This window comes from Mytilus californianus, unplaced genomic scaffold (genome assembly GCF_021869535.1).
Source record: "Mytilus californianus isolate M0D057914Y unplaced genomic scaffold, xbMytCali1.0.p SCAF_7, whole genome shotgun sequence".
NCBI lineage: Eukaryota > Metazoa > Mollusca > Bivalvia > Mytilida > Mytilidae > Mytilus > Mytilus californianus.
The window spans coordinates 72,798,485-73,086,842 of NW_026262723.1; the positions used below are offsets into that span (position 1 = coordinate 72,798,485).

The following is a 288,358-nucleotide window of genomic DNA, read 5'->3' on the forward strand; positions in this document are numbered from 1 at the left end:
ATCTATTCAATATTTTTGTGGGCATTAGATATGATATTGCAAATCGATAACACGGATCGTGGTTCGGAACACAAAAATATACAAAGCGAATTTTATGCTACTAAGTGCAACATAACACTTAAAAGTATCTCAATGCATTATATCATTTGATTTGATTTGAATGAAATTTTTACTTTGGTTTTGAAAGAAAAATTAAATATCTGACAATAAAAATTTCAATTTCGTTTTCTAAAATATCACATTCCAAAACACGAGGAATTCCACTATTTCGAAGTTGGAAATTTTGGACAGAACTGACGACAGTATCAGTTTTGTAAAATGAGGACTAATGGGAGATAAAGATAGGTCCATACATTTACTAGATATGATCCATTTGATTATTATTTTAAGTATGTTGCAACCCTAAAGTTGCTGACAACCTATATAGCTATCTCTTCTGGCGCGTTATTTTCGGTTTCAGAGAACTTGGAGAAAAACAAACATTTCTTCCCTCACCGACTTAGAAAAGTAATTCCAAAACAAACATTTTTTGTTTGAAGTTAGAATTGATAAAAAAGCGGCTGTTCATTCATTTTGATTTGATTTATCAGACAGTAAAGCAAAGTGTTGATCCATTCATACATTTATTTACTTCCTGTCAGAACTCGTGCCAATTTATTTTCATGTCACAATTCATCATTTTTTTCAAAGGAAAACAACCCCTTGGGTAGGACAAATTGTAAACATGTCTTTATAAATGTTCTGTTTAAAAGGGAAGATTTGTTTAAGGACCAACATGAATTTTCAAAAGTAGAATAAAGTATAGGTCACCAAGCCACAGATTGTACAAAATTGTTTTTCATATTCTTCTTGTGCTTTATAGCAGTAAAAGCCTGTCAGGTTGAAAATGGGACAAGTTGGCTGGAAGACAACACAGACTGACTAACAAGTCAACTCGAACAGTCTATAATGTCATCACAGCCAGAGTATTAAATGAAAGTTTGGAATATTAAAATTTTTATAAATGATTCATTAAAAGTCATATATCATGAATTGTCTCTAAAGACTGACCTGTCACCATAGACAGGCCAAGTTGTCTTTTGTAGACACTTATTTAATTATTTATATACTCAAAACTTTTCTAAATACTTTGTCTTAATTTGGCAGTGTAGATGGTCCAAGTTGTATTCATAGACGGTCTGAGTTGTCTATTTTGTAGACTGTTCAAGTTGTCTTTCTCCCGTCAGTATATCTATATGTAAACAAAAAGGTTCTGTTTTAAAATCAGACTAAAGATCCTTCATTTTAATGAATACCCATTGGTTTTCTTATGAACATGTACATAACGATTAAAACCATAGGCATGTACACATACATACATGTAACACCATTGATCATCCCATCTTTAATCATACACACATCTGCATTGATCTGGTCTTACACTTATTACATTACATAGATATTACAGATAAGCATCTTTACAGTTTACACAGCATCTTTTCAATGTACTAATTCTAATTATAAGGATAGATAACTCTTTAAAAAGTAGAAACTTATACTAACAATATCACAAGTTATCTAAACATTGATCCTGTTATGTTATTATATATATCAGCAAGTTAAAAGAGCTCATGTTCTATGTTGTGATTATTCTCAAGAAGAGTATAAACTAATCCTCCATTCAGGTTGCACATTTTAGTTGTCAATTCTTGTAATGCTGGCTATGTCAATAAGTTCTTTTAAATTAAAAAGCAAAAAAGTTACAAAATATAGAATTTATGCATGATTGAAATTATATCAGATTTGTAGCATGTTACAAGTATGTTCAAGATAGGTTTCCAGTGCAGAGAGAAGATACATTCTTTATGACCTGTTTATTACATTAGTATGAATAATAAAAGGGAATCGAGTATTTGGATCACAATAAAACCATAAAAGACATCCAGAGGCCAATAATATGTACATGCAGCCAAATGTTTATTTACAAATAAACTGAAACATACCTTTCAAATATATGGTGTATGTATATATATATATATAATGTTATATTCATGATAATCATGATATTTATTTTTTCTGATTTTCAGACCTTTAAAGGGCAATGGAAACTTCATGGTCTAATGGTGTTTATGCTGGAGATGTTCCAACAGATTTCGATGAGGTCCGGAAAAGAGAGGACAGACGAGAAAGGATAAGCCAGTACTGGGATTTATTAGTGTAAGTAATGAAATATAATTTGTGAAAAAATGAGTATGTGTAAGCTGGTGGACATCAATATATGAATATAAATACTAATATAAATTTTCTGGTTGTCAAGAAGTTCATTAACAGTGCTTGCTAGTCCCCTACCGACGAAGTCGAAGGGGATTTTAGGTTTGCACTGCGTCCATCTGTCTGTCCAACTGTCAGTCCGGCAAATCAGTTTCCCACACTTTTTTTCTTCGTGCTTGAAGATATTGATTTGAAATTTGATATATACATTTATCATGACAAGTTACAGATCAAGTTTAAATTATGTTCCGGTCTGATGACTTTGTGCAGAGTTATGGTCCTTGGACTTAGAAAATTCACTCAAATAATCAGTTTTCCACACTTTTTTTCGTCATGCTTGAAGATTGGTATATAGTTTTATCATGACAAGTTACAGATCAAGTTCGAATTTTGTTCCAGTCTGATGATTTTGTGCAGAGTTATGGTCCTTGGACTTAAAAAATTCACTCAAATAAACAGTTTTCCACACTTTTTTTCGTCATGCTTGAAGATATTGACGATATTTGTTATATAGTTTACACCATGCAAAGTTATAGATCAAGTTAGCATTTTGTTCCAGTACAATGAATTCTTAACTGTTAGGGGGCTATGTATTGCCATGCAATACTCTAAGAATGCTTTTTTTTTATGTACCGTTGATACTCAAGTATAAGTCGATCCGACTATAAGTCGGTTGCCCTTTTCGGCTTCAAAATCTAAGGATTCAGTCTTGACCCTCGTATAAGTCGGAAAAAATTTTGGCATTTTGTTCTGCAGCTGACAATAACTGACCGCCGGTAAAATCAATGCAAAATCCAGGAATTATATTCATTTTCTGCATGAATGTTTGTTAGGTTTGAATTTAATTGATGTTCATCGTGATAATTTATGTTGCTGTTAATAATAAAGATGTATTCATTTTATGTTTTGTTCACTGTTTGATTAGCCATGTGTTGTTTACGTAATGCATCAGTGATTTTGTAGAGTATGACTAACAACCTATTGTTAGAGAAAAGCGAACATAAACCAATGTGAACCTGAAAAATTAAAAGTCAAACAACACTTGCTGAAAATGTTTTTCACAGCATGCATAACTCAGTATTAAATGAGCATGCACACTTCATAATTCTTATTGTATTGTGATGATTAAAGGATTAAAGAAATTAAGTGAATCCAATCAATTTATTAAAATAACTCCAACTCTTTAGTGTCACCTGTTTACCTATCACTGATATTATTCACACCTTTAGTGAATACAACTCTTTGTCTCTTAATTAAGGGTTATCAATTGATTATATTGGCTTGTCAATCAATTCTGTAATTATACGCCCGTTTGCAGGACGTATTATGGTATACCCTATGTCCGTCCGTCCGCCGTCAACATGTCGGACATTAATTCAAAAACGCTTTAACCAATATGTATGAAACTTTGTTGAATTGTTTATATCTATTGACGTGAGCTCCTTTTCGTTTTTTATAAATTTCAGATTTACCGATTCTAAGTTTTGGGGTTTTATTCATTAGAAAGGGGGGATTTTCCAGTTTTCAGACAATAATTCCAAAACAATTTCACCAATTTGCATGAAACTTTTGTTTTTTGTTAATTTCGGATTTACTGTTTCCGAGTTTTTGGGTTTTTATTCTTTAAAAAAGGGGGGATTTTCGAGTTTTTCGGACAATAACAAAAAAACAATTTCACCAATTTGCAAGAAACTTTGGTGAATTGTTTATTTCTATGGACATGAGCTCCCTTTCGATTTTTATAAATTTTAGACAATATGTTTCCGATTTATGGGGTTTTATTTATTACAAAAAGGGAGATTTTCCAGTTTTCAGACAATAACTCAAAAATGCTTTTAGCATTTTTTATGAAACTTTGGTAAATTGTTTATATCTATTTTTGTAAGCTCCCTTTTGATTTTTATAAATTTTCGATTTTACGTATCCTAGTTATAAGATTTTATTTGTTTATAGTCTGACAACAGATTTACTAAGTATTGCGCAACAGCACAGTGTATTGCACAACAGCAAGACATCTTTGATTGAATATAAATTCAATTCATATAACCAATTTCAAGTTCTTTGACTACATTTATTCAGAAACCTATAATATGTCAAATATTAAATTACAATCCAAATTCAGACCTGTATCAAGCTTGAATATTGTGTCCATTTTTGCCCAAACTGTTCAGGGTTGGACCTCTGCAGGCGTATCCAGCTGCGCTCAGCGAAGCAGTTTATTTTTGTTTACCTGAGACATTTTAATGAAGAATGTTTCGATCTTGGGAATGAATCTTAAAATTATTTTTGATTATTATAATTGTTGATAAGTATTGTATTGATATCATGATATAACAATAATGACACTATAACTCAGTTGAATACATCCTTTTACATATTTGGTACATTGTTATCTCCTTTTTATTTTTGGTTCTTGGCTCTTCTTTCGGGTTTATACACAAACCATGTGACCATGAAAAATCAATACACAAAACGGAAACAGTGGGAAATTCAACATGAATTGGCAGTATATGTTTAGAAGAGGATAAATAAAACACAAAGACAGTATTGTAGTCATTTATTATTAACAAAAACTTTATTTAGAGAGTTTTAAAGTAGGTTTAGCTACAACCAACATAGTTTTCCTCAGGAAATTCACATCTGTATGATCTGACCACATTTCTCGGGCTTGGATTTTTCCTCTCGTCACTGGATCTCGCTTATCAGTCGGTACCCCTCTCTGGAATCTGAATTTTACTCCCAAACTTCCGACTTATACTCGAGTTCCTACGGTAATCAACCATTTCCTTAATATTTTGTAACACCTTTTGGCTTTTAAATAATACTATTGATATAATTATAGGGAAATCAAAGAAAATTCAAGAAAATTTGATGTCATAATTGAACTTCAACCTATTAAATGAGATCAAGGGAACCACACATTGATTATAGAAATATAATCATTCTTTCAGGAAAATTATAACTGGCTAAGAATTGGCAGTTGAGTAGCAGTTTCACAGATAAACATTTTATCAAAACTATAAAATTGAGAATGGAAACGAGGAATGTGTCAAAGAGACTAACAACCCAACCAAAGAGCAGAAAACAGCCCAAGTCCAGCAATGGGTATTCAACACACTTGAAAATCCCGCACCCGTAGGCGGCTTCAGCTGGCCCCTAAACAATAATGTATACTATTTCAGTGAAAATGGACGTCACACTAAACTACGAAACATATAAATGAGCAAAAATTTAAAAAAAACATACAAGACTAACAAAGGCCATAGGTTGCTGACTTGGGACAGGTGCTAAAATGCTGCGGGGTTAAACTTGTTTTGTGAGATCTTATCTTAAGTATTATTAAAAAAATGCATTATATGTTTTCAACTCAATGTACATGTACACTACAAAAATGTACACATCATTTTAGAAGTTACCTTGTTTGCTGTAATAAAAGTTATGTTTTAAAAGGCCACATTTAATTATGTGTTTCAGGGTGGACCAAGAACCAAGAGTTACTAAGGTAAGTCAATGAGATAATGCAAAATCTAGAACATGTTATTTTTCAGTATATGTGATGTAAATAGGCAATATAATGAATAGGATTTAAGTGAGAAAGCGGTTCACAACATTTTTCTGTGATTTATTTTTTTTTGTTTTTTTGGGGGGAGGGGGTGTAGACCTTAGAGGTTTTGGGGAATTTTTTTTATAGTATCATCATGGCATAGGAGATAACTAAAGTTTCAAACATATGAAATATACATGTATGTGTTTTTATTATAAGAGAATCCCTTTTATTGCAGAAAGTAAAATGTATATGTCAAATTTTTTATTCTGTAAGAAAAAGTTTTATTCTGTAGTTTATTGTCATATAAAGTGATATCACTCAGCCAGGTCTGATTGTCGCCATATAATAAAAAGAATAAATAGTTACTGGTGAAAGTAAATCCAGAAAAGCTCTTCAGAATCACCAATCACCAAGTGTTATTTTCATTTTCTAGCACTGATGCAATACCACTGCTGGTGGACTGTTAGTCCCTGAGGGTATCTTTTGCTCAGTAGTCATGCTTCTGTACTAACATGATTAATAACATTTTTATGCCCCACCTACGATAGTAGAGGGGCATTATGTTTTTTGGTCTGTGCGTCTACACTACAAGGATTTCTGAAATTTGGTTTCAGGGTTTATATAAGTCAGCTATTTTGTGTGATGCATTTTCAGATTCATCACTCAACAACTTACTGTTTACTGTCAAGTATTTGGGCGGGGGTATCATCAGTGAGCAGTAGCTCACAGTTTCACTTGTTTAACAAGATGCGAAATCATTATTATAAATATCTTGTCTGTGAGTGTTAGAAGAAATACATGTTGATGGAAGGAAGTCAAATTTTGCCAATGTTTATTATCCAAAATAATAGTTATACATGCATGTATTATGTTTACAGGGAACATTACTCCATTTAATGCAAGATCTAAAAGATGAAGGAAACATACTGTTTAAAGAAGGCCACTTTGATATTGCCTGGATGCACTATAGAAATGCATTGTTTATAGCTCGTATACTTAGCACCAGATTTTACCATGAAGTTGACAAGGAATTTTTATCTACTCTTTTCTCTAATAGAGCCTTCTGCTGTCTTAAAAAGGTTTGTAGAATTGTAATGTAATATTAAGAGGAAAGTCTCTAGTAATATTCAGTAGTATTGTGTTGCATCTTACCTGAAAAATAGTTTTAAAAATGTAAAAATGTTTGTCAGATAATAATACTAGTATTGGTAGAGTAAAAGAAATGAATTTCCCAAATATTGTGAATAATATAAATGCCACATAGCAGCTTAGTGAAATTATTTCTGATTTTCACTTTTAATTCATGTTCACTATTGATTGATTTTTACATTTACTTCTGTTAAAACTATATGTAACCTGTAAAAGCACTACCATTAAAACTCTTTGAATGTCTGATTTTTTTTAAGATGTAAGTATTTCAACTACAGAAGAAATTAAGATATCTTAACTTTGAATCATGTGTGTTAAAATCCTGAAAATTTCTTTCTATTGTTATAGGATATGTACCAAGAAGCTATACAGGATTGTGAATCAGCTATTCGTATAAACGAAAACAACATTAAAGCATACTATAGACAAGTTTTAGGATTAAAGGCACAGAAAAGACATGCAGAAGCTCTTAAAGTAGCTGAGATGGGTTATCTTAAACAACCTAGTGTAAGTCACAAACCATTCTGGTCTGAAGTTTGAGTTATCATGGCTTTGATCCTGTGTTGGGTTTAAATATAACCAGTGCCAAAATATTCTTCAGAAGTTTTGATGAACAGTTGGCTGCGATCGATGATGAATAAAATCGGGGGACAGGAAGAATGTTTTTATAGTCTATTTCATATATATGGAAAAGATTTTCAGTGATTTCAAGAGTATTTTATATAGGCAGAGATTTCCAAAGAATCTTGTTTGAATCATTTGTGCATACAGGTCTGGGAATGGCATTTTTTTCTATAGGAAGGTTTACCAATTATGATATTTATTGATTTCTTCTACATTTTGTTTAAGTCAGTTATATATATCTCCCATTTCATAAATGATTGTCTTATGTATGTCTGGTACAATGTAAGCTAGGTAGACACGCACTGAATAAAACTATTCGATACTCGTAAATTATAGAAATGATAAAATTTGGGAAAAGAGATCAAATTTCAAACATTTATTGTTATGTATCTGCTACACAGGTATTCAAAGAAACAGTTGAAGAGTTGAGAGAAATTGTTGAACAGCATGCAAAAACATATAAAACACAAGTTTCCATCGAAAAGAGTTCTACTGTTACAGAGAAAGACGAACCTGATCCTGAATGGTTGAAGGGAACCAATGTAAAGGTCGGAAAGGTTTGTAAATCAAGAATTTATCCTTGCATGTTTTTACAGATGTTTTCTTCTGTAAATTGAAATAACATAAGTTTCATTTATGACCTTGACAATTCCTTTCAAATAGATTGTGTATTATTCATCAAATGTGTGGACAAAAAAAAAGATAGATTGATTTGCAATTATTTTTTTGAAATACAAATCATTTGGAAATAAATATTGAACAGTGTGATTAATATATTACAAACAATAAGTGTTTCAAAATATATCACAAGAATTTGAGATGTACCTTCTTTAAGAAGAACATTCAGATATAGGTCTTGTGGGGCAACCTTTTTTTACACATAGCCTAGAAGAAAAGCAAAGGGTAACAAAATATTTAGCAAGTAGTTGAATACATAAAAAAACATTTTTGATTACAATGAATTAAAAGTGGTATGCTTGTGCAGTTGTAAAGATGTACAATTATCTACTCACTGGAATGAATCTGGTCTTGTTAAATATTTCATTAAAACTCGCCTAAATTAAGCTCTTTATATTGATTAATTGTTGGTTGCTTAACATCAAAGCTCTTTAGAAATAGAAGGAAATATAACAGGAATACTACATAAAAGTCAACAAACACAATGAACTGAAAATACATCTTAAATTGTGACAGTTTTCATATAAATTGAAACAATTTTCAAACATAGTATATAGTGACATTATTATAAAACCTAAATATATACCAATATAGATCAGATTTAGATCAACTAATTTTGATGTCTGCTGTCAGTGTTACTTGCATAATTTTTCCTTCAAGAAGATATTCTAAATTGTTCTGTATGAAAGGAGACTCATAACTCATATCGTTATCCTAAATATGTCTGTTTTACAGATATATTACATAACAAATATGAACAACACCTTCAGTAATCATACTTATTTCATTTTCTTTTAACAGAAAGAAGTATCAAAGATTAAAACAAATAAACAAGAGAAAGGTAAGAGGACAGATTACTGAAATAATGGTGAATCAAGTTCTAAACTGATACATTACTTAAAATATGGTGAATCAAGTACTAAACTGATACATTACTTAAAAAAATGGTGAATCAAGTACTTAACTGATACATTACTTAAAAAAGGGTGAATCAAGTACTTAACTGATACATTACTTAAAAAATGGTGAATCAAGTACTAAACTGATACATTACTTAAAAAATGGTGAATCAAATACTGAACTGATACATTACTTAAAAAATGGTGAATCAAGTACTAAACTGATACATTACTTAAGAAATGGTGAATCAAGTACTAAACTGATACATTACTTAAAAAATGGGGAATCAAGTTCTAAACTGATACATTACTTAAAAAATGGCGAATCAAGTACTAAACTAATACATTACTTAAATATAAGATATAATGAAAATGGTTTCAAATGATATTTGTGTCTTTGTAATTTCTATATGAAACTGATAATTACGTTGTTTCTCCTGAAAAAAAAATGAATTTAATGGAGGTTGAGATTGGTTTTGGTGATTATACAGAAGTTATTACCCTTCTTTCTTTAACAATGTCACTGATAAATGTAAGAAAATCCTAGTATCTGTCATTTTGACAGCTTTCTGCTTCCTATTTGTCTAACTGCATTCATGAGGCCTCTGGGTTTTTCTTCTTTGTAAAATTGACAAGACTAAGCACTTCAACAAAATAATTTGAAATTTGAATGCAATATTGTTGATAATTTGAAATGATGTAAAAATGATATGGACTTATTGCGAACCCAATGATACTTTTCCACAGATTCACCTGCAAGTTACCTGTCCATTTTAACTTTTGTAAGTTCTTTTGTCCCATCTAATAAATACAATAGCTATTGTTCTCTGTGTATATTTGATGGGACCTTTAAATTTCTTCGAAGATAAATCTATCACTCACTGATTAATTTACCTGAACAAAAAATTGAACTGTCAAAAATGAAAATACATGTACACATACTAAATAAGGACTAAAAAAAACTGCATGTGGTGTTGTATTTATTCAATATCAATAATTCATTTTTAATAGTTTCAATATAAACACTGATTCAAAAATTAAAAGTTGATTTCTGAACAAATTTTTTATATTTTCCCTATTAAAATTTGCTTTTTTTTATGTGTTTGACAAATAAAAACTTGAAAATTATTGTGTTTAAATTAAGGTCTTGATAAATGTATTCTATAACTGAACAACAACAAAAACATGCAAATTCATTGGAACAATACTAAAAATTTTATCAGAAATAAACTTTTTATAATTAAATCAGTGTTTATATTGAACAGATTGAAAATATATTATTGATATTGATTAAATACAATATTGCATGCAGTTTATGCGAGTTTATACAACTATTTCCCCCAAAAAAGAAGATAATTTTTGGTCAGGTAAATTAATCAATGAGTGATAGATTTCTCTTAGAAGAAATTTAAAGGTCCCAGTGAAAAAACTACACAGAGAACAATAGCTATTGTATTTATTCAATACGACAAGAGTATAGACAAAAGTTTAAATACCCTGGTCAAGAGCAGACAACTCTGTGGAAGACTTTCATTTGGTTCGCAATAAAACTTTCCTAGATGCATTAGTTTGTCTGTATTCATAGTAGATTTTGTGGTGTAAACACCGTCATATTTTTCAATTCCTTTTGATGAACCTTAAATATGGCTGTTTTTACACCACAAAATTTGCTTTAAGTTCAGACAAACTGATGCATCTGGCATGTCTGGGAAAGTTTTAAGGCATAGCAGTATGATTTCCAATTAGACAACTCTCATGCCATTTTCCAGGTGTACAGGTTTATCTGTACTCAGAGTAAATACGGCCATATTAGCCAAAAGGTTATGATGAACATTAGACCTAGACATATAAAAGTACCATGGAGTATTTCTGTCATTAAAAAATCATCAATAGCAACATACTTTAGTTTTTTAACTAAATTTTGATTTAAGTTTAATTTTATTGCGAACCCAATGATATTTTTCCACAGATTCACCTGCAAGTTACCTGTCCATTTTAACTTTTGTAAGTTCTTTTGTCCCATCTAATAAATACAATAGCTATTGTTCTTTGTGTAGTTTATTTGATGGGACCTTTAAATTTCTTCCAAGATAAATCTATCACTCACTGATTAATTTACCTGAACAAAAAATTGAACTGTCAAAAATGAAAATACATGTACACATACTAAATAAGGACTAAAAAAAACTGCATGTGCTGTTGTATTTATTCAATATCAATAATTCATTTTTAATAGTTTCAATATAAACACTGATTCAAAAATTAAAAGTTAATTTCTGAACAAATTTTTTATATTTTCCCTATTAAAATTTGCTTTTTTTTATGTGTTTGACAAATAAAAACTTGAAAATTATTGTGTTTAAATTAAGGTCTTGATAAATGTATTCTATAACTGAACAACAACAAAAACATGCAAATTCATTGGAACAATACTAAAAATTTTATCAGAAATAAACTTTTTATAATTAAATCAGTGTTTATATTGAACAGATTGAAAATATATTATTGATATTGATTAAATACAATATTGCATGCAGTTTATGCGAGTTTATACAACTATTTCCCCCAAAAAAGAAGATAATTTTTGGTCAGGTAAATTAATCAATGAGTGATAGATTTCTCCTAGAAGAAATTTAAAGGTCCCAGTGAAAAAACTACACAGAGAACAATAGCTATTGTATTTATTCAATACGACAAGAGTATAGACAAAAGTTTAAATACCCTGGTCAAGAGCAGACAACTCTGTGGAAGACTTTCATTTGGTTCGCAATAAAACTTTCCTAGATGCATCAGTTTGTCTGTACTCATAGTAGATTTTGTGGTGTAAACACCGTCATATTTTTCAATTCCTTTTGATGAACCTTAAATATGGCTGTTTTTACACCACAAAATTTGCTTTAAGTTCAGACAAACTGATGCATCTGGCATGTCTGGGAAAGTTTTAAGGCATAGCAGTATGATTTCCAATTAGACAACTCTCATGCCATTTTCCAGGTGTACAGGTTTATCTGTACTCAGAGTAATAAGGCCATATTAGCCAAAAGGTTATGATGAACATTAGACCTAGACATATAAAAGTACCATGGAGTATTTCTGTCATTAAAAAATCATCAATAGCAACATACTTTAGTTTTTTAACTAAATTTTGATTTAAGTTTAATTTTATTGCGAACCCAATGATATTTTTCCACAGATTCACCTGCAAGTTACCTGTCCATTTTAACTTTTGTAAGTTCTTTTGTCCCATCTAATAAATACAATAGCTATTGTTCTTTGTGTAGTTTATTTGATGGGACCTTTAAATTTCTTCCAAGAGAAATCTATCACTCACTGATTAATTTACCTGAACAAAAAATGGAACTGTCAATAATGAAAATACACATGTACAAATACTAAATAAGGACTCAAAAAACTGCATGTGGTGTTGTATTTATTCAATATCAATAATTCATATGTAATAATTCCAATATAAACACTGATTCAAAAATTAAAAGTTGATTTCTGAACAAATTTTTTTATATTTTCCCTATTAAAATTTGCTTTTTTTTGTGTGTTTGACAAATAAAAACTTGAAAATTATTGTGTTTAAATTAAGGTCTTGATACATGTATTCTATAACTTAACAACAACAAAAACATGCAAATTCATTGGAACAATACTAAAAATTTGGTCAGAAATAACTTTTTTATAATTAAATCAGTGTTTATATTGAACAGATTGAAAATATATTATTGATATTGATTAAATACAATATTGCAAGCATTTTATGCGAGTTTATACAACTATTTCCCCCAAAAAAGAAGATAATTTTTTGGTAAGGTAAATTAATCAATTAGTGATAGATTTCTCCTAGAAGAAATTTAAAGGTCCCAGTGAAAAAACTACACAGAGAACAATAGCTGTTGTATTTATTCAATAGGACAAGAGAATAGACAAAAGTTAAAATACCCTGGTCAAGAGCAGACGACTCTGTGGAAGACTTTCATTTGGTTCGCAATAAACTGTAGGAAATAAAAAAAATGCTTTTCCTATCATCTTGTTGCTGTTGAGAAGAAGATATTTAAACTATCTTTTCTGTACACTATACTTGTGTCTAGAAAGTCAGGCCATGTTAAGGGTTGTAAATGGGCCCATTTTTCCATGAACAAAATTAAATGATTGATGGTCCTACATGTTTATTGCAGTAAACAATAATCTGAATGCAACTCCAGCCAGAAATGTGTTGACTCCAATATCTATGAATGGAGGGACATCAACAGAATCTGATAGTGAATACAGTGATGATAGACTCAGTGAAGATGAAACTTTTGCTAGTACATTCATTAATGTTAAAAATCCTAAAATACCACTGACAAAGAAAAATTCTGCAGCTACTTCGAGGTTTGATGTTCAAAAGGTATTTTTACGATTTGATATACTGTTGATTCATTATTCGTAGGATACAAATTTTTGTGGATTACGTGGGTATAGTTAAACCACAAGTTTGATTGTCGAACGAAATACCAATCTACTATAGGTAAATACTGTCTTCAACTTTTGGCAAAACCAAGAAATCAATTTTGCATGAAATTCCAATTTTTCCTCAATCCACGAAAATTGGTATCCACAAAAATAAATGAATCCACAGTACTTTAAAAATTTGGATAGATAGGACAATGAATTACTTCATCCTGCAATCCACCATTTTACTTTACAAATACAGTTGTACAGATAAATTGACAAAGGTTGTATAGTAAACATATAGTGTATCCTGTCACTGTTGCAAGAGAGTGGCTACAGTTCACTTTGTGGTCTTCATCACAGTTCATGTTTAAGCCTTGTATATTTCCTAAAAAAACCAAATTCAATGATTGGAAGTAAAAAACTGTAGATTTTAGTGTAAATGTTAAATTGCAGAATAAAAACAATATTTGTACATTGAAGGAAAGTATAGAATTTATTTTTACAAGCTTTAGAAACTGGAGAAAAATCTTCTAGAATATATTTTTAGCCTTTTCTTAATAATATTGTTTATTGTGGATTCATTTATTTTTGTGGGTACCAGTTTTCATGAATTGAAGAAGAATCATTTTCATGAATGATTGTTTTTGCAAAAGGATACAAGAGTGTAGAAAAATTGTAAATCGTTGAACATTTAAAGTTGTGGTTCCCCTCTACCCACGAAATCTACGAAAATTGGTATCCAACTAATAATAATGAATGGATAGTATATAATTTACTTCAGCTTGTTATTCAGTAGTATATTTATGTTGAAAGAATATGTAGACATGTAGGAAAAAAATGTTAAGCATTTCAGTAAAAAGCAAGTGTAAAAATATTTGTTTTTCCCGTTTGAAGTCTTACTAAAAAGTATATCATTGTCATATGAAACCATTTGTATCAGTGTTCTCCCCAGGCCGATATGACGCTGCGGTGCCGCAGCGCCTTCATAATATTTTTGTAGATCCCGCAGCGTCTTAATTGGCCGCTGTCCTTTAATACTTGATCCCGCAGCATGTTAATTTTCACATTTTCATTATAAATGTTGGTTAAAATTGTCAAGTTACTGATCACCGCTGATGGGTCGGTCAGTGTTACGCAATAACTGATAATTAGTTTTACCTTAGCCACGCTTATCTCAGCCTTATCGGACTATGTTATCGGTAAAAGCGTAAATGATCATCAAGAAGATAGATATTTTTTGAAGAAAATTAAAAAATTTTAAAACTTCAGTGCAGCAATTGAAGAAATAGATCGCAAATACATTGTATTTACGCATTGTATGGTGATCACTTGACCATTTATATAACGAATTTTTTCATTGGTCGAGAAGAAGAATCTATTTAAACACGACCAATGAACGTGTTGAATACACATGATAAATTTGAATACACATTGCTAAAGATATTTATGATGAAAACTATGAATGAAAGTATTAGTAGTTGAAAAAATTCAAATAAAGTTTGATTAAAGATAACGAGGAGTTATTTACTTTAATAGAAAGTGAAAAAATGTTGCTTGCAAGGTAAATTCGTCTGAAACTGTCATATTTTTAGAAATAAAATGATCATTGAACATCGATCGTGAATCCGTGAGTCGGGAAATATGTGACAATCAACACGGGTACAGAATCGCCGCAGCTTCTGTATAATGTCACTGGTAAATAATTTCAATGGTTTTAACTTTAACGAATTTGTAAAGTTTCGTTTATATCTATCTGCCAAAGATAGGATTAAACAACAATACGCACGGAAGCGTAATGTGAAACTACTGAAACTGGTCAGCTGTTCATTTATAAAAAAAATTTGTTTTAAAAAGTTGTATACCAAATATCTTAACCATATTCGATTTTATTAATTCTGAATGAACATGTTCTCTGCAAATAACGAAGGGGTGAATTATAAGCAAAAGGTAGATGATGGAAGTAGAAGTTTTTTTCAGACCAATGACTTCTAATGAAAAGGGGAATACACCTCCGTCTACACTATCAGTATAAGCAGATTTCATTACTTCTCCTAATCCCAACCAAGCTCAAGTTTTAGCAATTGATAAAAGCAAGCACCATGTTTCTGGTTTCAATGACAAGTGGCTGACTGAGTTTTCATGGCTTAGAAATGTTAAAGGGGGTATAAGCAAAAGTTATTGTGAGTGGGGGTTTAATTTTTAACCCTAAAGAGGATAAAGACAAAGTTGAGGAACAGACTGTCCAACAAAATAACACTATCTTGAAACAATATCCCTAGAAGGAGCAGAGAGTAGAGATGAATATTTATATTTTGACTTCTTTAATTGACTGAATATAAATAACTTTTGTGTTTAAAATCATTATAATTCATATTGCATGTCATGATTTATGACTTATTGCTTCAGATCACAAACGTTCACTCTAAAAAAAGAGTTACGTGCCCTTGAATTTTGCGCCTTAAAAAAGTCCTGGGGAGAACACTGTGTATGGAATGTTCACAATAAAACAAAACCTAGATCGACATAATAAGAAAACAAATACAAAATTAAAAAAAAAATATTTTGCATCTGTAATGTAGACATTCTTGTGAAATTCCATGTGATCGAATTACAAGGGGTATTACATAGTTCGTGTGTGCAGACAGAGAAGTGTAATGCATAGACATATATATGTAAAATTCTTTGAGAGAGACATTTACAGATGGTATTTATATATAGATAGTTAGTTGATACAGATAGTGGTGTGAGATATTGTGAAGAATTTAATGAGTTAGTTGATACAGATAGTGGTGTGAGATATTGTGAAGAATTTAATGAGTTTGTTGATACAGATAGTGGTGTGAGATATTGTGAAGAATTTAATGAGTTTGTTGATACAGATAGTGGTGTGAGATATTGTGAAGAATTTAATGAGTTAGTTGATACAGATAGTGGTGTGAGATATTGTGAAGAATTTAATGAGTTTGTTGATACAGATAGTGATGTGAGATATTGTGAAGAATTTAATGAGTTAGTTGATACAGATAGTGGTGTGAGATATTGTGAAGAATTTAATGAGTTTGTTGAAACAGATAGTGGTGTGAGATATTGTGAAGAATTTAATGAGTTAGTTGATACAGATAGTGGTGTGAGATATTGTGAAGAATTTAATGAGTTTGTTGATACAGATAGTGATGTGAGATATTGTGAAGAATTTAATGAGTTAGTTGATACAGATAGTGGTGTGAGATATTGTGAAGAATTTAATGAGTTTGTTGATACAGATAGTGATGTGAGATATTGTGAAGAATTTAATGAGTTTGTTGATACAGATAGTGATGTGAGATATTGTGAAGAATTTAATGAGTTAGTTGATACAGATAGTGGTGTGAGATATTGTGAAGAATTAAATGAGTTTGTTGATACAGATAGTGGTGTGAGATATTGTGAAGAATTTAATGAATTAGGTAGTACATACTCTTATGGTTTATTTGTACTGTTTTTCTCTTAAATGAAATTATTGATATTTCTTTTTCTTTTTAAGCAAAAGTAATCATCTATCAGTGGTGATTTTAGCTGTATTTTCAACCTTAAATTCATCAAAAACCTTTCTTTTTATTTTTAGCCTAAGCAATCTTCTGTCAGTGGTTTGGACAGTTTCTCTCCACCAGGTTTGTGCTTAACAATAAAATTTCAATGCATCTTGAAGTATAGTACCTCAGTACTCTTGGATGAAAATAAATGCATCTTTTTTGTTAGTGATAAGCAAAGTTTCCAAAAGACAAAATCCTTATTTGTAAAAGTATATGAGTAGCTATATAACCTTACATTCCTATATGAAAAAAATAAAAGAAGAGAGTTTTTTATACGACCGCAAAAAATTTTTTGTGGTCGTATATTGGTATGACGTCATCGTCGTCGTCCGAAGACACATTGGTTTTCGCACTCTAACTTTAGTTTAAGTGAATTGATCTCTATGAAATTTTACCACAAGGTTCAATACTACAAAAGGAAGGTTGGGATTGATTTTGGGGGTTATGGTACCAACAGTAAAGGAAAAAGGGGCCAAAAATAAGCATTTTTGTAACTTCCAGACATAACTTGTGTGTTAGTGAATGGATCTCTCTGACATGGTACCACAAGGTTCCATATCACAAAAGGAATGCTGGGATTGATTTTGGGGTAATTGCCTCAAAATTTTAGGAATTAGGGGCCAAAAAAGGGGCCAAAAACAAGCATTTTTCTAGTTTCATGACAATAACTTGTGTGTAAGTGTATGGATCTTTCTGAAATTGTACTACAAGGTTCCATATCACAAAGGGAAAGCTGGAATTGAGTTTGGGGGTAATTGCCGAAACGTTTAGGAATTGGGGGCCAAAAAGGGGCCAAAAATAAGCATTTTTCTAGTTTCCAGACAATTACTTGTGTTCAAGTGTATGGATCTCTCTGAAATTGTACTGCAAGGTACCATACCACAAAGGGAAGGCTGGGATTGATGATGGGGGTAATTGCCTCAATATTTTAGGAATTTGGGGCCAAAAAAGGGCCAAAAAACACATTTTCTAGTTTCCAGACAATAACTTGTGTGTAAGTGTATGGATCTCTCTGAAATTGTACTGCAAGGTACCATACCACAAAGGGAAGGCTGGGATTGAGTTTGGGTGTGATGAATCATAAGAGGGTTCAAAAAATTTGGGGAGGGGGGGATTTTTTTTTTTTCCTTTTTTTTTTTTTTTCCTTTATTTTCTTTTAAAATTTTCCATTTTAAGTTGGTTATTTCTGATTTTTATTTAAAAGCAAATAATAATGATATGGTAGGAGATACACACCAAACAGGATGTGTAAATTATTATATAATAAGTATTGTGCAATAGCAAGAAATTTTCAATTGCACAGTATTGCACAATAGCAAGTAATCTTCAATTGCACAGTATTGCGCAATAGCAAGAAATCTTCAATTGCACAGTATTGCGCAATAGCAAGAAATATCCAATAGCACAATATTGCGCAATAGCAAGAAATTGTCAATTGTACAGTATTGCGCAATAGCAAGAAATATTTAATTGTACAGTATTGTGCAAATGAAGATACTTCGTATAAATTGCTTATTTCTTGACCAATTTCAATGGGGTTTTATTCTTGAATTCTTGGGGTTCTTTAATATGCTGAATCTAACCGTGTATTTAGTTTTTGGATTTTGGGCCCCGTTTTTAAATTGGTCCACATTGAGGTCCAAAGGGTCCAAAATTAAACTTTGTTTGATTTCATCAAAAATTGAATTATTGGGGTTCTTTGATATGCCGAATCTAACCGTGTATTTAGATTCTTAATTTTTGGTTCCGTTTTCAAATAAGTCTACATTAAGGTCCAAAGGGTCCAAAATTAAACTTAGTTTGATTTTAACAAAAATTGAATTCGTAGGGTTCTTTGATATACTGAATCTAAACATGTATTTTGATTTTTGATTATGGGCCCAGTTTTCAAGTTGGTCCAAATTGGGGTCCAAAATTAAACTTTGTTTGATTTCAACAAAAATTGAATATATGGGGTTCTTTGATATGCTGAATCTAACCATGTATTTAGATTTTTGATTTTTGGGCCCCGTTATTAACTTTGTCCACATTGAGGTCGAAAGGGTCCAAAATTAAACTTTGTTTGATTTCATCAAAAATTGAATTCTTGGGATTCTTTGATATGCTGAATCTAACCATGTATTTAGATTTTGGATATTGGACCATAATAGGTGAATGTCCAATTTAAAATTTTTAAGTTCTTAGACCACATTCATTCTGTATCAGAAACCTATGCTGTGTCAAATATTTAATCTCAATCCAAATGCAAAGCTGTATCAAGTTTGAATGTTGTGTCCATACTTGCCCCAACTGTTCAGGGTTCGACCTCTGCGGTCGTATCAAGCTGCGCCCTGCGGAGCATTTTATTTTAATATTTCATGAGAATAAATTTTAAAAGTTGTATAAAAACCAATTGATTGATACGAACATCATATACAGTAACCATACCTAAAGGGAAATTGTTCACTGTCAGCAAATTTGTTACAATGAACACTTCCATGGAGAGGTGGAAGGGCCTTTTATCAGGAATTCAGGATTGAGTTGTTTAATTCTGGTGAATTCGGGAATAGCCAGTTAAATTGTTGGGAATTAAGGATTTAATTATATTGTGATGTGGGAAGAGACACAACTATTTTCACAGGAATTCGAAATTTAGCATTTATTTTCACAGGAGTTCCGAATGAGACCCCCTCCTGCCCCCCTTGCAAGTACCAATTTCTTGTTAAAAAAAGTAAAATTATGGCAGAGGTTACTAACTTGTGAAACTTGTGTCTCATCCATTTCTCTTTAGGAATGATGAAATATGTTTTTAACTAATAAATTTTTATTATATCTTTAGTACATTAAAAAACAGTAGCATTACCCTTGGAAACTGTCTGCTCTGTGCTTTTTTCATCACTGCATTTATTTTATTTTGTAGGGATAAGTTCAGGTCCTTCACGAAATTTGTACTGATTACATATTGACTTTATACAAAAAAAGTTATATTCAGAGTAAAATTTGATTCTGATAAATCAATTTTATTTTATTTTCGCTGAAACTACAAGGTCAAATATAAATAAATTTGAAATGAAGATTTATATATTTTTCACTGGACATCCTTATTTTCTGGTGATTGATTTGTATTATCAGTGGTGCTAAGGGTTAAATGAAACTTATTGGAAACAACTATCTCATCTTCTGATAGAAACAAGGTTTCCAATCAAATCTAAAACAAAAATATAGCACCGATTTTCTAGCTCTTTTTAGATTCACATTTTGTAAACAAAATTTTCTGACTGTATGTATATCGCTTTTGTCAAATATTTATGAGAATGTACTTAATGAAGGGAGTATAATTATTTTCAGGGAAAAGTCCGTCAACATCAGGTGCTTCAAAAGCAACACAGCAGCAGTCAGAAATGCAGAAGTCTGCTGCTAGAACCTTAGAGAAGAAAGCTGAGAAAACAGTAACATTAACTCTGGATGATATCACAGATGTTAAATTTCCTTTACCATTGTATGACTTTAAACTAGTATGCCAGATATGTTTTAAAAAGACGGGAGATGGTATTCAGGGTACTCGTTACGTAGAAACACAGCATACATGTACACATGACATACTTGTTGTTAAACTAAGACAAAAAAATTCAGTAAACTGGTTAAAAGTACGACCTAGGATAGAGCCTAAGTTTCAACAGTATGGTGGATACAAGTTATGTACACACTTTCAAGGAGGGAGGCCATGTAAAGTTAAAGAAGAACTCTGCACCTTTGCACATAACAAAGCTGAAATGGAGTTATGGACCTTAGATAAGCAAGGAGATTTACAAATTACAGAATATATCAACAAATTAAAATCAATGGGAATCAGTGAGTTCAAAATTGATCGGTATTACTATGTACTATACATGTATTTCATATTATATGTGCTATGTGTCTGCCACAAAAGAGAAATGATTGGTTAAAGATTATATATGACTCCAAGTCAACTGAATAATGAAAATGATATTATATATTTTTTTTAAATCGGATATATTTAAAAAAAAATATTACTTATGAAAATTGTATGTAACAGGAAAGAGCTATAAGAAAAAAAAAGATATTATTATACAAGTCAATTCCACATCAAGTTTCTGAAGTCTGCTCTAAAATTATCAAGTTTCTGACGTCTGCTCTAAAATTATCAAGTTTCTGACGTCTGCTCTAAAATTATCAAGTTTCTGACGTCCGCTCTAAAATTATTAAGTTTCTGAAGTCCGCTATAAAATTATCAAGTTTCTGAAGTCTGCTCTAAAGTTATCAAGCTTCTGAAGTCTGCTTTAAAATTATCAAGAGTCTGAAGTCCGCTCTAAAATTATCAAGTTTCTGATGTCTGCCCTAAAATTATCAAGTTTCTGAAGTCCGCTCTAAAATTTTCAAGTTTCTGAAGTCCGCTCTAAAATAATCAAGTAATACACAAGATAGATAAAATACCAACATTAATATCTACTCTAGATTTTATCTAAATTTGAAGTCTATGTAAGCCATAAAAGTTTTGATGGAATCATTTTGCTGAGAGAATGTTCATACAACATCATATTGTTTCTGTGATATTAATGTGCCAAAGTCATCCACATTTCACATATTTCCAATGTATATTAAGAATTATTCATAAGATATATGATATCATATAGGATATTTAGAACAGTTAATTTCAACTCAACCAAACTTCCAATATTTCAGTGTCTAGTGATCAGATGAATTCCATAGAAAACAAACTAAAGCAGCTTCAGAAACAGGAGATACCTGGTATGAGTTATAAAAACAAGAAACCAGTAGAAATAAAACAGACTGTTCCTGATACTCCACCTGTTGTACAAAAGGAGCAAGTAAAGGAGACCAGCAGATCTAGAACAGAAACACCACCAGAACTTGTTAGGGCACCAAGGTTTGAGACAAAGGAAACAACTAGACATCAACCTGTCAGTGAAACACCACCACCTCAGCCACTACTGCAGAGAAGGCCACCTTTGTTACAGAATCCACCAAGACCACCCATGTCTACTAACCAACAGTCGGCCATGTATACTGGTCAGCCATTACTGTCGGGACCTATCATCAACACAACAGGGCCACCTTCTATGTACCACCCTATGCCAAACTTGTCACAACCTCCACCACCATTGATGCAACCGATGATGCCCCTATCACACCCGTCAAGATATGCATTCCCACCACCTCCTCTTAACAGACCTCCTATGTTCAATGGTATGTCTAAAATTTTAAAAAAGAATCTTTTTCTTTTATATTATATTAAATTTCTTTTTTTTTTTCTCTTAAATTTAAAACATATACATGAAATTTCAGCATTTGATGAAATCCCAAAATTAAGTAATATTTAGTAACTGCATTAGGTTTGCCCGAAGTATCTGAAATAAAGAGAGGTCACTTTTGACCATTTTTGGTATTTCTAACTTTATCATCTATCCATATCCAAGTTTTCTGTTCAGTTATTATTACTTTGAATTTAATATAGTATCGAGTGATATTGATACAAACAAAAATATTATCTGCGTCCGATAGAAATCGACATTATGCAGATGAATATCGATACATCTGTTATCTTATTTCGGGATGAATAAAAAATCTCTATGCAAAATCTGTAACTGTTCGAAAATTGAGGTATAAGAACCCTACAAAACAGACTGAAATTCATCTTTCATTTCGTATTTGAATGTTCCAAATTCTATCAAAAGTCTTATACATGTACATGTATGTGCACTTGCATGAAGTCGATTTCCATCCAACGCAGCTTATATTATACAGTACTTGAAAATATACAATTACTATATGGTAGATAATCATCACAACTCTTTGCTGAGATTATTTTTGGATTGGCGTTTTCTTATTGTCCAGTGGCAAATATCACATGCATATTCTAGACAAGAACAAATTGAATATTAATCTAATAGGAAGGTTCTACAAAGTTAATATTCCAGACTATTATTAATGAAGGACAGGAAATGTGTACTAGTACTAAAGATATAAGGTGTGTCCAATAAGGTTTCAAATTTTACCTTGCAAATGGGTTTTAAAGATAACGATGAACCAAATGTAATGTACAAAAACCAGTTTAGTAAATTTGAATGATTTACAGCTAATCTAGTCAATGAAAATTCATTAATTATTAGCTCTGTATTTATCTTTCTCGATAACATTAAGCTACAAACTTATTGGCTCTCTTATCCAGAGAGTGCCAATCCAACTCCTGGATTTATGACATGATTTATTGTATAAAGTGTTCAGGCCCTTGTGAGTGGGAGAGTCCATCATGGGGAGGGACTTAATTAATCAGGTTACTCTTTCAGTAGGTGTCTAAGAAAGGTGAATTTGATGTCATTGTATACTTTACATACAAGCGATCTTAAATTTGTAGCTATTGAACACATTACAGTTGAAATAATATAGCATGCAAGTCAAGAGTTTAAATTCCTTGCTTGCAAACTTTGTTTGGTTGTCTAATCAGACATTGTAATTAAGATTGACACCTAAATTCAATGGGTAGGCGGAGTAACAGTCTGTTTACTATATCTCACTATACAAATCATTGGCCTACTCATTTAATTTAGGTATCAATCTTAATTACAATGTCTGAGCAAATAACCAAACAAAGTTTGCAAGCAAGGCATTTAAATTCTTGATTTGCATGCTTTATTATTTCAACTGTAAATAGAAACTTAATCATTTTTTTTCTCTTAGTGATTGATTTTATGGTGTAATATGAGAGTATTATGTGCCATTTATCTTTCAGGTCTTCCAAGACAGCAACATGCACCACCTGTAAGAATGCCAACACCTAATATAAAATCTGAGGCACCAAAATTAGATTATAATCCTGTCATAATTAAACAAGCAGATGAAACCAAGCCATCTAAAATTATTTTTCCATACAAGGATACACATGAATTCAGACTTTTGTGTAAAAACTGTTGTGTGCCTGGAGAATTTGGACAGGTATTTTTGCACGACGTCACACATAAGTGTGAGGAAGATATATTTGTTGTCAGAGCCAGGAATTCACACATCTATTTACATGTACGTGAAAGAAAGAATCATCGAGATTTTCTTGGAAGATATAAGTTATGTAATAGTTATGTATACAGAAATCCATCTTACTGCTTATATGGTCCAGAAGTATGTAGCTTTGCCCACTCTGAAATTGAACAAAATTTGTGGACAATGGAAAAAGATGAACAGTTCAGTATCACAGAATTTATACTTCAAAATCGAAGTCAGAGATATACCATGATGGACATTCTCAGGAAACACGATGGAAATTTCAGTTTCATTTGCCGTGCTTGCTTCAACCATGTTCCTATGTTGATCAGTTTTATGTCTGAGTCTAACAATACTGTTTGTAGTGTAGAACTACATCCATGGCTAACATCTAAAATTTTGGCTCACTTTGGTATTGACGGAGCCATAACTATGATAAACAGCAGGGGATTTCTTCATAAAACAGCTTTCTTCAAATTATGTAAATGGTTGAAATTTTGTAGAAATAGTAGAACTGGGGATTGTAGATTTGCACACAGTTTTGTAGAAAGAGATATTTGGATGTTAGAGAGAGATTCTGGATTATCACAGGAAGAAATTGTCAATGAGGTCAATAAAGTCTTATCGGGGCAAGAACAGCAGCAACAGAATAGGACACAACCTGTTTCAGTAGTTCCATCTACACCAACATTGGCATCCACGTTAAAGTCAACAGCTAATCAGCCAATACAGGTAAAAGAGCAGAAAAGGTCGGAGATGGAATTTGACGAGGAGTCCTGCCCATGGGTTATTTTGCAAATCTGCTCAACATGCTGGAAGAAAGGGCAGAAAAGTATTCAGGATGGTGATAAAGATCGTTGTGCTAAGGGACATTCTAATTGGTCGGCCAACAAAATGGTATTATTGGCTACCACAAATAAAGAAATAAGACCATTACCTAAGAAAATCCCTGCAGGATTCCGTTTCTTGTTATGTAAAGGTGTTAAAGAAAGAAATAAATGTGCATATAATGGAGCTGGACATTGTACATTTGCTCACAGTGAGGAAGAACTTAAAATCTGGCAGTGGATGTGTGCCCATGATGGTAAATATTTGACCTTGATGAGAGTTCAGAGATGCTTTAATAGTGATATATACAATCACTCCCCTTACAAAGCCTCAAAATGAAACAGGATAAATATGCTTGACAAACTTACATTCATTATAGAAATAAGGAAATGTGGTATGATAGCTAAATGCAAATTACGGCCTTCAACAATGAGGAAAACCAATACTGTATAGTGGAGAAAAACACACAAGCCAAATTGTCGATAGTTTGAAATTTTCAACACTTATTGTACAAGGAAAAAATTTGTCAAAGTTTTCTTGGCTTCTATCAAAGCAATGATTTAATATTTGGTCTGCAGTTTGATAATGTTGAGTTGTAGCAAGTAAGCAATTTTTACATCTGCCTTGTAGCCACTTCCTGTTTGCAGATACTAGTAGTTACAAAAAATACTGTTTATTGACCTGAGCTGCAAAATAAATTATATATCAAATAATCTTTTTTTTAGCTAAGACTCCAGATGATTTATTTGAGTTAAGTAGAGAGGCCCAGGAGAAGAGAGCATCAGCAGAGAAGAATAGAATTGCCAGCGGTGAATCTGTAGTTAATGTACAACAGAATAAAGTTGTTTTACCAACACATATTAAAGCTAGTACACATTACTGTCCATACTGTGGTGTACAGTGTAACAGTCAGAAACAATGGGATGAACACTGTGCCTCTGACAAACATAACTTTAATGTTAACTCCGATAAGGAGCACCAGTGGAATTACAGACAACCTCCATGGGGACTTGCTGCTATTAATTATACACTATGTCCACAGTAAGTCTCTTTGAATATGCAGTAATAAAAATATATAAAGTACAAACTGTCTTTTTAGAAATTAAATGTGTATTTTTTTTTATGGTTTACTGGGGATTCATATATTATATGTGGAATACCAATTTGGGTGGGTATAGGGAAAACACGAATTTAATTGTTCAACGAATTTCAAATTTTCTATTGGGTTGTATGCAGACTTTGGAAAAACAACAAAATTAAATTTCCATGAGATTTCCTCAATCCACAAAAGTTGGTACCCACAGAAATAAATGAATCCATAGTATTTATCTTCTATTATTTTTTTTTTATATTTTATGCATGTAGCCCCTATTAGGAAAAGTTAAAAGTATTTTGCGGCTACAGATTAATTGATTTATACTAGAATTTTTAGGATAGACATTATAAATTTTCTCTCAGAATTAAAATTGTTTTATAACTTAGGGTCTTGAAAAATTATTGTTTTTAATTACAAAAATATCAATTCTTTTCAGACATAATAATGGCAACAAATGTCAATACTCTAATGTACCTGACATGTATAACTTGTGTCAGTCGGCACATAGCCAGGAGGAACTAGATGAGTGGAGGGAACGGTATGAATGGAGACAAATGAAGCGTGACATGGCCAGACAGGAACAGGTGTTCTCCTTTATGGATCAGCTGGTAGAACAGTATGAAAGTGAAGATTCCAGTGTTAAAGTAGTGAGTATGGTTAATTGACCACAAGCCAGAATTCTTGCTTTATTGGTAGCAAATGTGAATTCTAAGAGAGAAAAATACACCAAAATGGTTTGTTTTCTGCAACAGGAAGCAAAAAAAAACCAATATACCAATGCACCTTTAAATTCAACATTTGCATTATACCGTCAAAATTAAATTCAGATGAAACATCTCTGAGTGAACAGTTTAACTGCATTTTTGGAATTAAAATTAAATTGCTGCAGATAAAATAGATTTAGTCTACATTTGTTAAGTGGAAATGCAATTTTAAACACCCTTTTTGTTGTGTATGTACTTCAAGTGCACTTTCAATTGCCTGAGCCAGTCTTTTTGAAATCTGAGAGAAATTATATATTAATAAGCACAGATGTGAAAACTTGGGAAACAGTATTTTTCAAATTGTATTTTGAAAACTCACAAAAATATAAATGCAATGTTTTTAAAGTTTTTAAGATTAATGGTGTTTTTTTTTATAGGGAATCTTACTTCATTTCATATATAAAAAAGAGACAACGTTACATTAGAACACCAATGTTCAAAGCTCATTAAACCATTTTTGATATACAAATCACAATAAAAAAACTAATATGATATATATAATTATTATACCCCCGCTTTAAAAAAGTGGGGATATACTGTTTTACCTCTGTCTGTCCATCTGTCAGTCTGTCCTTCCGTCTCATGAATATTTTTCGTCGCATCTTTCTCAGGAACTACAATACAAGGATTTCTGAAATTTGGTTTCAGGGTTTATATAAGTCAGCTCTACCGTGTGATGCGTTTTCAGATTCATCACTCAACCACTTCCTGTTTACCGAACACTTGTATCATTTTACACATGATAGCCAAGTTGAAAATTTTCGTCGCATCTTTCTCAGGAACTACAATACACAGATTTCTGAAATTTGGTTTCAGGGTTCATATAAGTCAGCTATACCGTGTGATGCGTTTTCAGATTCATCACTCAACAACTTCCTGTTTACCGAAATATTTTTGGGGGGGGGGGGGGGGGGATGGTATCATCAGTGAGCAGTAGCTTGCAGTTTCACTTGTTGATACTATTTTTTACACAACTGCTGTTTGCACCATGTCCTGAGAAACACTGCTTTCACACATATGCATATACTAGTTTCCAATAGAATAGAATTAGAACAATTTTTTCTTTATACTACTTTACAGATAACAGAGATCCTATCAGGAATTAATGTCACTTGTGCAGAAAGTTTAAGTATATATGAAGAAGAAAAGAATGCTAATTTTACTTGGACCTTTATTGTAAAATCTAGGGTAAGTAATGGGCAAAAGATTGGCTGGCTTTTTGGTTTATATGTAAAAAGATTACTGTCTTTAAGCCTTTACTTGTTTTATAGATTTCTATTCTTTTGAAAACCAACATGTTGGAATATTCAAACTTTGTTTTTTTTTAGTAATTCAATCCTCATTTAAATTGAAAAGCTTTGTTAAACATAATATAGATGAATATTTACCTAAAAGAAATATATAATCAGCAATTGATTTATTGTCACAATAAAAGTTTGAAGGGATGTATCTTCACATGCATAGCTCTGATGCACCGTCATGGGATTTGGCTATATTTTTGGTCCTTTTTGTCTCGACTATGACGAAAGTAGCAGTATGTGAGACATAGGTATTACTATCCAGCGGCGGCGTAAACTATTTATACAAAGCTTTATATTTCAGAAAGTAGAAGACCTGGATGATTCATACCTTGTATGCAGATACCTTATGTTACAAAGTTTCCTTCTGTCATATGCCCATAGTCCTTGACCTCATTTTCATGGTTCAACGACTGCTTGAAAAAAAATTACAGTTTTTTTGTCATGTGAATTTCTCACTTATTTTGAGTAATAGGATAACTATATTTGGTATATGGGTTCCTTGCAATGTCTACATGTCCATCAGACAAGAGTTAACCTGACCTCAACCTCAATTCATGGATCAGTGATCAAGGTTAAAGTTACGTGATTAGGTCCATTTCTCAGATACTACAAGCAGCAGGTCAACTATATGTGGTGTATGGAATGATTGTAAGGGTACATGTCAGACTGGCAGGTTTCATCTGACCTTGACCTCATTTTAATGGTTCATTGTTAATTTTTTGAGTTTTGGTCTGTTTTTCTAGTACTGTAAGCAATAGGTAAACTATATTTGGTGTATGGAATGATTGTAAGGTGTACATGTCTGTCTAGCTGGTGTCATCTAAACTTGACCTCATTTTCATGGTTCATTGGGTAATGTTAAGTTCCTTTGTTTTAGTCTGTTTTTAAAGTATTATAAGCAATAGGTCAACTACATTTGGTTGATGGAATGATTGTAAGGTGTACATGTCTGTCTAGCTGGTGTCATCTGACCTTGACCTCATTTTCATTGTTTATTGGTCAATGTTAAGTTTTTGTGCATTAGTCTGTTTTTCAAATACTAATAGCAATAGGTCAACTATAATTGGTTTATGGAACGATTGTAATTTGTACATGTCTGTCTAGCCAGTATCATCTGACCTTGACCTCATATTCATGGTTCATTGGTTTTAACATTAAGTTTTTTTGTTTTTGTTTGTTTTTCGATGACCATAAGCAATGGGTCAACTAAACTATAATTGGTGTATGGAATGATTGTGAGGTGTACATGTCTGTCTAGCCAGTATCATCTGACCTTGACCTCATTGTCATGGTTCATTGGTTAACATTAAGTTTTTCTGTTTTGGTCTGTTTTTCAATTACCATAAGCAATATGTCAACTGTATTTGGTGTATGGAATAATTGTAAGGTGTACATGTCTGTGTGACAGTTTTTTATCTGACCTTGACCTCATTGTCATGGATCTTTAAAAATGTTAAGTTTATGTGATACTTGTAATAAAACCTTTATCTTTAAGACTTTCAACATAAAATCAATGGTCAGTAAAACAGGCGAGACATTTCAGCGTGTGCACTCTTGTTTGGTCTTAACAGCTCTAGACATTTTGAAATTGTAAAGAATATTTACACTCACTTAAAGACCAAATTCTTTTTTCTCTCCCTTCGTGTAAATTAAAGAAAAATTTTGAGATTTTTCTTTTTTTTCTTAAAAAGTTCTTTAAGCTCTTTTAACTCATACACCTTAAATTTTAGGTGCCTTCTAGCATGCCTATATTGATCAGCTAGTTTGGTTTCGATGATTCCTTTAACTGTTAATTTTATGAAAAATTGTTTATGCTAAAATTTTTATTACACATTCCTTAATATCTACTTTGTGATGTTAGTTGATACTACCATGTCTATCATTTTTATCCTGCAGTATATTTGTTTTATTTGTAGATGCCATTAGAAAGAGTAGCACTATTATATAACAGAGACCGTCTCCATTTCAACATACAGGGAAGTAATCTAGATCGAGGTTGTCAGATTGCACCAGGAACCATGTTTGAAGATGTGGACAATTCTGGTAACCCGTGTTTTATTGTGACAGTTAACTTTAATGGAACTATGTTTGGATCATTCAGCCAATGGGTTGTTTTTGATTTTGGCACCCAGCCAGTTCTAGTGCGTAAATTAGCTGTAGAGGTAGGAGCTAAGTCCATACATGAGAAAGTTAAATCGTTGCGCCAGAAACTTCAATTTGATAGATGGACAAGTGAAAACAGAGAAATTGTGAGATTTGAAACTAAGTTTGTAGATGAACTTGGAGAGAAGTTAAAACGTCAATATAAAGCTCCATTATCATCGGAGAATGTTATCACACAGCACACCGTGGCTACAGAACTAAATCGTAATAATTATCACCATAAGATGCATAAACTTTTAGAGTTAGAAGAAATTACCAGGCATCAAATTATTTCTAGGTATGCAATAAGTTATATGGATTCTTATTTTGTTGTTAGTTTGATAATTAAGTTTCTCAAATTGTTTGTAACAGACTTGCTTTTGTTGTTGCTCTTATATGTGCCAGTTTGAGAGTTTTTTTTCAATTTCTGTTATGTTTATGCATTGTTACACTGTTACACCACTTTCTTAGTTTAAGGTAGAGTTGAGTGCTTACCGACATGTAGGTATAGGTGAATCATGAATTAATGAGTTAAAATAATACCAACTATCTATAGCCTTGTACGTAGAATCTGTTAAAACTATCAAATCAAATTTCCCTCACTCTGAAAATTGAATTGGTACCCATACTAAAATAATAATTTCCTTATATGATAAATTAGAATATTAGAATGGAAGGGTATCAGATTTGTATCTTTATATGTGTTAAAAATATTGGCTCCTTTATAAAACAGTCATTAGAACTGAGGGCAGAAGTCTTATAATTTTTTTCCAAACTAATATAATCATGTTTATATGACAATAAAGATATTATTATAAATTAGAATCCAAAGAGTTCCCCGTGAAAAGTCAATTAAAAGATACACTTACAAATATATATATCGTTTACTGTGGATTCATTATTATTCATGGGATACCAATTTTGATCGATTCAGTGGTTGAAGGTAAATCACATATTCAAATGTTCATCAAACTTCACATTTTCTATATTCTTGTATGCAGACATTGGCAAAACCATGAAATCAAATATCCACAAAAAATACAAATTTTCCAGAGTCCACGAAAATGAATGAATCCACAGTATTTTTTATGATGATGAGGTCTAAAACAACTTGTTAACCATTCATACCACATTATTAGTCATAAGAAGTTCTCAAGCAAACTAATTTAGAAAATGTTTATTTCAGTTATAACCTCTGCACTATGATAGAATTACAGAATGCTATACAAGGAACAACTTATCTTTATGCTCAAAGTGGTGAACTGTTTGCTAAGGTTCCATTGATAGACTATCTAACAGAGGACACGGATGCTGGTAAATTGATTCTGACAAGCGTAAGAACTGTACTCTTAGCTCCTATTGATCAGCATGATAATATTGTGTACGAAGCTGTTCTCATCGGGAAAGAGAATTATGATTTAGATGGTCGTGGAAAGGAACATATTTATATTGCTTTATCACCTCAATGTGTAATGGCTATGAATCGATTAGGATATAAGAATGGATCGGAGGTTGAAGTAGAAATCCAGTTCCAGATGGATCGAGGATTGTTCTGTATGATGCATCATGCTATTGACTGTCTTAATTCTTCCGACATAGTATTTCCAGATATCTCTAGAATTAATCCACAGTGGAATGAAAAACAGGTCATCAAAGTTAGGTAATTGACTTTTTGATCTATTTTATGATTAAACCATTATCATGATTAATTATCTTTTATACACTTTGAAATAATTATTGATGTTCTTTAATTTGAAATTAATTAAACTTGACTTAAAAAAATAATATTGGCATTTTCTAGCAGTGAAACTAATATGATATTGTATAAAATAAAACTAAAAATATGCTTCCTGTTGCTGTGGACATGTCTTTTTAATTGCACATGTTACAAGCTAATAATATTAAACTGTCTTTATCATATTTATGCATAATGGTTGCTACTCCAATTTTTTTTTCTTCAATATTTAATATTTAATTTGTTTCTACTTTAGTTCTAATATTCTGAATGGAGACCAGATACAAGCTGTACAACATATTGTGGCAGAGAGAACGGGCTATACTCCACCATTTGTTATCTATGGTGCCTTTGGTACTGGTAAAACTGAAACTATTGGCCAGGCAGCAATGGTCCTGCTGAAAGAAAGACCTACTTCTAAAATCCTGATATGTGCCCAATCTAATAGGTGGGTAAAAAGCTTGGTGAATACATATTTCTGGTTAGACTTGAAAATTAGAGATATATAACATGATGTGAATAGTAACACATCCAACAAAAAATTCTGTGTTAACTGTTTTAAGAACCTGTATTATTTCATTGTATCTCTGAGGTACTACTTGGGGAAAGGGTAATAAAGGTGAGGGGTTATGAGCACGGACAAACGGGGAATAAAAAAACATTAAACACATGACAAACAAAACAAACATGTTGCATAAAAATAAACCTTGACCACCACCATCTAAATTTATTTGTATTATACAGACATGTGTCAGAAATCAATTATGCATAGAAATTGAAAATATCTGCTACTGATATATCTTTTTTTTCAGTGCTGCAGACTTGTACATCACTAAACATTTGGACCCATATTTACAGAAAACTAAACAGACACAAGTTTTACGTCGTGTATACTTCACTGAGCGACGAGTTAACACTGTAACACCTACTGTTCAGAAATATTGCCTCATTTCTAAGGATAAAACAATGTTTGTTATTCCATCAAAAGAAGATATCCAAAAGCGTAGAATAGTAATCGTAACCTTGTCAACATCCTTAGCATTGACCAATCTTGGAATTAAAGATTATTTTACACATATATTTGTTGATGAAGCAGCGCAGGCATTAGAGGCAGAGACAGTCATGCCATTAACACTTGCATCTGAAACAACATGTATTATATTAGCTGGAGATCACCAACAGATAAGCCCAAAGGTCTACAGTCCAGAAGCTATGCAACAGAAATTTAATATGTCCCTGTTAGAACGACTTCATCTGTACTATGACTCTTACTCAAATAGAATGGACAAATCAAATTCTTTAAACCTTTTGCTAAGTATAAACTATCGTACAAAAATGGAAATTCTACGTTTCATATCGTCTGTATTCTATGGAGGACCAGATCGGCTAATATCACAGGCTAACCTTCCATCTGTGTTAGAGATTACACCATTGATGTTTTACGGGGTACAGGGTGTAGAAATACAGGACATGGACAGTGTTTCATTCTATAACACATCTGAAGTACAAGAAGTTGTAGAGCGGGTGAAGGAATTGTATGATACATGGCCATCACAGTGGGGACCAAGACAAGCCAAGAAAATAGGAGTTGTTACACCTTATTATGATCAGGTAAATCATTTTTTTTTTTTGGTTAAGAGATGACAGCATGCATTTATGTTTAATAATGTATGTACATGTATGTTTGTGACAGTGACATATTTATATTGATGCAAAAAGAACCCATATTCTTGCTTTATGTTAAGTTTTCAAATTCAATATTTTATTGTTAGTGCCTTGGCGTAACAATCAAAAAGCAGGTATAATAGATATAATGTTTCAAAGGGTTATAGCCCTTCATTGAATGCTTGTTTGCCTCTGCCCAGTCATGCATTTGTGCATGTGATGCTATTTAAACCTGTCTCGTACAGTGTTTTAAAGTACATTTTTTTTTCTAGAAATAAAAGCAATGTTATTGAAAATTGTTTCAACATGTCAATGTGTTGTCAGTGATTAATACAGATTATTTTTGTGCATTGTTTGAATTTTGAGATATTTTACTATCATTAAGTTGTGCATGCGACTTCTCAAATAGTAACTTTAAACACCAAACACGGGAGTTACTCTTTCTACTCTTTAAACTTTTTTAACCTTTCCTTCAAAAATTTAATTAAATATATTTATATTTCAGGTTCAATTGATACGTAAATCATTGAGGAAAAGGCATCCTGACCTAGGGACAGTCACTGTAGAAAGAGTTAATAATGTTCAAGGTATGAACTTTAAAACTTGACCCAAGAAAGAGTTAAGAAATGGACCTTAAACTTGATCCAAGAAAAAGTTTTGTAAGGTATGATCTTCAAACTTGACATAATAAGAAAGTTTGTAAGGTATAATCTTCAAACTTGACCCAAGAAAAAGTTTTGTAAAGTGTTAACTTCAAACTTGACCAATGAAAAAGTTTTGTTAGTTATGAACTTCAAACTTGACCAAAGAAAAAGTTGAGGTATGAATTAAAGTTTAACTGAAGTGTAACTTCATCTTTCTCAATTGCAAATTTACGGTCAGGAGTTTAATTTATCATGTTTAATGTTCTGATAGAGCTTTTGAAAATTCTACAAAAATCAGTTAAACAATTTCACAAAAACTTTTCACTACCACATTATTTGTTGTAACCTTTAACTTAATCAAAATATACAACATTATCGATAACCACATGAATCATTATAATTTTTTTCATGGACAATTGCAAATGGCAAACTTCTTGTAAAGCAAAGGTGTGATACCAAAACTAGGCTAGCTAAAACATATTTCCTTGATTGTGACTAAAGAAAAAAAATTATTCTGACCTTTTGACCATATTGTTTTTAGAAAGGAAACATATACACATATAATTTTTTTTAAATATTCATATTTATATGGTGGTTATTTTCACTAAATAAAAATTAAATCATACATACATGTATTGGAACTAGGGTCAAAGTAATTTAACCCAGACATATTTGCACAGTGGACACTTGTCACCAAACATGAAACTGATATTAGTCATATTATACACAGTAACAAGTATTACAGACTTAATAATACTCACTGTCAATGTAGTTTTAATTAGCTCATAGATATACTTAGTTAAACAAATAATATAAAAATTGAATTAAAAAATTCTGTTGTTTTTTGTCACCCAAGTTAATTTTGATTGATTGATTGTTGGTTGTTTAACATCCAGTTCAAATGTGCAAATATTTCTTGCATGTTCAGGATGAAAGGCAATTTTGAAACTGCTTACCTAAACATAAAAAGAAAAAAATCATGTATACAAACAAAAAGTGTTTTGTAAAGAAGCGTAGTCTGTGAATAACAAATGAAAATTAATTTCATTTATTAATATTTATTTTTTACAGGTAAAGAATTTCGTGCCTTATTTATATCCACAGTAAGAACACGAAGTTTGATTGACACTGTGCAGACTAATGGATCAGAGGTAGATATTGGTGATTTCGGCTTTTTGTCTGATCCAAAATTGTTAAACACAGCTTTAACTCGAGCTCAGTCCTTTGTAGCTGTTGTGGGAGATCCTGTTGCTTTGTGTGCCATCGGTGAATGCACTAATGTATGGAGAACTTACCTACAACACTGTAAAAACATGAAAAGTATTCGACCTTCATCTGTGACCTTAGAATCTATTAAACAGCAGGTCTCTAATATGATGAATTCAGCTTCTGCTAAAGATAAAATGACAAAGATAACAGAAAGTCGTAAACCAGTTAACCAGCCACAACCACCTCCATTGTCAAGGCCAGAAAAACTTCCACCATGGAAAAAGGCTGCCGGGGTGTCTAATGGTATGAATGGTGATATGAATCACACTTCTTCAAACACAGATAATAATGTCTATAATTATAGTATATCACCAGAGGGAGCTCTCAAGCAGTTAGCTGGAATGGATACCTCTTTAATTGGAAATGACATCATAATTCAGTTGATTGACAATTTAGCTGTTATTTGTAATGGAAAAAAACAACCTAATAATACTGGTATTCCATCTGCTGAATATCTTAATTCATTGGTTGCATCAAATCCATTTAAGTATAGACCGTGTGTGTTGAAATGTTTAGAGAATGAACTTTATGGACAAACTATAGACGTAAAATTACCAAACGTTAATCTGATCACCCAGAAAAAATGTCATGGTGCATTACCTGGTGATACTGTTGTCATGGAGATGTCAGATGATGGAGAACATGGATCAGTTGTGGGTGTACTTCAAGAAGGATTGGATTGGTCAGAAAAGGCTTTTGTCTGTCGAGTAGACCCAGAGAATACTGGTTTATTAATTCCTGTAGACCATGGTATCTGTAAGATGTATAATGTTATAACATTGCCTCACTTAAACCGAGTTAATAAAGGCCATGTTTGTGTATATTCTCTAAGTAAGAATGGAAAAATCAATTTTAATAATTACGAGAAAGTATCTATCCTTGACCCTGGAGAGAAATTATTTATCGTTAAATTTCTTAAGTGGGATATTGATTTGGACGTCGCCTTAGGTATCGTAGTAGGTGTGTGTCCAATCAACTCCGTGAATTCTGTGTTAGAAGTATTGAACATTGATTATAACATTCCATCATCCATAGAAAATAGTGATATCGATCAACTCTATCCTACAGATTACACTCTGCCGTCAGATGTTTCCTCTACTCATACAGATATGAGAGAAAAGTGGACTTTCTCAATATCCTCACCAACAGAGGCTATCGTCAATGCCTTTAATATTGAAGAAACTGGTGATGGACATTATGTCATTGGAATTCACACATCTGATGTTTCAAATTATATCACTAAGGACAGTCCCATAGATTTAGTTGCTAAGCAGCATAAGGTATCGCACCTAGAACCTGGTAAATCTTCAGTACCTATTATACCATCTAAATTATTGGAAAATGTGTGCAGCTTTAGGACAGGAGTTGATTGTCTGGCACTTTCTATCTTCTTAACAGTGAAGAAAACTGGTGACATTATTGCAGTAGATACAAAAACATCAATTGTTAATTCAAAACAGAGCTTCAGTTATCAAGAAGTAGAAGAAATTTTAAGTGAATCAGCCTCATCTAATGATTATCTGCAGAGTTGCGTTCTGGTACTCTATTACATATGTGGTATGTGGCGTCAGAAAAGGCTTGGTAATGCTGGATTATATTTCAACTTAGACATTCAGGAAAAGACAACTCCAGAAGCTTGTGTACTGGTACAAGAATTATTAATAACAGTGAACTATCATGTTGCTCAGTACCTTCTAAATAAGCTACCAGATGTAATTCCCCTCATTTGTCAGCCCCCTCCTAGAGAATCCATATTACAACTTTGGAAGAAGCAGTATGCAGCCGATGCCTTAAATAGTATAGCATTAACACAACCCTTTTTGGAAATCGGTAATGTTTGCAAATGTAAAGTAGCGTGTACATGCATTGTCAGTTTCCTGAGACAAAATAACATTAGAATTAATGACTCTTTCAACATGTACAAGGATTTATTTGGGGCTATATGTGAGGCTGCAGAAATGAATGCCATCCACACAATCCAAAAAATAGTTGTATCGGCTGAGTCTCATCCCCAGCTTGCTGTTGCCTTCAAGAAACTGAAAGGGTTACTTGATTCTTTTAATTATCAGTGTTCTGGTACTGTCAGTCCATCAGATCGTTGTAACTATACTTTAAACTTGGTAAATTTCGTTCACATGACAAGTCCTGCTGATAATTACATGGATATTGTAGTACATCGTATTATAAAGTCTCTTATAAATCAACAGTCAATGCCGTACAGAGTGGATGAAATACGTGTTCTCTGTGATGTTGTGAATAGTTCCTTGATTAATAACAGGATGTATGAACAATCTGTCATTGAAGTGCATCTATGTACAGCACTCCATTATCGTCCCCTTGCCTTGTACCCAGTAATAGAATCGGTTAACGAAGCAGAAATAAAGTTATGCTTTCCATTAGTAAGTGGTATGTCTGAGAGCTGTCATAAATTATCTTTAGAGATTCTAAAAGCAGAAAATATTTTAACAGAAAAACAAGACGTTCTAAACATCACACTGCATGGTCGTGTTTATGACAGCACCAGTAAAATAGCCACCATGGGTGACAGTTCTGTAATAACTCTGAATCCAGAACAGTTTGTTTGTAAAATGCCATCTTTTCATTGGCAGAAGCTAATCATAGCTGTGAGAGAAGAAAATGCTGAGAAGCTTCAAACAGCTGCTGCTTCTTTAAAATCTTCTGCCATTAATAACAGTAAAAGTGTTTATGCTACTGAAGTGTCATCAGAACATCTTGTAGCAGATAATAAAGCAAGACAGGCTGTGTCCTTTGAGAGGAAATTTGCCGTTGGTAACGTTCTCCAAGTACAGATTACTAGTAATAAATCATTGGGTATTCCTGCTCCTATAATTCAACTTGTGAACTTAACGCCATTATTGGATATATGCCTAGAACATCGATCTGATCCAGTATCATGCTTCTCTGTATCAAAAGATATCGAACCTATTTCTAAATATAGTGATGAAGAAAGTTATAAGAAAGCATGGCTATCTGTTCTCAATTTAGAAGCTTCAGAAAGAGCTGTAACAGCAGGAGAATCTGTGATTATTCATAACATTATGATGACCTGGCAGGAGAATGCTGATTATTTCGTGGCCTCGTTCTCACTTCCATTGGAATTTTGCAGGCAAAGACAGTTAAGTTTTAGTTGCCATGGTTACTTTTGTGTTAGATATAAGGGATTAGATATACCTTTGGATCCAACTGTAAACGAGAGAACAGCTTTGCTTCTGAATAATGGAGTACCTGTAACATGGGTTGGACATTGTGTATTATTAAGAGTAGACCAGCAATTAGACACAATAAGAGTGCAGATGCAGTTAACACAAAATTCTGTCAAATTCCCAATACAGTTGATGACACAAGCAGCTAAGACATTACCCTGTACAGTAGAATGGATACCTAAATGTAACCCCGATATGTAAGTATATTACCTTGTACAGTAGAATGGATACCTAAATGTTTATATTACCCTGTACAGTAGAATAGATACCTAAATGTAACCCTGATATGTAAGTATATTACCCTGTACAGTAGAATAGATACCTAAATGTAACCCTGATATGTAAGTATATTACCCTGTACAGTAGAATAGATACCTAAATGTAACCCTGATATGTAAGTATGTTACCCTGTACAGTAGAATGGATACCTAAATGTAACCCTGATATGTAAGTATATTACCCTGTACAGTAGAATGGATACCTAAATGTAACCCGGATATGTAAGTATATGTTAATTAGCGTTACAGATAGTCATCTCGATTATAAAGGCAGTATGAGGTACAAAAACTATTAGTCATTAATTTAACATTTAACTATCATAATTCATACATGAAATTATCAAATTGAAATTACTGCTGTTAAAGTTAATACTCCATACACAGTAAGAAAAACAAAATTCCGTATTGTATCACTATTGAAAAAAAGATGCTTGCTATTACAGACTAGCTCATTTGTGACAACAAAAAACAGAAAATCTGCAAGCTCCACATGATAAGATTACTGAAAGTCAAATATATAATGCATGGATGATGAATGGTTTCTTATACAGCCAAATAAATTGAAGGATGAAAACAATGCATTATAATAAATAGAATTGAAAATTTACTATCTACATGATCTAGATACAGTTAGTCATTGTTTGAAATATTTTTTTTGCTAAGCATGACAATCTTCTTAATTACAGGTATATCGAAGAAGCTCTTCTACTGTTAACAGAAAGTTCACAATTAGCACGAGACATAGCTAAGCATAGAAATCCAGTTCCCCTAGGTAAGATTTTTATACGCCCGTTTACGGGTTGTATTATGGTATACCATTGTCCGTCTGTCCGTTCGTAGTCAACATGTCAGACAATAACTCAAAAACGCTTTAACCAATTTTCATGAAGTTCAGGGTTCGACCTCTGCGGTCGTATCAAGTTTCGCCCTGCGGAGCATTTTATTTAAATTTTTCCATACATTGGAACTTAGTCATTTTTCAGCAAAAGTTTACAAAAGATAGTACCAATTTTGTGTTATCAACTCCTACAATTTCCACCACCCAGATCCTTGGAACTACAAAGACAGATTGCACCAATATTGAATATATGCATCTCCCATTATGGAATTGTTTAAAGATGTTTTCCTATTTTTGACATATTCAGTTTTCTGCAATAAGGCTGAATTTGTGTCCTTCCAACTGATCTAGTTTATTGTTAAAAAATTGTTCATGAATTGAAATCTAAAATTCTTTTATTTTCAGATGGCAGTAAGATTCCAGTAGTCAACACAAATATATCAAATTTACCAAAATTAGATCTTTGTCAAGATGAAGCGTTCAATATGGCTATTACTAAACCATTTACAGTCATTGGTGGTCCTGCTGGGACAGGAAAGTCTATGCTTGCAGCTCGCCTTGTTCTAACTTTTGTAGAGAAAAATAGAAGGACCCCAAGAACAGATATAAAACCACAAGTTTTAGTTTGTGGACCTAATGAAGAGTCTTTGGATTCGGTTGCTAGTAAGTAATGGAAATGTAAAATGTAAAATATTGATCCTTGGCAAATGTTTCATAACTAAATCATTTTGATGTTTAAACATTTGGATCAAATGGCAGAGAATATAGTTAAAGGAAATATTAATTAAAGTTATAATACAAATGGGATAAAACTGGAATATTATAATTTTATTATATTTGACCCATGGCTCCCGAAATGGTCAAAGTTACCAGTCATCACCTGCAAATTTGATTTTTGTCACCTGATGTTTGGCTGAAATGACACAAAGAGTTGGTTTGCCACTTTCATGATTTTCATATTTAAATATTGAAAAAAAATTGTGGTTATTTTTTTTTACTTGTTTTTTAAGTGAAAAATTTATTCATATAGCTATCAATTAACGATCATTATGAATTTATCTGACCTCTCTGCCCTTTATCTGTGTGTTCTTTAAAAATGAAACTTTCTATTTTAGATTATTTGCTTATGCATGGATCAACATGTCCTAAAATTGTAAGAGTTTACTGTGAAGATGTTGAACAAAAAGATTTCCCAACAACCTACAGTAGTCATGTGACAGGAAATAAAGTGTTGTCTGTTGTTATGGAAGGTATTGCCCTGCATCATAAGATCCGTTGCTCATCCAGTCAGTTTTCTGAAAGTATACAGGAACAAGATATGCTCCTACAGTTATATCCTGATGATATCGGCCAGGATCAGATCGATGAATATATAGCTACCATAATGAAAGCTGAGGTAGCAGAACTAAGAGAGGCTGATATAATAATGTGCTCCTGTGTAACTAGTGCGAGAGCTAAACTTCGTCAAAACACTAACATCTTTCAGGTAATTTGTATAATAGTTGATGCTTTGTTAAAGCTCTTACCATCTCTACGTTTTACCTTACCCGACCCAAATATCCAGTGTTACCTATTGGGATCTATTAGCCTCTGTGATGTATTAACTGTTAAGTTTTCATATTACTTCCAGCTTCTCAAAAAAGACCAGGCCTACTTGAACCAAACATATTTTATGTATATAAGGCTCTTTATAAATATCCTTCATATTTTCTTATAGATGAAAACTAAGGCTCTTTGACTTCTCTTCTTCTGAAACTACACGGCCAGATCTTTTCAAACTTTATAGGATGATGTTTGGGAGATCCTAAACAAAAAGCACTCATTTCATGCTAACTGTGTGACAAACATTGTTGCAGTGATACCACATGGGTTCCCATTGAACCTAACACCATTTTATCTCTTTAATTGTTCTAAAACTAGATAATCTAAACCAAACTTGATATAATATAAGTTTTTTCTATAAAAAATATTTCATTTCATAAATTTGTCAGTCTGTTGTCTTTGTGCCTATTCCTAAAACTTAAAATTTACAATCCATAATTTACATTTGTATTTTAAGCAAATCTAAGTTGAATCCTCTCTTGTTTTAGGCTATAAAGATCAAACTCCTGTTTATACTTTTTACATTAGTTCTAAAGGGGACTTAAATGCATTTGAGGTTTTTGAATTTATAATATTTTTTTTTTAAGTAAACATTTTGTTCAAAATGTTCTGGTTGTATGTTTCCCAAAGCACCTCTGATGCATCTTAAAAATTGAAAATTGAATTATGAAGTTTTTGGTTTATGTTACGGTGATAATTATAATTTATGTGTATCTGAGATAATAATACATGATTTACATTTAGGTAATAATTGATGATTGTGGAATGTGTACAGAGCCAGAGAGTATGACACCAATAATATTGAACAGAAATATACAGCAGGTTACATTACTGGGTGATAGTCAGGGTCTGAAACCTACAGTCCACAATAAAGCAGCTAGACTTCTTGGACTACAGAAATCTCTTATGGAACCCTATGTTGATAAAACTATAGATTTAAAAGCTCAGTATAGAATGGTGAGTTATTTTTTATGCCACCCCTGCTGCAGTCATTGGTATGTCCCAAAATAAGTTTCCGTTTTCTAACTTAAGTTTCCCTCAACCAAATGTTATGAAACTTATACACAATGCTTATTACCACTAAACAGATCAAGTTTGAATTTGGGTGGCATCACTTTCAGCGTTCTCAAGTTATGTCCCTTTAAGAATGGAAAAATTGGAAAATTTGCCGTTTCCACAATCTAACTTTTGTTTGTCTCTACCAAATGTTATGAAACCTATACACAATGCTTATTACCACCAGACACAGATCAAGTTCGAAATTTTGGTGGCGTTACTTTTACCGTTCTCAAGTTATAGACCTTTGTAAATTGAAAAATTGCTGAATTTGCTGTATATTTACAAGTGGGGGCATCTGTGTCTTATGGACACATTCTTCATTTACTGATTAATGATCCTGAAGGCAAGATACAGGTATAACTTTTCAGTGGTGACATTAACAGGTTGTAAAATAAAAACTATTTATTTCAAAATATAGATTGATTGTTGGTTTCTTAATGTTCAGTGACCAAAAGATAGATGACCTAGATCTCCAATTCTTTGTCCGAAGATGTGTCCAGCGATGAAGTTTTAATTTATCTCTTATATATTGATTGAATTCTCATGTGTGAACACTTTTGGAGTTTGTCAGTCACCTTGTTTTCAGACACTTTTGGAATTACAGGTGGGAGTATGCTTAGCATCACAACAAAGTTAAGATCTTGTTTAGGGCAGTTATTCCGAGTAAGAGTAGACATAAGAGTTCAATAACATATACTATTTTGGATATTTGTGCACTAGGTGATTTGTTAATAATTAGAAATATAGCACTTTTAAAAAATAAACTCTATATGTAGACCTTTTGCCCCCATATGATATATTTTAATGGAAGTTTATCAAAGCTTATGCATGCAAATTCAACTTTTATGATTATTTTAAGTAATTGCTGAACTCTAGTTACTAGTAATATTTACTAATTTACATCATTTACAGCATGATGGTATTGCTGAACTTTCTTCTGAGATATTTTATAACAACCAAATACAGAGTGGTACAGCTCAACAGAAGGGTAATCCATCCTTGTCTTTGTGGCCTAATAAACCAGTAATATTCTGTCAGGTCATAGGTCAGGAGGAATGTATCAAAGATTCTGATTCTATGTACAAAAGCTTGTGTAACAGAAATGATGCTAACTGTACGGTAAGTTATGTTCGAGGTCAAGAAATTATGTTATAAAAGAGCTGGTTCTGTTTTTAGATTTTTATGTACTAGTTGTGAAATCAATGATGAGATTAATTTAGGTTTAGTTTTAGCATAGTGAAATAATTTTGATTTGTACTATTTATATCAATAGGTACTTGATTTGCTACTTAAATTGATTATTGAGTTACATATAAAGAAGTGAACTTTTGATTTGCTAAAATATTTGTGATCTGTTTGCTGTTTTAAAAGTATATAAAATAAATTGAAAATATTGATATGTTTGTTGTACAAGACTGAATTGAAAGAAGAAAAAAACTTGTAAAAAAAATTTCAATCACTGAAATTGTAAAAAATAACTTGCAAGATATGAAATAAATTGCCTGCATTGCTTGAATACTTTTTAACTGGATTGTAGGTAAATGCTGTAGTAAGTTTGATTAGACAGCATAAAGTACAAGAATCTAATGTTGTAGTCCTGTCACCCTATCAAGCTCAATGTCAACTCATTACTAAAGGTCTTCTACAGCAAGGATTATCTGGTATAGAGGTCACCACTGTATTGCAAGCTCAAGGTAAGGAAAGATAAGTCATGTCAAAGATCGTAAAAATTATAAGCATACCTCTGTTGGAGAATAAAACTCCTTTAAAGAGAATAATATTTAGGGTTACCATGAGGTCAAAACTGCTTAACAATGTCATAGTAAGGCTAAGGTAAAATTTGATTACAAGTTCAAGGTTCTTATGACAAAATATTTTATACAGGATTCCTTTAATTATATGTAGTACATGTCATTATATTTTTTTAAACAGGTTTTGAAAAGAATAATCAAGTTATTTGAAAAATATAAACCGAGGATTGAAAGGGGTTGATAATGTTAACGAAATGTAGACATTTTTGTGTGCATTTATTGATGCGAATGTTGTTCAAAAGACAAAAGTGCAAGATTAATTACTACGATTTCAGGAAATGCTGCAAGAATGATGCTGCCAATTTTAAAATTCATGTTTTTATTTTTGTGAAATCTCTCCCCTGGCAATTTTCACATTGATAAAACATCGCAAAAATTTACATTAGATAGTTCAATGAATCATACTTTGTAATGTGTGTTTAAATGCTTATTATGTGCCTTCTACCATAAAGGAAAAAAAATTTCCTGGAAGTTCACAAATTTTGAGAAACATTTTTTCATGCTGTTTTCAACATAAATTGATATAAAAATGTATAAGTAAAATTATTTATTCCAAATTTGATTCCTGGTGTAAAATTTGGGGTAAAAAATGTTTATTTATAGTTATATCTTTTTGTGTTTATAGTATTTCAATGAAAATTGATATACATGTATAGGTATAATGTGTTAAACGACAACAAATTTTTTATTTTTTTTTTTTTTTGGTAATATTTCAGGACGACAATGGGATTATGTAATGATTTCATTGGTTAGATCATTGCCCAATGATAAGATAGAGAAGAATCCAGACCCAGACTGGATACAGCGATTTATTGGTGATCTATCTGATAGTAATCAAATTAATATAATGTTAACTAGATCAAGATGTGGACTCATTATGATAGGTATGTAACAACTATATATAGTGAGGTTAAAAACTTATAAATTGCCAGATTAGCTTTAAATGTATGAATGCCAAAATATTGAGGTCATGTATAGAATTCGTGTATTATTGTCCTCTTCATTGTCTTCAATCTATACACAACGGATTTTGTCCTAGTCAACCATCCTGAAATTTTAACAAAGATTCTTGCTTCAAGAGAAAGTAGGAATTCTAAATGAAGATTTTTGTCAAAATCAAATGAAAAATAAGACCAGAAGGGATCAATCTTATAAATATTTGCAGATGATTTTGCTTACCAATAGACATGAGTGTTATTATTGATATAAAAAAATGGATTAAACATCACAATGCTCTTTGTCTTAGCAAATCCAGAGCCTTTTGACCAAATTTAACTTAATTAGTTTTATGTCGGTTCACCTCTTTGTCTTAGCAAATCCAGAGCCTTTTGACCAAATTTAACTTAATTAGTTTTATGTCGGTTCACCTCTTTGTCTTAGCAAATCCAGAGCCTTTTGACCAAATTTAACTTAATTAGTTATATGTCGGTTCACTTTTGGAATATCTTTTACCAAAAAAAAATGATAATCATTGCAACAACAAAAAAGTTAAGACATTTTAGTTTGGATTGGTTACTACATGTATATTTTAAACCTCTTTTTCCATTATAACTTACATGTATGTAATTTTTGACAGGTAATACAGAACTATTATGCGTTAGTTCTCTGTGGAAGGTAATCATTAACAGATTACAGAATCAAGGACAGGTTATGGAAGCTGTTGATTTCCAACGGTTAATGTAAACAGATGACGACATTTGCAAGTTAATAAAGTGTATCAATAACCTTAAATGAGGAAATAATGGACCAATAGAATGTGTTGTTCGTGAATAAGTTTATTTTACTTCATTTGATTACATATATATCTTGTACATTTTGTGTTGCTTTGATATTTTGCTTAAAGATTACATATTGTTTAACTCGACTCTTAATTTTGATACATTGTTGGTTACTTCACATACCAATCAATAAGATGGTTTTTTTTTCTTATAGAAATTTGTTTTCCCTATTATGTAGCTTTAGAATATTAACGAAATTTATTAACTTTGTTTATCTTGCCATGTAAATAATTTAGTTTTTGTTTTAGATATGTATTATATTATATTGCTTGCAGTGTATTATTGTTTTTATTTGCCTTTCTTGATGACGAAATAGTATACTTGTTGCGTTTTATGTAATTGGAATAAGATATGAATTGATATCAACCAAAATTAACTTGATCAGTCTATCTTTGTTTGCAAAGGCTTACAGTCTTTATATAGTTAATTCTAATAAGTATATTCATGTCTTTTGATTTATGTATATATATGTATATTAAGTTTATTATATAATGATACTTTTGTTATAGTTATATATGTTCTGGACAAAATTACTGATTAGGACAATATGCAGCTTCCTTTCATGGATACAGGCTAGCTGAACTGACTAATAATTTATATTTATATCATGCATAATTTTTTTTATTTTACCCATGATGAAAATGACTAGTTTATGCTTCCTTATGTAAAAAACGTGCTTGGTTTTTAAATTAATATGTTGTTTGATTGCTTTATTGTTTTTGATTATTATATTTGATTTTGATTTCTTTTGATATCGGCCTTTTGTATATAATGACTTTCACTCTTGCATTGATTTGTTGTATCCAAGTGTCAGTGATTCAGTACATCATTTTGAAAAATCTGCAATTTTAAACACTTAGCTTTGTTTCTTCTGATTTTAACAAGGAGCTTCAAAAATATGGCAACCGCGTGCCACCATAATAGATAAAATTATATGACCGTTAAATAACATCACATTACCGTTAGATAACATCACATGACCTAATGATCAGCGACAGACCATTATGTCATTATAAATTTGCCTGTTTCTAGTTCAGTTCTTAAATTGAAATGAATTCCTGCGATCAAAGCAACAATACCCTATATGATGTATACATTTATCATATATTAAGTGTATTAAAATCATAACTTAATATCTAGATGAATATTACATTGTGTCTTGCTTTGGTTTTAATATGTGTTTATATATTCAGAATAGGAATAGATTTATTGTTACACTTTTCATTTTATGATGAGATAAAGGTCTAATTTCACATTTTTGTCTTATTAAGTACATATAATTACTCATGCTATACATTCTGTTTGCACTTGATGAAATATGAGAATCATGATTAAATTACTGTTGAATTTTTAACGAATTCTGAATTCAGAGATACATACAATGATTAATTGTCAGTGTCACTTCTATGATTATATATACACTTACTTTATTAAATCATATATCTGCTTTTAAATGTTATTAGTTGTTTTTAAGCCTACATTATGATAAGTTGAAAGAATGAAGTACCAAAAGGCCAAGAGAACTTTTATAGATCATTGATATTTAATATAAAGTTGCATTACTATCTGTACATATCAATTTGACTATTTAGACTTATTTTGAGTCCCTGCTCCTAGGTCATGGTCAAGTGACTTTGAATTAGTTAGCAATTTTCAATGTTAAGTTTTCTGCTTAAGTTAGTTTGATGGGATCTTCTTGTGATAGATCAATGTATTTTATATGCAGTCACATTACTATCTGTACATATCAGTTTGAATACTATTTTGAGACACTGTCCCGAAGGACATGGTCCAGTGACTTTAAATTAATTAGCAAATTTCAATGTAAAGTTTTCTGCTTAAGTCCGTTTGAAAGAACTACTTGTGATAGATCAATGATATTTTGTGTAAAGTTGCAATACTATCAGTACAGATCTGTTTGACGATTATTTTCAGGCCCTGCCCACTAGATAATGGCCAGCGACTGAATTAATAAACCCTGTTGCTGTCCATCAGATTGTCTTTTTCTGAATTTTATGCCGACAGGCGAGACATATCTCTGTGTCAATAGTTTATTATTTTTGCCTATCATCTTAAAATTATAATAGAAAAAAGGTAAAAGAAAAATACGGAACTCCAAGGCAATTTCAAAGGGGGAAGTCCACAAGAACCTACAAAATCAAACGTTATCAACCAACCACACAAGTGTAAAAACCATCATATTCCTGACTGGTGGGTTAAACCTCTTTTTTTCAGCTAGCTAAACCTCACACTTGTATGATATTTAAAGATAGAAACTTTAAATAGTAAAAATATTCAGCCAGACAAGATCTACAAATAAGAACATGGTCAAAAACGTCTGACAACTCCTTATTGGAGTTATTGCCCTTTGAGGAAGATTTTTACCAGTTTCTTGCATTTTGCCTAATATCTGAAAAAACTATAATAGATTGATAGAAAATTAACTTAGCAAAAATGATCAGCAAAACAACATGATCTACAAATAAGTCTACTGGCGGAAATCGTCAGTTCACTCCTTAATTGAGTTATTGCTCTTTAATGACGATTTCTAGTATTCTGCCTCTAATCTTGAAAATTATCAAAGATAGATAGTAACTTTAAATAGAAAAAATGATCAGCAAGACTAGATCTACAAATAAGTCAACACGGGAAATCGTCAGTCAACTCCATACTCAATAATTTACGTTTTTATCTATAATCTCGAAAACTTTTAAAGACTGACACTTTAATAGCAAAAATGACCAGCAAAACAAGATCTACAAATCAGTCCAATTTTGACAAAATCGTTAGAAGACTCTTTATAGGAGTGATTGATCTTAAATAACAATTTTTTTACCCTTTTTTGTGTTTTGGGCAAAAACTAATGAAGATAGAAAGACACTGTAAAAAACAGAAAAAATTATCAGCAACAAAAAAGAGATTTTTGTCATGAATTCTATTCTAGTCAACAATTTTGGAGAGTGTCCATTATTGAAGGTGCACAAAGGCCTAGGTGAGCTACACAGTTATCGTCCTTTGATTTTCGTTGTCCACGAATATAGTCCCTAGTGTGGACAGTGTGTTACTTGTCGATTTTTTTTCTACCCCTTCCAAATTTATTTCTCCCTGTTTTATGACTCAAATAGTAAGTAGGGGGGTGAAATGACACTGTAAAAAAATTTGGGTCATGAATTTTAAAGTAAAGTAGTGATTTGGTCCAGCTGAAAAAGGTTAAAAATTAGCACTTCGGAAGCTGTCAAAAGATTTCAAGACCCCCTCAACATAAAATTGTCCATATTTTGAGTTAGAGCCGATGAAGTTTTCTATAATTTTGATATAATTTGTCCCAAAAGTAGTACAACACACTGTAAAAATATTATTGAGAAAGCGCAGGTGGGATTTTTTTAATTTTCATTAATTGTCTAAAAGAAATGCACTACGAAATAACTGTGTACTCGGACCAGGCCCTTTTGAGCCTCTTAGATTTTATTTTTTCATTACTCTGTATATGCTGTAAAGATAAGTAATGTTCAAGCAGGGATACAGAAGCCGATTGACTTGAAACAGAGATTTACACTGATGAAATTTTTTTCTATCTAAGGTTAATTCAAAACCGACAGTATTTGGAAAACTATATTCTTATACAGCCTAATTATATTTGTAAGGACACCTGTGTTTTAAGTATTCAGTGGTGGGAAGGAAGATTGAGCTTAAACTCTTGTTGAAATCACCAAAATAAAACACAAAACAGGCCTATTATTGTCCAGGATTTGCATTCCCGAGATTGAAATTGAAAAGGTCATGTTAGAATCTATTTTTCACAGTTAAAAATGCTTAAAAAATTTGAATAAATCTCTGGTAAGATACAAACATGTTCATTTCTTCCACAGATATTTCTATTATAACTCAGCCCCTGAACAGTTATTCATAACCAGTTATTTGCTCAGGGAATATATGACTAGAGCAGTTCTGTGGTTTTTATACGACCGCAAAAAATTTTGCGGTCGTATATTGGTATCACGTCGTCGTTGTCTGCGTCGTCCGAAAACATTTGGTTTCTAGACAATAACTTTACTATATGTTAATAGAAATCTATGAAATTTAAAAACAAGGTTTATAACAACAAAAGGAAGGTTGGGATTGATTTTGGGGATTATGGTCTTAACAGTTTAGGAATTAGGGGCCAAAAAGGGGCCCAAATAAGCATTTTTCTAGTTTCCAGACAATAACTTGTGGAAAGGTGTATGGATCTCTCTGAAATAAGACCACAAGTTTCCATACCACAAAGGGATGGTTAGGATTGGCTTTGAGGGGTTATGGCTCAAACCGTTTAGGACTAAGGGGCAAAAACAAGGGTTTCCTGGTTAATGGACAAGTACTTAAAAGTACAATGTTATGTTTGGATTACCTCCCTTACACTGCTTTTAAATTATGTATAAAGAAATGTTGTATTGTCTTGAGGTGATTAGCTGTCAATTTATTTTTAGAAGTTACTATTAAAAATGCTGATTAAGGAATATTAATTTTAGCCATGATTATGTATGTCATTTTCTATTTTAAGACTTTTATGATGTGTTTAAATAGGTTATTATGGTTGCAAACTCCATTGGAAATTTGAATTGAGATTATGACCATATCTTGAGGGAAAGATTTTTATGCCCCCGCCGTAGCGGTGGCGGCATTAAGTTTTACCCTTGTACGTCTGTACGTACGCACTTACGAAATTGGTTTCCGTTCTCTAACTTGAGTTTGCCTCAACCAAATGTTATGAAACTTATACACAATGCTTATACCACAAAACACAGATCAAGTTTAAATTTTGGTGGCGTCACTCTAACCGTTTTAGAGTTATGCCCCTTTATAAATGGAAAAATTGCAAAATTTTTAGTTTCCGTTCTCTAACTTAAGTTTGCCTCAACCAAATGTTATGAAACTTATACACAATGCTTATTACCACAAAACACAAATCAAGTTTGAATTTTGGTGGCGTCACTTTAACCGTTCTGGAGTTATGCCCCTTTATAAATGGAAAATTTGCAAAATTTTTATTTTCTTCTAAATATCAAGTAATTTTTACAAAAATTGGAGTTATCTTCCTTTGTCCATGATTATAGTTGAATCAACTACAATCAATGCTTTATACAATGCAATGTTTAATTTTGACTTCCACTGATAAAACACAGATCAAGTTGAATTTGGGTAGTGTCACTTTAACCATTATTGAGTTATGCCCCTTTATAAATCGAAAGATTGCAAAATTTTTAGTTTCCATTCTGTGACTTAAGTTTGCCCCGACCAAACATTATGAAACCTATACACAATATTCATTACCACAAAACTAAGATCAAGTACAAATTTTTTGTTTCCGTTTTCTATCTTTAGTTTGCCTCAACCAAATGTTATGAAACTTATACACAATGCTTATTACTACATAATACCAGAAGTCCATCGTCTAGTAATGGACTTCTGATAATACAGAGTAGGTACGAAATTTGGTGGTGACACTTTTACCATTCTTGAGTTATGTCCCTTTATAAACATAAGAATTGCTGAATTTTTCGTTTCCGTTCTCTAAAAAGAGGGACGAAAGATACCAGAGGGACAGTCAACTTTGGTTTGTCTCAACCAAATGTTATAAAACTTAAACACAACCGTTCTAGAGTTACGCGTGTTTACAAATAGAAAAATTGCTGAATTTTAGTTTCTGTTCTCTATTTAAGTTAGCCTCAACCAAATGTTATGAGACTTACACACAATGCTTATTACCACAAAACTCAGATCAAGTTCAAATTTGGGTAGCGTCACTTTTACCGTTCTTCAGTTATGTCCCTTTATAACTATATGATATGCAAGCGGGGGCATCATCTGTGTCCACATGTGGACACTATCCACATTTTCTTTTTTTTTTTTAATATTGTATTTCATATTGTGTTGATATTATGTAAGTGCGGTTACTCACATTGGAGGAAGATGGCATAGGTGAGTGTTGTAGTCGGATTTCAACAACTCGATTTCCTCCTTTCAGTCTTTGGAACTTTGCCGAAAGGTAATCTCTGAGTCTTGCGAAATTCTCCTTCTGATGTTTACTTGTCTTCTTCTCTGGAATTTTGTACAAGATGTACCCATTTTGTGATTACTAGTATAAGATAATCGAATGTCTCAAACAGCTGATTTGACTGCAAAACTTTGCAATGCAACGCAACGTCGGCTTCCCGAAATGCATCGAAAGACGTTGTCAAGTTGAGCATTGTTGCGTCCCAAGATTGAAAGAACACCGAAAGCGTTGACGTTGTTCCGATAATTAAACCTTCAACAGTGGGAGATATTAAAACTACGTTGCGTTTGTCTCAATCCGATAAACAGGTTTAAGCTATATGATAGTTGAAAAATAGGCATGATTCGAAGAATTTGATGATATCCAGCTCGAAACGGTATTTTTGTTAACATAAAAGAAAAAATTATGTGTAATAATGACTGATACAAAATCACTACGCGCACACGAAAAAAGCAAAGGAATTAGCTTATATAGATATAAGAAGATGTGATATGAGTGCGAATGAGACAACTCTCCATCCAAGTCACAATTTGTAAAAGTAAACCATTATAGGTCAAAGTACGGCATTCAACACGGAGCCTTGGCTCACACCGAACAGCAAGCTACAAAGGGCCCAAAAAATGACTAGTGTAAAACCATTCAAACAGGAAAACCAACGGTCTAATCTATATAAAAAACGAGAAACGAGAAACACGTATGAACCACATTAACAAACGACAACCACTGAACATCAGGGTTCTGACTTAGGACAGGTGCATACAAATGCAGCGGGTTTAAACGTTTTAATAGGCGCCAACCTTCACCCTAACCTGAAACAATAATGTAACATCACAGCATAGAAAGACACACTATAAAATATCAATTGAAATGGCTTAACTCATTCAAAAGACATATTAACACAAACAAGTGAACATATACAAAATTAATAAAACAAGGGGGTTAGATGTAAAACAATATCAGAAAGATAACCATAACCTTGGACAAAATGCCACCAAATAAAATAACGTACACAGGTAAATAAAAATAATTTTTTTGCAAGGTATACATGGAGTACGGAAATATTTTTTACAAAATAAATAATTTTGTTGTTCATAGTACGAGAACAGAAGTGAAAATTTATCGTCATACCAAACACTTATCAAAGGTGGTATATATTAAAAAAAGTAAGACTAGATATAACACTAAATAAGTAAACATTAAATAACAAAAATGCATAAATTATATCAACAGGTCAAATTAACATGAAAGTACGATTTAAGAGTACTCATAGTTACTGAAAGCTAGTTAAAAGCCAAAAACAATTAATAATAAAAAATCATGCATTAGAGACTAAAATCTACTAAAAAACATCCCAGGGATTTAGTGTTTTAACGTCATGGACAGTCAAAGAAGACATGACTTGTATTCATATTATCCCATTTTAGTCTTGCACACGACCGTCATGTCTACTATATACCCACTTGTGGTCTAGCTACTTTATAAATTCATCTTTAGAAATATATATTGCGTTCAATGTTATCTATTTTCCCTCATTATATGTTTTAGTATAAACAATATTTTATTCAGAAAACAAAAAAATTAACACGTACAACAATACAAGGACTTGAAAACAAGTGACATATATGTTTTAACTAATTATACAAATAATAAAACCCTTTAATTAATGGATTTAAGCCCACTCAAGTTAATATTCCGATCTTGCACTATACTCCGGATACTTGTTTCCTGAATATTTTAGGTTGAATTACGATTTGGTACATCTCAATCTGATTGGAAAAGGTATCCTCTGGCAACGCTTTGCTTAACATGCGTCAATTGATACAAAAATAAAAGGGGTTGTCGAAAAAAAAGAAATCTATGTATTTAGCAAGCCATTTGAACAACTATTAACAACAAAGAAACAGAGACAATCACAAAGAATTACATATGACTTAAAAAGTGCGGGTATGTTCCGCTGATGCTTCGTTTCTAGCATTCTGAAAATATAAGAATTAAAAAGCTCTCGAGTGTCAATATACTCCATTTTTACATTAAGACACCAACATAGTTGCGATCGATCTTACTTACACTTATATGCCAATCTAACTTGAATTATAAGGGTATCGGTTAAGAACTCCACTGTATGTGAAAAAAAGAATTTAATATAAAAAAAGAAGATGTGGTATGATTGTCAATGAGACAACTCTCCACAAGAGACCAAATGACACAGAAATTAACAACTATAGGTCACCGTACGGCCTTCAACAATGAGCAAAGCCCATACCGCACAGTCAGCTATAAAAGACCCCGAAATGACAATGTAAAACAATTCAAACGAGAAAACTAACGGCCTAATTTATGTACAAAAAATGGACGAAAAACAAATATGTAACACATAAACAAACGACAACCACTGAATTACAGGCTCCTGACTTGGGACAGGCACATACATACAGAATGTGGCGGGGTTAAACATGTTAGCGGGATCCCAACCCTCCCCTAACCTGATTAAGATTATTGCAATTTAATTAAGATAACTTCTGTTGTTCTCACAAATTATCGCATTGTTTAATCAAACAAATAAAAAGCATTCAAAAGCTCTCCAGTGTCTTACATTAATACACAAACATAATTGCGACCAATTTAACTTAAACGCCAATTTAACTTGAATTATAGGGGTGTCGGTTGAGAACTCAACTTTACGTAAAAAAAAGGTCATTTCATTTTCACATTGCCGTTCCATTTCTATGTGGCGAACTTCCATGTTTATAATGAACGCAAATGTCACCAGATTTTTACTTGCCATGAGAAACACGATTAGTGACATTTGCTGAGCAGGGACTGCTTATCCTTCATGTGCTATTTGGTTCATCTGTGAGTTATGTGTTGCTTTGCTTTACTTTTCTGTGTTGTTTGTTGTTCTTATTTTTCAGTACCCGTGTTGACTTAAAGTCTTTACAAAATATTCACCAACATCCAGTCTTTCTAACTGACCTTAACTTTACGGATATTGAGTACAACGCCGGACGGTTGTCACTAGTGGAGCAGGAATTGGTGACTCTCGTTTTAGTAGGAATTGTGTTATTGCGGATTTTTTTGGAAGTAGAGAAAACAAACATGAGGTGCTTTATTTCCATACTAAGAACAAAATAAAAATCAATTGGAAAGGGCCTGAAATCGAGACTAATCTCAAAACAAATAAAAAAAGACAAAAGACAAGTACCGATATAAGTGTACTCGCAATTACTGAAGGATGGATCAAAGTAGAGTTTCAACTAATGAATAAATATAAATATAAAGCAATGTAGTATAATTTCCAATGATATTATTACCCACCAGAGACAAAAGCAATGGAGTTTTAAACAATTGTAGGAAATCTTACGGCCTTCAACAATGAACAAAACCCATACCGTATAGTAGATCGTAGTAGGCTATCAAAGGCCACGACATGACAATATAGGAATCAACAATTCAAAAGAAAACCCAACGGTATGATTTATGCTAAAACAATAAACGAAAAACAAAAATGACAGACATTGACCAATGACAATTAACCGCTGTATTACAGACTCCTGACTTGGGACAGGCACACAAATAATTTGTTATAACAATACATATTTAGTTATGTTTTCATTATCAAAAACAAAATCAATGTTTTTATTCAAAGATCTTACTCGCTGATGTGGCGTAATGCAAACATCAAACATTTGAAGATATAACTACATGCACTGTTTAATTGAAAAAGGCCGCTATTCGACGGACCAAAAAGTTACATATATCGTATCTAAAGAGGCAAAAGGAACATCACTGTCCAAAAAAGAAAACTTAACATTTTTGAAAAAAATGTGAATAAAATTTCTCGTGTGAATTAACTAAAATTGCAAATCAAGAAAAAGCCAATTATTATGGCAAGCCGTTTTACTATTTATTCGAACTTCAATATATCTCATATAAGATACTCATATAATTTATAAGATATCTTATAAAAAGAAAATTATATGAGATATCTTATAAACTATAAACTATATAAGATATCTTATAAACTATAAACTATATAAGATATCTTATAAACTATATAAGATATCTTATAAACTATAAACTATATAAGATATCTTATAAACTATAAACTATATAAGATATCTTATAAACTATAAACTATATAAGATATCTTATAAACTATAAACTATATAAGATATCTTATAAACTATATGAGATATCTTATAAAGTTTATTAGATATCTTGAAGTAAGAATAAATAGTAAAACGGCTTGCCATAAATTATTGCTGTTTGTCATTGATTTAAATCTAAGGTCAGTTCCCTTGAGTAACAGTAGTATCATTAGAGAATTCTTGATTATTTAAAGTAATATATCCCCAAGGTATTTAAGGCTAGTGTTATGATTTTTTTCTATAACAAAAGAATTTATAGACACTGAGATATCAAATGAAACATTAACCTCCTTATGACATACATTTACTAGGTAATGATGATTACGTTTGTCATATCATTGTATATATCAAATGATTTGCTAAATATTTTTTAGGTGTAATCACATTTAGACCTGCTAATAATGAAGTAAAAAACCCACGAAGGGCCACACTTTAACAGTCAACAACTTAACGGGCGATAACCCAAGCTATCTCTTGAAAGCAGGAAGGAAGAAGATGTAGCTTACTTTTGAAACGAAACTGGAGGTATAGAATATGTGTCAACTCAGAGACATTATATTGCCAGTCACTGATCAAGTCAGTGCTTTTGTCCTTAACAATATTTCACTGTCAAAATTCAGTGTCTGTTCTGGAATGTAGATATGCTTTGAGAAAAAAAGCAAAAAACATTTTCTTCAAATTCAAGTATAAAATAGACGTATTCGAGTTCACCTTTACAGCATGAGTTATTTTTCTGATAATTGAACACTTGTAAGAGTACACGTAATAGCAAATATATGTAAACATGACAAAGCTGAATAGGAAGTGACAAAAAGGGATTCTCAAAATCCAAAACAGTTTGTGAATTTTCTGTAACAAAAAAATATAAACTTTAATAAATCTAGGTCTTACCATGCATACAAAATATCTTAAATTACTTCAATAATTAAAAAATAAAATAAAGACACAAATGTAAGTGTTCGTATTAACATGATTATACTATTATACTTGATTTCTTAAGGTTAAGGTTCATGTGGACCCTTTGGCTAAAATGGATGCATTTTCACATCAAAATTTACTCTTTGAGTACAGACAAACCTATGTAAATGGAAAAATTTTAAGGCATAGCATGCTCTAGATAAATAAAATTCAAATACTTTATATGTTTTAAAAAATTAAAAACTTAACTGGATTTTGCAGTGCACTTTGGGTCTCCCTTATTAGCGACAAGAAGTGTGAAGAAACAACAAGAAGCGCCTAGAAGCAACAAGAAGAATAATTTAGCGACAAGAAAATAAATTTAGCGTCACAATATCTAAATGATTATTTGAACAAAGTAGATATATAGAAACATGCATTAAAATGTGTGTGGTTTTGTTTTAAAATATTAGAGATTTTTTTACGACGAAAATAAACATTTGTCCATTTGTTCTAGAAAGAGTTTTTTTTGTTATATAGGGTAATATGTTTAAATAGATATATTTACAGTTAACAGTTGAGTGTATAAATGAATAAATCGATAATATGAGAGTCATCATGGTTGCTATATCAAAGGTTCAAACCAAATTATGACATAATCTAATCTTTATCTTTTTCACTATTTTGTACACTATACCAAAGGGAAATGTTGTTCACATGAAATATATGTTTTGTTACATTGCATTTAATAGAGATGTTGATTTTGTGGCTCCTCAAGCAAAGATTCTTACTGAAGACCCCCAGACTTTATTACATAGATTTTCATTATAATATTTGAAAAATAGATTCCTCACTTGTTTTGTCATATTGTGCTAGCCTTTATTATTTACAAAATACCCTAAATTATCTGTACTTGTTTTAGCGTTTACTTCATTAAAAAAACTTTGCACTGTATGCAGTTTTGCACTATCTATTAAGCACACAATACACCTTATCGCTATTTGTCCGCCATTACTGGACATCACACAGGTTCCCGTAAAATTTTGACGTCACAATACAAAATATCTGACGCCACAAGGGAAAAGTGATTGTATGACGTCAATAGTTCAAGCGGGACAGATTCTCGGGTCAGCCGGGAATAGCGATAAGGTGTATTGTCAAATATAAGAGTACAAGGGGAAAGCCTGTGATTTTTTTATAAAATTTCCGTATGTTTAGCATTGAAACAATAAAAGGGTACATAATCCTTTATCTATTTTGAGGGTTAAAAGAAAAAAAGAATTCCATTGATTTTATAAAAATAGATAAATGTAGAAATGCCTTTGAAATGCAAGGTGCTTCAATCCTTTTGTGGAAGGGGTTAATAGCTGAGACCTTCAGAACCCCAAGTGCCATTTTAGTATATTTTGAATATCAAAAATGCATACCCCTAGCTAGCAATAGTATTGCATACATTTGTATTTTTTTTTACTCAAATATTCATGTATCATGATTTCACCATTTCATGGAGAGATAAATAGATTTGACAATTATCTGACGCATTTACCACAGTGGTTTTAATTGCATCTGTGAAAAAAATAGACATCTGATTTCAGATACTTTTGATTTAATCAGCAACCTTGTCATATATTTCATCTTAATATCTGGACCTAATATCATGTATCAGAAAGCTACAAAAAAGTAGCCTATTCCAGTGGCTCACCCCTTCCACCACATTTCATATTAAGTTCCCCTTCCCTTTTGTCATTTTTAACTGTCAAATCAGGCATACCAGTAGCTAGATTGCTGATCTATGTCTTAATGATAGAATAATTATACCCCACGCAACAAAGTTGTGTAGGGTATAATGTTTTTAAACCATCAGTTCTTCAGTCTGTCTGTCAGCCCTGTTCTTTTCATTGCATTTTCATTTTTCTTTTGAAACCACACAACAGAATTTCATCAAACTTTGTAGATAATAAGGACAAACTATGTAGATGTGCATATTAACAGGAAATTATGATTCATTTTTAGCTCACCTGGCCCGAAGGGCCTAGTGAGCATTTCTCATCACTTGGCGTCCGTCATCCGTCATCCGTCGTCGTTGTCGTCGTCGCCCTTAGCTTTTTACAAAAATCTTCTCCTCTGAAACCACTGGGCCAAATTTAACCAAACTTGGCCATAATCTAAAAATAGAACATAGGGGTAAAATGTAGATTTTGGCTTATATCTCTGAAACCAAAGCATTTAGAGTAAATCTGACAAGGGTAAAACTGATTATCAGGTCAAGATCTATCTGCCCTGAAAATTTCAGACAAATCTGACAACCTGTTGTTGGGTTGCTGCCCCTGAATTGGTAATTTTAAGGACATTTTGCAGTTTTTGGTTATTATCTTGAATATTATTATAGATAGAGATAAACTGTAAACAGCAATAATGTTCAGCAAAGTAAGATCTACAAATAAGTTGTCATGACCAAAATTGTCAGTCGAACCCTTTAGGAGTTATTGCCCTTAATAGTCAATTTTTAACAATTTTTTGTAAATTTTTGTAATCTTTTACAAAAATCTTCTTCTCTGAAACTACTGAGACAAATTTAACCATACTTGGTCATAATCATTATTAGGGTATCTAGTTTAAAAAATTTATCCGATGACCCCGCCTTCCAACCATCATGGCCGACTTGGTTGAAAATAGAACATAGGGGTAAAATGCAGTTTTTGGTTTATATCTCTGAAACTAAAGCATTTAGAGCAAATCTAACAGGTGGCAAAAATGTTCATCAGATTTAGATTTATCTGCCCTGAAATTTTCAGACGAATCCGACAACCCGTTGTTAGGATGCTGCCCCTGAGTTAGTAATTTTACAAAAATTTTGCAGTTTTTTGTTATTATCTTAGATATCATTATAATATCTAATATCTAACACTATTAATTATGATTTTAACCTTATTTTACATGATTTCCAAAGCATCAGTAAATACAGGTGAGCGACACAGGCTCTTGAGAGCCTCTAGTTTTTCTAGGTGTTATACCCCTTTGAACATAGAATTTTGGCATGAATATACTACAGCAACAGTTTGTCGTCAAAACTCTGAAAACAGACAACAAAATTTCATGAAACTTTGTAGATAATTAGGACATACTATGCAGATGTGCATATCAATTCAATATTTTTTTGTAGGAGTTATGGCCCTTTGAACTTAGAACTTTGGCCTAAATATACAACTGCAACAGTAAAAATTGTAATCACAACTTCTCTGATACCACACAACAGAATTTAATGAAACTTTGTAGGTAACAGGGACATCTGTGTAGATGTGCATATCGACATGAAATTATGATTCAATTTTTTTTGAGGAGTTATGCGCCTTTGAACATAGAATTTTGGCCTAAATATACTACAGCTACAGTTTGTCATTGCAACTCCTCTGAAACTTAACAAAAGAATTTCATGAAACTTTGTAGATACTTAGGACATACTTTGCAAATGTGCATATCAACAGGAAATTATGATCAAATTTTTTTCTAGAAGTAATGCCCCTAATTGAACTTACAATGTAGGCCTAAATATCTGCAACAGTTTGTCATCACAACTCCTCTGAAACCACACAATATAATTTCATGAAACTTTTCAGATAATTAGGACATACTATGTAAATGTAGATATCAACAGGAAATATAATTAAATTTTTTTTCTAGGAGCTATGCCCTTTGAACTAAGAATTTTGGCCTATATATACTACTGCAACAGTTTGTCATCTCAACTCTGAAACCACACAAAAGAATTTCATGCAACTTTGTAGATAATAAGGTCATAATATGTAGATATGCATATCTATAAGAAATTTTTATCAATTGACTTTTGTAGGAGTTATGAGTCTTTGAACATAGGAATCTGGTGATATTTTGTATGCCCAGTGACAATGTGGGGCCCGGGTTAAGTGAGCATGCTCAAAAAGGTTCTTTATTTAATACAATAATTTACTGGCCTTTCATCCCACTGAAATTTATATAAAACAAAAAGTGGTAATTGATCTTTGTATTTAAACAAACAGTCTATTTCCCAATTCTGAAATTAACCCTGTTATTAGAGATCCATTTGTAAAAGTTGTTTCCCTTAGGAGGAAAACTAATTTTCATTGACAATAAAGAGCTGGTTGAAAGGGCAATTTTTTTCTGTGCATAATGTGTGTAATATTTAAATTTGTGAAGTCTTTTATTTACATTTTATCTTTTGTTAAGCTAAAAACTTCTGATACCAATATTTTTTTTCCCTAAGAATTGGTCTAAATGCCTATATATCACTTTTAACTTATCATGCTTTGCATTGGCATCAGCCCATTTTGTCCAGTTTGGAACCAGTTTACAATTGGCAAAGGGACACAACTTGCGTTAAAAGTGTATAACAACAACCAAATTGGTAATATTGGCTAATTGGCTTTAAGAAATCCCCATTATATGAAATTTTCAAAGATTGGAACCACTGGATACGTAACATGAAATTTTTTGTGAATATAAATTTGTTTCCATAATATTTTGTACTGTCTTTCCTCTGTATCTACAGTGTCAGTTCAGAGGGGACAAATATTGAAGTAGTCCTGGAGTTTGAACAATTTCCTCTGTATACAGTAGCAGAGTTATATGATGTTCATTTTAAAATATCATTAGTCCAGTTTACAAAACTGGCGTGAAAACAAAAAGCTTACATAAACTCCAAATAGAGACCAGACCATGTGTGTTGATAGCCAGGGTAAGCATCTCCTGCTAGGCTTGCATCACCTGTCACAGAAGGTTCCATCATCTAGATGTAAGTGTCAAAACAGTTCAGATTGACGATGATGATGTATAATGAAATATAATGATTAAAATGATGTGTCATCTTTGTATGCATAGTGGTTTTCTTAAATCACTCAGGAGACTATTACGTACATGGGGATATAAATACTTGCCTCCCATGCCACTAAACTTATATTTGCTTGAGACCAACAAAAACACATCTACTGCTATGGGACACAACTCTCACTGCTTTATTGCAAAACAAAACACATACGACCATACATGTAAATAATAAGATGGCAAATACTTGAATTAAATAACTAAATTAAAAGTGATAAGACTAATTGCTAACTTAGGCTTTGCCTCACTCACTAATGACAATATTTCTCTTTGGGTAATAATGTACCCTATCACTCTCTAAACTATATTTTTTTAGAAAATGGGAGGAGAAACAACATTGGAAACAGAAGATGGATGGATTATGACACAGCTTAAACTAATCAATGATAAACTGGATGTTGAAGAAAACTATGGACGTGCTAAGGAATTTGCTACAGAACACCCAGTTTATACTTTGTTCATAGTATTAACCATAGCAACATGCTGTATCCCTGTCATCTGTTTTCTGACCTTCTTACTTGGTACCATTATCTTTGGTGTTATTAGCTTTGTATTTTTTGAAGGTGAGAATCATATGCAAATTTATATGAATTAATAAATTGATTGGATGCAAAATATTATTTTTTTTCATTTGTGACTTTGTGCTGAAAAAGTTGTTACTGTGCTATTGCAAGAGGCTATATGGACTTTCAGAATTCTAATTGGCCAAACATATTTTCACGTTTCAGTATGAATTATACATTCATTTAAATTTAGCAATTGGTGACAAATGCTAGTCATATGTAAATGTAATTACTATATGCATTAAAGGTTTGTTTTTTTTTACACATTTTTGATCTAATAACGGACAATTAACTCAGAAAATTTCATGAAAATTGGCAGATTCCTGGTATGGTGTCCATCTACTTTTTTCACAACTTCTCTTCTTAAACACTAAGAGCTAGAATGAATTGTCTGGCATCTGATCTTTTATCTAAAAATAAATAATAGGAACAGGCATAAGAGTTTTGCATGGCAACACATAGCCACCTACTGGTTAAAAATTCATTGTACTGGAACAAAATGCTAACTTGATCTATAACTCGTCATGGTTAAACTATATAACAAATATCAAATCAATATCATCAAACATGACAAAAAAGTGAGGAAAACTGATTTGCGGGACTGAGGGATGGATGGACAGACAGAGTGCAAACAAAAAGTCCCCTTTGGCTTTGTCATTATGGGACTAAAAATCAACAGCACCAGTGAACAAAAGATAAATAGACAATTTAAAAAAAAGCTTTAAATTTAACAACATGAACCTCACCAAAAACTTGATTCACTGTTATTTTCAATTGGTATGAAATCCAAGAGGCTCAGCATGATGTCCTTTCTAAAATTTATGATCATGGCACTAAGCTGAAAACTAGATGGTCATCAGTACAGAACATAGGTTCATATTAAACCTAATAGATTGTATATTTGTAATTGAAAGCAGTTACTTCTAAAAAAAATAACAGATTTGATTAATATCAAATACATGAATGCTGGTATCATATTTTTATACGACCGCAAAATATTGGTATGACATTGGCGTCCTCGTCGTTGTCCGAAGACACATTGGTTTTCGCACTCTAACTTTAGTTTAAATGAATGGATCTCTATGAAATTTTACCATAAGGTTCAATACCACAAAAGGAAGGTTGGGATTGATTTTGGGGGTTATGGTACCAACAGAAGGAATAAGGGGCCAAAAAGGGGCCAAAAATAAGCATTTTTGTAACTTCCAGACATAACTTGTGTGTTAGTGTATGGATCTCTCTGACATTGTACCACAATGTTCCATATCACAAAGGGAATGCTGGGATTGATTTTGGGGGTAATTGCCTCAAAATTTTAGGAATTAGGGGCCAAAAAAGGGGCAAAAAACAAGCATTTTTCTAGTTTCATGACAATAACTTGTGTGGAAGTGTATGGATCTTTCTGAAATTGTACTACAAGGTTCCATATCACAAAGGGAAAGCTAAATTGAGTTTGGGGGTATTTGCCCAAAACGTTTAGGAATAAGGGGCCAAAAATAAGCATTTTTCTAGTTTCCTGACAATAACTTGGGTGTAAGTGTATGGATCTTTATGAAATTGTACTACAAGGTTCCATATCACAAAGGGAAATCTGGGTTTGAGTTTGGGGGTAATTGCCCTAAACATTACGAATTTGGGGCCAAAAAGAGGCAAAAAAAACAAGCATTTTTCTAGTTTCCAGGCAATAACTTGTGTTCAAGTGTATGGATCTCTCTGAAATTGTACTGCAAGGTACCATACCACAAAGGGAAGGCGTGGATTGAGTTTGGGGGTGATGAATCATAAGGGGGTTCAAAAAATTTGGGGGGGGGAGTGTTTTTTTTTTCTTCCTTTTTTTTTCTTTAAAATTTTCCATTTTAAATTGGTTATTTCTGATTTATATATAAAAGCAAATAATAATGATATGGTTTAAATAGGTAAATTAAAAATTTATAAGTTCTTAGACCACATTCATTCTGTGTCAGAAACCTATGCTGTGTCAAATATTTAATCACAATCCAAATTCAGTGTGTATCAAGCTTGAATGTTGTGTCCATACTTGCCCCAACTGTTCAGGGTTCGACCTCTGCGGTCGTATCAAGCTGCGCCCAGCGGAGCATTTTATTACTTATATTATAACAAAAGTTACCCAAATGACCCCTTTGGCATTCAAGGAAAATTAAAAATGCACAGGGAGAGTTTTGACTTAAAAAACATTATAAGTGGGATAATTTTCAGTAACATACTGATACACTATTTTAAATACACTTATATTTATATAGAATAGTGTACCAGTATGTAATTGTATATATATGATTACTGTTTTGAACTTAACATTTATGTTTTATAGGGACAGTTTTAGTGATCAGTACAGTAGTACTTGGTGGAGTATTGTGTGTTACAACTGTGTTGGCCTGTAGCTTGAGTGGATTTGCTGTCCTATCATATTATGGGATACAGTATTCCTACAAATTGTTGAAGAAAACATTTCCATCATTTTTTGAAACTGAAGAAGGTCCTGATTCTACAAAGAAGTAAAATTTAATGTCCAAACAATGATGAAGTTTTTATAAATTTGCAATGCATAATAATTGTATTACATGTAGTTCAATAAGTGTTGTAATCTCGGTAAAATCATTGATTTTTTTTTCAAATTTTGTTGTTAATTATATTTTTTATGTTTAATATAAGTTTTCAGAATAAAATTTACTTTCAATGATCGACTCATTTTAAAAAAGAACATGTTTCCATAAGAGACCATATACCAACTCACATTATCACATTTCCATGTTCAGTCAACTTCAGTGAACTGAAGAATCTGGGTCAAATCCCTAATTTGACATATATTTTTTTGAATTCACATCATAATCAACATGCTTACTAAATTTCATGTTGATGTGACTGCAACTTCATGATAAACTACCTTAGATGAAAATTTAAACCTGATATGGGACGGACAACCTACCCTTAATATGCATGGACCGAATAACAAACAGATACACTGACTTGAAAACATAATACCCCTCCCATTCTTTCCTTCCCCATACAATAGAGGTATTACTAATACATGTACAAATAGATCTACCTAGGTCACTCAGCCATACCTTTCTTAGATGTTTGTATTCATGTAATTTTGATGCCACACCAAGGTGTTTGATATTTTGATGTGGAACTGATATCAAATCATCTACCTCATTGTTATATATTTTTAGGTGACCTTTTCTCATCACTTGGCAATCACAAGAATGGCTGTTTATCAAAGGTATACACATGTACCACACTTTACCTGAATTGTCACTTAAAGAACAATTTAAAGTTTGTGATCCTGTCCCTGTCAACCAATTATCATGGCTGTCATTACTTCAAAAACAGAAAATTGATTGAGGTGTAAAACACACAAAATGTCTTTTTTCAATGGCCACAAGTTTCACGATTGAGCTAATTTTATGGTATAGATGTGAAATCTGTATTTCAATAACCTTCAATTTTCATTGCTACCGACTCACAGTTGACCTTATGTCATCTCATGGAATTTAAAAATAACTAGAAGCTCCCAGGAGCCTGAATTTTCACCAATCACCAAAGTAGAAACTTGTAAAACAGAATTATAGAATTACAGGAATAGATTACCATGGCTGTATTTGGCAAAACCTTTTGGAATTTTGATTCCTCAATGCTCTTTAACCTAGTACTGTAAATTCAGAAATTATTGCGAGGTTTTTATTATTGCGACAAATGCGACAGAGTTGTAAACGCAATAATTTAAACTCGCATTTTGAAATATTTTATATGAACTCAACAGGATTTTTCTCAAAATCTTAAAAATTCAAATCGCATTTAAGTCTAAAATGACAAAATCGCAATAATAAATGCACGCAATAATTTCTGAATTTACAGAACTTTATTTGCCTTTTCATTTTTTTTACTCAAGTGTCACGGATGCCTTGTGTAGATGAATCGTGTGTCTGGTCAAAATTTTAAGCCTGGTAGCCCTAGTATCTTTGATGAGTTTTTTCAAATATAATTTGCAGAGGCAATGTTTATTCAGGGTTAAAGGATAATGTTTAAAGTATTTGCTATATATTTGCCCTCTTTGACATCAATGTTTAAAGGTATGGCCTTTGTTTGACAAGGAGTCAAAATTCTGAAAGCACTCAATGTGAACCATATTTATACCAAAGTTGATTCAAATTGGATAAGCTATGCTTGTTGCTTGAGCCATAATAAGCATAATTTTAAAAATTGACATTCTAAGGATAATAGCAATAGCTATTCAATTAAAATGAATGTGGTAGGGAAGGAAGGAATGAAAATTTTATATTCAGACATTGGTCATATGTCATTTATGGTTACATAAATAAAGTATTTTGGTAGTGGGGAATATTGGAATTCCCTTCCAACCCTCCCAAATCCATTTTAATGGAATAGCCAAGACTATTTTGGTGCTAACCTGCCTTGAAGTTTCCGATAAGACAATTTAGAAGCTTAGTCAAGCATTTTCAATGAATGCCTTTCAAGTCCCACAAAAGGGGTCATGTATTCAAAATAATGGCAAAAAACAAGTGTGCATTCACTTAAATGTCTCACCAGATTTACTTATCATGATTGAACTTTTGTTGAAAATCTGTTATATGAAGGTATTACTACAAGTAGCACATAAACTTAACATTATCAATAATCCATGTAAATGAAGTCAAGGTCAAAGGAACCCTGCCAGATAGACATGTACACCTTACAATCATACCATACACCTAATATATTTAGCTTATTGCTTAAAGTAACTGAAAAACAGACCTAATTACGAAAACTGAACATTGACCAATGAAACATGAAAATAAGGTCAAGATCAGATGAACCATGCCAAACAAACATGTACACCTTACAATCATTCCATACACCAAATATAGTTGACATATTGCTTATAGCATCTGATAAACTTAACTAACCATTAAACTTAACATTGACCAATGAACCATGAAACTGAGGTCAAGGTCATATTAAACCAGCAACATACATGTACACCTTCACAATCATAGGTTTTTACTCGAATCATGTTTTTCACCGGGAAAGATAGTCAATTATGCATGCCCTTATGACGTCATTTACCAGATTATGAGATAGAAGGCGCGCCTGCACAATTAAAGTTTCAAGCATCTTCAGGATCTTCATTCTGCAGGGTAGTCTAGAAATAATTTATGTTCCATAGGTACGTGATCTCAGTCCTGTACGACTAAAGGGAGGGTGACCAACTTATTAGATTTTAATTTTTCCAAATATTTTGTGCATTATAGCATCAAACTTTTTTACCCATAAGCCCAACATGTGTTGGAAGTGACTATACCTACATTTTGGTTACATGGTGATGGAAGTCACATGACAGATTTAACTAATTACCATATCTCGGAACTGTCGTAATCTGAAAACTGATATGCTAAATATAGTGACCCTAGTAAATGTCTATCCATTGTTACATGCAAGTCATGATGACCTACATTTTTTTTCCAAAAAGACTTCATTACCTTTGTATTTGGATCATCAATATTGATGTTTCCATGATGCTTTAACACAATAACCATAAAATAGAAAACTTAGTTAAGGGAGCTACCATTTGATTTTTATGGGGGGGCTAGGATGAAAAATTTTGTCCTGCTTTTTTTTTTAGTTGTAATCTCTGTCCTGCCTTTTTATTTTTTACTCTATTAGGTCCTTCCTTTTTTTTACTAGTTTTATGCTGAATTTTTTTACACAAATTGTCATCCTCCCTTTTTTTTTTACCAAGTTGCTCATCCTGCCTTCTTTTTTACTCAAAACTCCTGTCCTGCCTATTTTTTTCAAATTTCATCCTAGCCCCCCCCCCCCATAAAAATCAAATGGTAGCTCCCTAATAAAGAATTCAACATTTTGAAATATATTTGCAAATATACAGAAACAAAATTCTTAGATATCAAGTATGATCTAGACAATAATACCACTGACATATATAAGAATACAACTTTATACAATTGTTAGTTTATTCAATAGTCAATACAAAAGTAACATAAATTTAAATTGTTCTAAATTTAAGGTCATATACACTGCCTACAGTCTGTATCTCAAGTTTTACTGGACATTTTAATAAACATGACAATAACTCTTCTGTATAGCCAACCAAAAAGTAATATTTCATTGGTCTTAATACACAACTCATGATACAACTTATAAGAACTATATTATGTCTACGTTTAACAATCACATCAGATGCAAGAACACCAGGGAAAGTTCCTTTCATGAATTCACGAATAAAATTGTCGTCCACAACTGTTTCTGGTGCTCTACCTTCTCCTTCCAGACTACCTGAAATAAGAAAATGTCATGGTATGTGAATATTTAAGTCACTGATGTTTCACATAAAGAATTGCCTGTTTTATTTATCTGACATCTACTAATGTAATGTGGCCATATTTAACGTCATTCTGCCCACATTAATAGCTGACTGAAATATAACTGTTTTTACAAAAATGAGCTCATTTATGTATAATGGCTTGTTTAATATCAGCTGCCAATGGTGAATTATTTTAAATCAATTCTAGATGAATAATTCTGAATGTGATTAGAAGCAGGTGTGGAACTAGGATTTTAAATGGCAACCCGCAAGACAACGTAAGGAGTGAGACTTGTAAAAAGTCTATGCATTAACCATATATTTAGCTCCAAAATGGAGGCACTCGGTATCACTTTTCATCTATTTCATGGAATATTTTGTAATTTACAAAATTTCAGATATATAAATGATGGAATATCACTTGTCTTTAGGGTCATCAACCATATATACAAACATGTACATGTAATTCCAAATGAGGATCATAAATGTATACTTTCTCTAAGTTTCATAGCAATTATCCTTTACATACTTTTTCAGCAAGCCAAAAGTCTGAAAATGAAGTGATTTGTGTTAAAACAGTTATATTTCAGTTAGCTATTACCAGTAATGTGGGCAGAATGATGTTGAAAATGGACACTTTACATTAATTAGCATTATCTTGAAAAAAAGATAATATAAAAATTAAAACATGTAATTCTAGCTAAAAAGAATTGTTCCTATTTACAGTATAAACAACAAGTATTCAGACATTTTTTTTTAATCTTTAACAACAGATCTCTCCACTGGCTCAAGCAATTGACAAGGTTAAATATTATGTTTGGTTCAGAGTATGTCAAAACATGTTCCTTTGTTAAAAATAGACATTGAGATATTTAAGGTTGATAATTTATAACTGATAATTCATCCTTGCAATTTGCTGTTTCAGAACCTATAGGACTATTGGGTATTCATTGTTCAGGAACATTATAAATAATACAAATTTTGTGACTATGGAGTCGAAATGGTCATAGAATAGAGTAATGACATATGTTTATTATAAAGGTTAGGGGATAGAACAACAAAAGCCTTATTAGTCCCAATTTTCTATTCTATTTACCATGTTCAAATATCTTGGGGTTAGAAAGTTCAAACTATATAATTCCCAATGATGACAAAAAACTTATCATAACTCTTCATCAATATTTCATTAAATTTTTTATCAAATATAATGTTTCCTTAAGTGGTTTAAGGTTGCACTGTGGTTTCAAAGGAGAATTTTTAATTTAGTGATGAATGAAAGACATTAATTGTGATGGTCAAAGGCATGAAAATAGCTAATATTGACTCTTTGTACAAAAACAGTTTTTAGTTGTGAGCAATCTGATTTTTTTTTGTACCCATCGCTTTGCATACAAGGATCTGAAACCACTCTGTATAATCTTTTCTGTTAGAGAACAGAAACGAAAAATTCAGCATTTTTTTCCTTTTGAAAAGGGGCATAACTCTAGAACAGTAGAAGTGACGTCACCAAAATTCAAACTTGATCTGTGTTTTGTGGTAATAAGCATTGTGTATAAGATTCATCACATTTCGTTGAGGCAAACTTAAGTTAGAGAAAAGACACGAAAAATTCAGCAATTTTTCCATTTGTAAAGGGGCATAACTCTAGAAATGTGAACGTGACGCCACCAAAATTCAAACTTGATCTGAGTTTTGTGATAATAAGTATTGTGTATAAGTTTTATAACATTTGGTTAAAGCAAACTTAAGTTTGAGAACAGAAACCAATTTCGGGATGACCAGACGGACTGACAAGGGTAAAACTTAATGCTCCCCCGCTACCGCCAGAGCATAAAAATGTGCTAATAAGATTGAAATTCCTTTATCAATTGTTTTTCTTAATTGTTTCAGACACATGATGCACCTTAAGGCGATTTCACAATAAATTTATAGTTGGGGTCCAAAACAATTCATCTCTTATTAATTAAAAGGTCATTATTGCTAACTGCTTTGTTTTCCTTATATGATTTATAACTTAACATGACAGAGCACACAGAAGAAATTATTGCCTTTTTAATTACCATGATTAGGTAAGACCCTATATTCTAATTACTATCTTTTCTTAAAAATATTCACACATGACATAAGTATTGTCATAATTTATTGGTTTATATACAGGCTCTTTAAATTATACCACCATGCAAACAATTCTAAATTATTAAGACCTATACATGCTATATATATTTGATCTGGTTTATTTTCAAATAGAACAACCTCCTTTCATATTTGATTAGAAGTGCCATCTGACCCCTTTCACTCCTAATGAAAATATGTCTGAAAAAGCCCCGAGATGGTCAAATGATTTCAGTAATAATACACACTTGAGTTCCAACTTTTCCATGATTTGGTAACTCCTATTTTTGGAGGTGGTTGTGCTTCTTCATAAGTTATCCACACATCTCCTCTTCGTGTTGTCTTATAAACTCCAGCTCTTACATTACGTAAAGGTTCAGATCCTCCTAAACTTCTTTTGTAACAGGCTAACGATGTTGAGATTCCTCTCACTGGACAGGTAGTAATACATCTTGATCCTACAAGCTAAAACAGACATAATTTTTAATTTCAGAAGAGAAGAGCAGAAAGAACAAGCTTTACAACACAAAACTATTCATACCGTATATTACATATTTCTAGTGGTCCTGATATAGTGTATGCCTCCAAAAGTCAAAGTCCAACAACTACCTAAATAAAAACATTGGTAGTGATCCTGATGCTGTTATAATGTTTCTTTTTATTGTAAGAGTAAAACCTAACACATCAGGTAAGGAGACAACAGAGGGCCATACTGAACTTCTTATAACTCATTTAATTTACTATTTTAGAGTTTTGTTTGGTTTTATCTGATTATTTTAATTTTTAATACATAGTCCTCCTTTTGGACTGGGGAAAGCAGACACTATATAATATGTGCCCATTATTCTCACTTAATAATCCTAAATATTTAATGCAAATATTGAGTATCAAAAACTATTTTAACCCTGCCACATATTCATGGTTTTCTTCCTTCCAAGTGATGAAATTGTCCGTGGTTGCCTTATGTCTTCATGATCATATCTTAGGTTTTTAATTACATTGTAGGTTAAATTTGGTGTCGATAGCAGATCCTTGATAGTTTCCTCAAAATTTTTATAAGACTCAAAAGAAACAATTTAGAGTACCAACATATTGTATAGAAATCTGTTTATCTTTGAAGACTGTATGCTGTCCTCTAGATGTGTTTTGGTTGTTTTATGTTGGGTTGCTGTCTCATTGATTTTACCCTACATGTATATCTCCTTTTATTCATTTACATATTAGTATGTTGCAAATTTAACCATAGGTTAGTATTGTTTTTTTTATTATTTTTCACCAGTGTTTATTATTAAATCTAATCATATGATATAATTTAAATTTTATCATACATGAACTTATGTTTTGAATCTTATTTTCTCTTTTTTTTTTTATTTGTGAATACCGGTAGTCAATTTTTTTAAAACAATTATTTTACCTATATATGACAAAATACTATTTAGATACATATTCTCTCAAAGAGAGATAATCCATGCGTGCTGAAGTGTCATTAAACTGCTATCAATTAACTAACAGCATTCATCCTATACACCTTATACTTGTATGACAATACTGGGGTAACAGTTTTCAGTTTCAGTTTTCAGTTTCACTTATTTGATTTGTATTTAGTATTTACAAATTATAGTAAATGTACATGTTATATATATTATTATCTGTTTTGTTGTCTAAAATAATGTCTTATATTGTAATATGCTCCTTGTGAGCCCATTTAATGGAAATAAAACATCTGTTTCACTTGAACTGTTTTATCTTTGTGTATGACTCATTGAACTATATAGTTGTTAATGGAATATATGCGTAAAAATTTGTTTTTGCTATTAATGTATATAAGCCTAAGGACCTCAGAGTAGAATATCTAATTGTACATGTAACTAGTACTACAACATGTACACAGTGACACGTAACTATTTTTAGTTGCTTACTGTTACATTCTTACCGATATAATAACAAGTGAAACCACTTACCAAATTTATGTAAAAAATTATCATTTATTGTACAAGTCATGTGTCATTCCACATGCAGTTATTTGATAAATTCTGGTATTTCGGATCTGCTTTCATAGAATAAAGTATAAGAATTGTGCTTCAAATCCATTTTTTGTTTTTCTTTTTTTTAGACATTGATTATTTGGAGCATATCTAAAGTAAACCGTTTCTTTTTCTGTATCAAAATTCAGAACATGAATCTCACTACAAAGTTTTATTAGAACAGCATCAGTTACAGTATCAAGAGACGAGTCCAACTATTTTGCCTATAATCTGTTATCTGAATAGTTTAGAACTGTTCATCTTTAAGAGAATATGCTACATTTTTCATAAATATGTTTCATTTTAAGTACAAATTGTGAATAAAAAAAAGGTTTTCCAAATTCACACTTTAAAAAAATCAATTTTGAGGGATAGTACAATGTAACTCATTTCCAATTGCACATGTTCACTATCTATTTATTATCTATAGTTATGTTTATATCGGGTTATATTACCGTCAGCAGTCTTCAGATCACATCGATGGTAAATTAGATGGCAACTAGACTAAAATACACATGAACTGCTGATACATATTATCGAGTCCATGCATTGTAAATTGCTTATTTCTAATTTTTAGAATTTGGATATACATTTTAGTATGTTTAAAATCAAATGTGAGAATTTGAGTCAAATTGATGAACACAAATTTGACAGAAAATGTACCTTTAAGAGCATATGATACAGTTTTGATCCTATGGTGAGTTTTTTTACCAAAAAGTTGCATACAAGTTAATATCTTTAATCATGATGAAAAAAAATGTTGAAAACTTAAGTGAATTTTTTATGTCCAAAGACCATAACTCTGCACAAAATCATCAGACCGGAACAAAATTCGAACTTGATCTGTAACTTGTCATGATAAAACTTTATACTAATTATCAAATCAATATCTTCATGAATGACAAAAAAATAAGTGTGGAAAACTGATTATTTTAGTGAATTTACACATGGCCTGGGCGATGATATTCGATAATTTTATCCCTCGCTAACATTCAGGATAAATTTGGATATCATGGCCGAGGCCATGTGTAAATTTTCTACAAATCTATGGCTTCCATGAATTATTTCTTAAATGAAATATATCCTTTATCAAAAATAGATAATTATCTAAATAAAAGAGTTCACTTCATCCAAAAAAAATATCAATATATAGCATTTAGAAAATTAATTTATACAGAATCAATAACAAACAAACCTACCACTAAATTCTTCAAACAATTTACCAAAGAAAAGGGAACAAATCCTAAACGTCATTTATCATTAATAAAAATATCTTTCAAAAATCTTTTAAAAAATGAGTTATTTCCCTTTGAACAGAAATCTAGTAATTAATAAGTATTTTGTCAAAAATTTAATTCTAGGGAAAGGTCTTTAACTGAACAAGGAGAAAAGCTAAAATCGTGAAAATTGAACTTGACCTGTAACTTGTCACGATAAAACAATACACCAAATATCAAATCAATATTTTCAAGCATGAAGAAAAAAAGTCTGAAAAACTGATTTGCCAGACTGACAGATGGACAGACAGACGGACAGACAGACGGAGGGAGTGCAAACCTAAAGTCCCCTTCGACTTCTTCGGTAGGGGACTAAAAAAAGAGGGTCAATGTATTCATTTTCAAGGTAATGATTAAAATCAGTAAAAAAAAAATTTTTTCCCGATATGTCACAGTTTGACATCACGAAAAATAACATTTTACGTTAGCAACGTCTTTACCTCTCCTGTAACTGTATTATATGCCCTTAACTTTTCTCAATCAGTTTTCCATGTTTTATTTGAATCTAATGTAGTTTATTTATTAATTAATTACAGGTGATTTGTATTTGTTTTATTTATTGTTGTATATATCTAAGAGACCAGAATAAGGAAGCTGTCAGAGAAATCATCCAGTTTTTATTTTTATACATGCGATACTAATTTTATCATTCTGTATTTCTATGAGATGCAAATTAATTCCCTTTCTCAAGCAGTGTCAAGTATTTATATTGTACCAAATTCATTTAATTTTTTTTCATAATGCTTATGTCTAATATGACATACATGTAGGCAGTAAGGTTTGTTTGTATTACAAAAATTACAACTAAATAACAAGAAAAAATATAATCATCTGTATGAACAATTTTAAATCATTTTGTGTTTGAATTGTAACGTTCTTAGTTCTGAAGTTTTGTCAAATTATCAATGTATAATAATTTCTGGAAGTCACAAAAAGATAAACCAATTAATTTCATCATATAATTAAATATTCACACCTTGATATAATAAATTTTATGGATGTTAAAAAGATTAACCAATTGATTTAATCATGTCTTAAAATTTTCACACCTTGATAATTGGCATGATTGGGTTACGTTTATTACTTTTACTGTTAAATATGACTTTATGATGACTTTAAACATGTTAAAATGTTATCCCATATTTAATAATTTAAAGGGGCATTAGCTTCAAGATATAAAAAATATGATTTTATTTGTTCAACCTTTAATGAAAGTGAAATAGTGAAATAATAATTCGCTTTTAGCAGCCAGTTTGGTTCAATTTTGTCAAAATAAGCAAAGAAACATCACTGATGAATTATTCACTTGCAAGTAAATTATTTGACCTTATTGAATCCGTATTCATGTCACCTTCAATTTAACCTCTTAGCTAAGTTGGGTTTCGAATGAATAAGGCATGTTCAGTTATTTAAAGGAAAATAATGTCAACATTGAAAGTGAAACAAGGGTAAACCATTTGATTGACTGACTCGCTTCACAAAAACTCATTCTTATACACATGATACAGCTATATTTATGTTTACTTCGAGTTAAGTGACTGTCAGCAATCTTCGGAGGTCACCTCGATTGTTAATTAGATGGCATCTAGATTAAAATACAAACAAATGTACATGTATTATCGAGCCCATGCATTGTTAATTGTTTATTTTAGACTTTTTATAACTTGGATATACGCTTTAGTATGTTATAAATCAAATATGAGAATTTGAGTCTAATCGTTGAACATGAATTTGACAGCTAATGTCCCTTTAAGTTATATATTTAAAAAAAAGTTAAAACTAAAAATATCAATGTAATTTTAATTCCTTTTTTATGGCATTTCTGGATGCATTAATCATAGTTAGCAGATCCTTCAACATTCCAGATCATGTACTAGAAGAGTCGCTGCAAGATGAGTCCATGGAGATGTCATTGTTGAACTTGACCACAACCCAAACACAGAGTACCATGTTCTTGACTTTGGTAGCAACCATGGTAACATTAAGCTTGATGACACTGATGTTTTTATTGTTTGCCTATAATACTCTTTTCTTCATTTTAGCCTATATAATTCTCTTTTTCTATGCCCATTTTTCTCTATTACTTAATTTATTGTTTGTCAATTATTCTCTATTTGTGATGCTTGTCTGTGGTTAAAGTTAAAAAGTATGTTTTTGTCCTCATTTAAAGGCTAAAAAGAGGAAATTTCCACTTAAAAGACCCTCTAAGTCTTACTGTGGAAGTGTGCCTCGAGTTAAAAATTGGAAGAAAGATATATATTCACATTTACAGTGAGTGCTGAAATAACTACATCAGCTCAAGTGCTAAATTAACCATGTGCCGATTGGACTTTGTTTAGAAGTTACTATTCAGGGTGAGATTGGACCATTGCAAACTCATACCATGTCAACTTGTACCAATGTAAACTCGTACCATTGCAAACTCATACAACTGCAAACTTGTTCCATTAAAAAGATACAATATACAAATGTTTAATTTGTTTTTGCAAATCTCATCTTTATTAAAAAATGTATTGATTTTCTTGAATTTCTTAATTACTAGTACATATTCTAGTACCAATTAGCCAAGGAACAATCAGCTATAAATTGGTCATTGTGACTTTCAAATTATATACTTTTTACAGACTAATAAGTTATTCAGTTAAATCAAAATATATATTCAACATCTAACACCATTTTAGTGCATGAACATACGTTGGTTCGAGTTTACAATGGTACAAATTTACTGTGGTACGAGTTTACCTTTAGTGGTACGAGTTGACCTTGGTACAAGTTTGCCATACCTGCCAACTTTTCAAAATCTCCATGGGGGATTTTAAGTGCAAGAGGACTTAATGTTCCTCTCATATTGTCATAATTATTCTTAATCTACTACCATATTGTTTGAATGAGTATATATATATATATATGTGCTTAAATACCCATTTAATTCATTTTAAAGCCTGTTTTGAGGCATTCAGTTTATATAATAAAGAATTTCAAAATTCAGGTCAGCACCTCTCGTTGGGGATATCCCCCATAAATCGGGACAGTTCAATAGTTGGCAGGTCTGGTTTGCAATGGTTTGAGATAACTATAATTCCAAGATTGAGGAGAGCTCTTTGACTGGTAGTCCCCTACTTGCTAAAGTGTCATTTGTCTTATTTAGTTTAATTGCTAAAGTTCCTTTATTAAGATAAGCACCCTGCCCATTTCGGATCATGACTGGAACACTTCCAAATAGAAACAAATGTTTCAATGAATTAATTAATATTTCTGCATAGTATAACCTATTTAACTATTTCATGTCATTAATATTGTATATGTATGCTTCAATGTGATGATTTGTTTTGTGTAGCTCTTGTGTATGTAGTATGCTTGTTTTGTTTGTAATAAGACAATATAAAAGCTCAATAGAGCTTATGTTTTCTGTATACTGATATTCGTCTATATATAAAGCTTTTGAACTTGAACTTGAAAATAAATATGTACATGTACAAATTATCTAAAAACATATATACATTGTAACTATAACATGTATCCTCGATGAAGTTCGTTACCCTAACTCGAAAAGGAAGAAAAAAATCACAACCTTGGAGCAACTATTATCCACTGTGAATGTAAATATTCTTTACTTATTTGCAAACAGTTTGATGCAATTTATTGATGAATAGCTTCAGAAACATGGTCAATCTGTCTATGATTCGTATTGTGACCCGATTCCGTAAAATAAGTAGACATGCTTGTAAGTTCGTGACTTTGTCTTGGACGTTGGCTTTTGCGCATGTGCAACAATATATAGGTCAGGCCTATTATATAATAATAATAATAATAAATTCTTTATTTAAAGAGGGTAAACACAGTTAGTTACAATTACTAATCTTCCCTGAGGCCCTCATATACAATACATGTAAAAAATAATAATAAAAGTCAAAAAAGCAAACATACAACATATTAACACAATCGTATTGTATTATGTATTTGAGCATTACATAATAAATTTGAGATCAAATAACAAATGAATATCTCGAGAAAAAAAAAGAGAAATTGGGGCATACTAAATTTTGTATTCTCCCTACAACAAATATTCTAATTTTTACACGTGACTTTCAATGGTCAATTAGAAAGTCCAGAATAAAACAAGTTAAACACATTTAAGATAACTACAACGATGTCACAATGTGAATTAATGCATCAAAGTATTTTTTCATTCAATTTGCACTCAATACCATATGATTAAATTTACTTTACGAGCCAATATTCCATAGGTTTTGTTTTATCAAAATAAATCAAATCATTTTCTGATCTTAAAAAATCCGCTCACATACAAACTTTGAAAAATAATACCCTTTGCCTTAAAAAAAGAAAAAGAGCGCCACATAACCTAAAAATAGATGACTCATTGTTGAGATGTCCAAAACATTGCTGAAAGGATTTTCCCAAGAAATCAACGAAATTCTAGGATAGGAGTAAAACAGTCATAGTGGAAATAGACGTTTAAACAAATAATATGCAAGAACATACACAACTTCTCTTTTTAAAGCTGATATTAGTAAAAATGCAATGCAAAATATCCGGTTAATTTTTTTTGAAGTAGCACATTGCCGATGATAAATACTTATGCATGACGTCACAAATAAAGTGGAAATCCCCAATTGTCACGAACTTACAAGCATAACGAACTTGCAATCGACGATATAGAATAAGAATAAGAATATTTTATTTCCAATTAAAGGGCCCTATAAAGAGCTTTCATCACATTACATACAAGTACATAAGATTAGAGATAAATTAGAGACATACAATTTACAAATGTATAAGAAAACAACATCGTTTAATACTATTGAAAAATGCTATAAAAGGCCAGGACAGAACAAGATAATACAATTCACATCTTTGAAATATACCATTCAAAATCATATACCACTCAAAATATGTGTATTTGTGGCTAATTTGCATTTATTATCTTTGAACTTCTCCTTCTCTCAAGATTTTTAGATAAATACTTTCCCAAACATTTATACATATTTAAATTTTCTTGTGTAAATAGCCATGAAAACTTTGAAAAATTGTCGAAAGATTGAAAATTATTACAAGTTAGAGAAATTTCAGTAAAAAACTCATTTCTGTTAACATATATGATGATTTATAGTGATATAAGATGGGATTATGAGGATAGTTCACTTCAATGTCATATTTTTCGTAATTATCTGTTCAAATTGTTATCCTGTTAATTGCTATATTTCAGATATCTAGAAGTGTTATTCTAATCTAAAATATGCAAATGTAGAAAGGAGCGAGAAAATATGAATTTACCAAACTTCTGCATACGGACATTCTGGTAAAATTTAACCGGAAGTGACTGACACCGAACGGTTTTAAGAGAGGACTTTTGATTGGCCATTTCTGAGAAATTACCAATGAGGATTAAGGTATCATTTGTAAAAGAAACGTCATTTACTTCCATTTTGCTTCGTGTACAAAGCAGTCAACGTAAATATCTCAATATTTACACAACATATTGTTGTGAAAGACAATTTCATAAAAAGATGTAAGTCTTAAACCCTAATGACAGATCTGAATAATTTTTGGTAAATAATTTTTTGTGGAAAAATAGCTTTCCTATGTTTAGACGTCTGATTCCATAGTTCATTTTACAAAATTCCTTTGACCTCACAGCATCTCCATCAAGCACACGTCGATAATTTTATCAGCATGTACGATATATAGCCCTAATTTTTGTAATAACCTAGTTAGTTTCAGACCAACTTAACTAATAAATGAAGGCTTCAATGACAGCATGGTGATCATTAATCTGAGGCCAAATAAAAAGAATTTTTGTTTCCTGCCTCCCAACCCCAGTGATTTTGCTAGCGCTCGTCATTTTCCTCATTTACGAATCGGTTTTCAAAATGACGAAAGTATTCCAAATCAATTTCGTCACTTAAATTTGGAAAGAGTAAAAATATTTTCGAATGAAAATACAATAATTCTACCGGTCTTATTGGGCTATTCCAGAAATAGTCTGTCCCCCCCCTATGGAAGACATTGGAATTCCAGATTTTTTTTCTTGATTTTTCTAAAATTCCAAACAAATTTTCTGTCTGGACCAAAAAATTCCAAACTTTTTGTCTGTTAGTGCACATGAAATTCCATGTATTTTCCAAAGGGACGAATAATTTCCATATAATTTTTACTGGTAGCACTGGTAGACCTATTTGGAAAATGCCCGCGATTTTTGGCTAATCTCCGCGAAACGGATAATAATTAGAGGTTCATCGTAAATTTGCTGTATTACAGAATATTATGCATGTTATCCGGAGATTTTCCGTGTCGGCGGGAATTAGCCGTTTGTCCGATAAAACGGGTGTGTATTGAGTCAGTGATAGAACCAGTGATGCGTGAGCGACGGTTATTAATAGATCGTTGTACATAGATGATTATAGAATCCGTTATGCGTGAGCGACGGTTATTAATAGATCGTTGTGATATATACAATGTTTACAGTCAGATTAAAAAAACTATCTTATTTCCCTTTTCGGTCGAGATAAAACGGTGTTTTTGATAATAAAGTTACTTACGATATAAATATCAAATGTTGTCATTGTTCATTAAAGAAAAATCTATTTTAATGTGACCAATGAACAAGATGAATACATGTGTTATCTTTGCAAAAGACAACTACAATTTTTTTAATATATGAATGGAAATCGTATTTACGTTAAAAAACGTAAACTAATCTACTATTCATGATAGATTCATAATGTGAATCGATAGTTTGGGTCAGAAACTTTGTTCTCACTTTAAAAAATTCTTCACAATTGTCATGTTTAGAAAAAAAATCAGTCCTTGTACTTATAGAGTCTCCGGAAGATACCGTAATCGGACAGGATGTCAAACTGATCTGACACTTGTCCTAGTATATTTAACACCTGCTGTGATATTGCTTGTGCAATACCAGTGGAAGGTCGTATATCAATCTGTACCCGATTGATCAGAATTTAATTTTACCTGTACATATATTTAGTCGTTACGGAGGATATCATAGATACATGTTATATATTGTATTGTAATTAATGAAGATAATTTAAATATATTATATAATAAAGACCTATTTGCATATAAATCGAACATATTCATTCCAACCAAGAAGGTTTGAAATTGAAAGTTTTCAACAAACTTTTGATAAAATCTTTCCCGTAAATTACATACGAGTCATTGGTTTATAGTTACACATTTGTAACCCTTCTAACGTCTTATTTCTTTGTGCTATTAAAAGAACTCAAAATTTTCCATATCAGATCACATTTCGTACGAGTCCTAAAAATTATAATTGAATAATCTTCTATTTTCCTTTTGACACCACGTTCCCCATAGGAGCCTCAAGATCTAATCATACCTGTCAATCATTAGCCACAAGTTGGTCCGCCAGATAGATCACTCGTGCTTTCTATTATGACATCGTTGAGAAGTTTTTGTAAATTGATTTGTGATATAAATAAAGTGATGTGAAGTTTATTTTACGGCCGATCAAAATTTGATGTGATTCGATTTTTCTTTTACACAAAGATGTTTTTTAATATGTCATAAAATACATGGAAATAAAACATTTGAGTTCGTTTTTCCCGTAAATATATTCAATAAACCAAAATTTATTTCAAAAGGTAAACATTTATAATAATTACAAAGTTATAATTTGATTTTTATTTAAGTCGGTTAATGGAAACAATAAAATGACAACGTCTTTGCAGAAATATTAATCCAGACATTAACGTACTTAGACTGTCCATTTGTTCCACTGTGTAGGACAATTTATTCACGAACTACATCATTAATAATTACTAATATAACAGTTGCTTAAATGTAAGTTGTATATTATTTATTTTTTTACAAACACGCGTTTTGGTTCCGTTCAGATTTGCTATTACAGCATGTGTAGATTCCTTGATTTTCATCTAGTTTCAGTTATATATATACTAGTTCCAGTCAGTATAGGGCTAATCATTTTGCCTTTCAACAAAGTCAACAATTTAGCATCGGACGTATACGTGACTGCGTATTTATACATCTCTATATGTTATATCTGATGTAATGGACTCCTAGTATGTTGTCCTTTTAAAGTTGGCTATACAATATTGGCTGTGCTCATTGTTGAAGGCTGTACAGTGACCTATAGTTGTTAATTTCTGTGTCATTTCTCTTGTGGAGAGTTGTCTTATTGGCAATCATACCACGTCTTCTTTTTTTATAACGTACCCGTTTTAATAGCAATGTTATATTCAAAACGGATGAGACAACCCCATGGATGACAATTATCTATATCCATGTCAAGTGGGGTTAGGTAATAGGAGCGGAACTTATTGATTATGTATGTTTGTGAGGGTCTGGATAGGATTTATAGAAGAATAGAGAACACAAATGGACAAAAAGTGCACAACATAGGACCAGAAAAGTAAAAAAAAATAGCTGCCAAGAAAATAAAGAATATAGAATAATGAGAAAAAAATATGAAGAATAGAGAAAAACAGATGACTAACAAATTAAAAGACAATTAGGATTGAAAGACCTCCCCCCCCCCCCCAATATTCAAGACCTTCGTATGTGTTCAAAGAAAATCTGCATACGTTATAGTTCCTTGCTATAAAGTTACGTTCTCAAAGGCTTTTAAGGATTATGTACCCTTGTGTTGATTAAATGCTAAACATATGGATTTTTTTTTAGAAAATCCACAGCTTTTCCCTTGGACTGTCATATTTGGCGATTCGATGCTTTATTGATGAAGGATTATTGCATTCAGTGCTAGCAATGATTTTTTTAATTGAGTTATATATGCTTAAAATATTATAACAAAAATAAAATGCTTCGGCGCTGAGCGCAGCCTGATATGACCGCAGAAGTTGAACCATGAACAGTTGGGGCAAATTTTGACACAATATTCAAGCTTATTACTGTCTGAATTAGGATTGTCAGGGGTTAAAAAAATGTGTTACAGCTCACTAGCCCAGGACTTATTGGTAGCAGGATTTTACTAGCCCTGTTGAAAGAGCTGCTAGCCCATCAAAACTGACCTGCTAGCCCGAGTATACCTTTCAAATTTAGAGTGGATGTCCCTTGTTTTGAATCCGGCATTATACACGGTATTTGATTAAATAAATCAAATGAATTTTTGTTTTATTAATTATAACAGGGATCTCTAGACATTTTTTTGGATATCCCTTGTACTATGGGTTGTTAAATATTTTCGGGCACAGAAAACATGTTCATTGATATTGTCATGTTAAACCAGTGGTTCAATTCGTATATTTGTTGTTCCCACATACAAAGCAGACTTTTTATCAGCGAGATCGGGAAAATAACGGCAATATTCACAAAACATCATCTCTTGTTTATCATCAGTAACAGTCGACCTTGCCCATGGGGAATCTTTCTGTCAATGACACTATAAATGTTTTTTTCCGCTTTTCCTGGTCGTATTTGGCATTTTTTGGGATAAATTTTCAGCCTCATTACCCCCTTCATTTACCGTTTTTCGTTTTAAAACTGACAAAGTTCCTGTGGTGGCCGTACTAAAATGTTTAGAAATAATTTGTGCATGGTTTCAAGCTCAAATTAACAGCTGTCCGACAAGACAGGTCAATATCGATCATTACATCATACACCCAAGTACCATTAATTGAAAATCTCGGCATAAGCAATGTACAATATCCCCTGTACTGAGAAATTGATATTGAAAGTACGTGAATTGCGATCAATACATGATACCGGTCCACCCAGAGTTAGTTGTTCTATTTTTAAAACATGTACAAAATCGGTTCAAATTCTTGGAATCCCGTATGACGTACGTAATTGAATCTGATTGGCTAAGATAGAATAGCGATGAGGGGATTTTCCACTTACTATTTTGGAAATGCCAAGAATTGTTTGTTACTAGTCCGTCGGGCATATTCGGTTACAAGTTTTAATTGGGTACGCACTGAAACTCGGACCGGACCGGACTCCGGACCCGGACTTTGGTATTAAACCCGGACCGGACGCCGGACCCGGACTGGATGCCGGACCCGGACTGAAAGATTTTGACCTCTTTAATGATCTTTAATGTAATTAACATTTATTGACGGTCAGGTTAAACAATATAAATAAAGAAGAATAAACTAAATTTGTACCAGAAATGAAATGAATAATATACAATAAATAGATAATTAAGTTTAATCAAAGTTTATGATTTAGAAATGTTTATTTAAATTTCTCCAAGAGTATAATATTTGTGTTTAGTCTAAAATAATCCCTTTTATTATCATTGTTTCCTGTTGTGAAAACTTTAATTGGGGCTGTTGTTACATCACTGTGAAATACATGATTTTTTCAAATTTATTTTAGTCAGTCTTTAAAATTATAAGAAGCCACAATCTTTCACCGGGATTTTTTTTACCCCAAGATGGTACAACGAATAAAATCTTGTGCGACTCCTGATTGGATGAATATAGTGTTGGAATCATTCTAAAATTTTCACTTATTTATTTATCATATATTTATGTCCTCGGAAAAATCAATTAAAGATTAACGATGTAATACACAATCTTGAACAGGTGTACTATACTAGGGATACCTGTGTGTATTGCATTACGATAGCTATTAAACTGTATATAAACTGTTTATTGTCGTAAAGCTTGTTGACGGAAAACTTGATCAAAGGAAAAGTTTGGACTAAAATCTCCATTTATAAAAGATATTTGTCCGAGATTCAACGAAATAATTTACTGTTGGTCATAATAGACGAGTCCGGGTGGTGACCTGAAATGACCCCGGACTAGGTGTATTTGCAAAACTGACAAAATATGCACATCGACAGAGATATAAAACTGCAGACATTATTTGATGAAAAGAGGTTTTTCATGTTTATTCATTTACCCTTTTGCTTATTTGAATGTCATCGGAAAAAATTGACAAAAGACGTTTATAAGAGAAAGAGCAAAATAATACTAGGTGAGTCCGGGCCTTGACCTGAAGTAACCCCGGACTTATATAAACAGCAATAGAGAAATAAACATAATTAATTGCTAGATTGAAAGATGTGGTTTTTTTTTTCTTCTTCATTTATTTCTTCATTCAATTCTTTATATATATGTTTAGGCGATTGGCCTCGGAAAATTCAATAAAAGACACTTAATCAGCGATTAACGATGTAATACACAATCTTGGACAGGTGAGTCCGGACTGTGTCCTGACATGACCCCGGACTAGCTTGAAGTTACTATACTAGGGATACCTGTGTGTATTGCATTACGATAGCTATTAAACTGTATATAAACTGTTTATTGTCGTAAAGCTTGTTGACGGAAAACTTGATCAAAGGAAAAGTTTGGACTAAAATCTCCATTTATAAAAGATATTTGTCCGAGATTCAACGAAATAATTTACTGTTGGTCATAATAGACGAGTCCGGGTGGTGACCTGAAATGACCCCGGACTAGGTGTATTTGCAAAACTGACAAAATATGCACATCGACAGAGATATAAAACTGCAGACATTATTTGATGAAAAGAGGTTTTTCATGTTTATTCATTTACCCTTTTGCTTATTTGAATGTCATCGGAAAAAATTGACAAAAGACGTTTATAAGAGAAAGAGCAAAATAATACTAGGTGAGTCCGGGCCTTGACCTGAAGTAACCCCGGACTTATATAAACAGCAATAGAGAAATAAACATAATTAATTGCTAGATTGAAAGATGTGGTTTTTTTTTTCTTCTTCATTTATTTCTTCATTCAATTCTTTATATATATGTTTAGGCGATTGGCCTCGGAAAATTCAATAAAAGACACTTAATCAGCGATTAACGATGTAATACACAATCTTGGACAGGTGAGTCCGGACTGTGTCCTGACATGACCCCGGACTAGCTTGAAGTTACTATACTAGGGATACCTGTGTGTATTGCATTACGATAGCTATTAAACTGTATATAAACTGTTTATTGTCGTAAAGCTTGTTGACGGAAAACTTGATCAAAGGAAAAGTTTGGACTAAAATCTCCATTTATAAAAGATATTTGTCCGAGATTCAACGAAATAATTTACTGTTGGTCATAATAGACGAGTCCGGGTGGTGACCTGAAATGACCCCGGACTAGGTGTATTTGCAAAACTGACAAAATATGCACATCGACAGAGATATAAAACTGCAGACATTATTTGATGAAAAGAGGTTTTTCATGTTTATTCATTTACCCTTTTGCTTATTTGAATGTCATCGGAAAAAATTGACAAAAGACGTTTATAAGAGAAAGAGCAAAATAATACTAGGTGAGTCCGGGCCTTGACCTGAAGTAACCCCGGACTTATATAAACAGCAATAGAGAAATAAACATAATTAATTGCTAGATTGAAAGATGTGGTTTTTTTTTTCTTCTTCATTTATTTCTTCATTCAATTCTTTATATATATGTTTAGGCGATTGGCCTCGGAAAATTCAATAAAAGACACTTAATCAGCGATTAACGATGTAATACACAATCTTGGACAGGTGAGTCCGGACTGTGTCCTGACATGACCCCGGACTAGCTTGAAGTTACTATACTAGGGATACCTGTGTGTATTGCATTACGATAGCTATTAAACTGTATATAAACTGTTTATTGTCGTAAAGCTTGTTGACGGAAAACTTGATCAAAGGAAAAGTTTGGACTAAAATCTCCATTTATAAAAGATATTTGTCCGAGATTCAACGAAATAATTTACTGTTGGTCATAATAGACGAGTCCGGGTGGTGACCTGAAATGACCCCGGACTAGGTGTATTTGCAAAACTGACAAAATATGCACATCGACAGAGATATAAAACTGCAGACATTATTTGATGAAAAGAGGTTTTTCATGTTTATTCATTTACCCTTTTGCTTATTTGAATGTCATCGGAAAAAATTGACAAAAGACGTTTATAAGAGAAAGAGCAAAATAATACTAGGTGAGTCCGGGCCTTGACCTGAAGTAACCCCGGACTTATATAAACAGCAATAGAGAAATAAACATAATTAATTGCTAGATTGAAAGATGTGGTTTTTTTTTTCTTCTTCATTTATTTCTTCATTCAATTCTTTATATATATGTTTAGGCGATTGGCCTCGGAAAATTCAATAAAAGACACTTAATCAGCGATTAACGATGTAATACACAATCTTGGACAGGTGAGTCCGGACTGTGTCCTGACATGACCCCGGACTAGCTTGAAGTTACTATACTAGGGATACCTGTGTGTATTGCATTACGATAGCTATTAAACTGTATATAAACTGTTTATTGTCGTAAAGCTTGTTGACGGAAAACTTGATCAAAGGAAAAGTTTGGACTAAAATCTCCATTTATAAAAGATATTTGTCCGAGATTCAACGAAATAATTTACTGTTGGTCATAATAGACGAGTCCGGGTGGTGACCTGAAATGACCCCGGACTAGGTGTATTTGCAAAACTGACAAAATATGCACATCGACAGAGATATAAAACTGCAGACATTATTTGATGAAAAGAGGTTTTTCATGTTTATTCATTTACCCTTTTGCTTATTTGAATGTCATCGGAAAAAATTGACAAAAGACGTTTATAAGAGAAAGAGCAAAATAATACTAGGTGAGTCCGGGCCTTGACCTGAAGTAACCCCGGACTTATATAAACAGCAATAGAGAAATAAACATAATTAATTGCTAGATTGAAAGATGTGGTTTTTTTTTTCTTCTTCATTTATTTCTTCATTCAATTCTTTATATATATGTTTAGGCGATTGGCCTCGGAAAATTCAATAAAAGACACTTAATCAGCGATTAACGATGTAATACACAATCTTGGACAGGTGAGTCCGGACTGTGTCCTGACATGACCCCGGACTAGCTTGAAGTTACTATACTAGGGATACCTGTGTGTATTGCATTACGATAGCTATTAAACTGTATATAAACTGTTTATTGTCGTAAAGCTTGTTGACGGAAAACTTGATCAAAGGAAAAGTTTGGACTAAAATCTCCATTTATAAAAGATATTTGTCCGAGATTCAACGAAATAATTTACTGTTGGTCATAATAGACGAGTCCGGGTGGTGACCTGAAATGACCCCGGACTAGGTGTATTTGCAAAACTGACAAAATATGCACATCGACAGAGATATAAAACTGCAGACATTATTTGATGAAAAGAGGTTTTTCATGTTTATTCATTTACCCTTTTGCTTATTTGAATGTCATCGGAAAAAATTGACAAAAGACGTTTATAAGAGAAAGAGCAAAATAATACTAGGTGAGTCCGGGCCTTGACCTGAAGTAACCCCGGACTTATATAAACAGCAATAGAGAAATAAACATAATTAATTGCTAGATTGAAAGATGTGGTTTTTTTTTTCTTCTTCATTTATTTCTTCATTCAATTCTTTATATATATGTTTAGGCGATTGGCCTCGGAAAATTCAATAAAAGACACTTAATCAGCGATTAACGATGTAATACACAATCTTGGACAGGTGAGTCCGGACTGTGTCCTGACATGACCCCGGACTAGCTTGAAGTTACTATACTAGGGATACCTGTGTGTATTGCATTACGATAGCTATTAAACTGTATATAAACTGTTTATTGTCGTAAAGCTTGTTGACGGAAAACTTGATCAAAGGAAAAGTTTGGACTAAAATCTCCATTTATAAAAGATATTTGTCCGAGATTCAACGAAATAATTTACTGTTGGTCATAATAGACGAGTCCGGGTGGTGACCTGAAATGACCCCGGACTAGGTGTATTTGCAAAACTGACAAAATATGCACATCGACAGAGATATAAAACTGCAGACATTATTTGATGAAAAGAGGTTTTTCATGTTTATTCATTTACCCTTTTGCTTATTTGAATGTCATCGGAAAAAATTGACAAAAGACGTTTATAAGAGAAAGAGCAAAATAATACTAGGTGAGTCCGGGCCTTGACCTGAAGTAACCCCGGACTTATATAAACAGCAATAGAGAAATAAACATAATTAATTGCTAGATTGAAAGATGTGGTTTTTTTTTTCTTCTTCATTTATTTCTTCATTCAATTCTTTATATATATGTTTAGGCGATTGGCCTCGGAAAATTCAATAAAAGACACTTAATCAGCGATTAACGATGTAATACACAATCTTGGACAGGTGAGTCCGGACTGTGTCCTGACATGACCCCGGACTAGCTTGAAGTTACTATACTAGGGATACCTGTGTGTATTGCATTACGATAGCTATTAAACTGTATATAAACTGTTTATTGTCGTAAAGCTTGTTGACGGAAAACTTGATCAAAGGAAAAGTTTGGACTAAAATCTCCATTTATAAAAGATATTTGTCCGAGATTCAACGAAATAATTTACTGTTGGTCATAATAGACGAGTCCGGGTGGTGACCTGAAATGACCCCGGACTAGGTGTATTTGCAAAACTGACAAAATATGCACATCGACAGAGATATAAAACTGCAGACATTATTTGATGAAAAGAGGTTTTTCATGTTTATTCATTTACCCTTTTGCTTATTTGAATGTCATCGGAAAAAATTGACAAAAGACGTTTATAAGAGAAAGAGCAAAATAATACTAGGTGAGTCCGGGCCTTGACCTGAAGTAACCCCGGACTTATATAAACAGCAATAGAGAAATAAACATAATTAATTGCTAGATTGAAAGATGTGGTTTTTTTTTTCTTCTTCATTTATTTCTTCATTCAATTCTTTATATATATGTTTAGGCGATTGGCCTCGGAAAATTCAATAAAAGACACTTAATCAGCGATTAACGATGTAATACACAATCTTGGACAGGTGAGTCCGGACTGTGTCCTGACATGACCCCGGACTAGCTTGAAGTTACTATACTAGGGATACCTGTGTGTATTGCATTACGATAGCTATTAAACTGTATATAAACTGTTTATTGTCGTAAAGCTTGTTGACGGAAAACTTGATCAAAGGAAAAGTTTGGACTAAAATCTCCATTTATAAAAGATATTTGTCCGAGATTCAACGAAATAATTTACTGTTGGTCATAATAGACGAGTCCGGGTGGTGACCTGAAATGACCCCGGACTAGGTGTATTTGCAAAACTGACAAAATATGCACATCGACAGAGATATAAAACTGCAGACATTATTTGATGAAAAGAGGTTTTTCATGTTTATTCATTTACCCTTTTGCTTATTTGAATGTCATCGGAAAAAATTGACAAAAGACGTTTATAAGAGAAAGAGCAAAATAATACTAGGTGAGTCCGGGCCTTGACCTGAAGTAACCCCGGACTTATATAAACAGCAATAGAGAAATAAACATAATTAATTGCTAGATTGAAAGATGTGGTTTTTTTTTTCTTCTTCATTTATTTCTTCATTCAATTCTTTATATATATGTTTAGGCGATTGGCCTCGGAAAATTCAATAAAAGACACTTAATCAGCGATTAACGATGTAATACACAATCTTGGACAGGTGAGTCCGGACTGTGTCCTGACATGACCCCGGACTAGCTTGAAGTTACTATACTAGGGATACCTGTGTGTATTGCATTACGATAGCTATTAAACTGTATATAAACTGTTTATTGTCGTAAAGCTTGTTGACGGAAAACTTGATCAAAGGAAAAGTTTGGACTAAAATCTCCATTTATAAAAGATATTTGTCCGAGATTCAACGAAATAATTTACTGTTGGTCATAATAGACGAGTCCGGGTGGTGACCTGAAATGACCCCGGACTAGGTGTATTTGCAAAACTGACAAAATATGCACATCGACAGAGATATAAAACTGCAGACATTATTTGATGAAAAGAGGTTTTTCATGTTTATTCATTTACCCTTTTGCTTATTTGAATGTCATCGGAAAAAATTGACAAAAGACGTTTATAAGAGAAAGAGCAAAATAATACTAGGTGAGTCCGGGCCTTGACCTGAAGTAACCCCGGACTTATATAAACAGCAATAGAGAAATAAACATAATTAATTGCTAGATTGAAAGATGTGGTTTTTTTTTTCTTCTTCATTTATTTCTTCATTCAATTCTTTATATATATGTTTAGGCGATTGGCCTCGGAAAATTCAATAAAAGACACTTAATCAGCGATTAACGATGTAATACACAATCTTGGACAGGTGAGTCCGGACTGTGTCCTGACATGACCCCGGACTAGCTTGAAGTTACTATACTAGGGATACCTGTGTGTATTGCATTACGATAGCTATTAAACTGTATATAAACTGTTTATTGTCGTAAAGCTTGTTGACGGAAAACTTGATCAAAGGAAAAGTTTGGACTAAAATCTCCATTTATAAAAGATATTTGTCCGAGATTCAACGAAATAATTTACTGTTGGTCATAATAGACGAGTCCGGGTGGTGACCTGAAATGACCCCGGACTAGGTGTATTTGCAAAACTGACAAAATATGCACATCGACAGAGATATAAAACTGCAGACATTATTTGATGAAAAGAGGTTTTTCATGTTTATTCATTTACCCTTTTGCTTATTTGAATGTCATCGGAAAAAATTGACAAAAGACGTTTATAAGAGAAAGAGCAAAATAATACTAGGTGAGTCCGGGCCTTGACCTGAAGTAACCCCGGACTTATATAAACAGCAATAGAGAAATAAACATAATTAATTGCTAGATTGAAAGATGTGGTTTTTTTTTTCTTCTTCATTTATTTCTTCATTCAATTCTTTATATATATGTTTAGGCGATTGGCCTCGGAAAATTCAATAAAAGACACTTAATCAGCGATTAACGATGTAATACACAATCTTGGACAGGTGAGTCCGGACTGTGTCCTGACATGACCCCGGACTAGCTTGAAGTTACTATACTAGGGATACCTGTGTGTATTGCATTACGATAGCTATTAAACTGTATATAAACTGTTTATTGTCGTAAAGCTTGTTGACGGAAAACTTGATCAAAGGAAAAGTTTGGACTAAAATCTCCATTTATAAAAGATATTTGTCCGAGATTCAACGAAATAATTTACTGTTGGTCATAATAGACGAGTCCGGGTGGTGACCTGAAATGACCCCGGACTAGGTGTATTTGCAAAACTGACAAAATATGCACATCGACAGAGATATAAAACTGCAGACATTATTTGATGAAAAGAGGTTTTTCATGTTTATTCATTTACCCTTTTGCTTATTTGAATGTCATCGGAAAAAATTGACAAAAGACGTTTATAAGAGAAAGAGCAAAATAATACTAGGTGAGTCCGGGCCTTGACCTGAAGTAACCCCGGACTTATATAAACAGCAATAGAGAAATAAACATAATTAATTGCTAGATTGAAAGATGTGGTTTTTTTTTTCTTCTTCATTTATTTCTTCATTCAATTCTTTATATATATGTTTAGGCGATTGGCCTCGGAAAATTCAATAAAAGACACTTAATCAGCGATTAACGATGTAATACACAATCTTGGACAGGTGAGTCCGGACTGTGTCCTGACATGACCCCGGACTAGCTTGAAGTTACTATACTAGGGATACCTGTGTGTATTGCATTACGATAGCTATTAAACTGTATATAAACTGTTTATTGTCGTAAAGCTTGTTGACGGAAAACTTGATCAAAGGAAAAGTTTGGACTAAAATCTCCATTTATAAAAGATATTTGTCCGAGATTCAACGAAATAATTTACTGTTGGTCATAATAGACGAGTCCGGGTGGTGACCTGAAATGACCCCGGACTAGGTGTATTTGCAAAACTGACAAAATATGCACATCGACAGAGATATAAAACTGCAGACATTATTTGATGAAAAGAGGTTTTTCATGTTTATTCATTTACCCTTTTGCTTATTTGAATGTCATCGGAAAAAATTGACAAAAGACGTTTATAAGAGAAAGAGCAAAATAATACTAGGTGAGTCCGGGCCTTGACCTGAAGTAACCCCGGACTTATATAAACAGCAATAGAGAAATAAACATAATTAATTGCTAGATTGAAAGATGTGGTTTTTTTTTTCTTCTTCATTTATTTCTTCATTCAATTCTTTATATATATGTTTAGGCGATTGGCCTCGGAAAATTCAATAAAAGACACTTAATCAGCGATTAACGATGTAATACACAATCTTGGACAGGCGAGTCCGGACTGTGTCCTGACATGACCCCGGACTAGCTTGAAGTTACTATACTAGGGATACCTGTGTGTATTGCATTACGATAGCTATTAAACTGTATATAAACTGTTTATTGTCGTAAAGCTTGTTGACGGAAAACTTGATCAAAGGAAAAGTTTGGACTAAAATCTCCATTTATAAAAGATATTTGTCCGAGATTCAACGAAATAATTTACTGTTGGTCATAATAGACGAGTCCGGGTGGTGACCTGAAATGACCCCGGACTAGGTGTATTTGCAAAACTGACAAAATATGCACATCGACAGAGATATAAAACTGCAGACATTATTTGATGAAAAGAGGTTTTTCATGTTTATTCATTTACCCTTTTGCTTATTTGAATGTCATCGGAAAAAATTGACAAAAGACGTTTATAAGAGAAAGAGCAAAATAATACTAGGTGAGTCCGGGCCTTGACCTGAAGTAACCCCGGACTTATATAAACAGCAATAGAGAAATAAACATCTGTTTTTAGTATCTTTCTTTCGTTTTCGTCTTTTCTTTTTGTTGCATATGTGGGTTCGACGTCACTGTTAATGAATTGGGGAATGTGTAAAGATTACCAGTATCCATCTGAGTCCACATGAGTCCCCAGGGATTCATATTGGGAAGATAGATTTTTCGAGGATGGGGAGATCCTTTTTTACGGAATCCAATATTCTGTTGTTGAAATTTATGTCTCTTTTTGAGAGCTAAAAAAGAACTCAATAAAATGTACGTGTATATATAAACTTATGAACCAAAGCAGTATTTTAGAAAATCCTTTTGAATTGAAATTGGGTATAGGAAATCTTGGTTTTCTTTCAATAACCGGCTAAACAAATTATACCATTTATCTGCACACAATGGCACCTTACAACATTTCGAGAGAAAAAAAACTTCCATGAACTCTCCAATGTATACAAATATCACTCTTTTTCGTGAATCTAAACAATCGTAATCTAAAATTTGTAGAGATTTTTTGACGTTTTTGAAAACGAAGATATGCGTGTTGATTTTTCTTGAGAAGGAGGATTGCCGATCAACAAAAAGGAACATGAATGCGCACAGCAGTGTGCACTTATAGAGATGTACATCATGGGATAATTCTGAGTTTTATTGGGAAAGGAAAGGAAACGAAAGAAAAAAATAAAGTCACAGAAAAAATAATATATGTGGTATAATTTGACTGAAATGTCACAAAAATGTATAAAATAATAGATTAGTGTGTCTGAGGACACAAATGGCCCCGCTCGAGCTTGCTTATAATATGTGAACATACTTCTGGGACGGACGGAATGACAGACATCAAGGGAACCACTTTATAACCCCTTCTCCTAGTGTCTGCATGGGTATACAAATGTCATCGAATACAGATTTTTCTGAAATTATCACCAGAAGAACCCTGATTATTATTAAACAATCAAAACTTGGTCATTGTAAGTGTCACGTTTTGCAGTGATTAGTATGTTAGGCTAAGTATCTGGCTTCATTTTACTTTCTACTTTTTCGATCGATTGTCTGCAATCTTGACAAAAGAAATAAAATCGTAAAATCATTTGAATACACCACTATGTTGATCTTAAAATCTTGTTTAAACTAGTTCAAGACATTATTGTAATATATTCAAACAATTATGAACCCATTCATTGAGCTACTTTCTGTCTGTTTCAATAAAATTTGATGATTTGTGCCTATAAGAAGCTTCTTGACACAAGTATTTACAAAAGCATTTATCACAGTCCAATACTCATCATGCAAAATTCTAAATAATTAGTAGATAGGAAGATAAATACAAGAAAATGGAAACAAACGTGGCATTTTTCATAAATATATTTACTTTAAGAATTTCCGTAGAAATTATTTCTTTCGAAATGTCTAGTCCAATGTAGGAAAAGTCAAGAAAGGTGAGTACGAGCTGTGACCAGGAGTGACTAGGAGAAAACAAGTAGTATACTTCGTACATAGCTTGGCTTTCAATCGCTGGATTTTTATATTAAAATTATAAAAAAGGTCATTATATATATATGATGATAGGTATGCTCTCGAATTTCACTTGTGACCTGAAATGAATCCAGAGTACGATTATAGGATTAAAAATATCGGTAAACGGATAGACATTCACAGGACAAAAAGTCACAAATAATTCGTTGACGATTATTTGAATATATAAGAGAAAGATCTTGAAATATTTTCTTTTTACTACATATATTCATTTTTAAGTTTAAGCAGAGACATATATATGTCTCTGGTTTAAGAAATTGTTCATAAGCCTTGAAAATGAAAAGTAATTAAATTTTAATCATGCAAAGGATATATTTCTTGGCACAATGAAGCAATTTAAGTACCAAGACATTTGACATTTTGTTTTCATAACAATTTTTTGATCATTATTGATATTTATTTCATCGAATCATACACTGCCAATAGAAAAGGGGAGATGGCATAACAATGACAGAAGTGGAAGAAAATGTTTAATATGTACGAATAGAAATATTTGAGACGAATATCATTATATTTTTGTTTGCCCGGCTTTACAAGATGATTCGAAAGAAGAAGATTTATTCCAAATGAAATACTCAGACATAACATTACCAAATTTAACACACTGTTTAATTAAAAAGAACCAAAGACACTCAGAAACCTCTGCAATTTTATACTATGTATTAATAGTAAACTCACTCCTTCTACACATAATTTATCAAATTTTTACACCAAAAATATTTCTTTAAACAATTTTAACTTTTCCATTTGACTGTTTAAGTATATATATATTCTTTTATATGTTATCTCATCCGAAATTTTACGCATTTTTAATGTATTTTTATTTTTATATATATTATTTTTTAACTTCTCTGTAACCTTTGTACCTACATGGTTTTATGAGAATAAACTCTATCTGTCTATCTATTAACATGGGCCTAAAGACACATGTCCATTGTTTAACACTAGGTGGGGTCCAGCCCTTGTCCCCGTTAATAGAATCATTTGGCTTATACTCATCACAATTATCATGTTAGATCATTTCTTAAAACGATGAAAAATCGTTCAGACAAATAATTATTTTAAATTATCCAACCTAATTAAAGAATTTTCCAAAAATATTTCCATATGTTATGAAAGTCATTTTAAAATATTATTATTATTATCATTATCAGTTTAAAAAAGAGGAAAAACAATTCTAGGGAACTTTTACTTTCCCTCTATAATTTTTTACGCAGTCCGGGTCCGGCATCCAGTCCGGGTCCGGCGTCCGGTCCGGGTCCGGGTTTCATACTTAAGTCCGGGTCCGGAGTCCGGTCCGGTCCGGGTTTCAGTGCGTACCTTTTAATTGCCCGAAGTGTAAAAGTCTCGTCCCGGGCGTCGGTCTAGTGGAAGTTTTTAACCCCTGATTGTGATCAAATTTTTGACATAATATAGGTTTCTGACACAAAACATGTGTAAAGGTCTTTCAAATCTATTGGGCAATACTGTGCAATTAAAGATTTCTTCTTGAAACTTTTGAAATATTTTAAAATTTGAAAAATTTTGAAAAAAAAATTAAACCCCTTTTAAAAATTTGGAAACCTGCAAACTTTTTGAACTCACAACCACCCCCCGCCCTTTGGAGCAATAACCTCAACACTTGATCCCAGTTTTCCTTTGTATATGGAAACTTGTAGTACAATTTCAGAAAGATCCATACAGTGACTTAAACACAAGTTATTGTCTGAAAAACTAGAATAACTAAAAAAATGTTTTATGGCCCCGAATTCCTTCATGAATGGGGCAATTACCCCCAAACTCAATCCCAGCCTTCCTTTTGTGATATAGAACTTTGTGGTACAATGTCGGAGAGATCCATACACTTACACACAAATAATAGTCCAGAAACTACAAATGTGTCTTCGGACGACGTAGACGACAACAACCACATCATACCATTATACGATCCCCCCCCCAAAAAAAATTGGAATCGTATAAAAATCTCGGTCGATCTTAAAATCTGTGGATTTTCTAAAAAAATCTTGGTTTTATTTTCACCAAATTTTCTTTTTCTACTAAATTCAATTAAACTATAAATAATAATGCTTTGCACGAAGTTTCCCCTTGGTATATGTACAAAATGGTCCATCTCTTTTTATAAATCTGGATAATTTCAGAAAAGGTATCAAAATTCATAGGGACTCCTGGAGACGGGACAATTTTTTTCAAGCCCTCTCCCTTTTCTCCAAAGTGCATTATTTTTTTTGTTTTCTGTTAAATACCATTATTTTGGCGTTTCTGTATACTATGAACATACATTTATTATCAATAAAGTATATTTGATATAAACTATCAATTCCAAGTTTCTTCTACACGGCGATCACTGCTAAATTGATTTATCCTAAAATAACCCAAACAGTAGAATCATAAGAATAGATGACAAATGGAACTATGCATGGAACCTATAGAACACAGAGTCATGATGATTAATTTATTATGAAAGGAAGAGAAGCGACTAACAAAATGAGGTCTTCTCGTTTAAGTAGTATAGATAGATAGATACTATAAGTCGGAGAAGCTTTTGTAAAGAAAACATAACAAGCTAAACACAAATTCATAAACATCACATAAGTACATCCTTAACCAGGCTATATATCAAGTCGACAAACATTGGAAATGAATGGAAAAAAAGGATGAGATGTGAACAAAAAAAAACATAAATTCCCTGCTACAGACATAGATTGCTTTAATGCATACTTATGGTCGTGCCTTTTTCTCTCGATTTTATGTACGTATATTTTGGTATCACACAAGTTCATGATTTTTCTCTGACTGTTTATAACTGCGTTATACTAGATCCAATGATTCTTATTGATTTTAACTTTAATTTTCACAATTTGTGCATGTTATTACCTCACTGTCCAGGTTGGGAGAGGCCCAGTCCTATCCTATAAAGCAAAGGATATGGATTTTCTCAGTCTTACATTCCAGGATTGGTGACCGCATGAGGGTTGAGCTATCTCAAATAGGTTTAAACCCTCCTCATTTTATGACTGTCCTGGCAAGTCAGGAGCTTGTAATTTTTAAAGGTGTTGTCTTTTTAATTTTTCCAAATTATGTCATGTCGGGGCATTTTATAAATTCTATATGGTATGAGTTTTGCTCACTGTCTGAGAAGGGCCGTACGGTGTCATACAGATCCTTAATTTCGAGTTCTTTGTTTTCTTTTTAATTTTTAAATTGATGTCCAGTGACAAATATTTCTCGAGTCATGTCATTCAGGCAGTATATAAAAAAAATGAAAATTGTTCATGCGAGTCGGTAGGAAACAGACTCCCTACACTCTTGTTTTAAAGAATATTTATTTTATTCAGTTATCTTGAAAGACAATATCTACTGCAGTTAAATGAAGTTGTGATACTGAGAATTTGACTGATTAGATTTTATTTTCAATTGCCAAAGTGTGAAGTGGTAGAGCCCATTTCTGTAACCTTTATTTGTTGCATTCTGTGTGATAAAATTTAGTAGTTTTGAACCTACTGAGATTTTAATAACTTATTTTCAAATGATGGAACCTTATCAAAATGTTTGTCAATTAAGATAAATTGAACATGGTGTTAACAGTCAGCAAACTGTCACACAAGAAATATATTTAATGTCCGAGAACATGTAAAATAAACTACCTTTGTGAGGACATTGAATAAAATGTGTCGCATATTTCTCAACTCCTCTTCGTGCCATGTCAACAGAATTTTAATTTATACCGTCTTAGATGACAATTTATCAGAGGCTGCTTCAATGGTATATATGCATAATATAAACTTTATACATAAATCTCATTTCGAATGTTGTCTTTTCGTCCTCCAACATTCTTTGTCAAAATCCGGGATTCGCAATGTTTTGGAGTCAGAGATACATCTTACCATAGATGTAAAATTACATCTATAACCTTACACAGGTACACTGGCTAGTAAAGGGACAATAAACGGAAGTATAAATTGCCCCAGGTATTTTAAGTCATATATTGAGTGTAATGTGTACACCGCCACGTGTCAGTGATTTCAAAGATAATCAAAATGATGTAATTCATGTAGTAACTTCCATGCAGCTACGCATCATCGCACGTAATATTGGACATCGCAAAAAAACTAGAATTTTTTATGTGCCTTGTTAGATATTTAAAATGATATAACATCCAATGAAAAAAGAAATGTTTAAGATGGATATTTCTGATTTTCTGGTGAATTAAAAATTCCATAGAATATCTGAAATGATTTTAAGGAGCATGCATCTCGTTTATCTGATACTAAGTGAGTACAATAAGTCAACGTGTTAGTCGAACTATTAGTGTGTTTTGTCTTAAAATGTGTAGCCGTGTTATTTTGTTCACAGAACGAAGGGCAAATTGAAATTGAAACAAAAGGAAAATAAAAAAATAAAAGTTATTACCGTACCATAAGTTGACAAATAATAAAAATTAAATATATTAATTACCTATTCCGGCACACATGAGTTCAATTTATTAATCCCACAAGGGATACCAGCTACCAAGGAGACATTTCAAATATCGGTACTCAAATCACTTCAATATTTTATTTCTCCGCGTGTATACCTGATGAAGTCTCGATTATTTTACCAAGACGGAGTAAGGATTAAAAAAAATAAAGGAAGTAAAAAATATATCATTTATAAGCTAGCACACCAGTGGCGGATCCAGAAATTTTCATATGCACTGACTGCCTAAGAGGGGGTCGCTTCCAGGGGCGGATCCAGGATTTTGGAAAGGGGGGGCGTAGTATTTAAAGTTGGCCGAGCGGAGCAAGGCTAAATTTTTTTTATACTTTTTTTGGGGCTAAAAAACATAAAATAAGTGTAAAATGCACATTTTTAACGGTTCCTGACGTGGGGCATGTATATTTTATAGTTAAAGTGTAAGCTAGGGTTGGACATTTTTGATGCCGCATTCTCCCCATTAATTGTCTATTATAAAATGACTGAATGGATCCAAAGCTATGTACAACTAATATATTTGATGTGGGATTTGTCAGTAAAAAATGGACATGGAAAATTCTCGTTTGTTGTATGGTTAGTTAGCATAACCTCACAGATTTCTTTTTGTAAACATGTATGATGATATGCGGCTATTCAATGAAGTTTATAATACGACCGACACGAACAAAGACAAACAAGCATTTTTTATCCAAATGTTTGGTTGAAATGTTTCACCCAACAAGGGAAGTGAGGGGTCCCAAATCAACCAAAGGCTACAAATGAGTCTGAAAATCAAATGACAACGAAGTTGTGAATGACGGTCGACAAATGGAGACAGGCCACACCCAGCAGGCAGGTTGCAGTTGGGCCTTGAAAAAAGTATTCAGTATATCAGTTCGGCGAAACAGACATTTCGGTCAGATATGGGATTTACATGCAAACCCCCAACAAAATTTACGCCCGTTTTTTTATTCACCATGTTCATTTAATGCTGAATAATTCTGTTGGATTTTTTTTTCTGATAGCAAAAAGGGGACACGAGAATTGTTTTCAATACAGATACGGCCAGAATTTTTGTTTAAGGCAAAAATCAGGGTCAGAATTTTTTCTCTAAAATATCTCAGACTGCCCTATCAAATCAAATGGTCCGTACCTTAGACTTTAAATCTATCTGGAGCTTACTGACTGGGGATCACTATTCAGCAATGTTATTAATTGGCTGGGGCATCTGGGGTTAAACATATTTTTGTAGGTAAATAATATTGCTGTGGAACTTTTTTTTCATGAGAGTGTAATAGAGTATTACTTTCTGTTGAGTGGAATTGTGAAATAGAAGTCAATACGTGGTTCTTGTTCAATCCTTTGTCGCTTTGAAAGAGTCATGCTTGTCATCCTCCGCCGAAAGCAATGTGTTACTGTAATTTAAATTTCAAAATGAATGAGTGACGTTTTTTTCGACGTACTGATCAACTCCACCGTAGCGAATCACATGACTTTGACATAATCAGTAATATATTACAGTAAATACGAGCGAAAAATATCTTTATAAGTAAAGAATTGTCGCATAAAAATTAAATACACGGCCGGGTAATGGCAAAGTTCACGAAGTCTAGTCTGATTAATCTTTTTACAAAAAAAAAAAAAAAAAAGTTCATGCAAAGGGGGGGGGGGGGGGGGCGTACGCCCTCTACGCCCCACTCTGGATCCGCCACTGGCTTCAGTCATGCTTCAGTGATTCCCAATACATGTATAATCAACCACATTTTTTTTCAAGAAAAGGGGTACCTGGCCCCCTCTAAATCCGCTTCTGTCACACTATTCCATTAGTACTTTAAAACTTCTTGCACGGTGAACTACTATTAAAATTAATTCGTAACCAGTCACTTATGCCCACCCCCCTTTCACTTATTTTTCATGCTCATCTTTTCCGTTTGTAGGAAGGGTCTAAAATGCCTTTAATTTTATGTTTTATTATTTATGAATTAAAGAACAGTTTCATTTAGAGTTAAAACTATGTCCGACACTCCCTTTATCTGAAAAAGCTTTCATTATTTAATAAAAAAAAGTTTTATCTTATCTTATCCCGTTAGTATAGAAAGTCCCTTTAGTCTAGATTTTTAGTTTATTGAAGGACCTTATTGTCTGATTTTAAAAATATACCTTAAATTGTAAAAATATTGGAATAAGCTCTCGCCGCGATATAGCATTTTTGTGCTAATGCAGCGTAAAGCAAACAACAATCAATAGAAAGTCCCTGGATTAACTTAAAATGGTCATTCATTCTCTCTCATTGATTATCCAAGTTTATCTAATCACTTGACTATGCACCAATACCCTAAAATTTCATTACACAAAGACACCTGTGGTACAGCAAGGATTCGTATATATAAAATTTAGTTCGTTGTACGTTCATGGATATTCATGACATGTGACCATTTGTGTGCACTTAGAACTTGACGGTCATCTTTCTGACCATCGATCAGATCGTGCAAGGGCTGTGTAGCCAGTCAAGGTCCTTTCAAAATTCCATTTATATATCTGACCATCTACTCGCGCTTTAGCCTAAAGAAAAGACACGTGTATTCTCGGATGACGTAAGGAGAATTAGTATTTGTAATTATGATATTGTTATTATATATAAAAAAAGAAGATGTGGTATGATTGGCAATGAGACAACTCTCCACAAGAGACCAAAAATGACACAGAAATTAACAACTATAGGTCGCCGTACGGCCTTCAACAATGAGCAAAGCCCATACCGCATTGTCAGCTCTAAAAGACCCCGACATGTTCATATTAATGATCCACTCTTTGAAACCTAACCTTAGTATGACGAAAGTGCTATATATATCGAAAACAGCGGAGAAATGGATTAAATAGACTTGCTTTATTGTATAAACTAAAAAAAGGTCGGAGTGGAACTAACCCCGAAAAATTCAGTCTCTCTCCGTAATCGATCTCTTCTATATACTTGTTAATGAAATAATCGTAGATCAGCGGAATATAACGACTGAATTATTCGGGTAAGTGAAACAAGTAAATAAAAGTCAAAATTAACCATATGTAGTTCCATAAGGAGGGATCTGGACAGCCTGCCCCTAAATCAGCCTCCGAGTTGAGTCATACGTATTGACCTTTCTTGGCGCACACACGGTTTTCATTGCCTATGTGTTTTTTTGTACAAATAAATAATTTGATAATTAATATGCCTTCAATCCATTTTCTTGAGACATATTACACGTACATGAATCATGAATTTTCTACGTTTTTATAATTTTGAACACATAGTATGCCCTGGGATCTGACCTGAAATATACATGAAATATTGAAAATTCACGATAGTAAGGTATATAGGAGCAACATTTAAATTCAAAGGGTTAGGGGTTTGTTCTGAGTCGGAAATAATTCGGAACACAACGTTATTCCCCACTGCCATGCACCAAACATTTTTTTCTTGAAATAAACGGTATGGTGAATTCTGGAATTCCGATTTTTTTTGTCAACTGCCAGACCACAATATTTTTTTCTCTCATCAAATTGGGGATCAGAATATGATCAGAATAGGCCTCCAGATTTCTTTTGGAAAATTTGGTGTTCACCCCAAGAACCGGGTTGGCCACAACATAACAATTTCAATTTTATTTACAATTTACACGGTGTGCATATGTTTAAGTATGTTTAAATGAAGATATTTGCATATAGTTTAGGACTTTATTCATTATAGGTTGAAAAATACAGGCAAAGTTCAGATGTTTATGAAGTGTTATATATTTTGACTTTGTGAAACCTTAACAGAATAGACAATTGGGGCAAATCGGATTAAAAAAAAACGAAAATTCCTAGTAACAAAAAATTAACCCACATAACAGCAATTGAAATCTCCTCCCCAAGAAATTGTACCTCAGGACCTGTATAATGCTGGAAGTATTTTAAAATGCCTTTGGGTATGGTTCTCCAGGCCACGGCTTAGGTAGCACTTCACAGTTAGAAAATAAAATTAAAATTGAGCCACAGAATGTCTGATAATCTTCCAATCCTGGCCTTCAAATACATTAGGCCAACTGTACTAGCACCCCCTTTTTTCTGAGAAACCCTGGCTAGCACACCCTTCCTTTTTTCACAGTGTCTGGATCCGCCCCTGACCGATACGTAGTACTCAACTATGATCAACTGTAGGTCATAATAAAGGACGAAATACGTAACGTAAATTAATTCAAGCGTGAGGGGCCCCCATATACCACGGCTAAAATTGTACTTAGTTTGTCCTTTTATACAACCTTTTGGCAAGTACCACCATCCGAGAAATCAGTTACCACGATCTTTCAAAATTAACATGAACAGTAACCATCATCAACGTCCTTTTTTTTTTCACTCTCTCTATTTTCTAAGTAATGTACAACTGTTAACGCTTGTCAGCAGTGTTTATCATTGTTTTCATTAGTTTACAAGTTGTGACCTTCGAAATTGTTTTATTCAATGTTCCTATAGATTTTTATGGTAACTCCCTGTGCCCCTAAAAAACAAACAAAATAAAGTTTCCCTCCCACAAAATTTTACACTTAAACGTTGATTTGAAAAAAAAACTTGATTTTATAATTTTGGTTATCAATTGAAATGAACCTTCTAGAGCCTCAACCTAACGCACACAATAATGTCAATCATTACACATCAAATTTAACCCTAAATTGACATTCCACAATCGGTCAGTAACATCACCTGTGTTTATAGCTACATGATGTTTCCCGCCGTTGGAAGATCTCGTGCAGTGACACAATTGATAAAATCTATTTTTAACATCTCTATTGTGAGCGAAATTTTGACGTGCATTATTTCATTATTAAAAATGTTCGATCTACATTTGTTGCAGTCTAAAATTTAATTAAAAGAAACGTAATATCATTTCTTTTTCTTTGGCAATTATAGTAAATTAATCTCATCCCGGAATGTATATTCACTTTACCATTAGACCTGAAAGTGATTTCTAATAAATGAAGAAACTGTGTTTCACATTAAAAAATTTAAGAATATTATCGCTCAGGCATATTTATTTTATTTTAAGATGATTGATTGTTGGTTGCTTAACTTCCAGTGGCAAATATTCCATGCAAGTCCGGACAAACTTAGTTTTAAGATCGCACTTTCAAAAATCATTGCAAAACAAAAATGATCAGAAGAACTTTTATTCATGTGAAATAACCGTCCAATCTTTTAAAAAGAACTTATTTACATTTCAAAGTGTAACAGATTAGTTTACAAGACAGGCATTGACGTTAAATATACAATTCCTTGTATCATAGATATATAGAATAATTGAACTTTTTTGTCTAAAAAGACAACCCACGAGTTTGCGAAATCGAGTTTGAATGCACTGCATTGTGTGTAAATACATATACATATTATGCAACGACGGTCTGACTCTATGTATTACCAGGGTTGCGTTCAATATCGTAGCGGCTACGTAGTGCTATGTAGATTTTTACTATTGAACGTGTAGCTATAGATAAGCTGCTACATAGATATTGATAGCAACTACATAGCCGCTACGTAGCTGCTACGATATTGAACTCAACCCAGTTGACCCCTGATACCAACTAAGGTTACTAAAGACTTTCCCCTGGCCGTTCATTTAATTTTTGTTTCAATAAACGGTTCTAGAAGCAATTAAATGATCTGCGGCCTCTGACATATAATTAAAAAAAGTAACCATTTAATCCCCAGAGATATATAATCTGTTTCTCTCTAAATTTTCAGAAACATTATATGATATATTTTTGAAAATTCCTTATATCTCAAATGATTATAGTTACTTTGTTTTTAATTCTGTAAACATCCATATATCATAATTTGTACCACACTACAAGGATCTATTAATAACCGTCGCTCACGCATAACGGATTATACAACGACCTATTAATAACCGTCGCTCACGCATCAGTGATTCTATCAATGACTCAATACACACCAGTTTTATCGGACAAACGGCTAATTCCCGCCGACACGGAAAATCTCCGGATAACATGCAAAATATCCTGTAATACAGCAAATTTACGATGAACCTCTAATTTTTATCCGTTTCGCGGAGATTAGCCAAAAAACACCGGAGTTTTTACAAAAATCGCGGTGATTTTCCAAATAGGTCTGCCAGTGTAGTCATTAAGATTTTCCAGAACAGAAATATTTTGTGACCCATAATTTCCAGGTTTTAAACACAAGAGTTCTTATTAATTCCCTATGTATATGTACATTTCTGGGGAGGGGGACAAAAGTTTGATACAGCGATAGTAGTTTAGAGAATAAATGATATTGATACTATGGAATTTCATTTTGTAGGTTGCACTTTGTAAATACAGCTGTTTCACAGACTGCCTCTTTTGGGGGATACATTTGTATATGTACTCGTTCCCAGATATGATCTATATGTTTTATCTCTGACATAGAGACATAACTTGGGAATGTTACCAGTATAGGTAGATATTTATAGGTAGCGGCCAACTTGAATTCTGAGGAAGACCCAAAATGAAGGGAAAGGGGGAGCAGTACAGAATTTTATAAGTATAAGTTCAAACTCTTAGAAGTTCTGGGCATGTAAATGTTGAAAATATGCCGCAGATCCCTATGGTTATACTTTTGAATAAAATAGTTGTGCATATCAACAACTTTCCATTCTAGGATATATGTTTTGTTATAAAAATTCATACTGAAAGTGGCACAGTTTGAGCTGTAAAGGGGGTTCCTATGGGAGATCGCATTGTCTTTATTTACAGATGTGCAACTTACGATTTTTATCTTGAATTGTTTCATGTTATGATGTATACAAAACTGTTGAATGTTAATCAGGTGCAAATTTCAAAATTATTGGATTAATAGCATCTATGATTAGCATCACTCAGTGGAAAATTATATCACATGGGAAGATAAATACAAAGAAAATTTGGTTTGACAAATATTTGATGCCTTAATGACCTTTTTAAACACATCAAAAATAAATACTGACATCTGATTAGTTTCAGACTTATGATGTAATCAAGTAGATGATCATTTCAACCTAATTATATATTTAGAATTTAATCTGGATTTTTCACCATTAATTTACACCAATAAATTGTGCAATTTGATATCTCCTAAATTTTAGAATGAAATTTAGGGTTTGTCCTATATCATTATAAACAAATGCCAGATTTTGGGTTACTTCAAACTAAATAGCCAGAACATTTACCAATAAACAGCTAATTGATACATCCTTTATTCAAACACACTTGTTTGTCTTCACAGCAGGAAATTGTCTAATTACCACAATATTGTAGATGAATGACCAGAAATGACCAGCTGTGTACTATGACTCTACTATGGATTGCAAAATACTGTTACAAATAAGTAGAATGTTATCAGAATCAGTGGCAAACTGTTTTACTGACTTTTGAATTTACACACAGAAGATCCCCCCCTTTTTTTTTTTAAATTAATGCAAGGCAATGTGAACTTTTATAAATTGATTATTTGTGTTTAGTGTTTTATTTTCATATGAAAGCATAAAACTTTCTAAGATAAGAAAAATAAATATAATAAGAAATGACTGATGTTTGAAGAATTAACCTATTTACAAAAATATTTTTATTGTGTACTGGAATGAAACTTTAGATGATATTGAATGCAATGTTCTCCTACCAATTGAATAATCTGAAAATGTATTCTCTTAACAATGATGTCTAAAATTTGACATGAGTTTTGAAATTAAAAAAGTTTATAAAAATTCATTACACAAAAAAACTGACAAGCTTAAGTCATCCTGTTTTACAATTTACTATTTGTCAAGCCTGCAACTAGAGTTCCCTAAGCTAGACATAGCAATCCTTCTCTCTAGTGTCATCAACATTTAAAGGAGTAGGTCCGGTAAGGGCCAATTTTGACCTCAAATTTCAGGTACATCTGATGAAAGATTTTGGGCACTTTTTAAACACATAAGTGTCTTCTTCAGTCGATTCAATTAGTTGATGTGAAAGATTTCAACTGATTAAGTCATTAAAGACGGCAAAATTCAAGCTTATATATATAAAAAATCTATCAAATATGCCATAAAATGTCACTTTTCAGATGTTTTTTTGTCAAAAATGAAAGTGGCCGCATTCGTGTTCATTCTCAACCATGACTGAACACAAATGCGGCCACTTCCATTTTGACAGAAACGGTCTAAAAATTAGCTAAAATTGTGAAGATTGCAGTAATTTTGCATGATTTAACGATGCTAGTACCCGATACATGTGCATTGTATTGTAAAAAAAAAAAGCCCATACATATGTAACAGAAGTATTCTTAGCTTTTCAATAAATAGCTGAAAGTTTACATTTTAACAATTTTGTAAAACTGCTATATTTTGGGGCCAAAAAGGGTTCTTACTGGGGTACTCCTTTGTTTTGGGTTAATTTCTTTTTTATTTAAGTCAATAGCTTTGTTAAATATTCATGGAATTTTGCTTAACTGACAGACGCTTCTTCTATACAAAGACAGCATCCATAGATTATTATTCTTTTTCAATATTTCACTGATATAATGGACTAAGATTTTTTTGCACTAACATATATTGTTTACTAAACTTTGAAATTTTCAAAAAACTAAGGATTTTTTATTCCAGGAATAGATTACCTTAGCTGTATTTGGCAAAATCTCTTTGGAATTTTGGGTCCCCAATGCTCTTCAACTTCATAAAATTGAGAAATGAAATGGGGAATGTGTCAAAGAGACAACAACCCGACCATAGAGTAGACAACATAATTTATTAGGCCTTTTATTAAACTGTTTGGATTCGAGCATCACTGTTGAGTCTTTTGTAGATAAAACCCTGGTCTGGTGTTCACAATTTTAAGCCTGGTATCAATAATGTGTTAGACTTCAAAATAACTTTGTCAAAGCATTATGGAATGATTGATATATTGATTGAATGATTGGTGTTGATGCCACTTCAGCACTATTGTGCTATTTTGTGGCGGTCAGTTTTTATTGGGTGGAGGAAGCCATAGAGAACCATGACATTCGGTAGGAAAACTAACAAATTAGTCAATAATGATTGGAGTTTAGGGCACCTGCCATGTGTGGGATTCAAAACCTCATAGTTGACAGACTAAATATACAGTAGTTGGAATACTTAGACCTCTTGGGCACTAAGGCCCCTGGAATGATATAAATAGCTTCTTCAAGATCAAGAGTAAAATTTTAAAATATTTGTTTCATTTTTTATATTTTACAGATAAATGGCATTTTTGAAGTTATTATTTAGATATAGTATTGGGTTAAAGTATTAAGACATCAATAACTATAGAATTTCAAGAACAAGGACAGAAGTGTCTTCTTGACAAAAACATTGCAATTAAGAAAAAAATAGTTGGGTTTTTTTTGTTATCTCTTCTCAATATTACTGATGATTAGTTTCTTCATACTTAATAAATACCCGACATGTAGAGTAAAATTTTGAATTTTCCACCCATTCTTCCATAATTTACTAATAAATATTATTTCACAGTCAACATTTAGGTAAGTGAAAGATTTTGAATAACTTTTGTCAAACCTTTGTGGAATTTTTCAAAACTTAGACAGAAGCTTTCTTGTAAATCAAGAAATAGAACCCTGAACAAATTTTGATTAATTTTTATATATAAATAAATTAAAGATAAAACATATCTTGCAATAATTTAAATCGAAGAGATACACAGGGTCATATGCAGAAGTGTATTTAGGGGGGGGGGGGGGTCTCTGCCTTATAGAGCTAGCACTAATCTAATAAGCAACATTTTAATTCAAAAAGACACAATTTTTTAGTTGACAAGATAAATTAAGAGTACAAATTAAACATCCAAGTATCATTTTCTGTGATTAGGGATAATTTCATAGAATTTGATCCAATATCCACACATTTTGGTGCAAATCATATATCTCTGGCCTTTCATGGATACTGTGCTATGTAGCAATGTTTTGGTTTTTTCCGGAATTGTATTTATAATTAAAGGGAAACCTTCATCAGAGACCACCCCTTTTGTTTTTTTTTTCATTTATTTCTTTTTTTATTACTGTTCAAAGTTTAAAAAAAAAATTTAATATCTTTTTCTATTTATTATTATGGTATTTTTACCATGCCCATTTTATATAAATTTTATTGTTTATCAGTAAATTTCATAGTATAGTTTTGTATGCTATATTTTTAAAATCTGTTTGTTTTAGGATTTTATAACATGGGCTTTCATATTTTATTGTTAATACTTATATATGTGAATGGATATATGTTGTAAAGCGCTATGGGTAATTTTAATATTATATAAATCGCTGTTATAAATACTGTATAATAATAATAATAATTGTTATAGTTTTTTGATTTGTTAATTTAAATTTGAATTTTGATTTTTTGATTTTCTAACTATTTCAACCTATTTCAATAAAATTTAATGTTGAATTAAGTGTTTCATGGTAAGAATTTTGTCCTAAGAATATCAGTTTACTTGTGAGGTTTACATGATGATGGTCATTAATTAGTTCTGCACAGTGAAATATTTTGTAGGAACTGTGATGTTCATACAAATAATTTTATAGCTCATTTCACTAATTCACCAACGTTCTATTTCTTTTGAATCCTATTGATAGGTTTTTATGGGATCAGGCATCTATTGTAGTATCTGTTTTAAAAAGATGCCAGTATTTCCTGAATACTTTTTGAAGTTTTTCTGCTTGAGAATGATAATATGTAATGAATGATACATTACATCTATTTTCAACTTTGTTCTTTTTCTTTAAAAATTGGGTGGTTTGAGTTTTTATGAAGATATTGGAATTTTTCAGTATTCTTTCAAAAGCATTTCATATCTAAAACATCAGTATTTTTCGAAGGGTTCATCTTTGAAGATTTATGGAATGATTATTGCATTCATAAGTGAACTTTAGCAAGAATTTGCATTTTTAAACAGGAAATCCAATCTCAATTACTATTTATTTAGTGGTAGGGATGAGATGCTAAAAAGGTCACCACGGTCACTATTTCAAGCTTCATTATAATATATGATCAAATCTGGAAATTTAGATGAAGGTCAAGTTTTCAACTTGCCTATTTATATCACAAGTGTCTGAAACTAATCAGATGTCAGAATCTTTTGATGTGGTAAAACAACAGTTGTAAATGTATCCAATAGTGGTCAAATCAATTATCTCTCTATTAATTTTCCCATATGCATTCTTACCAGCTATTAACTTGCTGTTTGTGCTTTTAATCCCATTGTTTAGACATTTTCACCTAATTAACATTAAAAATTTGTAATAATGTAAAACTACATATTTTTAATTTTACACTTTGAGAGTGTTGACCATAAGAGAAATAGGTTTAACAACTTGAGAAAATTGGATATTGCTTGATATCAACTCTTGTTATTTAATTTAATTACTAATAATTAACTCGCCACAGGCTACTTTATTATTATATTGAAATTAAATAACTCCAGTTGAAATCAAGCGATATAATTTCAATTCTCACTTGTTACACTGCCTGTAACCGAGTACGGCAGAAAGTGATTTTCCCCCGATTACAGTACTGATTTTCCCCGATTGTTTACTGATTTTTCCCGATTTTCCTATGTAGAGAACATCAAAAGGGTAATTATATATGAATTAATGAAAATCTGTGTCAATAATTATGCAACCTTCCTTTTCATTCATACATTTTTATCATTGACCTCCCATGGGCAATATGGATTTTAATGACCAATCCTAAAAATAGAAACTTTTCCGAAGCAAGGAAGTCATGGGAAGTGATTTTCTTATATTATTCAAATATCTAAATGTTATTTCTCTAATTATAGAATACTTATTCAAATGTGCAAATTAAGTAAACTTAGAGCTGGAAGTACTTTTTTACGGCGATTAGGAAAATACTATAAAAATATGATTTCAATTTCTGATGAAGTGTACTAATTGTCCACTATCAGTGTACAGATTGTCCCAGAGAAGATGAAGTTAATTACAGATTTTCCCCGATTTTCTCTTATAGTATCATAAGGAAAAAGGTTCATTCTAAGTTTTATTTTTAACTGTTACTTGCAAAAAAATATCAACATAGCTTTGATAGCTTTCTAAAAATGTCATCTTTGAAGAAATAGTAGCTCACCATCAGAAGACACATCCATCTGAAAAACTTGTCATTTGGAGAAGACTTGAAGAGGGTGGTGAAAGCTAACATACCATGCATTCATTCCAGAACTTCTTGACAGAAAAGGAAAAACTTTTATTAAAATACAAGATGAAAAAATTATAATTTGTAACTTATCAACAAATACACCACAAAAGATTATCAAAAAAGGCAAATCATCACAATCTCTAACCATTTCAGACAATTTATCAAATTCGCCAAACTATGAATCCAGAAATATACAAACAGTAAGTTATGAACCCCAAGCAAGAAGAAACCTGTTTAAAGTTTCTGAACCAACCAATGAAATATCAATGAACAAAAAAATCTCTAATTCAATTTTATATATAAAATTGTAGAATTACAGGTTTGCAGGAAAATTATTCATATATTCCACTATTTTAATTTATACACATGCCTAAGTGTATATGAAGATCCACATATTAGCTTTATTTTTGAAGGATTAGCTTTTTCAAAATCGGGGACAATCTGTATAGGTATCAGGGAAAATCTGTAATCAACACAAGCTGATCGGGGACAATCTGTACACCAAAGCTCAAGTTTAATTGCTAGTTTTTTTCCCATTTAAATGCTTATTTTGTCCAAATTTCTACTTGCATTTTTCAGATTATTATATTTGAACAAAATTTCATGAAAAAAAATCTAATTTATATTCCCAGTTTTCTAAAAGCAGATTAAAACAGATTTTTTTTTACTCAAATCAGCTACAACAGCATCAAAACAAAGAATAAGGAAGGTCATGATGTAACTTCAAAGCAATCCCACCTCAGGATATCACTTACTAATGACTGCTGACCAGACAGAATAAATGATCTTTAACCAATTGATTAGTTCAAGCTACTTAAATTGAATAACAGAACTATAGTGTAAAATTTATCATGAAAAATCAGTACAAAATCGAGGAAAATCAGTACTATAATCGGGGGAAAATCACTTTCTGCCGTACTCGGTTACAGGCAGTGTGTTATATGAAACCTATAAGTACAGCCTTCAACATGGAGCCTAGGCTCACACAGCATAGTAAGCTAGAATGGGCCTGAAAATGACCAGTGTGAAACAATACAGACGAGAAAAACTAATGGCCAAATTGATATACAAAACAATAAATGAAAAACAAATATGAAATACAGTAATAAGCGACAACCACTTAAATTACAGGCTTCTGACTTGGGACAGATATATATATATATATATATAGAAAATATATGCAGTGAGGTTAAAAAACGTATGTGCTGGATCCAAATTCCCCTGGGATAGTGGTGTATTTGTCTGCAATGACAAGACTTTATATACACTGGTAAACATATTGGCTAACAGTTCTTCTAGTCAGGGATTTGTTTGCGCTTAACTTTTAAACACACTTCTTTTGGTTTATACGGCTGCATATATGTTACTTACTAAGTATAAAATTCCAGTTTTTTTGGCACATTTAGAAAAAAAACCAGATAAATTCCAGACAAAAGAAATAAAATCGATGTCTTCCATAGGTATTGCTTCTAATCTTTACACTAAAATTTCCAGACAAATTGACAGCATCATGAAAAAAATTCCAGTATATTTAAGTTTTATTATGCGTTTAAAATCTGGAATTCCAGAAAATTTTGTAATAGTGAAAAATATTTCCATGGATTTTTTTTTTTACATCTTATGTCTTCCATAGGGGGGGGACAGAATATTTCTGGAATAGCCCATTGTTTCTGACAAGTTTATGACCCTCAGCTAATTAACATTTACAACAGGTGTTATAAGTTGTGATCACAGATAATCCGTTATCGCCATCGGATGGTTCACTAATCCGTTAATTGTTTATCAACCTCATAATTGATCATCATAATTATTTCCCCCGTTAAAATCAGTCAGTCGGCATTTCAATTTCAATATTTATCAAACGAGCACATTTTGCAGTTCGTTTGTTGTGGTTTCGTCATTTGAGTTTTCCCTCAGACAGTTCGCATTTTAATTTCAATATTTCTCAAACGATCACAATTTGCAGTTCGCGTGTCGTAGTTTCGTCAAATGAACGTATTTTCGTCATATTTGATATAACTTTTAATCAAAAACTTTCGTCAATTTCGATTAAAAAGATAGAACTTTATTAATAACATTCAGAAATGTTTTCACGAGTCAAACAGGTGCTTCCTTTACGATGAACTGCGCATGCACGAAAGTATTCTTATGATATTAAAGACACCTACAATGTAAAATACGAAATAATTAAGTATCAAACTAAACGAGAGAGACAAACATAGTTCTTATTTAGCAAATTTAATTTAAAAAATGATAATTTCCTGCCTTTTTTAAACACGAACCAATCCGTAGATGAATCCGGATTCATTCTGAATTTATTATCCACTTGTCACTTCCCATTTTCATTTCATTTGGAAATCGAAAGTAAACGTGATCTATTCATGATAAATTTACAATTTAAAGTCATTAGAATTGTTCCAATAGGTTCCAACTTTATAGAATTAATTCTAAATATCGCTTTAAAACGTTTTTAAGGATAATGAGTATGAATAATGCAGTGAAATAGTCCTTACAAGTTCATTTATGCTGTGATTCCTGGTTTAAAAAAAATGGATCCCAACTTTTGCTGATTAGGAATGTACCCTGAAACTAACTGAAGTGAAATTGTGAACTAGATTTCTAGATCTTATATCCTAATCTTCGTATTAATATGCCACATCAGTCAAATCATGCAGTAACTGCCTAGTATGCCTAAGTCCTTCAAAGTTTGACAAAGATGTATAAATAGTAATGTACATCCTAGGTCCCTTGCTGCTACCCAAAGTAAGGTTGATTTTCATCCCGCGCAAAAATGACTAAAGCCCTCAAAATCCTAGCTTAAACCCTGCAACCCTTTGTCTGAGGGGCAACCAGTGTTCCCGCCTGCCCTAAATAGAAGGGCGGCCCGCCCTTGGTGCCCTTACCCCCGCCCTTCTGCCCTCCAAAGTAAAAGAATGCCCCCCTCTGCCTTTTCAAAAAAATAAAATTTCCAATTTCATGCCTACCGGCAATTCCGGTAAAATTGTAACTTGATTGTGTAACACTAATTAACTGACAATGAGATTAAGTTAAATACCTAATGCTTTGGCAGTTTTATCACCTTTGTTAATGATTGTTTACTGCTAATTAGTGGATTTAAGATAATTGAACAAATACTAGATATTTAATACAGAATGAAATGTCCACATGTTATTCATTTGTATGGTTTATGTACAGTATGTACACCTGAAAAAATTTATTTCAGTAGGCATAACATAAAAAATAAAATCTTAAAACAATTTCAAAGGCATACATAGTTTTGACTTAAATGGTAAAAAATGTTTTGTTTCATAACCACGAGTATGAAATTTAAAGAAGAATCAAAGAAATTTGTACTTTGAACATAATAAGATTCACTTCCTGTTTTGCTTCTTGTATTTTATAATCCTCCTTACATAGGAGCACTCAACAAATTTATTTTTAACAATGATGGAGAAAAAAGTAACTGTTTATACCTTCTGCAATATATTATTGCATCAATATAATATGATCATCTCCTGTCCCACCTGTTATATTTATAAAACTCTTTACTGAGGAGCACTTTGGTGTGCACTTAAAAATACTTTTTTGTAACAATTCAAATGATAATAAATAACTCTCAATAACATATATATACTATATGTTTGAACAAGTAATTTAAATTTACATTAAACATTCAATTTTGTATATTTCCATCTTTCAAAACTACTTGTTTATTTTGGTATAAGTTATAAAACATTGAAATTTCTGATGATTATTTTCCTTACCAAATGTACAAGTTTGTTTAGATTAACATCAAAATGATATGCTTTGCTTCATGGTATGATAATTTAATAAAAAAAAATTCTTTCTGGAACCAACATCAAGAACACATTAATTTCTGAATATGGTTTAAATACAACTAATGTTCTCCAGCTGAGCCTAGCAATATTCATGATATTCAAGGTAATTTATATACACTGTCCAACATTGCCCTTAAAATCTGGGTTATAACGCTAAAGTGCCCTTTCAGACAACTAGCACCCTTCTGCCCTGAGATTCAAGCTGGAACACTGGCAACCTTTAACAATTTATTGCCTTGCATAAAAGTATTAAAGAAAAAGGTAAGTGTTGGGTGAGAAGACCAGGAATCTGAAGAAGTTGAAAGAGCAAGGATTTACTTAAATATTGTTTTAATTGGAAATACACATTGATTTTATTATTGAAAAAAATTAAAACATACAAAAGTTTTATATTGCTAGACATGAAATATGAGGCAGGTGGAACTGTGAGATGATAAAGTCAAGTGTGTATAAATTATTTTTTGAATTCAAGCATATTTTAACTTTTAGAATCTTGAAAAAAAAACGGAAAAATGGAGACTTCCTATGTTGGTCCTGTTGTTCATGATTTTAGTTGTGACGTCATTTTCAGTTACTGCTCTTTAGATTATTATTTTGTGTCTTTGTCTTTATGTAAATTGTATTTTTGTGCATTGTGTCAATCTAATTAGTCAAGCCATTTCTAACTGCATTTTTACAGTGTGTTCTTATGTTGTGCTTTTACACCACTGACCCAAATTAGGCGAAGGGTTGAGCTATCTCAAATATGTTTACCACTGTCACTTTCTGTATGTGACTGCAAAGTCAGAAGCCTGAAATTCAGTGGTTGTATTTCATTATTTAGTTTTGTCATAAATCAGGCCGTTGGTTTTTTTGGTTTGAATTGTTTCACAAATTGCAAAAGTTCCATCATGCATGTGTGAATAACAGGGTACTGTTATTTCAAATAAGACTAGGATTAAAAAGTAATTTTCTGAGTTTTGTAGATTGTTTACATGATGCAAGAGGCAGGAAATAATATTTTTTTTTTTATTCTGACAAAATCCAGATCGTCAGCAAGCAGGATTGAAATAAAAAATAGGAAAAAAACTTTGTCCAAAATCTGTTGAACAATCAGGGTGGGGCATTTAAGGCATTTATAAATTTACGATATTTTTATTTGTATTTTGTCATGCCTATAACATTATTGTGATTATTTTTCAGTAAAACTGGTGGTGTTATTAAAAAATGTTCTTATGGGATTGGTTTACTGGTATTTTAAACTTCCTGGGTAAGTTGGCATTAGACATGTACAAAATATACATGTAACTTATATAAATTATAGATTATTAACATCATTTTTATGCTGACGCCAAAGCGGAGGGGGCATTAAGTTTTACCCTTTTCCGTCTGTCCGTACGTCCAAAAATTGGTTTCCGTTCTCTAAATTAAGTTTGCCTCAACCAAATATTATCAAACTTATACACAATGCTTATTACCACAAAACACAGATCAAGTTTGAATTTTGGTGGCGTCATTTTAACCGTTCTAGAGTTATGCCCCTTTATAAATGGAAAAATTGCACCATTTTTCATTTCCGTTCTCTAACTTAAGTTTGCCTCAACCAAATGTTATGAAACTTATACACAATGCTTATTACCACAATACACAGATCAAGTTTGAATTTTGGTGGTGTCACTTTTACTGTTCTAGAGTTATGCCACTTTACAAATGGAAAATGGCTTAATTTTTTCATTTTTTTTCTAAAAATATCGATGTCATTATTTAAGTAATTTGGAGTTATCTTCCTTTGTCCATGATTATAGTTGAATCAACTACAATCAATGCTTTATACAATGCAAAGTTTAATTTTGCCTTCCACTGATAAAACACAGATCAAGTTGAATTTGGGTAGTGTCACTTTAACCATTATTGAGTTATGCCCCTTTATAAATCAAAAAATTGCGAAATTTTTAGTTTCCGTTCTGTAACAAGTTTGCCCCAACCAAACCTGAAACCTATACACAATACTTATTACCACAAAACTAAGATCAAGTACAAATTTGGGTATCGTCACTTTTATTGTTCTTGAGTTATGTCCCTTTATAATGTTGTATGGATGTGGGGGCATCATCTGTGTCCATGGGGACACATTCTCCATTTTTAGGCAGTTAAGCTGCCTTATGCTAGCACCCTAGATTTGTGTTCTTCCTAACGAATGCTGAAAAAAGTGCCATTGTTGTAATCTAGCAGGCTAATATGTTATATATAACTAATTGGACATTTTTTTCATTCTTTTAATTCTGGAATACAAAAAATATGACCAGAATAACCTTAAATGATCGTCGAACGACGCATAATATTTGAAGTTGCACATAGGAAATAGTGCTCAATAGAAATCCGTACGTAGTTTATTATCCCCTGTGCTTTTGGCTAAGATGGCAAAGAACAATTGTATGAAATATTTCATCGCCGAAAATCTGTAATTACAAGTCGTTTATATTTCCCAAATGGCAAATTGCGCAGGAATATTGTTCATGTACACCAAATCTCTATGATAGAGGGAATAAAGTTATATATAGTACACATGTAGTCTAAGTTGGCGGTAATTTTAACTTGCACGAAACGTAAGTTCGTTTGATTCTGATGATATAAAGTCCGATTAAGCGAAAGTACTCTTAATCATGATATTCTTTTAGTTTAAGACGATTGTGATTATTTAATTGATTTCAATTAAATGTATGCACATTTAAATTCCTTTCTTTTATTAAATTATTCCGTTTATCACTGAACTTGTTGTTATTTTATGAATGAAAAACCGGAAATCGACGTAATCAATGTCGACCAATCAGGTCGATGTTTTAAGAAATGCGGAATAACTCGTCCCAGAGACAAGTCGGACCGGGCCACTCGGACCGTCTAAGAAAACAACTCGGACCCCTTGTCAGATTAACTTAGGGTTTCATAAAATGTAAGACTAACATGTCTAGCGGAGCCATCAATCTTTCGTTTGTGCATTGGGAACTATTTAGGGGTATTTTGAGGGGCCTAAAGAAGGGAGGGGTTTACTGTAGAACTCTATGGGATTTTATTTTCAAATGACTATTTATACTCGAAAACAGTAAGTGATAGACACGCGTGGTCTTCAGTAATGAGAACAGGACAATGAAACAAATCAAATAAAATATAGGGTGAGTCATCCCTTCAATTTGAAAATGTTCTTTTATCTTGTAAACGGTCGCGATCCCCACCCCTAAACCATATATATACTTGTATGGGACAATAAAACAAATCAAATGAAAATTTGGGGGAATCCCTGGGGTCACCCCACCCCCTCCTGTTTGAGAACTTGGAAACGGTCGAGATCCCCACCCCTAAACCATATATATTAATATATAGGACAATATAACAAATCAAATGAAATATAGGGGGAGTCCCTGGGGTCACCCCACCCCCTCTTGTTTGAGAACTTGGAAACGGTCGAGATCCCCACCCCTAAACCATATATATTGATGTATGGGACAATATAACAAATCAAATGAAATATAGGGGGAGTCCCTGGGGTCACCCCACCCCCTATTGTTTGAGAACTTGTAAACGGTTGAAATCCCCACTCCTAAACCATATATATTCATGTATGGGACAATATAACAAATCAAATGAAATATAGGGGGAGTCCCTGGGGTCAGGGGACCCCCTCCTGTTTGAGAACTTGTAAACGGTCCCCACTCCTAAACCATATTTATTCCTGTTTGTCATTTCAAAATAATTTGAATGATATACAGGGTCAATCTCCTAGGCGTCACATTATGTGACATATGCATATCACTTTACTAGACCAAACCAATGTGTACTGGACTTTGCCCAATGTCAGGCGACCATGGGAATGACAAATTATGGGAGCTTTGTTTGGGAGACTTCGTAACAGCATCCTGTTACAATTATTTCTTGTTTATTATAAAATTGTATTGATGCAAAAAATGAGTCTAGGTAAATTGAATTTACTTTAATTATTTTTTGAATTATTTCTGGGCCTATAAAAATTTGCATTTATGGCTCATTTTAAAGAAACGTATAAATCTTTCAAGCAGTGTAAAGCCCAAGAATGTTTGACCAATTGTTTTATTTGACCGGAGAACCTGAGATCACCCCCAGTTTTTGGTGGGGTTCGTGTTGCTTAGTCTTCAGTTTTCTATGTTGTGTCATCTGTACTATTATTTGTCTGTTTGTCTTTTTATTTTTGGCCATGGCGTTGTCAGTTTGTTTTCAATCTATGAGGTTGACTGTCCCTCTGGTATCTTTCGTCCCTCTTTTATAATCACCTGTCATTTTATTCCAAACTTGGTATGGAGTGATATCACGGACTTGGGGTGAAGGTGGGGGTCATTTACATTTACTATGGTCAGGGCAGTCAGACCTCACCTTTGATCCCTGTAGTAGTAAACATTTGTCTGATTTGTGTCTCATAACTTTTGTACTGTAGAACCCAAACTCAGTGTTCCTTCCAGGGAAGCAAGTCCATTCATACAATTACGTCAACTTGTACCACTAAAAGTCAACTGGTACCAACGTTAACTACCAACTAGAACACCTGCAATCATTGCGAACTTGTACCACTGCAGACTCACCATTAAAAATATGCATTGATATATGCGTTGCTTTAGAAAACCTTGATAAAATATTAATTAATTTGCCTTAATAATCAATTCATCAAATAAACATAAATGTAGAATATACGAATGTTTAATGTTTGTTCTTTCAAATCTGAAAAAAAAATTTGAAGCAACACTGCCACAGTTTTCATAATTACGTTTGCCTTGGTTTTTGGTTAACTGCCTGCAGCGCTTACAGTGCTTTGATTTTCATATCAGTCGCTTTTCTAGACCCTAGATCATATGTTAGCCAAGCTAGGGTCTAATATGGATTGGGTGGAAGGGGATTGTATCATGAATTTTATGTCGACTGATGTTCATAATCTCTTTCTCGTACATTTCTAACAAAAACGAATAGTTTAACTTTTTATGAAACTTAAATCTTACAATAACTTGTCACACTGATATAAAGTATCAGTCCTAATAATGCTCCCACCACAGCGGAGGGGGCATTTTGGTTCTCTAACTTTCGTTTGCCTCAATCAAATGTTATCAAACTTATACACAATGTTTATTACCACAAAACACAGTTCAAGGTGGAATTTGGGATGCGTCACATTTACCATTCTTGAGTTATGTCCCTTTATAACGTTATATGCAAGTGGGACATCATATTCTTCACTTATTATAATTTATGTTATAGGCCTAAGCTAAATGCTGCAGCTGTAATTTGAATCTATTTTGATATGGGTTGGATGCTTGCATGTTTTCTTTCAATCTTTTCTTTAAACCAAGAGTAGTCATGCAAGTATCAATGCTAAATTCATAATTAGGAGTTATTTTGGAGCATTTTTTTCAAATGAGAAAACAGAAAAAATGCTTAATGTTGTACAAAATATAAAAAATAACACTTAACATAGATAAGATGCATCAAAACAGCTTAACTGGATTTACCTTAATCAAAACAAACAAAAATGAATGTCAAGGATGTAAAAACATGTATGAATACTTGAGGAGCTGTAAGACACAAAATTACATTAAAATGATAGCCCAAACCACCAAGTGATACCCTTGATAAAATGTACTAAAATAATTTGTATTGGAATCAATTTCACACCAAGGAAACAAGTTCAAGATGGATCAGCAGTTTATAACAATTGCAGTTATTACAATGTACATGAATAAAATTACAGAAGATGTGATATGAATAAAATTGAGATTATTTTTGCAGGTTTATATAAAAAGTCGGGAAAGTTGGTATTTTTAGGTTTAGATAATGCAGGAAAAACTACTTTACTACATATGTTAAAAGATGACAGAATGGCACAGCATGTTCCAACATTACACCCTAGTGAGTAAAATGATTCTTAAGACAGGTGAAAAACAAGTTTACGTTTAAAGAGAGCCATTAAAATCCAGCCAAGAAATTCAGAAAAACTGTAAAAAAATGTATCAAAAGAAGATAGAAGACTTAATAAACATTTATACACAATTATTCAGGAGAAGAACAAATTTTGGATAACAGGAATTGTCAGCAAAAATTTTGAACAGTTTTTATATGACCGCAAAAAATTTGCGTTCTTATAATGCTATCACGTCGTCGTCGTCCGTAGACATTTTAGTTTAAGTGTATGGACAAAACGGTTCAATACCACAAAAGGAAGGTTGGGATTGTTTTTGGGGGTGATGGTCCCAACTGTTTAGGAAAAAGGGGTCCAAAACAAGCATTTTGCTAGTTTCCGGACAATAACTTGTGTATAAGTATTTTGAATGCTCTGATATTGTACCACAAGTAGAAAGTTTGGATTAATTTTGGGGGTAATTGCCAAAACCGTTAAGGAATTAGGGGCCAAAACAAGCAATTTTCTAGTTTCAGACAATAACTTTTGTTTAAGTGTATGGATGTCTCTTAAATTGTACCACATTTTACAAAAAGAAAATTTTTTCAAATATTTTTTTTTTGGAGGGGGTGGGGGGTAAAAAAAAATTATTGGGGGATCAATTTTTTCTATTCAATATTTAAGAAATTATCAATTTTCAAAAAAAAATTTGGGGTTCATAATTTATTTTTCTTATTCTTTGTACATGTATATAGTCTGAAAACAGTTTTACTTAGTATTGCACAACAGCACTGTGTATTGCAAAACAGCAAGAAATCTTCAATTGAATATAAATTCAAATCATATAACCAATTTCATGTTCTTTGACTACATTTATTCTGTGTCAGAAACCTTTAATGTGTCAAATATTTAAGCACAATCCAAATTCAGACCTGTATCAAGCTTGAATATAGTGTCCATTTAGCCCCAACTGTTCAGGGTTGGACCTCTGCGGTCGTATCCAGCTGCGCTAGCCGTTTACATGTATGACTATGAAACTACCAAATCTATATTTGAATACAATTTAAGTCCATAACAGCATAGACCAAAGTTGCTCTGATGTCCAACAGCTGGATCGGTTGTGGCATAGTACAGTCCCTATAGAAAACATGGAAATTGATAACCCTGATTTTGGCAGCTAGTTTCTGTCTCTAAATTGTAATAAATTTGTACATGTTTATCCATTGCCAAGCAGATATACCCTACAAGAATTATAGCTTATGATTTAATAAGGTAATATATGGGTATTATAATTGAGGGTCCCCTGTTTTTAGTTCAAATTACCACTTATGAATTCTTGTTATTTTATTTTTAGCATCTGAAGAACTATCTATGGGTGGTATGAGATTTACAACTTTTGACCTTGGAGGTCATCAACAAGGTATTTTTGCTAAAGTTTACAAAACATATTGCAGAGTAATGATGTAGTACCTTTGTACATTGTATCTTGAATTTAAATTGCAAAAATGCCAAATGGAGGTAAAGAAATAAAAAATGTCATTAAACACTGAAGACATAAAATTTATGCTGTCTAGTTACTTTCCAAACATTTTCTTATATTCATTAAATAATCAAATTTTAATATGATAAAGAAACAGTTATTTAGTTTAACCCTTGTCCATCTGTACGTAAGTCTGTCCTTGCGTCCCAAAACAGGTTTCCATGCTCTAACTTAAGTTTGCCTCAACCAAATGTTATGAAACTTATATACAATGCTTATTACTACCAAACACATAATGTCCCTTTATAAATGAAAAAATTGCTAAATTTGTTATTTCCACACTTAAGCTTTAGTTTGCCTCAACCAAATACTATGAAACTTATACACAATATTTTTATTACCACCAATCACAGATTGAGTTTGATTTAAGTGGTGTCACTTTCGCTGTTCTTGAGTTATATCCCTTTGTAAATTGAAAAATTGCAGAATTTGTCATATATTTACAAGCAGGGCTTATTCTTCATTTATTTACATCATCGTTAATAAAATTAAAAGTAACAAATTGATTTTTGTTATTTTGTTAATTTTAGCACGTAGGGTATGGAAAGATTATTTCCCAGCAGTAGATGGTATTGTATTCCTTATTGATGTCTGTGATAGAGAACGATTTGTGGAAGCTAAAGCTGAATTAGATGTAAGTTTACCATCATAGTTACAAAATATTTAATTATACAATGTAGAGCAATTAATGCTTAGGTCATAAGATTCCTGTCATTCACATCCATCATTAAATTTGTGTATTGGGATTTTTAGGAATGCATATATACTGAAACTAATGAAGCACAATGTTTCAGTAACTTTATTTTTCTCTTCAAAATCGACAATTTCAGTTCAAGTTTTTAAGTGTCTCATTTAATAACAAAACTATTTGAAACTTTCTGTTTTCTCGATAATGAGTCATTTGTCAAATGGCACTGTTGTGTTTTATACAGAAAAGTGGATGAAATTAAACAAATATTTATTTTAGAAACCTTCAAATGCTCAACTTCTTAATTGTATTCACTCTGTAAAAAGGATAAAGCGTGGTTCTGCATTTTGCTTTTAAAGTTGTCTGTAAGCACATCCATGAAGTTTTAATATCGATTTCTTAATATTAATCTTATTACATATATTCAAGTAGATGAATAGGTTAGTCATGTTAATGTAAATGTAGTTCTATTAATCTCCTTACAGAGTTTACTGACAGATGAACAGGTTGCCAATGCCCCATGTTTAGTTTTAGGTAATAAAATTGATAAAGCTGGTGCCGCTAGTGAAGATGAAATAAGACATTGGTTTGGACTCCATGGACAGACGACAGGAAGGGTAAGTTCTTTTATATATTGTCTCTTCCATTGCAAGTTGCATCCCATCACTAACATCCTGTAAATAAAGTAGCATAAATAAATTTGAATCTTCAACTGCAATGAATAACCATAGCCAGTCTCCAGCAATCATTGTAAAAGGTATTTAGAAATGCTGATTTAGTACTGAAAAATATTGCTTTTTAACATTCATAAATCTGCCTGACTGAACAAATTTAAATACTTTACTTAATCATGTTCATACAAGTTATTCAGTAAAGAATATTTTGAAAGTTTGAAACTACAAACAAAAATTGACAAAAAAGTTTATAGACCCTCAGACTACCATTCTTAATAATTTCGTAAAGGGCTTAATGAAGTATTGAGTAAGTGAGCAACATGGAAAAAAATGCCTATTAAACACAAAAAATTTTAAGAATGAAAATGATCACAATGTATTCAGACCCTCGCACTATCATTCTTGACAGTTTTGAAATGCTTTAATAAGGCATACATGAGTAAGTGTGTGACTGGTGTATGCAAGACAAAAAACGGATGTACAAATACAAATATTATATTATACATTTAAAGTAATAAAAAGATTTATACATCTTCGAATATTTTTATATGACTGGGCATAATATGGATTTATCTCTGTGCATCTGTATGTATGTATATTTACATTTGTATAAGTTTATGCAAATTAATTCCAGAAATCCATTGACAAAGTACTTTTGTGATATATTTCACATCTCAGAACTTGTACAATGCAAAAATCTTGTCATATTTGTTTTGACAATTTAATTTATTTCGATATCCTTATTGGTTATCTTTTCAGGGTACAGTTGCAAGAAGTGAGTTACCTGGCAGGCCTTTAGAACTGTTTATGTGTAGTGTATTAAAACGTCAGGGATATGGTGAAGGTTTCCGATGGATGGCACAATATATTAATTAAATCATCATTGGATGAATGAGATGGATGCATGTTGTAAGAAAGGACGTCACCAAACCTCATTTTCAGACAGAATTTTATACAAATTGTATATTTTGTTAACACTTAATGTACAGATAATAATATAAGATTATTAGAATAACAAAAGAACACAATCAAGGGTTGTTTATAGTATAATTATTTTGCAATGTTCAATTTAAGTATGATCCATCCTGAAGTAGTTAGTTGAAGAAGACCAAGACTATAGCTGGTAATTTTTTTATGGTAAAAGCTTTAATCTCATAGTCAGGATGAGTAAAAGCTACTGTTGAATATCGTTAATAGTGACAACTTTTTTGAAGAAAAATAAAACATGATGTACTGTATAAGAAGTAAAGTTGTAGTGTGTTACTCAGAAATTTGATAGCATGCTACTTGTACTAAAATAGTGTTATAATAATAAAATTCTTGATAGACATTGAATGATGCATTTATTATTATGAAAAATGTTTAAACATCAGATTCATTAAACTTGTAACAAAACATATGACGAGCAATCAAAAACATTGTTCCTGGTGACTTTTTGATCCCTTGCTTGGTCAATGGAGGCATTCATTGTCTTATTCAAAGAGAATATTTTGTAAACAAGCTACAAACTTAAGTATATGATATTTGACTTGGTTTTTTGATTGCATTGATGATGATGTTAAACATTACACATGATTAAACATGGAATAGCTGGCTATATAATTGAGGATTTCTATTAATAAATCTTAGAGTTTGAATTTTTTACAGATAATTGTTGTCTCTTGAACAATATTCTGGTTCAAATGTGTTACAATTACTTAATTTGTATGATGTTCTGGGCATTAAACATGATATCTTCATTTATATAAAAAAAAAAATTTAAAAGTTAATAGTTGATATTACATTTCAATCAATTCATCTGACTAAGCAGAGCTAATGTAATAAGTTTATTTTCAAGGTGTATCATCAATCCATCAGATTTCCATGAAAATCTAAATTTTAAGCTCTGCCAGATGAAAATGATCAAAATGTACTAAAAACAGTTACATTGTAAATTCTAGTTGTCATTTAAGTGAAACAATTCAAGAAGATTGGTTATTGACCTCATATAAATGAATTTTGTACATGTTTTAGTGGTTAATATTCCCTGGACTAATTTATTGTTCTCAGAAACTTAGATAATAAAGCATACTTTGTTTCTAGTGACTCACTTTTGTCTTCCATTTCTGTAACACAGATTTATAATATGACCATCAAAAATTTGCCAGTCTTACAGAATTAAAAAAACAGTCATTAAAGGTACTCATCAATAGTACCTGGTAAAGTATACAATGTACATAGCTTTAAGTTAGAAATATATTAGATTTTTGAAAAAAATGCTTCTTTTGAACCTCAATCACATGTACAGTACATCAATCACAGGGTAGTAAATGCTTTTTTTTACTGCTATCTTTCGTTTAGCATGAATTTGGTGTAACATCTCTGAGACTAGTTTTGTGTTGTAACCTATTTTTTGGGGGGAGTTCGTACAAAGTTTGTTTGCAGCCACCTCAGAAAATTTTGTCTTAATAAGTTTAAAGATACCATTTCCTCATCTTCTGAAGTTGAAACATGCTTCAAGGATGAGTGCATGTGGGTTTTTTTTTCGTTTTCCATGAACATCAATAAATATTGAATAAATAGTGCAATGCAACTCCACTAAATCTTAAATATTTAAAGATAGTTTTTGGTATAAAAAGCAGAAAGTTGTGGTTCTAAGATTTTGACTGCCAAAATTTTGCAAAGGACATACACAATTTTTGTATTTTGATGTGGAAATGATAGTGAGAACCAGCAGATTCAAGGACCATCAGTTAAAATATATTTTCGAGAACTCTGATAAAAAGATGAGTTTAAGATGTTTATATATTATGAAAGAATTGTCAAATATTGTGTGTATCATACATACTTTGATGGCATTGGTCTTAAAATGGTAAATAAAAGGACATAACTTTAATCCAGTAGTTATTGCAACAGCAAAAAATCATGAAACATTTCCAATTTGAATAGATTGTAACCCTTTGTCGGTAAAGATCACAATGTTGAGGCTGTATAATTAGTTTATTTAGATATGTATTATAACATATCTGTTAGAGTGGCAAATTCCTTTGTTTTGAATTTGAGAAAAATTATTGATAGTTTGCTGTATCCCAAAACACATATTATATTTTGTATACATGTAAAATTACCAGGATAATGTTTGTTAAATGTAACTTGTACCCCATTTCAGTATGACTTGTATTCTGAATTATGTTGAAAATTAGATTTAAAATGAATTTGAACTGTTTTAACATGTTCCATACTTGAATAAAATGCTTTTAACATAAAGAGAACTGTAGTTATTTATCAAAAGAAGGTTCACAACATGTTAAATTTGTCACAGAAATTGGGTTGTTTTATTTTCCTTTTGTCTACAGAATAATAAGCTTTTCAGTACTGGTAATAATGCAGGGTAAATGCATAGAATACTATATTTGTTATATCTCTTACATTTTTGTCTTGCTTTGACAAAGTTGAAAAAATTAGACTTAGGTGTGATTAGGTCATTTTATGGGGAACCATTAGTGGTAGGTCCATGATGTTTGGTATGCAGTTTTACTTGCATTGGCATATCTCATTTTCATAGAGATTATTTGAAACTTTTGCTTTATAGTTTACATATATTAGTTTTTGATTTAGTCAGTTATACGGAACATTTATATGCCATTGGATCAAAATTCTGCTTTTATAATGATTAAATGTTTTATCCACTTATGATTTATAAAATGAAACATATAAATGAGACTTTACTGTTTTGCTAAGTTGAGAAATGTTAACAATAACAGTCAGTTATAACATCGAATTTCCAGACTATATTTGGAAGTATTTCAAGGTTAACCGTAAAATATTTTTGATCATCTACGTTAAAAAAATCTTTTATAGGCAAAGTTTTAATTGGATGATTAAAGGCCACTGATCATGACCCCTTATGGGATGTCTTCAGATCTTATGCAAGTTTGTAGATTGACTTCATTTATTCAAATCAATAATTGTAATGTAATCAATCATGTCCATTTGACAGTATGTATCTCACCTTTCATTGTTTATTGATCAACATCAAGTTTTTGTAATTTAGTCAGTTTCTGGTTAACAATAAGAAAAAGGTCAACTATATTTGCATTATAGACTCATTGTTTGATTGTCATGTCCATTTCACATGAGTTCAACAGACATTGACCTTTTTCTCATGAATCATTGATCAATGATTTTTTTGGTGAAAAGGTCAGTTTCTCAGTTACTATATTATTTTATTATTATTACAAGGCATTTTTAAATACAATTACTCCAAACGCTTTACATGTTAAAAAATATACACATATTCGTGCATAAACAAAACTGTAAAGTAAAAAATACATTTAAAAGCACACAAAATCAAATCAAAAATAAAAATTTAGGACTCTAAAAACTCCACCAAATTGGATAAAAAATGGATAAAAAAAATTATCAATAAATTAGTAAAAGTCTCAAAAATCATTATCTAAACTAAATAATATAAATGGACTTCGAATTTGAATAGTCATAGACTTATCTTCCGAAATTGCTGAAAGCTCCTACCTTGTATTCATAAAATATGTAACCGAAAGACAATGACTCATAGTAAAAAGATATATCCAAATATACAGAAACACAACAAATCAAATTAAAAAGTATGAAATATTATTGTAGCAAATCAATATCAGTCAAACACAATCAATCACTGATCCAGGTCTATACTATAAGCGATTCACAAAAGCAACTCTGAATAAATGCGGTCTTTAGTCCTTTTTTAAAAAACTCAAGTGATTGTTCATTACGAAGTCTTGCTGGAAGGCTATTCCAGAGTTCTGGCCGCCACATCGAACCTCCGCTCACCATAAATTGGGGTCTGTGGGTTTTTTTGGCATCTCGATTAAAGCTGCATTTTCAGATTGCAAGGATCGTGCTGGTTTGTAAAAATGTATGAGTTCTCTAAGATACGAAGGAGCTAGTCCATGCAAGACGACGAATGCGTACATCAACAGTTTATACTGGCATCGGTATTGAAATGGTAACCAGTGAAGAGTCACAAGTGTAGGAGTTATATGTTCAAACTTCTCTTTGCGGGTTACTATCCTGGCAGCAGTGTTCTGAACACGCTGAAGTTTGGATAGAATCTAAGCATTCACACTATAACTGATAAGTAAAATTTATTTAATCTATAGAACAATTGTAAGGTATTCATGTCCATTGACATTTCATGATTCATGAAACAAAGCAGTTTTATTGATTAGGTCATTTTTTCTGTTACTCTAGATAATACATTAACTATAATATTATTGTAGAATGTACATACTAGTAGTGTGTTTGTGTTCTTCTAACTTTGTTTTCATTTTAATGGTTTTATGATCAAGATTTCAATTGTCAGGTTTTCAGTTGTAAATAGGGTAACATATTTGGTATGTATAATAATTGTATAGTTTAAGAATTCCAACATATTATTCAGTTATAATCTATTAAGCAGGCAATGTATTCCAGGTTACCGTAGGCCCTTCTCTTGTTGCATGCTAGATGCAGACAGCTGGTGTTGCTAGTAAAGTGGAATCTGATTACTGGGTATCCTTGCAGAGCATACGTGCTTTCATATTGAATTCTTGAGACACAAAACATATAAAACCTTCAGCCTTAATTTAATAAAAGCTCATCAGTCAGAAAACAATTGTAATTACTTTGGTCAATTTGCTTGGTAGTTTTATTACTGTTGTATAGTTAGTGCACTGACAAAATACAGTTCTTGTTTTCATGTGTGAACAAAAAAAATAAAGGTCCATGATTGAAGACTGATGAGACTACCGAAGTACAAAAAAAATGCATGCATGTTATTATGCGTACCTAGATTAGTTTATTAGAAGATCTATCGCCAATTTATTGGATTTAGATGGAAATTTGAAAGAAGTCAATGATTCCAACTGACTTACAGCTATAGTCCTGTGGTCTCTCTTGAATTGTTTTCTCATTGGCTAAAATTCCTCATCTCCTTATTTTTTATATAGAAGCCAACTCGGTGTCTAAACTTTTTTAAGAATTGTCAGTGTCGGAAATGTCCAAAATGTCTACCTACAAATGGTGTAAACATGGCAGATGACATCTTATATAATTTTACCTGAAAAAAATTCGTTGGTTCTAATCTGTAAAGAAACGTGGTCACCATGAAGAAAATCCCAATTATGTGTGTTACAAGAAAAAGTTCTTTCTGCTGATGATTGCCCTACCAATTGTTGGAACGAAACATAACAGAAAATGGTCATCTTATGATATTTAATGAGTTTGAAATGCTTGAAAATTGTAGAAAGCCGTTCATCAATGATCTGAATTGTAAATATGAAAATTTTATCAAGCTTTCTTCAGGGAATACATCTTTATGGTTAATGACTAATGAAGAAAGTTATGTTTTAAAACTTGTATTAAATAAGAAATCTGAACTAACAAAAAAAAGGGAATCATTACTGAATCAAACCCACATATGAAATATTAGAATGATTGAGTTGTCTCTACTTGTCCAAATCTAGCTGGATATCCTTAATATGAAACAAATATATACACTGATGTTGACATTTTTTTTCTTTCTTTTATGATTGAGTTTATTGTATGTACTTAAACTAAGAGAAACGCTCAACCAATTGAAACCAGATACATGAATGTAAGAGATATTCATTGTAAGGCATACGTACATAGTACATAGTGTTGTTGGTGTTATCAGTCATTCAACCAATAAAACTGACAACCGAGCTTCAATGTTTTACTGAGGCTATGACATGCTGTTTTTAGTTTGGAGCAAATAAGCCAACAAATATGGCCATAGCTTAGGTCAACATTTAATTACTTGGAAACGTTGGGCCGGAAGGTATGCTGAAGGATCTTCAAGAACCATTTGTGACCAAATATGGCAAAAAAATACCCTGAAGTTGATCTCTTTCCTCTGAAGAAGAAATTTCTTCACCTATGAAACCAGATGTACCAGCATCTTGTTCCACAGTAGACTGTAGGAGAATCTTCTATAGAAGTTTGTACCAGATGATGACATATGATTAGAAAGAGGCTCTGCGTTTATTCATAGAGCTACACATTATTTTTAGTTAATAGAAAAATTAAAATGCAATGGTAATTATGCCACCATTTTTTTAAATTTCATGAAAGGCTGGTTAAACCAATCGAAGACTTTCAGGCAGAATTGGAGCTGATGTGCACCATGTAATTCTCCTCTGCAAGAAAATATTACATCTTATAACATTTCAACAAACTTAAAAATCAATTCATCCATTCAAAATATGAATATCTTATTAATCAAATGATTTTAATACTGTTTGTCGGCTTCTGTCGCAAAAATCATATTATTCATCTCTGCATTACTATACCATCTTCCGGTATACTAAATCAGATAAATCAAAATTTTTTTCTTTCGAAAATTATAAATGCTATTGTTCCTTATTAATTGCCATATTCAGACTAGTTTCCTTTTTTCAATTTCAAGAGTAACATGCAAAAAAAAAATTGATTTAGAATTTCAGTATTTGTCACTGTTGCGGTGATATGAAGACAAAAGATGGACAAAGCTTTGTTCTGTCCCTTTTATCTTTTCAGTGTGATCTGCAGCTGTTGCACCATGTTCAGATGAATCTGGTTTTCGTTTAGTTAATTTTTTCCCCGATTTTCTTATTTCACAATTAGCGTTTCAGATGGGTTTATTTAAAAAAGTTTTTGTTATAGTCCATATGTCTACAATATGAACATGGTCCATGCAGTGTATGTATTGTGATCAGAACCACATAGATATTCGTGTTACTTTGGACAGTTCCATACATGCACAATGCTTCACTCCCCTGCTATGGAACCCTAGGCATATATGAACTACAGTCGATCTAAAAAGTAAAGAAAATCATGTGATATAACATTAATGCATGACGTAAACAATCAAAACTGAGTTTACACCAGTAAAGCTAAAATCTTTACTGTAACTTCATTATAGGCACATTTCTTCAATTTGTTACTTGTTCGTGTTTAATATGAAAACTAGAACGGGAATTTATGACAAAGCCTACTTCCAAATTTCGCCTGTTTTTAGTTAATAATCAAGAAACCTTTAATCCCACTGAAAATGCCAAAATATTTGTTATCATCTAAAGATGGCATGATGACCATAATTATGTTAAGCTGTCTTGTGATTATCATAATGGCTTAGTCGATGGTGACAACTTACCCGAAAACGTAGCTATTAATATGTTCTTTGGGTGAAGGTAAATGAAACCGTGTATCTCGTAAAACAAGAAATTGCATTCATAATATATTATTTAAGCTAGATAAAAGAAAATCGAAAAAAGATGACATTTAAAGTTAATGTACGATTCAAATAAAACTATCTTAGACAGAATAAGAATTAAAAAACACAAGAAGGATGTAATTTTATGGTTTGTAGTGTTTAGATGAGGGATAAAACGTACTTTAGACAAAATGTTTTTTTTTTTTCGGTTCAGGGTCCACTTGGCTTGGTTTATATTGTGCTTGTATAACAACAACGTCATCATCGCGGAAGTTTGGTGTAGTTGTATAGAACTTTTCAAGATATTTCAACTAAATTTTACAATGTACTTGCCAGTTTATCTTTTCTGAATCAATGAATTAAGAAAATAAGTGTAGCATTCGGGCAACAATACATGATCATACGGTCATCTCTTACGTCAATTTAGTGACATATAAAGTCATGCTAGACATCTTTTGCCGTCCATGATTTTCCCGCACTTGTCAAATGTTCGGATGTTTGAACTCTGTCAATGCACAACTAATTTGGTGCAATGTTTCCCTCCTTTAAAACATATTTTCACTGATCTAGTGTACATGATTGTTTAGGGGCCAGCTGAAGCCCTCCTCCGGGTGCGGGATTTGCTCGCTTCGTTGAAGACCCATTTAATTGGTAGCCTGGGATTGTTATCTCTTTGACACATCCCCGTTTCCATTCTCAATTCTATTTTTGCAGTTTCCTGTATCTTATATGCATTTTCATTATAATGCGTATTCTAACCGTTGTTGCATATAGATCTGTCTCCGAGTCGTCACATGAACAATTTCGTGCCATATGATAGCTATCTAAATATTAAGTACTCGATACATTGGCATATTCACATCCATACATGGTCAGCCAACAAGGATTTTCTGGAATTAAAAAAATAAACGATAACGAGGACATATATATTATTATAATAATAAAATACGTATGCATAGTTATTTACTTTTAGCGTTACCAATAAGACTCTTTTTTATCTATATTTTTGCTTGTTTTATATTACTTTTTTATTTAAATTTTTGCTTGTTTTATAATATATGAATATTTCTTTGACATATTATCAACTTGAATTTATCTATATAAATAATCTGAAACAACATTACTTATACTACACTTTGGATTTTAGTCTTTCACCCTGGCTAAAATGTTTTGTACATGGCGTCTACTTTGATGCTATACTCATTAAATGTGATATTGCCTATACTGCACACTGGTACCGGTAAAATAACAAAAATACCGAACTACAAGGAAAATTCAAAACGGAAAGTCCCATATCAAATGGCAAAATTAAAATCTCAAACACATCAAACGACTCGAAAACAACTGTCATATTCTCGACTGAATGATTGTCGCAGGTGTGTGGACAGTTCTTGTACAATTCAGAACATTCACCAGTGAGCATAACTGACATGATCTCCAGTTTTAGTTGCTTAGCAAAATTCTACGCTTAGGAACATCTATTATCTGTAAATGATGCAATACATATTCAAATTAAGTTTCATGTTTAAACTTTGTATAGATTTATCCCAGCTAGATTTCTCTTCATCAAAGATATTGATTTTGTTAAACAAAAAAAGTAAAATCACAAAAATACTGAACTCCGAGGAAAATTCAAATAGGAAAGTCCTTAATCAAATGGCAAAATCAAAAGCTCAAACACATCAAACGTCGAATGGATAACAACTGTCATATTCCTGACTTGGTACAGGCATTTTCTCATGTAGAAAATGGTGGATTGAACCTAGTTTTATAGCTAGCTAAACCTCTCATTTGTATGACAGTCGCAACAAATTCCATTATATTGACAACGATGCGTGAACAAAACAAACAGACACAATAGGTAAAAATGTCAAAAATAGGGGTACAGCAGTCAACATTGTGTTATCATCTTAATCACTATAAAAACAAACAAATGTAACGAAGAAGCACAAAAAGGCATGCATCAAATTTAACATCCTCATTTTGCTTTTTTATTATACGATTTTATTTATCTATGTAAAATCCACCCATAAAGGATGGAAGGTTTTAAGTACTGGCGTAAAATCGCGCGTTTGGAATTCGCACAGGTAGACATTTAATAATTTTGTCTTTCAAAGTATGACGGGATACATTAGTACAGAGTCACGTAAAATGGATATCACAAATAACAGACTTAACAGTAAAAGTAATATTAATAAATAAAATAATTTTGTGGTTCAAAGTATGACAAGAAACAATTAAATTCCTATTGTAGAGATTGACAGCTCTAGAAAATATATGCAATACTATTTACATTGTAGCATTTCTTCTATTACTAACCGAAAGTTGTATTAGGAAGATATTGTAACCTCTACCTAATATCCATAAATTGTCGGGTTTGTTTCAAGGCTTATTTTCGAAAGTTGAAATAAATCAAAAATAAATCTATTCGATATTCGTAACATCTAAAGAGGAATTATTTTCAATATACAAAATTATTAATCTGTCGAAAAGAGTGTAAGTTTAAAGGAGAATGTAAGTAACCGGTGCATCCGACATCGTTTTGTGAAATACAAAAACAATAACAGGTATAGTAAAACAGAAGGGTATGTTCCTTGATTCATGGCTATCTCACATTTGAGAATAACAAGTAAAGAAGAATGTCAAAAATAATGTTAACAGATTAAAATCTCCCTTCACGGTTCCAATATTTCTGTCTACCATATTTGATGTGCTTTCCAACTCAATTAAATGGTTGTGGAAGGTCTGTCTATTCTTTATTTCAGATTTACTCCCACTTACGATTTCTCGGTATGTGTTACCATGAGTTCCACATGTTAGCTGTAATTCTTCATTACAGAAATCTTTACAGCTGTTGTTGGATGGTGACCAAAGGAGCCACTGTGTAAATAATGTAGATTGCTTCCTTTCTCCTAATAGTACGGTGACAAATAAGGTAAATTTGAAAATTTAATGGACCGAAATATCTCACGGCTAATTTTGGTCTTATTTTGTAGATAAATATAATATCCTTTGATTAAGGCATATCGTAGAGTGTCAAAGTGGTGCAGATTTTTTAAAACTGCGGTCAAAGGTCAAAAGGGGGGATTTTAAAAAATCGAAAATTTTAGACATTTTGGACAATTTCTCGGTAGTCTCTCATGTTAAATGAGAAATTTTTTCGATGGAAGCATGCGCTAGAAAGGCTCCACAAATACAGCTAGTCATATGAATGTCTGATTGCCAGATATTAGTGATACATACCCTCGCTTGCAACATGTAAGAAAATGAAACAAATATCTTTATCTACGAAAATTATCGACAAAAAATATTCATAATTAAGATTTAGCTATGCAATAATATATGGCCACCTATAAAGATATTTTTGGGAAAGTTTTGTTAAAATGCCATAAACAACAGAGGAGAAATAAGAACTGTAAAGTTAACACCCGGTCCATGATGTTATGAAAAAAATGATGAAAATTCTTGACTCTTTATTTAAACTTAAAAGGATGTTAGAACTATAATAATTAGTCTTCATGTTCATGACACTATAGTATATGAAGTTTTTTTTTTATATTGATAAATAAATCAGTACTAGAACAATAGCAAATTGAGAAGATGTGTCCCCCTTTTTTTATAAAACAACGACAGACATGGTTGTCGTTTGTTGATGTGGTTCATAAATGTTTCTCGTTTCTAGTTTTTTATATTGATTAGACCGTTGCAATGGTTTTACACTAATAGTTTTTTGGAGCCCTTACTGTTCGGTGTGAGCCAAGGCTCCATTTTGAAGACCGTACTTTGACCTATAATGGTTAACTTTTACAAATTTTGACCTGGATGGAGAGTTGTCTCATTGGAACTCAGACCACATCTTCTTATATCTATAAACAATAGAATAAATAGCAGACTTGAAAGCCCTATATATATGTGAACTACAAACAAAGATTCACAGGGATATTACGCTTCAAAAGTTGCTGTCTATGTATAATTATGATACACTAACACTAGACATCAATATGCACATCAATTAGAAAAGGTAACGGAATACTAGAAAAACAAAGTTGGATGTCATTGCATGGCGCCGAAAATACTCATGAGTTTATTCAGACCACCATGTACTGATTGACCATTGCTTCTGGGGTCATTTTGATCCGCGGTGAACTGATTTTCACTGCAACATATGTGTGAATATAAGAACCAGCTAGAATGACAAATTTTGATACATGCATGTTTTTCCCGACCCCATGTAATTGTTGTCCTTTGCCAATTTCGATTAGAGAAGACGTGTCGCATCCTGTAAGAGCGCGAGCTGCTGTTGGTGTGCCTGACATAAGGGGTCCAATAACTAAAAAGTTGCATATGTCGTGAATAGGTAAAACCTGTCTTGTGGCTTTGGTTGAAGAAACGACTCCAGTCTAAAATCACAATTCATCATGTTTGACATCTGAGGAAAAGACCTTATTAGAAATAAAACATAACTGTCATGATTTTAATATGATTCAACCCCTGTAATAACTTTTCAATATTTGTTCATCGGCAAAAAGAGGCGACAGAATAATTCTTATATCTGTCTCTTAAAAAAGTCACTTACAGATCCTACACAAAATTACTTCACAGTCTATAGATTTTGAAAAGATCCCGCTAGAAATATTTCGTCATGTTCTTGCAAATCAAAATCATTGTAGTGCGATAGTGCAAAGTTACAATGTACGTACAAATCTTGTTTATTTTCAGGTGCACAAAGACATTTCTTATAATCTCTAATTGATCTGCATTCATTGACTTGAAGAACAATTTGGATCTACCACCATTTAAAATAAACCTTGTCCCTTTGACGCCTTTAATAGCTGACTATGTGGTATGGGATTTGCTCATTGTTGAAGGTCGTGCGGTAACCTATAGTTGTAAATATCTGTGTCATTTGGTTTCTTGTGAAGAGTTGTTCCATTGGCAATCATACCACATCTCCTTTTTATATACACCAATGTCCGATGTAAGGGAAGGGTTGGGCGCCCGCTGACATCTTTAACCTCGATACATTCTGTATGTGGCTGTCCTAAGTCAGGAGCCTGTTATTCAGTTGTTGTTATTTGTTGCTGTTACATTTTTGTTGTTCGTTTATTATTTTGTACATTAATTATGCCGTTGTTTTTCTCGTTTGAAATGTTTTACATTTGTCAATTCGGACCCTTTATTGCTGACTATGCGGTAAGGGCTTTGCTTATTGTTGAAGGCCGTACGGTGACCTATAGTTGTAAATGTATGTGTAATATTTGATCTTTTGTGGAGATTTGTCTAATTGGCAATCATACCACATACTTTTTATATTATGGTTATAAAGCAGTCCAATCTCAATTACTGTTGTACCATTTTACATAAAGACTTTGGACAATACCAATACCATCTATCTGATCAGGGGTGTACTGGTTTTTCATAAAGGAATATCACACACTCAGCTAAAGTATACATTTCCGTTCAGTATCAAATGAGAGTGCATTTAATCATTATCCATTTGAAAATAATTGTCATCTACTAACCAGGCAAAATATTTATCAGAGAGTTTGGAATGCATTGTAAAGATAGAAATAATTTGAAATTTCGAACGATCGTAAAAAGCTTTCACAATTTGTTTTCGCAAAATGCAATATCTGTAAACAAATGTAACTGGAAAACTATACGACAATGAAAAGGTTGTTTTCTTTCTTTTACAAACAGATCATCATGTAGACTTTCTATTAGTATTTGAAAAGCAACATCATGCCCCGATTAATTTGAAGCATCAGAAGCAAATTATTTTTAATTTCATCAAGTAGTTCACAATGCATGCTGAATGTTGAAGCGGCTTGTCCTTGAAGTTATTTATGAAGAGTAAGGAATCTGATGTTCAGTAGTTGTCGTTTGTTGAATATGTGGTTCATAAGTGTTTTTCGTTTCTCGTTTTTTATATAGATTATACGGTTGGTTTTCCCGTTTGAATGATTTTACACTAGTAATTTTTGGGGCCCTTTATAGCTTACTGTTCGGTGTGAGCCAAGGCTCCGTGTTGAAGACCGTACTGTGACCTATAATGGTTTACTTTTATAAATTTTGACTTGGATGGAGAGTTGTCTCATTGGCACTCATACCACATCTTCTTAATAATTATATCTATAAACTTACCACTGGATGGCCTGCCTGATAATTTGCGTCATTTAAAACAATATCGGCACTCAAATGACTTGACATGCCTTAATTGCTTAGCTTGTATGACTTTTGCCTCCAGAATAGACATTTTTTACCAGTGTCATGGCATTCATGGTAATGTCATGAAGCGTGTTTAAACGAAAGTTGATTCATCATTACACGCATGGTTTTTTTCACTAATTCAAATGTATGAAAATGTTTTCTTCTTTGACATGTAAAGGGTTAATAACACGATCTAAGCTACTTTACTTGTTCTTAGTAAATGGAATAAGTGCTATTAATAATTTTCCGGAATTTTTTCGGAGTTGTTCCAATGTGGTTTAAAATTAGTCTTTTCGAAAAACAAGAATAAAAGCACCTCAAAAGTTATTAAACCTTAGCATCGGTACTTATTCAAGCACATAGACACAAATATTGATACAAATATATATTCTTTTTAATAAAACGTAAGAAAATGCATATTAAATTAACTGCATTTCATATGACAGGGGAAAATAGGAAAGGGGAACGTTACATGACTTATTGGGGTGCAAATTGAGAAGTAATACTGTTATGTGTTTAGTTTTATAAAAATGCTTGTAAAAGTTGATTTGTATGTTCTATCAGACTTCTATATATCAAAACTTCTTTATTATTAGTTGTTCCACTTTTTTGTGTGAAAATTTACTATTGGTGATATATATAAGAAATGTAATATACTTTGACAGACGGTAAGATTAAAAAAAATATTACATACACTTGAAAATCGTCCAATTCACTCAATGTTCATATGATATTTAAGTTTGATGTCAAATAAAAGCTGATGCATCACTCTTTCATCTGATACCAATTTTTTGATGATATCTTCATTCGGAAATTTATTATAAGCGTTCCCGTGTGAAAAAGAAAAAAATCCGAAAATCACACTTTATAACGCGATTTTACAAAAAACTGCACCGTGGGAAAACTCTACGACATGGCTAAAATGAAAGAATAATGTTTACTCTATCTTCATGCGAATTTTCAGCCGTGAGGTATTTCGGTCCATTAAACTCTTTAAAGAAGCGACTTTTTCCGATTTGTCACTCCACTATAAGCAGAGCAAATTGCGTTATCCAGGAGACAATGATTGCATAAATATGAAATATGAACATCAAAAACATGCAATGATTCAGAATTTGATCAGGAAATAATTGAATTAGTTTTTGATAAAAATGTAAGAAAGTAAGCGACGTTTATGCAATTTGGCGTTTTTATGTATATACATTTCTACTCAAGTGTACTTACTGTATGTTTGGACATCTGAGCTACACACGGGTGTCCAGTGGGAGGTTCACGTTCTGTTGCATTGGCTTTGTCCCAATCAAAAATCTTTATCAAAAGATAGTGCTAGTGAAGAGTATCTGATATTGATGAGTTAAACTTGACACTTGAAGCTATTCTTTTATGTCAAAACATTTATATTTTTGCTATTTCTATATAATATATAAAGTCTGAAAATAGCAACAATCCACTATCAGTCTATCTTGTCGTGGATTAATTTGAAAATAAACATATGCAGTTACAAAATTAGATTATATAAATGCCCAAGAATGCTTTAACACTTTCTTTTGAAAACATCACCTTTCAAATAATAGACATCAACCAAAACTAGGACACACAAGGTAGAAAACAAGGACAGATTTGAATGCACCAGCTACGTACTCAGGACTTCGATGGACTCAATGAAAGAGATGAATTACCGTTTTTGTTTTTCATAAATCGTGAATTCAATACTGTAACAATGTAAACAACACAATTATATCTGTTTGAACGAAATGTACGATAAGTTTCAAAAATTTCTAATGAACATCCGAATTCAACTGGATGGCTGTACACACTTGGTGAAGCTAGTTTGTCTAGCGAATTATTGCGTGAAAAATTAAGATATAACAACTATTTTAATAACACTCATTAGCATGTTAAAGTTACATTCTTAGGCATTTATATATATAGCATATATTTATTAACTTTAAAAAATCCTATCGGATCAAACAGTGCTCCCCTTTGTACTGACTTGATTATTTATTCGTTCGAGGCAGACTTTATATTAAGGAGCTTTTTAAGAAGATGGAAAAGAAGGATGAATTAGCCTTTAACTTCGCATTCTGCTATGATGATGATGTCCTCTCTCAGAATAATTTAAAATTTGGTGACTAAGTTAATTACATCCATCCCATTGAACTTAATATAAAGGATACACTGTTACAAAATTAATACAGTTAAATCTGTCTCATAACTTCACTCACATCTAGAAATTGACAATGAGGGTGAATGAGAACAAAACTTAAACTTTACGACACAAGAGACGATTTCAGCTACTAATTCTGAACTTTTCATTTCTCTAGCAACATTCCAGCAGCGCCTGCATATTGCATATATATCTCCTAATTGATGCGATATCACAGGGTTTGCATTTCATATCATGATTTCCTTGATAGAGGGTTGCTGCTCACAAGGAAGCTACTAAACCAAGAGTTCCAAGTGGTGAAGTTGAAATCATCCATTCGAAAATTTTACGGACGCCATCACGAGTTGGTTGACCATTATGGAATTTCTGTTTCACAGATGACGACGGAAATGTTCCAATTGTCGTAACTACAATTCCGTCCCCTTTTCCCCGAATGTGACCAACCGAATTAGATTTATCACCAGGTTTGTACTTACATGAGCAACACGACCGGCGCCAGGTGTGGAGCAGGATCTACTTACGCTTCCGGAGCACTTGATATCACCCCAGGGTTTTTGGTGAGACTCGTTTTTCTCGGTCTTTGGTTTTCTATGTTGTGTTTTATACATGTATCCTGTTATTTGTCTCTTTGGTCTTTTTTGTTTTAAGCCATGGCGTCGTCAAATTATGAGTTTGAATGTCGCCTTGGTTTCTATCGCCTCTCTTTTACGTATATGTTCTACTTGTCGTATTCTCAATCAAGTCTTCTTTCCTCGATTTTGACATACCGAATGGTTATCACCAGATGTTTACTTGGCATGATCAAAGAAAAACAGGAACTGCTTACCCTTCTGGAATGCCATTATTTACCCCCTGGTTTTCGGTGGCGTCCTTATGTGTTTAATACCTTAGAGTTCTGTATTTTTTGTTATACATTGTTTTTCAGTATTTACCCATTTTTCTGCGTAGTGTTTTGAGTGCTGCTGTGTAACTTTTTGACGTTTATATAGCCAAGTCGTTGTCATTTTATTTCTTGAACATGTTTTTTATTGACCCTATATATAGTTATCTTCTCCTTTTTCGGCTGTTCCTTTATACTAGTAACTGAAAACACGTAGCTCTTCTAAATAATGGATACTGTATTTTTATATGCATTGCAAACAAGGAAAATTGAGCATATTGACGATATTTATTATAATTTATGTAATTAATATTACGAAACTAATATTTTCAAACTTTTAACAAGGAAGGTGAACAAGGACCTTACAGAAATAATTGTCATTCGTTAATTAAGCAGTTGGGGAATATAGGTGGTGTATGTCCTTGAACTGATGGCCAATTAGAGAGAGGAAAAAATGTTTGATATATTTACAACTCTTTTAATAATTTTCTTGTTCTCTTTTACTATAACAAATTAAAACAATTGCAAGCTCTTCAACCCCAAGTTCTAGTTAGTATAAGGTAGATATAATGTATATGTTCTAACAATTTTTATTACGTGACATACACAACTTTGCTGGATTCTTTCCCGGAATGGCACCAAAAGATTCTTATGATTATTATGAGGAAAGACAAACACCTCAAATGCAACTAGTGCGTATTCTCAATAATGCTCATAAGTAATGATATTTGAAGGTAGAGACACAAACAATCGGTCATTTCAAATGTAAAGAAGAAGAGGAGCACAAAAACACGAACTAAAGGTATTGGAAGAGTATAAATCCTAACCAAAACTGGGGTATTATTATGAATGTTAACTTACATACCACAACAAGAAGTAAAATAGCTTGATTTTCTGTTTTTATACTCTAGCTTATCTCTTAGTCTTTGCATATACTGGAATCGTGACTATTCATATTGATAATTTATTAAGATCATGAACAATAAATAAAGGCAACAGTAGTATACCGCTGTTCAAAAGTCATAAATCGATTGAGAGAAAACAAATCCAGGTTACAAACTAAAACCGAGGGAAACACATCAATCAATATCTTTCATGGTATTGAATTAATCTTGTTTTTCCAGAAACGGTCACATGTTATGGCCATAAGAAAAATGAATGTCCGAAGAATTTTCTCTTGGATTATATGAGAAATATGTACTAACACTTCTACAGAAACACCCAAATCAATAGAAACCAGAAATTTCTATTATAAGGTTATAGTTTTTTTTTGCTTTCATGTTATCAGTTAGTCGACCAATAAGCCTGGCAGGACAGTTTTAATTTTCTACTGAATCTATTAAAGTCTGGTTTTAGTTCTTTGTAAATATTGCCATAGTCTGGGAATTAGTTTATACTGAAACGTTTGAAAGGTATACTGAAAGATCTCCTAGAACCATTTGTGACCAAATATGACAAAAAAGCTTACGTTTCTTGCGAACTGCTACAGTAATGAAACCAGATATTCCAGTAGTTTGTTTCATAAGAGACGCCAATGGAAAATATGTAAAACAAATTGTTTTATAGAACTTTGTACCAGTCAATGACATATGATTAGGGAGAGCCTGTAGTTTTGTGTTTATTCATATTTATAGATAAAAGCTACACATCAGTTCTAGTTTATAGAAAAAATAAGATGTAATGGTAATTTTTTTTTATTTCATTAAAGGCAAATCTAACCAATCCAAGACTTGCAGGCAGAATTGGAGATGGTGTGCACCATGTTATTCTCATCTGCAAGAAAATATATAACATTTAATAACACTTACACGAGCTAAAAATAATCTCATTCATTTAAAATAATTACTTAGTCAGTCACTCTTTAATACTGTCAGAAACATCTTGCAAATCTTTCTCTGGACTACTTTTCTATCTGCCATTGTACTATTTCTTGATCTTAAATCAGGTGTACCGATTTTTTTTTATTAGAAGGTTTAAAGTTACAGGTACTTATTGGTGACCATATTCAGACTATTTTCCTCTTTCTTAAATCCATTTCTTCCCTCGAATTTACAGTATTTGTCACCCTAAGCCTCAACATGAGGGCACAAGTGGGACAAAGGTTTGTTTTGTCCCTTTTCAATTATCATTTGTAAAACTCAGTAATAAATCTGAAAATATAGTACACTGACTTTTACAATATTGATAAAATCTATAATCAGTATTTAGCCTGACTTTTATTATCACTATTATTTGTCTTCCTCGTTTTCGTATTTTGTTATATAGCATTGTCAATATAAAAATAAGAAGACTGCAAATGAGACAACTCTCCACAAGAGACCAAATGACATAAAAAAATTAACACCTATCGGTCACCGTACGACCTTCAACAATGAGCAAAGCCCATACCGCATAGTCAGCTATAAACGGCCCCGAAATGACAAATGTTAAACAATTCAAACGAGAAAACTAACGGCCTGATTTATGTACAAAATAATGAATGAAAAACAAATATGATATACAACAACAAACGATCGACAACCACTGAATTACAGGCTCCTGACTTGGGACAGGCACATACAGAATGTGGCGGGGTTAAACAGGTTAGCGAGCGTCCAACCCTTCCCTAGCCTGGGACAGTGGTGTAACAGTACAACGTATGAACAAACTATAAAAATCAGTTGAAAAGGGCTTAACTCATTAGATAGATACAAAGCACAAAAACAAGTAACAAAAACAGAGTGGACGTGACAGGGTACTTATACATCCCCACAACAAAAAGACACTATAAGTACTGATCTGATAGTACTCGCAGTTACTGACAGCTAGTTCAAAGCCAATAACAACTAAGAAAAAAAAATCATGCATCTAAGACTATAAACATGACCTTGTGCAATGCCAAGATACAGGTATCGACAGATTGTAGAGCCATGAATATGCATATGTATATAAAAATAATATTTAGTTTGATTTAATTTACTGATAACAAAATCAATATTAATACCAATAAAAACAATATTCAAAGATTTAATTACAGTGTTGAATTGGTAACCTTGTAGAGAAAGTTTATTTAAAAGATCGATAAGGTTACCCGGATCGTTTCTAAATTTCCAGGCTAGGTAAACAACATCTCTGTAAAAATTAGGATGTGCTATCCCGTTTGAAATAAGTTTTCTACAGGTACAACCCAACTTCAAAACCAAATCTTTATATCTATGGAAGAATTTAGTAAAGGTTTTAAGTAATTTGAGGTAACGAAATCCCTGACTTAATAATTTATCAGTAATACATAGATTATGTTCGTTGAAATCCAAACCGTCAAAACAGACGCGGGCATAGCGAACAAGTTGTGATATATAAACACTGTAAGATGGTGCCAAAGGAACATCACCGTCCAAAAAACGAAAATTAACAATAGGGACAGTTTGTTTTTGACATAATTTTGAATATCCCTTTGGAATATATCTACTATTATTACCATTATTGTTTTGTCAAGTTAATGAGTTCCACAGTACCGTTTTTAGTTTTTATTTGTTTTCGTTTAGTTTGTATTCGATATTTTTTTCAACAATTAGCGTTTCAGATGCGTTTACTTACCAAGTTTTTTGTTATAGTCCATACGTCTGCAATATGAGCATGGTCCAGTATATGTATGGTGGTCAGCACCACATAGATATTCGTGTTCTCTTGGACAGTTCCATAAATGCCCGGTGCTTCCTTCTCCTGCTATGGAACCATGGGTCATATATGAACTACAGTCGATCTAAAAAAGTTATAGTAAATCATTGTATGTTTAATGTATGATGAAAAACCACTAGACTGCGTTTACACCAGTAAAGCAATGTTCTTTACACCAATTCATGCTCGAAAGAGAGATTTCTACTTCCAAAATTCGAGCCTTTTTTTTTCGTTCAACAATTAATATAATTTATTTAATCTTGATATACATTAACTCATTTATCCGGAGAATGCCATAAAGGAAAAAAAAAACCAGAACATGGACCGTTAATTAACGCAGGATGGCTATAATTCACTCTAACAGCCACTAGTGTTAGTTTTCTTAGTTACATGTTCATTAAAATGCGTATTCTAACCGTTGTTGTTGTTGCATATATAGCTCATGTAAACAATTATATAGGAGAAGCTCTGTCATGTCATATTTATCACAGGAACGTCTGAAAGAAGAAGAATATAAGGATATTTAGAAAACGGTTCCCAATCATCAAATAAAAATATAAAGATCATCGGCGTTCTCCTGTGAGCAAAATTAAGATATTTCAGATATTTGAACTTCATGAATGCACAAAACAAATTTGGTGCTTCTATAAAACATATTTTTTGCAGTTTCCTGTATCTTATCTACATTTTCATTATAACGTGTATCCTAACCATTGTTGTTGATGCATAAGGATCTGTCCCGTCACATGAACCATTGTGTGCCATATGATATCTATCTGATAAAGTACTAGATAGATGGGAATATTTACATCCATACATGGTCAACCAACAAGGATTTTCTGGAAATAAAAAACATGATTGACCAATATAATAAAAAATGACAAGTATTAGTTATCAATATACAAAAAATAACTACTAGTACGATTAGTTATTTGCTTTTAGCATTACCAATAAAGCATATAACGTTTTATTTGTTTTTGCTTGTTTTATAATATATATATAGTTCTTTGATTTATCAGCCACCAGCATTTATCTATATAAATGATTTGAAACAAGAAGACGATATTGCCTTTAAATTTACTAACACTTTGGATCTTTAGATTTTCACCCTGGCTAAACAACTGATATTTAGTTTGTTCTATACATGCGTTTACTTTGAGGCTACTTACTAAATGTGATATTCCCTGTACTACACACGGGATCTAGGTGATTGTCGCAGGTGTGTGGACAGTTTTTGTCCATCTCAGTACATTCACCAGAGTGAGCATAACTAACATGATCTCCTGTTTTAGTTGCTTCACAATTTGCCAAGCTTAGGAAACATCTATTATCTGAAAATGATCAAATACATATTCACATCAAATTTCGTGTTTCTATTGATTTATCCAGCTAGATGTCTACTTCGTAAAAATTGTTCCACCATCAAATACATTGATTTTGACAGTATTTTAAACAAGTGGAGATTATTGATAGCTCTTGAAAATCTGTAATTCTATTCACACTGTAGCATTTCTATTCCTAACTGAAAGTGTATTTTGAAAGATGTTGTTCCCGCTACCTAATATTTATCAATTGTCGGATTTGTTGTCAAGGCTTTTTTTTAAGTTCTATAAAACAAAAATAGATCCATAAGATTTTCCTGACAGAGCAGACAAGATAAAAGTTTTTTTTAATATACAAAATCATTAATCTGTTGAAAAGGGTGCTTGTAAGTTTATGGGAGGATGTAAATGAACTCTGTACACGACCTCGGTTTTGTGGAACATAGAAAAAATACCAGGTAACGGTAAAACCAGTGTAGGAAATGGTCCTTGTTTCATTGTGGCTTCAGTACATTTGAGATAAACAAGTCGAGGAGAATGTAAAGAAGAAAGTTAACACATTTAATCCCCCTTCGAAGTTCTAGTATTTATATTTACCATATGCATTTTATTGTTCTAACTCGCTTAATGGTTTTTTCCAGGTCTGTCTATTCTTTATTTTACGGTTTACTCCCTCCCACTCACGATTTCTCGTTAACCTATTTTGACTAAATTAGAACTACTCGCATCAAAAAACGGATACAACTTACGGTAGGTGTTACCATCAGTTCCACATGTTAGCTGTAATTCTTCATCACAGACATCTTTACAGTTGTATGACGAATGAATTGGTGGTCGGTGGGTAACATGGTGACTACAGGAGCCACGATGTGAATAATGTAGATTGGTTCCTTTTGCCTTAGCATAGCACATTGCAACACTCAGGAGACACTGATTGCCTAAAAATAATTATCCAAACATCAAAAGAGAGTAATCATTTGAACAATAGATTATATTAGGAATAATTGAACTAATTTTGAATAAAATTAGAAGCAGCAAGTAAGCGACGTTTAAACATTTAATTTTTTTTTTTTTGTATTTACATTTCTACTTACTATATGTTTTGCCATCTGAACCACACACGGGTGCGTACTGGGAAGTACAAGTTCTGTGGCATTGGCTTTGTCCTAACGCAAAATCTGAAAAAGATAGGAAATGCGTGAAGAGTTTCTGATATTGACCAGTTAAACATCGATATATGGTGATAAAGAAATTCTAGAGGAACAAACTGTGCCCCTCTTCGTAGTGAATTGTTCATTTATTTGTATGAGACAGACTTTATACAAGAGCTTCTAAAGAAAAATGCAAAGAAGCTAGCATTATCGCTTAACTTCTCGTACTGAGGATGTCCTCGCATTGCATTGTTCAATGCTTGGTGACTAAGTTGATCGCATCTATCAAGTTGAACTTGAAATAAAGGATACCACATATAAAGTTAATAGATATAGGAAGATGTGGTATGAGTGCCAATGAGACAACTCTCCATCCAAGTTACAATTTATAAAAGTAAACCATTATAGGTCAAGGTACGGCCTTCAACACGGAGCATTGGCTCACACCGAACAGCAAACTATAAAGGGCCCCAAAAAATTACTAGTGTAAAACCATTCAAACGGAAAAACCAACGGTCTAATCTATATAAAAACGAGAAACGAGAAACACGTATGAACTACACAAACAGACGACAACTACTGTAATCAGATTCCTGACTTAGGACAGGTGCAAACATTTGCAGCGGGATTAAACGTTTTAATGGTACCAAACCTTCTCCCTTTTCTGAAACAATAGTATAACATCACAACATAGAAAAACACACTATAAAATATCAATTGGAAGGCTTAACTCAATAAAAAAAACGTAAATTAACACACAATGAACGAATAAATTTGACCTGTGACACCTGAATGCAAATACACAGTTAATAAAAAAATTACAAGGGATAAATAATTAAAGTCAAAAGTAAATAAACAGGTTTAAACAAAGTATGATATCACTGTGAAATGTCAAACAATTTTTAGAAAATCATCACTTTTGAAGAAACCTGCGTAATATTATACACAGGTAAATGAAAATAATTTTGTTTAAGTCTGCTCATATGTTGACTGACATCTAGGAATTGACAATGAGGATCGGTTGAGAACTAAACTTTACGACAAAAGAAATGATTTCCATTTTACCATTATAAACTTTCCATTTCATCGTAGCAATTCCAGTAGCACCTGCATATGGACTTTATACTATTTTCCATGGCTTACGTTTCCTATTTTTATATCCTTGGGTTGCGGCTCAAAAGGAAGCTATTGCACCAAGGGATTTTAAAATAAAGTTAAGTCACTCCTCCTAAAATTTTACGGACGTCATCACGATTTCGTTGACAACTGCGGATATGTGCTACTTGTCGTATCCACAATCCCTTATTTTGAGATACCGAATGATTATCGCCGGACGTTTACTTGCCACGACCAACCGGGACGACGGGATCCATAGGTAAATAGGAACTTAACCTTCTGGAGCACCTGAGGTCACCCCTGGTTTTCGTTGGCGTTCTAATGTGTTGGTCAATGTTTTGTGTTATTTGGTTTGTCTTTTCGATGTTTTCATTGTCATGGTGTTTTAAACTTAAGGTTTTTTATTGAACCTTGGTATCTTCTCCTTTTTCAGCTGTTCATATATAACGGAAAACACGTATAGATCTTCTAAATAATGGATACCATATATATATTGTTCTCATTACATGTTTTCTCGACACTCAGTGTTGTTAAAAGGTTTAAAATATTAGTTCCGTAATATTAATTACATACTTTAGAAAATGCCTGTAACAAGTCAGGAATATGACAGTTGTTATCCATTCGTTTGGTGTGTTTGAGCTTTTGATTTTGCCATTTGTTTAAGGACTTTCCGTTTTGAATTTTCCTCGGAGTTCGGTATTTTTGTGCATTTACTTTATACATTATAATAGGTATAATCAACATTACTACTTGACAATGCATATATGAGACCTTACAAAAAATGATTGGCATTCGTGGATTGAAATTTTGGTGTATATAGGTGGTGTGAACCCTTAAACTATTCACCGATTAGAGAGGCATATGTCAAGGTCTAACATTAGATTCTTGCTTTTTTTTCTTTTTTACAATCATCAGTTTAAGGAAGAGCTCGTCGGACTCTTAACTTAGAGTAATATAAGGTGGATACAATTGTTTACACAGTCATGACACTATAACCATTTTTTTCTTTAGAACGGCGTCAAAAGCTTGTTATTGTTATTATTGGAGAGACTACCACCACAAACACAGAAAGGTTGTATTCTCAAAAATAAGAATAAGTAATTATATTTCATGGTATACACGAAAACAATTCGTCTTTTTTAATGTGAACAGGCGAAAAAAAGCACACACACACAGACTCGAAACACAAAACTAAAGACATTGTAGCATCATAAATCCTAGTTAGAACCAGGGTTGTATTATGAATGTTAACTTACCAACAACAGCAAGAAGTAAAATTGACCACAGCATGGTGCCTGCTTTTTTCTGTTCTGGGCTCTAGCTTATCTCTATATCTTTAAATATACTGGAATCGTGACTGTTCGTATTGATAAGGTTATTTAGATCATGGACAATAATTTATTATATCTTATTACGTACAGCTTTACAGAAACTGTTGTCATTTAATTCATGACCGATGAACTCCCAGCAAATTATCATACTCGTCCGCTATTTGTTTAAGTTTTATCCTCCAAAGATTTGTTTAGTTTATATAAATCAGCTTTCATTGTTGTTCTAGATCTCAAATTGTTTAAATTTCACCGAAACTCGTCACTAGTTATGGCTATAAAATAAACTTGAATGTTCAATAACCTTGAAATGTAAGTCAATACTAATTCACTGCTTAAGATGCATTTCAAGATCAAGTTTTATGATTAATGGTAATTTAGGGAACGAGATGTAAAAACGGATTAAAACGTCAATAAACTAGTAAGTCAATATAGTCAAAAACAAAGGCCAGAGTAGCATACGTTTGGCAGTAGACTGTTATGATACCAAAGATGAATCCCTAGACTATTATATGATTTTAGTTCATCTAGTACCAGAGATCTGAACTCGACCGAAAAAATTTTCAAAGTCAATAAAACCTAAACTATAAGCCAGATTTGCTCTCTTTATGTGGGAGGCAAAATTTAATAAACTAGTAAGTCAAAAAAGCTCAAAATATAGGCCAGAGTAACATACATTTGGCAGGAGATTGTTATGATACCAAAAATGAATCCGTACACTATTATATGATCTTATGTCATTTAGTACCAGAGATCTAAAATCGAAGGTAAAACTTTATCAAAGTCAATAAAACCAAAACTATAGGCCATATTTGCCCTCTTTTTGTGGGATGGTGCAAATGTATGAACTCGACTGCACATCATAATTAGTCAATAAAGCATAAAATGTAGATAAGAGTGACCTAGCATTGATAGTAAATTGTCACACTTCCTTAGATGTATTCATACATTCATTGTAGTTCAGTTAATATCTGGGAAGTTAATTTACTCGAACCTTAAACTTGGTAAGTATAAAGCCAATGTCACTTAAACATGATACATTTATTGGTCATTTGATATTCCTTCAATAGTATATGTCCAGTCTCTTCAAGATGCATCTGTACACCAAATTATATATGTATGTTTTAACTTGTGTTAATGATTAATCTCGTTGACCTCTGTGTATGTTTTGGTTAAACAATTGACCTTGTTGTGTGTGTTTTTGGTGGGTTTTTTTTACTCAGATACTAAATTGACCTCTATATGTGTGTTTTTGGTTATCATTTGTTAGTGAGTTATTAAATTTACCTCTGTATACGTGTATTGGTTATCTTATGTTACGGAGTTACTTAATTGACCCCTCATGTGTTTTGTTCATCTTGTTGTAGTTATTTAATTGACCTCTATGTTTTGGCTATTTTTTCACTGAGTTTTTTTAATTTACCTCTGTAACTGTGTTTTAATTGGTTTTCTGGTGTTACGCAGTAATTTAATCGGTGTCTTTCTCCTATTCCCACTTTTTAAAAATCACTATACCTTCTCTTCCAAAATGCAAATAACAATAGATGTTTTCATAAATAATTTGTTTTTATAACAATCAAGGTTAATTAAAAATTCACATAAGATTTAACTGTATTTTTATTTAAAAAGAAAACATATTTCTTACACTGTTTGAGTATATTATTTAAAATAAAATAAAAATGTATACACTGTTTATTTGTAATATGTTTTTTCTTCTTCAAAGAATAACCTTAAAATAAAGAATATGGCAGATAAATAAATGTAAGATTAAAAAATCATTGAATTTGTAAACCTTAAAAATTGTCATCCGAACAAATACATTGATGATAGATAATATTAAAAAAAAAATTTCCCATCTTGCAAGATTTCCATGTACAACAAACGTAAGAAGAACCTACCAGTTTTACCAAAAACATTGATGAAATCAACAAAGAGGGTATTTGGGCACGTACTACCAACTGCTAACAGACGACAACATAGTTGGTGTATGTTAATTAATCTTCAGTACTCAAAAGAATTTAACACATTATCAGCAGCAGATATCATTATCTAGTATGGTGAAGGTACATTTTACTCCTGTCCAAGCCTATTCTCCAAACTTTACACATTTCACGCAATGGTTGACGGTGCAATGTATCCACTGGTACACAGTTTACTTCCAGCCAACAGCGAACTAGCATACACAAGGTTCCTGACTTTACTCAAAGATGTATGTATATGTCACCAACACCAACTACAAATTCAGCCTACCACTATCTTCCTGGACTATGAAGTCGTCACCCGAAACGCAGCATATTATGTCTTTCCTTACATCAACGCAAACCACTGTTTTTTCCAATACACACAATGCATCTGGAGAAAAGCACAAGGAACAGGGATTATGGTTCCATATAAGAAAGACAACAACATTCATCAACTAATACGCCATGCCGCTGTCCTTCCACTTGTACCTACTGCTGAGGTCGAAGACGTGTGATTTTAATAATGCCCTAAACGAAATAGATCAGATTGATACTAACATCAACTACACGCCCTTTACAGACTATGTAACAAAATACTGATGGGACCATTACACAACAGAGGGACTGAGGACTACACACCATCTTGAGGGATAGCTTTAGCAAGCTGAAGAAACATGTACAGCACCCATATCCAAACATCTTTAAACTTATAAAAACTACTGAAACATTACCGTTTGGTGATGCAACCTAGATCACACCTTATTCACGTTGAATAGATAAATAAACTTTTATTAATAGACTTATATACAGTGAATTTCTAATGCGTGTGCTACAATGTGTGATTTGTTTTAGTGCTGTTAAATTGTATTGTTTGTTTCATATTATAATGCTTCCTTGAATTTACTGTTGAATTTGCGTTATAAAAGATATAAGATAATTTTCTCATAATTTGTTTCCATTTCTCTCATATTTATTTAAATTAAAAACACAAAAATCATACACATACAAAAATAACCTATTACCTATCCAAAAAAACACTTGTCAATTAAAAGTTGATTAAACAATGTTTATACAGTATAATCCTCTGTTTGCATAAGTTTTCCCCCTATTCCCACATGAAATTTTAACTTTTCTTACCAGATTTTAAAAAGTGGGAATAGGAGGAATGAACCATTTAATCGAGATCTGCATGTGTTTTGGTTATCTTGTTGTATAGAGTTATCTAATTGGCCCCTGCATGTGTTTTGTTATCTTATGTTACAGAGTTATTTGGTTGACCTTCTGAATGTGTTTTTGATTATCTTGTTGTACAGTAATATAATTTACCTGTGTGTGATATGGTTATCTTGTGTTACCGAGTTTTTTAATTGACCTCTGTGTATGTGTTTTGGTTTTCTTGTGTAACCGAGTTATTTGATTGACCCCTGTATGTGTTTTTGGTTATCTTGTGTTATTGATTTATTTGATTGACCTCTGTATGTGTTTTAATTATCTTAAATTACAAAGTTATTTGATAGATCTATGTGTCTATTGATTTGGTTTTGTGGTGGTACAGAGTTATTTGGTTGACCACTGTATCTGTGTTTTGGTTTGCTGGTGCTATGCAGTTACTAGTATTTGATTGACCTCTGTATGTGTTTTGGTTTTCTTGGGTTACAAAGTTGTTTGATTGACCTCTGTATCTGTGTTTTGTTTATCTGTATGTGTTGTGGCAATCTTGTTTAACAGGATTATTTGATGGACTTCTGTATTGGTGTCTTGGTTATCTTCTGTTATTTAGTTATTTGATTGACCTCAGTATGTGTGTTTTGTCCATCTTATGTTACAGAGTTCTAGTCGGATTGAGATTTATGCCATGCATATTTGTATTCTTTATCATTGGTCTTATTTCTGTATCAGAGTTCATTATATGGATTAATTTATAGAACATTAATTTTTGCAATCAGATGAATCTATGAAATTGATTTTTTAATAGCAAACAAATTGCAAATTAATTCCCAATTTGCAATCCAATTTTTCTTTTTTTGTCCTTAATTTTTAATCATTACCCTTGTAGCTAATTTTCATTCCAAAGAAACTAAAGCTAACCTGAAATGAGGTCAGATTAATGTAACATCTATCTGTTAAATACATATGCATACCTAACTATGAGGCTGTATGTTTATTAGTTTCTAGCTGCAGACACATGTACCTAAATGCAGATGTGGCCACTAGAGATACTTAAACAGTTCCTCAACTTAACTAAGCTATTCATAAACTATTATACCATAATTTGGTAGTCAGTCAACAATTAAAGTAAAGTCAAAGCTTAATCCATGTGTAAGATTAAAATAGGCTCCAAAATGCACTAGCAATAAGCCAAATTTATTTGGTTTAGTTATATCAGTGTCCATTTATATTGATTTAATCATGAAAACTTAACATAGATTTTTCAAGTCAATGTACCTTTAAAAGAGGTCCAGGACAACACATATACTAGATTTAAACTGCATGACATAAGGTACATGTATATACATCCAACAATTTTCCTCTACCTCCTTAAATTAAAACTATAGATACTGTGACACAATAAGTCTACAAAGGCATAATCATATGGTAAAATTTCAGTTAGTTCTAGTACTAGATTTAGGAGGAGTTGCAACTACAAAATTGGTACCCCACAGAAAAAACTAGACATCATTGAGATGGGAGCCATCTCTGTGTGCCACACTGTAAATAATGTGTGGTAAAAGATTTGTATCTTTACCATAGAACATAGGGTTGTCAACTGAAACCAAAGTTTTTGACCTTGATCTTTGACCTAGGAAGTTGTACATACATTATGACACACCCTCTGGTGTTGGTTAATATACATGTCAAGTATAAACTTTGAAATCATAACGTTTCTCAAGATATAGAGCGGACACAATCTTTACCATAGGATATGGGGTTGTCAACTGAAACCAAAGTTTTTGACCTTGATCTTTGACCTAGGAAGTTGAACATACATTGTGACACACCCTCTGGTGTTGGTTAATATACATGTCAAGTATAAACTTTGAAATCCTAATGGTTCTCAAGATATAGAGCGGACGTGATCTTTACCATAGGACATGGGGTTGTCAACTGAAACCAAAGTTTTTGATCTTGACCTTTGACCTAGGAAGTTGTACATACATTATGACACACCCTCTGGTGTTGGTTAATATACATGTCAAGTATAAAGTATGAAATCATAACTGTTCTCTAGATATAGAGCGGACACAATTTGTTACGGACGGACAGATGGACGGACGGAAGGACGGACAGACTGATCACTATCGGGCGACCCGCCACTAGGCGGGGCCGTAACGATGACAAAGCCCATGATTTGCTAAGTCAAACCCCAAAAAATCAAAATAGATGGAATGTATAATGGAAGAATTTAGTGAATATCCCGAGAAAGATTTATTTAATTCTGGGTAGGCGTTCAGGAGTAGATGTGGATAGAAATGTGCACTATAACCACTGAACCATGAAAATGAGGTCAAGGTCAGATGACACCTGCCAGTTGGACATGTACACCTTACAGTCCTTCCATACACCGAATATACTTGACCTATTGCTTATAGTATCTGAGATATGGACTTGACCACCAAAACTTAACCTTGTTCACTGATCCATGAAATGAGGTCGAGGTCAAGTGAAAACTGTCTGACGGGCATGAGGACCTTGCAAGGAAGGCACATACCAAATATAGTTATCGTACTACTTATAATCAGAGAGAATTTAACATTACAAAAAATGTTAACTTTTTTTTCAAGTAGTCACTGAACCATGAAAATGAGGTCAAGGACATTGGACATGTGACTGACGGAAACTTCGTAACATGAGGCATCCATATACAAAGTATGAAGCATCCAGGTCTTCCACCTTCTAAAATATAAAGCTTTTAAGAAGTAAGCTAACGACGACGCCGCCACGGCCGGATCACTATCCCTATGTCGAGCTTTCTGCGACAAAAGTCGCAGGCTCGACAAAAATCATTCAGATGAATAACTGAAATAAGAGGTGTAAAATATACATCATTTATTTCGTTTCTGTAATTGTTTCACAAAATGTTATCAAGCAATTCTGGAAGTTTTGGATATAAAAGTAGGAAGGAAGAATGAAGGAACAGATGGGCCAACTCTATCATCACTATATACCTCCCGCATCAGAAAGCAGTGGGTATAAAAAAGTCACAGTAGAAAAATAATACCACTGTCTTGAATGGCTTTCAGAAACAATCATGAGAAGAAAAAAAGAAAAAGAAAAAAACACAAAATTCCATGAATAAATTGTATGGTTCACTTTTATATCAAATAAACAATATATATAATCAAAAACAAATGATGTTTATAACATTTTAACAGTATTCAGATATTGTTGAAGACAAAACTATTACACCATAAAACATTTATTTAAAAAAATCAAATATAGAGGCCAATATTTGTCTGAATTGCTGACCTGGCAAGAATATTTGTATTAAGCATTGGAAGGCAATATCATGAATTAAAGATATTGCAGTTGGTCCAACTACAATTGTAGACAAAGAAAGATAACTCCAATTTTAAATATTACTTTAACAAGACATAATTGTCATTTTTAGAACAGATACTAGATCACCTTCTACAAGTTATGTAATTTTCTTCAAAAGTATGGTTATACACAAACATCTTTTTGTAACTTCAATATCAGAGTATATTTTTCATTAACAAATTTCTTGAAATCCATGGATATGATGTGTAGAATGTTGTGATCAATACACTATGTTTTGTTTATCTCAAAATTAGTGATTAAGTTTGGAAAATTGATAGCTATATAGCCAACCACATAAGGGTTTTAATTGAATGAGTGTAATCTTTAACCTAATAAAAATTATCATTAAAGGGCAATACATTGTCAATGAACAGATTCATATGACTTATATTTACATCTTGCTTGGATGATCATCTTGGTCCAGTTGTTTCAGGGGAGATGATCTTCAAAAAAAGTTTACAACAATGTAAGCCAAGTAATTGCAATAGCTCACATGGTCCAATGGGACATGTAAGCTACCAAAAAAGAAAAATACAATGAAAGTATAGAAATATCACAGTTACAAATAATTTCACATCATATATATTCTAAATCTATTCTTACTTACATATTGTATAAATTTGAAGTATAAGTAAAAAAATTAACACATTACAAAACAAAAAATCACATAATTTGGTCAAACACTAATCAAGCATCAACAACATCATAGAGATTTCACACAATTTTTTTGTTTCAATTATCAAAACACATTATAGATAATCACAGTTATATAGAATTTAAGGTATCATGTATGTAAAGGTATCAAAGCCATTCTTGTTACATCTGTGAGTGGAGTACATTTCGCATTGTAGTTTCTGAGAACAAACTTTGCCTATTTAAGATTAATAAATAGATTCAATACCTATCTACTGGGTATACAATTCAAAACTACAGTTAGGGGATCTAATTCTCACATATACCAGAATCCTTTACTTCCATACCATCTATATTGAACAGTATACTGGTACAATGTATATCAAATTTTCTAAAACTGAACTCATCCTTGATTTTACTTTGCATGAACTTCTTAAAAAAAATTGTTGTGCTTGTAATAAGATACAATGCAATGAAACCTTTATACATGTACTAAATGATAGTATACTGTACTAAACTTCATGAAATTATAATAACATTTTAAAGATAGTATATTCTAAAAGCAACAGAAGTCCATCATTTAAAAATTATCACTAAAGATGTAACAATAGAGATTAATTTCCCTTCTGGAATTACTGTGAGAGAAATTCCTAATAGTATAGTGATTACCAAAGAAGGAAAATCATGTAAGATATTCAATACATTCTTTTGTTGCACTCATATTCTACATCTATATTTTTTAGCATTGGTGGAACATTGCATATCAAAGTACAGTTAAAATACAATTTTCCTTTGGGGGGATCATAATATTAAACTTAATTCATAACAGGTGTGTCTATATAAAAAGCACCAAGATAAATTATCTAGTCAAATACAAATATTCATTTTCATATAAGTAAAAACATTTTTTTGAAATTTAACTTGAAAACTAATCACCTCAAACAAATTATTACCGTATATCGGGTTATTTTCATGTCAGGTTTTGTTCACGGTTTGGGCCCTTTAGCAGGTATTTATATCTTCATTGTGTTCATTATTCACATTTCAAGGCCAAGTAAAAAGCATTTAAAAGCACATTTAAAGGTTCATGTAGGGTAAATTTCATAGTAATATATCTTCCACAAAATTAGTGTAAATAAGACACATTGTAAATTTTCCGATATACAGTGTTATTATTGATAAATTTACAATAGAGAAGAAAGCCTTATGATCAATTAATTTTATTATTGATTTTCTCATGTCTTGGCTAAAACTACAAAATGAATAAATAAAATCTTATGCATCTGAAATTATAATCTGAAATGTGTACTGAATAAAACAAGACAATGTCAAATCAATTGTGCCACCTTAATTTGCTTGTGAATTTTACATATTTTGCTGTGAAATTCTTGATGAACTATTCTGTCAAGGCTTAAAGTTTTTTTTAAATTTAAAGTAGAACAGACATAATGTCATGTTTTCTACTAAAATTGAAAGGAATGTTCTTTAAAGGTTATTTATTCTTTGAAGTTACTATTGTACTAATTTTATCTCTTGTCCAACCAGTTCAGCTGCCCATCAGATACTTAGTTTTAAATTCAACTCTTTTAGTGATATGTTCATTCAAAATAAGACAGGAAAGTGAAATTTCAGTCTTTGCAAAGTGTAGTTTTTGCTGCTACAATGAAAATATTTAATTGTCACTGAACTTATAACCATGTACTATTGTAGCTTACATAACCTATCTTAAGCCACAATTATGCACAAGAAAATAAAGAACCTACCTATAAGATAACTATTGATATGGTGATTTAGTTGCTATAAGGCTGGAATTTTGTTTTGCTTAGCAAGTGTAAATTGGAAGGAATATGTGTATTATTCCACAGTTTATGTATCATGTGTATCTAAAAAATTATATAACCAGAAGGAATCATTGGATTAATATTTCTGTTAAACAACCAGAATTTAATAATCTGCATACCTGCCAACTTTATAAAATCTCCATGGGGGATTTTAAGCACAAGAGGACCTAATGCTCCTCTTATATGACCATAAGTGTTCTTAATCTACTACTATATTGTTTAAATGAGTATATTTGTGCTTAAATACCCTTTTAACTCATTTGAATGCCTGTTTTGAGGTCTTCAGCTGATAAAATAAAGAATTTAAAAATTCAGGTCAACATAAATGGGGATAGTTGGCAGGTCTGAATCTGTAATCTTTATGTCTGTTTGTTTGGCTTTTACAATTTTGTTCCAGGATGATAAGGGACCTTTATTATATATTCTTACATAACTCTTTTACAAAACTGCTGGCTTTTTAAAATATTTTAAAAATTCTATATGAATAAATCTTTTATCTCTCTTGAAACAGTTTCGTCATATCATATTTGCACATTAAGCCTTTGTCTTAGTCCTAATGCGTTGTGAAGGATATTCAGATTTCTGGCCTCTGGTGGTGGTCTAACATCTATCTTGATACCTCTCGTTCGTAATCTTGCTAGGGATGCCTCTGTTATATCACGACAATCTCTTACTTGTAAAGCTTCTAAACATTTTCCATATTCTCCTAAAATACTGAAAAAGATCAATATACAACACTGGGTATTATATTAATGTAAGTACAAATCCATGATAATCTAGCATCTTCTTTTACTAAAATCATATAGATATTTTTTAAATTCATGCATTTTTTTGTATATTTCTGATGAAATATTAATGCTCATGGTAAAACATCACAAAAAGAGAGAATTATTCAATGACATGATTTATTCTGATTGACATCAGGCCAACCAGTGTAACTCATTCATAAAAAGAACTTCAGATTGGTGTATATATCATGTATATACAAACATACTTTCTGTCAATCAGGGTCTCTCAGGCCACTTATTAAGAATTGACAACATGGTATGAATACTTGTATTGATACACTTCTGTCAATTAAGACAGAATATTTGCCTTCACCTGTTTTTATTTAATTGTATTGATATCACTTTGATGTTTAGCCTACATCTCCTTGTAATCCTATATCAGTACAGTGTTATTGTGCATGCCTTCTGAAATGTTCGATCAAATTTTGTTTACAATCCAGAAACTTTTAACCTTTACTGTGGATTCATTTATTTTCGTGGGTACCAATTTTCGTGGATTGAGGAAAACTTACATGTTCGTGGATATTTAATTTCGAGGTTTGGCCGAAGTCTGCATACAAGACTAAAGAATATTTGTTATTCATTGAACATTTAAATTCGTGGTTCACCTGTACCCACGAAATCCACGAAAATTGGTATCCAACAAATAATAATGACTCCTCAGTAGTTTGACCGATTAAATTCAGGATTTGTTGTTGGATTGCTGTCCTACATTTATTGGTATGGATAAATCTCTGATAATTTAAGCATATACACTTAAAAACTTGCCCAAATTAGTGACATGAAATAATTCAAAACCTGTATAATGTCAGTCTAAAATTCCCTTTAAAACCACAGTTAGTAATTACAGGACAGAATAATCTGTTATTCAGAAGTTGCAGTGTTATCTCTCTTGATACATGCAGAATTTGCTATTCAAACATTTAATAGATGGAAAGATGGATGGATGAATGGATGGATGGCATTTTAATGCCCCATGGCAAAGTAAGTTCATATTCAGGACAAGAACATGCTTTATACTAGACTGACTAGTATGCTGGGCTGGATTTAAAAAAAAACAATAAGATATTACTTAAGATAACCAGTGATGAGTGACTATTAACTATTTCTTTATTTGAAACGAAGATAAATTCTGCTCAATTTTTTGAAAAGTGCCAATTTAAAGACTAATACTGGAAAATCAATTGTGGTATATGTATTAATGAAATACATATAACTGGTACCTCAGACATACCATCAAACCTGACCATATTGAAGTTGAATGTCCCGAAAAAATATACACATTATAGATAACAATATGACTTGTCAATAGTTTTTACAATTAACAGTAAAATGTTAAATTCAATTTCAATTAATACTCAAATCAATCAATGATTACTGTAATTTAAAAAAAAAAACCTAAACACAGTCACTGAATCCATGATTATCCATCACAGATGTTAAATTTATATTAATTTTCAAAATGCCTTGTTTTACTGATATACATGTACCAGTACATTTATTCAGAGACTTTATGAACTACATGTATTAGCCTATTACAATCAATTAACATATTGTAAAGAGTTATTTCCCTGGAGATACTTACATGATAGAAGAATTTGTTAACCTCCAACAGCCCTGGACATTCAGATGCTGTAATGATAATGCTGTTTTTGCCAATACATTTAGAGCAAAATCTGTCACCCCATAAATCTTTGCTATGGATAAAAATTTTAAGCTAAAATGGAAATATATATATATATATATTTAGACTTGTTTATATTTTTTCGTTTGGGCTTGTATTATATTTTCCTTCGGGTTTATATGATCCGTTCATCCTATTTCGACTCTTTAAAATTCAAGAGTCTACCCTAAATTGAGGTAAATTATATGGCCTTCCAAATACCGTTTCGATCCCTTAAACATCACTGAAGAGACATTAGTTGTCGAAATCCGGATATGGTGTACAAATTTTTGCACCTCATGTTTGCTGTATACCATCTTCTCCGCTAGTTTATTGTTTTCTGTTTGGTACTAATTAAATTAATAATTAAGATCCATGTTACATCTCGTGATCAATTTATTTGGCAATCGTCAGTGGCAGTCAGCAGGGTTTAGAACATCAGTTGTTCGACCTGTTAGTCAAATGCGTTTTGTTAAAATATACTTTTCACTTTTTTGGTCATTTGGAAAATGTTGTTTGTGCTGTATTTAGACCCCTCTACCAAGAAATTTGTTTTACATGCACACCTATAAAAATTGCGGTTTTTATCCAACGCAATCATAGGTTTGAACGTTGTTTTCAATTTAGACTTGTTTATATATATATATATAGGATTTATAACATTTATGTATACAAGTCACATTACCTGAAGATCTGTGAAAGCAGTGAAAGCGCTAGTAAAAGTGATGAATTGAAACCGTCATTATCTTATATTTATTTTCTTATATGTTACCAGCATACGGATTCTATTTGACTTTTCTTTATATTTATATATATATATATATATATATATATATAAATAAGACAAAATCAAATTAAAATTTTTTTCTCTGGAATAGTGGCTTGCAAGTCTTTCTGGATTTGAGATTTGTATTTTTTTAAATGTGGTGTTATTATTCACAATTGTTTGGTTAGGTTTATTTCAGCTGCCTGATGTGATGTGCTTTTATTTAAAATGATATAAAATAGTCAAGCAAAACTATGTTCTTTATAATACATGACACAATGTAAGCATCTCATTGTAGTCACCAGAAAAAATAAGTTTTCTGATGGTGAGTTGCTATCAACTGAAAATTTTAACCTACTACAGGAATCTCATAAAGAAATATACATCCAATTCACAAATCTTTTACCATAATATGAATAAGGAGATGTGGTATGATTGCAAATGAGACAACTATCTCCCAGAGGTTAAAAAAAACAGGGATGTAAACAATTATAGGGCACTGTATGGCCTTCAACCTTCAGTAAAACCCACTATGTATAGCAAGCTATAAAAGGCCCCTGCATGTGAAACAATGTGACTCAACAAAAAACAAATATAATAGACAGCAACAAACGACAACAGACTCCTGACCTAATGGGAAAGACAAATAAAGAATGCGGAGAGGTTCAACATAAAAACATTTAAAAAAAAAGTAAAGATTTAATATGGTATGTAAAGTAAACCCCCAAAAATATTCCTATTCAGAATTCAAATAAAACTATTAGAAGATGCACAATGCTACCAACTACACAATTATCTCCGAAATTTCACTAATTTTATTAACTTCTCTACATGTAGGTGAAGTAACTAGTACTTTATCCCTAAATATCCCCATCTTTGCTACTTAGGGAAATAATCTTCTGGATATTAAAAAAAAAGCCTGACATGTGGCTGAATATATCCACAGCTTTGCTACTTAGGGGTTTACTCATCTGGATGATAGAAGATGCCCGACATGTGGCTTTAATGTAAAAAGTTAGTTTAAACTTGTCCACCTAACAGTCACTTAGTATATTCTCATGTCTCCATTTATTAGTGCTGTAAAATTATTCTATTTACTTCTTATAAACTGTGTTGTCTTTTTCTATTTTAGGTTAAATGAAACTTTGACCAGCAAAAAACTTTATATTTTCAATTTTTTTCAAACTTACTTTTTACAGACTTGTGCAATTAACATAACAGTATCATCATTTAATAACCAACATCCCGTTAAATCCAACTGTTTCAGATTAGGACAGTTCATTAGCACCACTGTGATCCCAGCTTCACTGACCCAGTGACATTCACGTAGAGATAATGTTGTCAGCTGAGAACATTTGATTGATATTGTGTGTAAACAACTGTTACTAATTGAAGAACAATGTGTTAAGTCTATTTTTTGTAGTTTAGAATTATGTTCCAATACAGGTAATAGCAATCCATCTGTTAACCAGTTTTGAGCATTCCTCAATACCAGTGATGTAAACGATGTGTTATCCTCTGTCAGTATCACAAAACTTTTTGCAGTTATCTGTCCGACAACCCTACATATGTTGCATGTCTTACAGCTTCGGAAGTAGGCACCAACTAATTCCTTACAGTCTTTTGAGACAATTCGTAGTTTAAATTGAGTGGGTAAAGGCAAACATGGCATTATATATCTAAAGATGATATCTTCCCATGGTAGATGAAATAAACCAATAACTTCAGTGCTGAAAATAAATTTTCTCCTCTTCATGTTTATGTATATACTCATATTATGTGTACAGTAGTTGTACTGCCTGTATTATAATATATGTTGATGCATGTACATGATGTACTGTGCAAATTATTGGTCCTTTTTTCAAATGAAATTAAGATATCTTTTTTCAAGACAATACTTAGCTGGTTTGAGCAATATATGTTACATGTATAATGTATACAGTTGAAGAAATAATAAGAGATGTCAAATTAAGTTAAAAACAAGAGTGTGCACGCTGAAATATCTCGCCTGCTTTACTGACCATTGCATGATTTTATGTTGAGTCTTAAATATAAAGGTTTTACAAAAAGCATTACAGAAACTTGACATTTTTAAAAATCTATGACAATGAGGTCAAGGTCAGATAAATCGTTTCAGACAGACATACACCTTACAATTTTTTTATACACCAAATATAGTTGACGGTCAGACCTATTGTGCATGTTGTGTATGGTAATTGAATAACAGACCAAAACACAAAAACTTAACATTGACCAATGAACCATGAAAATGAGGTCAAGGTCAGATTATACCTGCCAGACAGACATTTGCACCTTACAATTATTCCACACTCAATATAGCTGATCTATTGCTAATAGTATTTGAAAAAACAGACAAAAACACAAAAACCTAACATTGACCAATGAACCATGAAAATGACTAGACAGACTGGTACGCCTAACAATCATTCCATAGACCAAATATAGTTGACCTATTGCTTATAGTTCTTGAAAAACAGACCAAAACACAAAAACTTAACACTGACCAATGAACCATGAAAATGAGATCAAGGTCAGATGAAACCTGCCAGACTGACATGTACCCATTACAATCATTCCATACACCAAATATAGTTGATCTACTGCTTATAGTATTTGAGAAACAGACCTAATCAAGTAACTTTAACCTTGATCACTGATCCATGAAATGAGGTCCAGGTCAGGTGAACCCTGTCTGACAGACAAGTAGACGTTGCAAGGAACCCATATAACAAATAAAGTTATCCTATTACTCATAATAAGTGAGAAATTCACATGAACAAAAAACACAAATTTTTTTTCAAGCAGTCACTGAACCATGAAATTGAGGTCAAGGACAATGAACATACTTCGGAACATAAGGTATCTGCATACAAGATATAAAGCATCCAGGTCTTCTACCTTCTGAAATATTAAGCTTTATACAAATAGTTTCTGCCGCCGCTGGATAGTAATACCTATGTCTCGCATACTGCGACTTTCGTCGCAGGCGAGACAAAAAACCTTTAATTATATACATTTGTACTCTTAAAACTTCTTCTATTTTTAGACAAGGCATCCATGTTGGTTGATCAACCTGGACTATAATCACAAACTTTGTAGTTGACATCCTATAGATAAAGCAGATAAACTTTGGCATAAAAATGAGGTCAATAATGTTTTTTATGGCCTAAATTTAACTAATTATGAGAATCTATATAATACCTGTCATCTTGATCCTTATCTAAATCTTCAACTGTACCTTCAGTAATTTCCTGTGACATATCTGAAATTGATATTGAGAATAATAAAAGGTTGACTTTTCAATTTTTATTCATTTTTTTATTTTTTTATTATGTTGTTTTAGTAACACTAGTGTGCACTTTCTTGGTGTAAGATTCAAACTTTATTTCTTAAACATTTATCGTTCTATCATTACTGACCAATGCTTATACCATTACAGCTATTGTTGCCTTTCTTTTACAATATTGTACTTGGATCACACTTGTCAGGCTTAATTTTCCACTGTTCAAAGGGCAATAATCTGATAGGGAGTTGTTTGACAATTCAGATATTTGATCTATTTACAGACTTTGTTTGGCTATAAGTGATATGCAAAAATCTTAAAAGTAGAGCAAATCATAATAACTTGCCATAGACAAAAAGAACACTGGTGAAATTTACAATGATTTACATATAAATATAAATAAGAAGAAAACCTTTGGAAGGTCAAATTACCCATATATCTAGTCATTCTCATTGCTTGTAGAAAAATTATAAAAAAATAACTAGGTTCTATCTGAAATAAACATAAACTATTAATAACAATTTACAAATACGGTAGTATGTACATGTACTTTCTCTTTTTCACTGTCTGTTTTGTTCCACTGTTCCATATCTCGATAATTCAGGTTATTTCATTGAATATCACACATTTAGCTCTTTAAGTAGACAAAAATGTAGTCTTTGTTAATGTAAAACAAACGAGCATAGTAACATTTTCTATTTCTAGAATAACTTGGATATCAACTGTTTGGTAGGAGTGTTATATTCCTTCCTTGCATTTCCGAGAGGTTGTTATTAGTTGTAGAATTGCCTCTATTTGGCTGATGCACATTAAACAAATGGATCAATTATATTTTGGCTGAACATGTGTTTGTCAGCCAGCACCATGTACATTATGTACATGTAGGTCCCTATCAGCATTCATACTTTTGTTGTCACTTTTCTAACTGTCCTACTTAAACAGTCTTACCGGTCTTGTCTTGTTGATCATTTTTCTTTTTACAGTAACTTAGTTTCTCTTGATCTATTACAATTTTCAAGATAAAAGGGAAAACAAATCAGTAAAAAATAATTGCCATTTAAGGGCAATGAATTATATTGGAAATAAGACCATCTTGACATTCTGAACTATTTTGCCTGTGTCAGATTTCCTCTATCTATAATCACTTGTATAATTCTGTGCACTCTAGCAGCCTATAGCTTATCAGAGGTTAATGTAGCAATCAGAGATCAGTCAGAGATCAGTAGAATATAACGACTGATATTATTTGTGTTATATGTACAAGTAGAATGGTTTTCAAAATAATAGAAAATACATGCACTTTACCCCTACGTTCTATTTTTAGTATTGTTGGTCATGTTGGTTGGCTTGTAGGTTCATTGAGCACATTTTTTTTTAAGGTTCATCATAACAAACGGACAAATGTGGCTGTATTTACATGCCAAAAACTACTCTTAGGACAGACTTACCTGTCCAGTTGGAAAAGTTTTAATGTCTGGCATCCACTAGATATATAAAAGTTAAATGCATTTTGTGTTTCAGAAAGATAAAATCTCTTTTGGAATTTGATGGGCATTTTTTTTCCTTCATGCAGGTGTAAAAATTAACTAAGTTGTGATACAACTTTGAGATGCTCACTCTCAGGTAAAAACTGTATTGTATTGCATTGATTGTCCTTGATTGACATGGACAACAGGTATCTACACAACTATAGGTGAGTTTTTAAAGGGTTTAACTGAGTGGACAGTATCAAAGTAATTCAGGTGTTTGTTTATTTTTACACCATCTGCAGAAAGGAAAAAAAAATGCCTATCAAAAACCAAAAAAGATTATATCTTTCTGAAACACAAAACAATGCAAAATGCATTCAACTCTTATATATCTAGTGGATGCCAGACCTTAAAACTTTTCCAACTGGACAGGTAAGTCTGTACTCAGAGTAGTTTTTGACGTGTAAATACAGCCATATTTGTCCTTTTGTTATGATGAACCTTAAATGTAGAAACCCCAAGGATGTTTGTGATCAAGCTTGGCTCAAGATTTGGCTTTGTTGTTTCAATGACGATTTTTGTAAATATTAAAAAGGACAATCAAAGACAATACAAACAAATGATGGCAAAAGCTCACACTTGCCCTTAGGATCAGGTAACTTAAAGGAGTCTTCAATTTTAACAGTTTTAAACCTGTAGTTACATAAAATGTATACAAATAATTTCATTGAAATTATGGCTTTGTATGTCTTCAAGGATTAATTAATAAAGCTTTAGAGCTTTCAAAACCTGACAGCTGGTTAGATCTGTTAAGAATTATATATCTGATAAAAGCATACATACTACTGAAATGTAATCAGCATGATTTTGTGATGAAAAGGTAAAATCGTCTAAATCAGTAATTGTCAATAGAGCACCTGTCAAATACAAGTGATATAAAGTGTTGATTTCATCTATTTATTAAAACTTGTGTAATTTTTTCAGATATAGATTTTAAATACACATAGAATTCGTTTTTAACAAATGAATTTAAAAATCATTTTATATGATTGATTTTTGTACTTTCAAAAAAAAAAACAAAGTAGAGTCAACTGTAATAATTGATCAACACTTTAAAATACAATTTAACAATATCCGGAAACTTGCTGGAAACGACCACGAAACTGAACATTTGTTAGTCATACCTATATCTGGAAGAAACACGTATCTAATTTGAAAAAAAACAACATTAAGTATCTATTGATTTCTTACATACCATCATTTTTATTACACATTCTAATCTGTAAAGTTTTGAATCTATATTAGTAGATTGAAAATCAACCGGAGTACACGACCGCTTGCTCGGATATCCGGAATTGAACAACTAAAGTGCTAAAGACAAATTTTGTCATATTCCTCGAAAAACATGTCATCAGAAATATCAAAAGAACAGAATAATGATCATTTGACAGAACAGGTAATTATATCCATTTCAGAATGGTATTTGTCATTTTATCTGTTTATATACGGTCTCACCTGTGTCTGTGATTACTATAACACAGAGATTGGTTACCCGCTATATTGTATATAAACCTTGCCTTGTCAAAAAATTCATCTATGATAAAATAGTGTAGTTTTGTATGAAAACCTAGGTACTTTAGTTTCGTAATTATCCGTAGCATAAGTCAAATCATATCATTATCGACGTGTACATGTGTCCTCATTAAATTAATTATTGCCTTGTATTATGGCTTTCATATCGATCCAGCCCCAAGTGGATCGGTCCCAAGTCGTTCCGTCCCAAGTCGATCCGGCCCAAGTCGATCCATTCCCAATATAATAATATTTATAAGGAATAGAAATAAAGATATATATGAATTCAGTGTCATTCATAAATGTTTATGAAGTTTATAATAATATAAAAGGTCAACGGTAAAAAAGTTAGCTTTTGACGAATATTTGAATATTAAATTTTCATATTAAGATGAGACATTTATTTGAATATTTTTTTTAATTTATATTAAGATTTCATATACATGATATAGAAATATAATATTATATTATATAAAATATTTGAATTCAAATCAATTTATCACCTTTAATGAATACGGATGATTATGCAGTATAAAACAATCATGTTGATTATGTTTTTATTACAAGTTTTCAAGACTATTGAGTATGCATAATTATAATAAATCATATATAACAGAATTTAGTACCATCAACATTAATCAGCAGTAATTCACATTTTTTCAATTGACTGTGATTTTAACAAGTCTTTCAACTGATGTAATAAAATAACAAATCGTTACATACAAAACTGTACAAGCCGATCCCCTAGCTGATGTATACAAACTTTGTTTTTGTTTAAAGTTATAAAAACTTTTCAAATTGAGAAATGTTGTTTGATTTGCAGAATCCTTCCTTAAAAGAGGAGATAGGATGGCATGGATGGGTTGTTCTTTTAATTTTTTATTCATATCAGTGTGAGCTGTATTTTGAACCATCAACTTCGTGAACACTCATTATGGAATTACCAAATGATTTGAAAGCACTTTTAGCTACCATGAAGTTAGAAGGAAAAGAACCATTTATCCTGATTTTAATATGTCACATAATCCTCCGAAGTTAATATGAATTATTCATTATTTTATTATGGGGCCAGATCGACATGGGGCCGGATCGACTTGGAACAGATCAACTTTTGGACGGATCGACTTGGGGCTGGATTGGTTTGGGGCCGCAACAACCTGATACCGTACATGTATTATAACTTAAAGAGAGGGGAAAGATACCAAAGGGACATTCAAACTCATAAGTTGAAAATAAACTGACAATGCCATGGCAAAAAAAATAAAAAGACCAAAAGACCAACAACAGTACACAAAACACAAGATAGAAAACTAAAGACTGAGCAATTTCATGAGCTCAATCAAAATCTGGGGGGTGATCTAAGGTGCCCCGGAAAAGTAAGCAGATCCTGCTCCACATGTGGCACCAGTCGGGTGAATCATGTAAGTACAAACCTGGTGATAAGTCTTATTTGGTAGGTCACAGTCTGAGAAAAGGAGAACAGGATTGTGGTTTCACTGATTGGATCATATCAGTCAGTCGTCATCTGTGAAATAGAAATTCTGTCAACCAACTCATGATGGTGTGATATTTTCAGCTTCACCACTTGGAAATCTTGTTTTAATATCTTCCTTGTGAGTAGCAACCGTCTATCAAGGAAATCAAGGAAATACAAAATATTGTTTTAAGATTATTTGAAAAAAGAACAAATGATATTTGTCTTGCCTTGGGAGATATACTGATATAGGTGTTACTATCTGGTGGTGGCTGCCATGTAAAATTTTGTATAAAGCTTTATATTTCAGAAGGTAGAGCACCTGGATGCTTCATTCATTGTATGCAGATACCTTATGTTACAAAGTTTCCGTCTGTCACATATCCATTGTCCTTGACCTCATTTTCATTGTTCAGCAACTGCTTGAAATCTTTTTTAAAGTTTTTCTCAATTTCCCACTTAGTTTGAGTAATAGGATAGCCATATTTGTTATATGTGTTCCTTGTAATATCTACATGTCAGTCAGACAGAGTTCACCTGACCTCGACCTCATATCATCGATCAGTGATCAAGGTTAAAGTTACGTGATTAGGTTTGTTTCTCAAATACTATAAGTAGTAGGTCAACTATATGTGGTGTATGGAATGATTGTAAGGTTTACATGTCTGTCTGGCAGGTATCATCTGACATTGACCTCATTTTCATGGTTCATTGGTAAATGTTAAGTTTTTGTGTTTTGGTCAGTTTTTATGCCCCCACCGTAGCGGAGTGGGCATTAAGTTTTACCCTTGTCCGTACATCCCAAAATTGGTTTCCATTCTCTAACATTAGTTTGCCTCAAATGTTAGGAAACTTATACACAATGCTTATTACCACAAAACACAGATCAAATTTGAATTTGGGTGGCGTCATTTATACCTTTCTAGAGTTATGCCCTTTCCAAATGGAAAAATTGCTGAATTTTTCGTTTCCGTTCTCTAACACCGTAGCGGAGAGGGCATTAAGTTTTACCCTTGTTTGTCTGTCATTGTCTGTCTGTCCATACGTACGTATGTACGTACATCCCAAAGTTGGTTTCCATTCTCTAACTTAAGTTTTCCTCAACCAAATGTTATGAATCTTATACACAATGCTTATTACCACAAAACACAGATCAAGTTTGAATTTTGGTGGTTGTCACTTTTACCGTTCTAGAGTTATGTCCCTTTACAAATGTAAAATTGCTGAATTTTTCAATTTAGTTCTCTAACTTAAATTTGTCTCAACCAAATGTTATGAATCTTATACACAATGCATATTACCACAAAACTTGGATCAAGTACGAATTTGGGTAGCGTTACTTTTACCATTCTTGAGTTATGTCCCTTTATAATGTTATTTGCAAGCGGGGGCACCATCTGACCTTGACCTCATGTTTATGGTTCATTGGTCAATGTTAAGTTTTTGTGTTTTTGTCTGTTTTTCAAGTATCATAAGCAATAGGTGAACTATATTTGATGTGTGGAAGTATTGTAAGATGTACATGTCTGTCTGGCAGGTATCATCTGACCTTGACCTTATTTTTATGGTTCAATGGTCAATATTAAGTTTTTGTGTTTTGGTCTGTTTTTCAAATACTTATAGCAATTGGTCAGCTATATTTTGTGTATGGAATGATTGTAAGGTGCACATGTTTGTCTGGCAGGTATAATCTGACCTTGACCTCATTTTCATGGTTCATTAGTCAATGTTAAGTTTTTGTGTTTTGGTCTGTTTTTCAATTAGCATACGCAATAGGTCAACTATACATGTCTGCCTGACATGATTTATCTGACCTTGACCTCATTGTCATAGATCTTTAAAATTGTAAAGTTTCTGTTATGCTTTTATTAAAACCTTTATCTTTAAGACTTTCAACATAAAATCAATGGTCAGTAAAGCAGGCGAGACATTTCAGCATTTGCACTTTTGTCTTATTTATGCAATAAAATTTGGTGTATATTTGATAATTTTGTTAATTGTTATAATTATTTTCATTGAATAAAAAACAAATATTCGATGGAAAAGGTACGTCATGTGAATTTCACATATTGTCTTGGTTTCTTTAAGATACAAATTCATGGGAAATTGTATATTGCCTTATGACATTTTATGAAAAATCCTGAAGATCCAAAAACTAGAAATAAGATTTTTGTAAGCCATAGACCCAAATCTACCCATGTACCATTTACAAAAATGTATGCTCCATTTGGAAATAATATACATTTTACTTCTTGTTTAAAACCTCAACAAAACATGTATAAATTTGCTAATGTTTTGCACAATTTTTGTTGAAAATGTTTAAGGAAATTATACGGATAAGGTTCTCAATGTTCGACTTGGACATACTATAGTGCAACTCATATACATGTATGACATCATTATTGGTGTAAACATTCAACAAAGGAATGCATTCTTTAATTTTCCGTGTATGTTTTATTAGTCAAGGATTATTTAATTAAACATCAGAATTATGACATGTATGATATATTCTTGAAAACAAAGAAGATGGACATGACAGCATGTTATTAATCTGTTAACAGTTTTTACATAGATTTTCAACGTAATTCTCACATAGGTTTCCAATAAAAACTCAGTTTGTTTTCTTATAAAATCTTATGACGAATAACTTAGAATAAGCATTTAAAACTTAAAGGGGCATTAGCTGTCAAATTCATATTCATCGATTTCACTCAAATTCTCATCTTTGATTTATAACACTAAAACGTATATTCAAATTTTTAAAAAGTCTTAAATGAATAATTTATGATGTATAGACTCGATAATATGTATCAGCATTTCGTGTGTATTTTAGTGTAGAAGTGATCTAATTAACCATTATGGTGACCTCCTAAGACTGCCGACGGTCATATAAGTTATAACCCGATATTAACATAGATATAGATATAAATAGATAGTGAACTCATGCAATTGTATTTTTCTAGGTCAGTTTAATTTCATATTATAGGTTAAAACGATATGTTAATCATCATTTTTACCTGTATAAGAATGAGTTTTTGTGGAACTTGAATCAGTCAACCAAATGGTTTACTCTTGTTTCACTTTCAATGTTGACATGCTTTTCCTTTTAATAGCTGAACATGCCTAGTTTATGCATAACCCATTTCTAGCTAAGGGGTTAAGTTGAAGGTCACATGAATACGGATTCAAGGAGGTCGAATTATTCACTTGCAAGTGAATAATTCATCAGCGATGTTTCTTAGCTTATTTTTACAAAATTGAACCAAACTGGCTGCTAAAACTGAATTATTATTTCATTATTTCACTTTCATTGAACAAAAAAAAATCATATTTTAATTTTTTTTGTATCTCGTAGCTAATGCTAAGCAATTCAAACCATTTAAACCTTATATATATGTAGGACTCTAAAGTGCGATGGTACTCTAAAGTGCGATGGTCACGCTAAAGTGCGATGGTCTACGCTAAAGTGCGATGGTGTCAGACTCTAAAGTGCGATGGTTGTTTGTTTTTTTAAGTGCGATGAGATGACACGCTAAAGTGCGATGGTATATAACACGCTAAAGTGCGTTGGTTTAACACGCTAAAGTGCGATGGTGCATGTAACCGGAATGTGGTTCTGGCAATGGTTTTCTTTGTTGCCGTGTTCCTATTAGTTTTTCGATTAATTTTTGATTTATAACTCAGGCCGTTGTCTTTCTCTTTTTAATTGTTTTAATCTGATCATTGTGTGGCCCTATATATAGCTTGATATGAGCAGTGAGCCAAGGCTCTACGCTAAAGCCGGATGTAACCTATAGTTGCTTACATTAATTATATTTGGTCTTGGATGAGAGGTGTCTCATTGGCAATCATATTATGATATTACACATCTGGTCGTTAGGTTACTGTCTAGTAGAAGTATATCAATCTCTTTAACAGATTTGAACATTTGTTTTATAGAATAATTCACTTAGAAAGTAAAAAAGTAGACTTTATTTCACGCAAGTATTTGACATGGCATTACAAACATAGAAGGAGTTTCTAAATTAAATTTGGACGAATCAAATACTTTGACACTTGGTGTATCTTGCCGTTTTCAATCTCTTTTACGGTATACACCTTCCCCTTCTGTGGTACAATGAACAAATATCGTCATCATACATGAAGTTGGCTAAATACTTTCAAATACTTGTTTCTCCCATTTGTAAATTTAGTTCCTCCTTTATTTTTTCGGCACCCAGGTGTTTTGTTCAAATTTCTTTTTACAAATCAAATAAACCTCTTCCACCACCGACCAAAAATGTTCTGGATTGGGATTATTTGTTTCTCTCTTCTTTCTTTTCTAGTAAAAACCCTTCATCTGGACACACACTCTTGATTACCGGCATGTCCATTTTTGTTTGTATACAAACAGCTTGTAACGTCGTAATGCTACTTACGTTGCAAACGCATACTTTTGCGAACAAACACACTTTCGCAGAAAAATGCACTTTAGCGTATTGAGGCATCGGACTTTAGCGTGTTCCATTAAAAAGCACAGACCATCGCACTTTAGCGTATCAAACCATCGCACTTTAGCGTAGACCATCGCACTTTAGCGTGACCATCGCGTTTTAGATCCCCATCGCACTTTAGAGTCCTACATATATATATATCAACATATTTAAAGCTAACACAATCCCAAGAAATGCACCCATCTTGCAGTTCAATTCTAAATGAATTCATTTACATGAAATAATGAACTATTTATATGCTGCTAAAACAACGTATCATTTGGCTGGGGTACTCCAGTTTTCATAAACAAAAAAAACAACAATGTTTTTGCAATGTACAGGACAAACTACTGCTTATTACAGTAAAAAATAAAATGAGGTGGAGTCTTAAGGTATTTTTTCTTTTAAAGTGCATTTTGACCTTGTCCAAAAACTGGTCTTCTGATGGAGAATTCCAAGTACCATATTTGTAAAAGTATGATGACAGCTTAGACTAACATTGATATCTGGGTAGTTGAAAATTATAATTGTTGCTCTCACTTTCATCTCCCTCATTTCAGCATTAATTCATATTGCCTGTTGTACAAGTTTCTTTCTGTAAGTCAATTATCATGATTATAGGTCTCGGAAATTAGCTAATTATGCTTTGTTGGTGCAAACATATTGGAGCTTATTTTTAACTCAACGTTCAGACATTGTAATTAAAATTATTCATACCTACATGAACCAAGTACAAAGACCAATTTTTTTTACAGATGCTACGAGAACCATATAAGTATATATGTCAGATTCCAGGAAAACAAGTTCGTACTAAACTAGCAGCTGTAAGTACATTTAGTATGATGGTATACATTGTACATTAATACATGAATAAAATTGAGAATGGAAATGGGGAATATGTCAAAGAGACAAAAACCCAACCAAAGAGCAGACAACAGCCGATGAATGCATGTTATATTTGTAAAGAGAATATTTGCAAACAGTTATCTAATAAAAATACCAATGAGTACAAAAAAAACATGAAGAAAGACAAACAACACTATGAAAAAAGAGAAAGACAACAGTTCACAAAACAAACAGAAACTCGGATGATTGAGCAACACAACAACATGAACTGGCAAGATGTACATATGTAGAACAGTTATAAAAACATTGTTACTTGGGTACATTCAAGTCTGTTCTTGAGAATGTTGTCTCAAGCCCCACCCTTCTCAATTCATTTTAGCTCACCTGGCCAAAAGAACCAGTATGAGCTATTGTCAATTTATATGGCCCCACCACAAAGTGGTAGGGCCATATAGTGTTACTCTTATCTGTCATTCTGTCACTCCGCTATTCTGTCATTCTGTCACTCCGCTCTTCTGTCATTCCGTCATTCAGCAACAAACAGTTATACAGACTTTTTTCCTAAATGCCTTCACATTTTGAACTGATTTTTAGTAAATGAGTCTACTATGATGAGTTACAGATTGAGATTGCCTTTGGTTCCACTCTGCTGAATTTTGCATAAATTATGGGGTTTGTCTTTGAAAATTTCTTGAAAATAATGGTTATACAGACTTTGAGTCTTCTATTATGAGTTACAGATCGAATTTAGGTTTGGTTTCTGCTCCGCTGATTTTTTGCCTGATTTTTGCCGAAATTAATGGCTTCGAAAATTTTATGAAAATAAGTTATACAGACTTTTTTTCTAAACGCCTTCACATATTGAGCTGATTTTTAGTATGTTAGTATACCATAATGAGTTACTGATCAGGTTTACATTTTGTTCCACTCTGCTGATTTGTTCAGAAATTACGGGCTTTGGACTTAAATTCATTTTGAAAATTTCGTGAAAATTCAGTTACAGACTTTTCTTCTCAAATTTCCACTCCTAAAAATGGTTTCAAGCTTTTTTTGCAAGTAGGCCATTCGTGTCGTTTCGATTTAAATAGAAATAAAAAATAAAGAATTTTCTGTTCAGTTTTCAGTTTTCCAAACAGATATAGAGCTTTTTTGTAGGTTTTTTTGTAATTTTCAGTTACAGCTAAGTATCAGTATGGTTGACCTAGGCCTACATTTGACCATAAGGGTTTGTCTTCAGGACTCACTGTTGCATTTAAGAATAAACAACTACATACTTCACCACAAGGAATACAAGCATCAATGGTTGCCCAAAATTTGAAAGTGAGGTTTCATAGTGTAAAGTTATCTTTACCAAATTTCCCATATAAACAGCATTTATAACTTTGGTACTATGAGTTTTTTTAGGTAGCAGACTACAGAAAAAAAAATTGTGTCTATCAGAAAGATAAAAAAAAAATATTTTCATAAATATGTGTGTCTTTTGACTCATCTTAACTATTTGGCATTTTATAAATATACCTCAAGGTGGTGTGATCCATGCAGTTCAGATTCAAGTCTTTGATCCTTGTGAATTTTGGCATTTCATGGAAACAGTTTTTATATCCCCTGCTAGATATAAGAAGATGTGGTATGAGTGCCAATTAGACAACTCTCCATCCAAGTCAAAGTTTATAAAAGTAAACCATTATAGGTCAAAGTACAGACTTCAACACAGAGCCTTGGCTCTCACCGAACAGCAAGCTATAAAGGGCCCCAAAAATTACTAGTGTAAAACCATTCAAACGGAAAAACAATCTGTCCATTCATCTGTATGTCTGTCCTATGAAATTTCTGTCGCATTTTTCTTAGGAACTACATATACAAATCAGAGCGTCTTGAAATTGGTTATCAGTCTTCATGTGAACATGCTATACAGTGTGATGCAGTTTCAGATTTATTGATTCTAAACTTGCTGTTTATGGAATACTTATATATTCTAGTATCACATAATGGCAAATGTATGAAATTTTGTCATATTTTCTAGGGTACTTCAATGAAGAGACTCCTGAAATTTGTTATCAGGCTTCATATGAACATGCTTTACCTGATTATCAGTTTTTAGATTCATCGCTCATCAACTTCCTGTTTTATTTAATTCATAAAGCAGGGGTATCCTTAGTGAGAACTAGTTCACAGTTGCACCTGTTTCTTTTCAATAAAGCAGTGGAAACATTACTCATTAATTGGTTTCAGTGGAAAGAATTGAGTCAGAAGTTTCACACAATGATCGATGCCTAACTTATTCATTATTTAAAATTTTCTCGTTAAGCAAAATGAAAAAAATATCTAATTTCACCTAAAATGATATTTTAAAAAGTAAATGCATGTGAATTTGTTACATAAATAATGCAGCATTGTTTATTGTTGATGTCTGGTTACTATTTCATCTGGAGACATTTTTTCAAGAGTTTCTGTTGTGTATACATGCATTGGATAAGTATTTTTGTTTACACTTTTTTTGCAGGCATTTAACTGTTGGTTGAATATACCACAAGACAAACTGCAGATAGTTGGAGAAGTTACACAGATGTTACATAATGCTAGTTTATTGTGAGTACATTAAACCGATCTGTTTTTAAGTCCCTCTTTCGTAAAAAAAAAATTGTCTTGTAATATGCTTGGTGATCTTTTAAATAAGTGCATGTCTTAGGTGATTTATTGATTTTTTAGAAAAAGAAAATGAATGAAACATGAGTGAAAACATCTTTAAATTACTACTAAATATAAACAAAATAATTTTTATTTCAAAGTTTTCTGTGTGTTTGTTTATAGAAAAAAAACCAATATTTGTAATTTTAAATTTGCAATAGCAATAGAAACAATGTATTCTTTCATGATGTCATAAACAGTTATACATTTTAAAAAAAGGAGCACATTTCTTTCTTATCAATGATGTTTATACAGGGTTGCGGCTTTAAAGTACACCATATATTATACATAACAAGAATAACACAAATTACCAAAAATACTGTACAGTACAACAAACCACACTCCAACCATCAACACCTCACTCTGTATGTTCTTATTTTCATAAAAAAATTATCACACAGTAGATTTGCAAATCATGTGAAATTTTCATTATCTATAGAATATACCTCACGATAAAACTGACTGTTGAGTGTGCTTTCTTTTATTTGTTTTCCATAGGATAGATGACATTGAAGATAATTCCAAACTGAGGAGGGGTATACCAGGTAAAATAAATTACTGTAAATTCAGAAATTATTGTTTGGGTTTTATAAATGTGAATAATGTGACTGAGTGAGTATCGCAATAAGTAGATCTTGCATTCTGATATCAGATAAATATAATTGTATGAATATTTTCCTGAAATCCCAATAATTAATCTTGCATTTTGTTCTTTTCCACAAAAATCGCAATAATAAATGCACACAATAATTTCTGAATTTACAACTCTTTAATCAATGTTAATTTTAAGTATTTGGTCAAGTTACCTAATGAAAATAAGTGAGCACCATTTTTATGCCCCCACCGTAGCGGAGAGGGCATTAAGTTTTACCCTTGTTTGTCTGTCATTGTCTGTCTGTCCATACGTACGTATGTACGTACATCCCAAAGTTGGTTTCCATTCTCTAACTTAAGTTTACCTCAACCAAATGTTATGAAACTTATACACAATGCTTATTACCACAAAACATAGATCAAGTTGAAATTTGGTGGTGTCACTTTAACTGTTCTAGAGTTATGCCCGTTTACAAATGGAAAAATTGCTGAATTTTTCGTTTCTAGTTTGCCTCAACCAAATGTTATGAAACTTATATACAATGCTTATTACCATAAAATACAGATCAAGTTTTAATTTTGGTGGTGTCACTTTAACCGATGCTGAATTTTTCGTTTCCATTCTCTTACTTAAATTTGCCTCAACCAAATTTTATGAAACTTATACACAATGCTTATAACCACAAAATACAGATCAAGTTGGAATTTTGGAGGTGTCACTTTTACTGTTCTAGAGTTATTCCCCTGTTCAAATTGAAAAATTGCTGATTTTTTTGTTTCTTATCTAACTTAAGTTTGCCTCAACCAAATTTTATGAAACTTATACACAATGCTTATAAGCATGAAATACAGATAAAATTTGAATTTTGGAGGTGTGACTTGTACTGTTCTAGAGTTATGCCCTTGTACAAATTGAAAAATTGCTGAATTTTTCATTTCCGTTCTCTAACTTAGGTTTGCTTCAACCAAATGTTATGAAACTTATACACAATGCTTATTACCACAAAACTCAGATCAAGTACAAATTTGGGTAGCGTTACTTTTACAGTTTTTCAGTTATGTCCCTTTATAACTTTATATGATATGCAAGCGGGGTCATCATCTGTGCCCCATGGACACATTCCCCATTTATTTTTATATGCATCTGATTACATAAGAATAGAATAAATATTTTGTTACTTGGGAAAGGGATGTTTTATTAATTAAAGACAATTTTATCATGTTTTAGTGAAATTACATTTTTTCGTTGAAAATCAAGAGATTTTTTCATCAATGTTTTCATCCAAACTTGGCCTACCTAAAAACGAAATATTGTCTACCTAAAGAACAACTGGAAATTGGAATATTAGCACCAATTTTTAAGCAATTGGACAATTAACAGAAAGGTACAACAATCCTAGTACAAATGTGTTTTACTTCGGCCAGGCACATATCATGGCTAAGCTAGCTGACTTATTGCAACTTAACCCAATATCATTACCGTCATCAGTTTTGAGTTTAATTTAAGTAAATGTAAACATTGATTGATACAGTATTAATTAGCATCCTTTTCCATGTCGTAGTTTTACAGGTATCTCTGATGAAAAAGTTATTGAATTATAAAATCCTTTTGAATTAAATTTTACTGTGTTCTTATTATATTTTTCAACTGGTTACGATAATGAGTTGGGATTTACACTTTCAAAAAGCTAAGAAATATCATATTTAAAACTTTATACCATGACTATTTATCTTTTTCAGTGGCACATTCCATATATGGAGTAGCACATACAATAAACTCTGCAAACTACATCTATTTCTTGGGTCTACAGAAAGTTTTAATGTTAGAACATCCTGAAGCAACCAAAGTATTTACAGGTTAATATCCCATCTGTTTGTATAGAACAGTATAGAACACGTCTATTCATATAGTTTCATATGATATTGAAATTACCATTGCACTTTTAAAAGATATTCAAGTTAAATTGATTTATTGTGTTTAAGGATATAATTGAAATTTCATTGGATAAGAGCTGTACAAACAATAGATCAGGATCATATGCACAAATGAAGCATAATCATGTGTCTTATTTTCTTATTGCCCCTGAAACTAATAGATTAAACTGGACTAAACTTTGCAGGAATTATGTATGATTCTCAATAAAAAAATGCATTGCCACCAGTGTACTTCGTGGCTCAGATATGTCATTTTTCATTTTTTTTTTCCCACTTTGACAAATCTTTACAAAACTGTATAGTGATTAAGAGTTTATTTAAAAGATTTGTCTTTATATGCTGATTTGATGACACCATGCATTGCAGCTGTAATGTCATGTAGATTTATTTTAATTGAAACCTATGACAAATTACATTTTTATCTTTATCTCTGATATTGTGTTGCCAATCTATACCAAACTTGACTGGATTAATGTTCATTTGAAGTTTTATTTCCAAGGTTTATTTTTACAACTAAAAAGTTATCTTTATCACCAAGTTTGAAAATGATTTAGTTTCGTCAATGTAAGATCAATTGATTCAAAAAGGTTTCTTGACATAGGCAGACATTTTTTAATATTAACACTTGCTGTACTGACTTAGATTTAATTTGCAATGTCTGGCATGTCAACTTTTAATTCACCTGCATTTGGGAATGGTATAAAGTGTAAGATTTTGCCACAAATTTTGGGAATTGAAGATCTTGGTAGATTTGTTAATATTTACTTTGTTAATAAAGTGTCCATGGATCAAGATTTTCTTCATAAATATGTTTTGTGGTTCCTGTGGTTCATTTCGTTTCTGGTTTCTTCCTCTTTTCTCTAAGTGGATTGTCTGGTATTCCAAATAATTTTGACTTTGTGTACTTATGTATTGTATGTTAATCTTCAGTAATGGACTGCTCCTAATGTGTATTTTTCTGTGGTTGCTTCGGTTTCCAAATCTCTCCTTCTTTTTTTCCTCGAATCTGGTAATTTTGGGAAAGGATTGAGAACATTTTAAATGGTCTGGATTATCGTTCATGCTGGGTGGTGGTTAGGTACAATGCTAGTGTGGCAAAAGGTCGACCAGAATAAACTCTTACCATGCAGTATTTGATGGGTGGTGCTGTCTTTATTATCGTTTTATTTACTTATCTAGTGAAAGAAAACTGTGAATACCTTTCGGTATCCACCCACTATTACCCAAGCGCACGATTACCACTTAAGGTGTTGGTTCACCATATATAAATTCAAAATTACTCTATTATGAAAGAACAGGAATATTTATACAGACTTAATAAAGGCAACTAAAATTATGTATTTTCAAGAGTATTGGCTTTTTTTCAGAGCAGTTATTAGAGCTACATAGAGGACAGGGTATGGATATATATTGGAGGGATTCTGTAGTATGTCCTACTGAGGAGGAGTATAACACTATGGTTATAAGAAGTAAGTCATTTTAGTTAAGAATATTAAGTTTGCATTATCTTACGTTACAATATATGATCTGTTATTACAGAGACACCATTTTTGGGGGAAAGATTGCATGAATTGCAATTAAAACCCTTGTGCCACTGGCTTGATAGCTATATTTCCTAAGCCTCATATCTACTTTTAAGAGTTCTACCACCATTATTCAGTGAGGTGGACATTCTTTAGATCATATTCATGCCCATGTCAAGCAAAGGATTAATATTAGATATATACTCAGAAATTCAAGTTACAAAATGATGTGTATGTGAATAACCATACTTGTCAAGAAAACTATTTTATTAAAAAGTTGTGCATGATGTATGAATCTATCTGTTCTAAAAAAAAAAAGGTTCAAGTTGTAAGTTCACATTGCAAAATCAATGCAATCTTTACCATAGAATACTCACAAGCACTTTGGTTTTATTTCATTATGTAATATCACTTACCTCTGATTTGTGCATTTTTGTTTGGTGTTGAAATGTTGAAGAATACTGAAAAAAAAATGTTAAACAGGTTTTATCAATTGTAGATATTAAAGTAATCACTATAAATATTCAATCCAATCAATATTACATATTTTTTACCAAGGCAAGTCTTTTGCAAACAGGATGTCAATCATTGGAATGCATTTGTGCAATTATTTATTTATTTATTTTTTGGTGTTTTAATGCCACTTTTAAGCACCGCTTTTGGGCTATTACGTGGCGGCCAGTTTTTATTGGTGGAGGAAGCCGGAGCGCCCGGAGAAAAACCACCGACCTTCGATAGGAAAACTGACAATCCTAGTCAATTAAGATTGGAGTCGAGTGCACCCGCACGAGCGGGGTTCAAACTCACAACCTCAGTGTTGACTGGCTAGTGATTACAGTAGTAACTACTTAGACCACTCGGCCACCGAGGCCCCCCATTTGTGCAATTAAGATTGTGCTGTCTGTATAAAATGTATATAATAGAGAAGGCTAGCACTGCAGATAGTGATCTTATTCTTGTTATATTTTTGAACAATGTTGAGTATGTGATGAGATTAAGTATAAGAGAGAGAATTAAGGTCATTTTCACTTTTTATTGACTTAAAATTTGTTCAATTAATTCATTCTGACATATTTAATCTTCAAATCAAATTAATTATGATATATTAAATTAAATTTGGAGTATTTATTTCAGAAACTGGTGGTTTATTTGGACTAGCTGTAAGATTAATGCAGTTATTTAGTGAATGCAAAAGGTATGTGTAGTGCAAAAGTATATTTACTTTAAAAAAGGAGATCTTGGGAACCATTAATGTGCCCCATGTCTCAATATCTGTGTGAACATCCCATCCATACCAATGAATCATAAATCTAATTTTGCATGCATTATTGTCTTGTACTGAAGTTGAATCCCATATCAAAAGCAGGCCAACTTAACTATCATTTCATGGTTAAGTTATATTAATTAATGTAAATAATTTGTGACTTGCATAGTAAAAGTAAACAAGCTATGCCCTATATTTTATGCTTCATTGATTTATGTAAAGTTTGAAATCCTAGTCAGATTTTAAATACTAAATTACCTTTAATTTATTACCTTTTTATATGCTTCATAGCAAGTGTTCAGAAACGGTCATATTTGCCAGTCATGACAAAGCTATTTGTCCTTAACGTCAGATTGGGATTTATGTCAAATTTTATTTTTTAAAAGAAATAATTTGAGTCATTTCATTGAGATCAAGTTTCTTAATCGCCATTTTTCACTGAATTTTGTTTTGAAATGCTTTTCTGGTAATAAACTGCCACTCCAGTATAGTATGATAATCCTCAATGCCCTCCTAATAACCATAGTAATGGCTCCGGGAGATATTGGCTAATGATTGCTAATCACATTTTTTACCTGTGTCATTTGAACCTGACAGTTGTGATCAAACTCAGAACTAATATTATTAAAGAAATTCTATTCCATTACAACTAACTTCATTATTTAAGAACTTTTCAGTAAAGACAATCACAAATTCTGATTTAAAAGTTAAAATTTTTATTAAATGTACGTTGGAAAAAGTAATTTTTCACGATTCAAACATGTGCTTTATTTACTATGTAATATGCATGCGTGAAATTGTCTTCACAAGACAAGATACGGTAATCGTAAAATGCAAAACGATCTCATGCTAAATTAAATGAGTGAAACTATTGTCAGATATATTCAAACACTTTTACAGGTAGTAAAATTAAAAATACGATGATTTCCTGTTATTTGATAAACAGAACGAATCCTGTAAATAAATCCGGATTCACTCGTAATTATGTATTAACTTGAAAATTCCTGTTTTTATTTTGTCTTCAAAATCGAAAGACGCTTGAGCATTTCCTGAGAAATTTAATGTTTTTAGTCATTAAAATCATTTGAGTTTAAACTGTTGCATTCCATAAATCATTCTTGAACTTTTTTTAGAAAAACGGTAAGAAACTTCTTGAAGTAAATGCGATGAAACCAGTCAATACAAGTTCGTTGATGCCATGAATCTAGTGTGAATAATTTGGACAGTTTAAAAAAAAAGAACAGAACTTTCAAGTCATCTCAAAATGACCGAAATTGTGTGAAAAAATTTCCAGGTCCTTGCTTTATAGACTTATATTAAGTTCTCTATCTGATTACAGCTATCATTTTCCTTTCTACTGAATAGCAAGAATATCATTACAGTTCAATTTGTTTTCATTAGCAATAAGCTTCTTAGTTTTGTAGGTATTACTGAACTGGACCTTAATATTATGTATATGTACTGTTTTCCAAGAATTTTCATTGAATGAAAACAATGCATGAGATATGATATGATTTTCATTGAGACAAATATCCACCAAAAATCTAAGGAATCTTTACATCTACAGGTCAAACAGAAGACATGTTTGTTAAGTACTACCAATGGCCTTCAGAAAGCCAAATGTGAATAATTTCGAAAAGACAAATGATGGACTAACTTAAATCTGAAATAAAAAATGCAAAAAAATCTAGAACTTGAAGACCTAACAGTTATAGGCTCATGGCTTTGGACAGATACTTAAATTATTCAGGTGATAAACATAATCATGAATTTTTGTTTTTAACTAATTTTTATACAACCGCAAAAAATTTTTGTGGTGGTATATTGGTATGACGTTGGCGTCGTCGTCGTCCGAAGACACATTGGTTTTCCCACTCTAACTTTAGTTTAAGTGAATGGATCTCTTGGAAATTTTACCATAAGGTTCAATACCACAAAAGGAAGGTGGGGATTGATTTGGGGGGTTATGGTACCAACAGTTAAGGAATTAGGGGCCAAAAAGGGGCCAAAAATAAGCATTTTCTAGTTTCAAGACAATAACTGTGGAACGGTGTATGGATCACTCTGAAATTATACTACAAGTTTCCATACCACAAAGGGATGGTTAGCATTTGCTTTGGGGGGTTATGGCTCAAACCGTTTAGGAATTAGGGGCAAAAAAGGGGGAAAAACAAGATTGTCCTGGTTAATGGACAAATACTTTAGTACAAAACATAATTTAAAGCAGTGTAAGGGAGATAAATCAAATACATCATTGAAATTATCTCCCTTACACTGCTTTTAAATTATGTATAAAGTAATGGTTAATGAACAATTAAGATAATTTAAAACAGTGTAAGGGAGGTAATCCAAATACTACGTTTTGGTTACTTCCCTTACACTGCTTTTAAATTATGTTTAAAGAAATGCATATTTATAAAGGAAGACCAGTAAAAATATCTGCAAATGTTGCATCTTTTTTTTTTTACAAAAAAATCCATATGAAAGATTTGACACTATATTTTAAATTCTAATATAAAATAGATTAAGTTAGCACTATGGTAAATTTAAATGGGTAATTATGGTTGCAAACTCCATTGGAAATTTGAATTGAGATTATGACCATATCTTGAGGGAAAGAATTTTTTTGGGGAAGCAAAGGGGGGGGGGGTTAAAAAGAAATTGTGGGGGGTCAATTTTTTCTCATTTCAGATTTCAGAAATTAAAAAGAATTATTCTTCAAATATTATTTTTTTTTTCAAATTTCAAATATTGAAAAATTTCAAGAAGTAATCTTTAATTGCACAGTATGGCGCATTAGATTTGTAAAATCTTTGACCACATTTATTTATTTGTTATGCTGAATCTAACCGTGTATTTAGATTTTTAATTTTGGGTCCAGTTTTCAAATTGGTCTACATTAAGGTCCAAAGGGTCCAAAATTAAACTTTGTTTGATTTCATAAAAAATTGAATTATTGGGGTTCTTTGATATGCCAAATCTAACCATGTTGTTAGATTTTTAATTTTGGGTCCCGTTTTTTAAATTGGTCTACATTAAGGTCCAAAGGGTCCAAAATTAAACTTTTTTTGATTTCAACAAAAATTGAATATATGGGGTTCTTTGATATGCTGAATCTAACCATGTATTTAGATTTTTTTATTTGTGGGCCCTGCTATCAAATTGGTTCATATTGAGGTCAAAAGGGTCCAAAATTAAACTTTGTTTGATTTCATCAAAAATTGAATTATTGGGGTTCTTTGATATTCCAAATTTAACCGTGTATTTAGATTTTTAATTTTGGGTCCTGTTTTTTAAATTGGTCTACATTAAGGTCCAAAGGGTCCAAAATTAAACTTAGTTTGATTTTAACAAAATTGAATTCTTGGGGTTCTTTGATATGCTGAATCTAAACATGTGTTTAGATTTTTGATTATGGGCCCAGTTTTCAAGTTGGTCCAAGTTGAGGTCCAAAATTAAACTTTGTTTGATTTCAACAAAAAAATGAATATATGGGGTTCTTTGATATGCTGAATCTAACCATGTATTTTGATTTTGGACATTGGACCATAATAGGTAAATTAAAAAAATTCAAGTTCTTAGACCACATTCTTTCTGTGTCAGAAACCTATGCTGTGTCAAATATTTAATCACAATCCAAATTCAGAGCTGTATCAAGCTTGAATGTTGTGTCCATACTTGCCCCAACTGTTCAGGGTTCGACCTCTGCGGTCGTATCAAGCTGCGCCCAGCGAAGCATTTTATTAATTATATCAGTATTGACAGTGCTATATATCTTAAAATTTATAAATGCATGCTGAATGGTCCATTGTTCTGTATCTTTTTTTACTGTTTCTTGGGGCTGACCCAGAGAAATTTTTTTGTGTCTTTGAAGCACTTATACTTAAATTTTTGACATTGATAAAGCAGTTTAGAAATTTGTGGTATGGGTCAGAAAGACTCTATGGAAGTTTTCTGTAACTCATGGAGTGTTTAATTCTAATCTGCCTCCTTAAAATATATATTTGCAAATATGGTGAACTATACAGAACAGATAAACCACCTGAATGTTTAAATTGTACTGGTCAGGGGAGGATCCATAAATTTTTCAAGGGGGTGGGTGTCACCAAAACAAAACTTTCATAATATTTCAATTTTTAACTGGATTTTCGAAGGAAAAATCTGTTATTGATTTGGGGATGTACGGCGGGCGGGCAGACGTGCGGCTGTCAAACAGTGTCCGTTCATTAACATGAAAACGCTTTGACGAAATTTTTTCAAATTTAGATATGTTGTTTCCTATGACTAAATAATGGTCAAGTTCAATTTTCAGGATTTTAGCTTTTCTCATTGTTGAGTTATATCCCTTTCCAATAGTCAAAAGTGGTACTTATTATGTGATTAAGTTATTTCCCTTTGAACAGAAATGGTGAAATATATATATAAAGTTTGATAACACTTACAGATAAGTTTTATAGATTTTTAAAAGACATTGAATTAATGATAAATGACACTTTGCGGTCGTATATTGGTATCACGTCATCATCGGCGGTGGCGGCATCGTCAGCGTTGTCCCATGACGTTTGGTTTCCGGATAATAACTTTAGTAAATGTAAATAGAAATCTTATGAAATTTAAACACAAGGTTTATAACCACAAAAGGAAGGTTGGGATTGATTTTGGGGGTTATAGTCCTAACAGTTGAGGAATAAGGGGCCAAAAAGGGGCCCAAATAAGCATTTTTCTAGTTTCCAGACAATAACTTGTGGAACGATGTATGGATCTCTCTGAAATTGTACTACAAGTTTCCATACCACAAAGGAATGGTTAGGATTGGCTTTAGGGAGTTATGGCTCAAACCGTTTAGGAATTAGGGGCAAAAAAGGGGGAAAAACAAGGGTTGCCTGGTTAATGGACAATTAAAAAAAAGTACAATGTTGGATTACCTCCCTTACACTGCTTTTAAATTATGTATAAAGAAATGTTGTATTGTCTTGAGGTGATTAGCTGTCAATTTATTTTAGAAGTTACTATTTAAAAATGCTGATTAAGGAATATTTAATATATTAATTTTAGCCATGATTATGTATGTCATTTTCTATTTTAAGACTTTTATGATGTATTTAAATGGGTAATTATGGTTGCAAACTCCATTGGAAATTTGAATTGAGATTATGACCATATCTTGAGGGAAAGAATTTTTTTTTTGGAAAAGGGGGAGGGGGTGAATAAAAATTGGGAGGGGAGTTAAAAAAGAAATTGTGATGGGGGGGACAATTTTTTCTTATTTCAGTTTTCAGAAATTAAAAAGATTTTTTTTTTCTTTTAAAAAAAACTTTAAAAAAAAAAAAAATTTTGGGGGTGGGGTGGGGGGGTGGGGTCAATTCACAACAGCATAGGGTATTGCACAAAAGCAAAAAAAAAAGGGGGTAATTTTTTTTATTTTTTTTTTTTTGGGGAGGGGGGTTTAATTCGCAACAGCATAGTGTATTGCACAAAAGCAAAAAATTGAATATAAATTCAAATCATATAACTAATTCTAAGTTCTCTGACTACAGTTATTCTGTGTCAGAAACCTATTATGTGTCAAATATTTAATTACAATCCAAATTCAGACCTGTATCAAGCGCGAATATTGTGTCCATTTTTGCCCCAACTGTTCAGGGTTGGACCTCTGCGGTCGTATCCAGCTGCGCTCGGCGAAGCAATTTATTTTTCTTTTCTTTTGTTTGTTATTCTGTATAAACTAATTTTCTGAATGATATATATATATATTTTTTTTTGATGAAGTGAACTCCTTTAAAAACTTAGCCTATATTGTCTATTAATAAACATATACTTAGATTTCTGATTTTGGTTTAATTTCATCAAAAATTGAATTCTTTGGGTTCTTTGATATGCAGATTCTAACAATGTTTTAGTGGTTAAATCATATCTAATTTTATTGATTATAATTTGAAAACATATAACATCATATCTAATTTTAGAGAACTATTTGTTTATCATTTATTCAGTTTGAGTTATTTCCCTTTGAACAGAAAATTAATAAGTATATGGATAACATTAAACTGTGTTTCATTTCAACATAAATTAAATATACAGAGGGTTCTTTCAAATGCTGAATATAAACCTGTATTTAAATATTGGATTTTTGGGCCCTGTTTTCAAGTTGGTCCAAATCACGGTTCAAAATTAAACTTTGTTTGATTTCAACAAAAATTGAATTTATGGGTTTTTTGGAAATGCTGAATCTAACCATGTATTTAGAGATTTTGGATTTTGGGCTCCTTTATCAAATTGGTCCACAATGAGGTCCAAAGGGTTAAATTCAACTTTTGTTTGATTTCATCAAAAATTGAATTCTTGGGTTTCTTTGATATGCTGATTCTAACAATGTACTTAGATTTGGGATATTTGACCATAATAGGTAAATCTCCAATTTCAAATTTTTCAGTTCTTTGACCACATTCTTTTTGTGTCACAAACCTATGCTGTGTCAAATATTCAATCACAATCCAAATTCAGAGCTGTTTTAAGCTTAAATGGAGTGTCCATACTTGCTCAACTGTTCAGGGTTTGACCTCTGCAGGAAATCTGGTTTGCTGTCACTCTGACAGCCTCTTGTTTTTTATTGATATTAATTAGGTAGTAACAACAAATGGTAACACTTGGTATACAAAATTGATTCCAATTTTATTGTCTTTGACCGCTTGATTATTTATGGTAGCATGCTCGCCTAGAGTGAGGGAGGATGAGGTTAAGAACCGTGATGGGTCAAACCAAAGAATATGATGCTTCTCCACTCACCACCCAGCATTTAGGAGTAATAGCAAAGACTGATTGGCTTGGAGTCTATGTGATGTGTTCAGATAAGGTGACATGTCTTCTTGTTGACTGTTTCCTTGTGAACTAGCACATTGAAAATCCAAGCCAACCTGTCATTGTAGTTCAAAGCAGGGTTTATATTCATATCACATTACCACATTTCTACCTGAATATGCATTTGAGTTGCCATTTAGGCATAAAATGGTCATCCCTCATCATCATCATGATCATCATCATTTTTGTTTGATGTCTGTTAGCAAAAGGGTAAATGATCATATCAAGATCTAAGTGTAAATCATAATGTACATGCATCAGTCTTAATCTATTTAGTCATTTCGCACCATTTAGTCTTAATCACATGTATATATATATATATTAAAGATTCAAGAGGTAAAAATTTTAAAACATGTAAAAAAGTCAATATTTGAAATATATTTATAAAGGGTTGGATATATGATTTAAGATGTTAATTATAATCAGAACGAATGACAAATCATTTGTATTTTGGCATCACACTAGCTAAAAATTAATGTTCATTAATATTTGGAAATAACTTTTGAATTCAAATAAGAATGTATAAGATTAAAGAAAGAAAAAACGTTTAAAAATGAAATTTGTCTCTTCATTTGCACAACTCCACATCAAAGGAACTGAAATAGCAATTAATGGTCCGTGATTTATTGTATTTTAAAAATACATGTCAAGGTACATGTTTTTTGCCTCGAGTTAAATTGTTTGTATTGGAAATAGAAAGACAAGCATTTAATTAGTGATAGACTTATTGGTAAATTAATAAAAATTTAAATTATACTCTATAGGGTCAACATTTTTGACAATCTCAGGGAGGGGGGTCACCTTTCCCCCAGTGACAACACACTGGATCTGCCTCTGCTGTTATAAGAGTTTTATTTTCTATAAAAATGTTTTTTTTATTATATATCATACTTTTTTATTCCAGTGATTTCAAGCCTTTATTAGACTGTATGGGTTTATATTTCCAAATTAGAGATGATTATGCTAATTTAGTATCCAAAGAAGTAAGTCTAAAAGTTTATATTAGATAAGTCAAAATTACTTAAATATGCAAACAGAGTTGGAGGACAATATGCATTTGTCATTAAACAAGTTTATTTTCTGAAATTTTGCATGTTACATCAGCAGTGAAGGCCCTTATAATGAATTGCAAAAGGCATTCATTCTAGAACCATTATTTATTGGTCTATAAATTCCTCTGTCAGTTTTTCTTTTGTTTAACCTTACTAAATTTAACAATTTATTGTCAAACATTGTTTATTTACACAATATGTTGTAAGCAAATCACCCGGCAGATAATTTTCTTCATTTTGGTTCATTTTCCAATACCATTATAATATCAAAATAAGATGTGGTATGATTGCCAATAACATCACAAGTCCATTTTGTTTTACCGATTTAAACATGCTAGTAGTAAAAGGTCAACTAATTTTTTCTTTTGTACATGTACATTGTTATATGAAATATGTTTCTCATGCAACCATCCATTGACCTTGAACTTATTTTCATGGTCACACTAATCAGGTCTTTATGATAAAACTCATTTCTTAATTAGTGTTTTGATACATGAAGTTTCACCTGTAATTTAATTATGAAGTGTACATGCTAGTATGCCATCACATTTAGCAGTGTACTTACCGGTTATATAATTAAAAAGAAGTGTGGGCTATACATCAATACATACAATTTAGTCATCGACTCAATGAAACTAGCAGAGATATATCTAGTTTTACATATTGTCCTCAACAATAGACAAGTGTCAAGTTCTACATCACATAGTTAAATGCAAGATACATATATATATATATATATATGTATTTAGACCACTCTACCAAGAAATTTGTTTTGCATGCACACGTATAAAAATTGCGGTTTTTATCCAACGCAATCATAGGTTTGAACGTTGTTTTCAATTTAAACTTGTATATATATATATAGATTCATTATTCCCTCTTCAAAGGAGGGGATGTTATACTGGTTTACCTCTATCAGTTAATCTGTACATCTGACTCTGTAAAACATTTCTGTCAGCAACTACAAGTTATAGCTTCTCGATATATGGGATCTGGCTTTATTTGGTTATGCCAGACTGTGTATCATGTGTTTAGATCCTTCAAGGTTCTACTTCCTGTTTGGCAAAAAAAAATTTTCAAAGGTTCTGCATATTTTTGAGTTTTTTGTCAGACTTTTTCTCAGCAACTATAACTCATGGCATCTCGATATATGCACCAACATTTTACCCAATTATGCCTTATCAAGTGACATGTTTTAGTTCCTTCAATGTTCCACTTCCTGTTTGACTACAACATTGAGTAAGGGTATAATTAGTGATCAATAGCTCAAAGACTGAAAGTACATCTTGTTAGTTAGAGTGGAACCATTGGTAACCAAAAATATTGCAAGAGGGATTAATGCAATCACTAAATGTAAATACAAGCAAAAACTGAAATCTGTGTTTACTTTTCATTTTGTCAATGCTGTTAATTGGAGGTACATTGTTCGACTGAATCTATTGAAAAAAGGTATGCCTGTTACAGCTAATCATCTGTTGTTCTCATAAATATATGACAATAGAATGTGCACTCCTAGTAGTTATTCAATGACATCTGAAACGGTAAGATCAATGCAGAAAGTTACTAAATGTTTTTTAAAAATGTTTTTTATTTCAGTATGAAGCAAATAAAAGTTACTGTGAAGATTTAACAGAAGGAAAGTTTTCTTTCCCTATTATTCATGCCATCAGAAGCAGTCCCCATGACAATCAAGTACTTAGTATCCTTACCAGATGTGTTACATTTTCTTCTGATCATCTGAGATAGCACTTTTTGGTTATCTCAGTCTTTTTAATGTTATTCTAATCATTAAGAAACATTAATTCTTTTATTGACCTTACCTTGTGTATCATGCATGATATACATCTCTTCATGCTGATGAAGAATTCTGGTTAACTTTGATTGCCATTTCCTGCTGTAGGATCTTGTAGTCGTAATTTGTTTTTATACGACCGCAAACAATTTTTGTGGTCGTATATTGGTATCACGTCGTCGTCGTCATCGTTGTCCGAAGACACTTAGTTTCCGGACAATAACTTTAGTATTAGTAAATAGAAATCTATGAAATTTAAACACAAGGTTTATAACCACAAAAGGAAGGTTGGGATTGATTTTGGGGGTTATGGTCCTAACAGTTTAGGAATAAGGGGCCAAAAAAGGGGCCCAAATAAGTATTTTTCTAGTTTTCAGCAGACAATAACTTGTGGAACGGTGTATGGATCTCTCTGAAATTGTACAACAAGTTTCCATACCACAAAGGGATGGTTAGGATTGGCATTTGGGGGGGGGGGGGGTAATGGCTCAAACCGTTTAGGAATTAGGTGCAAAAAGGGGGAAAAAACAAGGGTTTCCTTTTAATGGACAATCACTTTTAAGTACAATGTTAAATTTGGATTACCTCCCTTACACTGCTTTAAAATTATGGATAAAGAAATTTTAAATTGTCTTTAGGTGATTAGCTGTCAATTTATTTTTAGAAGTTACTAATAAAAATGCTGATTAAAGATATATTTTATTTTTAGACATGATTATGTATGTCATTTTCTATTTTAAGACTTTAATGATGTATTTAAATGGGTAATTATGGTTGCAAACTCCATTGGAAATTTGAATTGAGATAATGACCATATCTTGAGGGAAAGTTTTTTTTGGGGAAAAAGGAGAGGGGGGGGGGGAGTAGAAAAAAATTGGAGGGGGGTAAAAAAGAAATTGGGGGGGGGGAACAATTTTTTTTTCTCATTACAGATTTCAGAAATTAAAAAGAAAATGTCTTCAAATACTATTTTTACTTTTGCAAAAAAAAAGGGGTGGAGTGAAAAAAAAAATGTACTCAAGGGGAGGGAGGTCAATTTGCAACAGCATAGTATATTGCACAAAAGCAAAAAAAAAGGGGGGGGGGGGGGTAAATTTTATTTTTTTTGGGGGGGGAGGGGGCATTCGCAACAGCAAGGTGTATTGCACAAAAGCAAAAAATTGAATATAAGTTTAAATCATATAACCAATTCTAAGTTCTTTGACTACAGTTATTCTGTGTCAGAAACCTATTATGTGTCAAACATTTAATTTCAATCCAAATTCAGACCTGTATCAAGCATGAATATTGTGTCCATTTTTGTCCCAACTGTTCAGGGTTGGACCTCTGCAGTCGTATCCAGCTGCGCTTGTTGAAGCAATTTATTTTTTTGTTGCCAGGATGCACTCCCTCAGGCAAAGTTGACCTTAGATGGATTTGGCAATTTTTTAGGCATTTTTTTTTTGTCATAAAGCTCTTCAACTGTTTCAGTACCTATACATCCTCGGCTTTCAAATATTCAGCTTGATGAAGGTATATCCAGAAAAACACTTCAGACGCATGAAATTATTTAACGTGTTGTTTTCATTTTTTTACAGCACTGGGTCAATACCTCTGCTGGTGGATTATCAGTCCCTGAGGGTATCATCAGCTCAGTAGTCAGTACTTGGGTACTGACATGATTTATAACAATCCTTTCTAAAATTGCTTGTTTATAAATTTTAAAATTATGAAGAAACTAAGGTTTCAAAACCCTCAGGTAAAGTTGACCTTAGATGGATTTGGCAATTTTTTAGGTATTTTTTGTCATAAAGCTCTTCAACTGTTTCGGTACTTATACATCCTCGGCTTTCAAATATTAGGCTTTGAGCGTTCCTGGTGAAGGTAAATCCAGAAAAGCACTTCAGACGCATGAAATTATTTAACATGTTGTTTTCTTCTTTTTTTTTTTTTGTAACCAGAAAGAAAAGACTGAAAATTATGATTTTTATGGGTATTTGAAGTTGGTGAAAAAAACTCATATATCTTCAAGCACACTTATCATAACTTAAAAATTTTATATAGAGTCAGGACCCACAATAAAATTTTACTTTAAAAACTGTAATGCAAAAACACACATTTGCTGTGAAATATACAACATTGAGATTGAACATTTACATCAAAGTATGACAGAGACACCACAACGACTGCAATGGGACTTAAATTTGGGATTTCATGGAAATCATCAGTTAAATCAGCATTTCAGAAACTAAGAAATGAATTGATATATGATTGGCATATATAATGACTTAAAAAGAATGTTTTTCAAATATGTAATTTTCCATTGTCAAACACTAGCGCCTCCTATAAGCCAATCAACACAGAAAAAGTGAATAATTGAAGTTTTTGTATATTTGTGAAAGACATGAAGGTTTATTTTGTCACAAGGCATGTTTTAATATAATTTCATCCTCCAGTCAACAGTTTTTGTACTCAGAATACATTTAATTTGGAGTTCTAGTATGTTCATGATTAACTGACACATACATATTAGTTTGCCTTTTTTTTAAATATTAAATTTAAGACCTAATTTAAGACATACAATTCCAGATTTTAACACACACTGTCATGTAAACATGTGAAGTTGAAACTAGTTCTTTCAGTACTCAAGCCCTCTTGTAGTATGTTATTAAGTGAAGGAGCAATCCAAAAAGGGTTGTTGTTTTAAAATTCAAATTACAGAGGACCAAGGCACAAGGGAATGGAAAACAGTACTAGATATCCTAATAAAAGAATTATCAAAATATTAAAAAATTTGGCAAAACATTTAGAAAATACTTACAACAGTAAAATGAATTAAAACTTCATGAGATAGTGTATACCTTAACATCTGTTCCTGAAAATACTATTGATGGTAGGTAATAGGTTATCAGTATTTTTTTTCTCAATTTCATGGGTGTTAGTCTTTACATTATTCTTATTCTGTCAGTGGTTGTTTCAAAATCGAACACATTTCCATAATTTGTCAGGGTTAAAAAAAAAAGATGCCTTCATTGGGGGGAAGGGGGGCACAGTATTTTCAGGAACAGCCCTGAGAATTATTTCTGAATTTTTAATGAAATAGAATGTTAATGTTCCATATGAGTATATACTCGTTTGGTTATTAACGGTCCGAACCATATGAGTATTAAGACCATATAGGTATTTTTCGAATAAATTCTAAATTCCTTCAGAGGAAAACACAGTTTGTTCTCCGAAATCTGGATATGGTGTACTAATTTTTGCACCTTTTGTTTGCGGTATACCATCTTTTCCACAAGTTTATTGTTTTCTGTTTGATATTAAATTAATATTTAAGATCCATTTTGTTACATCTGGTGATCATTTTATTTGGCAATCTCCAATGGCAGTCAGCAGGGTTTAAGAACATCCGTTGTTCGACCTGCTAGTCAAATGCGTTTTGTTAAAATATACTTTGTCACTTTTTTTATCTTTTGGAAATGTTGTTTGTGCTGTATTTAGACCCCTTTACCAAGAAATTTGTTTTGCATGCACACATATACAAATTGCGGTTTTTATCCAACGCAATCATAGGTTTGAACGTTGTTTTCAATTTAGACTTGTTTATATCTTTTCCTTTGGGCTTGTATTATATTTGCCTTTGGGTTTATATGATCCGTTCATCCTATTTGGACTCTTCAAAATTCAAGAGTCTATCCTAAATTGAGTTAAATTATATGGCCTTCCAAATACCGTTTCGATTTCTAACATCACTGAAGAGACATTAATTGTCGAAATCTGGAGATGGTGTACTAATTTTTGCACCTTTTGTTTGCGGTATACCATCTTTACCGCAAGTTTATTGTTTTCTGTTTGATATTAAATTGATATTTAAGATCCATTTTGTTACATCTGGTGATCATTTTATTTGGCAATCCCTAATGGCAGTCAGCAGGGTTTAAGAACATCCGTTGTTCGACCTGCTAGTCAAATGCATTTTGTTAAAATATACTTTGTCACTTTTTTGGTCTTTTGGAAAATGTTGTTTGTGCTGTATTTAGACCCCTTTACCAAGAAATTTGTTTTGCATGCACACGAATACAAATTGCGGTTTTTATCCAACGCAATCATAGGTTTGAACCTTGTTTTCAATTTAGACTTGTATATATATATATATATATATATATATATTAAATGTAACATAATGCAGTAATCTTCAGTCATTTGGGTCACTGTATTTAAAAAATTGGTATTTACATAAAGTACTTTAATATGCTTTACATGATGGAAATTTAATGTTTTAGTATAATTACATAATAACTTTTTATCATAATGAAGATACAGGCTGCATTTTCAATTTTTCAACAGCACTGGCAAAAATTATAGTACAATATTACTTTTTTCTTTTATAGCACATTAAATTATAAGTTATAAGTAATGTCTTTCCTGAAAACATGTACTTAATATCCTTAACTATATAAGGTATTATTCGTCAGAGAACTACAGACAATGATGTGAAAAAATACTGTGTGGAATGTTTAGAAAAAATTGGATCTTTTGAATATACGAAACAGACATTAATTAAACTTGAAGAAAGGTTAGTTGATATGATGAAAAAGACAATCATATTCTTTTGACCTTATTGTACTACAACATCATATTCTGAATAGTCGTTCAATTATCTGTTTTATTTTATTTGCTTTTAATGTTGACAATTGAAAGTTTGGTGCTCATCACAATTCTTAAAAGTCCAACATCAAACAATATGAAAATTATGTTAACACCATCTTTATGGAAATGACTTTACTGATTGAAACAGTATGTTATTGTTATACCCCCATTCTGCGAACACCTTGTCTGTCTGACTGTCTTTTCTTCCAACAAATATTTTTGTCAAACACTTCTCAAGCATTACTGAACACAATGACTTTAGATTTGGTCAGCACATTGCCAATGATCAGATATAAGGTGGAAGCACTATCTGTGATCTGTGAGAAACCTACTTCCTGATTGCAGATACTTTGAAAATTTCAATATGTTGAGTGAACTTAAAAATATTTGTCATATATTTCTTCAGTACTTCTAAACAGAATGACTTCATATTTGGTCAGCAGTTTGATAATGATGAGTAACATGTGTGCCAGACATGTGTTTCGTCTACAAAAGACTCATCAGTGATGCTCGAATCAAAGCTAAGTTAATCTATTCCTGCAAGTGATTGCTGTAAACCCCAATTGTACTTTTAAAGTTATCAGCTGAAGTTGAATGATAAGTATCCTTGGTATGCACATCTACAGCTAAATTTCAAGATACATAGTGATATGCAGTCATATAATTTTATATGCATATGCAGCTTGTTGTGATGGACCATGTGACCTAAGTTGAAGGTCATATGACCCATATTTCACTGTTAACCTGTAAAAGTTTTAAATCAAATTTGATTTCTAACTACAAAGTGAGCTTTATTCATCACTTATTGGAAGGATGAGAGAATGAAGAAAAACTTCCCTCTCTGACCTTTATTTCATGCTTCTTTAACAATGGTTAAATTTTACGTTCACTCTTGGTTCTAAGATACTAAGTGACCTACATTTATATATAACTTGGTGCTTAGATGAATTTAGGGGAAAATACAGCTTACCACTAAAGAAAGGTTCTCTGACTGACATTTTGTTTTACAGACCTAGATAAAGTTTTTCATTTGAATTCAGTTCTCAGATACAATGTGATGGGCAATCATACACTTGGATGAACATAGTATCTGGAAGGGTATAACAGTTAAACAAATGTCTTGCATTGCAGGCTTCATTAACTATATTTAGCGTTAAATGTAACATTCAATTCAATAATTCAGACTTAAGTTGTCAAAATATAGAAAGATTTTCAGATGTGATGTTCTAGGTTTGCAGGCCTTATATTCTCTAAATAAGGGGGACAGGCATATAATGCACTTATTTAGGCTGTTTAATTAATAAAAATGTTGAATTGTATAAATTATTAAAGATTGATTCACAAAATCTACCTTAAATTGATTCTTGTGAACTTCTTCTGTTTTGGGGAATGACCTATAACTTTCAATGTTATGTTTTCTGGTCTCATTTTTATTTTCAAATATAGTTAGAAAGGGATTTTTATTCTGTTATTTTAGGGTATAATGCATTAGTTTTTAATTAACCTGTTTATGCTATGTCAATATATTATTTTTTTCAATTTTTAATAAGTTCATAATATGTTTTCAAATGACCATATAGGTCTTATGATTATTTTCTTTCTTTTTGTTTAGATCTTTAGAGTTGATAGAGCAGCATGGAGGAAACCCTATTCTGACAAGTTTATTTAATGAACTCAAGAAAATCTATCGAAATGGTAATTGATGATTGTGACTCTCAGGCATTTATTTATGGCATATTTATGAACAGTGGACCATTCATTATTCGTCTTATTTCATGTGCAATAAATTTTTTAATAAAGTATTTGATTTTTCTCTTGTGACCACAGAGTAACATCTGTTTTTTGGTTTGCAGTTTTTCTCTCATCTAAATTTGAAATTTTGTGGAATGAAACCTGTATCTACATGCTAGAGGTATGTTAAGTATAGGTCAAACCAACTACAAAATAACCACAAAAGACATCTAAGAGGGCAACATACAGCCTTAAACAATAGACAAGAGTCTATATAATAATTGTCAGGCTCTAAATTGTCCTGACATCCGCTATAATCGAATATATATTTACAGATCTAGAGTAAAAAGATGAGGTAAATTATATGAAAATTCAATATTGGAAGTGCTCTCACACCTTCTTTTCTCTAATAAGCTAACCTTAAAGTTTTATATCAATATATTGGACGAGTTGGAAAATCAGCGCCTGTCTAATATTATTTATGAAGTTATGTCATTGGAATATAAATAATTAATTAAAACATTATAAATGCATTCTTATCTATATTTATCATCAGAATTTAATGAACGTTATGTGATTGGTTAACATTAGCAATATCTATGTCATTTGATCATTAGTATTTTACATGAGTAATGCCCAGTGGATATGTAAGTGATATGGACAATTCCAGTAGAAACTCACTAAAGATACCAGGCTTATAATTTGGTACGACAGATTCACGTTTTGTCTAAATAAGACCCATAGGTGGCGCTCAATCAAAACAATGAAGGCCATACCAAATACAAATTTGAAGAGCACCAATAACAGAAAAGGTGTGCCAATTACGACTATGGTAAGATATACCCAAGGGAAGAAAAACCTAAGTGTTTTGAAAATTTCAGCATTTTATAAACATAAGAAAAAGAAGAGAGGCAAAAGATACCAAAGGGGCATTCAAACTCATAAATCGAAAACAAAGTGACAACGCCATGGCTAAAACAAAAAACGATCAAAAGACAAACGTCAGTGTACAAAAAACAATACAGAAAACTAAAGACCAAGGAACACGAACCCCACCAAAAACTGGGGGTGATTTCAAGTCTTGCTGGAAGGGTAGGCAGATCCAGCTCCACATGTGACGCCCGTCGCCCGTCGTGTTGCTTGTGTTAGTAGTAGTACAAACCCGGTGATAAGTCTAATTCGGTAGGTCACATTCGAGGATAAGAGGACGGGATTGTGGTTACGATAATTTGAACATAACCGTTGTCATCTGTGAAACATATTCCAGAATGTTCAATCTATGGCGTCCATACAAATTTCAAAGGGACGATTTTAACTTCACCGCAAGGAACTCTTAGTTTAATAGTTTTCTTGTAAGCAGAAAACCTCTATCAAGGAAATCATGATAGGAAATGCTAATATATTAAAGAATAAGAAGATGTGGTATGAATGCAAATTAGACCAAAAAAAATAAAAACAACACGTTATAAATTTGATGCGCTTTTCTGAATTTACCTTCATCAGGAACGCTCAAAGCCGAATATTTGAAAGTCAAGGATGTATAAGGACCGAAAACAACTCTCCACGAGAGACCAAATGAAGAAATTAACAACTATAGGTCACCGTACGGCCTTCAATAATGAGTAAAACCCATACCTCATAGTCAGCTATGGAAAGGCCCTGAAATGACAAATGTAAAACAACTCAAACGACAAAACTAACGGCCTGATTTATGTACAAAATAATGAACGAAAAACAAATATGATACCTCTGGAATATCGTATCAACTTGGAGATATATACTCATATGCAGGCGCTGCTGGAATGTTGCTGCATAGAAATGGAATGTTCGCAATTGGGAAGCTGAAATCATCTCTGTTGTAAAGTTTTGTTCCCAACCGACCCTCATTATCAATTTCTAGATATAAGTCAAGATATTTGGAAGACTTAAACGCATCTGTTGTATCCTTAATTTCAAATTCGTTGGTATAGTTCAACTTTAGACACCAAACTGAATTATTTAGTGAGAGGACATCTGCTATATTGGAAAGTGACGTTAAAGGATAATGCTAGATTCTTTTTATTCTTTATAAGAAACTGGTATTAAGTCATTCTCGTATGAATAAAGAGAATACCGATTGTTTGTTGTAAAACATGTCCTCCAAACGTAACATTCATATCAATGATATTCCAGCACGAAATATATTAGTGGGGGATATTATAGCTACTTTGTAGCAATCTTGTTTTTGTTTTTTTTTTATATTTGAAGTTGGTGAACATTTTTTGTATTACTTGCAGCACACTTAATATGGCTTAGTTTTAGTCTGGGAGAACATAATTTATCTTTTAGTTGTAATTTACTTTGAACTAGCTTTCAGTAACTGCGAGTACTCTTATATCGGTTCTATGTGTCTATTGCATATTTAAATGTTAGTTATTTTTTTATTTTTTTTTTTTTTTGCCTCGTACCGATCTTTTGAGTTAAGCCTATTGCAACTGATTTTTACAGTTTGTTCTAATGTTTTGCTGTAAGACCACTGTCCCATTTTAGGGGATGGTTGAGTGCTCACAAATATGTTTAACCTTGCCTCATTCATTATGTGCCTGTCCTAAGTCAGGAGCCTGTATTACAGTGGTTGTCCTTGGTTCGTGCCTTTCATATTTGCTTTTCGTAAATATTTTTGTTACAAAGTAAGCCGTTAGTTTTCTAGTTTGAATTATTAAACATTTTTCATGTTTGGGCCTTTTATAACCGACAATATGGTATGGTTTTTTCTCTAATTGTTGAAGGCGTACGGCCTATAACTGATAACTGCTACTTCATTTTAACTTTGGTGAATAGTTGTCTCAATAGCAATCATACCACATCTCATTTTTATAGTATAAGTTAAATCTAGAATGGAGTCAAGACTCACATGAGAACTTAAATTTTGAATTTTATTGAAATCTAGATAAGAAATGAATAAAAAATATGATTGTCATATCACATAACTTTTTAAAAAAGAAACATTTGTTTACATTGTAAATATATGACCGTTTAACAGCTGAATGAATTTTTTTTAATTTAATAGTTTTTTTTAAATTTTGTTTTCAATTGTCATGTTCGAAACTAATTTCGTCCTACAAACCACACAGACAAAGTGCATACCGTAATTAAAGTTGCATATATTTTGTGGACGACAGGAAAGTTTATTTTGGCACATGGCTGGTATTCATGTAATTTTGTCATCAAGTCATTGGACCAAAAAACAACTTTGTACTCAATATACACAAATGTATCTTTAATGTTAAAAATTATGAGTTATAGTACTACATTACTACTTAAGTATCAAACATATGTATAAGTTTCCCTTTTCTAATCTTTAAAACCTAATTGCCCAATTTTTGACATGTTCACCTATTATGTCTTTGTTTTGCTCACACATTGTTGTCAATATAATGGAATTATATGCCATTATCATGCAAGTGAGGGGTTTAGCTAGTTATAAAACCAGGTTTAATCCACCATTTCCTACATAAGGAAATGTCTGTACCAAGTCAGGACTATGACAGTTGTTTTCCATTCGTTTAATGAGTTACATCTTTTGATATAGCCATTGTATAAAGGACTTTCCGTTATGAATTACCCTCTGAGTTCGGTATTTTCGTTATTTTTATTTTTTACACATGTTATGCATTCCATGGGGGACATAGTATTTTCTGAAACAACCACAACCTAAGGATGAAACATGTACCTGAACTTTTAATAATTTAGAAAGATGTTAATATATATGAATTACTGGAGATATGAGAAATATGCTAATTAGGCAATAATTCAACAAATCAGTTAAACAATTATTTATTAAAGACAATTGTCCAAATAAATTTGTTTATTTTCAAAATGGTGGAATCATAGAAGTGTATATTTCTGCATTAAGATCACATATAATGCAGTAAACTTTTAGTCATTTGAGTTACTGTACTTTTAATAAGTAACAGAAAGTACTTGTATATCTTTCACATATGCTTGTCAGGAAGGAAATTGATGTTTTTAGTATAATCAATTACTGTAGCATTTTTTTTATAAAGATGAACAAGTCTGTATATATTTAAAATTTTCACCAGCATTGAAAGCAAATATTTTAAGTACATTTTTAATCTCTTTTTATTTCTATAGCACATTAGATGATTAATTTTAAGACATATTTTCCCTGTTAACATGCACTTCATGTCTTTAACTATACAAGGTATCATTCGCAGAACTACAGATAATGATGTGAAAACATACTGATGTGGAATGTTCGTAAATTTTACGAACGCCATCACGAGTTGGTTGATCGTTATGGAATAACCGTTTCACAGATGATATCAGATATGTTCCTTATGTCGTAACTACAATTCCCTTCCCTTTTCACGAATGTGACCTACCGAATTAGACTATTTACCGGATTTGTAATAACATAAGCAACACGACGGGTGCCACATGTGGAGCAGGATCTGCTTACCCTTCCGGAGCACCTGAGATCACCCCCAGTTTTTGGTGGGGTTCGTGTTGCTTAGTCTTTAGTTTTCTATGTTGTGTCATCTGTACTGTTATTTGTCTGTTTGTCTTTTTATTTTTGGCCATGGCGTTGTCAGTTTGTTTTCGATCTATGAGTTTGACTGTCACTCTGGTATCTTTCGTACCTCTTTTAGAAACAAATGGATAGTTAGAATACATGTATACGAAACAGACTTTAACTAAACTTGAAGAAAGTTTAGTTTGATGATAAAAAAGACTAACATATCACATTGACCTTATTATACCACCATTATATTATACATAGTTGTTCATTTATACTTTTTTATTTTATTTGTTTTGGTATTGTCAATAGAAAGTTTGGTGCTGATCCAAAAAGTCCAACAACAAATGATTTAAAATAATGTTAACAATATCTTCATGGAACTTGCTTCATTGATTGAACCAGCATGTTGTTATTATATTATCCAAACTCTGCAATCACCTTGTCCATCCATCTGTATGTTCGTCCTAAAAAAAAATCGTTACACTTTTCTGGACAGAATGACTACATATTTGGTCGGCATCTTGGCAGTGATGAGTTGTAAAATGTAAGCGCTTTTTGGGAACTGTGAGACACCTATTTCCTGTTTGCAGAAACTTTGAAAATTTTAATATATTGAACGAACTATAAAACTTATCGTCATACATTTTTATTACTATATGTGCTAAACAGTATGACTACATTTTTGGTCAGCAGCTTAATAAATATAAACAAAATTGAGTTGTAACATGTGAGCACTTTTGGATCTCTCGAACACCTAATTCCTGTTTTTCAAACTTCGCATTACAAGTGAGGTTATGCTTAGCATACTGTGCCTACTAATTGATAGTTCTTATCAAAATCGTATTTGTATTTTTGTGGAGCTTAAGTCCTAAAGAAAAACTGTTACAAGTAACTGCTGTAAATCCCTGTGGAACCATTTCAGTTATCAGCTGAAGTTGATAGATTAATTGTACGTGTAATGCAAATCTACAGCAAAATTGCAGGATACCAATTTGCAGCCATTTACTTTTAAGTGTAGATTGGAGTGACATAAAATGAAGGTAGGATGACCCATATTTCACGAAAAAAATACTTTTAAGTTTTAAGTCAAAGTTCAGATCAAAGTACAAAGTAAGCTTTTATCATTACTAATTGGACGAAGGGGTCCATTAACAGGTTAACAATTTTTGATTTTGCTCAAAACAGATATCAGGAAATTTAAAATACTGATAACCGATAACAGCAATATAAATTATCTTTAATTAGAAAACAGAAAACAGTAAATTCAAAAATAAAGTAAAAAACAGTTAATATGGGTCTTTTTTTCACAATAACAGTTAACAACAATGTCAATTTTAAGAAAACAGATAACAGTTAATTATAACAGCACATATATTTTCAAAATGACAGTCAAAAAAAGTTTTAAAATGCCTAAAACACCTTAACATAAAAGATCTTGCCCCCCTCTTTGAAGGGTGCACATCTAAGGTAGAGTGGCCATCATTTCATTCTTTCTTTAACATTGACTAAAGGAGTAGGTCCAGTAAGACCCCTTTTTGGCCCAAAAATCGAGCAGTTTTAAAAAATTGTCAAAATGTAAACTTTTAGCTATTTATTGGAAAGTAGAATACTTCTGCTACATGAATATGATCTGTTTTTGACAATACAATGCACATATATCGGGTACTAGCATCATAAAGACATGCTAAATTACTGAAATCTTCACAATATTAGCTTTTGAGTTAAATTTTAGACGGTTTCCGTCTCAAATGGAAGTGGCCGCATTTGTGTTCATTCTTAATATTTAAATGTAATTTGTATTTGATGATAATACATAACATATATAAAGGTTGAAAGTGAACACGGATGCGGCCACTTTCTTTTTTGACAAAAAACATATGAAAAATGACATATTATGGCGTATTTGATAGATTTTCATATTTAAGCTTGAATTTGAGCGTCTTTAATGACTAAATCAGTTCAAATCTTTCACATAAGCTAACTGAATCGACTGAAGTAGACACTTAAGTGTTTAAAAAGTGTCCAAAATCTTTCATCCGATGAACTTGAAATTTGCGGCCAAAATCGGCCCTTACCGGACCTACTCCTTTCACATTCATGTTTTGTTCTAAGATACTGAGTAACTTGCACTTATATAACATGGTGATTAGGTGAATTTAGTGGAAAATACAACTTACCACATAAGAAAGGTGCTCTGACAGACATTTTGTTTTACAGACCTAGATTAAGTTTTACATTTACATTCAGTTCTCATATACCAAGTGATGTACTATCATAAAATTAACCAATGTAATTCAGACTTATAGTTGTCAAAATATATAAATATATTGTTTTGATATGCACCATTGCCAGTTTTCTTATCCCTAAAAAAACAAAATATATGGTGCAAGTAGTTCAAAAAATGTTCACCAACTTCTATTTCACAAAAAAGACATCACGTTTCGGCAATAAAGTTTATCGACAGATTGTAGGTATTCCTATGGACACCAATTGTTCCCCTTTAATAGCAGACTTGTTCCTGTACTGTTATGAATCACAGTGCATGGCCAAACTCAGTAAAGCCACGTCTAAATTCCATTTAAATGATAAATTCAACAACACTTACCGTTATCTTGATGATATTTTTTCGTTGAATAATCAAGAATTCTCTCAATATACTGCGAAAATTTACCCGCAGGAACTTACCTGAAATAAATCAAATTTTAACAGCAATAAGTGTCCTTTCCTAAATTTAGACATTTCAGTGTAACACCAGAAACTCTACACAAAACTTTACGACAAAAGGGATGCTTTTTCTTTTCCTATTGTTAATTTTCCTTTTTTGGACAGTGATGTTCCTCTGGCACCATCTTACGGCGTTTATACATCACAACTCGTTCGTTATGCCCGTGTTTGTAGTGACGTTTTGGATTTCAATGAGCGTACTATTAATCTATGTATTACTGGTAAAAAAGTAAAATAACAAAAATACCGAACTCCAAGGAAAATTTAAATTGGAAAGTCCCTTATCAAATGGCAAAATCAAAAGCTCAAACACATCAAACGAATGGAAAACAACTGTCATATTCCTGACTTGGTACAGACATTTCCTTATGTAGAAAATGGTGGATTAACCTGGTAAATTATTAGGTCAGGGATTTCGTTACCAATATACTTTGTATTGACATGGAATATCATTGATTTGTTCATTTTCTGTAAATTTAATATTATTAAATGTTGAAATATATATTCAAAACACTAAGGGTTTTATACCTCTTGGTTTAATGCAACAATTTAACCTGTTTAGTCAAACATTAATGAAGGCAAAAGATACCAAAGGCATCTTCAAACTTATAAGTCAAGAACAAACTGACAATACCATGGCAACAGTATAGAAAACAAAACATAGAAAACCAATTACTGAGAAACACGAACTCCGCCAAAAACCGGTGTGATTCCAGGTGCTTCGGAGGGGTAATCAAATCCTGCCCTACATTTTGCACCCGTCATGTTGCTGGTGTAACTACAAACTTGGTGATAAGTCTAGTTCGGTAGGTCACATTCGAGGAAAAGAGGAAAGGATTGTGGTTACGACAATTGGAACAAAATCGTTGTCATCTGTTCTATAACGGTTAACCAATTCCTGATGGCGTCCGAAAAATTTTCGAAGGGATAATTTCAACTTCACCACTTGGAACTCTTGGTTTCATAGCTTACTTGTAAGCACTAATCTCTATCAAGGAAATCATGATGGGAAATGCAAGCTCTGAAATATCGTATCAACTGGGAGATATATTCTCCATATGCAGGAGCTGCTGGAATGTTGCTAGATAGAAATGGATACTTCAAAAGTAAAAGGTTGAATTTTCTTGGAACATCTTCCCTTTTTGGGATTATGATCTATAAATATTCATTGAAATGTTTTCTGGTGGAATGAGTTTTTAATATACCTTGGAAGTGATAGTTATTCTGGTATTTAAAGGTATAATGCATCAGATTATAAACCACCAGTATATTCCAAGCAGACAAGACATCTCCATGTCAATAGATCATGTTGTCATCTAATATTATTTATCCTGTCATTCGCTCTTTCAAATGACCCTTTACAGTTCTTATAAATTTTCTTTCTCTTTGTTAAGACCTTTATAGTTGATAGAGCAGCATGGAGGAAGACCTATTCTCACAAGTTTATTTAATGAACTCAAGACAATCTATCGAGATGGGAATTGATGATTGTGACTCTTAGGCATATTCATGAACAGAGGTCCATTCATTATTCATCTCATATCATGTTCAATTTTTATTTTAAATGCTAGTAAATAAATAACTTTTTATAAATTAAACGCTTGAAAGGTTTAACCACATGTCATTATGTAAACTATACGGCAATAGAAAGCAACTATTCCACATCATTAATAAAGGAATATATATGGTTTTACACGTCAACGAGACAGCAACCACACAACGGAGTTGAATCGCCAGACGTATAATGCATGAATACAAGGAGATTTTTATCCCATTGACGCACTTGTACTCAACATTAACTAAAAATATATTAAAAAAAAACAATAGAAAAAATCTATAAGAATAAAGTTTGTTATTCATCGCTGATTTAAGGAGAAATGGTCATTCAGACTTCGGTTTTAATGAATGATAAAGCCTTTATGCAAACATGTCTATATAAAACAGACGGTTAGAGATGAAACTGGTACTTCTCGGCACTGTAACGATAAAACCATTTTTGTCTCGCCTCGATGAAGGCAAGATTTAGGGGTGCTGTTTCTGCTGGTGGCATCCGCTTCAACAATTTGGTAAAGTTTGTAATGATGTAAGTTTAAGAATCACTCATGGTTAGTCATTGATGTTTTGTATGCAGTTGTATGAGCGTTGGCACATCTCATTTACATGGGATTATTTGGCCTTGCCTATTTAGTCATTGTCTGATAATAGTATTTATTTTGAAACTTTTGCATTGTATATATCTTAAAATTTGTAATTTTGTCAGTTTAAGATGTACCACTTATGATAAGTCAATGATATTTGGTATTCAGTTGTATTGGCACATATCATTTCCATGGAGATTATTTGGCCCGTCCCCTCAATCATTGTCTATTTTAAATCTTTTACATAGTGTTCATGATAAATTATCTGATTAAATCAGTTTTAAGATGAACCACTTATGGTAAGTTAATTATATTTGGTATGCAGTTGTATTAGCATTTGCACATTTCATCCTCTTAGAAACTATATGGCCCACCCCTCAATCATGGCACATTGGATTTGAAACTTTTGCATTGTTAACATGTTTAAGTTTGTGTTAAGTTCAGTTTAAAGGGAACTTTCTTACGATAAGTAAAGGATGTTTTGGTTACATTTCTCATTTCTAACAGACTGTTGGCCAAGCAGCTTCAGTCATTGAGTATTGCCTTTGAAAGTTTTGCATAGTTAAAATGTTAAAATACTTCCTTTTGATTTCAACAATACTTCCTTTTTAATTTCAACATTTGCATAAAACTACAATTAGGCGAAACATATTTCCGTGTCAACAGTTTATTCGATTTATGATCTATAGTTCAAATTTATTTAAAATTCGAAGTAAAGAAAAGAAATCAAAATAAATGTGTAAATGTCTTTTAAAAATAGAAGACCCAACTTTGAAACAGATTTCGAATCACATACCGTCACTATCCACGGTAACGGAAAATACATGAATAGTTAAGGAATCGCCACAGAGTATCTTTAAGGGGAATAATTTGAAAAATATACTCATTTGGTTACTATACTATATATAAATATGCTGATTTCTAACTGTATATGAAATATATTCAGTAAAATGATCAATTATACTTAACCTTGAAAATATGTTTCCTGACTACTTCCCCATTCTTAATGAGATATATAAAATACGTGTTTCCTGATGCTGAAGTAGTAAAATAAATCTTTCTTAAAATTGTTGTTAACTACAGCTGTATCAGTAAGTTTTCTTTTTTTTTAAATGCATGCCATATAAATAAACCTAAATATTATATAATCCACTTAAATACTTTTAGATATATTTATGAGAGGATTGAAAACCCGTATAGTTCTAATAAGATTACTATATGAGGATATTTATATGTTGGTATCAAAACAATATTAAAATTAAGCTGGGAATAGTAAACACAGTAGTATGTCCAAGAATAAAGTAACCATGCGACTCATTTTACAAAAAAACATGCAAGTATTCATACAAATTTCGTAATACTAATTGTCAATTTTAATTGTAAGGTTTTTTTTGCAGGGGGTAACCATCATTGTCAACAAGGGGGAAATGAAATACGCAGGTATCGTCCTAGCAATGCTATATATCACGTGTATTTGTTTCTCACATACTAGTGGAAGTTAACTTATTCTTTTCTTTGTGTAACGCCTTACTCTGGAGGCAATGTTGGGAATGTCTAATTTATATGCAAATCTAGAGACATATTACTTTAAATGTCTCTGACAAATCTATTTTCTTTTTCAGTTCGAACTTCCAAGTATTTCTATCTTGCATTGAGTACAGTTTAACGTTGTTGCAAGGGAAATCAGCATACTGAACACGTACTAGAAAAAAACGACTGTCAAAATTTTTGGAGATTCTCGTCTGCTTATATAACACAGACAAAACAAAATGGTAAAAAAATGAGCATTCAGAAATGTTCGAGAAATTAAGCTGATCTTAGTTGTATTAAGTTATGAATGATAGTGCTGTATTTTTTGAGAAAATGCATAAAAAGTAGAATATGCAGCTCTCTTAAATCTAATGCGACAGATAAAAGTATAATCAAGGATTTTATAGTTTTTTTTTTCTTTCAGCATATTCAGTCAATGTCACACACACCATTTTTTTACACAGGTTAAGTTTAACGAGACTAATTTGTCACGTCATCTATTATATTGTTTTTTGAAGTGGAAAAATATGAATATCAAAAGTTGATCTATGGGTGCTTTACACTAAATCCATCACTTTCAAAATTAAATTAAAACATTTCAGCATTTAAAATATTTATCTACATCGTAAAAGGAATCATTTTCTATAGGTCGATACTAAGAGTGGAAAAAACATACCGGCAAAACAGAAGGGATCAATTACAATACAAAATCGGTATACAACTGTTTTATACAACTGAGTAAATATGAATTTTGCATAAATCACGGCACGTTTTTCGAAAAAGAGATCCATGATTACGTTTAAATAATTTTACAAATCTGCTATAATGTTTTCAAGCTTCACTAAAATTAACAGTACCACAGCTTAGTATGTGTATTTTGAGCTTTTAACAATAGTTAGTCGTATTTTTTAACTTGCTTAAAGATGCCTCAAAGGAGCAATTTTTGGGTATTTATGACAACAAAGTGATAAAAAAATTCTAAATCATACCAAAGTTTCTATCGGAAGTAACGATATGTATTGATTATCAGATAAAAATCAATTTATTTCGGTGTAGGATGACCTTCGATGCAAGATGCTCCAAAACACAGGTAAAATTTGCTATATGTTATCAAAACTGTCTTCAATAGAAATAAATAGCGCTCATAAGACACTGATATTATCGATATATCATATATGAGAAAGCGTTACAAAATCCTCTAAGTACTAGTATATCATTCAGACTTTATTATATTCAAATTCCACAAAGTTTCGGATCATGAATATTTAACTGACTTTTAAAGCCCTCAATGAATATCGGAGTCTACTTGATAACTATGGCCTGTATCTTTTCAAGTAAATATAAGATGTCTATTAGGGTTAGGTTTCTTATATTTTTGTTCAAAGATGGGACATAAAAGTATTCATATAAGTATATATTATTTACCAACCACTAGTTTCCAGTGCTCCGGTATAGACATGATTATTAATTATGATATATTGTACATTTTGTTCGTAAATGACAATTCATAAAATTTTGTAATTGTGCTTAAACTAAGGTTGCAGTTCCCGCAGGCAACGTTGACATTAATCGGTTCTAGACGTTCAATTTTTTTTTTTTTTTTTTTGCTCTCAAATGTTTCATATTTCTGGCTTTCCATACTTTTTGTCGTATGATATAAAGGTTTTTCAGAAACACGTGTTGTGCGCATGGTTAACATATCATTTGTTCTTCTTTCTATTGATGTGGTTGCGAACCATTCTAATGATTTATTTTTTTCCTTTTTCAAGTTATGTTAAATTGCTGAATCTGAACGTTGCTCCGGTCTACCTACTTTGCAGAACTCACATTAACTTTTTTCTTACAAAAAGTCCATTTGATATGTACTCGATGTATGCAAAGAAAAACATACCGTTATGACTTTTTAGATATTTCAGTTCGATTTTGGCATGCTTGAGGTAAAATTTTAAAAAGTCATATTAAGATAATCTTCTGCAAAATAATCCAACTTTCAAACGAAGATTTTTTTCTGTAAAGGTTTCCTTATAAAAATAAGGAGATGTTGTATGATTGCCAATGAGACTACTATCCACCAAAGATCAAATGAAGTGGATGTAAGTAAATTATAGGCAATCGTACGGCCGTCAACAATGAGAAAAACCCATACCGTATAGTCGGATATAAAAGGCCCCGACATGAAAAATATGAAACAATTCAAATGAGAAAACTAACAGCATAATTAATATATAACAAAACTATTTACGAAAAACAAATATGACAGGCATGAACCAACGACAACGACTGAACTACAGGCTCCTGACTTGGGACAGGCACATAAAGAATGTGGTGGGGTTAAACATGTTTTTTGTGAGCGCTCAACACTCCCCCCCCCTTTTTTTTGCCTAGCCTTGGAAAGTGGTGTAACAGCACAACATAAGAACAAACTATAAAAAGCAGTTGAAAAAGGCTTAACTCATCAGATCGATACAAAGCAGAAAAACATCAAACAAAAATTCAGACCGGACGTGGCAGGGTATATATCCATCCCTCATCCCTAACAACAAAACAAGACACTTAAGTACAGATCTGAGAGTACTTGTAGTTACTGACAGCTAGTTCAAAGCTAATAACAACTGATAAAAAAATATACATCTAATACTATAATACCAATAAGTACACATCCAACATCCAATGGATTTAGTGTAACACGTCATTAACAATCAGAGTAAAACATGACCTTGTGCAATGCCAAAATATAGGTATCAACAGATTGTAGTACCGTGAAAGTACATATGTGTATAACAACAATATTTAGTATGGTTTTAATATACTGATAACAAAATCAATATTTATACCAATAAAAAAATATTCAAATTAGATCTAATTACAGTGTTGAATTTTTTCAGTCATAAAAGTATAATGTTATACCAATACCATTTTGATCTTATCGAATTAAAAGATGTTTTTTGTAGTTTTTGTACTTTATTAATCTTCTTTAATGACGTGGGTGAATGTACCTATAGGTTACCGTACGGCCTTCAACTGAGAGCAACCCCATACTGTATAGTAAGCTAAAAGAAAATGTAAAACAAACGAGTAACTCACGACCTGATTTATGCTAAAACAACAAATGAAAAAACAAGTATGACAGACATCAACCAATGGCTTTCTTCATAGAAAAAACACGAAACAAACATTTTATAAAAATTAGAAGATGTTTTATAATTGCCAATGAGATAACTATCCATCACATCCCAAAGGACAAAGATGTAAAAATTTAGAGGTCACGGTATGGCCTTCAACAAATGTAAAACCCATACTACATATAAATTATTCAAGACCCATGATATCAAAATGTGAACAATTTAAAAAGGAAAATTAACGGCCTGCTTTAAGGTAAATACATTAAGCCAATAATATTCATGGCAGACGACAACTACTGGATTACAGGCTTCTGGCTTGGCATGGGTCATAAAGAATTTTGCGGGGTTAAATATGGTTGTGAGCGCTCAAACTTTCTAACCTGGGACAGTGTTGTAGCAGCACACAATAAGAATAAACTATAAATGCAAAAGAAAAAGAGTTTGACTCATCACATTGGTACTAAGCATAAAAACAATTTACAAATTGATAAATGACCACAAGTACCGATCTAAATGTACTTACACTTACTGAAAGCTAGTTCAAAGCAACTAATAAATAGACCATGTTATCCCCGACTAAATTATATATCAGTACACCTCCAAAGTATTATGGGATTTAGTGTAAAGCATATTTTAACAGTCTGAAAAAAAAAGCTTGACCTTGTGCAATACCAGATTGTATCGATAAGGACAATATTCAAAGATCTGACTACATTGTTATATTGATAGTCTTTAAGGGGCATTAGCTGTCAAATTCATGTTCACCAATTTTACTCAAATTCTCATATTTGATTTATAACATACTAAAACGTATATCCAAATAATAAAAAGTCTAAAATAAACAATTTACAATGCACAATGCACAGACTCGATAATATGTATCAGCACGTCGCGTGTAATTTAGTCTAGACGCCATCTAATTAACCATCGAGGTGACCTCCGAAGACTGCCGACGGTCATATAACCCGATATAAATATAAACATAGATATAAATAGATAGATAGCGAACTCGTGCAATTGGATTTTTCTAGGTCTGTTTGAGTTCATATATATAGGTTTAACAGATATGTTAATAATCGTTTTTACCTGTATAAGAATGAGTTTTTGTAGATCGAATCAGTCAACCAAATGGTTTACCCTTGTTTCACTTCCAATGTTGACATTCTTTTCTTGTTAATAGCTGAACACGCCTAGTTCATGCATAACCCATCTTTAGCTAAGGGGTTCAATTGAAGTTCACATGAATACGGATTTAATGAGGTCGAATTATTTACTTGCAAGTGAATAATTCATTAGCGATGTTTCTTTGTTTATTTTAACAAAACTGAACCAAACTGGCTGCTAAAAGCGAACTATTATATCACTATTTCACTTTCATTAATGATTGAACAAAACAAAAAATCATATTTTATTTTTTTCTATATCTCGTAGCTAATGCCCCTTTGATACTTATAGTAAGTTTAATTAAATGACCGAAAAGTTTTCAATGGAAAGTATCATCATCCACGAGCTATTTAAACAGCATCATCGTAAAACATTAGGATGTGATATCCCGTTTTAATTCTAGAGATACAGCTAAACTTCCAAACCAAATGATTTAGTCTTGTTTCAAACGGTTTATAAGGGAATTGATATTAATCCCCCTTAAAAAAATATACAGGATGCAATTATTAACAACAACCGTACAATTGTTTTGTTACAACATAACCGCAATGAAATTTTGCTAATACACAATTGAAAAATGTATCCGTTCAAAGGATATGTTCTACAATGCTGACTAAACAGAACATTAAAATAATGTAAAACATGTAAATAAGATGTTTCTTAGTTTTATTTTGGGTGGAAAGTTTAATGTGTTACACGTTCCCAAGGTAAGAACATTAAGCTTAATGATTTATAGTTTCTATATAAGGTAATGCGTCAATTCAAATTTTTTTATTACAATCATTATGAAGATACGTTTAAGAAGAACGTTCGTTTACAATTTGAGGCATGCACACAAAGACTTGCTTTGTGAAAACTAATTGATTTGTATTGTTTTTGATTTATTCATATGCCTTGAAAATTTTAAAACTGAATGCGCTTGTGTCGCATGAATTAACGTAATTTATACATGCAGGTGTGCAATTAATGTCTATAAATTACATGCAGTTGTCATACCTTGTTGTGAATTCACCCCATTCATTTTTTTAAACCTTTAAGCATTCTAACTAATCTGAGTATGGTGTTCCACAAATTCATTATTAACAACAATATCTAGAACCTCATAATAGTGTCAGATAATAAGCGTAGTTTGTATAATATATATGAAATAGTTGATTTATCTAAAAACATTGATAACTTAGATTTCCATAAAAGAATGCCAATGCGAATTTCCATAGAAATGTATGGTAGTGTTGTAACAGATATATCCCTTTTTATAACGACTCAGGAGATCAAAAAGACATTGCGATATAAACTTATGTAAAATAAACTTTGGAAATTATTTGCAAGGAGACTGGACAAACATAAAAAAACAATTTTAAAATACCACTATGTAAGCTTTCCTGGATTAAAAATCTCCAAACTGCCTATCCACTCGGTCTAAATGATAACAAAGGTAAGCTAAATATATTTTGTAAATCAAGATCCATTTCTAGTACCCAGTTTAATTCCATCTTATCAGTTTGTTATAATATATCCCTATTTACTCCCCTTTCAAAGGAACTCAAATTACCAGAGCTTTGTGTAATCATAGGCTTTCCTTTATACAGACAGACCATCTAATAAAGTATTAACGTTTTTGAAGGAGCATTAGCTGTCAAATTCATGTTCATCGATTCAAATTCTCATATTTGATTTATTATATACTTAGTGGTAAATATAGGAATACGATAAATGGCAATCGTGCTGTATCAGCCAGCCATGATGATTTCGATATGTGTCACGATTTCAAAGGCTATATCACACAGCTAAACTGTATGACGTCACGTCATCGATATCATTCATGGTTGCAAGGCTGTCATCAAACCTCTAATCTGCATTACGTCATGTCACGTGAAAAACATCTATTTGAGGTATATAATAACAATAAAGTGTATATAATATTGCCTTTTCAATATCACACACTGTATCAACCCTCAACCAATATAATCCCTCGAGCAGAGCTCTTGGGATTATATTGGTGTCTCGGGGTTGATACGGGTGTGATATTGAAAAAGCCATATGATATTCTCTATTTATAACATACTTAAACGTATCAAACTCCCCGGCAGTTCCAGCTCCGATCCGCATACTACTCTACACTGATGGAGTAAGGGAAAACAGTTCCGGAACGGAAACGATCACTGTACGGAGTTTGAAAACGTATATCCTAATTACAAGAATTCTAAAATAAACAATTAAAAATGCATGAACTCCATTGTATGGGGTTAAATTAAGTTCACATTAATACGGATTCAATGAGGTAGAATTTTTCACTTGCAAGTGAAATATTCATCAGGGATGTTTCTTAGCTTATTTTGACAAAATTGAAACAAATTGGCTGCTAAAAGCGAATTATTATTTCACTAATTCACTTTCATTAATGATTGAACAAAAACATTCATATTTTTTTTTTTTATATCTCGTTGCTAATGCCCTTTTAATTAAGTATTAAGTATGTATAAAAAATCAATTTTTTTATAGCTAAGTGTTGTTTTCAGTATCAACGTCGGAGGTAATAAATGTAAAGTAAAAATATATATTTCCGCTATCCTTGGTGTGAAAATCGTTCAGTAATGTCAAAGTGAGAATGCCCACGTTTTTTTTTAAATTACAACTGTCACTAAATATATTTGGTAAATTGGTCAAATCAAGTCGTCCGTAAACATATTTAAGTATAAAAATGACGTTCTGGTCTGTCTGCATGAGGAGAAAGCTTATGATTATAAAAAATACTGATAATTTGATTTCCTTTGTGAAAGGACTGACAAAGAGGGGGTTGAGCGCTTACAAACATGTTTCACCTCGCCACATAATTTATGTGCCTGTTCCAAGTCAGGAGTCTGTAGTTCAGTGGTTGTCGTTGGTTCATGTCTGTCATATTTGTCTTGTTACAAATTAGGCTGTTAGTTTTCTCGTTTGAATTGTTTCACATTTTCATCAGGTCATGAGTCTGTAATTGAGTGTTCTTTTCGAAGTTTCCCTTTAATTGTGTTGTAGCAATGAGAATGGAAACGGGGAATGTTTCAAAGAGAGAACAATCTGACCAAAGTAGTTTGTTCTTCTGTTGTTCTATTGCATCACTGTATCAGGTTAGTGGAGAGTTGAGCATCAGCTTACATGTTTAATACTGGGTGCCTGTCCCAAGTCAGGAGCCTGTAATTCACTGGCTGTCGTTTGTTGCTGTAAATTATATTTGTTATTTTGTTTATTGTTTTGTACATAAATCAAAACGTGAGTTTTCTCGTTTGAATTGTTTTATATTTTTCATTTCGGGGCGTTTTATAGCTTGCTATGCGTCATGGGTTTTTGTTCATCGTAGAAGGCCCTACGATGACACATAGTTGGTAACTTCTACGTCTGGTAGAGAATTATCTCATTGTCAATCATACCACATCTTTTCATTCAAATACCTATAATTTCTACTTAAGAAACGATCTAGATGAAGACGTTTTAAAAACTACTGAACTTAAACTGATACCGAGCACTAAAAGTATCCAGTATGTATAGACTGCCTTAATAACACAAAAAACTATTTTGTTTATTCGCACACAGTAAACGTTGAAGTACACCCGTACGCATATTTCTGTTATTCTGATTAGATCTTTTAAACCCGTTAAGAATTTGTTATCAATATTTTGAAAGTTTTGTCTAAAAAGAGGAATCAGAAATATTCGAAAAAAACTCTCTGGAGTTCTTGTATAAGCCACGTCCCACTGAAGGCCAGTTAGTCTCCTTTGACAGTTAAGATTTCTCTACTCTATATACTACACTTAACACATAACATTATCCCACAAAACTTTTCTTATTTAATAAAATTGTCTATCCACAAATCTGGGTATTACTATAACGTTTGTAGTCAGAAACAATCTTACAAAAAATTACTCTTATTGGACATTCAAAGAAACGATTTAATCCGTCTAGTTTTACTTGATTATATTTATATTTGCGTGATTAGTATTCCGATGGGGACTAACTGTGTCCTTTTTTTTTTGTTGTAGATTTATTTTTTTACTTTTACGAACCACAATTGTTTACGAAACTCCAGTAACGATATACCACCTGATAAATGAATTCAAAAATGACTACCGATATTTAAATCTACATGTATATATTCTCTATAAACAACCCCGATTTTTCTTAAAATACAAATGAAATATACCCACCACTACTCACTCTTATTAAAACCAACGTTAATAAAGATTGTTGTCGGTATTTAGACCTTGATATTAGAACTTCTCATGGAAATATTCATACTGACAAAATATATTAGAACTTCTCATGGAAATATTCATACTGACAATATACATAAGAACTTCTTATGGAAATATTCATACTGACAATATATATTAGAAATTCTCATGGACATATTCATACTGACAAAATATATGACAAATAACACTCTTCTTTCCCCATGGTTAAATTTTCTTTACATGATTGCGATGTTCTGTTGGCTCTTTCTTGTGATGTTAACATTTCTTAGTTGACTTGGTATCGACGTGTTCGTAGTGCCATAGTTCATTAATAAACGCATTTTACAGCAAGGAAAAGACAGAGCGTGGCACTCCCCTTCATTATCACATCCCATTCGGACGAGGATGAGTATCTATACATCCCGCACAAATGTTCAGTTCAATTTAGTGATAGACTCGATGGTATCTTGTATAGACACCTATTACTGAATACCGTATATGTTGATCTCGTCTTGTTTGTGTGTCGTTTGTTTGCTGTCTCATCAACGCATCCTCCATCTCCTTCTTTTATTAATAAAATAAAACTGTGCATAGTGTAAACAGTGTTTCTCTTCGACTTTCTTCACTTGGATCAAATGAACACAAACATTACTGAAAATTAATCAAACAAACATAAGTCAAATGAATAAATGAAACAATAAGCAACAAACCAGAATAGCCAAACAGTTTATGATGAAATTTGCCTGAAAATGTACGAAAATAATGAGTGATAAATAAGTCAATGATCAATAACAAAGTGCATCGATCACTGATTCGTATCCTGCTCTTGCTTTTCGAATGAAAGGAAATACAAACCAAACAATGTGGATGCAGACAATAGAAAGTGGAAAAAACGCGGTCTAGCTTATATACGTAATACTAAACTGGGAAATCCAATATCAAGAAGCAATGCAACAACATTTGTTACGAACAGACAGAGTTTAACACCTACCCCGTGTCAGCGGGGATACTAACTATTTCAATTAAGTCTGCACTAAAGTACTAACGGTGAAAAATTACATAATACATTTGTTAATTGAAAATGTCTATCACAATTCTTTTGAAAACATGTCAAAGCATGGAGCATAACTGACGGATTGATAATACAGTCATCTACCAGTCGCGTTGACCCAGTGGTACCTACCTTAAAAGATTTAGGTCAAATTCACAAAACACACTGAGGCATGAAATATTAACAAGAATACCTAGGTACACTAGAAACGTATGTAACTATTTTTGGCGAAAATCACACATGTTCGATCTGCAATAAACTATCCTTCGTGTACGCCCGAAGTCAAACTTATGGAAACTTAATTATATGAGTAACACGAGAGGCAAAATATGCATGGTACATAAGGACGGAAATTTCGGACTGTTAGTTCTCGAATTCCCATCTTTTTGATAACTGGAAATGGGAACAGTTTTTTGCAGGGTTTTATTTTCTTTCAACATGCATAATCTTTTCATGCATACAACAAGGTTTGATTGTATATAGTTAAACTAGGGTCTAACTTTAACAAAAGGTATGACCATATTTGAAAGATTATGGTTTTATTTTAATTGAAAAGTTTTGAAGATGAAATAAAAGATTTAGCCAGTACATGATATCATATATGAAACGAAGTAAATCAAGTTCAGTCCTACATATAATTGTGTATGCTATCATTGAAGATATCAATCTCCTTGGGAATAACCTATATTATGGAAGCACAGGTGGTTTGCATATAAATGTTATTTATCACAGCTGGATTGCATATCAATTTTTAATATTGTTTTGAATAATGCAGTTGTTGCTGTCATTAGTATGTGCTTTGATCATACAGATTACAGATTTATGCACAGTCAAAGAGGGTTTCATTTTAAATGATTCATTATTTTAAACCAGATTCTTAATAAAAATGTATTGACAATCTGCTTTATAAAAGAACGTTATTAGTTGATTCAGCAGATTTTTAAATCATTATTTTTTAATTTGTTTTTAAATTATCACTGAAAACTTAAAACACGATCGTTTAATATACATGTTGTTCAATGTTTGTCGTTTGTTGGTGTGGTTCATAGGTGTTTCTCGTTTCTCGTTTGTTATATAGATTAGACCGTTGGTTTTCCTGTTTGAATTGTTTTACACTAGTCATTTGGTGGCCCTTTATAGTTTGCTGTTCGGTGTGAGCCAAGGCTCCGTGTTGAAGGCCGTACTTTGACCTATAATTGTAAACTTTTTATACATTGTGACTTGGATGGAGAGTTGTCTTATTGGCACTCATACCACATCTTCTTATTAATATTTAGAAAACTTTACGTATTAGTAGCTCTTATTATCCGCAAAAAGTTTATCATAATAATCTTGTCTTCCACCTCTTTCTCGTCGTCGTAATTATCATTGTCATCACTACAATCAAAATCCTTATCCTCCCCCTCCTCCTAATCAGCATCACCATCATCATCATTTTGTCGTCAACCTCCTCCTCGTCCATGTCGTCTTCTTCGCCTTCGTCATCATCATCATTATCATCATCATCATCAGCAGCAGCGTCATTACCTTGTACTCTTTGAACGACTTGAACAGTATACAAATTACTGTTATGTATTATTTAGTATATATAGTTAAATAAAAAATTTAATATGTGAAATATGAAATTTTGACCAACTACACATAATATATTGACCTTTACTTTTTGCTTTGACATTATGTGTGTTTCATGGTTGTGTTCTGTCACAATCAAATATTTTAAAAACAAGGAACGTAATGAAATGTACATGACCTTGCAATACCATAATTTGACATAAAACATTATGTTGGACTTTTTGGTTTCATGTTTTGTAGTCTATCAAGTCACAGATCACTTTGAACATTTCTTAACATTTAGATAATGTTGTTTCTCCTCATCTTACATTATCCGATATATTACAGATTTGTACTCAATCTCATAAGAACTCATTCATGAATGAAAAACCTGTGACAGATTTTGATAGATCACCGACAAAGTGATGAAAGCTCCGCCTCTTCCTTCTTTAATCCATAGACCGTGAGATTATTACATAGTAAAGTTCTTTAAGGAAATAGTTTAAGAGGAACACGACAACCCTGTATATCACCCAAAATAATCGGTAAGTATCATTTTATAAAATGTTCTTACTTATATCCTATAAATACGTGTATATATATATAGTTATGTGGTTCATATTTTGTAAATAATATGTAAATATTATGACATTGTTTGACGTTTATAAATGCAATTTAAATCAATTATTAATCAGGGGCAAATTGAAGTGCACTCATCGATCTGCTATCAAATCAAAATAGATTTCTATATAAAAAAAATGCATTAGATATGTAAATATTTTCGATTACGTGGTTACCGGTAATTATATTACCTAAAGGTCAGTTATTGTCTCAGGTTTGTGACATACTTGTCATATCATCATTGTAAATGGGTCAACTATGTGAGAAGAAAAATGAATAGCTAGATTTAAAAGTTAAAAAATACCAAGTCGGGCAATTATAAATAAAAGAAAGGCTGAGAACACCACGATCAAAACAAAATATGTACAAATGACGAATAGTCCACCCGACACTACACAGAAAACTGACGATTGAGCAAATAAACTACACAATGGAAAACTATGGAATATAGAAGATATCTTGTATAGCCACTCTTAATATCGCCGATACAATGTATATTGTTTGATACAATCATAAGATATCGACTCGAAACGTGTTTATGGGGATAACCTTCATAATGTATACTCAGGTTCAAAGGTTTTGGAGTCAAAAAACATTGAAGAGCATTAAAATAATCGAGGTCTGACTAAGAAAGGCAAAATGAGCATTGATATTAAACTTCATTTAGTAAATAGTGTTATTATCTTCATTTTGTGTGGTACACAAACGTTTTTTTTCCTTCATCATTAAAGAAATTTGTTTATCTTGAATATCTGAAGATGTTTTCAAAATATACTGTAAAGTATATGAAATGTTCAAAACGCAAGTCATCAAATTATAGATTTTTATTTTGTTTGGCAAAAAATGTGTGCAGTTTGATAGATACATGTGAAAGAGTCCTATTGTCAAATGACACAATAGGTTTAATGTTATGTTATATAAAAATATAATATTTACATGTTAAACGTCATTGTTATATGTGTTTACATGTTACTTAAAAAATGTCAATGACCTTTGAAATCATATCCTGGTGTTGAATTTCCTTACATAAAAAAGTAATTATCATTAATAGGAGTAACATTAACTGGCACAATCGGTGATTTCCCATATGAGTGTCAATTAACAAATGTTGATGCAAATGCAAATATAAAGAGTTAAAAAAGGAAGAACTTCAGCAAAATCTTAACTATTTGACTTGTATATGCTTAGAAATAATATAAAGCACAACCGTCTCCCCAAAAGATATATTTCAACAGTAAATACATTTTTGTGCTTATTTATTCAAATTGTATGGCAAAATAATTTTTGGGCGACAACGCTTGTGCTCTATAGTAATTTAGCCAAAATGTTCTTAAAATTATATAATTTTTTGCAAAAATCTAAGAAGTCTTGCTTATAACTTATTTTTATGTGACAGTCAAATTGTGTCATCAAGGCTTTGCTTAAATTCACATTTTCTCAACTCCTTTCTGCGATGGTTAAAATATCTTCCAATGTTTTATTTCCGGTGAATTTGCAGGGTAAAATATGCTCCAAATTGTATCGATTTAAAATAAGCAATCAAATATTCACCTATTCGATATTTTTCTTTAATTCAAAGGTGTAAGCTTTAGTACGAACAAAAAGTTGAAAAGTTGACACCAGAATTGTAAGAAGAATATGTCTTTCAATTCTATCATGGAGAGTGACCATTTAATGTTCGGGAGGGGTAGTTTAAACATGAATAACCCGACATTGCAACTGCCAAACATTTGTAATCTTTACCAAATGCAAATATATATCCTGACCAACAAATTGTTGGAAATAGTTATGCAAGAAAAATGAAAAGTCAGCTATCAAAGATGGTCAAGCTTAATTAACATAGACATTGAAATTAGAAAGAAAATATATCTCTAAATCAGACCAAAAACGATGTCGCATCTTTCTTAAGGTTTATACTTCCAAAATAGTGACCCTGTCCATAGAATTATTGAATATAATACTTCCAAGCTCTGTCCAAACATATATAAAAATAAGGAGATGTTGCATGCTTTTAAAAAATATCCAATATACCTACAATGCTACGTGTAGAGCATAATGTTCCACATTGTATACAACTGCAATGTCAATAAGGACCAGTTATGCAATTAAAAATTCATGATCTTCGAATTAACTTATTCGATTGATGATTCATTTGTGTATCAAAGTTCGGCTGAAATGACGAAAAGACAAAAAACAGTCGACAAAACAGTACACAGAAAACGGAAGACTTGAAGCAACACAAACTCCACCAAAAACCGGGGGTGTATCAGGTGCTCCGGTAGGTTAAACAGATCTAACGGTAGAAATGAAACGGTGTTTATATGTAAGGCCCAAAACATGACTACCAGGGTAGGTGTAGAGCAATACATATAAGTGTATGTATACTAGTCCTTCATAACAAACAACCATGTTTGTCTCTGACTGTTATTGACGTCTTTACACTTAACCCAGTTTGCAGTTGGATGTGTACTGATTGATATTATAGTCTGAGATACATGATTTTTTACTACTGGTTATTGGCTTTGAACTAGTTTTCAGTATATGCGAACACTCTCACATCTGTACTTTGTGTCTTTTGTGTTTTTGTTAGTTGCTTTTGTTCTTCGTATCGTTCTGATGAATAAAGCCCTTTTCAACATATTTTTTATAGTTTGTTCTTGTGTTGTGCTGTTACACTATTGTCCCTGGTTAGGGGAGGGTTGGCGCACCTGCAAATATGTTTAACCCCGACATATTCTGTATGTGCCTGTCCAAAGTCAGGAGCCTGTAATTCAGTGTTTGTAGTTTGTTGCTGCATTTCATATTTATGTTTCGTTGTTGTATTGTACATAAATCAGATCGTTGTTTTTTTTCGTTTGAACTGTTACCAAATTTGTCATTTCGGGGCTTTTTAAAGCTTCTTGTGCGGTATGGGTTTTGCTAATTGTTAAATACCGTACGGTAATCTAGAGTTGCTAACCTTCTACGTCATTTGGTCTCTGGTGGAGATTTGTCTCATTGGTAATCATACCACATCTTCTTATTTCTATAATAACCACCAGTTTTGTGCTTTTGAACACACTTTAGCATCTGCTGTCAACCCTTAAATGAAAAATTCTTAAATAAATTAACGCAGTACCTTACTAAAAGAAAATCTAAGTTCTTTCATCAAAATTTGAAATTTCATTGCCTGTACAAGGAATAAAATAGGTGCGAAATGAACAACGCAGAAAACCCTTAAAACTTCATTCATTTGGAATTTTGTTATGTGAGTGAGAGTACGGTGATTGGTCAAAATGTATATACTGTAGTCATACCAGATTTCAGTTGTCGCTTTTCTCTTTTTATATTAAGGCAGCCAGTTCCTTTGGTCGAGCTAAACTTCTTTGTTTAATCCCCTTTTGTCTACACTGAACTTACAATTTTCAGTAAAATGTAAGAAAAGGATACCATTTTGAATATTTTTGACTGTTTTTGTTGTGAAAGAATTTGCATGTTGAATAGTTTATCTATCGAGTACGAGTGTTTCAACCTAAAAAAAATAATCAAAACAAAATAAATGATATTAATAGAGGGATAATTCGTACATAAGAAAACCATGCAAATAATTCATTATGTAAACACCTATGTGGTTTTCATACTGATAGTTTGTTCTATTCGTTGGTGGGTTCAGAGGGCATACTCCCAGCCCCCTTTGATCGGGCAAAATATGATTTGTTTGCTTAAAATCGGCCAAAAAATGTGTCGCCTTGCTACGCTCGACTTTATTTTTGGCATTTGCACAAGTAGGCCCCCTTTCCTTAAACCCTGAATAATATAGGAACACAAGTTCCAAATTCAAGCAAGAGAGCTCAATTCTTCAACCATATGTATAGTACGTGAAGCAGGAAGCTAGTATTGATAAGGTAGTTTCGTGTTCGTTTTCTGAGTTTTTTTGCATAATATAAAGTTATAGTCGCTCTTTAAGAACATAGTTTAGATTTGTGTCTGATAACAGCGTGCCTTGCAGTTTCTTATGTGTTCCATATATAATAAATAATAATAATAATAATAATATTACTTCAAGAGTATAGCCTCATTTGTTACAACTTATCTTCCTGACAATTCTCACATAATAAGTGCAAATTAACTAAGTACATAACATCTCATATCTTAATACATGTACATAAATATTCAATATTATATATTCGCAAATCCGTTAAAAGTCAACATATACACTAATTAATTAACCGGCCATAGAGAGGCATATTTGTACATACTAAGCAGATAGGAACATGTATGATTGACAACATGTTAATTAAAATATATATTCACCTACCGAACATTCAAATCTTTTCTGTGTGGTATATTTCATGGTCGTCCTCTCGATCTTCCGATTGAAGCCGACACATTATCTAGTCTAATAACTTTAAATGTGCAGATCCAGCCATTGACCCTACGAATGTCCACTGTGGACATGTATTTACCATTGACCCTACGAGTGTCCACTGTGGACCTGTATTGAGATTAAGATTCTGATTCCCCCCTTCCCCCACCCTTCCATTGTATTACGCCTAAGGTTGATATTGATACAGAAACTGAGTACATATATACAGCTATTTTTTGTTCGTTCGGTTGTTTTCATCTCTGGATTAAGGACACCTGTTTCTCAACACTGGAATAAATGATATAAAAATGTTTACGTAAAGAATCAATTAATATTTTTCTAATATGAAATGGTAAAATTGCAGATTTTCTTTATCAGTCGTCACAAACATTCGTTTTTTAATGGTGTTAATTTCAAACAGATTGATCGTGTTCTATGAACGAAGCATACATAAGACAAATAAATAACATGACATTAATTATTCAACCTCGTCCACCATTTACAAAATAATAGATTAAGACGTTTGCTTTGCGCAGAGAGTCGAATACGACAATGCACAAGCCCATGTTCTCAATCGTTTTCACATAGATTGGAGGGGAATATTTAATGAAGTTGCTTTCAAAACATTGCAGAAAGTGTTAAAGTATATAAGGCTAGGTACATTTATTTCACTGAATATGTAGTGTAAATGCATATTAGCTGTCCTTTTCTATTAATTAAAAGTGTCATTCAGAAAAAAAGTAAAAGTGAAAAAAGTGAAAATATTTTTAAAAACATACAACTATCCAACTACGTTTTCACCTTCCATGCAATAATCTATCATCAACATAATAGCCAACATAAGATGAATGGTTTTTGTTTTTGCATACTGATCTTGGTTTGCTGCTCATTCTCGCTTTTTCGATGTGCACTTTTTTCAGAGACGTCTCAAGAATTAGAATTACTAAAAAAAAACTTTACAACGGGGATACTGATATCATAAACTGGTCAAAACATTTGCTTAGGGAGAAGATATGATATCAAGTCTACTTTTCAGTTTGCACCTTGGATTTGAAAATAAAAAAAATATCATAAAGCTACAAATAACATCATTCAGATGTTTATAAGTCTGTCAGACATCGGTATTTTTGTTCTTAAATTTTGTTTTGTATTTTTGCATTAGGGCTTCACACTTCTTGGATTTAGTGCTAAACTGCTTAAAATGCCAACGATTGTCTCATTTTTGAGTTCCTATTATGAGCAAGTTTTACCCAATTGCACACGTCAGATGTCATTGCGTGTACTATATCTTTTTGGGTAAGGCTGTTCCAAAAACTATGTGCAAAATGGTAATTTTAGCTCAAATGGAAAGTTTAAAAATCTAAGAATGTTCTACACCCAGGAATAGATTACCTTACCTTGACTGTATTTGGCAAAAACTTTAGGAATTTTGGGTCCTCAATGCTCTTCAACTTCGTACTTAATTTGGCCTTTTAACTTTTTTGATTCGAGCATCACTTTAGTAGACGAAACGTGCGTCTGGCGTACAAAATTGTAAGTCTGGTAGCATAGATGCATTTTTATGTCAATTTCAACATGTTTATGACATCACAGTGCCATTACGAGTGACCTGTCTGCACTAAAAAGTCCAGATCATATTAACCTGTTCATTTATCAATAAAATTAACATAGTTTTGAAAGGCTTGAGTGCCTGTACTACTTATCATGTGCCAAATAATAGCTCTTGTCTTACCTCCTATTTATCACGAATATAGGGATATATCACAGACGCGTGAGACATGGATCCCGTTTTTTTTTTGTTTTTTTTTGTTTTTTGATTTGTTTGTTATTTATTCTTTAATATTTCAACTGTTTTACCCTTGTCCATGTGCAGCACGTAACGTTTTTTAAGGTTAAAAAGAATATATAAAATAGGGGAAAATAAAAGACATATGAAAAGTATTTAACACATACAAACAAACGGACGGGTCTATAACTCATGCGCCTTTCAGATATACAGTGATTTTTTATGAAAGAGTTTATAAGTTTTACTGTTGTAAAATCATCTCGTCGCTTATTTTTTATGGAATTCATATCAATTCGCTTATTTTCAATTCTTAACAGGGCTATATTTGTATAATGGGGATGTATTGTGATCATTATGTTTGATTAGTCCGTCTTTTCGTTCGTTTGTCTGTTCGTTCATTTATACTTGGTACCCTTAACTCCTCCAAACAATTAAATTAATTTTCTTTAAATTTCAGAAAATCTTCATTTCCTAACGGCATTTTGTACCTCTTGTTTGATTTTTTCACCATCTTTCCTTTTTGGGTTTTCCATAGGCTCCCTCTTTTTAAGATTTTACACTCGGATATGAAGTCCAAATGACCATATTTCTATACCCAAATTCAATCGTTGACTGTTTCTGGACCGAAATTTCGAGCAAGTTACTTTTGGCGTAGCAAAAGGTCGCCAATTTGCCTGCGCCATGTCTAGGCTAACTGTATAGATGATGCTTTAGAGCAAAAATAACTTATAACTATTTTGATTTGTATTGATAAATTTAATGACAAGCGTTATATTCAAAAGGTACACCATTTCTTTTAACGCTTTGCATTTTGAATTGTTTAAAAGGCAAGGTGGTTACATTGATCCGCACATTAACAGTTTAAAATATGACTGAATTCTTATACCGTTTCATTTTTAACTTGTATGATTTTTTGCACTTATTCATTATAGAAATTGTGCTACATTAGAATTTTCTTTTTGAAAAGTTGCTACATTAACATGGACAGAAGGAGATGAGGGGTTTTCGACAGCAACACACGTATGCAAATAACCATCATCGAGGGGTCAACGCACATTCTAATGCAACATCGTTTGTAACGTTCATTTTGATTGGATAACGTCACCAATTTTCATGGCATCAATTGATGCTATGAAAACGTACGCGGAAGTGCAGACGACGAATGACATTTTAAATGTATGATTTGACGTTGTTTTCTGTCAGTTTCATTAGAATGGAGATAACAATATTGTATTTTAAGCTCCGACGGCATTAATTGGTGATTTGAGGGTCGCAAATTAAGTTTACTGGTGACGCGTTAACTCGCGGTGACAGTAAACGGGTATATGCGACCATCAAATCACCAATTGATGCCGTCGGAGCTTAAAATACAATACAGTTATCTCCTAAATATTCAACAATAAAATTATAAAATTATAATCACATATAGATATATATATATATATGATATGTCGAGCCCTAACTCGTCTCAGGCTAATGAAGATGTGAATAAATTAAACAGATACTATCAAAGATCTGGGGCTCTTTTCACAAAAAATCTTACGAGTAAAAATACTCGTAAGTCATGAACATTTCAGTATAACTTACGATCAATTTTAATCGTAAGATTTTTTGTGAAAAGAGTCGCAGCAATCGACACAAAAGTATCCAAATAATAAAAAAAAACATTAAGATAAGATATATTTACATCTTAATAAATATAATTGATTGACGCCAACTATCTACTTAATGATATTCATTTATTCAATAGATACTGACATAGCTTATAACTGATTATACATAGATTATATATGATGTTATGAGACCGAAGCTATAGTTGACAATGTAGACGATATATTTGGAACACACATATATATAGTAATGTGAATCAAATCCATGTTGAAAAAAAAAATATTATTTTTCTACGACCGAATTGTTTCTATTAAATGAAAAGACAAAAATATTTTTTAGCAATTACCAAACCGTGCGCAGTCATTATAAGTATTGACGAAAATCTACTTTTTTTTAATTAAGACGAATATAGTCACACATATATATTATATATAAGCACAAGATCAGTCGGCCAAAACGGACAGCATAACTAACAGATCTACTAAATTCGTCATAAAAGTGTTGTGCTACATTATGTGTAAGCAATGTCACTAACCACGAATTCCTTGTCGTACACAATGTAAACTCATGTCCATCATTTCTTTTATCAAAAATAGTTTTACAATTATATTGCAGTTTTAATGTTTTCCATGCATGTAACATTATAATGCACTTGTTAGTAGACCGATTATGATCATTCGACATATGTAGAGGTTTCCGGTGTTCGGAGTACATTGCTATGTCCGTCTCTCAATGATGAACGTCGGATACCTAACGATCAGGGTTACAAGGAAAACCAATTAAAGATTACATTATGTCCGAGTTTTTTGTGACTAGCAAGAAGCTGACGTATCGATCATTACATGGCAAAGCAAAAATATTATCTAATAAATCGACATAAGACATCATTTTAATGGCTATGTAATAAATTCGTCTAGTCGACAAATGTGTTTGTGCAGATAAAAAAAAGACTTAACCAAAAACAATGCGGTTTGATGAAATCCAAACATATTAGTCAGAAAACGAGTTGTAATTCTGCTTTGTAATATCTTTGGAAAAAATTTAGATGTAGACAGACCATCATTTTAAACTCCGATCACGATTTGTAAACTTTGAATTGCATAATTATGTTAATACGATAAAAAAAATGCAGTAGTGACCTTCAGGACATTTTCCAATTACTGTAATTAGTATTTTGCATACAAAGAAAACCCCTACGGCAAAAAATATGGCAATTTGTGCCATCCAAATTGTGTATTTCTTTTAGGATGGGAGGTCGGAATTTAAAGAAAATGCAAATCAAAAAAGAAACCGTGAGCAGTTCACCTTAAAGGAGAAACTGGTTTCAGTTCCACTCTTCCTAATGTGAATTATAAGATAGAAGTTACTTTTATAAATTTTGACTTGGATGGAGAGTTGTCTCATTGGCAATCATACCACATCTTCTTATATCTATTGAAAACAACCCAAAGTATTTTTAGGGGTACAGATGCAATCTGTATCATGTATACCTCTAGCATAAAATTGAAAGGTACTGCCACACGACAAAAGATGGGCTGCTAGTTTTACTTTAAGCTGTTTGGACATTGCCCTTATTTATAGTTTTTTTTTAAAGGACGGTCCACATATTTTATAATAATTATGTCATAACCTTAGATATACTTTTTGTGGAACCGATGTCATGTGTGATTGATGTTTTCCCTTGATAAGAATCTATACATAAAAATAATAAGTGAAATATCACCCTAACACCCTCACGTCGGTGAAAAGTGACACCTTTAGAAGAATGATCCATTTCGGACAACTACTTGACAAGTAATTGTCTGCTTAATATTCAGTTATTGTTCTTTACTATCTGTCAAATGTTATTCAAATTCATCCATCAAAGAACATATCGCTTCGGGTTATAGAACAGCTTATAACTATCAATAACCCATGTTGTGTACTTTATCAAAACTAAACTTATAAACTTGGAAAATCTAAAGGAAATGACCTTTCGTTTGAAGATAATTCACAATATGATAGATTAGCTGTTCTTTTTTTTAATTACTCAGAAATGAGCCTGGTACGATGATCATTGACTTCATATGATAAAGTAGAGCAAAAATCTTAAATAGTTTTGTATATATTTCTCTTTTTTTACAACATTTCCACTAAAATGATTCAGCATTTAAAATCTTGAGACATGTTTCAGACTTAAAATTTAAAAGGTAAAAGATAACTGTCTTCAACAGCAACAAACGACAACCACTGAATGACAGGCTCCTGACTTGGGACAGGCCATACAGAACGTGGCGGGGTTAAACATGTTAGCGGGAGCCCAACCCTCCCCTAACATGGGACAGTGGTGTAACAGTACAACATATGAACAAACTATAAAATCAGATGAAAAGGGCTTAACTCATCAGAACGATACAAATCAAAAACAAGTAACAAAAACACAGAGTGGACGTGCGTGGTACTTATACATCCCCACAACAAAAAGACACTAAGTACAAATCTGAGAATACTCGCAGTTACTGATATGCTTATGTAATGTTTGTGAAATTGTTCGTATAATATAAATTGTAAAATCTTCATATATATGGAGAAAACAAAGATAATCAATCAATCAATCAATCAATCAACCAATCAATCAATTAATCACTATAATTATTCAGCATTTAAAATCCTGAGACTTGTTTCAGACTAAAAATTTAAAAAGGTAAAACATAACTGTCTTCGGACTCTAAGCTTTCTTTTAAATGGTTAAATGATACTTGAGAATGTTAACAAAAGACAATAGTAGTCTATTAACATTTCGTATCCCTAAAATATAAACATATGATGTCCATAAAATTGAGAATGGAAATGGGGAATTTAGTCAAAGAGACAACAACCCGACCATAGAAGAGACAACAGCAGAAGGACACCAACAGGTCTTCAATGCAGCGAGAAATTCAAGCACCCGGAGGCGTCCTTCAGCTGGCCCCTAAACAAATATATATACTAGTTCAGTGATAATGAACGCCATACTAAACTCCAAATTGTACACAAGAAACTAAAATTAAAAATAATACAAGACTAACAAAGGCTAGAGGCTCCTGACTTGGGACAGGCGCAAAAATGCGGCGGGGTTAAACATGTTTATGAGATCTCAACCCTCCCCCTATACCTCTAGCCAATGTAGAAAAGTAAACGCATAACAATACGCACATTAAAATTCAGTTCAAGAGAAGTCCGAGTCTGATGTCAGAAGATGTAACCAAAGAAAATAAACAAAATGACAATAATACATAAATAACAACAGATGACTATATTGTCAAAAATCGATTGCTATTTTGGGATGGGAAGTAATACCCTCCCCCAAACTCAACAGTGATTGATATACAGGAGGTATTTCTGACAGATATTTTAAGGTCAACCATATCCTAGGAAATGATATATACTATATCACAAGACTTAAAATTGCTGAAAATTAAGTAATTTTACCACCCTTAATTTCGCTGATTTTCCGGGTGCGGGATTTTCTCGCTGCGTTGAAGACCCATTGGTGGCTTTGTGCTGTTTTCTGCTTGGGTTGTTGTCTCTTTGACACATTCCCAGTTTCCATTAACTATTTTATATATGAATACAAAATATTTATGAAACTCACAATAATTTCATTTACGGAATTATTTCTTAAAGGGGATTAACCAAATCTCAATGAATCTTTCAATACAGAGACCAACCATATAATCAGTTAATTATTTATGGCGATTGTTTTTCGTTAAATTTTACATCTCCCAGTAAAACACCAATAAATCATCAAAACCACAATAAAAATATATATATAATATATATATATATATATAGGTATAGTTACATAAAAGCAGTTGTACGACTTTGTCTGAGTCATTCCAAAACAAAAGCGTCTTTTAACTAAAATAGACCAGACAAATTTAAACAGAAAAAAATCTATATGTGAAAATGTAATCATAGAATCAAAGATAAAAGTGTTTTTATTTGCTTTGTGTCTGCTTGCTCATTTGTTTTAATGGCATGAGGTCGAAGACAAACACAAAAAATATTTTAGAAAATCTTTTCGTTTTTATTGATGTGTCGTGGGTTGATGTCTCATTAATACATACCCCTTCTTTGGTTCATATATATATATATACTAACACTATCTTGAAGTTTCATGTTCTGTTTAAAGATAGTCTCTAAATAAAAAAATACAGTCAAATGTTTTACTGCGCTTGGCATGCGTATTTCATTGAGACAACTCTAGGTAGCCCTTATACAGAAATGCTTGGAGACTCAATAAAGCGAAAAAATCGAAGAGAGACAGACAACATGCAATTTTTCACATAATTGATATTTCCAAGGGGCATAACTTTTTGTAGAAAAGTTGATCGGTCCTGATTTTCGAACTCGTCCGAGACATTGCTAACATAAACCTCTGATATAAGTTTGATAAAAATCTGACAAGAAAAGTTCACGTGAGAGCGCTTACAACACCGGACGGACGGACGCCCACTATTTATATGTTCCCGCAACGCGTCGCGCGGGGGTCAAAAAGAAAAAAAGACAATTACCATTCACAAACAACTGAAGATTCCCAATTAAAATCCGGGGATGAGCTCATGTGTCCTGGAAGTATAGTTAATTCCTGCTTCACTAGTGACAGTCGTATAAATTTAAAGCAATAGCAAGATGTACATGTAAGAGATACGAGAAACAGAAACTTGGCAAGAGAATACTAGTAAGGCAAGGTTTCCACTAACTACATACTTTTTTTTCATTTATGATGTCATTGATACTCATATTGCACTATTATTCGTAAATTTGCTCAGTGCGTAAAAAATCATTATAATAATTTATAGACAAAATATGTATTTTTAGACATCCGGAAATAACACATTTAGCTGTGACTTCTGTTTAGTACAAAAAACTAAATTAATCAGTCATTATACCATATTGGTTAATTATGTGAAGAATGTTTCAATTCATAAACATTGAATGTAATAGACTATGTTTGTAACGAAATACAAAAAAAACACCATGAAAAACCACAAGAACATAGCAGTTCAATGATTTGTTTTGATTTTTACATATTAAAGAAGCCCTAAGGTTGACTCATATAAGTTTTCTGAAATTAGTCACATAAATATTAAAATGGAAAAACTCTTTTCGTTGTGATAATTAAAAAAAAATACTTGTGCATCAGTAAATGAAATTTCTAAATGACAAAATTTTAAAGCCTTAAAACAAAATATTGAACGAACGTTACCCTCTTCTGTTAAGCCTGGACATCTGTTTTCCTAAAACAAAATGGTAGAACAATTTTCCCCTTAACTCCTTTCACATGCACTAGGTACATTTTTAAAATTTTCTTCCGTCATCACTAAAATTTGCGGTATTACAGCTTCATATGTTTACAATAAGGTTATAACAACATTTTGCTACATTACTAAACTTGTAGCCCAAATAAGGACCAAAGAGATATCTCCAAACTGCAATTTTGAAAGATCGCGGCCAATTTCGAGTATTTATAAAAAAAAATCCTTCTAAACCAAAACCAACATTTTTTTGGAAGTAAAAGCTATGCATTTTTCAGATGAAAATGAATTCGATCCAAAATTTCACAGAAACATGGACATAACTGTATCCAAATTGTCTACACCAGCTTTGCTTATTGCTCTGAATTACATTTTGATTTAAAGAGCATTTGAGAAATTGTTGAAAAATAAATTGTATTATTCAGCATTCTTTTACCATGCAAATTCTTCTAGATTTTACTAGATTTAAGAAATAATTCCTTCATGTCATGCTCTATGCTCATTTTAACATGGGAAGGCATTATATTTGTCGGTATTTTACACTGCCGGAGCGTTAGCTCATTCATTTTAACATGGGTATAGGCATTATATTTGTCGATATCTTACACTGAGCGTTAGCGAGGTGTCAAATATGGTCAAATATAATGCCTACCCATGTTAAAATGAGCATAGAGCATGACATGAAGGAATTATTTCGATTCTAAAAGGACAAATACTGATATTTTTATAGATCGAAGCGTACGAAAATACCTTACGACGGTTTGGCTGTTCCCGTTTACTCCCGAAAAAACTTCACGTTACATTTTCATATTTGATCAGTTTAAAAACTAAAAGCAGGGTAAATATATGATATTTTGATAACAATATATAAAAACGTTTTATGTTAGCAGCTAAAATAGGTATATTTTATCAGGATGAAAATTAAGAGAATGTAAACAGTAAGTTTGTGCGCAAGTGTCAAACATATTTTGTGCTAAATTAGAACACGGCTTTGTTTACAAAGCGAAATAAGGGCATCATATTAGAATTCTAACTTTGACCCATCGAGATGAAACATATGTATAGGAGAAATTGGTCTTACCTCTTATGTCAGTCTAGTATCATAGGGACTCGGTTAGCGGGAAATAAAAATGGCTTATCTCTCTTTCACCAACTTAAACTTTTATATCTCTCTTTACTTCTAAATATCTTTTTTTTAATATGTGTCAAGTAGCTGTCTCGTTGACATAATAGTACATCCCCATATCCCTTAATATGTTCTCTTCATTCTATATAATTCATTACTTGTACCAGATACATTTAATACCATATCATAAAATGGTATTATACGTCTTTTAGGTTAATGGGAAAAACAGATTATTAGTTTTTTTGTTTTAAATTATGTAATATTAGTATATATTAGCAAGTTTATTTTTCCTAAGAGACCCAATAAGTTCAAGCTTACTAAAGCAGAATAAGGATGTCAAGTTAACTGTTATTCGGAAATTGCACAAATTTATCAGCCCTAAAATAATAGTTGCTGGTTTTAATTTTTTTTAATGAATAATCTTCATTATGAATACCGGTTTGCTGCATATTGAGGAAACTGAAACGATATGGTGTATCAATTCATGATACCAAACCATTACGTCCATTCGACACAACTCAAAGCAATGGAACAGCTCTCTATTCCTGTTCTTCATCTCCAAGTCACAGTAAGGCCTTAAACACGGAGTAAACGCTCACATCTCACTGCAAGGTCAAGACGACTCCTATATATCTCAGTATTTGAGGACGAAGACCAGTCTTAATTACAGTAGAAAATAAATATAGAACAATTATTATCTGACAAAAAGTCAGGATAGTCAAGATGATTTTGTTTATAGAATTTATAAAAGTGTTCATTTGAATTATTATTATGGAGTAATGGAATGATTTTTTTGTTAAAAATTGACTCGCAGTTTCAGATAAGAGGTGAGCATCCCATGTTTTACTGAACATTCCGTAAAGGAAGGTAGTGACTGTCAAAAGATTTCACGAAACTTGGAAAACGATAAAAATAAATTGCTGTTATGAAGTCTTTGATGAAAGTATAGCACTACCCTGCTTCTTACATCGTTTGCATGTGCAGACACTCTATGGGTTTGCATCAAATTGGATTGATTGTTGTTTGCTTAACGCCTAGTGGAAAATATTTTATACTCCATACATTCAAAGGTAGGTTTTGCTAAGTGAATGGACTGAATTTTGACTATAGAAAAATGTGGATGTGCTGGATGCAGCCAGACATTTTGCTTTTAAAAAAGTCATTTACTGGTCCATCAAAGAGGAGCATGGCACTCCTTACACGGGACATTAGAATAAACTTTTAATATATTGACCGGACGTGGCACGGTATTTATACATCCAGCACACTTAAAATATCGCATCGTATTAGATAACTAAAGTGCTCCTAAAATATAATCGAAGTACTGAAGTACTGAACATCGGATGACCGCAAGTTCTGGTGGATGGTCATAGACACTTGTCTCAGTAAAAAATCATATCTCTATATCTGAAAGTTAGGTAAAGGTACATAGATATATTTTTTTTTCTGAGACTAGTTCCTGTGTGGATGATGAATAAATGACAGGGAATTCAACCTCACCGTTATAATTATTATATTGTAGTGATATAATCATTTGTTATCAGTATACTCTGGTTTATTGTTAAATATTATATTAATATTTGTGTAACAGTTATATATATAGCAGATCATCTCTCGTGATATTCTTCCGCATGCGTTAAGATTTGTTACTGCATGATACGTGTATATATATTTCTCACGACAAAACATTTCCATATCATTTATCTATGTTCTTAAAAATTATTTTCATGAATATTTATTGATGAAATTAATATATAACAAGTGATAAGGAATGTTATTTTGCACTCGATAATATCCGCGTATTTATACGAAATACGTTCGGTTATCAGTCAAAAGCGCAAGGGACGTGTGCAGAGTTTCTGCGGCAACATAATACCGGTATGACCTCTCAAGGTCACATCCGATGTAAAAATCAATACACAAGTGAATCGTAAATTTTAACAGTATGTTCATTTGCTATGCGCGCAGTAATCCTTTTCTTTTTTTTTTGGGATTGTCCATGAAACATTATTCGGGAGATTACGATTTCCTGCAAACATATACTTATATTAATAAAGAATTAAAAAAAAATGTTAGTGTTGAACATGAAATAACGTATTTTACAGATTCAAAAATAAGGTACAATTGGTTCCACTGTATTATTATATTTGCAGAATTCAGAAAGTGTTCATCTGTACGACTTAATGAATACATTATTCAATTAATGACACTTATCTCACATTTTGATCCGTAAGAGTAATACATCTTGTAACCATAAAACACCTAAAATGGCCACAAAAATCCCCGTCGTACAAATATAACGTGTTTGATTTGAAGCCCGAATAAATCCTGGAAACTAAGTTACATTTGTAAGTTAAGTAAACATGCACAAGCTCCTATATAAATGATAACAGTAGATAAAAATGACAGAAGCGTTAATCATCTAGGTTTCAAGGTTTTTTAATGTTACAAACTACAATATTTCCGCTTCATACTTCCGAGATGCTGTTGGTTGTTTTGAAATTCCGGATATAACTGCAAGATTGCATTGATTTGACTTAATGCTGAAAGGGAAACTAACAAAATACAATTAGCGAGTATAACTCTGCTATAAAATATAAACATTAGGCGTGAATCAATATATGAAATGAATACAAATAACCTCTTATTCAAAATACTCTAACTCACTTCAAATTCCGTTCAAAAACCAATAAACATGTTATGCTTTTAAAAGGATAATCAGTTCGTACTTTTGCATCATTCTTCAGCTACATGTCGATACCTAAAATAGCAGACTGGACATGATAATTAATTTTGTAATCCGTGGGAAACGTGACAATGTCATACAATGATATTTAAAGAATTTTGTAAGAGGTTTAATCAAATTCTCTATGTATGATGCTGACCATCTTACTCTTGGAATAATACTTGTGTAAGTAGCCTGATCTTCTCCCACCCGGTAGTAACAATTATGCCCAGAGAACGTCCGTTTGGTTATGCGGGATGTATAATATACGCAACCACGTCTAGCTATTTGATTATTGCTAATTTGTTCTCGTCTTGATTATGCATGGGATATTTGCCACAGTACATTAATCAAACAACGGCTATTACATATGAGTATACTACATTGGTCATATGTTATTACAGTAGGATATATAGTAGCATTTTAGCAGCGTATATTAGTATCGTTACCATGGAAACCTTACCGTAAGTTTGTCGACCGTTACGACACGAATTCATCTGAACGACTTTTCCCATCAAATTTCGAAATAAATTCAAATAAAAAAGTACATTTTCTAAAAAAATCAATAAATTAAAGTTGTCATATTCCAGTGCAAATTCTGTGCCCTACTTAATACACGAATATTTTATTAGCAGTAAAGTCAGGTACTCAGTACGTTGTTAAATTTGATATCATTCACTTTTGCTATCATACATGACTTCGTATATTATATAGATATATTCCTAAAATATATAGCGAGAAATTTTGAACGAAAAAATAATTACAAATATACCTGCGTTAGCTTGTACGTTAAACATTAAAAGTATGTTTTGATAATGCATAAAGATATAAAAAGTACATAATTTGCAAATTATAGAGAATTATATGGTTTAATAATATGATAATTTTATAAAGGTCACAAGAATCAATTTAGCTTTGCTTCGTGACTGTCGTCGATAATAGTAGTAAGGTCAAGAATGAAGGTAATAAATGTCCTACAGAAATAACTCGCATTTTTATAGATCAAGATCTACCTGATGATCAGTAGCTCAAAACACATTTTATTTGTACTTACTTCCCATGTTTACAAGTCTGATTTTGTATAAAACAATACCTGTTGTCGAAAACAAAAAAACTTGTACAGTTTGTGCTTCATTCGGTGCACATTCCTTAACTTCGTAACTTTTTTGGCATCCTGAAAGGGGGTACATGAATAACCCCGAATAGGACGAATAACCGAAATGAATATGAATTGAAAAACCAAAACACTGTAATATAAAACAATAAGGAGATGTGGTATGTTTACCAGTGAGACAATTATATAGCAAAGACAATGGATTTGGATGTTATCGTACAGTATTCTACAATAAGCAACACATACCGTATAGAAAGCTATAGAATAAAAGGCCCCGGCATTACTAAAAGAGAGACAATATACACACAACAGCTTGAGTTATGTTGATGGATAGGCACGAGAAACAAAAACAGCAACAAAAAAGATACAAAGTACTGATCTAGGGGTACACTCGCTGATCTAGGGGTATACTTGCTGATCTAGGGGTATACTCGCAGTTATTGGAAGCTAGTTCAAAGCCCATGACAGCGAATAAATAAATCATGTCTTCCAAGACTAAACTATCAATAATACATGCCCTAAGGATTGAGCATAAGGCGATAAAAACAGTCTGCGGAAAGCGGATCTAAGGATCGACTGGGTGTAGACTAAACTATTCATAACTGTATAGTAATGTTTTCATTTATTAAAAACTAAATCAAGGGCAAAAGGAACTATCCATACTTCCATTTTAAAACATTCTTAACTAATTTATAATATATAAACCCAACAAACTGAAAAAGTCAAATAATAGCAACATATGTAATTTTTCTGCTGTTGTCTTTCTTTTATTTGCATGATATTTGTCTACCATGCATTATTTCGATGCAACAGGAGATATTTATATACCAAATAGACGTCTTATATTTAGGTGTGAAATCATTTATATCGACATACTATAGGCTTCAGGCAAACTATAATTACTTATAACTTGTATATCATCTTCTTAAATCAATAAACTGTCGCATTTATTTCTGGTTTCTGAAAGATATTTTCTATATTTAGGAAAAGGAATGATGAAATAACGATATGAATTTATTTCTGATTAAAAAATGAGTATTCTTAAGTTCATGACACATATTTAAGTGAAGGAAAGTTATTTTTAAGGGTGCGATGCTGGATGAATGGATGTACATCGGTGAAAGATATTTTTTTAATTTTTATTTCGTCGTGACATAATTTGATATCTTGTCCCTTGTTTTTTTTTCAAAAGCATGTAAGCAAACAAAAAGATGCATGCATGTACAAGCATTTTATAGTTTCATGATTAACCGTTTACAGAATTGAGACTTTTTTTCTTTTAACTTGTCAACACTGAAGTTGTTAGTTCGAATACGGCAAGGTGCGTTCGACTCCAATCTGAATTGGCTAGGATATAATCTTTTCCTGTTGAAGTTTGATAGTTCTTATTGTCCGCCATGATATATTTTCAAGTGTGCTGAATGTAGCATTAAACACCAAAAATCTATCAATCATTTTCTTTTACGAATGAAAGTAGATCTGGATCATACGTCAATGAGACAGCAACTCAACGACACAAATGACCAAAAGACATTTAGAGAGCAACATTCAGTCTTCAACATTAAAATCTTCAACATCCTGTTCTGTGTTGTTCAAATGCATAACTGAAATGAGCGTTTGTAAAATCAAGTTTGCTCTTTCTGGTAGCTGCCATGTTACGTAAAGAATATTTTTGTCGTCTGCATGCCAACTATATTAAGTGCACCTTTTGTAGAAAATAGGCAACTTGCCTTCTTAAACATCCAACATTGTACGTGGCTTATGTAAGGCAGTTGGTGAGAGAATACTACGCTCTCTCCGCACTCCAGAAAACCAAACAACAACAAGAATCCGAAGGTGACCCGTTGAATGTCTAAAATTCTGATCCTATTCAACTTGGCTTTGATTTCAAGTGGCAGTCCGAAGCAACTGGACATTAAGCAACCAAAAAAAAAACAATCAATAATATTGTTAGTTAACTTATTTCCTGTCAGTTTTTCTTGTTGGGTTTGTAACGACTTACCAAAGGAAAATTCATCTAACTGTGTATCATATATGTTTTCTTAGTTTCTTGTTCAGACTATATACTGGCCGAAATAAGCTATTTTCAATTTGTTTAACCGAAACAAACATGATAACAATCTTCAAAATCTTTGTACGTTTTACACTTGTATTATATTTGTTATAATAAAATTTTGTCTTTGGCATGTTATAGTAAAATTATGAATTGCCAAAGACAAAATTTTATTATAACATATTTATATACATGGAAAGAATATCCATGCAGAAACAGAGTAACCGACCGAGTATTGTTTTCACCTATATATAAGTCGGTTGCAACCTGCATAGCTTATAAGATAAAAATCAATATCTAAACTATTTAAGCTCCATAATTATGCCGAATTTGTCTCCTTGTCGCAGCTGCCTTCGACACAATCCTTAAAATGACCATAGGCTAGTATAGAATGTTACATCAAAATAACAATTGCGAGTTAATAAAAAGTAGAGATATATCGTACAGATATATTATATTCAACACACAGCTGTCGTAAATTAACTGTGCCACAGGGCCGTAAAACGACCTTCAATATTTTTATTATTACCATTATCATCATCATCATCATTTTGTGAAATTTATTTGTACATATTCAAGTTTGGAGCAATAATATATAAGGTTTCACACACAGTTGATATTAATTAACTGACATTTTTTTTTACCATGCAACCTGTTTCCATGTAAGTTCCGCTACTGGTCTTTGTTTAGTGAATTGTACAAGCCTTCTAAAAATATCATCAAGATACTGGTCAGCCTTGTAATTTTTTACGCCAGACACGCGTTTTGTCTACAAAATACTTAGTCTTATCAGTGACGCTCGAATAAAAAATAAGGTGAAAGGCCAAATAAAGTATTGAGGAGCTTTTCAGACCATCGGAAGGGTTTTGTCAAATACAGCTAAGGTTATTTAACGAACTGTTACGTTTGCTTCTTTTTCTGAATCACCTGATAAAGATGTATAAAATTTTTGATTATGAAAAAAATAAATAGGTAATAATTAACTTTTGAAAATTTACACAAAATTATTTGTTACTATTCTGCTACCAAAAGTTTGGGTAGTTTGTACATTAGAAAAAAATCATCAAACATACCAGACTTTTAATTTGGTACGCCAGACGCGCGTGTTGTTCACGACATTATCAGTGGCGCTCGAATGAAAACAGTTGGAAGGTCAAATACAAGGTTGAAGAAGTGGAAGAAAATACTACACATAGTTAGGAAGAAATGTTAGATAATTTTATCTTATCAACTCCATTTATCTGTATTGAAATAATTAATTTGGTAGTTTTAAAGATATTTTATATAATGTGTACATTAGTCCCTGCGTAATCTTCTGTTTAAAAAGTTTTACCTTGAAAAAAAGGTGTTTTTCTATGAGCACCAGTGTGTAAAATTTAGAAACATAAAGTGTTTTATATATTATAGCATAGTCTATAACGATGACAGATTATTCACGACCTAAATGTAATTATTTTTAACTTAGTTATCCGTCAAAACTAACGTTTATTCTCCTAGTAAACCAAGAATGTTTAGAATTAAAACATTTGACCTCTGAACCCTGATATTTCATTCTACTTGTACTACTTTTTTTACTCTCACGGACGCTTAGTTTATTTTTTATGTTGCAATAAAGCAATAACTTTGAGCCCAGAGGTAGAATCGTCCTGGTCAGTTCGTAATATCTTGTTTGACACCTGTTGACAAATATCCCACAAAAACGGAACAGCTAGTAACAGGTTGTATATATGCCTCCGAGTTCAGATCAATACGTTTAATTTCTTCACTTCAGCATAAAATTCATAGTAAATGGTCGATTTTTATGCAACTAACGAGGATTTCATTTAAAGTTAATAACAAACTGAAGGTCAGTAAATTTTTATAGTTTATCCTTAATTATCAGTCGAAGAATGATTACGAGTCTCGTTCACATTTTTATGGTAATATATTATTATGCATAGCAGGCGGATGTAAGAAACTGTGTTGATAAATTGTATGAAATATAAACATAAATAATAAAGTTATGTTGTTTCCTGCATCGTTTATTTATTTGTTTACGGAACTGGAGTGCAGTTTTTTGTTTTTGACACTTTATCTCTGTTCTCTATTTTTGACAACCGGATTCACACTTCTTGAAAAAAAAAACTTCAAGACATAAACGTATCTTGAATAATTGCCATCTCAGGTGAAGTCGTGGATAGTGTTATTCAAAGAAGAATTTTATGATTAATTTGATCTACATCTGATATATACATTTGATATTTTTTTATATCTTGTAATAGCAGATGATGCGAGATGCACGGGAGATTTAATGAAATGCTCCACTTGTATAACTTTAGCACATACACAGGTTTAAACATTGTAAAATACTATTTCTATCTTTTAAAAATCGGCTTAAAATTTACAAGTCCATGTATTATTTTATTCTCTCTATCAGAAATCGACATTGATAAGAAAAAATTAGGTAATTGTCACAGCTTAAGATTGCATGTAATCTCAACAGCAATGATAAAAATATTGGTCTGTAGATCATTTGACAAACTATATATATTGGAAGAATATACGAGTTTTAATTGATTTGATAAAAAGGTTGATCTGATCGTTCTTAATGAAACCTCATAACTTACAAATTGTTCAAAAGTAACTCGGAAGAGAAAGAAGTATTTCGTTTTTGTAAATAATTTTGACAATAGAAGCTGTATAACCATGGTAAGTTTCAGTCGGTTACAAACTTGTTATACAACGAGGTCAACGCCTTCGGTTATTTTCGGTTAGAAGGGCATTCATGTCGCTGCAACATGTTGCCATTATGTGTTGGGCATTTAACATTTATCCATTGAATACTAATTCTGTCCTTTTCTTAAAGCAATCTGAATAGATACACATTGTTTAAACAGTAAGGAGCATTGGTGACCCAGTGGTCTTGCCTCTGAATAGATACACATTGTTTAAACAGTAAGGAGCATTGGTGACCCAGTGGTCTTGCCTCTGAATAGATACACATTGTTTAAATAGTAAGGAGCATTGGTGACCCAGTGGTCTTGCCTCTGAATAGATACACATTGTTTAAATAGTAAGGAGCATTGGTGACCCAGTGGTCTTGCCTCTGAATAGATACACATTGTTTAAATAGTAAGGAGCATTGGTGACCCAGTGGTCTTGCCTCTGAATAGATACACATTGTTTAAATAGTAAGGAGCATTGGTGACCCAATGGTCTTGCATACCATTCTTTAAGTCGCGTCTTTTATAAGGGTTAGAGACTGCCAAACTATCAAGGCGCACTGGCTCGATCTGTCGCCATGTGAAAGGGTTAATACTTAATCATTGACCGAAAGTCGCAGATTTACTCTTGGCACTTAAACTTAGACTTCCAAGAAATTTTACGTTTGTATGAAAAATGATTTAAAACCCGGTCAAGAACCCAAAAAATCCATTCATCGTATTGCAGATCAAAACTGTTTCTATAATAATGAAATACCTTTGAACTGCTTGTTCTATTTCAACGTAATGAACTAGTTCCGTTAAAAATGATCGGTTATATCAAGATATCGATTTTCACCTGTTGTTTGTCGTATGTAATTAAGACGCCTTCAATCAAATCATTTTTGTAATTAAATGCTTTCCATTTACAAGACTGTCGATAATTCAGTATTGTTGTTGAGATTTTATTAAGATTTACAGAACTATCTTAAGTCTATTATATCTGCATTAAATGGAAACAAGACAGCAGATTAGTTGACATCTAGGTACAGAATTTTCTGTTCAGAATTGACAACGTCACCAATAATCAACGTTTAACACACCCCTTGGTCCAGTTAACATTGACTAACAAGGAAGTAATAACATAAACGGTATCTATTTTACTGGAACAGATGCGCATTTCGACAATAAATGTTTATTCAGTGATATTCGATGCCAAAATATTTAAAAATCCAAACCTTATTAAAAAATGAAGAGCTAATAAAAGCCAAAAAGAACAAAAAGTATAAGCAAAGATGGGCAAGGAATCAGAGCTTTGCATGATGGTAACATGTTCCTTAAGTTAATATTTCTAGGATTTTATAACAGCAAATTTTAATAACACAATATCCGTATTTTCATGCCAGCACAGAAGTAATGGCTATATACTGTATAGCTTACTTTATGCCTCACTCCTCTACCACGTAATCCTTACGGGTATACTTCTTTCTCATGAATTTTGTGTCAAAAATTAATACTATTTCAAATAATGAACTTCACATGAATGAAATCTTCTTGCGAAATCCGTTGATCACACATTTTAACACTACTGTGCATACTAAAATTGCTTTTATAAATAATAGTACATTGTATTTATATGAAAGAAAGAGGTAAATCGGTCACGCAATGAACTATATATTTTGTTTGGTGAGAGTATAAAAAATATAACTACAGCATTTAACCGTATAGTTAAAATTACATGGTCCTTTTCAACGCCTATCCATCTTTTTACACAGGAGAATATGGTTCTTGGCAAATTTCTTTATCTCATGTATTGCAGGATCTACTACTTTCACTGAACTCGGACACGGTTCAAATAAAAGTCGGACTCGAGAGTAGTTAAACGGGAATCGTTTTTTTTTAATAGAATTTTGCGATGTAAACTATGGAACTAACAATACATGTAATTGTATTCCATTTCGGTTCTTATTAATAAGCTGGTTTTGTGATTTACCACCAATCATTATACCATTTTTCTCTCCCACAAATACCACGTGATTAGAAACTTTCGTAACTATAAAAAAGATGTTTTGCGAACGGGAAGTGGGGTTTACTAAAGAGACACAACCAAAAGACATCTAGAGGTATCTACAGTCTTAAACAATAGACAGGACTGTTGTCTATACATTATTTCAAGTGTAGAAAAAAGTTGTGATTATTTTAACCGCTAGACTATAGTTTATATGTTGAAAAGTTTGTTTTTTATCCTTCATATGTAAACATTGAAACAGTATTACTCACTCAATTTTCGATAGTTTGAATTTTTTACAAATAGTAAATGCCATTTTTAATGATCTTGGTCTTATTTATTATAAATTAATAATGACACAGTCCCCTGTTATCCCACGTTTTTAAAATTACTACAAAAATATATTATATTGTAAACAAAAAATGTTTTAACATCTATATCTTTAAATCATAAACAAGTTACATTTTTTTCACACAGTCAAAACACAAGTTGTTTATAAGTTAGTTTTCTAAACAATTACTTTATTGATAAAACATGACAAGGAGAGTTGACATGTATTTTGACGTCATAACTTCATTAATACCTCATAGCTTGGACTGCATGCCAATGAGAATATCTACATACGACTAATATGTCAAGTAACAGTGCGTGTCCGTCGTACTATAGTTAGCAAATTAAACCACGAATAGTTCATTGTAAATATTTTTGAGGAAGAAAAAACAATGCAATATAGATGCCTAAATGAATGATACAGTTACAATATTTCTTTTAAATGTCAGATTCTACTATAAAATCTATCGCTTCATAAAACTCGACTGTATAATTCAATACAGCATTTACAATATTACAATTTTATATGTCAATTTAAATCACACCGATTGTCGCGTGGCATAGTTTTTCTACGTCATAGTTATCCTGCAAACCGCCTTACAATTCCAATCAACGCAAAAAATAGAATACTTAATTGATTGTAAATGGGGGAGTAGTATTGGCAAGTGCTATTCGGAACACCAACGTAGCACATCCGTATCTCTGATTGGCTATTGTCGTATTCATTCTTACTCTGTGTTTATTATCAGGCAGTTGGATTGTTGTGGTCAATAGTATCTGGAGATAATCCTTGAGAGGAGGGAAAAGTCGGGTGCTTCTTTACGCTCGCCAAGTACCCATCTTCAAAAGTATGTATATGAATTTGGTTATTATATGTTTTTTCTTTTTTTATAAATTTTAAATAATTTATCGACATAGAATATTTCAGCAGTGCAACAATTCTTCTAATTGTACGTGTATATATATATGTATACATCTATGTATATATGTTTTGATAAACTATTTTGTTCAATAAGATTAACTGTTGCACAGAATGGAGCCCGAATTCTGTATAACTTAATTACATGATTGATATAATTTTTATTTTCATATTAGATGAATACTATACATGTATAAATCGATATTCCTATTGTAATAAGCTGTAAAATGATAGTACCGATCTGACACATGACACAAACTACTATCGTCAATTATTGGAGAGAAACAGCACATAAATTGAATTTATTGTCACAGACTCAGGAGCATCGAGATGTATTGTAGATTAATTGGACTTCGCGTGTAAAGGCATTGTTCAAATGATTTAATGAGATTTAACATTAGTTTTATTCTCACGGCACTTGATTTAATTTTAGGTTTAAAATTGCACACTTTTAAATGTTTTGGTGCTTATGTTTACAAATTTACAGTTGAACAGTACACGAAAATGACTATCGCACCTGTTGGATTCACATTGGCCATAGTACGATAAGTGCCTTCATTCGTGACAGGTGAAAAACTCTAGTTTCACGTCAAACTACTTAAGATAAATTTAACTGTTAATGCGGAAATCGCCCAATCATCAAAACTTAAATGAAAACCATTATCAACTGACGTAAATCATTAGATTATCTCAGGTGTGATGCTAAATTATTCTTACTTCAAATCAATGTTGACACTTCCGTCTATAATTTTGTGTGTTTCGGGGACATAAATTTCTCAATAACCGCCGGCATTTTTATAGGGATAAAATGTCGTTTATAGATAGAAAATTATATCATAATTCATTTAGAGTAAGTGTTATTATGACAAGTCGTGATATATCATGCAATAGCATGCCCTTTGGACAATCAGATAGTTATAGTCTGTCTATGGCCATTATGTCTAATTAGCGGTTTTGATGAGGGTCATTTTCTTCCCTGTATTTGCGGTAAAGAACCTAATTTATGTTTCAATATCGAAGCAAAGCGTAGAATGAAATGACACTACATGAAGTTGATAAGTTCAGCTCGGTCAGATTAAGTAGGTAAACGTAAGTAAAAAGCACGTATATGAAAATTTACAGTTGTCAAAGTAGAACTCAGTCAAAGTCTTTTGCTTTATATGAATCATGATACAAATACTTGTAGCTTGCAGAATTTCATAATAAATATGAACTGAATCAACCGTCCTAACATTATAAGTTGCACTTTGCATATTTAGCAAATACCAATTCGTTGATATGTATATTGAATCATGATTGCATTGCAACGGTTTGTTTTGAAAGTCAATCATTCAATGAATGGATATAAATAGCGATAAAAAGTCTATATTGGATTCTTCTGGTATAAACATATGTAAATTTTCGATTACAGATTCAGGTATTATTGATGAATCTAATCTCCAAAAAGTAGCTAAAAAAGTTTTTTGATCGATCAATAGTTATTTGCTTAACGTCCACTAGGCAAAACGAAAGAACATCTTTCATTGATTGATTGATTGATTGTTGGTTGCTTAACGTCCAGTGGCAAAACGAAAGAATGTCTTTGAAGATGAAAAGAATTGTTGTTTTTCAGTATAAAAATTATCATGTTGATAAAACAAGATAAGAATACTGCATTGTAAGTGAAATGGATATACAATTCAAGTTTCAGATTACACTGTTTATCGATAGAGAATTCTTTACTTCTGTCAATACCGTAAATTTCTGGAAATTCCTTGGCATGTACAACATATTCATAACTACTGTGAATGGTAAAGGATAGTGAAGCCTTATAATAAAGTTTATGAATTGCGCCTTGTTTGAGAGAAATTGACGGATATGTCAAATCCACTAATAACAGGAGACGCTTTAACAAGCCCCTCTGAATTTGCTAATCGTCAAAATTGAAATGTTGCCTTCAACTATTTAAGCAACCATTATATATAACAATGACTTATTTGCACTTGGGGATATCTTGGTATCGATCGATACATTGTAAATTAGTGACTTACTGGGTGTGGAGTTTACAGTCCCCCAGCAGTTATATCTTTACAGTGTTAGTAGATCAATTTGAAACCAGATTTTCTTTTGATAATTTTGATCTAGTCTAAATTTGACCCATGATTAAACCTTATATTTCTTTATTATGATAGCTGTTGTTTAGGTTGGAAAATGGAATAATCAAAGAAATGATTTCGACGTTTATTTTTGGTTTAAATCCGAACACTTTTTCCGCAACAGATTCACGCTGAATGCTTGTAGACCGTAAACTCAAAATTACTGAAAAAGCTCACACTGCCAAATTCGGTCAGGTATAAAAAAAAAAAGATATTCTGTGTCACAACATTGCTACAACTAGATAGCACTAATTTAGCTCTTTTGCTCTTTCTTAATTACCAACAAGAGACTCTATTATGAAGAGACAGCAGTATGCGATCAAAGTCCTGTATTTTCTTATAGTTTACGTGTATAGGTATTGATTGAACTGAATGGAATCGCGTTGATCCGAACTGATAGATTAATCTGAATCTAAATGTCATCAAGATTTTTAGAGCGACAACGTGGGCTCGTGTGTATTAAAATATTAAGGTCATCTTCTATATGAAGGAATAAAAAGGTGCAGACAGTGTGGGAGAAAGGAGTTACAGCATGCAAAGCCTAATGGTTCTGAATTATTTTCATGTGAAACAAATACAAATAGTTGGGATACTTTTTATTGAATTGCATGTTTAATTTTATGATTTATTTGGTAAATATGTTTTTAATTATGCATTGCTCAGGTAAAGATCACGTAATTGGATATAATTTGTACTTTTATGACATAAACAATCGAATCAGGAACAGTTCTAACTGAAAAAAATGGTCCTGATTGCAGACAGACGCATACGCGTACCTAAAAGAAAAGGATTCATTTGTTCATTTCAACATTTTTTGTGTCTTTTATTCCTTTCTTAACCGATAAAATCAGATACACATACACAATGAAAGCAACAAAGTTGAATAAAAAAAAACTACACGTAAACTTAATTATATTAAACTAACCAGAAATGCAATGTTAAGTTGTCTGGATTTGTGTAAACATGCGCTGACTGATGTTTTTGACCTTTGTAGCGTGGAAGATCATTGTAAGCAGAAACAGACTTCTTGTAAGAGTTTGAATAGAAGGTGTATCTACGTTAAACCTATGGATTAATTAATTTATCAAGATCTGGGCTAAACTGATTATCTTAAGGTTATATGTTTCTTTAGTGTTTTCATATAATATGTGTTTACACTGGTATCCATGTTTGTTTTTAAATTTATTGACAGTTTTGTTTGTATCTCGTTTTAGGTAATGAGATCCGAAAACATTATGACTTCAAGTTACGACTTTGAAATTACAGAGGATTACCAAAATTGTGATATGGAAGATTTTTCAATGCGAGCAACCGATTATGAAATTCGGAAGCGGCCTACTAAAAGAGAAGGGCCAGGTTCTCCTTCAGATTCATGTGCAAGTTCGACAACCGATGAATACACAGAGAGAAAAATGAAAACCATTCGGAAGTCGACGAAACGTCGGAAAGGACATAGTGCTAGGGAGAGAAATCTACGGCGGATTGAGAGTAATGAAAGAGAAAGAATGAGGATGCATTCTTTAAACGATGCATTCCAAGAATTAAGGGGAGTGATTCCACACATAAATTTGGAGAGGAAGTTATCAAAGATAGAAACATTGACATTAGCCAAGAATTACATCAAAGCATTAACAAATGTGATTTGTGACTTCCGAGGAGAAAAGACCCCATATACATTCGAGAAAATAGACGAAATTGATGAAAGCGATGAGGATTCAAATGAAGACGTTCATATAGATGATTCTCCTGTTATGCAAGAGGAGTCCAGTGAAGTTCTAAGTGACAGCATCTAAAATACAAAACAAATTCTGAATTGAAATTTGCTGCTGGAGGATAAATAAAGCAATTGTGATATTATTTTATGAGAATTCTTTAACAAAGAGTACATATATATTTATTTTTTGCAACTTTTTTGTCTGTGAACTTATAGAACATTCCATCGCCAAAAAATACATAGAGATTTATCATCATCGTTCAATTATACATCAAGGATCATTGGCTTCACTGATACCAGGAGTAAATTCAAACAAACGAAATGTCAAATAGTGAAGAGGAAACTTGTGAAATACTCGTACTAATAAGATTATTGTATATATTTTGCATGTATACATTTGCTTTTAAGGTAGTTCGTCCATTGAACATTATATTCTATTATTCATAATCTGGCGGAATCAAAGCCATTAGTATTGACTCTCCGATTGGTCTTTTCTAGAAATTCTAGTTCAGTATGATAGAAATGTACAACTTTGTTGTTGTAGAAATGTGACATAGTTGATGTGATTTCGGGTAACGTGGTTACCAGTTTGGACATCGGAGTTGTCAAACTTCTGAGTGCAATGTATTAGCGACGACAAGTTCTGTTTAAGGCATTTGAGGTCACATGCATAGCAAGAGTACATGTGATTGCAGCATCTAGTCAGTCTAAATATCTAGTTAGGTGGCAAGCTTTGCGGATAGCAATCTTTATAAAGAATATTGAAAAGAAGAATTTTACTCCCAATATTCAAACAAACATGTTGTTTTGAGAAGTAAAACCGAGAGAGTTGTTCTCTATTCGTTATATACAGGAACGTCTAAATGTTTAACAATTTATTCATTGAAAATTACAAGGATCAGTATGAATTGTAAAACGCACTGCCCTTTAAATTGCGCCGAAAATACATGAAACTTTTGTTTTGATTCCGCCAAACATGAATATGAAATGAAATGTTCGGGCTACTCTTATGGGTGCTTGGGTTAATTATATATATATATATTTATAAGTGACTACCCAGACACTATTATTTAACTTACATTTATTTATTTATCATTATTTATTTAACATAAGGCTTATCTCTGTCTCAGAATCAATGAAACTGCTTTTGAGGCCAACTTTTTCATCATTTATCAATATTTCAAAACCATGATCTTGCATTAAAACCACCACAATAAACACCTTGTAATCAGAAACCAAAGATTCATATCAACAGGAACATAGATCAACATAGATTTTTAAAATTTATCATACGTATATTTTCTTGGAGGTTTCCAACCATTTATTTAAAAATGATCATAAATAACCCTTTTTTCTCGATGGAACAAATTTCAGTCACCAACTGCAATTAAATACATCACAAAATGGAAACATTTTATTTACCACCATTAATTTTTAAATACGTGGTTCCAGATGAGAAGGGGACCTATCTAAAATATATGAAGTTCATCCAATATTTTCAATATCATCGGAGAAAGAAACGTATGACGTTGTAGATTTGAATAACACTTGTTTTAAGTATACGTAACACCTTGAACAACATCATTAAAATGTAATCAATTATAAAGAAAAGTTCAGTGTGTGTTCACACATAATATAAATCGTAATTCAATTTTAAAATATCGTCTAGATCGCGTATGAAGAAACCCTAAAAATATCTCTGGTACTTTGCTGTTCTTGAACATATATAGTATGGTACAATTTATACAGATAATAGTAAATTTGTTTTTGTTAAAGAGCTTATTGATTTGAGAAATCAGTACACACAGTTTTCAACATAAGATAGATTTGAACACTTTTTGTATAAAATCATCCGATATAAAACATCAAGTACCTTTTAATAAAGTCGGAGCCAATATTTCCTTTGAGGAAGAAACGTAACTAAATGTAAAATTCTATCGCTTTCCAATAGATTGTAATGGAACAAATGAGCCATTTGCATACATCAGATACGCAAGGAAACGTTCAACATCTGGCCAGAACAATAGAATTTACCAATTTAGACTTACGCCCACATCAATTCACTTTTTTTTAAACATCAAAGATATTTAAAAAGAGTTTCATTCCAAATGTATAAAAATTATTATGATATTGTATATTACTTTACAACTCTGTATTTTTTTAAAATAGTTCTTGAAAGTTGCTTGTAATGAAATATGGAAATGATTTTGTAATCAATGAGTGGAATTTTAATCTGTTGGAGTATTCTTCAATTTTTCTGGTACTATTGTTGCAGAAGAATAGGTTTTACATATTTGTTTCCCATCTTAGTTCATTTGTAAACATCACAGAAAATTTAATTGTTGACAAGATATTACAAATGTTCTATGAAGATAGTTTAGATATTTTTACAATACCACCAAGAATCAAAGCCAAAAGCGTAATATTAACAATCAAGATGATAGTCATCGCCATGACACTCTGTATGAAGGATTTTGAGTCATACGAAATTTGACGAAGAGAATTGTTTTCTGATGAGAACTTCTTTCTCAACAGCAAGTATACTAGAATTCAAACGGAGCAAACTTTCTCACAAAATGAATTTTAACTATTGATAATATTATTCCATAATTTTTAATTCTAACCAAATGTTTGTAGATTGGCATCTTGATCTATAATGGAACATAATAATTTCATGTTACTCATTGTAAGTTTCCTTAATATTGTTAGCACTAATTTGGTATTTAGACAAAGTGCAAATTAAAGGCTTCAATAATGACTGGAGACTAGAGCCTATTCCTAATCATCTTTGAAAATGTCAGACTTTTGATGACGTATAACTAATCTTGTTAAGAACATATAACATAGAACTTATATGTAAGTCTCAGTTGTTTACCCACTGATGTATGAAATTAGATTTCTGTGTTATATTATTGTACTATAGTGCTCAGAAATGTCCCTTGACTGATTTATTTTTCTATAAAAGATCTGGATTAACGTTAATTGATAATCAGACTAAACAAGTTCCAAGCAAGCTGTGTTCCATGTTGTTCTAGCGCATTACAATCCATTCCTTTTGTTTTTATAAAGCTGGTTTCGTGATGTACCATAAGTCATAAAAATACTTTTCACACAGAAATATCTCGTAATAATATAAGATGTTTTCCGAATGTATGAATACAATTAGATGTGGGGGTATACGCTAATGAGACAGCAACCCAATGACACAAATAACCAAAAGACTTCTAGATGGCAACAGTGTTCATTAGTAGACTGTTGTCTATACAATATGTTAAGCATTAAATCGTCCGGAATCTGTTAAGAGGGGGGTTCCTTCAATAGCTTGATGTAAAACCCAGTCCATAACAATAATCTGTTAAGAGGGGGGTTCCTTCAATAGCTTGATGTAAAACCCAGTCCATAACGATAATCTGTTTAGAGGGGGGTTCCTTCAATAGCTTGATGTAAAACCCAATCCATAACGATAAGCCTTAAAAATGTTTTGCATAGTTTCTGTAGGTCATTTAAAAAGAATTTACACTCTCCTTATATTACAGAATTTGAATTGTAGTACCAAATAATGAGTATGCTTATCAACAAAAATCGAATATTACCCTACGTGTAATCAGTTTGAAAGTTGGAAAACTGTTGTCTCCGAATGCTATAAAAACAATTTAATAAGTGTGTTAATCTTTGTCCTTGGCAAGAACTGCTGTCTGTAACACAACGCCTTTCTTCCTCCCCTCGGTGGACTTTGATTTCATGTTTTTCATAGGACCAGACAATAACTATTAAAGTGCTCAATCACATGAATTAATTTTTCATTAATCAAAGTCTGTCATGTTCATTAAAAGGTGCTATTCTATGTTCACATAATGTTTGTACAAAATCATTATTGATTTTCTTCATTTAATTTGCCTGTACATTTTATTTTGTAAATAAGATATATTTAATTGTCATTTATCAGAATTGATTTAATAGTTTCGTAAACTAACAACATTTTTTGATTCTTTTTAAACCTTTTTTATATCGGGACATATAAGTTTATGATCTAAGAAATTCCAGAGTTACTGTTTTCATCGTTACATTTGATCATATGAGTAAAAGGCATTGCAATACCATTCAAAATTGAGAAATATTTTTTGAAGGGGTGCGCATAAGGAAGATCAATAGCACATCTCCTATTACCGACTATCGGTACTGCAGAAGCAACAAGTATCAACATCTGCTGTAGATGATTTAAAAATCTATTCGGGAACACGGATTTGTTGTATCTGCCGTAGTGATAGCCCTTACTAGGGTGTGAAAACAATCACACGGATCTATTGTATCTGCCGTAGTGATAGCCGTTAATAGGGTGTGAAAACGATCACACATATTTATGTTGATGGCTAGTTAGTCAAAAAATCGTATGTGGATTCATTTATATATTTTTTTTCAAAACGCGTTTTTAACACAATGATAAGCATTATTTCCGTCCTCTTTCTGTTTGATGTATATTTTTTATTAAAGTTGGGAAGACAAAAACTCGGGACCTTGCGTGAATCGGAATAAAGAACAGAGTTTAAAAAAAACCAACAAGAATTAGTAAAGCTGACAATCCACGAAAAGCATAAAGTGAGATCGTAATCAACAGTAACATGCTATTGCCATGCCAAGAAAGGGACAACTCTTTAATGTAATTAAGCTCAAATCAAACAGGCTACAAGGTTGATATTTTGTATTATTTATTTTTAATTTCTTCTATTTCAACTTCCTAATACAATTCAATTTAGTATACATGTAACAGCTTGAAATTGTTGAAACATGGACATGTATTTATTACAAGTTATTGATGTTTCTTTGAAAAACGAATTTAGCTTCCTTGTAATGATGTGGTGGAATGCCAACCATTGCTTCCAAAAAAATACAAAAATACATTTCTTTTAATTATTTTTCTCTGCTTTTTTGTTTTGTTTCCATGAATGCATATATTGTAATATACATTGAAAAGCTTGTATGTTTAATTTGTTTTATGATTTATTGTATAATTTATAAATTGATCTGCAAGTTTTGTCTTAGTTATAAAGTATTTTTTTTAATGATTTAACAGGTTCAGATATACTTCATTGTTTAATTTACATGGCAGTAATTGGTTTTCGTACCAGATATTTAAACTAAAGAAAAAACTATAATTGTTTTCTGTAATTTAGAATTTATTTTGTATATGTTATACTTGTTGAAATCATTCCATAGTTTAAGAATAAACATATATAATGTAATAAAATAATCAAAGCAATGCAGTGACTTGAGTATTAATTGCCTATTTCTAATAAAAGTGGGACAGGACAGACACATGAAAGACAGTATGAGGAATCTACGCCAGTTAATTTAACGTTAATTAAATAATGTTTCCCCATCACGCAATTCGAGAAAATGCGGAAATATGAAATAAGTTGTTATAATAGAAAAGAAAGATATGGGGTATCCATCCATGACACCAGTTCATACACAGCAAACACACATAAAGCAAAGGGACTGTTACACCGGTTTTGTTACTGTTCTTCATATCAAAGTGACCATTCCGAAGGAACTACAGAATAGTGCAAGTACATATTCTGCTCTTTGGTCGGGTTGTTGTCTCTTTCCCATTCCCCGTATCCATTCTCAATTTTATATATAATATCCACCAATGTAAACAACATACTAGTACTTAAATCTCTAAACAAGTTTTTATAAGATATATTCACACAAGATTACCTGTCTGCCGGCTGATGCATATCATGACCATATATATATATATATATATATATATAATTCAAGAGTCTATCCTAAATTGAGGTAAATTGTATGGCTTTCCAAATACTGTTTCGATTCCTAACATCACTGAAAAGACATTAATTGTCGAAATCCGGATATGGTGTACAAAAACCTTTGCACCTTTTGTTTGCTGTATATCATCTTTTCCGCAAGTTTATTGTTTTCTGTTTAGTATTAAATTTATAATTAAGATCTATTTATTACATCGGTGATCCGTTTATTTGGAAATCGCCAATGGCAGTCAGCAGGGTTTAAGAACATTTGTTGTTCGACCTGTTAGTCAAATGCGTTTTGTTAAAATATACTTTTTCACTTTTTTGGTCTTTTGAAAATGTTGTTTGTGCTGTATTTAGACCCCTCTAACAAGAAATTTGTTTTGCATGCACACGTTTAAAAATTGCGGTTTTTATCCAACGCAATCATAGGTTTGAACGTTGTTTTCAATTTAGACATGTATATATATATATATATTGTCACTGGTTCAGACGTACTTATGAATATAATTATTTCTGTGACTGTATCTTGCATTAATTTGTAGGATCCTTTACAATAGATATTTCAGCTGATCTGTAACAATTCCATCTTCATGCCTTATATATCATGTACTGTTTTACGAATCTAGATTAAAACTGACGAGGAAAGGTAACACCCGGCCACCGAAAGCTTCATTTTTGTGAAGCCTAGGTGGTCGTGTGGTCTAGCGCGTCGGATACAGTGCAGGCGATTTGGTGTCACGATATCTCAGTAGCCCGGCGAGGGAAGAACAAAAAAATAGCTTTTTTACGGATCTAACATTGTTTGGCTGATGTTTAGACGAGTTGTATATATATATATATATATATAGGTAATATTATTCCGAAAAAGAAGGTTTCATGTCATTCTGGTGCAAAAGTTGACTTTATACTTCCATCGATAATTTCGATTACACTGACAAAAACTTAATTTAGTGCAACCCCTGGTTTTTGAATGGAGGTTACGGCGGGTGGGAAAACGTAGGTATCAATTGCGTGTAACAATCTCCTCCTACAGTTTTATCTCGGATCCCTAAAATTTGGCAGAAGGATGAAACATATATGGAAGTTGTGTACATGCTATTATAGATTGTTTGAGGATTTTTTTCCCCAATTTTTCCAGACTTGGGAAGTTCTTTTGCATAATATCAAAAGACGATACGTTATTTGTGTCATGAATTCCTACAGTTTTCAATCGAACTCCTTGAAACTTCAAAGATAAATTACACACATATTAAAGTTATGCACATGACTTTATGGAGTCGTTTACAGATTCCCCCATTTTTTTTACAAATAATATTTATATAAATATAGACCGTTCGCCATTGTTTAATATACGTTCTGTGCAACTCGGCTATTTGAGTCTGCTCCATTTTCTTTCTCACTTTAAACACATTTCTGCTGATCGTTGTCTCATTAAAAGGTAATGGTTCAGTTCCTAAAATTACACAAACCCACCACCTTTATTATTGCGTCTTCTCTTAATCAGTTTACAAATGATAAGGTGTAGGTCTGTGCGTGAGAGAGAAAGAGATAGTATTTAAGCCACCACAAATATTCTGTGATGTCTGATTCTTTTTGACGAGAACCTGAATTGATTTAGTGACTGTTTATCAGTGTTTTAGAATTCTCACTCAGTATGTTCTTCTAATTGTTTTTAGAGCATCCACACTGTATTCCTCCTTATTCTACACAATATAACGAATAAAAGCAATGAAGTATCATATACCATGACAAAACAATAAAACTATACAAAATAACTACTATTCAAAGTTCTATTGTTCTGTTAAAAGCATCGTTTATAACAATGAATGGTATCGGACTAGACTCATTCCACTTTTTGGGATTTCAGATATAAAATCTGAATATAAAATCAATGATAACGTCTTAAAAATTACTATTTTTAACATAAGATATATTCATTCTTTGCTTGAAACAGGGTCAATTCTAAGCATTCTTTTTGCTATTCTGTCAGTTTTTATTTAAATATGTATACGTAATAAAATTATATAAAATTGAAAAAAATTGAAAAAAGCAAACATTAAAAACTAGAGACTTCATTAAGACTCTGATTGATTGTTATTTGGTTAATGTCCAGTGGTAAATGTTACATTCATATGTTCCGGACGATTAAAGATTAACAAAAATCCAATCTGTGTATCTTTAAAGTGGATCGAACGGGATCAAGGACTGGTCACCTTAACTTCTCACGCATAGTAGTAAAACACATGCCAAAGTGGGCGTTCGTTTGGCTATGCTTAATTATAAATACGCAACCATGTCCGGTTGGATTGTGAACGTTAAATCCAATACCTCTCAAGCCAAAATGTCTGCCACTATCCAACTTCCCTATTTTTCTAGTGATTTTGAGATTTTCATCCCGAGCGGCTGACTTTGCAGAAGCTTTAGCTATTGGATTTATTGTAAGTTTATTATAGTCCAGAAAAGGCATGTAATACTTGTCAATTAATTTTAAAAGCAAACAACAGAAAATCTTATTTTGTTAGTAAGGGTTTTCCTGTTTGAGATGTAAACTTTCCATGCACGGATTGTCTAATCTGGGCATGACATCGTCACCTGCGTTTTTCAAAGTTAGGACAATCAAAGCTACCATTTTTGTTTCTTTTCATGTTTTGATTTTTGATTTTTTTTTTTTATTAAAGTATGAGCAACAGTCTTACCTATTAAAACCTTATTTTGCCACACTCGTTTTAAACAAATATACTGAAACTAAAATATACTTGAGTAATGAAGAAATTAAATCAATAAAAAATATATTTTACTAATAGCGTACTTTTTATGTGTAAAGTGTCTCAAAAGTCAATTGTTTGGCTGGGCATTGATTGCATTTTAAAGATTTTACTTTTACAAATGTATTGTATCAATCAATGTGTGACACTGAAAAAAAATAGATTTATTATTATTATTATATTATGTAACTGTGAAACATAATTTAGATCCTAGCTTATGATTTTTGAAAGAAACAATCCCTTTGATCTTACAATGGCGAACAAAATATGCAGTATTTCGATCCATCGATGCTGAAGGTACGGTACACCCAATTCACAACCAACACTTCGACATAAATCTGCAGTATCGAAGATTTCTTAACAATGACGAAAGAACTTAAACGACACCTTAGATACTAGCAAACTAATATAATATCTCAGATTCTAATATCTATACAAACGGACTAAAAACACTTTTTAAATTTTTCAAAAAACAAGCTTATGCACTGCTGGAGATATATAAAAAAATCAGTTGTAACACGTGTATAAGAATTTTACAAAAAGTACATGAAAATCGATACTATATGTTTAACCAACTTAAAACAAGACCAATATTCAGTATATAAATTATATAGATCACTGATTTAATTATTAATGAAACCGTGACAGATCATATTCTCACATCAAATCGGGTTTTATTTTAGAAAACATTCTATGGGTATCAGCATAATACATAACAGAATAACGCCAACACATGAACGACATTTATAACATTACACCTCGTCATACACATTAGTATTATGTCATGTGCAGTGGATTATTCTTAGTATTCAATAAAATGAATTTAGATAACATTCAAATGTAACACATGTACATGTAGACAATGTCTGTTTTTAAGGTTCAGATAACCTGTAGTTACACTCATTATGATTATGTCATTTTTCCTTAACGTTTGATTGGTTGTGGCTTCTTCAACATCCAGTAGTAAATATTTCATGCACTTATACTACAGCTGTATGTTACGGAAGCGTATTAGCGCCACACAACTTTTTTTTTAATATTTCTTCCTATGTTTGCGTTATAACGCAAACCTTTGCGTTATAACGCAAACCTTTGCGAAATAACGCAAACCTTTGCGTTATAACGCAAACCTTTGCGATATAACGCAAAACTTTGCGTTATAACGTAAACCTTTGCGTTATAACGCAAACCTTTGCGAAATAACGCAAACCTTTGCGTTATAACGCAAACCTTTGCGATATAACGCAAAACTTTGCGTTATAACGTAAAAGTTTGCGTTATAACGCAAACCTTTGCGAAATAACGCAAACCTTTGCGTTATAACGCAAACCTGTGCGAAATAACGCAAACCTTTGCTAAATAACGCAAACCTTTGCGTTATAACGCAAACATTTGCAAAATAACGCAAAATTTTTTTTTTATCTTATTTCTTATTTAAGATTCAAAGGAAGCAGCAGTTATAAATGGAGGAGGCTGCATACATTAAAATGTATCCTCCTTTGTACTCATAACAAAGAAAAATACTTGAATATTTAGAACATATCATTGACTAATAATGAGTTGGATAATAGATATAAGAAGATGTGGTATGAATGGCAATGAGACAACTCTCAGTCCAAGTCACAATTTGTAATATCAAACCATTTAATATAAGTCAAAGTACGGTCTTCAACACGGAGACTTGGTTCACACCGAACAGCAAGCTATACAGGGCCCCAAAAATTATATACTTGATAATACATGTATATATATATTACAAAGAAAATTGAGTAAATTGAAGTTGTATCGAAGAATATAAAAAATCAACCCTGCTAATATAGCTATAGCCAAAGATAAATATACTTCAAAAGTAAGCTCTCGTTTGAGGATTGTGTACGGTTGGTTAGATCCAAACAAGCTACCTTTTTGCAATAAAATGAAGATGTTTTATTATTAAAATTATGTTTTTCTACATTTAAATTGCTACCCAAGTATCTTAAAGTTACTACACTAGATCGAAATGAAAATTCCATGAATTTCTTTCAAAGAATCTTGATCATATTCTGAGATTTAAAAAAATCTTGCATCAAAATTTTTAAAAAAATGTTTCTTTATTAATAATTCATTTTAAAGCAGAAAGATCATTTTGTCTATTTGACTTGAAAGTTTCACAAATGTATGACATTAGTTTTGCTCTTTCAATTAAAATATGCCTATACCATATCTATTTTCTTGTTAAATTATATACTTTTCTGATGCACAAATCATTCTTAATTTATGTATAATTGCACTTTAAGTATTCCATTATTCCTATGCAAATTTATTATAATGATTTGGCCTTGTATTTATGGTTCTTTTCCTATCTACTAGTAAATCACAACCGAAATTAATGACAGACAGACATATATACAAAACTTAATGAATAATTGAAATCAAGATGTTTGCGTTATATCGCAAAGGTTTGCGTTATTTCGCAAAGGTTTGCGTTATAACGCAAGGGTTTGCGTTATTTCGCAAATGTTTGCGTTATAATGCAAAGGTTTGCGTTGTAACGCAAAGGTTTGCGTTATTTCGCAGATGTTTGCGTTATAACGCAAAAGTTTGCGTTATAACGCAAAGGTTTGCGTTATATCGCAAATGTTTGCGTTATAACGCAAAAGGTTTGCGTTATTTCGCAAATGTTTACGTTATAACGCAAAGGTTTGCGTTATTTCGCAAAGGTTTGCGTTATATCGCAAAAGGTTTGCGTTATTTCGCAAATGTTTGCGTTATAATGCAAAGGTTTGCGTTGTAACGCAAAGGTTTGCGTTATTTCGCAAATATTTGCGTTAAAACGCAAAGGTTTGCGTTATAACGCAAATGTTTGCGTTATATCGCAAATGTTTGCGTTATAACGCAAAAGGTTTGCGTTGTAACGCAAAGGTTTGCGTTATTTGGCAAATATTTGCGTTATAACGCAAAGGTTTGCGTTATAACGCAAATGTTTGCGTTATATCGCAAATGTTTGCGTTATAACGCAAAAGGTTTGCGTTATTTCCCAAATGTTTGCGTTATAACGCAAAGGTTTGCGTTATTTCGCAAATGTTTGCGTTATAACGCAAACATAGAAAGAAATATTAAAAAAAAAGTTGTGTGGCGCTAATAAGCTTCCGTAGTATTTCCACACTTCGGACAAAACAATTAATACAATAGCTATGTTCTACAAATAGGGGCGACCGTCCCAATGAAGGTTAGTAAATTTGGAATAAAACAGGTTTGATTAGAGCAGAAATTTTGCCTTGCCACCTGTTCGGACCCCTTAAAATTTTTTGTAAGGGGTTGTTTTACGTTAAGATAGGATGTCATTTTCAAGGTAATCACATTTATATACCCCAGTCAAGCCTTTAGGTACAATTTGGTATTTTAATTATAGCCTATCAACCAGTATTTAACAAGATAAAAGCCAAACTTTAAGAAGCCAAATATGTATAAACACAGTGGAAGCAAAATGTCCAATTAAAGAATGTCTTACTAATTTTGCTGCTTGCTACGTTTAATGTGAATCTTTCTGCTTCATCTTCATCAGGAGCAACCACAGGTTCAAGTCAAAAATGATTTAATACGCTAAGATCTACATAGTTATACCAAATGAGGTCAAAATAATAGCCAAAATAACTAAATGAGATGTGAAAATAACTACATCAAAACTTTTTAAGACCTCCTTAGACTAAGGGAATTACATCATTATAAAGTTTAGAAGCTGTACATTTTTCGATAGCGTATACCGAACCATTGACTGTTTGACACGGGGTATCATCGGGAACACACAATCCTCATGCAATAGATACTAAAATGAATAACATAAACTATTAAAGGTCAAATTGCATTAGGCAAATTGCATTAGGGGGTCGTAAAGTTAGTTGTGAAAATCATAAATTGTGAGTTCCAGGACGAAATCCTTCGCCTCGTTACACCTGATTGTAGGCGAAATGTATACCACTGGAATTTTTGGAATGAGAAAGTGCGATCGACACTGAATTTTACGGACAATACCCTTTATAATAAATCAGTCAAATATCTAAAATACTTCCCTATTTTAAAGGTCAATTTGTTTCAATAATTTCTTTTACCTAAATAACACTAATTGCGACTATTTTTCCACTACACAACATGTCTTTTAGGATCTCAATACTGACGACTTCAAGTCAAATCAAAAACTCTGAACGCACCTGTGCAAGTTGTTCCTCATTCAAATATGATACTAGCCACCTTTATAACTGGTGACTTCAATATTGCTGAAACACTTCTCTTCGAATGCTTTAGCCAAATCACCAAAATAGAGTGACCCTAAACAGTTGAGCCTTTATTCTAATGTACTCAAATGATGATTATGCCAGACAAAAGGCAAAACGTGAAAAAGAAGACTTTAATAGCTCTTTCCAAATGAGTTATGGCTGTGAGGTCGTTAATACAAATCCAAATTATAACCTCAATGGGTCTATGGACATTCATGCTACATCTACCTTCAAAAACAAAAATGTTGCTTAGTCCTACATCCATGCAAAGTATAGTGTTTTCCCCGCAGACAAAGCCCAAAATAAGACCGCTTTTGTTTATCAATCACGTTATATAAAATGCTCGACAAAGTAAATAGTTTTGGCAATTCACTTGGAAACCCAACATATATTCCAACGATACTTAATTACTAAAAAAGAAAATCATAAACAATCAATTGATATAAAATACTCAATGGTATTTAGTGTCTGTACGAAATCGTATTGATCTAAATTTCGTCTTTTAGCCGTTTGTAAATTGTCTAGTTTCCCAAGGTATTCGAGACCTGTTATGTTCATGAGACAGCACATAGCTCTAGTCTGGCTGTACATCTTCTACAAAAACTATCGCATGCGAATCATTTTAAAGTCCTGCTTTTTAGATATTGTATCGTCATCTGATTTAATCTAGTACCTCTAAGGAGTCGATGCTTGTTGTCAGCACTTCTGTCTTGACATGAATTATCATTGATATCACCATATCTTTAGATTAACCGTGAAAGGTTGATCGCCACTGACGAGTCTTGTGTGGACAAAACGCGTAAGGCGTACCAAAATATAAGCCTGGTATCTTTGAGGAGGTTTTAAACAAGGTCTCTTCCGGTTGACCTCTTTTCAAGAACACATACCTCCTAACATAATGCAAAAGATCTCATGGCTTGCTCTACAACTTCGTATTTTATTTGGTCTTTTCAAGTTTTGATTCGAGCGTCACTGATGAGTCTTTTGTAGACGAAACGCGCGTATGGCGTACAAAATTTAAATCCGGGTATCTATGATGAGTTTATTACCAACTTCCAGTCGGACCTTCTGAATCAATAAATCATAAATTTTACATTTCAAGGACATAACTTCTGAGGAAAGTTATGAGCTGATACGAATCAATGCCAATTTTTGTAATGGTATTATTTCAGATGTGTAGCCAATCTTCTTCTTTTTTTACAACGAATGAGAAACTGTTAAAACATAGTATGGTTTTACAAACACATACATATGCTTGCTTTGACAAATGAAAAAAAAAACAATTTAAATCATTGATTGACATATTGTAAAGACAATTGTTTATTGTTGAAGACCGTATGCTGACCTTTAGATGGCCTTTGTTTGTGTGTTATTGAAGGAGAAAGTTTCATTGAAAAATATTTGTGTTTTACGAATATATTTGTCAGCTACAACACAATAAAAAATAAGATTATAGCTAAAGCCGACTTTCATATTTACAGTGAAAATATCTATTATTGGGCGATGTCGATCAGACAATTCAATAGAATGTGAAAGTACATCCAATCAAATTCAAACTTTATTTTATAAAAAAAAACATGTAAAACATAGATATTAATTATACATTCTGATTAGAACAAAAAGTTATATAGTACTTTAGAAGCTGATTTTTTTATTGGCAACTTAGTATGAACGATTGGTGACCGTACGTGTTTTCAGAAGATAGCCAGGATTCCTACTTGAACCAACTGAGCTTCTCGGCTTAACGACTTGTTCCCTAGTACATAAAATGCAAGGTCAAGAAATACGTAATGAAGCTAGCATTATCCTTCAACGTCGCGTTCCGCAATATAAAAGATGTCCTAAGTTGATTCAATGTTGAAAGTTTGGTGACTATGTTGATTAATTCTATCCCATTTAACTTGAAATAAAGGAGACACTGATACAATTAGATCTGCAGTATATCTTGACTTACACCGATACATTTTCAGCGAGGATTAGTTTAGAAATTGACTTCAACACATCAACATTCATTGCTTCAATTTCCGCATTACTTATTAGCATTTTAATGTAGCAATATTATAGTTGCACCTTCTTATGGAGTAAATATCTCCCAGTTTGTATGAAAAATACAATAAAAATCTCCCGATTTGAATTATCACCAAATTTGTATTTACCATAAGCAACACGGCGAGTGCATCATATGGAACAGGATCTGCTCACCCTTCCGGAACACTTGATATAACCCCCGGTTTTTGTGTGGTTCATGTTGCTCCGTCATTGTTTTCTTGTGTAGTGTTTAGTAGACTGTTGTTCGTCTTTACGTCGTTTTTTTGTTTTCCTCATGTTTTTTTTGGTTTTGTATCAACTGGTGAGTTTGATTGTCCCTTTGGTATCTTGGGCCTATTTTTACGATAGGGTTTGCGTATTAAATCATGGGTTCCTTGATAGACAGTTGTTGTTTACAATGACGCCATTTAACTAAGAGTTTTAAAAGTTAAATGAAATACTCTTTATGAAAGTTTTACAGACTCCATGATGGTTTGGTTTACCGTTGAAGTTCATCAAATGTTAAATCAAAATAGTCAACCAACTTTCCAATGTTAAATATAGAGAGTGAACATTCTAGGCCATCAAATGTAAAATCAAGAGAGTGAACATTCTAGGCCATCAAATGTAAAACCAAGAGAGTGAACATTCTAGGTCATCACATGTAAAAATCAAGAGAGTGAACATTCTAGGCCATCAAATGTAAAATCAAGAGAGTGAACATTCTAGGCCATCACATGTAAAATCAAGAGAGTGAACATTCTAGGCCATCAAATGTAAAATCAAGAGAGTGAACATTCTAGGCCATCAAATGTTAAATATAGAGAGTGAACATTCTAGGCCATCAAATGTAAAATCAAGAGAGTGAACATTCTAGGCCATCAAATGTAAAATCAAGAGAGTGAACATTCTAGGCCATCAAATGTAAAATCAAGAGAGTGAACATTCTAGGCCATCAAATGTTAAATATAGAGAGTGAACATTCTAGGCCATCAAATGTAAAATCAAGAGAGTGAACATTCTAGGCCATCAAATGTAAAATCAAGAGAGTGAACATTCTAGGCCATCAAATGTAAAATCAAGAGAGTGAACATTCTAGGCCATCAAATGTAAAATCAAGGGAGTGATCTATTTAGTCCATCAAATGTTTAATTAGCACAGAGAGAACCATCTAATCAATCAAATTTTACTTCAAAAGAAAGAACCATCTAGTCTATCAAATGTTAAATCAAGAGAGTAAACCATCTAGTCTATCAAATGTTAAATCAAGAGAGTAAACCATCTAGTCAATCAAATGTTAAACCAAGAGAGTAAATCATCTAGTCTATCAAATGTTAAATCAAGAGAGTAAACCATCTAGTCTATCAAATGTTAAATCAAGAGAGTAAACCATCTAGTCTATCAAATGTTAAATCAAGAGAGTAAACCATCTAGTCTATCAAATGTTAAATCAAGAGAGTAAACCATCTAGTCAATCAAATGTTAAATCAAGAGAGTAAACCATCTAGTCTATCAAATGTTAAATCAAGAGAGTACACCATCTAGTCAATCAAATGTTATACCAAGAGAGTAAACCATCTAGTCTATCAAATGTTAAATAAAGAGAGTAAACCATCTAGTCTATCAAATGTTAAATCAAGAGAGTAAACCATCTAGTCTATCAAATGTTAAATCAAGAGAGTAAACCATCTAGTCAATCAAATGTTAAACCAAGAGAGTAAACCATCTAGTCTATCAAATGTTAAATCAAGAGAGTAAACCATCTAGTCAATCAAATGTGAAATCAAGATAGTAAACCATCTAGTCTAACAAATGTTAAATCAAGAAAGTAAACCATCTAGTCAATCAAATGTTAAATCAAGAGAGTAAACCATATAGTCTATCAAATGTTAAATCAAGAGAGTAAACCATCTAGTCAATCGAATGTTAAATCAAGAGAGTAAACCATCTAGTCTATCAAATGTTAAATCAAGAGAGTAAACCATCTAGTCAATCAAATGTTATATTAGAAGAGTGTAGCATCCTGTCTATCAAAAAAAAAATGAAAACAACACTTTTAAACTTTCATGCGTCCAAAGCGCTTTTCTTGATTTACCTCCATCGGGAACGCTCAAAGCCGAATATCTGAAAACCAGGGATGTGTAAGAACCGAAACAGTTGAAGAGCTACATGACCAAACAGACCATAAAAATAAGAGCCAAATCCATCTAAGGTCAACTTTGACAATTTTAAATCAAATGTCAAATCAAGAGAGTAAATTATTTTGTCCATCAAATGTTAAATCAAGAGGTGAACCATTTAGTCTATCAACTGTTAATTCAAAAGAGTGGTCTATTGACTCTGCCAAATGTTATATCAAGAGAGAGAACCTTCTAGTTTATGAAATATCAAATCAAGAGAGTGAACCATCTAGTCTATCAAATGTTTAATCAAGAGAGTGAACCACCTTGTTCATAAAATATTAAATAAAGAAAGTGAACCATCTAGTCTATCAGATGTTAGATTCAAGAGAGCGAACCATCCAGTTCATATAATATTAAATCAAGAGAGTGGACCATCTTGTCTAGCAAGTGTTATATTCAAGAGAGTGAACTATCTAATACATAAAATATTAAACCAAGAGAGTGAACAATCTAGTCTATCAAATGTTAAATCCAGAAAGTGAACCATCATGTAAAACAATTCAAATAAGAAAACCATTTATTTCCTATGTCGTTCTATGTCCTATTTTCTATTTTCTTCATTGAAATAACACTCCCTGATTTATTTACAAAACATCAAACGAAAAACAAATATGATATACAGCAACAAACGACAACCCACTGATTTACAGGCTCCAGCTGCCTTGAGACAGACACAAACAGAATTTAGCGGTGTTAAGCATGTTTGCGGGCGCCCAACTTGGGACAGTGGTGTAATAGCATAACTTAAGAACAAACTAAAAAAATCAAGTCAAAAGGGCTTGTTTTTTCAAGTCGATATAAAGCACAAAAACACAAAAGACTTAAAGTACCGATCTAAGAGAACTCGCAGTTACTGAAAGATAGTTCCAAGCCAATAACAACAATAAAAAATCATTATCAAGGACAATGCGCTTTTCAGCTTTTAATGTGTTATTTCCACAAGTTTCATTTGGAGTTTTGTTTTCTTACTTTTCTTCAAAGTATATCAAAGATTTGAAAACTTACACTAATACATAACGGAACATATTCTTTAGCCTTTAAAATTATAGGAGCCTGGAATTTAAATTTAATCCAAAATGCCATTGATGTAATACATGTCATGTTTTATAGTCTACCATCTGGTCTTTTGTGTTATATATATCGAATTTCTTTATATTAAGAATTTCTATTGAATTTACGCAATACTCTGTTGAGAATATTGATTTAGATGTTTCCTGTCACAAAATTGATTTGTCAATCACTATTCTACACTCCAGAGGTCCCATTCGTGTTCTTGTGTCTTGACGCAAAACAAATCGTGTTGTTACCATCTGCATATTGAATTTCCAAATAAGTTCCTTGAAAAAAAGCTCACCGGAATTGTAAAAGATACGACAGGACCAATTTAAGTATTGTATCTCCGATCATGAAATATTCTAGTCGTGAAAGGGAGTGTTTCATTGAAGACTGTTCGAAAATAGAACGGCATAGGAAATAGAATTTTGTCGCAACCAACAAATAATGCATTTTGCAATCAAAGCTATATAATATAAAGGATATTGATGTCAATATTACCAGATAACATATGTAAATAAACCTCTCACAGGAAAAAATGAGTCTGCTCACAGTTGTAAAAGTAGTTACAGAAACCACTTTCATTTAAAATCATTAAAATGTGTATCATTAGATGGCTATTGTTTAGTGATATAACCTTACATGGATTATAATGGAATAGATGGGTAAAAAAGAATTTTACAAAACAAGAATTTACAAGTATATATATATAGCCGATTTTACAGGTATTCGGATATGTAAATAAACATTTCCTAGATGCTTATTTTACGATGACATGAACATGGATATTTTTTTTATTGAAAGCATCAAAGCGCGAGCCTTTTTAAATTTTGATGTAAGGTTATCTTTAGTTTGCTTTTGTCTACGAGTAAAGTGTTGATGACCATATTTGTCTATGTAACTATAGTTTATGTTTATACACGAGCTGAAGAGCTGATGAGAGGTACACTTTATTTTTCGATGCTGTATGGAGTTTCGCTTGTTTGTACTGAAGATACGAAGAAAAATTAGATTTTCATCAGAGAATCGCCTTGTCCTATTATATGTTTACCATAATATTGCTGCAATAGCCGAATATGTTCGTCTTCCCTTGGGTATTTTATCTGTCTTTATTTCATGATACTAATGCAGTTTATATCTTCATTTTAATGAAGATTGTATAATGTTACTTACCTCTTTGTGTAGTTAAGGATTTTAATGGTAAATTTGCCTTTTCATCGCTGTAAACAAGTACTCAGTATTCTTAGATATATGTGTATTTTGCTATAAGGAAACGAATTTGAACTAGATTTCAGTCACTGCGACTACTCTTATATCGGTCATTTGTTTCTTTGTCATTTTATCTGTTGTGTTGTGTGCTTAGTACCGATTTGACAAGTCAAGCCCTTTTCAAATAGTCTTCACAGTTTGGTTTTTGTTGTTGTTGTGGTGTTACAATACAGTCCAAGATAAAGGGGGGTTGAACGCTCACAAACATCTTAATAACATATTTGTCGAGTTTGTTGATTGATATTTAAACAAACAGTCTGTATTCTAATGGGTATACATTGTGCATTCCTACTTGTTTTGTATTTATATGAAGCAAAATTCATGAAGAACCTTCTCGAGTTGTTTGACCGTCACGGAATATCCGTTTCACAGATGATAGCGGATATGTTCCAATTGTCGTAACTACAAACCCGTCCCTCTTTCCTCGAGTGTGACCTACCGAATTAGACTTATTACCGGGTTTGTAATAACAAACACGACGGGTGCCACGTATGGAGCAGGATCTGCCTAACCTTCCGGAGCACCTTAGATCACCCCAGTTTTTGATAGGGGTTCGTGTTGCTCAGTCTTTAGTTTTCTATGTTGTGTTTTGTGTGCTGTTGTTTGTCTGTTTGTCTGTTGGTCTTTTTCTTTTTTAGCCATTGCGTTGTCATTTTATTTTCGACTTGTGAGTTTGAATGTCCCTTTGGTATCTTTCGCCTCTCTTTTTCTTCCACGCATTTCATTTTATTCATGTTTGTGGTCGAGCAACATTTGGGGTTCATGCGATTGCAAATTTTTTAAATCTTGATATGTATAAAAAATAGATTTACGAGTTGTCTTTTATTTAACCCCGCTACATTATATGTGTGCCTGTCCAAAGCCTTGAACACGTTATCAGTGGTTCTCTATGGTTGATGTCTGCCATAAGATATTTTCGTTTTATGTTAAAAACTAATATCAGGTTCACCAATAAATAGTTTCATATTTTGTTTTCCCGAGGCGAACCATAGCTTACTATATAGTATAGTTTTTGCTCATTGTTCAAGCCGTACAGTGACCTGTAGGTGTTTAAGTCTTTTGGTCTTTGGTGGATTGTTCTCTCATAAGCAAACGTACCATATCTCATTTTATAATGTACACAAAAATCTTATAAAAAATATGAGAAACGTGCAATGTTCATTGAATTCGAGAAACTAGTGTGTTATAAGGAACCCTTAACCCGAACGAGAATTTTTGGCTAATATAGTGCCTGTTGGACTGTGAAAAATATGCCGACAATGTGGTTTGCTCGTTCAGAATTTTTAATCTGAACTATTGAAAAGCGTGACAATATCCTATATATTCTATATTGTATTATTCATTTTCCAGAGCGTTCAAGACTATCAATCTTTGTTGGTTGATCATGTTTTCAGAAATTGCAAACTTGCATAATTGATTTTTGTTTTGAACCTCATACGTATTTATCTTTAATTTAAATCCAAGCATATATAAGTGAATACAATTAGAGGTAAACGGTTCTCTTTTCGTCGACGTTTCAGGCTGTATATGTAAATGCATTATTAAATGTTCAAAATAGATTAATGCAAAATCTTTTTTTAAGATTAAGACCAATATTTAAAAGTACATGGATTGTCAAATTATGATATATTATTCATTTATTTGCAAACTATGAGTGAGAACAGTTGTTTCATTTGTGATATGTGTAATATCATTTCCAATTTGACCGTCCATCAGTTTTGTGGGGGTGATATATAAAAATAAGGCGATGTGGTATGATTGCAAATGAGAAAACACAGTTCAAATGAAGTGGAAGTAAGCATATGTGCTTTGATATTTATGTGCAAATTTCCTCCCTGATGTTATCACCAGCCCAGTAGTCAGGAGCTCTTCTTGTTGACATGAATTATCATTGGTATGGTCATAATTACAAATTAAATGTTTACAAAACTTTGAATTTTTCGAAATACTTAGGATTTTCTACGACAGGAATAGATTACCTTAACTGTATTCAGCAAAACCCTTTCGTAATTTTGGTCCACATCAATTCAGCTTCGTACTTTATTTGACCTTATAACTTTTTTGATTCGAGCGTCACTAATAAGTCTTTTGTAGACGAATCGCGCGTCTGGGGTATAAAATTTTAATCCTGATACCTTTATGATGTGTTTATTTATGCTATCATATCTGCATGATTCATCTATAGTAGTTTTCAATTCATTATTAACAAACATTTTTATATTCGTAAAGTACATTCAATGCCTAAAGATTTAGAAAATTAGTTTAACCGTATTTTAACTTCAACGTGTACATATTATCTCTTTTTTAATTGTAGTAGTATTAGAACGAGATGCAGTCTCTGAAGAGGAATTCAATCAATGATAAATTTGAAAAGAGTTCGTTAATACTGCAGCAGACTGTTCGTTAAATGTGAATTTCTTTAAAACTGATGAAATATCAAAAGGCAATCTCATTATACAAGAATTACTGAAATTTTCTTGCAAAATTGTATTCCTCAATGCAAAACTTGGGCTGTTAAATTGTTTTGTGCGTCGAAGTATCATCTCATGAAATGAAAAGCGTGACCTAATTTTCTTATGAAACAACTTGCAAACCATATAATCTCGCTATCTAGAGAATAAAAAACCTAATGAATTTACACACAGATATCTAATTTAAAAATGAATTAAATTAAAGAACAAATGCCGATTTTTTTTTATTTGTAAAATGTACATCAGATTTAAATTCAGTCAATGCATTTTTTTTATCAATGACAAAAATGGACAGAATATGCATTGCAATAATTTGTAGTTGCTCATAACATTTTTGTCTTGTAGTTGCACATAACATTTTTGTCTTGTAGTTGCACATGACATACACAAGTATTTAGCTAAAAGATGTACAGAAATCATTTATTGAATTGTGAAGGTAGGACATTTAAAAAAATCTTTAATACCTTCAAAAAGTTCAAATTTGGGCATTCAAAATAAAATGTATTTTCGCATATTACAAAGATGGATGTTCTATTCATCTCGATTGTGACATTATCGAATGAGACTTATCACTTATTCTGTTTTAATATCAATGAGTAATTAGTAGGGTGCCCAGTGTCCAAAAAGTCCTCTAGTTAACAAGTTTAGTTAACGGATAACACACGGCTAATTTTTTGTGTGCAAATTATAGAAAAATCATTATATTTTACAATCATGATTGTCGTCGTAGGTTCCCATGGTCACGATTTTCTAAATTTCGTGTTTTTACAGGGTATCCCCAGATACCGTATTGTACGTGGAATCTTTAACATGAAAAATAAAATCATTACGCTCTTTTTTGGTGGTTAAAATAGTACTTATAATATAGTTTATACATTAAGTATATCATATAACAAAAGCGGAAAGTATTTAAGTGATTTTAGTATACTTATTTCAGCATTTTAGTAAGACTAAAATTTTACCCGAAATTTACCACATTTTCTTCGAAAGCAAAATTATTACGTGTATCATCACGATATTTTTACTCTGATTAAAGCAATAAGAGACGGTGCATGTGTGTGCCAAATTTCACGAGTGAAATAAAAGTAGTTTTGAAGAAATTAGCAATTAAAAACACAAATTACGTCTACATTTTGGCATTGATTAAACCAAGGAATTGTATATTTAAACGGATTATTCCGTGACATTATTCATTTTGATGCTTACACTATTAGGTCATTAAGAAGGACAGTGGTCACTCAATACATTTCTCATTTTTGCTTGCTGTGTGGTATTTTTTTTTTTTTTTTTGAATAGCCAGCTAACTTTGTAAATTGTTATTTTCTTCGGAGGAAAATGCTTTGTGTCTGTTTTTCAATACTTTAAACTTGTTATTGAATAAATATTTTTGTTATAATTGTTGTATAAGAATCAAATCGGTCGGTTTCGTTTCACACCCGGAATTGACGTCCAACGGCTGTTTTGCCAGACAAGCTGGGGCCGTGGGACGGCCCCAGCTTGTCTGGCAAAACAGCCGTTGGACGTCAGAGTAATCTCGGACTAACCCGGAATATGGCACATCAAGTCTATGTTATGGTCTTGTATGATGTTTTCGACCTAAATCCCCCTCGGTGTGACGACAACAAAAATGTATCACCGTTCGTGCTATAAATTATACACCAGCAGACACAACTGCAATAATTTCAAAGCTGAATTGGTAATAGGTTTGTCCGACCAAAACACTGAAGCCAATGACCTATATGTGCCAAGCTGGCAGAAGGAAAAAAATTTCCGGATTGACCATTTTTTTTTCATCTGTTGCTATAGCGCATGCTTATTTTTTTCCGCGGCTTTGCTGTGCGAAAATTTATTTTCATTTTGTACACATTTATATCCTCAACTAGCGTGCATTACATGTTGCAGAGTATTAATTTTCATCCGGTCTTGTGCAAAGTCATTTATTTTCAGTTCATACTAGGCCAAGTTATTGATTTTCAAAATCCTCCTCCCCTCCCTCCTTTCGAAATCAAACGGTCGTCCCCTTACTGAAAGCTAATGAAAGGACGTCATCAATTTATAGTCTGAGAAAGGTATGATCATAAACATCATTACCGTAAAAACTAGGATTCTTCTGGTACAGCATGTTTTACTAACTGACTGAATTATGTCGAAATACTTAGAGAAAAGGATTAAACATTCTCTATATGCCTGTCCTAAGTCAGGATCGAGCCGGTATTTGAGTGGTTTTAGTTGGTTCATATCTGTCAAATTTTTGTTGGTAAATTGTTTTGTTATAAATTAGGCCGTTAGTTTTCTCAAATGAATTGTTTCAAATTTGTGTATCCGGGCCTTTTATAGCCGATCATACGGTATGTGTTTTTCTCATTGTTGATGGCCGTACTGTTTCCTATAACTGCTTACTTCCACATCTCCTTATTTTTATATTATACAAGTATTACATAAAATTAACATTATCAATGTTCCATGTAAATGAGGTAAGGTCAGATGAACTCTGCCACAAAGACATGTACACTTTGCTACCATTCCATACACCAAATATATTTGACCCACTACTTCTAGTATCTAAGATAAGGACTTGAAGACTGAAATTTAACTTGTTCACTAATCCATGAAATGAGGTCGTGGTCAGATGAACCATGTATGACCGACATGTAGACCTTGCAAGGATACCATATATTATTAACCAAATATAGTTATCCTAGAACTCATGATAAATCAGATGCGTAAGTAAGGATACCAAAGGGACATTCAAACTCACAAGTGAGACATTCACATGACGAAAAAAAGCTATACAGTTTTTAGCAGTCACTAAACCATGAAAATGAGGTCAAGCACAATAATCATATGACAGACTGGAACTTCGTAAGACAATGGATCTATATACAATTATGAATCATCCGATTCCTCTACCCTCTGAAATATAAAGATATACAAATAGTTTACGGTGTTGCCGCCGCCACCATCAGATTGTAAGCTGTATGCCTCGCATTCTGCGACTTGCTTCGAATGCGATTTAAAAAAGAACAACTGAAATTAGCTCTCTAACCTAAAACTTGTCGGTGGGCTTTCAACTTAACAGTAGACAATGAAACGTAATAGCTACTGCTAGAATCGGCAATTTTTCTATGTTGTTTCAATCTGATTATATATATATATATATTTTATTGTGAAACTACCCTTTAAAACGGGGGCAAGTGCCAGCGGGGGTACTGACACCTGCGTCATCAACACATAGTATTTACAAACAACATTATATGATTGTGGTAAAAATGGTACAAGATACTTGCTAATATTTAAAAGTCTAATAAATACATTAACTCTGAAATAACATAATACATTGGTTATTTCGTAAAAGTACATTACAGTAACAAATTCATATTCATATATAATTGAAAATCTTTCTGTCGTCCACAAAAGATAAAAATATTCAACCTTGAAACTAAAAACGTTCGCACACATTAAAATTCTGATCTATATTAACTCGCATGCTCGTAGATATAAGCTCATATGAGGATAACGAAATCAGAGATCTATATTTTAATTAGATTGATGTTGCTTACAACCCTCTTTTTGTAGATAATCTTTAACTTCGTGTCAATTGTAGTAGGCCAATTTATGCTCAATAAGGCATATAAGTGTGTAAGATGGAGTGGCTAACCTGTTTCTAATTGTAATTTTGTTTTCATATATACTTTAACAGAAACCCTGTCCCTTTTTCACTGTTTGCAGTCTTTCTTATTTCTTTAAAGCAAAGATATACTCAGACCTGCTAATTCAATCCATTCTGCGTTAATATTACACCAGTTTTGGAACTAAGTACAATTTTATGTGCTTCCACAATCACCAAAGGAAAATTGGATATTTACCCAGAAAATCATTACGAAAACCTTCTATCAAAAAACGGAAAAATAACATTTTGGGAGCTCAACTTATAACTTATAAATGTTAATATCTAAAAAACATCTCTAGAGATCACTTGTATCGAATCTTATGTAAAAATTCCGATTTTGGAAATTTTAATAGGTCAAGGTCACTGTTATTTAACAGCTGAAGGAAAATTGTAAATGTGCACCCTATAAGTACAAATGTCAATCTGGAACCATATTTGGCAACATAAATATCAAATTAGTCCTAAATATAGAAACTATAGTTATAATCCTTTGAAATATTCGAATTTATTTTGCTATAAACGCATACCAGCTGTCTAAACGTTACTCTGCGTTTTCCTTGAAAGTTTAGCTTTGACCTTTGACCCAAATTTAAGAAAATCGTGACCACTGTACACAACGACGACATCAATATTTCGATGAGGCTTGTTCTCCTCTTTCCAATGATACCAAACACAGCCGTGTGTTATTCCGTTAACCCAAATCGATCAAATTCGTTGACTGGGCACCCTACTAAATACGATGGGGGTCTTTCTTGGTTAATTAACTGGTTACAAAAATCTTCTCAAAACTACTGGGCCAATTGGACAAAAACTTGGCCACACTCATCACTTACGCATGTAGTTTAAAATGTGAGACCTGATCGCAACTAAGATGACTGACATGGCTAAAAATAGAACATAGGGATAAAATACAAGGTTTGTCTATTATCTTGTAAACCGCTATAGATAGGAAAAATCTGACAAGGTAGAAATGTTCAGAATGATGATACTACATATTGTCCATCTATTATCTTGAAAATTATCATACTGTAAACATAAAAAAATTATCTGCAATACAAGATCATTAAAAAAGAGTTTTTTAATAATGATTTATATTCTATTTAAGAATATAGGGTAGTTCCCATTGTTGAAGGTGCACATACATCCAGGTGCGCGACGCAGGCTCTTATGAGCCTATAGTTTTACCTTGCTTTCTGTGTGTCAAAAGTGAAAAAGTGAAAAAGAAACCTCAAAGAAACGTCGTCAGTTTATTCTCCATTGTTTTACTACGTCAGGCAATTAGCTACGGGCCACGTTTGAATCTCAACCTTTGCTAGAGTTATCTCCGTTTCCCCTATCGCACTGATAATATTAGTTAAAAAAACCCAAGAACGATTGAAGTCTTATTATAATCTTTAAATTCCGTCATTGCAAACACCTATTTTAATCAACTTGATATGAGTTAAGATTGAAAAATGTAAGCTCCATGAAAGCCCTGAAACTTAAATCGTGTTATCTTCATTTTTCAAACCACTGATGTTCTTACAAATAGTTATTTGGCCGTTGTAGTCAGATTCAGTCTTTAATTGATGTGTTAATGTATAAACATATATTCATATTTAAAGAAAAGATTATTTCCCATGGCAATATCTATGATAAATTACGAGAGATTTAAGATTATGTCTTAAGTATTCAGTACCTTTTTTCAAGTATAAGCTCAAAATATTGAGTAGTTTATATGTAAGATAAAGATTAATCGACTTTTTTTCGTGTAAAAAATAATTGCTAAAACATGTTGCACCAAGAAAGGTCTAATATCGTTTGCATGCAATGTTGTTGGGAAGTTTTCCCAAGCATAACAAGTAAAATTAACGACACAGTCAGCATTGTGTAATGCTTTCAGAGAAAACCTTGATGTGATTAGACACATGCAATAATAATATGTTAATTGATGTTGCAGGATCTCAATTTTTGACGACTTCAAATCTAATCTTCCTGGTTGCAGCTATACAAACCTATGCATAAATAATCAGGGTGTGCTATAAAAGGTGACCTTAACATGATCAACAATATTTCTCATGTAATATGTTAGCCAAAGAGTCTTATTACTGTGAGCATCATACCATATAATGGATATACTGCTTTAAAACACTAATGAATTACATCGGGCATTATGCCAGACAATGGGGAAAACGTTAACAGGAAGACAAAGAGATCATAGTTAATAAACTTAACTGGTCTATTAACACTCATGCTACATTTATCAACAAAAGACCCGAATATTGATAAACATCCGTCTTAGGGAGCTACCATTTGATTTTTATGGGGGGGGGGGGGGGGGGCTAAGATGAAATTTGAAAAAAGGCAGGACAGGAGTTTTGAGTAAAAAAAAAAGACAGGATGAGCAATTTGGCAAAAAAAAAGGCAGGATGACAATTTATGTAAAAAAAGTCAGGTTAAACTAATAAAAAAAGGCAGGACCGAATAGAGTGAAAAATAAATAGGGAGGACAGAGATTACAACTAAAAAAAATGCGGGACAAAATTTTTCATCTGTTTTCCTTACAAACAACGCTATGTTATTGGATCTGCAAAATGCTCAACTAAACATCTATATTATCTGCAATCAAATACTAATTTTCGAATTATTGAGATACTGCCTACCCTATGGACGGTGATAATAAAATGAGGATAATAAAATTTTCGAAAGATCTGTTAGTATACACAATCCAAGTCTCTCGAGTTCATTATATATAAAAAAAATCTTTTGACTTTTCTATTCTGAACAAAATATTCTTCATTCTTAAATTATAAACCGATTATAAGAATCGGTATAACTTTGATTAATTAAAAAGGACGAAAAGATATCCTTTTAAGGAAGGGACAAATCATACTTGAAGAAAAACAACAACAAAAACTCAAATTCAATATTGAAATATTTGATACGTTTTGTGGACGTGTTTTCCAACACAGTCGACATTACTATGCGAAACAAACGTGCTTCTATTGTTATAGACTTGTTCCTTCATTCGTATAAGGAATACTTCATAAATTGGAGATGTAACGGGGCTAACATTATCATTTTACTACACGTTCAGCTATGATTTAAAGATTGGTGAAAATGCTTACCACATCTATATAACTTCATATGCATTCAGTAAAGTTGCAGTGAAAAAAGAAACACACAGCGAAGAAATTTATCGAATTCAAGTTAAGTCATTGAACACACCTTTTCAATAGTTGATACTGGTAAATTTTCAAAAGTAACTAATGTTTATTTAAGTATGAATTTAATAAAAAAAAATCCTCAATAAAATATAAACACGACATCATTTTTTTTTTATTAGCTGAACATAAAGAATTTCATATATACACGTATCAAGCTATAAGATGCCCTCGCTTGCCAAAGCTAACTTTAAAAAAAACAGAGCAGTTCTTCTTAAAGTGTAGGACTATAGGGAAAGAAAGTCTTCCTTTTTCGTTTTCTTTTTCGTTTGAATAACTTTTTGAATATTATTTAACGATGAACATAAGTAATATTAGAACAAATTTGCAACATGTTTGTTCGTCGCGTAAATACTTTCATCATATCTAAAGAGAACAGTAAATAAACATAAACTATTTGCGACGAGTGTATATCTAGCATTCTTATTGGTCCCCTCTGGTTGATATTTGATTATGGTTCTTCTTCATTTTCTGGTTGCAAAACCGAAAACCACGGAGTTGGAATAGAGTTGACGCCGGCCATCTTCTTAATCCCGCGAACTGGCATTATGACGCATTGTTTATTATTACGTAACGTTAAAATACCGTTGGCCTTTGGGCCTATGCCGTGGCACTCAAAGGTAGTGTTTTTGAATAGGCCGGATAGGCCCTATGTCAGAGAAAAGGTTAAGTCAAACAAAATGTTTCAGACCTTTTAGCCCCGAAAAAATTGCAATATGATCGATAAATCAGATAATCGTGTTGCTATTCTTTTTAAAACTAATTATTCAAATATAACATGTTCCTGAGAGGTTGATAAACGGAAGTCCTCTGAAATTTCAATTTATTATTATAATAATCATTGATCTGTATGTAACACTAGTATCACACACGACAATTGATTATCTGTTGAATTAAATTAATTCAGTGGAAAATTGAAGTACATAAAGCAACAGGTGCTCTCACGCCATTTTTTTTGTTTTTTTTTTTGCTGACTCTGCATAAAACGTAAAATATAATTTTTATCATGCATCATTAAATTTGGATATAGAAAGAATTGTAATTTAATAATATATCTGTATTTTATTAAGTTTCTTATGTTTCTATTTCTAATACTATCGATGCAGAAAAGTTAAACGCTTCATTTCTTTCCATCATTGTAAAATTTGTTGTATCGACAATCTCTTGATTTAAGCCGTTGTCACATTATGTTCTTGTGCAAATGAACCTTTTCCTTTTTAAGATTCATTAAAAAAAATGGATTTAAACTTTTATGAAAAACTATACATGTTTGCTATAAGTATAATTATGATGATTGATGTTTGCTTTACGTCGCCTTAGAGTATAAGGCTATATATCTCCATGAGAGCTTATTTGAATATTTTCACAAAAAATACTGTTTTAAAAATAAAAAAAAGTCCTTTATTTTACTAAAACTTGCGTTTAAAACAAAATGACTTATATACAAATAAATTTTCAACACTAAGAATACTTGATAAGAGAGAAAAGCAGATGATACTGTTTACAAATGTTTAGATTTTGGAATATAATATTTTATTGTTTTTGAATGAAACAATTGTATGGCCTGTAGTACTATCTAATAAATAATACAAATTATTAGAATGGTCTGTAACAAGTTGATAGTTATTCCAGTGTTGGCGAAATGCAGTGATGTGCATGCATTAGAATTTCCCTTGGTTTTAAAGATTGCAACATATATTACAGTTAAAAGGATGGAGATACATTATCTACTCCAACGTAAAGATTGCCTAAGACGTAGTTGGCTCAACATTTCGAATTTTTTGTTTTTTAATGTTCTTCAAGTTGGATTTGATTTGGCTGTCATACTGTTTTGATTCGAGCGCAACTAATGAGTCTTATGTAGACTAAACGCGCGTCTGGCTTCCAAATTATCAGCCTTGTATCTTTGGTTAGTGTTTATCACATATCAGCATCATCTAGTTTGGCTTTCCAGCAGATTTTTTGGATTGCTGATATGAAATAATCAAGGATTGTGTTCTACTTGTTGTTTCAATTTTAACAGTGATCTTCAATATACTCGAATTCAGCGAATATACCAATGACAAATACCAATGACTTAATTTGAGTTGTCGGACTTGTGTGCATTGTAAAAGAGAGACGAAAGATACCAAAGGGACACTAAAACTCACAAGTCGAAAACAAACTGACAACGCCATGGTCAAAAAAAAGAAAAAAAGACAAACAGACAAACAACAGCACACAAAACACAACATACAAAACCAAAGACCGAGCAACACGGACCCCACCAAAAACTGGGGTGATCTCAGGTGCACCAGAAGGGTAAGCAGATCCTGCTCCACATGTGGCACCGGTAGTGTTGCTCATGTTAGTACAAACCCGGCAAATGTAAATGCAGTGATTTGCTTTTGAATGATTTCTTTTTTTCGTGAATAATTCCTAAAGGAAAAATATTTTGAAGTTATGGTTTCTGTGGCTGCTTACTATACATTTAGATTTGGTGTACATGTATCTATTTGGTTTTTAGTACAGTAGCCTTTCCCCTAAAATAGTTAACTGCTACGAGTATAACTTACAAAAATTAGAATATTGGCATTATCATATAGCATATAAATTGCAACAATGTATAAATCTTTACAGCAATAGTAATAACATTTTACAATACACTCATCCCAAAGAATTTCCTATATAAAATCTAACTCTTGTAGTCTGTATAAAGGAAAAAAAACGCTTGTTAAATCTGAAATAAGTAATTTTATTTATTACACGTCCTTTTCAATAAATCTTAAGAATTCTAAAGTAAATGAACTTAAAGGAAATAAAAGCATGTTGTAAGAAAGTCTTATTGATCATGTAATTTTGATATGTAGAAAATTCCGTTGTATAAAAGAATAATTACATATCAATATTTCATGTTAAACAACGATAAATGTCCCGACACGAACGAAATAACAACGTACTAGGAGTCTTATTACATGGTCCATACATTTATACAAAGTACAAAATAATCATTTAATTTTATCATCCAAATGGGAAAAGGTCGAACAACTTGACCGAATATGTAGCTAGAATATTTCTTTATTTCTCTGCATGTACTCCTCTTCTTATGACTATATAATTTGAAAAATTTTAAAGAAGAAAAGATGTAAACAGAAAAAATTAAAACAACAAAACATGTTACAAATAAATAATAAAAAACGAAGAAGACATTTTACTGAGTATTGATTTGCATGGCGGGCGATGCGTACATAACAGAAGACGCTTACCCTGTCGATGCACCCGGTATCCTCCTCTTAGAGTTTATACTCTTCCCTCTATTTTTGTTTGTCACCTTGACTTGTCTTCTCAATAGATTTATGAACATCGGTAATCTACTGTTGCCTAAATAAACCCTGTCGATGAGTCCGGTCGCGCTCCTCTTGGAGTTCATGCGATTCCTTTAGCTTTTGTTTTTAACTTGACTTGCATCTTCTTAATAGATTTATGAGATTTGGACACCGGTAAACTACTGTTGCGTAAATTTACCCTGTCGATGCACCCGGACTCGCACATTTTGGAGTTAATGTGATACCCTAGATTTTGTTTTTCATTACATTTTTGACTTCTTAACCGATGTAAGAGATTTGAAAATTGGTGAACTACTGTTGCCTAATTTAACCCTGTCGATGCATCCAGTTTCGCTCCTTTCGGGTTTTAAAAGATTCCATCAGTTTTGTTATAACCTTGGTTTGTATCATCTTTATCGATTCATGAGATTTGAAAATCGGAAAACTGCAGTTGCCTCGAATCTATCCTATAAAACCATGATAGTTATATAAGATCTAATATAACCTCTTTGATAAAACCAATAAACATAGGTAATAAGAAATACAGTAAAAGATGAAAATGCATGCATTGACTAAGATGGCACAATTGATAGTTATTTATTGTAAGTGGAGACTAGTAAAGTTAGAGTGTACTCTTTAATGTCACGAACATATTTATAAGAACACGTGGAAAAAAATAAAAATTGGGAATGTGGTGATTTAGTAAAATAAAAGATACAAGAATATCTTTGGTATTAATAGCTATTCGATGAATTGAATACATGTATTTTTCAGGTAAGCAAACATCCACGATTACATTAATATATATATATACTGCATATTAATATATATATATATATATATATATATATTTAAAGGCAAACGCTCAAATAAAAAGCGGGAACGGATGGAGCCAAATGACTCTAGGAAACTAAAAAAAATTCAGCAAAGCATTAGTTTTCCTGCACGAAAAAAAAACATGTTACATGAAAATGTCACGTTCTGTTAGATAATATAAGTTTGAGTTCAGACACGTGTATAGGTCATGGATATTTACCAAAAAAAAAATATTTTGTTTTATGGCTAGCTATGTATCATAATTAGAACCAGAAAAATATGTTCATTGAATATATTGAAAATAATTTACATATCCTAGTTTGTATTAGATTTTTCAACAAAATTCTGAAAAAGAGTCTATCAAAGTATTTTCAGACAATCACACGTTTTCTATAATTTTAAGACATTTTTATTGTAGGGGTGAAAGAACAGCACCACACTTGGAACATTTCATAGTAGACGAGGTTAAAATGAAACAGGGGGGAAGATACTGCATGGTAAACTGACAATCAAAATTTATAATTCGAAGAGAAACCGACAAAACAATGGTAAAAAAACGGAAAACGACAAAAAGAAAGTTTACAAAACACTACACAGAAAACTAAAGACAGAGCAACACGAACTACACCTAAAACTGGGGACTTTCTCGTGTGCTCCGGAACGGTTAAGCAGATCCTGCATCTGTTATGACTCTATGTTTACTAGTTTAGGTATATAATAGATTATAGTTTGTAAACACAAAATACATGGGAGAGCGATCGACCTTCGCCTAGTACCCGACAGACCATGTTGCCATGTTTACCAATAGTCCTCGCTTACTAATGAACTGCGCTAGACACGAATCTAACGGAGTAGGAACCGAATAAGGTAAATTTCGACCAACTAAATTGACATTTATCTAATGTTGAAGACAGATATCTTAAATGTCTTTTGATTTTTTGTTGTCGTATAGTTACCGTCTCATTGACGTATACCTTACATCCCCTTTCATTCTACCCTTTGTATGCTCGTGATTTCAGTTTTTTATGTTAAAAGTTGCATAGGAAACTGTTGTAAAAATATCACGTCTGTTATAAGTATAATCAAAGTACTGAAGTACTGAACATCGGATGACCGCAAGTTCTTGTGGATGGTCACAAGCACTTGTCTCAGAAAAAAAATCACATCTGTATACCTGAAAGTGAGGTTAATGTACAGAGATATATTTTATTCTGAGACAAAATAATAACTATTATATTGTAGTGATACAAATCAGTATACTCTGGTTTGTTGTTATATATTATATTAATGTTTGTATATAACAGTTACATGTATATATAATTTTCATCCATTTGTATATCATTCTATTCTACTATTCTAATAATAGTGCAGTGCAAGTTCATGGTGGACACTCTTCTAATAGATTGGATTTGAGCAGGCATTCATATTTTCCCGCAAAACGTTCTTGAGATATTCTTTCGCATGCGCTAACACAATTTTTCTGTACTTGTGCATAGATATTATTAATGATTTTTGACTTATATATATATTTCTAACGACAAAACATTTTCATATTATTAATATATGTTCTAAACAAAAATATTTTTATGAGTATTCATTGAAGAAATGAATTTATTACAAGCAATAAGGAATGTTATTTTGCACTCGATAATGTCCGCGTATTTATCGATCGGTTACCAGTCAAAAACGAAAGTTACGTAAGTAGAAATCTCTGTGGCAACAATACATCGGAATGCCCTCACGGTCATCGCGATGTAAGAATTGTCAGCTAAGAAGAATAGTTATTTAGTCGAGCAAGTTATCAATTAAAGTTTTCGTAAATCGGTTAGGACCTGTTTGCTTTATATGCTATATGATTTGCTTTAAAATTTTATCGTGACAATGTATTCTAACGATTTTTTATAGTTTGATCTATTAATCAGTAATAAAATCAAAAAGTTAAAAGATATATTTACTTTAAGTCAGGTTTATATATTGCTAATATTGTATTGTCTCAAAGAGCGTACACATCGATTACATAACATAAATCTTTTAATTTTGCCATAATCTTTTCATAAAAAAGCTTCAATTCTAATAAAAAAAGAAGAAAGCCTTTTTGAATAAGGAACTGTAAGATTTTCCAAAAAGTACTTTATTCTTTTTTGTTATATGTAGATTTAATGTTATACTTTCTTTCATACAGGCTTCGTTATGATATTGTTATCAGTAAATTAAAACCATACTAAATATTACACATATGTACTTTCACCATACTACAATCTGTCGATACCTATAATTTGGCATTGCACAAGTTCATGTTTTTGATGTCTTTACCCTAAATCCATTGGATGTTGGATGTGTACTGATTGATATTTTAGTCTTAGATACATGATTTTTTTCATTAGATGTTATTGGCTTTGAACTCTCAGATCTGTACTTAGTGTATTTTTGTTTTTGGGATATATAAGTACACGTCCACTTTGTGTTTTTGTTAGATGTATTTCTATTTGTATCCATCTGATGAGTTAAGCCTTTTTCAACTGATTTTTATAGTTTGTTCTTATGTTGTACTGTTACACCACTTCCCCATGTTTAACCCCGCCACATTCTGTATGTGCCTGCCCCAAGTCAGGAGCCTGTAGTTCAGTGGTGGTCGTTGGTTCATGTCTGTCATATTTGTTTTTCGTAAATTGTTTTGTTATAAATTAGGCCGTTAGTTTCTCAATTGAATTGTTTAATATTGTTCATGTCGGGACCTTTTATAGCCGACCATACGGTATGAGTTTTTCTCATTGT

The 288,358-nt window shown here is 32.1% G+C and overlaps 7 protein-coding genes across 11 annotated transcripts; 4 read left to right on the forward strand and 3 right to left on the reverse strand.

The window, feature by feature from the left end:
* The first annotated feature begins 243 nt into the window (after positions 1-243).
* LOC127708587 (helicase with zinc finger domain 2-like) lies at positions 244-47,646 on the forward strand. The gene is made up of 29 exons (XM_052213574.1): positions 244-345; positions 2,067-2,196; positions 5,725-5,752; positions 6,676-6,876; positions 7,295-7,453; positions 7,972-8,127; positions 9,050-9,089; positions 13,332-13,543; positions 17,195-17,240; positions 20,490-20,993; positions 21,846-22,370; positions 23,914-25,242; positions 25,712-26,027; positions 26,519-26,729; positions 27,927-28,034; positions 30,064-30,587; positions 31,476-31,949; positions 32,281-32,472; positions 32,837-33,635; positions 34,195-34,276; positions 35,405-39,023; positions 39,791-39,876; positions 40,348-40,605; positions 41,058-41,428; positions 42,289-42,501; positions 43,516-43,722; positions 44,141-44,297; positions 45,131-45,298; positions 45,991-47,646. The coding sequence occupies exons 2-29, from the start codon at positions 2,081-2,083 to the stop codon at positions 46,095-46,097; spliced, it is 11,208 nt and encodes a 3,735-aa protein (XP_052069534.1). The 5' UTR covers positions 244-345; positions 2,067-2,080; the 3' UTR covers positions 46,098-47,646.
* A 21,038-nt stretch (positions 47,647-68,684) lies between these two features.
* On the reverse strand, positions 68,685-79,812 carry LOC127708592 (28S ribosomal protein S24, mitochondrial-like). The gene is made up of 3 exons (XM_052213582.1): positions 79,761-79,812; positions 71,413-71,629; positions 68,685-69,024 (listed from the first exon to the last, which is right to left on the reverse strand). The coding sequence occupies exons 1-3, from the start codon at positions 79,779-79,781 to the stop codon at positions 68,735-68,737; spliced, it is 528 nt and encodes a 175-aa protein (XP_052069542.1). The 5' UTR covers positions 79,782-79,812; the 3' UTR covers positions 68,685-68,734.
* LOC127708591 (GTP-binding protein SAR1b-like) lies at positions 79,754-128,129 on the forward strand. 2 transcript variants are annotated; one of them, XM_052213581.1, is made up of 7 exons: positions 79,754-79,876; positions 117,269-117,335; positions 121,868-121,987; positions 123,331-123,396; positions 124,047-124,150; positions 124,690-124,821; positions 125,638-128,129. In XM_052213581.1, exons 2-7 carry the CDS (start codon positions 117,293-117,295, stop codon positions 125,752-125,754), a joined length of 582 nt encoding a protein of 193 aa, XP_052069541.1. In that variant the 5' UTR covers positions 79,754-79,876; positions 117,269-117,292; the 3' UTR covers positions 125,755-128,129. The 2 variants fall into 2 exon arrangements, with proteins under 2 accessions (XP_052069541.1, XP_052069540.1); XM_052213580.1 differs by having other exon boundaries at positions 79,857-79,995.
* Positions 128,130-144,043: 15,914 nt separating this feature from the next.
* Positions 144,044-150,950, reverse strand: LOC127708590 (ovomucoid-like). Its single transcript, XM_052213579.1, has 7 exons — positions 150,868-150,950; positions 148,439-148,522; positions 148,094-148,282; positions 147,192-147,353; positions 146,734-146,861; positions 145,942-146,107; positions 144,044-144,138 (listed from the first exon to the last, which is right to left on the reverse strand). The coding sequence occupies exons 1-7, from the start codon at positions 150,899-150,901 to the stop codon at positions 144,080-144,082; spliced, it is 822 nt and encodes a 273-aa protein (XP_052069539.1). The 5' UTR covers positions 150,902-150,950; the 3' UTR covers positions 144,044-144,079.
* A 6,244-nt stretch (positions 150,951-157,194) lies between these two features.
* Positions 157,195-168,834, reverse strand: LOC127708588 (F-box/LRR-repeat protein 15-like). Its single transcript, XM_052213575.1, has 5 exons — positions 168,747-168,834; positions 166,353-166,413; positions 164,321-164,860; positions 162,287-162,418; positions 157,195-160,627 (listed from the first exon to the last, which is right to left on the reverse strand). Exons 2-5 carry the CDS (start codon positions 166,409-166,411, stop codon positions 160,435-160,437), a joined length of 924 nt encoding a protein of 307 aa, XP_052069535.1. The 5' UTR covers positions 166,412-166,413; positions 168,747-168,834; the 3' UTR covers positions 157,195-160,434.
* A 211-nt stretch (positions 168,835-169,045) lies between these two features.
* On the forward strand, positions 169,046-200,404 carry LOC127708589 (geranylgeranyl pyrophosphate synthase-like). Of its 2 annotated transcripts, XM_052213578.1 has the most exons (12): positions 169,292-169,359; positions 176,177-176,245; positions 177,442-177,587; positions 178,771-178,856; positions 179,454-179,500; positions 181,290-181,406; positions 182,852-182,953; positions 184,142-184,202; positions 192,034-192,112; positions 193,778-193,880; positions 198,414-198,528; positions 200,215-200,404. In XM_052213578.1, exons 3-12 carry the CDS (start codon positions 177,567-177,569, stop codon positions 200,303-200,305), a joined length of 822 nt encoding a protein of 273 aa, XP_052069538.1. In that variant the 5' UTR covers positions 169,292-169,359; positions 176,177-176,245; positions 177,442-177,566; the 3' UTR covers positions 200,306-200,404. The 2 variants fall into 2 exon arrangements, with proteins under 2 accessions (XP_052069537.1, XP_052069538.1); XM_052213577.1 differs by lacking the exon at positions 177,442-177,587 and having other exon boundaries at positions 169,046-169,359.
* A 22,312-nt stretch (positions 200,405-222,716) lies between these two features.
* On the forward strand, positions 222,717-258,050 carry LOC127707560 (protein dimmed-like). Of its 3 annotated transcripts, none has more exons than XM_052212155.1 (3): positions 222,717-222,891; positions 248,775-248,873; positions 252,294-258,050. In XM_052212155.1, the coding sequence occupies exon 3, from the start codon at positions 252,297-252,299 to the stop codon at positions 252,870-252,872; it is 576 nt and encodes a 191-aa protein (XP_052068115.1). In that variant the 5' UTR covers positions 222,717-222,891; positions 248,775-248,873; positions 252,294-252,296; the 3' UTR covers positions 252,873-258,050. The 3 variants fall into 3 exon arrangements, with proteins under 3 accessions (XP_052068115.1, XP_052068117.1, XP_052068116.1); XM_052212157.1 differs by lacking the exon at positions 222,717-222,891 and adding an exon at positions 244,790-244,852; XM_052212156.1 differs by lacking the exon at positions 222,717-222,891 and having other exon boundaries at positions 248,617-248,873.
* Positions 258,051-288,358: the final 30,308 nt, after the last annotated feature.

Excerpts from the sequence above, each read along its gene's own strand:
- LOC127708587 (XM_052213574.1), top strand. The coding sequence starts at position 2,081 with ATGGAAACTTCATGGTCTAATGGTGTTTATGCTGGAGATGTTCCAACA. Across the intron at positions 26,730-27,926 it reads AAGATTCCAGTGTTAAAGTA|ATAACAGAGATCCTATCAGG; the intron begins GTGAGTATGGTT and ends ACTACTTTACAG. Across the intron at positions 31,950-32,280 it reads AAACAGGTCATCAAAGTTAG|TTCTAATATTCTGAATGGAG; the intron begins GTAATTGACTTT and ends TTTCTACTTTAG.
- LOC127708592 (XM_052213582.1), bottom strand. The coding sequence starts at position 79,781 with ATGTCCGTATGCAGAAGTTTG. Across the intron at positions 71,630-79,760 it reads TGTCCGTATGCAGAAGTTTG|CTTGTAGGATCAAGATGTAT; the intron begins GTAAATTCATAT and ends TGTCTGTTTTAG. Across the intron at positions 69,025-71,412 it reads ATGGAAAAGTTGGAACTCAA|GTAGTCTGGAAGGAGAAGGT; the intron begins GTGTGTATTATT and ends TTCTTATTTCAG.
- LOC127708591 (XM_052213581.1), top strand. The coding sequence starts at position 117,293 with ATGTTCTTATGGGATTGGTTTACTGGTATTTTAAACTTCCTGG. Across the intron at positions 117,336-121,867 it reads TGGTATTTTAAACTTCCTGG|GTTTATATAAAAAGTCGGGA; the intron begins GTAAGTTGGCAT and ends TTATTTTTGCAG. Across the intron at positions 124,151-124,689 it reads AAGCTAAAGCTGAATTAGAT|AGTTTACTGACAGATGAACA; the intron begins GTAAGTTTACCA and ends ATCTCCTTACAG.
- LOC127708590 (XM_052213579.1), bottom strand. The coding sequence starts at position 150,901 with ATGCTGTGGTCAATTTTACTTCTTGCTGTTGTTG. Across the intron at positions 146,862-147,191 it reads TACAGGGAATATCACATTTA|AAAATCCTTGTTGGTTGACC; the intron begins GTAAGTAGCCTC and ends TTTTATTTCCAG. Across the intron at positions 146,108-146,733 it reads CTTATGCATCAACAACAATG|ATCGACTGTAGTTCATATAT; the intron begins GTTAGGATACAC and ends TAACTTTTTTAG.
- LOC127708588 (XM_052213575.1), bottom strand. The coding sequence starts at position 166,411 with ATGTCACAGGAAATTACTGAAGGTACAGTTGAAGATTTAGATAAGGAT. Across the intron at positions 162,419-164,320 it reads ATTGCACAAGTCTGTAAAAA|CTTAAAATTTTTATCCATAG; the intron begins GTAAGTTTGAAA and ends TTTCCATTTTAG. Across the intron at positions 160,628-162,286 it reads TTAACAAATTCTTCTATCAT|TATTTTAGGAGAATATGGAA; the intron begins GTAAGTATCTCC and ends GATCTTTTTCAG.
- LOC127708589 (XM_052213577.1), top strand. The coding sequence starts at position 169,309 with ATGTCATCAGAAATATCAAAAGAACAGAATAATGATCATTTGACAGAA. Across the intron at positions 176,246-178,770 it reads TTCGTACTAAACTAGCAGCT|GCATTTAACTGTTGGTTGAA; the intron begins GTAAGTACATTT and ends CTTTTTTTGCAG. Across the intron at positions 184,203-192,033 it reads TTATTTAGTGAATGCAAAAG|TGATTTCAAGCCTTTATTAG; the intron begins GTATGTGTAGTG and ends TTTTTATTCCAG.
- LOC127707560 (XM_052212155.1), top strand. The coding sequence starts at position 252,297 with ATGAGATCCGAAAACATTATGACTTCAAGTTACGACTTTGAAATTACA.